The sequence below is a fragment of the Drosophila takahashii genome, chromosome 3R, assembly GCF_030179915.1.
Source record: "Drosophila takahashii strain IR98-3 E-12201 chromosome 3R, DtakHiC1v2, whole genome shotgun sequence".
Classification (NCBI taxonomy): Eukaryota; Metazoa; Arthropoda; class Insecta; order Diptera; family Drosophilidae; genus Drosophila; species Drosophila takahashii.
Genome location: NC_091681.1, coordinates 22893274 through 23162555, shown reverse-complemented (window position 1 = coordinate 23162555; position 269282 = coordinate 22893274). Strand labels below are relative to the sequence as shown.

At 43.1% G+C, this 269282-nt stretch overlaps 44 protein-coding genes, 1 long non-coding RNA gene and 2 other non-coding genes across 69 annotated transcripts in view; 22 read left to right on the top strand and 25 right to left on the bottom strand.

Moving 5' to 3' along the window:
• Ubx (Ultrabithorax) overlaps positions 1 to 6850 on the top strand; it is an 81282-nt gene extending 74432 nt beyond the window's left edge. For all 4 annotated transcript variants that reach the window (XM_017149029.3, XM_017149028.3, XM_017149026.3 and 1 more), the window contains one exon: positions 4382 to 6850. In XM_017149029.3, coding sequence (XP_017004518.1) covers positions 4382 to 4683 — 302 coding nt within the window. In that variant the 3' untranslated portion in view covers positions 4684 to 6850. The remainder of the gene's footprint in view (positions 1 to 4381) is intronic.
• Positions 6851 to 7680: 830 nt separating this feature from the next.
• modSP (modular serine protease) lies at positions 7681 to 10678 on the top strand. The gene is made up of 6 exons (XM_017149077.2): positions 7681 to 7897; positions 8474 to 8777; positions 8842 to 9323; positions 9388 to 9691; positions 9748 to 9969; positions 10031 to 10678. The coding sequence occupies exons 1-6, from the start codon at positions 7831 to 7833 to the stop codon at positions 10536 to 10538; spliced, it is 1887 nt and encodes a 628-aa protein (XP_017004566.2). The 5' UTR covers positions 7681 to 7830; the 3' UTR covers positions 10539 to 10678.
• A 118-nt stretch (positions 10679 to 10796) lies between these two features.
• Positions 10797 to 12724, bottom strand: Ccdc114 (Coiled-coil domain containing protein 114). The gene is made up of 5 exons (XM_017149078.3): positions 12440 to 12724; positions 12088 to 12383; positions 11407 to 11915; positions 11167 to 11341; positions 10797 to 11111 (listed from the first exon to the last, which is right to left on the bottom strand). The coding sequence occupies exons 1-5, from the start codon at positions 12662 to 12664 to the stop codon at positions 10895 to 10897; spliced, it is 1422 nt and encodes a 473-aa protein (XP_017004567.2). The 5' UTR covers positions 12665 to 12724; the 3' UTR covers positions 10797 to 10894.
• Positions 12725 to 13141: 417 nt separating this feature from the next.
• Positions 13142 to 14779, top strand: LOC108062397 (probable protein disulfide-isomerase ER-60). Its single transcript, XM_017149053.3, has 3 exons — positions 13142 to 14478; positions 14533 to 14680; positions 14738 to 14779. Exon 1 carries the CDS (start codon positions 13212 to 13214, stop codon positions 14142 to 14144), a length of 933 nt encoding a protein of 310 aa, XP_017004542.2. The 5' UTR covers positions 13142 to 13211; the 3' UTR covers positions 14145 to 14478; positions 14533 to 14680; positions 14738 to 14779.
• Positions 14780 to 15007: 228 nt separating this feature from the next.
• On the top strand, positions 15008 to 16224 carry Mettl4 (Methyltransferase like 4). Its single transcript, XM_044394182.2, has one exon. The coding sequence runs from the start codon at positions 15008 to 15010 to the stop codon at positions 16058 to 16060; it is 1053 nt and encodes a 350-aa protein (XP_044250117.1). The 3' UTR covers positions 16061 to 16224.
• Positions 16225 to 16247: 23 nt separating this feature from the next.
• On the bottom strand, positions 16248 to 19095 carry CCT3 (chaperonin containing TCP1 subunit 3). Its single transcript, XM_017149051.3, has 4 exons — positions 19002 to 19095; positions 18882 to 18943; positions 18309 to 18808; positions 16248 to 17523 (listed from the first exon to the last, which is right to left on the bottom strand). The coding sequence occupies exons 1-4, from the start codon at positions 19033 to 19035 to the stop codon at positions 16485 to 16487; spliced, it is 1635 nt and encodes a 544-aa protein (XP_017004540.1). The 5' UTR covers positions 19036 to 19095; the 3' UTR covers positions 16248 to 16484.
• Positions 18728 to 21798, top strand: LOC108062408 (G-patch domain and KOW motifs-containing protein). 3 transcript variants are annotated; one of them, XM_070217948.1, is made up of 4 exons: positions 18728 to 18866; positions 19875 to 20026; positions 20082 to 20803; positions 20861 to 21798. In XM_070217948.1, the coding sequence occupies exons 2-4, from the start codon at positions 19890 to 19892 to the stop codon at positions 21679 to 21681; spliced, it is 1680 nt and encodes a 559-aa protein (XP_070074049.1). In that variant the 5' UTR covers positions 18728 to 18866; positions 19875 to 19889; the 3' UTR covers positions 21682 to 21798. The 3 variants fall into 3 exon arrangements, with proteins under 3 accessions (XP_070074049.1, XP_070074048.1, XP_070074047.1); XM_070217947.1 differs by lacking the exon at positions 18728 to 18866 and adding an exon at positions 18980 to 19118; XM_070217946.1 differs by lacking the exon at positions 18728 to 18866 and adding an exon at positions 19021 to 19157.
• On the bottom strand, positions 21682 to 23024 carry Arl6IP1 (ADP-ribosylation factor-like 6 interacting protein 1). Its single transcript, XM_017149076.3, has 3 exons — positions 22833 to 23024; positions 22354 to 22719; positions 21682 to 22292 (listed from the first exon to the last, which is right to left on the bottom strand). The coding sequence occupies exons 1-3, from the start codon at positions 22854 to 22856 to the stop codon at positions 22089 to 22091; spliced, it is 594 nt and encodes a 197-aa protein (XP_017004565.2). The 5' UTR covers positions 22857 to 23024; the 3' UTR covers positions 21682 to 22088.
• A 1233-nt stretch (positions 23025 to 24257) lies between these two features.
• nonA-l (nonA-like) lies at positions 24258 to 27036 on the bottom strand. Its single transcript, XM_070216684.1, has one exon. The coding sequence runs from the start codon at positions 26937 to 26939 to the stop codon at positions 24666 to 24668; it is 2274 nt and encodes a 757-aa protein (XP_070072785.1). The 5' UTR covers positions 26940 to 27036; the 3' UTR covers positions 24258 to 24665.
• A 693-nt stretch (positions 27037 to 27729) lies between these two features.
• Fas1 (fasciclin 1) lies at positions 27730 to 42707 on the bottom strand. 4 transcript variants are annotated; one of them, XM_070216072.1, is made up of 14 exons: positions 42611 to 42707; positions 41809 to 42018; positions 35841 to 35973; positions 35599 to 35765; positions 35311 to 35541; positions 35089 to 35257; positions 34571 to 34731; positions 31608 to 31762; positions 31452 to 31542; positions 31164 to 31384; positions 30939 to 31101; positions 30733 to 30880; positions 30188 to 30313; positions 27730 to 28628 (listed from the first exon to the last, which is right to left on the bottom strand). In XM_070216072.1, the coding sequence occupies exons 2-14, from the start codon at positions 41905 to 41907 to the stop codon at positions 28624 to 28626; spliced, it is 1869 nt and encodes a 622-aa protein (XP_070072173.1). In that variant the 5' UTR covers positions 41908 to 42018; positions 42611 to 42707; the 3' UTR covers positions 27730 to 28623. The 4 variants fall into 4 exon arrangements, with proteins under 4 accessions (XP_070072173.1, XP_017004476.1, XP_017004479.1 ...); XM_017148987.3 differs by lacking the exon at positions 27730 to 28628 and adding an exon at positions 30493 to 30528 and having other exon boundaries at positions 29213 to 30313; XM_017148990.3 differs by lacking the exon at positions 27730 to 28628 and having other exon boundaries at positions 29213 to 30313.
• Positions 42708 to 42843: 136 nt separating this feature from the next.
• Positions 42844 to 43567, bottom strand: LOC108062368 (uncharacterized). Of its 2 annotated transcripts, none has more exons than XR_001770166.3 (4): positions 43394 to 43567; positions 43248 to 43345; positions 43054 to 43192; positions 42844 to 42998 (listed from the first exon to the last, which is right to left on the bottom strand). XR_001770166.3 is itself a non-coding variant. In XM_017149005.3 (4 exons), the coding sequence occupies exons 1-4, from the start codon at positions 43498 to 43500 to the stop codon at positions 42907 to 42909; spliced, it is 426 nt and encodes a 141-aa protein (XP_017004494.2). In that variant the 5' UTR covers positions 43501 to 43565; the 3' UTR covers positions 42844 to 42906. The 2 variants fall into 2 exon arrangements, 1 of the variants encoding a protein (XP_017004494.2); XM_017149005.3 differs by having other exon boundaries at positions 43404 to 43565.
• Positions 43568 to 43738: 171 nt separating this feature from the next.
• On the bottom strand, positions 43739 to 45705 carry LOC108062360 (fatty acyl-CoA reductase wat). The gene is made up of 5 exons (XM_017148998.3): positions 45498 to 45705; positions 45315 to 45427; positions 44742 to 45252; positions 43971 to 44682; positions 43739 to 43909 (listed from the first exon to the last, which is right to left on the bottom strand). Exons 1-5 carry the CDS (start codon positions 45604 to 45606, stop codon positions 43822 to 43824), a joined length of 1533 nt encoding a protein of 510 aa, XP_017004487.2. The 5' UTR covers positions 45607 to 45705; the 3' UTR covers positions 43739 to 43821.
• A 93-nt stretch (positions 45706 to 45798) lies between these two features.
• On the top strand, positions 45799 to 47186 carry LOC138913642 (uncharacterized). Its single transcript, XR_011419450.1, has 3 exons — positions 45799 to 45922; positions 46823 to 46990; positions 47054 to 47186. It is a non-coding gene; the product is annotated as an uncharacterized lncRNA (long non-coding RNA).
• Positions 46840 to 48775, bottom strand: LOC108062363 (fatty acyl-CoA reductase wat). The gene is made up of 5 exons (XM_017149000.3): positions 48551 to 48775; positions 48383 to 48495; positions 47811 to 48321; positions 47037 to 47748; positions 46840 to 46980 (listed from the first exon to the last, which is right to left on the bottom strand). The coding sequence occupies exons 1-5, from the start codon at positions 48624 to 48626 to the stop codon at positions 46893 to 46895; spliced, it is 1500 nt and encodes a 499-aa protein (XP_017004489.2). The 5' UTR covers positions 48627 to 48775; the 3' UTR covers positions 46840 to 46892.
• Positions 48776 to 49408: 633 nt separating this feature from the next.
• On the bottom strand, positions 49409 to 51290 carry LOC108062361 (fatty acyl-CoA reductase wat). Its single transcript, XM_017148999.3, has 5 exons — positions 51127 to 51290; positions 50935 to 51047; positions 50369 to 50879; positions 49586 to 50303; positions 49409 to 49530 (listed from the first exon to the last, which is right to left on the bottom strand). Exons 1-5 carry the CDS (start codon positions 51200 to 51202, stop codon positions 49443 to 49445), a joined length of 1506 nt encoding a protein of 501 aa, XP_017004488.2. The 5' UTR covers positions 51203 to 51290; the 3' UTR covers positions 49409 to 49442.
• Positions 51291 to 52722: 1432 nt separating this feature from the next.
• LOC108062365 (ATP synthase mitochondrial F1 complex assembly factor 1) lies at positions 52723 to 53678 on the top strand. Its single transcript, XM_017149002.3, has 2 exons — positions 52723 to 53030; positions 53087 to 53678. The coding sequence occupies exons 1-2, from the start codon at positions 52786 to 52788 to the stop codon at positions 53676 to 53678; spliced, it is 837 nt and encodes a 278-aa protein (XP_017004491.1). The 5' UTR covers positions 52723 to 52785.
• Positions 53679 to 53694: 16 nt separating this feature from the next.
• LOC108062358 (synaptic vesicle glycoprotein 2C) lies at positions 53695 to 55594 on the top strand. Its single transcript, XM_044394214.2, has 6 exons — positions 53695 to 53803; positions 53857 to 54181; positions 54233 to 54769; positions 54825 to 54969; positions 55023 to 55428; positions 55491 to 55594. Exons 1-6 carry the CDS (start codon positions 53770 to 53772, stop codon positions 55523 to 55525), a joined length of 1482 nt encoding a protein of 493 aa, XP_044250149.1. The 5' UTR covers positions 53695 to 53769; the 3' UTR covers positions 55526 to 55594.
• A 338-nt stretch (positions 55595 to 55932) lies between these two features.
• Positions 55933 to 57451, bottom strand: NPF (neuropeptide F). Of its 2 annotated transcripts, none has more exons than XM_017149008.3 (3): positions 57359 to 57451; positions 56254 to 56533; positions 55933 to 56201 (listed from the first exon to the last, which is right to left on the bottom strand). In XM_017149008.3, the coding sequence occupies exons 2-3, from the start codon at positions 56527 to 56529 to the stop codon at positions 56169 to 56171; spliced, it is 309 nt and encodes a 102-aa protein (XP_017004497.2). In that variant the 5' UTR covers positions 56530 to 56533; positions 57359 to 57451; the 3' UTR covers positions 55933 to 56168. The 2 variants fall into 2 exon arrangements, with proteins under 2 accessions (XP_017004497.2, XP_017004498.2); XM_017149009.3 differs by having other exon boundaries at positions 55933 to 56180.
• Positions 57452 to 62981: 5530 nt separating this feature from the next.
• LOC108062357 (lysosome membrane protein 2) lies at positions 62982 to 70806 on the top strand. The gene is made up of 7 exons (XM_017148992.3): positions 62982 to 63537; positions 68194 to 68285; positions 68789 to 69301; positions 69365 to 69525; positions 69585 to 69865; positions 69933 to 70051; positions 70113 to 70806. Exons 1-7 carry the CDS (start codon positions 63501 to 63503, stop codon positions 70569 to 70571), a joined length of 1662 nt encoding a protein of 553 aa, XP_017004481.2. The 5' UTR covers positions 62982 to 63500; the 3' UTR covers positions 70572 to 70806.
• On the bottom strand, positions 70800 to 73808 carry LOC108062364 (trypsin-1). Its single transcript, XM_017149001.3, has 4 exons — positions 73091 to 73808; positions 72245 to 72431; positions 71504 to 72187; positions 70800 to 71090 (listed from the first exon to the last, which is right to left on the bottom strand). Exons 1-4 carry the CDS (start codon positions 73215 to 73217, stop codon positions 70835 to 70837), a joined length of 1254 nt encoding a protein of 417 aa, XP_017004490.2. The 5' UTR covers positions 73218 to 73808; the 3' UTR covers positions 70800 to 70834.
• Positions 73809 to 85133: 11325 nt separating this feature from the next.
• On the top strand, positions 85134 to 94308 carry Scp2 (Sarcoplasmic calcium-binding protein 2). 2 transcript variants are annotated; one of them, XM_017149003.3, is made up of 5 exons: positions 85134 to 85198; positions 89757 to 89915; positions 91520 to 91572; positions 91803 to 91922; positions 93460 to 94308. In XM_017149003.3, the coding sequence occupies exons 2-5, from the start codon at positions 89858 to 89860 to the stop codon at positions 93781 to 93783; spliced, it is 555 nt and encodes a 184-aa protein (XP_017004492.1). In that variant the 5' UTR covers positions 85134 to 85198; positions 89757 to 89857; the 3' UTR covers positions 93784 to 94308. The 2 variants fall into 2 exon arrangements, with proteins under 2 accessions (XP_017004492.1, XP_017004493.1); XM_017149004.3 differs by having other exon boundaries at positions 85135 to 85221.
• Positions 94309 to 95263: 955 nt separating this feature from the next.
• LOC108062369 (putative peptidyl-tRNA hydrolase PTRHD1) lies at positions 95264 to 95813 on the top strand. The gene is made up of 2 exons (XM_017149006.3): positions 95264 to 95522; positions 95607 to 95813. Exons 1-2 carry the CDS (start codon positions 95337 to 95339, stop codon positions 95775 to 95777), a joined length of 357 nt encoding a protein of 118 aa, XP_017004495.2. The 5' UTR covers positions 95264 to 95336; the 3' UTR covers positions 95778 to 95813.
• Positions 95814 to 96331: 518 nt separating this feature from the next.
• Positions 96332 to 97992, bottom strand: LOC108062359 (uncharacterized). The gene has a single exon (XM_017148997.3). It carries the CDS (start codon positions 97981 to 97983, stop codon positions 96436 to 96438), a length of 1548 nt encoding a protein of 515 aa, XP_017004486.2. The 5' UTR covers positions 97984 to 97992; the 3' UTR covers positions 96332 to 96435.
• A 373-nt stretch (positions 97993 to 98365) lies between these two features.
• On the bottom strand, positions 98366 to 172560 carry LOC108062353 (collagen alpha chain CG42342). Of its 2 annotated transcripts, XM_017148981.3 has the most exons (18): positions 172046 to 172560; positions 157871 to 159066; positions 119757 to 119836; positions 119084 to 119191; positions 118904 to 118972; positions 118161 to 118214; positions 117829 to 117999; positions 117360 to 117465; positions 113441 to 113538; positions 104537 to 104899; positions 104365 to 104433; positions 104207 to 104302; positions 104095 to 104139; positions 103972 to 104034; positions 100873 to 100899; positions 100740 to 100793; positions 100253 to 100450; positions 98366 to 99522 (listed from the first exon to the last, which is right to left on the bottom strand). In XM_017148981.3, exons 2-18 carry the CDS (start codon positions 158559 to 158561, stop codon positions 99355 to 99357), a joined length of 2460 nt encoding a protein of 819 aa, XP_017004470.2. In that variant the 5' UTR covers positions 158562 to 159066; positions 172046 to 172560; the 3' UTR covers positions 98366 to 99354. The 2 variants fall into 2 exon arrangements, with proteins under 2 accessions (XP_017004470.2, XP_017004466.2); XM_017148977.3 differs by lacking the exons at positions 100873 to 100899; positions 118904 to 118972 and having other exon boundaries at positions 98366 to 98831.
• A 2540-nt stretch (positions 172561 to 175100) lies between these two features.
• Positions 175101 to 177186, top strand: Decay (Death executioner caspase related to Apopain/Yama). The gene is made up of 3 exons (XM_017149082.3): positions 175101 to 175465; positions 175979 to 176311; positions 176776 to 177186. Exons 1-3 carry the CDS (start codon positions 175135 to 175137, stop codon positions 177036 to 177038), a joined length of 927 nt encoding a protein of 308 aa, XP_017004571.1. The 5' UTR covers positions 175101 to 175134; the 3' UTR covers positions 177039 to 177186.
• A 46-nt stretch (positions 177187 to 177232) lies between these two features.
• Positions 177233 to 178370, top strand: Gr89a (Gustatory receptor 89a). Its single transcript, XM_044394181.1, has one exon. The coding sequence runs from the start codon at positions 177282 to 177284 to the stop codon at positions 178368 to 178370; it is 1089 nt and encodes a 362-aa protein (XP_044250116.1). The 5' UTR covers positions 177233 to 177281.
• A 2602-nt stretch (positions 178371 to 180972) lies between these two features.
• On the top strand, positions 180973 to 192912 carry Cad89D (cadherin 89D). The gene is made up of 12 exons (XM_017149059.3): positions 180973 to 181189; positions 183569 to 183888; positions 184421 to 185130; positions 185186 to 186146; positions 186208 to 186374; positions 186484 to 189600; positions 190170 to 190238; positions 190361 to 190597; positions 191387 to 191695; positions 191778 to 191939; positions 192310 to 192519; positions 192588 to 192912. Exons 1-12 carry the CDS (start codon positions 181102 to 181104, stop codon positions 192910 to 192912), a joined length of 6675 nt encoding a protein of 2224 aa, XP_017004548.2. The 5' UTR covers positions 180973 to 181101.
• Positions 192913 to 194103: 1191 nt separating this feature from the next.
• Positions 194104 to 195639, top strand: Der-2 (Derlin 2). The gene is made up of 3 exons (XM_017148961.3): positions 194104 to 194444; positions 194533 to 195053; positions 195112 to 195639. The coding sequence occupies exons 1-3, from the start codon at positions 194358 to 194360 to the stop codon at positions 195293 to 195295; spliced, it is 792 nt and encodes a 263-aa protein (XP_017004450.2). The 5' UTR covers positions 194104 to 194357; the 3' UTR covers positions 195296 to 195639.
• A 325-nt stretch (positions 195640 to 195964) lies between these two features.
• On the top strand, positions 195965 to 196583 carry Sdhaf3 (Succinate dehydrogenase assembly factor 3). The gene is made up of 3 exons (XM_017149081.3): positions 195965 to 196162; positions 196228 to 196337; positions 196396 to 196583. The coding sequence occupies exons 1-3, from the start codon at positions 196081 to 196083 to the stop codon at positions 196564 to 196566; spliced, it is 363 nt and encodes a 120-aa protein (XP_017004570.2). The 5' UTR covers positions 195965 to 196080; the 3' UTR covers positions 196567 to 196583.
• Positions 196564 to 197266, bottom strand: Dhfr (dihydrofolate reductase). The gene is made up of 2 exons (XM_017149080.3): positions 197108 to 197266; positions 196564 to 197052 (listed from the first exon to the last, which is right to left on the bottom strand). The coding sequence occupies exons 1-2, from the start codon at positions 197185 to 197187 to the stop codon at positions 196581 to 196583; spliced, it is 552 nt and encodes a 183-aa protein (XP_017004569.2). The 5' UTR covers positions 197188 to 197266; the 3' UTR covers positions 196564 to 196580.
• Positions 197267 to 197442: 176 nt separating this feature from the next.
• Gyc89Db (Guanylyl cyclase at 89Db) lies at positions 197443 to 201399 on the bottom strand. Of its 2 annotated transcripts, none has more exons than XM_070217012.1 (2): positions 200209 to 200347; positions 197443 to 199806 (listed from the first exon to the last, which is right to left on the bottom strand). In XM_070217012.1, the coding sequence occupies exon 2, from the start codon at positions 199720 to 199722 to the stop codon at positions 197710 to 197712; it is 2013 nt and encodes a 670-aa protein (XP_070073113.1). In that variant the 5' UTR covers positions 199723 to 199806; positions 200209 to 200347; the 3' UTR covers positions 197443 to 197709. The 2 variants fall into 2 exon arrangements, with proteins under 2 accessions (XP_070073113.1, XP_017004568.2); XM_017149079.3 differs by lacking the exon at positions 200209 to 200347 and adding an exon at positions 200965 to 201399 and having other exon boundaries at positions 197444 to 199806.
• A 1720-nt stretch (positions 201400 to 203119) lies between these two features.
• Gyc89Da (Guanylyl cyclase at 89Da) lies at positions 203120 to 205278 on the bottom strand. Its single transcript, XM_044394015.2, has one exon. The coding sequence runs from the start codon at positions 205237 to 205239 to the stop codon at positions 203236 to 203238; it is 2004 nt and encodes a 667-aa protein (XP_044249950.1). The 5' UTR covers positions 205240 to 205278; the 3' UTR covers positions 203120 to 203235.
• Positions 205279 to 207036: 1758 nt separating this feature from the next.
• CSN5 (COP9 signalosome subunit 5) lies at positions 207037 to 208370 on the bottom strand. Of its 3 annotated transcripts, none has more exons than XM_017148965.3 (3): positions 208031 to 208370; positions 207398 to 207974; positions 207037 to 207332 (listed from the first exon to the last, which is right to left on the bottom strand). In XM_017148965.3, the coding sequence occupies exons 1-3, from the start codon at positions 208289 to 208291 to the stop codon at positions 207187 to 207189; spliced, it is 984 nt and encodes a 327-aa protein (XP_017004454.1). In that variant the 5' UTR covers positions 208292 to 208370; the 3' UTR covers positions 207037 to 207186. The 3 variants fall into 3 exon arrangements, with proteins under 3 accessions (XP_017004454.1, XP_070073589.1, XP_017004455.1); XM_070217488.1 differs by having other exon boundaries at positions 207401 to 207974; XM_017148966.3 differs by having other exon boundaries at positions 207404 to 207974.
• A 547-nt stretch (positions 208371 to 208917) lies between these two features.
• On the top strand, positions 208918 to 221395 carry LOC108062389 (fap1 adhesin). Its single transcript, XM_017149043.3, has 7 exons — positions 208918 to 209371; positions 209439 to 209663; positions 209732 to 209775; positions 209972 to 211623; positions 211717 to 211800; positions 211858 to 212235; positions 212377 to 221395. The coding sequence occupies exons 1-7, from the start codon at positions 209198 to 209200 to the stop codon at positions 221070 to 221072; spliced, it is 11253 nt and encodes a 3750-aa protein (XP_017004532.2). The 5' UTR covers positions 208918 to 209197; the 3' UTR covers positions 221073 to 221395.
• A 32-nt stretch (positions 221396 to 221427) lies between these two features.
• LOC108062386 (glycerophosphodiester phosphodiesterase 1) lies at positions 221428 to 223557 on the bottom strand. The gene is made up of 6 exons (XM_017149040.3): positions 223323 to 223557; positions 222945 to 223264; positions 222701 to 222849; positions 222441 to 222645; positions 222207 to 222382; positions 221428 to 222150 (listed from the first exon to the last, which is right to left on the bottom strand). The coding sequence occupies exons 2-6, from the start codon at positions 223251 to 223253 to the stop codon at positions 221997 to 221999; spliced, it is 993 nt and encodes a 330-aa protein (XP_017004529.1). The 5' UTR covers positions 223254 to 223264; positions 223323 to 223557; the 3' UTR covers positions 221428 to 221996.
• A 283-nt stretch (positions 223558 to 223840) lies between these two features.
• LOC108062387 (trypsin-4) lies at positions 223841 to 225639 on the bottom strand. Its single transcript, XM_017149042.3, has 3 exons — positions 224811 to 225639; positions 224108 to 224148; positions 223841 to 224042 (listed from the first exon to the last, which is right to left on the bottom strand). The coding sequence occupies exons 1-3, from the start codon at positions 225422 to 225424 to the stop codon at positions 223891 to 223893; spliced, it is 807 nt and encodes a 268-aa protein (XP_017004531.2). The 5' UTR covers positions 225425 to 225639; the 3' UTR covers positions 223841 to 223890.
• Positions 225640 to 226017: 378 nt separating this feature from the next.
• Positions 226018 to 235190, top strand: Pak3 (p21 (RAC1) activated kinase 3). Of its 2 annotated transcripts, XM_017149036.3 has the most exons (3): positions 226018 to 226559; positions 226629 to 228916; positions 233092 to 235190. In XM_017149036.3, the coding sequence occupies exon 2, from the start codon at positions 226961 to 226963 to the stop codon at positions 228665 to 228667; it is 1707 nt and encodes a 568-aa protein (XP_017004525.2). In that variant the 5' UTR covers positions 226018 to 226559; positions 226629 to 226960; the 3' UTR covers positions 228668 to 228916; positions 233092 to 235190. The 2 variants fall into 2 exon arrangements, with proteins under 2 accessions (XP_017004525.2, XP_044249955.1); XM_044394020.2 differs by having other exon boundaries at positions 226018 to 228916.
• A 51-nt stretch (positions 235191 to 235241) lies between these two features.
• Positions 235242 to 236955, bottom strand: LOC108062383 (methionine synthase reductase). Its single transcript, XM_017149037.3, has 2 exons — positions 236801 to 236955; positions 235242 to 236750 (listed from the first exon to the last, which is right to left on the bottom strand). Exons 1-2 carry the CDS (start codon positions 236888 to 236890, stop codon positions 235479 to 235481), a joined length of 1362 nt encoding a protein of 453 aa, XP_017004526.2. The 5' UTR covers positions 236891 to 236955; the 3' UTR covers positions 235242 to 235478.
• Positions 236956 to 236962: 7 nt separating this feature from the next.
• Ttc1 (Tetratricopeptide repeat domain 1) lies at positions 236963 to 238205 on the top strand. The gene is made up of 2 exons (XM_017149039.2): positions 236963 to 237583; positions 237637 to 238205. The coding sequence occupies exons 1-2, from the start codon at positions 237069 to 237071 to the stop codon at positions 237923 to 237925; spliced, it is 804 nt and encodes a 267-aa protein (XP_017004528.2). The 5' UTR covers positions 236963 to 237068; the 3' UTR covers positions 237926 to 238205.
• Positions 238206 to 238293: 88 nt separating this feature from the next.
• ema (C-type lectin domain containing ema) lies at positions 238294 to 243262 on the top strand. Of its 2 annotated transcripts, XM_017149032.3 has the most exons (11): positions 238295 to 238801; positions 238862 to 239001; positions 239059 to 239207; positions 239265 to 239407; positions 239462 to 239548; positions 239611 to 240401; positions 240649 to 240765; positions 240825 to 241286; positions 241346 to 241937; positions 242006 to 242212; positions 242750 to 243262. In XM_017149032.3, exons 1-11 carry the CDS (start codon positions 238596 to 238598, stop codon positions 243069 to 243071), a joined length of 3216 nt encoding a protein of 1071 aa, XP_017004521.2. In that variant the 5' UTR covers positions 238295 to 238595; the 3' UTR covers positions 243072 to 243262. The 2 variants fall into 2 exon arrangements, with proteins under 2 accessions (XP_017004524.2, XP_017004521.2); XM_017149035.3 differs by lacking the exon at positions 242006 to 242212 and having other exon boundaries at positions 238294 to 238801.
• On the bottom strand, positions 243227 to 244885 carry LOC108062384 (kelch repeat and BTB domain-containing protein 12). The gene is made up of 3 exons (XM_070216700.1): positions 244727 to 244885; positions 244009 to 244663; positions 243227 to 243948 (listed from the first exon to the last, which is right to left on the bottom strand). The coding sequence occupies exons 1-3, from the start codon at positions 244780 to 244782 to the stop codon at positions 243334 to 243336; spliced, it is 1326 nt and encodes a 441-aa protein (XP_070072801.1). The 5' UTR covers positions 244783 to 244885; the 3' UTR covers positions 243227 to 243333.
• Positions 244886 to 245027: 142 nt separating this feature from the next.
• On the top strand, positions 245028 to 245580 carry mRpS33 (mitochondrial ribosomal protein S33). The gene is made up of 2 exons (XM_017148967.3): positions 245028 to 245261; positions 245325 to 245580. Exons 1-2 carry the CDS (start codon positions 245142 to 245144, stop codon positions 245544 to 245546), a joined length of 342 nt encoding a protein of 113 aa, XP_017004456.1. The 5' UTR covers positions 245028 to 245141; the 3' UTR covers positions 245547 to 245580.
• LOC108062352 (uncharacterized) lies at positions 245556 to 246720 on the bottom strand. Its single transcript, XM_070216701.1, has 4 exons — positions 246546 to 246720; positions 246319 to 246486; positions 246053 to 246261; positions 245556 to 245967 (listed from the first exon to the last, which is right to left on the bottom strand). Exons 1-4 carry the CDS (start codon positions 246652 to 246654, stop codon positions 245587 to 245589), a joined length of 867 nt encoding a protein of 288 aa, XP_070072802.1. The 5' UTR covers positions 246655 to 246720; the 3' UTR covers positions 245556 to 245586.
• Positions 246721 to 248044: 1324 nt separating this feature from the next.
• On the bottom strand, positions 248045 to 249690 carry Fntb (Farnesyl transferase beta subunit). The gene is made up of 4 exons (XM_017148963.3): positions 249494 to 249690; positions 249169 to 249425; positions 248439 to 249110; positions 248045 to 248379 (listed from the first exon to the last, which is right to left on the bottom strand). The coding sequence occupies exons 1-4, from the start codon at positions 249590 to 249592 to the stop codon at positions 248148 to 248150; spliced, it is 1260 nt and encodes a 419-aa protein (XP_017004452.2). The 5' UTR covers positions 249593 to 249690; the 3' UTR covers positions 248045 to 248147.
• A 201-nt stretch (positions 249691 to 249891) lies between these two features.
• Positions 249892 to 252314, bottom strand: LOC108062374 (uncharacterized). Of its 6 annotated transcripts, XM_070217743.1 has the most exons (6): positions 252260 to 252277; positions 252103 to 252182; positions 251856 to 252049; positions 250970 to 251395; positions 250175 to 250609; positions 249892 to 250116 (listed from the first exon to the last, which is right to left on the bottom strand). In XM_070217743.1, exons 3-6 carry the CDS (start codon positions 252003 to 252005, stop codon positions 249919 to 249921), a joined length of 1209 nt encoding a protein of 402 aa, XP_070073844.1. In that variant the 5' UTR covers positions 252006 to 252049; positions 252103 to 252182; positions 252260 to 252277; the 3' UTR covers positions 249892 to 249918. The 6 variants fall into 6 exon arrangements, with proteins under 6 accessions (XP_070073844.1, XP_017004501.2, XP_070073842.1 ...); XM_017149012.3 differs by having other exon boundaries at positions 250175 to 250603; positions 252103 to 252314; XM_070217741.1 differs by having other exon boundaries at positions 252103 to 252312.
• On the bottom strand, positions 250724 to 250797 carry TRNAT-AGU (transfer RNA threonine (anticodon AGU)). The gene has a single exon. It is a non-coding gene; the product is annotated as a tRNA-Thr (tRNA).
• Positions 252315 to 259747: 7433 nt separating the features above from the next.
• Positions 259748 to 259821, top strand: TRNAT-AGU (transfer RNA threonine (anticodon AGU)). The gene has a single exon. It is a non-coding gene; the product is annotated as a tRNA-Thr (tRNA).
• Positions 259822 to 269282: the final 9461 nt, after the last annotated feature.

The following is a 269282-nucleotide window of genomic DNA, read 5'->3' as shown; positions in this document are numbered from 1 at the left end:
GAGAAAAAAGTACCAAAACTGTGCGTGCGGCTTAAGCCCCTTTCGTTAAGCGGATTTTATCGGCGATCTGGCTGAAATTTCACCAGAGGTGCCCTTTTTTTTTGGCCACAATTACGCCAGGGCATTGCAATTTGGGAGGCTGTACGCGCCACGAATTCCGCGATCCGAATCGAATCGAAACGATCCCAATTCCTCGTGCGAAGAACCGGCACTTGGCACATCATTTTTTCGGTTTTTGATCAAGAGGCCCAGGGAAAATCTCAATTACCAGCGCCTAGTTGCAAATGCAGATTTGTTTCTGATTCTCCCCGCCTTCGAAAAGCAATTAAAAACTCTGATTGCCTTGTGAGTTGGAATTCGGTATTTGGAATACGGAATACGGGACTCGGGAAAAATGGAAAATTCAATTCCTGGCTGCGACAACCATAAGATACTCGGCCAAGTTGGGGGTGCACACACCCTAAACGTGTATCTCAAAATTTGATAACCGCACCGGCAGCTGCAGTTGCAAGTAGCAAGCAGCAAGTTGCAGGTTGCAGATACTTGGATTGCGTTCGTGTTTGTGCTGGCAATTGCAACTCAATTGCGCATTTGCCACCGCAAGCATCAATATGTGGCATAGGCATAGGCACAGTCGTCGTAGTCCCAGTCATAGCCATGGGGATATAGGGGCCATAATCACGTCTGAGCACAGAGAGACATCCAAGAAGGCCACGCCCCCTCCTGCTCGTACTCCCTGCGGCCAATTTAATTGACAGATTTAGTGGTGCTCGATTGGCAGTGCGGAAAATTAGTTTTCCGTCTCGCAGTCAACCTCAACCGGAGCTGAGTCGCATTTAATTGTTTTATAGACACTCGAATTCGAATCTCGGGAGGGGGGCATAGCCCACCTATATATATATACGGCTATATATCTTTATATATCCAGCAGATGTCGGTGGGTGTGTGTACATCATATACGGAAGGTGAAACACGCCCCTGACAAACACGCACGAAAATAGATTTAATTAAATTGCGAATAAAATGCGTATGGCTTGGTATGGGACACACATGCCATCCAACTAATCGATGGCCAATCGATTTCTCTTCTCGCTTTTTGGCAGCTTTCCCCCGTCCAAAAAGGGTTCCTTCCGCGTGTCCTTTGGGCTTGGGTTTCTGGGAAGAAATAAAGGCAATTAATTTCCGGTTGGGCCTGAGATGTTATAAATGGCAGCCGAAAGTTTTATTTCTTGTACAATTCCACGTAATCTAAGTATTGTATCTGGGAGATACATACAATACATACCAGGAATGTGCCCATCCGAATTCCAGCTTATCAGCTCCCCAATTTCTCTGGTAAAAGTAGAAATCTCATCTCAGATAGCACGTGACGAGGACAAAAACAAAACATAAATTAGAAAGAGTGAAAGATAAGGCCGAAGAACAAAATCGAATTAAATATAAGTAGTGTGTATATGTGCTACACATAGCCCCGCATCTGTGTATATAAATAGTTATAATAGAAGCATAGATCACACGATGTGCCGCATGCAACATGGAGTCGGCGTCACCTGGAGATTTATGGCCGCCAGCAACGCTCTGAATCCGGGGGTGAGTCACTCCCCTAAGACGGAGCGAGACGGGCATACAGATATCGCTCCGTTTCGGTTCAAAGTTCGCTGCAAATGGGAAACACGTAAACTGTCAAAACTTTAAATCCCTGAGGAATTTAAGTTAAAAAATATAACACGTACTGGGGACCCAGGCGCAGCTGTGCTACCCAAAAAAAAGAGAGAAGCGAGCAGGAGAAAAAACAAGAAGACGGAGTCGACAAAACCTTGAAAATGTATCTTCAGGGCGGCCGAAGGAAAACCATGGAAAGGCCCCATGGAAAACCAACTGGAACAGAATAAATATTCGGAAAAAAAGATTTCCTAGACTCACACCCCCAGTCCACCTCCGTTTCTTCCTCGTTTAAATTATCTACGAGAAATTTCGCGCCTTGCCATACAAAGTTTTATTGTGCCACCTCCACCTCCATTTCCACCGCCCCCTCAGCCCTCACATACCAGCATTTAAATTATGTACTTAGAAATACACAAAAATTTTCCAAAAGTCTACAAAAGAAAATGGCACAGCACAGCAGGACGCAGATGAAGAAGAAGCAAAGAAGCGAGCCAGCAAAATGAATTTCGCACTTTTTCGCATAATAAATTCCGAAACTTGGCCAGAACTGGAAAAAATCTAAGCGGCAGAGGAAAGTCGACGGGGGGAAAAAAATCGAGGCAAAGCAAAGTTTCGTAAAAAGTTTATTTTTGCATATACCAAGCTGACTGGGAAAGGGATTTTTCTTCTCTTCTTTTTTGGTGGGAAGGGAGTTACGATAAAATAGTCGGTCGCCGAGTGACAAATTCCATTTAAAATTGCCGAGCAAAGCTCACGCACTCCTCAAGTCGAGTCTTCCAGTGCCATTCCTTTCGCAAGTCCTAAATAAAATGAAACTTTTGCTAAACCTCAGCGTGATGTATTCCAGGCAAAGGAGCTGGCACGACTGCCGGGGATTTAAGTTAATCAGCAAACAGGTTTAGAGCTAAATAAATTTATTTATGCCTTTTACGCTGCTTGTTTGGCTCTGAATCGAGCGGAGTGTACTCGAAATGTACAAGGGAATTCTGCGAGGGGAGAATCTTTGTTTAATTGAAATTCCTATAGCAGTTTAAATCAGTAATCTCCACGAAAAGTAAACAAAATCATAGTAAAAATATACAGATCTCTTATTTCTCGGTCTTATTTCTGCAGCCTTTGTGGAATTAAAAGTATATATTCGACAAATTGCCATAAACTGACGCATCGCAAATCTTGTGACCTGTCACTGACCAATTTTCTCGCACATTAAATGGGTCTTTATAATTCTTGCAAGGCATTTTAAAAATAAAATAAAGCCGCATTAAGCCAATTTATTTGCCTGTATGCAAGAGATGATAATTTCTTTGTTTGCATCCTGGCCATTTTATTTCCATATCATTTTTATTGTCTATAAAATTTTTTCGCCATTTATTTCCACCACCCACATACAATTGCACTCGCAACGTAATAAACGTGTGCCGGCAAAATGCTTGTGTATGAGTGAAAGATAAATGCGTTTTCACTTTATGACTTTCGTGTCGGCATAAATTTGTTAATACCTTTAGGCCAAATTTATAACATAATAAATGCTCATAATATTTAAGTTAACATTGTGCCCAGGCCCAGGAGAAAGACCTGGTTGGTGTCCAAAATGCGAAAGTTGGGTGGATTGTGGATGTGGGGATGGGGATGGGGGATTTCGATAAAATCAGACAATGTCTGGTCCTCTTCTTCGACGGGAGATGGGCGAGAGACAGCTGCAGTGCATTTGCACACACGAAATTGAGTTATTGCACTTGAAGGCAAATTAAACTTCATAAATATTTAAAATCAGAGATTAAACACGGCATTGTGCTGCCCTGTTGATGCGACTTCTGGCTCTCCAGCTCCCCTGGCCCCTCTGGATCCCCCTGCCCATCTCATTTGGACTCTCAGGTTGCCAATTAAACGGGCATTATCTGGCATAACTGCAATTTAAGTAGCCACATTCGCCATCACATCTCCCCAGTGCCGAGTGCTCGCACGTTTCTCCTTTTCATTTTAATGTGGCTGGCTGGTAGGATGACTGGATGTGGCAGCATTTCGATGCGGTTGCAATGACAGCACGGCAGCAACATCGGCGGTGCAGCGGCAAACGATCAATTTAAAGTAACGATCTCGCGATCCCGCAGAAACAAAAACCACAACTGCAAATGGCGAAACTCGTAAAAATGAAATGTATTTTTTCTTTCCATGATCTCCTTTCCTTGTAGCCCCCCTCTTAAGCAATTCCGGCCTACGTTCAAGCTGCTTGATGATCGCTGGCAAAAAGGAGAATTTATATTTACGACTTGGCCAAACAACGGCGAACAGCAAACAAATGTTGAGCAGCTTGTTGCAATTTTTCAATTTAATTTGCCCGATGAAAGGCCAAATATAAATAGCCGTACATTTTGTCAATGTTTTGAACTGCAAAAAAATTTTATTTTGAATTCATAAACCAATCAAAATGGAAATCGTTTTAAAGCACAGAATAAATTGCTGAAACATGCTCTTAAAAATTCCTAAGTTGCAATTTTTAAAATTAATTAGTCTGGTAAAAGGAAAAATATAAATAAATACAGAATCAAACACTTTGTCAATGTTTTTTCACCCAATCTAAAATTTAGTTTGGACCTGATTTGAAGATTTTATTTATTTATAATTAATCTGTAATTTCAGGTCCATATTGAAATAAAAATATTTTCTAAAATATAATTTGATAAATTTCTAACTCCAATTTTTCTCTATTCTACAGGTACAAATGGTCTGCGAAGACGCGGCCGACAGACATACACCCGCTACCAGACGCTCGAGCTGGAGAAGGAGTTCCACACGAATCACTATCTGACCCGCAGACGGAGAATCGAGATGGCGCACGCGCTCTGCCTGACGGAGCGGCAGATCAAGATCTGGTTCCAGAACCGGCGGATGAAGCTGAAGAAGGAGATCCAGGCGATCAAGGAGCTGAACGAGCAGGAGAAGCAGGCGCAGGCCCAGAAGGCGGCGGCGGCAGCGGCTGCGGCGGCGGCGGTCCAAGGAGGACATTTAGATCAGTAGATGGTCTATAGATCTGTAGGGAAGAATTAGGCGGAATGGCGCAGAGACAGATACAAAGCAACTATATTGTAAACAAATGAACTATTTACTTAAATGAATAATATTTAAATATTTTGATGGTACTTGTGCGAATACGAAACTTAACCTAAATCGAACCTAATGGAATTATTTCAAGCGTTTGAGCAGCAACCGAAAATACGTAAATGAAACAAAACTACAAACTAATTAACTAGGCTAAGTAAATAAAAGTAGTGGAAAGAGCGCAGATTATAAACCTACTTAGAATTAAACGAGGAAAAAAAGAAAGTTTAATTTAGTTCCAAACGAAAAAAATTAACAAAAATTCGCAAACGTAAGATTTATTTTTACCACATGTAGAGAGACCACTCGAAATTAAAACCTCTGTCCTGCCCCTTTGTTGCTTACTGCTATGTTTAAATTAATTTTCGCGAAAAATACTCAAAAATTAAAAAAAAAACACACAAAATAAAATGTTGAGCGCGAGCAAAATTCTGTTGATATGAATTTTTGGTAAAAACCAGTTCTAAACCAATTTAAGATACGTGACAAAGGAAACGAAAAACAAAAGAAAACTATTAAACTTTAACTTGAATATAAATAGAATTTGTTAGCCAAGTAAACATATTGCGAAACGAAAAACCAACGTTTTTGGGAGGATCGAATATTTGAATGTGTATAGTTTGTGCTTATTAAATAAAATAATGCAATTTTAGTTAACTCTGTTTATTTTTAAACGAATTTGTTTAGTTCTCGCCCAAACGACTAGAGTGAAGCTGTTTCTTTAAGTAATGTGTAGTGTGTTTACCTTTTAAATTAAATTAATGCCTAATTTTATTATTATTATGTTTAGTTTAATGACAAGCGTTTATGAGATTATCCAACAGAAGCGGCGAGAAGAGTACGACAAACCGTTTGCCCCGGCAAACGCAAATAAATTATTGGTTTTGAAAAAATCTGAAAAAAAACAATGAGAAAACGAATTCGATTGTTGTGTTATTATTTTAGTTTTGCCATTGCGATTTTCTGTTCTGTTCTCCCAGTGTAATTAGAGCCTGAGTTGTTTGAGAGTTTGCGGGCTGCCCGCTTGCATGCGAAATTGCTTTTGATCTCGTTCCGTTAAATGATCGTGAGTTGTACGCTCTATAGAGATACCCATATACCGATAACTTAACGTTTACGATACCGATACCATATATAGTTTAGTGGATCCCAACGAGCTGTGCTCGAATCAAGAAGCCACAAGGCGAAACTTGGTCCTTCAGTTGAGTTTCCGAACTTGTCCCAGTTGGGGGATCCAACGATTGCCCTGCACAAGATGTATACGTAACTAGAGCCTAAGATTCGATTATAGATATATTATATATATATAAATCTTGATATATATTTATGTATTTATATGGATCGAGTATAAAAAGGACAAACAATAAGAGAGAAATATCTGCGGAACGGAACGGAGGCAGATGCAAATACGTAAATAAGAATAAGTTAAATGTTATAGATTTTAAACGCGAACCGAAATACGTTACTGTATACATACACTGAACGAAAAAGTGGCGAATGAGAGGCGTGGATCGATTGGGGTATTCCCCGCCACCGCAAACCAAGAATAGACGCTAAAATACAATACTTGAATATTTAAATGTGGATTATCGTAGCAACAGATATACGTAAAAAAGAGACCGATTCGGAGGGGTCTTGCATATAGTACTGCATCCTACCATTTACCTACTACTCACTTAAGTAATACCAGTGCATTCGTAGTAATAATAATCGCTACTTACGTGTACATTGCTAGTGGCTTTTACTTTAAAGTTTAAACTCTCCGACCCTCGGACAGGCGGGCCGAGCAGCCTATCCAGATCGAGATAACTACTTTTCCTAAATAACGATCAGATCAGTCCTACAAATACTTTGCAGCTACATTTTCTACTCGTACTTTCCCCTCCCCGCGATCGCCGATTGGACCCGCAAGCTCCGTTTATACTTAATCTATTTAACTCTAATTTAAAGCCATTCTATGTTAGCTCCGTAAGTTGTAAATTATCAATATGAACTATACGTAAAAGAAAAACACAAAACAAACAGCAACCAGTGAGAATGTGGAAAATGAAACAAATAAATTAAACAAAACGATTTAAACAATTTATGAATTGCCTTTGTATTTTTATTGGCAAGTAATGGGTCCCCTCCAGTAGTCCTGGAATTACGGGAAATTGGATAAAAAATTCTTGATTCTACATCCAAAATGGTATGACGAAATATTTTACCGGGTCGATGCTTGAAGGATGCTGACAATGCAATACAAATTTTAGAAAAGGGCGCTCAAGAATAGTCATCTACTTTATGCACTTTGTTTTTTATCTACCCACCACTTAATTTTTTACATTGTACACTAATACACAGTATATTTACACGATTTCTACTTACATTTTACAACTTGATTTTACTTTGTAAACAAGGGCAACAGTATATTTACACGAGTTCTACTTCAACATTACATACAGAATGTAGATAATAGGTATATGGTAAGTAACAGATTGTAGATACCAGGTATAAGGTTAAGAACACGACTATCTTTCAGGTCAGATAGTATAAGTATAATTAATTCGGAACGCACTTGATGGGAAAACTATATCCTACAGCTTTCATAGAAATGATCGAAAAATAAAGAAAATAAAATTATAGTTTCGGTGTTTACCAACAATAAGTCATATTAAACAAATTCATTTTTTGTAGCTAAATTTTAAACTTAAAATTACACCGATTTTTTTATGTCCAAAACAAGTACTTGACAAAATGGATTAAACTAAAAATATAAAATTCAATATTCACTATTTAATCGTCCGCTATTATAAAAGACAAGACGCACAAGACTCTTAGCACTGAAATCGATTTGATCAGTGCTCTTAAAACGTGTTTTGTGATTGTTATTATAAGATCCAGCTTAAAAATACTTCAGCTCAGTTCCCTTTGTGAGCTCGGTCGGAATCGTTATTAGCTCGGCCGCACGTGCTTTCCAAGCGACTTTTATCAGTACGCACTTTATTTAGCCTTACCTATGTGAGTGTTTTTAGCTCCCAAGTGCATTAGTAGTGCATCCGATAAATAAACTGTAACGCAGAGATTATGCATCTGAAATCGGTTTTATCAAATCTATTGCTTCTTTGCGCGTTCTCATTGAGGCTCAGAACAAGTGAGTAAAGTTCAAAATGATAATACGAATCGAAAATAAACATTTTCGTACATATATGCGAGCTTTGGTTGTATACATACTGTCATGTACAAACGGTTTTACAAATCGAAGTTGCTCTCAGAGAGTGATTCTCAAAACAAGATTCAAGCCGGTTCATCTTGAAGTCGCGCGTTGCATTCCCATCAGTCATCTGTTTATCTCTGAATTTTCGTTTGTTAATATGTGCTCTCTAAGTTTAAATTGAGAGCGACTGTTTACGGAAATAAATAATATAAAAGCGTGCTATTCTAGTTAAGTGCCGGCAGTTTTCACATCAGATTTAATTCACCTAGGAAATATTACTATTCAGTAAATATGCAATCTAATAAAAACCCCCTTAAGAAATAATGGATTAATAATGAATCAATATTACTAAAGAAACACTGTATATGACATAGAGAATATTTAGTTAAAGTTGCCAATATTTAAATCAAAAGCACCACTCCAATTACTTTGTCTATATAATCTTTGTATAATTGGTAAATGATTTAATATCTTTTGGAAAATAAAATGGCATTGTGGCGAACCTTATTGCAGTATTTGCGGCATGTGACAGTTTGGAGTTCGAGTGTGATAACGGCAGCTGCATTTCGCAGTTTAATGTCTGCAATGGCGAAAAGAATTGTCCGGATGGATCCGATGAAACGGCCTTGACTTGTGTTTCCCAGCGACAGCACTGCTCCAAACCCTATTTCCAGTGCACGTATGGAGCGTGTGTGATCGGGACAGCGGGCTGCAATTCACAGAAGGAGTGTGCCGATGGCTCCGACGAAACGCTGTTGCGTTGCGGCAACGAAGATGATATACGCCAGTACGATCGACGTCTTCAGGGCAATTGCCAGTAAGTATTATAAAGGGTTATTTAATATACCTTTTTTTTATACCCTAATTTAAATTTTTTTTAGGGATAATGAGTTCAAGTGCCCCTCTGGAATTTGCCTGGACAAGGGCAATTTTCTGTGCGACGGCAAGGACGACTGTGCGGATGGAACGGGCTTCGATGAATCCGTGGAACTGTGCGGTCATATGGAATGTCCGGCGTACTCCTTCAAGTGCGGAACTGGTGGCTGCATTTCGGGCTCGTTGTCCTGCAACGGGGAGAACGACTGCTATGATGGCTCCGATGAGGCTCCTTTGCTGTGCAACACGACCAGGAAGGTCACAACACCCTCGCCCGTTGAGACGCCGCTGGAGCTGGTTGGATGCCCTCTGCCTATAGGCGAGGAAAGACCCATCTTGACTGGTGATGGAAACCGTCTGATAACTGGAGCCGTCACCCGCGGAACTGTGCGCTTCTCCTGCCAGAAGGGTTTTGTGTTGGAAGGTGAGGAGACCAGCTACTGTGCCACGAGGAAGTGGAGTACTTCCACGATCCCCAAATGCGTGAGTAAGTAACTTTGTTCAGGGTTGTTGGAAAGGGAAAGTTTATCACATGTTCTCTATTTTACTAGAATACTGCAGCACCTCCGGCGAATTCGATGGCTACTCCACCAAGGCCTTGTGCACCCACAATGGACAGCAGGTGGACTGCCGCAAACCCTTCCATCCACCCGGAACGGAAGTCAAGTTTGTCTGCTCCACGGGATTCAAGACCCTAAGCAGTCTGCCGGAAATGAGGTGCATGAAGGGTGGCTACTGGAACAGAGGTCGTCAGCGATGCGAACAGGATTGCGGTCAGATAGCCACGCCCACCAAGAGCTTCTCTGCCAACGGATATACCATCAACAACACGGTTGTGCCCTGGCATGTGGGCCTGTAAGTCTTTTATATATATCTACTCAAAACTTTGGATTAAAATTCCCTTTTTGTAGATATGTGTGGCACAACGAGAAGGACTACCATTTCCAGTGCGGGGGATCGCTGCTCACCCCGGATCTCGTCATAACCGCCGCCCATTGCGTATACGACGAGGGCACCCGGCTGCCCTATAGCTACGATACATTCCGGGTGATCGGGGCCAAGTTCTATCGCAACTACGGGGAGACCACGCCGGATGACAAGCGGCGGGATGTGAGACTCATCGAAATACCACCGTAAGTTGTCAGAAAATGTAATAAAGTTTATATTAATCCTTGTTTTATTATCATTATACAGTGACTATAAGGGCAGGACAGATAACTATTTCCAGGATCTGGCCCTGCTGACCCTCGACGAGCCCTTCGAGCTGAGCCACGTGATCCGGCCCATTTGCGTCTATTTCGCCACCTTTGCGGAGAAGGAGAGCGTGACGAATGGGACGCAGGGAAAATTCGCTGGCTGGAGCATCGAGAATAAACACGAGCTGCAATTTGTGCCCGCTGTTTCCAAGTCCAACTCCGATTGCCGCCAGAATCTGGGGGACATTCAGGCGGACAAGTTCTGCATCTTCACGCAGGGCAAATCGCTGGCCTGCCAGGGCGACAGTGGCGGCGGATTTACCGCCGAGCTGAAGACCAACACCTTCTCCTCCCGTAGTGCCGCTCGCTATTTCCTCTGGGGGGTAATCAGCAATGCGCCCAATGCAGATCAGTGTGCCCACAGTCTCACTGTAATGACCAATATCCAGTACTTCGAGGACATGATCCGAAATGCGATCAACAGAAGCGTGGAGACCAGGTCCTGAGTCCTGTATCAAATTTAGCTCCCTTGCGATTATAATAGATTTATAGGCAGAGATTCGGCGGCCATATTTTTTTGTTCCCCAGCCAATGCTAGTTTAAGATATAAGAAAAATAATAAAACAAATAAAACTAGTCCCAAAAAGGTCAGACTTTCACATTGTAAGTGATATAACCTAATTCTTTACAACGTATACTTACATCCAGAAATTCAAATACTTATACAACTAACTAAATCCAACCTTATAAATCTTTCATTCCTTTATTAAGGAAATATATTTTATTGAAGACATATCGGTTAAGCATATACTCTTAAGAACCATGGAATTCGGTTACAAATCAATTTTAAATTTATTTATTCTTAATTTTTAGTCTTGGCCGATTCTCGAATGTTGAATTTGGGAACGCGATCTTTCCGGGCCAGTATTTTGTTGGAGTTATCCTCGATATTAATGGCGCTGATGATCAGATTGACCCTACGTTCAATAACGCCAATGAAAAGCTTCACATTGTGTACTGTCAAAAAGGTCTTGGTACTGAGTACATTTAGGATGGGAGCATCATCACAGGCCAATTGTCTGCAAAGATATTGTCTGTGAGTAAATGGGGAAGGAAAATCTGTAAAGATCGCACCTAAATATATCCTCGATGCCCTTGAGAAGCTGTTCCAGTCGGATGCTCAAAGTGCGCTTCTTTTCCCTGGTCTCCACCGCCAGTTGCTCAATTCTCTCCTTTTCGGCATTCAGATAATCCAGGGCCTCAGTCTTAAGCTTCAACTCCTTTTCGGTCTGCTCCGATTTCTGACGTTCTGTAATTTGGTATTACATGGTAAAAGTTTTTTAAGAATCTTTGATAAAACATATGTAATCCCACCTATTTCATCCTGTAGTTCCTGAGTGGAGTCGTTCAAGACCTCCACCTCGTGACTTAGTTCATTGACATAATTGAAGAGGGCAAAGTTCTCGTCCTCCTGCCTCTTGAATTGGGCCACCAGTCGCTCCGCATCCTCCTCGCCGTAGAGCAACTTGATCTTCTCGATAATCTCCTTGTATTCGAGCAACTGCCTCTCATAGTTCTCCTTCTGGCTCTGCTTCTTGTCCAGTTCACGTTGCTCCAACTCCGGGTTAAGTCGCTTCTGTCCCTTAATGTCAAAGAACTTCTGCAACTTGGCATCGTGCTCCAAGCGGCGTTGCATCTCCCGCATCTCCTGGATATGCATAACCTTGTCGTTTTCGTTCCGATCCTTCAGCACTGATAGTTTGTTGCACAGCTCTTCCCGCTGGTCGAAGGCCAGAGTAGACTGATCTATTAAATCCATGATGAATTTCTTGCCCTCGTTGAACTGAGTGACCATCGACTGCCACATGTCGTTGAAGTTAGCCCTGTAGAGTTTAAAATAAATGGAAAATCGTTAACTCATTATTTATTAAATTATGAGAAAAGTAAAAAGGTGACAAAGTGGTCACTATTTTTCCAACAAATTTTCGCATGTTTCATTAAGGATTACCTTCCAATATTTTTCAAAAAATGGGAAAAAATAAAACCGTTTCTTACCGATCCTGCAGCATGTGATTAATGGCGTCCCGCATCTTGCTGTTTTCCGTGAGCACATCGCTGCACTTCTTATTTACCACATCCAAGCGGTTCTCCAGTTTCACCACACTCTTCTGGACCTTGCAAATGGTGTCCTTGTAGCAGTTATCAGGCACTTCATTGCGCCGCAGGGCATCGATCTCCTTTTCCATTTTTCGGATGTGTCCCTCCAGTTCCCACAGATTGGTCCGCTCATTTTGAAGAACTCTCTGGAGATCCGCCTGCTGTCCCTGAAGAGTTCCTAGGTGTTTCTCCCTCTGCAAGAGTGTTATTCTATTGATAAAAGACACTAATCCATTAATTAGCCACCCACATAAGTGTTCTTTCGGGCATGAGTGCCTCCCTCGAGGGTCTTGATTTCCTCTTTAAGCTTCTGGTGCTCCACTTGCAGTACGTTAATCATGTGGTTCTGTTTCTTCAGTCGTTTGGCCTTCTCCTCGAGAAGTCCTCGAAGGTCCAGTTGGAGACCCCGATGCTGGCGCTGCAGTCTCAGTAGCTCGGCAGTGGCCAACTGGTCCAGTTCGCTTTGGTCAGCCATGGATCTTAGTTACTAATTTCGGTCTAGATTGAGAGTGCCACTCTATACTTTTTGTTAAAATATTTGATTGTTTTCTTAGTAAACAAGCGTTGCTGGTGGCAAGTTGCTTGGTAACGGTGTTTTTTCATTCCGATGCTTTTCTAAAAAAGAATTGGGTTCTACACTTTATGCGTCCTTCGACTATACATTGCCTTCAGATTTATCACGCATACGTACTGTTGTCATATATCAAAAGATAAATGTAATTATTTAGTTAACGTAGATTTCAACCAAGCATTTGTAGTTTCCCTCCATTATTTTAACAATTATTTCATGGAAATCATTAAGTATTTGTCAACTAGAAATGGAAAATTAATTTTATTGGTCTTAAATTTAATTTTAAAAAAGTATAAAATTGTTTTTTTAAGTTGAGCGGTTACCCACATGTTCTATCGATATTTTAACAAATTAAACCCACCTCTAGAGATAAACAAATATTATGACTAACCAGATGGTGAGTCAGTTAACCGGCTGATTTCATTTGTAGGAGCAACCTAATTCAGTGACCATGTCGCGATATTACTGCGGCTACAACCCGGCGCCTCCGAACTTCACAACCTTCTTTCCGGAAAAGTATAAGGACCGACTGCAGCGTCTTCCCAACTTTGGAAAGTTGCGACAGACCTGGGAAATCCACAAGAGACCCACACTCGTAATGCTCCATGTCTTTGCCGATGATTTTGGAGCTCTGGAAAAGTATGTGGAAATGGTCTACCAACTAGCTGCTCCACAAGTTCTGAGTGCCGAGATGGACTTTTACGTCGACGATATGTGGCAGTCTTATATCTTTAATGAGGAGGATTTTAGCTTCTTTCGTGACGACGATGGTTTCTCCGTGGATTCATTCCCACTCATCTACGCCATTGGTTCGACTGGTGAAGTGTTCTTCTTTGGTGATTTCGCTGGTCCAAAATTGCCCAATCTGGAGAGCCTAAGGGATTTCTGTGAAGAGGTGATAGGGGGGAATGTAAAGGAACCCACCACCAAGGAGTCAAAGGTGGAGGAAATCAGCTTGGACAGTTGGAACGAACTTCTGTATGCCTCCGATGAAGATATAGCTATATGTTTCTACAACTCTCTGCAGGATGGCACAGAGGTTAATAAAAGGCTAATGATAAATCTGGATAGGCTGGGCGATAGACTGAAACAGGAGTCGGTGCGACTGTATAAGATGGATATACATGAAGTAAGTGTCCCCAAAAAGTTCAATGTAGAATCTTCGCCCGCCTTCTTCGTCCTGCAAGGAACGCAAAGACATAATCCTCTTCGGTGCAAATATGAGCTGGGCATTTGGACGATGCTGAGATTTGTAGCAGAAAATTCCACGGAGGAGCTTAATTACTACAACCGTCGCGGACATCTGAGACTCCATGCGAATTTGCTTACCCATATGAGAGATTATTTTGATTTAAGCCACAACCAAAGTGGTTGTTTTTTGTGAAGGAATGTTTAGTATTGTATAATATTTGTGATAAATCCACGAGTAAGAGATAAACTATATAGAGGTAATATCTTAATTAAATCCCAGGATTTTATTGTCACTCAGAAGTTCTTTAAACAACAACCAAATTAATAAAATGTGTAAAAAAGTATCAAGACGCAAAAATTCAATTTATATTCTCATTTTTCTGGCTGTGGCTATCCCTTTATCCATTTTTATCTCTCAAGATTATTCAGTCCCGCTTGAAATATATAAATATGTCGTGTCGTATGGACTTCTACTTTTGTGGGTGCTTCTCCTTTTACCATCCATGTACTTCATCTATAAGAAGAAGGTAATTTTTCACATATCAAATTTGTTGAGTATTAATTATAGCTTTAACTCGCAGAAATATTTTCGATTTTTGGTGCCATATGCGATCATATGGCTAATTCTAAGTTCTTTATTATTTACTTATTACATCCTAAATGCCTATGATATTTTGGATTACATCTATTTTCAAAAAAACCTAAGATTCCTCACCTCTATGATGGCAGGTAAAGTAGAAAAACGGCTCACCTGAGATTATCAAATAATAGTAGTTTGCCATCTAGGCGGTGCACTGATTGGGTTTATGGTTCCAGTCAGTTATTATATTTATTTGAAGAAAAAAGACGAAAATGAAGAATGATTTCTCTAGGCATAAATATACCAAATTTTTAGTAAATGAGAGCTAAAGCAAAGGTTTTAACGTGGGTAAAAAATGGACAAAATAAATTTAAAAATATAAAAATATATTTTGTATTTTTGGCGCTCTGAAAAACTATCGATAGGAACAGGGATGATTGGTAGATACAAAATATCTTACAATTTAATTTTGGAATATGTTAAATTTACAAAAGAAGGTTGAAGATACAAAACTCGCAGTGTTCTTGGACCACAGGAAGCTAATAAACGAAGCATATGGCGAATTCCAGCTCAGGCCTGAGCTCTTCCATTTTCAGGCCAAGAAGACGCACCAGGAAAATGAGGGAACCAAGTCCAGGAAGCGCAAGAGGAAACCCAGCGAGGAAGAGCTGGTATCTTTGGAAGATTTGAAGATGGTAAATGGATATCTAGAGCTTCTGCCAAAGGCTCTTGAAGAACAGGAAACTCCAACGATGGAGAGGCACTGGGAAGACGCCTACGAACTGCCCCAACTCCATGGAGCCAACGAAAGCGGACGGATGCAGCAGTTCCAGGGACCAAGCGGCGTATACTTGATTCCCAATCGATCCCGATTCTACAACCACAATGTGGAGAATCTGACGGCTCTGCTGCACCAACTCCTGCCCACCTACGATCTCATCGTGCTGGATCCTCCGTGGCGGAATAAGTACATCCGCCGGTTGAAGAAAACCAAGCAGGAGCTGGGCTACTCGATGCTGAGCAATGACCAACTGTCGCTCATCCCGCTCTCCAGGCTCACCCACTCCCGCTCCCTGGTGGCCATCTGGTGCACCAATTCAACGCTTCATCAGTTGGCCCTGGAGCAACAGCTACTGCCCAGCTGGCACCTGAGATTGCTGCACAAGCTCCGATGGTACAAACTCAGCACAGATCATAAACTGATTGCTCCTCCGCAAGCGGATCTCACCCAGAAACAGCCCTACGAAATGCTCTACTTGGCTTGTCGCTCTGATGCTCCAGAGGATTTCGGGAAGGATATCCAAAGGACCGAGCTGCTCCTCAGTGTGCCCAGCATTGTGCACTCCCACAAGCCACCACTGCTGTCCTGGCTTGGGGATTACCTCCAGTTGGATGGGGATCAGGAGGAACCCAACTGCTTGGAGCTGTTTGCCCGCTTTCTGCATCCCCACTTCACTTCAATTGGCTTGGAGGTTCTCAAACTGATGGACGAAAGGCTTTATGTTGTGGATGAGGCAAAAAAATGCTGACAGAAAGTCGAAAATTAGTTGAGCTTAACAACTAATTACATTTGTAAAATGTTTTCATGTATTTCAATATTTATAAAAGTTTTTACAAATGTACCGAGGGACACAAAATGTTTAGTTTTCGTAAATTATACTGAAATAATTCCACTCGAAGCATGCCGCAAATCAAAATGTAATTTAAACAATGCAATTATGAGTTTTAACAATTTTATTTGTGTACTGTTAATGAGAGCAAATGCAGCAGAATTTGTGTGTGTAGGCGGCCCGCGGATGCGTTTCCTCCTCGCAGAGAAGCCAGCATTGCCTGGCCCAAGCTAAATGTTAAACATTTGGGGTGGCGTGTGTGGGTTTTGTTTCTTTTTTGTGTGTTAAATTAAGTATTAAAGGATAGTAAGCATTATTAATACACGTGGTTGATCGCAGGCTACTACTCCTGACCCTGGGCCATGGCGGCCGGGTTGGTGGGCTCGTTGCCGCCGCGTTTCTTCGATCCCGAGACGATGTCGTCGATGCGCAGCAGCAGGATGGCCGTCTCGACGGCGGTCTTGTAGGTCTGCAGCTTGACGGCCAGCGGCTCCCAGATGTTCTTGACGTTCATGTCCACAATCTCGCCGGTCTCGCCGTCAATTCCCCAGGCGCAGACGCCCTCGCCGGTGTGGGAGGCGTGCTTGGCGCGCAGGGCGGTCAGGGCACGGATCGTGTTGGCTCCGCAGTTCTGGGCCAGCGTGCGCGGTATGATCTCCAGGGCGTGGGCCACCGCCGTGTAGGGTCCCTTGACCTGCTTGCGCGTCAGCAGCTGGGAGGCGGCCATCTCGACGGCTCCGCCGCCGGCCACCAGGCGCGGCTCCAGCACCAAGTTGCGGGCCACGTGCAGGGCGTCCTGCAGGTTGCGCTCCGTCTCGTTCAGAATGTCCTTGCTGGCGCCGCGCAGCAGAATGGTGCAGGCCTTGGGCTCCTTGCACTCCGTCACGAACGTGAAGTACTCGTCGCCGATCTTCTTCACCTCGAACAGGCCGGCGCCCGTGCCCACATCCTTCTCGGTCAGCTCCTCGGTGCGATTAACGATGGTGGCACCGCAGGCGCGAGCAATGCGCAGATTGTCGGTCTTGCGCAGACGACGGATGGCCGTGATGCCGGCCTTCAGCAAATAGTGCTGGGCGAGATCGGAGACACCCTTCTCGGTGAAGACCAGATCCGGCTTCACGGCAATGATGTCCGCGCAGATGCGCTGCACAAACTCCTCCTCGATCTGCAGCATGCGGGTGAAGTCCTGCTCCCCGATGATCTCCACGTTGGTCTGGCTCTCGCCCTTCTTGTACTCCAGCGAGCAGTCGAGCAGCACGATGCGGGGATTCTCGATGTGGCGGCGCATCTTGGCGTGCGTCACGTCCTTGTTGATCATCACGCCCTTCAGCACGCACGACTCCTCGATGGCGCCGCCGGGAATCTTCTCCACCTTGGCATAGCTATGGGAAAATGTAACAATTTAATTTAAACGAATATGGTATTTCTTCAAATAAACAATAAATAATAAAAAAAAAAAATAAATAAAAAATAAAAAAAAATAAATAGGAATTAATGAAAAAATTAAATTTCTTGAGGAAATATATTCGATTATCTCCACTAATAGGACTTTTTAAATTCATTGGATATTTGAAAAAATTAAAAAAAAATAATAAAAAATACAGTTATTTTATATTATAGTTTTTGGCTTTATTGACTAAGTATTTTAAAGCAACTGATAAAAAATATCAGGGTTCGTAAATATCACATATCACACTTTGGTTTTATTTTCCTCATTTTTCCCTCACAAAATTTTAAAAATGAGGAAAATGTTTTGAGTAGAAAGCAGTATAAAACAGTTGGGATTTTTATCAGAAAAATATTAAATATTCATCAGCCCTGCTTGGTTACTCCTAATTTTATTGTGACAAATATCACCGCCCTATGTTGAAATTATTTTATTTGAGCAAAATTACAGATTGTGAGGGATTTTTTACGGACCCTGAATAATATTAAAATAACGTTCTACTGCAAAACATTTAACCACAATTAAAAAAGTAAAATCAATTATAAAAAATTGTAAAATCTTCAGCAAAATTTTAAATAGATTTTAAAATAAATAAATTTTAATATGGAAAATTAAAAAAATTATTCAAGCCCTTATCTACAGAAATCATCCCAAAAATTGGTTTAAAAAACTAGTAATATTTTATAACTCTGTCAAGTTACATAGATCTTCCCAACTTACCGCTTGATGTCAACCTCCAGACGACCGTTCTCGCTCAGCGTCACCGTCTCGACGGCGTCCAGGGCGATCTTGACGGCCAGGTCGGACCACTTGCCGATGAACTTGGTGCCCACGCAGGCCTTGACCACGTCGGCCATCTTGGCCTTGTCCTTGACGTCCAGCGTGATGCTCAGCTGCGACTGCAGGTGGCCGACGATGTCCTCGAGGGCCTCGCGGTAGGCGCGGATGATCACGGTGGGGTGGATCTGTTGCTGGAGGAAGGGCTCGGCGGCGGCCAGCATCTCGCCGGCCAGGACGATGACCGAGGTGGTGCCGTCGCCCACCTCCTCGTCCTGTGTGCGGGCGATCTCGATCATGCTCTTGGCCGCCGGATGCTGCACGGTGATCTCGCGCAGGATGGCGTTGCCGTCGTTGGTCATCACGATGCCGCCCATGGGGTCCATCAGCATCTTCAGCATGGCCTGGGGCCCCAGGCAGGTGCGTATCACATCGGCGATGGCCTGGAAAAGGGGGTTTTAATCAGCAGATGGCCGGCGGAGCACGAGAAAACCCAGACATGTGAGTCATGCATACCTTTCCGGCTTGGATGTTCTCCAACTGCACTTTGCGGCCCGATTCTCTCTTTGTGTTTTGACCTGCCGGCGAGGAATTCGATTGGAAATGGGCTCTGCGCGGTGCAAATTTCATACTCACTCAACACGAGTATTGGCTGCTGTCCACCGAACATCTTTCTGGCTGTTTAATTTATTTCTGCGTGAAAACAATTGAACTCGTGCTGGCGCTGCCGCTGTTCGAAAGAGAATGAGTGAGGTTAGGCCCGCCGATGACACACTGCGCGTATTCGAGAAGGTTCGATAGAAAACTGGGCGAACCGGCTCTTATTTTACTTCTCTTGCGTCCTGCTCTTAATTTGCATTAATTTTTCACTTACTTTGTGCTAATTAGCTTAATACTTTACGAGTTTAATTCAAATTCTTTACAATTCGAAGCAGCAGCTCTTTCGAGTATCGATAGCTTCAAACAATAGGTTTACACTAGGCCGCTTTTGCTATCGATGTCACGGAGTTGAAGGTGCGGGGAACGGTGATCAGTGACTTTGTTACAAAATTAAATACGGATCGATATCCATTGAACAATTTTTAAATTTTGATCTACATATTTTAATTTTTATTAATGAATACTATTGCAATACTTTTTTTTTTAATTATTAAAACGTACACATGCTAAAAAGTGTGTTATTCAATTGGCATTGAGTATCAAAATAAAACCAAAATGATTGACAGTTTTTAAAAAACATCAACAGTATTAAATATATCCTTTTTTTAAAGAAAATTATTAATCCTTATTAACTATCGTTATTACTTAAAAGCTTATTTATCGATTTCGAAACCTGGTAGTGTGAATAAACTATAAAAATGAGATGCGATAGTTTGAACGCGGTGAAAACGCGCCGAATTACCGATATCGATAGTTCTTCATAAAACAGCTGATTCGCTATTTGTTTACGATCAATTTCGGCGTCTTTTTCCATTTATTATTATTATTTGTTGTTAATCCTTTAACTAGTTAAAAAACAAAGCCATGGACGCCAAAAAGATATCTTTTGGCTTCAGTAAATTGGCCAAGAAGCCGAATATCCTACCGAGCAAGCAACCAAAAGAGGAAAGCAAAGTGGAACTGATAAAATGTTTGGAGGGAAACGAAATCATGCCGGTGGAGTAAGTTAAATTGCAATTATTTATTTTAACTATTTTATAATAAGGTTATTTTTAGGGAAAAAGTGCAGGCCGCCCCGCTGACCATCCAAATGATCGGAATGCAGAAGACTTCGTCCGCTTTGGCAAGTTTGATGAGGCGACGAGCGGTTCTGCTGGGCGAGGAGGAACTTGACCCAGAGGAGGTGACTCCAGCGGCCCAATCCATTGCGGAGGTCACCGCAGGCGGTGCTACGGAAAGCCTGGAACAGCGGGCAGCTCGGGAGTTGATATCAGCCAGCCAAAATAATGCTGACGAAGGCCTCGATGGTCAGAAACTCGTTCTGCCCGCCGTAAAAGCGGACGAACTGCCTCTCGATGGCGCCAAGGAGGCCACACTCGATGACTACGACAACATTCCCATCCAGCAGTTTGGCCTGGCCATGCTGCGCGGCATGGGTTGGGTGGATCCGCCGCCAAAAAAGAAGGGTTCGGGGCCAATTGACGATGCGCCCTTCCTGCGACCCAAGGGCATGGGTTTGGGCGCTGACAAAGCACTCAAACCCAAGGCACTGCTGGTGCAGCCGGAGAAAAACGAAGTGCTGGAGATCAAGAAGCAGGCCTACGTGCGCATCCTGGGCGGCAAACAGAAGGATCAGTATGGCCAAATCCAAGGATTCGATGATCATGCAGGCAGAGTCATTGTTAAAATGGCCATTGGTGGTAACAAGGAGGCGTTCAATGAGTTTCTCTGCCAGCCAGTGTCGAAAAAGGAGTACGCCCAGTATGGAAAGTGCATAAGTAAGTCGTATATTTTGTATAAACTTAAGCAATTGTAACATTATTTTATATTTTCAGACTCTGCCAAGTACGACGAGTATAAGAAACATGAAAATGAGCACGGCCAGATCATTGTGAAGGAGGAGAAGCCAACAGAGTGGAGGGAAAGAGACCGCCGGGACGGAGATCAAGATCGCAAGAGTTATAAGTCGGAGGAACAGAGATCTGGCAAAGACGAGTATCGCAGGAGATACAAGGAAGAAGACAAAAGGTCTTACAAGGAAGAAGATAAAAGGTCTTACAAGGAAGAAGATAAAAGGTCTTACAAGATTGAAGACAAAAAGTCGTACAAGGAAGAAGATCGCAGGAAATACGAGGACGATAGCCGGAAAGCATACAGGCCACACAAGGAAGAGGCCAAATCCTACAAGGAAGAAGGTCGGGACAGAAAGAAATATGTACAGGACTCGCGAAGCAGTAGCTCCACCACATCTAGGCGGGAGGAGCGTCGACGTTCGCCGAGTCCCAGCAGCAGAAGTTCCTCTAAAAGTAAGCGCGAGGAGCGTGACAGGCGGAGTTCACAGAGTCCCAGGAACAGCAGAAGACCGAAGAGCAGCTCGGACGAGGCAGACGACACGGGCGAGTCCACCGAAAGCGACTCGGACTCCGCCTACGAGCGAAGGAAGCACAAGAAAAAGTCATCCAGCCGCAAGTCCAGAAAGCACTCGAAAAAGTCCAAAAGTAAATCGAAGAAGGCGGACCACGACGACTCCAGTTTGGAGAGCGATAACAGCTCGAATGAAAACCACCGTCGACATCCCAGCAAGCACAAAAAGAAGACCAAGAAGAGCAAGCACGTGAGATCCCGCACGCGGTCTAGATCGAGGGACCGCAAGTGATTTGATCTATTCAGTTGAAATCTTTATTTAAATATAGTTCAATAGACGCTTAAGTTCTTTTGTATCTTACTTGGGATTATCATAAATTTCAATTAACTCACAAAATAATCACAAAAATGTCTTGTCTTTTGTTGCGCGTTCTTTTTCTCTCTCTCTCCGATCGCCTCGCTTCGAGATTCCTTCGGTCTTACATGTTACAAACTTATAGTAGGAGATGTGATGGGGCCACGACGGGATTTGCTAGATATCCGTTGAGAATACTTATCCTTTACGATATTCATAGTTTCAAATTCAATGCTCGAGTGTGTGTATTTAGTGATGCGATGAGTGCATAATGGCAAGTAGATGACTTAGGCTTTTATAATATTTTTTGGTCAAATGGTGGTGAGTGTATGTGGGTGATTTCTTTACTGCAGCTTCCTCTTGCCGCACTGGATCTTCTCGTTGATGATCTTCGAGGCCTTCTGGGTGACGGCCTTGAAGACGTCCTTGTTCTGCAGCCCCGGCCACATGGCAATGAGCAGGGTGGCCAGATACATGAGCAGCAGATTGTTGAAGATGGCTCCAATCCAGGCGAGAGCGAGGAGACCCAGGCTAATGACGATCACAAACTGGGAGGAGTATACAATTTTAACTTAAGTACTTGAATAAATACTTCTGGGATCCCCTTACCACTGTGGATTTCCGCTCCTTGAAGAGGTAGTCGTACCATAAGACCATGTTGCTCTTGACGGCGCACACCTGGCCGCAAACGTCCTCGAACTTGGCCTCCTGGTCGCCATCCCAGTTGACGCCGCCGAAGAGCAGACGCGATACCGTGGGGAACACATAGTCCAGTAAGAGGGTGATGAGTCCGAGGAGCGACAGCAGGGTGATTAGGGAGAGGTCCAGCCACCAGAGGAGCAAGTAAAGGACGCTGGTTGCTCCGAAGACCACTCCAGCGTAGTACTGCTTCTCCCAGGTGAGCACGCCGTAGGCTCCCACGATGGCCGTTCGGAAGGGCTCCAAGTCGTGCTTCAGCTTGTTGAGGGCTCGTTTCTATGGGGAAAAGTTGGAAATATTGGAAATTTCATCTCCCTGATTTACCGCACAATGGCGACGCCGTTTTCCGGCCGGAAAGCTTTTTTGTGCAATTTGGGCCCCTCGCTCACCTGGTCAACCTGCGATGCTGCCATCTTGTCTTGGGCTTTCCTTTGTCTGTAGTTTAAGGCCGAGGTTCGGATTCGCTTCGGTTCCCTGTAATGTAATTAAAGCCAAGCCAAAGGTGTTGCTTTCGGTTTGAGCGAAAAATCAATTTTCCTAGGCTGAGTTTTTTTCTATCGATTGAGAGGCGTTATTTTGTCTCAGTCTATCGGTGCCTATCGATAGTTTTCAAGTGTGACCGGAATTCGCAATTTCAAAAATCACAGTTTGACCGTAGTGTCCAATTTGAAAAAAGTTCAAACTTGGGGTTGATTTGTTTTTTAACACAGGACTTTGTTTTTGAAAGAAACTTGGGGATCAAAAGCGTTTAAAATCATATTTTTTTTTAGTTATATAAATAAATTTTAAAATGTTTATTATTAAACATATCCAAGTTTTTATTAAAAGAGTCATTTCTGTTATAAAATCTTAGAAACGAATGCCAAATATATGCTTTTGCAAAGAAATTAAATTTATAGAAAAACCCGCATTTCAAGTTAGATAAATCGTTTTTGCTTTTGTGAGCTAATCAAGACAAATCAAAGGCAGCCATGTGTTTTGTTAGTTAATCAAACCCCGCAATTGCAACTTTTCCGCTTTTCAAAAAACAACCAACAAACGCAATATTTATTTTAGGAAGTAAATTCAAATTTAGGCTCGAGTTCTTTCGTTGAAATAGGGAGTAAGGCCCCTGAATTTAAATTTGATAAAATAAAGCCTTTTTAATCTGAAGAGTTTGGCTATTTTTTTTTATTGCTATTGATTGAATTTTTAAATTAAACAATTTAAACGGCAATTACACCAATTTTCTTTTGCTCAAAATTACATCTTTTATTGCGATTTTCCTCGCTAAAATCTCGTATCGATTTCAACTGTAATTGAACTCACAGCAAATAGAGATAATAGTCGTTGAACTGTCCTGAATATAATTGAGTAATTATGGTGGTGGGTGGATGCGGGGATGTGACAATAGATTACTCCTGTGGTCATGAACCAAATTAAATTTTGTGTTTGAACAATTGATTACATGTTGACGTAATATATGGACGGTCTCTGGGGACTCAAGAAATAACGATGTGGGTTGTCCTTATTCTTTACAGCCTTAAACTTCTTCAATAAAAATCGAAGCTGCTAGGATTTTATAAGTTTTGAGGGATACATTTACAAAATGCATTTTTCCCTGTTTACTAAGAGCTACAAAAGACAGTGAAATTATTGAGTATCCGTTTTTATTAAAAATAATTCAGTAGACATAGTATAATTACTAAATACATTGAAATATAGACGAACCTTCTGGGCGTGTTGTTACTCCAAAAATAAGTAAAACCACCCTTTTCATTTTCCAATACGTTTGCTAGACCCCTATGCTGAACTCTCCACCGAATAAAAAGTAATTTCAGTCATATCCTTCATATATTTAATTTGAATGATAGACAAAAGTAATCTTGTTACTGGAGATAGTCACTACATGTATCTAAAATTATCGTTATGATTAAATAGATGTAATGGTTAAAAGATGAATGGGAATTTTTAAGTGTTCTTCTTCGCATGCCTTTTGCGTTTGGATTGTGTGTGTTCTTAAGGTTTCTTTGTCATTTCCTTATTATAACTTCATGGTGGATTCCTGGCTGAGACCGATAGACGAATATTATATAGTTCAAAATATGACATCAAATGATATTATACGTGTGTGTGCATATTCATGTTGTTCACTCGCAGCCGAGCGAAATGTCAAATGTAAAGCATAATCGGATGAGATTACGTTTATATTTTATCATTAAGTGGGTAGTTGGGTTCAGTGTCTAAAAGCGTCGGCGTCCCCAAGGGGCGTTATTTCCGCCCACATTGCTGCCGCGCTGATTTCCGCCGGCTCCGAACTCAAAGCCGTCTAGCTTGTCCTGACCTCCGGGACCCGAGTTGCTTCCTCCCACCATGGTGGAGTTGTTGTTGCTGTTGTTGTTCCGGAAAACCTCAAACGGCGAGTCGGGCCCAAAGTTGTCGAATCCGCTATTGCTGCCGCCACCGCCGCCGAATCCCTCCTGCTGATCAAGCAGCGAGTTGAGTTGCTGGGCCTGCATCAGCAGGGCGTTCTCCTGCTGGCGAATCCGCATGTCCTCCTCCTGGCGTATCATATGGCTCTGCATCTCGCCCTGGTGACGACGCATCGTCTCCTCCTCGCGCTTGCGCATCTCCTCGGCCTGCTTCTCGCGCATCTCCCACTCGAGCTTCTTGCGCTCGTTGTCCACCTCGCGCTTCCGCAGCTCCTGGCGCAGCAGCTCCGTTTCCTGCTCATAGCGGGCATACTCCATCTGGGCCTCCAGCTTGTCCTCCTCCATCTTGAGCTCCCGCTTGAGGGCGTCCTGCTTGCTCTTGAACAGCCCGTGCAGCTGCTTCCAGCGCGAACCGTACTCGTGCTCGAACGAGTTCATGTCGGCAAAGCGCGGCCCCACGCTGCGCTCCTGGCAGAAATCGGGCATTTTCTTGTTCAGCGCCTTCTCGGGCAGCCCGTCATTGTCGTCGTTCACCTCCATGGGCTCCACCAGACACGGACGCAGCGAGGAGGTGAGAAAGAAGCACTTCTCGTTGCACAAACGCAGACAGGCGCTGGCCGAGGACTTCTTGGCGAACTCCACGATGCCCTCGCCGGTGTGCTTGCCGCGATCGTCCACAGTGATGCTGGCCCGCTCGATGGGCCCGAAGATCTCGAAGGACTGGTAGAGCAGCTCGTTGGACACGAACTGGTTGAGGTTGCTCACGCGCAGAATGGTGGCATTGGGTGCGAATCGCACGCGCAGCTGGCGACCCTTGCGCAGCGAGCCATCCAAGGCGCGCTTGGCCTTCTCGGCATTCGGATGGTAGTCGACCTTCAGGAATGTAAAGTTCTTCTCCAGGTTCGAGAAGATCTCGGAGATCTCGCCGTACGGCTTGAACATTTCGCGCAGCTCGTCGTCGGTGATGTCGCCGGTCAGGTTGCCCACATACAGGCGATTGCGTCCCGAAAACTTGGTCTCGGTGGGCACCTCAATGGGCGGCAGCTCGTGGGTGGGTCCTCCAATGCTGCGCAGTCGCTGGGCAATGAAGAAGTCCTCGCCGCCGCCGCGCTGACCACCGCCGCCGCCGCCCATCATGGTGTTGTTCATGCCTCCTTGGCCTCCGGAGCGGTTGCCGCGATTGCCGCCGCGCTGCTGTTGGTTTCCGCCTCCTCCACCGCCGATGGTTTGATTTTGGCCACCACCGCCGCGTCCTCGGAAGCCTTGATTGCCTCCCTGGTTGCCACCACCCTGGTTTCCGCCGCCCAGATTGCCACCTTGATTGCCGCCGCCCTGATTGCCCTGGTTGGCATTCTGGTTGGGCTGGTTCTGGCGTCCTCCGAAGCCCTGTCCTTGCCGGCCCTGGTTACCTGGTCCTCCTTGGTTTCCCTGGCTGCCTTGATCACCTTGGCTAGCATTCTGGTTGGCTCCTCCGCCGCCGCGTCCTCTGAAGCCTTGTCCTCCTTGGTTTCCCTGGCCGCCTTGATTGCCCGGTCCTCCTTGGTCGCCTTGGTTCTGGTTGGGATTCTGATTTGGGCCGCGTCCTCGGAAGCCCTGTCCTTGGTTACCTGGATTGCCTTGATTGCCCTGACCCTGGCCGGCATTCTGATTCGGCTGCACTGGATTGGCAGCGGCGGGTTCATTGTTCTTTGCGGGCACATTGCCCGCAGCCGGCGGCTTTGGTGATTCGTTCGTCGGCTTCTGATTTGCATTATTGGCACCCTGGAAACCCTGCCGGTTTTGATTTTGGTTGCCTCCGCGATTGCCGCGATTCCCGGTGAAACCGCCGCGGCCACCGCCTCCTGCGGGACCACCACCACCACCACCACCGCCGCCGGCTACTCCACCACCACCTCCTCCTCCTCCGCCGTTCTGGGTGTTCGGCCCGAATCGTGGCTTTTTTTCAACAGGATTACCGTCGCTCGCGGCATTTTGCTTCGGGGCCGTGTGCTTGCCGAGATTCTTATTGGCCAGATTGCCCCTCTGCTGGCGCTGGGGCAACGGCGAGGCGTTGTTCGAATTATTTAGCTTAACCGCACCTTCCATTGCACAAAAAAAAATTCCCTTTTTTTCAGATTAAAATGCTCTATGCCCGAAAAACACCGATGGAAGTGTTGCCAGGTAGAAAAAAGTTCCGAATCTTAGAGCAGGCACTCCAGTCGATAACTGGATACTATCGATGTTTGCGGAAATTGGGTAGTATCGATGTTTTGCTACCAACCATCGATTAATTTGAGTAGAATTGTCAAGCTATTCTTCTTTTAAAATTAAAGTTTTAAAAATTCCTACTTTACTATTAGAAACAGAATAATCTTTAGGCCTGGCAACACTGTAGTTAGACCCGAATATTCCAAAAATACCTCTGTCAAAATAGTGTCGATGGTTAACGTCTATATTGGAACAATGGAGCTATAAATAAAGTAGCTGAGACCTGGTTTTTAGGAGTTTGCTAAAATATAAAAATTGAATTAGTAATCCAATAAATTTCATAATAAAACCCCCAATATTATACCATGTTTCATATTCCACCGTTTTGAGTTGCACAAGTTTGGCGCCTTTCAAAAAATCCCCCAAATTCAAAATTCGGTTACCAAAGAACAATCACCCCAGTTTATTTATAGTTAGTTTTAAAGTTTTATTATTCGCTCAAGCTTGCTGAAGATTCTCGGTTGACATTCGGTTTTCTAGTACATGTATTAATTAGTTTAACTAATGCTAAATATAATCTTGCTGTTCATTTACGAGTAATTGAAATGGATTCGGTTTATTTGTAAAAAGCGCTTGTCGTAAAATAAAATGGAATAATATTCTTCTTTTGCACTGCAGTTTTCCATAGTTTGCTTGATTTCGCATATTGTATATAGATTTATTCATATATTCCCGTGTCTAACGCTTGCTTCGAAACTCAATGGCTAAATATACATCAAATATATGTGATTTAATTTCATCTTTTGAGATTCTTGAGTTTTACAGTAAATAAACTACATATTACGTTATATTATTCTGACAATTAAATATATGAAAAATATGCATTTCTCGAGTTGTTTGGTGTATTTTGGTGTAAATAGCGTGTGGCGCAATATCATTTGTAGTTATACTTGTATTGTTTTGGGGTGTACCTCCATATATATATATATCTGGATATCTTTCGAAGCGGAACGTATGTTTTTTGGGGTACAAGTATGTTTCGAGTAAATTTGTATAAAGGTTAAGGTAATGCGTTTATCTTTAGTAAGGCACTAGTTACACGTTAAGACGCCGCTTAACGTGTAACTACTGACTACGACACAAATTGCGATTGCAATGCGGTTCTCCCTCCTCTAAATTCTCCGATCCGCGCTCTTCCAGCGATTCTTTAAAGCTTACGTGTACATTTCATTAGCGTATTCATTTCTACATTTTCAATTTTCAATTTTCATATTCCGATTTCTAATTCATTTTCACTTAGCTGCTACGGCACTGCACTGCACCAAACAAACGTTACTAGACCACCTACTAAAGATAAGACTGCCGGAAAGGTCCGATCGGATCGGGAATTATAATAGCAACTACGTGAAGCGATAGCCACAACTGGGTTTTCGATTTCGATTTCGTATTCGTTTTCGACTGAGTTCCTAGTGGGTGGTGGTGGTGAGAGTTGAGACAGTGTGTACTGGTAGGCTGATAGTAATTCTTTTGGGGATAGTACATTTCTGGGTTGGTTTTGGTTTGGTTACGCTAGTTACAATGTCTAACCTATAAGTACATAGCATTAGGGGGAGAGACAGAGAGAAATAGAAAGAGAGTTGGTATATAGTTAGCAATTGGGTTGTTCTAAGTCGGACTAAAAACTAGTTTTAAACTACATACAAAGTTTAAAATGCAACTGCTCGGGCGAGGGAGAATTTAAATCGATTTAGTTCTCTTCTTGTTCTTGGTTTTTTTATTTTTTGGTTGTATGCAAGTTAAAATCGGTATCAAAATCCATTCAATGATGACATGTGGTAGTGTCCCGTGAGTGATTTAGATTACAGGGGTTGCTGTATGTATGCTGTATAGTTTTTGTAGTTGGCGGCAGTTTTGAAACTTGTCTTACACTGGACTAACCTAGTTGCAGTGGCTACTCTCGCTCCAAGTGGCTGGTGTGTGTGGGCGTGTGTGTTTATCTGGGGGATTCACATGCATAGCGGGCTAATAACTAAGTGCAGGATGGCATTTCATATAATTGAGTTGGTTGGTTGCTTTTCACACATTTCTTGTCCGACTTTTGATATAGTTCTGAGATTACAGGGTCGATTACTCGATTTCGTTCGAGACAAGAATGCTGGCGGGCTTAATAGTTAAGTTCAAATGAAAAACTTTCAGTTTATTATAAAATTTCACACTTTTCAAATCTTACAATGACTTTGTTTCGTTACATGTTCGTATGTATTTAAGGATATAGGGATAATGGGAATGTGTGGGCGCTCGAGTATGAGAGTGTGTGATGCGATTATTGCTTATGGTTATGCTTCTGCTTCGACATGTACAATGAGATTCGCATTCTACTTAAGATAACTCGTTTCGTAAATCATAAATTAGACCATTAACTAAAACAAGCAATTCACAAAAAATATACACTTAAAATCATAAACACAATCGGATGTTCCATGGTACGATGATACCAATGTCAATGTGGGTCTAAACTTAAAACTTAGCGAGCTGATGAACGTAAGCTACCAGTATAGGTCGAACATAAAATTAAAATGTTTTACAGAGAGTTTCATATTTCATATTATACATAAGGCCGTTGAGGGGGAATCGAGTTTAATACTTAAAAATAAGGGCTTCATTTCGTCGTCCTAATCTTTCTTGCCAGCTTTTCTTTTCTTTTTGGGGAAAGCTGTTGATGCTAAAGCAAATTTAGCAGACAGTTTTCTGCATGCGTGTCTTTCTGTGTGTTTTTTCTGGGGGCTGTGTGTATATGGATGGCATGGGCGTGGGCGTGGCAGGTTGGAATGATGATCGTTCCTTGTGACGCATATATTACAGATACAGTTTTGGTTGCTTGTGGTTTTTGATCGATATCAACAAACTAGTGCTGATTATTTACATCCATGGATGGATGTCACATTAGTCTGAGATTCTGAGTGTTGTTGATTCTTGTTCTGTAGACGACTGTTGTTGTTGTTTCTTGTGTTTGATTTGCATTTGCATTTGCTTTGGATTGGATTGATTTTTACATATCGGATGCGTTTAGTTCAAGAACCTTGCTACTGTTATCATTATGAGGTTGGCCAAGATGATGCAAATGCTTGATTCTGGCAAATAGCTACCTCCGGCCACGACCACATCCTTCTCCTCCAGGAGCGGATAGTCGATGACGTGGATGATTCCGTTGGTGCACTCCACATCAGGCCGGTAAACGTTGATCTTCTTGTAGTTCCAGATGATCACATAGCCTGCAAAAGGAAGTAGACGATGTTAAGGTCGGTCGGCTGGAAATCACAATCTTTATGCACTCGATGGGTGGCTAATGCTAGTGGATTGCCCAATGAGAGAGAGCTATGGGTGGGCATGGCCAGGTTTGGGGGGTTTTAGTGGGCGGTGCGATGTGGGTTTGACAAACGACAGCACTCACCAGTCCATTCGTGACTAGCATACTCATCATGGAGATCTTTCGATTGGACAACGATTAGATTTAGTTAAGCAGAAAGCGAGAAATTTAGTTCGAGAGTTGTAGAAAAACAGGTTCGTTCGGTTAGTAACGCAGCACGGTAGGGGAGGACCAATAGAATCAAATCAAATTTATATGAATCGAATCGACTTGAATTGAAAGGAGAAGCAACTGAGCCCTTGGCCTCCCATGGTCTATACTTACGTCCAGCCTCCTCCTCCACGCGGATGCTCAGCGAGTCGCGGAAAGTGGGCAGGACAACGCTTCCCGATTCGTGCGATAGCTTGACCAGATCCTTCATGGTGTACTCCTTGTCCGAAATGGCCAAATGACGTTCCAGGATGGACTTAGACTGTAATTATTACAGAATAAAAATTTTGAAAGATAAAAAGGATGAGTCACAAACGTACATGGTAGGCAAAGTCTTGCATAAAGAGCTTCTTGTGAGCCGATGGGTAGTCCAGCTCAGTCTTCTGCCAGCCCTTGTCCCTGGGCACAAAGTAGGTGAAGCGGCGCTGTGTGTTGTTCAGCTGGTCGTTGAAGTGCGAGAACTTGCCCATCTTATAGGTGTCACTTTGGGAATTAAATTTAAAATTTAAAAACAGTTTTATTTTTGGCCTTGCAACCAATCTTACCTCATCATGGGATCGGACTCAAGTTTGCCCAGAACTGTGGTGTAAGGCACACCCAGAACGTGATCGATAATGTGAACAAAGCCATTGGTCTGGGCCACATCAGCCTGGATAACGGTGGCATTAACGCCGCCTCCCTCAACTGAGACCACGGTGTCTGTTCCCTCGCCACGGACGTTGAAGTACAGGAAGGTGTTGTTGTTGACAGTGGGCACCTGAGCAATCTGGCGGATAAAACAGATACATTAGAAATAAATCCAAATATAAAACTAATCCTAAATAGACCCTTACCAAATTGGCATTCTTCTGCCTGATCTTATCCACATTCAAGCGGTCCTTGATGATGTGCATGTTCAAGATTTGCCTCATCTTGTTGCGGTCTCTGCAAAACGTAATTATATATAAATTAAATGGGTTCATTATTTGTACTCATTTGAGGGACATTACCGCAGAACATTGTTGATATTGGAAGAGTTCCAAGCCTCATTGCTGGGTGCCAAAATGGTCACTTCGGACAAACTGTTGATATCGTCCAAAACTGCTCCTCCATTGTCCATAATAACTTCGTAGAACTTTCGCAGAGCTCCGTTCTCGGCATTCTCCTTTAAAACATAGTAATAAACTATTAGCAAGGGTTCGTAATATAAATAGTTAAGCTACTAAAAATAATAATATATTTGAAAAAAGGTTGAATGAGGGAAGGGTTCGCATAAGCAGTTAAGGTTTTTGGTGTTCTTTTCGCAAACACGTAAAAACGAAAATAATACAACAATAAGAAAGTTTTCCGGTTATAGTATCAACCAATTATACACATATTGAGCAAGGGAATGGATGGCCAATTGAGAAGTGAATCAATGGGGGGATGCCAAATGACTCACTACAAACATCGTAATGTATGAGATTTTGTGGAAACAATATCTACCGATTTATTGAATTAATTGTGCGGTGGTTGGGTTGGATGGCAATTTGATAGCAAAGCGTTGCACTGATGACTGTTGTGGTTTTTGTTTTTGTTCTTGTTCTGCTAGTGTGTCATTTACTTACGTTCATGAACTAAATCGTTTTTTAAAACGGAGTGGTAGGAGAAATATTTCATTTTTCATTCGATGTGATTTAGTCACGATAAGATTCGAACAAAATTGAATTGAAACATTTAAATAATAATTTTTTTGGGATTTGGGTTCCACGTAGAGGGCCCGAGTTGTTCCGCCACAGAAGAACGTTGGAAATAAAGCACAAGGGAAATATATTTAATTTTCGTTGTTCTTAGGCATTTTGCATTGAGCAGGCAAACGGTATGATACCTTTATGTACATGTCATTAAACGGCGTGCACATGTCTTACAGCGAGTAAACCATTATAGTTTTCAATACTATTAACCAAAACATTTTTAAGAGCTTTCAAACACTACTAATTAGGAATAGGCCGAAAAACAAAACATTTCGACGCAAAATATAAAATAATAAGTACAAAATCTATGCTTTTTGAAAGAACTAGTAAAACCTCAACATTAATTTCAAAGGACTCTTAAAAGTTTTGTAAACTATTATGTGCATTTGTTTAATTTTCATCAATATGGTAATTACTAAAATAAATTAGTGCTGTACATCGGGTACATTTTGAAGACTTGCTCTTATTTTTTTAAATTCTCAGATCTGCCCAACTTTTAGTCTAAATAATCTTGGACGAAATCATGCAAAGGGAATATACATAGCTGGGGGATGCAACACAAAATGCAACTTTAAAGAAACTAATAAACTTAATTTAAGAATCGGATCTTTATTCGGTTTACCTTGAACGACTGAATTCGTTAACATATTGGTTTTTGTTTCAATTGTTCGGTGCATCGATTCAATTTTAGAGCGATATGTGGTTGGATTGGGTGGTGTTGTAGTTTAAGATACAATTATTCGGCATGTGGCGAGAAACAAAGGATAGAGGTATGGATCAGTAAATAGCCAAAGGAGCGTTTCACAAGTAATTACAACAGAACTAGACTGGAAATTTCGAAAACGATAGCACGATATGAAGGCGCTGACGATTCGAGCGGTCGAATGATTTTGTCATTCTGCAGTCCGTTCCATAACTATAGGACTAAACTACAGGAGAACTACATTACTAGTTTCACAACGTCGAATTTAATATAATACACTTCCTTGAATTATGTCCGATAGTTTCGAAACGCACTGTACGTAATGTGTATGCCTATGAGGGAGCTATTTATCGGGTGGGGTGGTTTTTTCGGATTAGTCTTAGAAGAAACATATACAGCTACGGTTAAGATTATGATCAAAGCATGCCGGCTGATAGCGAGCGAAGGATGATTGACCACGGAGGTGCACGGCGATTGAGGGATAGCCAATCAATGATAAAGATTAATTTATAAATGTTATCTTGAGGCTATTAAATTGCCAATACATTCAATACAGAACAATGGGTTTTTTTTTTTGGTGAATGAAGTTTTTGTCGATTTCGCTCAGATCGAGCAAAGCGCATTTTCAGCAATATTTTTTCAGTGTGTGCCAATTGGTGACAAAATCGCGTATTGAATTTCGAGGGCCAATTTCGAGCGCCTTGTTCAACTGAGTCAGTCGATTGCACTTTTCAATGCAATAACTGCAAGTGAAATGCTTTTCGATACGGAAATCTGATTCATAGAAAAATTTACATGAATTACAATACGTTTATATAATTTTTTTTTGGTTTTTCAGTTTTGGCAATACTTACATTACACCCAAAATTTTTTTAAAATAAAATTTATATTTTAAAAATTATTTTAAAATAAAATTTTGCTTTTGATTTTACATAGACCCGAATTAGAATACTGGCTTTTGGGCAAATTCCTTTGTTTTTGGGGAACTTGCACCAAAATTGGGGAAAAATTCAGTTCTAGATAAAATCAGTCTTTTGGGTTTTCATTTGTAATAATTAGATGTATCTAGGGGATACTCAGAGATCTAGTGTCTGCATTGATCTATTCTATTTTGTATGTGTTAAAGCTGTGGTTTCTGGGTGCCTTTTTATTTGGTTTTGGCTTTGCCCCCAATCGAGCGCCGAAGAGACCTTGGGAATATTCTCCCTCTGGCGACATATTTTTCGGGGAGTTGCTCAATCAAGGGCAAAGAAAAGCCGATTGTGTGTTTAAATGTGTTAAGCTCATGTATTCATGTAGCATTCGCTGGGGCAGCTGGCAAGCGATTCAATTGGTTTCCCAGTCTGTCGGAACTGCCGCCAGCGTTATCTTTCAGTGCGTGCCGAGCCAATCAAAATGCCAAGCCTTATCACAAGCCGCAGGCACTATCATTGCTTCTGGGTGTCTGTGTGTCTCGGACTGTCTGTCTGTGTCTGTGTCGTGTCGGTGTGGCTAGGCTACTATTGCCCTGGTTGCGTTTCTCCAACACCCCACATACCTGCAGAAATTGGGTGACCGTCGTATCGATAATCATCAGAGGTCGGTGGATCAGATGGACTACTCCGTTGCTCACTGGAATATTGGCCTTGACAATCTCGGCCAGAACCACTCCCTCGCGGTGCTTGGCATCACCCGCAATGGTGTTGGACTTGACGTACACTGGAATGGGAAAAAATATACATTTAGAAAGCATTTAGAATATAAATATTTTTTTTCCATATTTTTTAAGCATTTATGTAATTTTCTGTAAAATTAATTTGTTTCTAAATGTCAAAATAATTATTGTTTCGTTAAATGAAATTGTACCTCTAGTTTCTAAGTAATTTTATAATTACCACAAAGTGACCGATAGGGATATTAAAACAAATAAATTTAAAAAAAATTAAATATTATAATACCCAATGTTCTTGACTAAATTGCAAACAAATAATTTCATTTAATTTTTGATTTTTGTGACCAAAAGTACATATTTTCAAGAAATGGGAAAATGGTGTTTTAAAACCTCAGATCACTCACTTTTGCCGTTCTTCTGTTTGAAGAAACTGACGGTGACCTTGAGCAAATCCTCAAAGGCGGCAGAAGTCTTGGGATCGTCGTGCTGGGCAGCGGCAGTGAAGATGACAGTGTTGGGTATCACATGGCCATCGACGACCTTGGCGTCCACTAGGCTGCTGCGAGCGGTTAGCTAAAATGATAGAGGGTTAGTAAAACAAAAAAAGAATACAAGGAAAGGCGAACCTTAAAACCCTCATCAACGGGAACCAGGAAGGTGTGGAATCCAGCTGCTTCGTAGACCGACTCCTTCTTGGCCATCGTCAACTGGGTGCGGTAGGTGCGGACACCGATGTTGTCCACATTGAACTCCTCGGCCTGCTGAAGGAACTTGAAGGCATTCGGGTTCCTGGGGGTATCCGAATGACCAGCCTTGGGGGTGAGCGGCTCCAGCACCTCGTCGATGATGTGCATGATCTGTGGGTGGATAAAGGAGTTTATATATGCATATGAAGGTATAAGGAGGCCACTCACCTGTCGCTTGCCATCGTTGTTTGTCTCCACACTGAGTGAGGGTATAATTCGGGCATTGTTCACAAAGATGTCGCCATTCGAGTTCTTTGTGATATACAGCGGCGGATTGCCGGACATGTCCGATGGCACGGTGCTCGGCAATGTTTTCTGGGTATACGCCTCAGTGGCTGCAATTCAGAGGGTAGAGTCATATTGTAATGAATTTTATTATTTTTAATCAGCCTGATTGAAACTGAACTCACTAATGTGATAGAGCACATGGGCGGTTTTGCTCTTGTAGCGCTGGAAGGCTTCATTGGTGGGCACAAAGATCGTGCAGCTGCGCAGCGCAAGTGTCGAGTTGGCAATTTGATTGCTCTCCAGCAGGCTGTAGAACTGCAAAGATAAACGGGTTCGTTACACTCCATTCGCGACGCTCTATTGCCAATATCTTATCGAACCGAGTGGGGGGAGTAAGTGGGTGGTGGTTCTCGGGGGGTGGAGTGGGTGCTTTTTGGGGGTTGTTCATCGACGGTTGCTGGGCGGTTTTGGCAAAACGGCAAAGGCAACCATGACAACGACTAACAAACTAATAAAATGAGGAACAACATTATGCATGTCCTGGTTGGGAAGGCTGGGCGGGCGGCGTACCAGAAAAAAAGGTTTATTGAACCAATTACGTAAGCCTCGGGGTGGGTTACGCCGCCCAAGTGGATTGTGTGTCATTCAATTGAGAGCGGGATGTGAAAATGCATTTTCCAGCCACCCCAAAAAGGCAGCCACTGACCCTAAACCAGGCCCAGAGTCAGTTGGGCCACCTGCCCCTGCCACATGAGGCCGCATGCAACCGCACACTCTGCGGCTTCCCCGAGGAGAACCACTGGCCACCGGCACCGCCACGCCCCGCTGCACATTCCCAGTCGGCTTTATGAGGTCCTGCGGATATATATCTGTGTAAGTGTCTCGGTGTGTGCCTGTGTGGGTGCGTGTCCTGCCGAGGACAACACCTTTTTCCGTGCCCTCCTTTAAAACGGTCGTGTGACTCTCGTGTTTTCGCTGCTGCCCAGCATGAGTCATGGCAATTTGGCTTTAAAGGTCCGTCCTTTCCCTTTGCCATTCGTATTCCCATTTTCCCTGCCTGCTGCACATATCTATGCTGTGGCATCGCCAATACACACGCATGTACACCGGGAAAAAAGAACTAAGCTAGGGATATCTATTGATTTTCACAGCTATATTTACATATTTCTGAATAAACAGATCAAGATTGATCAGTGTGGATAAATCTTTACCCTAGCTAGTTTGCATCTTGGAATAAAGTTTACAAAATAAAATTATTTTAAAATAATTGATCTTTTAAAATGAATAAAAACAAGAGAGAACGTTACTAGCTAAAGGCAGTGCGATGGAGATATAAATCTTTGATCGCGCATAACTTTTAAGCGAATGGTCCGATTTAAAAAAAGGCCTTCTACAATTCGATAGGTATTCATAAACACAATAAAACTGCATTTATACTTCTCCGAAATAATTATATATTATAATTATATTTATAGTTTTTTAAGATCCATAAGCTAACTAATGGGGATTATTATAAGATTCTTAAAAAAGTTTAACTACGTTTTTTCCCAAGTGTAAATACTTTTTATCCTCGCTCTCCATTCATTTTCTTTTTGGTAATTTGAGACCGTCAGTTGTCGTAACCGTTAGCGCTGTTGTTGTCCTGGTCGTGGACATTCGAGTCGCCGCTGGCTTTGTTCTTGCTCGTCGGTCTCCTGTTCTTGGCCAGAACTGCTTGGCCGGTTTCTATTTCGCTCTCGAAATGTTTTTGCTTATCTGCCAGGAGAGAGTGCCCTACTGTTAAGTGGGGTCTTAAAGACTGACTGTGGCATATGTCACAGGTTGATATGGGATACCCTCAGGTACAATGGGCCAATAGATTCGAGCGAGGTTTTATTGAAAAGAAGATACTGTTTGCCCGAAAACTGTGACACTTTCACTTGGCGGCCATTTTCCAATGGCCATCTGTCAGCATCCTTACCAATTTCAACCCCCTTGGGTTTTCGGGCCAGAAGCCTTTGACAATTAGATGCAATTACTTTCATAAATTTTCGTTATCGAATGTTTTGCATTTGATGAAAGGGCGGATGGGAACCCATCCTAATGAGTTTCCGGCTCTTTTGGCACATCATCGCGATAAGGCGACGAGCTCTTCCCCAGGGAGTCTTTTTCGGAAGCCCTCGAATTTGATACAATTGTTAGAGCATTATCCTGTCATCGATAAACAGTTTCCCTTTTCGCGCTGGGGCGTCTCATTTACTATGCAAACACCACTCGCAACTCCACCGCCAAAAATTGCTCCCTGGGGGGGTGGGTTTTTCAATGGCGCATTTTGATTTTCTCCGAGTGGAAAGCCAATGACCCTGGGGCCACAGACGCACCCCGAAAATCAAGGGTACGAGTCAGACGGCGGGGCAAACAATATTTTGGCCAATGGCCCGATGAATACTGGTTAACTAAATTAAGTCGAATAACATGTGAGTTGTACATAAATGATGTCTTTTGTTTTCTTGTCCAATTTTACAATAGCTTAATTGTGTTCGTGTTGTTTCTGTTTGTTTTGGTTTTGGTTTCGAATGTTTTGGAATTGCAGCTTACCCTAACTGGCATAAGGCGCCTCAAGGATTTGGCAGTCTGAAAGAGATAGAGAGAGAAAGAAAGAAAGAGAGAGAGAACCGCTGGCAGTTCAAACTTGTTTTGTTTTCTTTCGATTTGTAGCCAAAAATTGTACTAATTCCTATACCAAAACATCTACAAAACTTGAGAGGGGGGATCGGCGGCACTTGAGGAAATTCAATTTCCATCATCTAATGGAGCCATTAAAACTAATTAGCCAAGAGAGCTAGAGAGCCAAGCTTCGTATTTCGGAATAGGGACTGAAATCGAAATCGAAATCGGAGCAGGGGGATGGTTGTTGGTTTTTGGTTCTTGGTTCCTTCTGAGCGAGTGCATGTTGTATAAATAAATTTAATTGGTACAAATTATGTATGCATATGTCGGTTGTGCAGTATATTTTCTTTTTGATAATTGCAGCGGCAGCAGAAACAGAAAACGGAAAAAAGAAGCGAAAGCGATCTCAACCTCGACTCGGGATTGGAATTGGAATTGAGATTCGGGCAGCAGCGCAGCATTTCTCTTTTAATTGGCAGGGCGGCGAGGAGGGGGGTTTGAAAGGGGGACCTCTACTGCGGCATCACTCCGAGGCCATTCCGCCCCCACGGCACGGATCATAAATGTACAGGCATCCGTCTATGAGCATCTGGATCCATTAAGGTCAGTCGTCGCTCATTCATCGCCTCCTCGCCTGTGTAATGGATCTTGTCGCATATCAAATAACGCGCCTTGGCATCGCATTGAATTCTTAAATTAAATTTAATTGAATTCGATGATGCTGCGAGTGAGTACGGCGAGTGTTCCTAGACAGAGTTCAGCCGGCAGTTGAGCAGTTGACAACCCGAGCTGTCCACACCCCCACTCGGCCAACTGCAATTGCATCAGTCAAAGGTTAAAAATTAAAATTAATAAAACGCGCAAGACGTTGACGCACGACAGGAAGTGGGGGGTCAGTCAATCGCAGGAGGTCAGCTCTTTCCTCGGACCCGCACATGGTCAGTGGTATTTCTTTTTTAGATACAATTGCTTTACGTAATTTAATTTCAGCTGAAATTTTACTTGAGAATTTATAAAAAAAAACCAGCTCTGCTCTGCTTATCTCAATTAGCTTCTTGATACTTTACTGGAATTAGCGGGGCATTGGATATGCGATATCAGCTCACTTAAAACTCTCTCTCTCCAGATCTCGGTAATTTGCCAAGCAAAACCACAGGCCGTAAGCCGCAAGCCAAGACACAGCCAACCTATATTTATCTAACCCATGAGCATGTAATGAGAAGTGCAGGCATAATGAGAAAGGAAGGCCAGTTTTGGCTTAAGAAGATTTGGATACCCTTTAAAAGGTTATTTTTCTCAGTTTTAATAGAAATAGAGTTATTAAAAAAATATATAAATAAATATAAATCATATTCTTCCAAAAAAAAGTAAAATAAGTAGGAAATGTTATAGGAAATTGACACATTCTTTAGCTCAAGTACTTCAAAATAATAAAGTTTTTATCTATGTATCTCCCCGGTTCATCAATTCTAAAAGTTAACTTTAATCCTTCGCTTTAACGGCAATAAATTTACATAAGTAACCAAAGATTACTTTCCGCCCCTACGTTTTTATGACGACCAAATGGACCCACCCTCATGTACATATTCCGAACTCTATATGCGGCCGGAAATGTTTTTTTCTCTGAAAGTGGCAAACTTCTGGGCAAAGTCACAATACCCTAAAGCAAGGGTGCAAATGAGCAATCCGAATCCCCCTTCTCGTTTTAATTTTTCGCTCTACGCTCTGTTTAGTCCATCGCGACTTGAAAAGGTTGTGTTTTCTGTGTGGATGCAACTACTTCCCTGAGACCCAGGTTCAGAGACACCTGCTGCAATAATTACACTCGTCTAGCCCAGACTCTATTGTCGCACGCTTTCTTTTTACTTGGAAATATTTTTGCTCAGCATGTATTTTGGGGAGTTAAATGCGAAGCAGGCTAGAAAATTAAGCAGGGGCTAGGATTAGTTCATTCGAAAAGGGTTTACAACTAATACCTCTACCTTAAAAAAGAATAGAGGCGAGTTAATTTTAAAGGTTGCGGCTAAATCGACAACTACATTTTTGTAAAATATGATATACTTTTCAGAATTATTATATAGTTCTTAAATTCTGTTATTTTTTCTGGTGTACAATTGCTAACCCTTCTGCTGGCTAAAACCCCCGACTGTGGGTTCATTACACATGTTGTTCTTGTTATTTCAGCCGCGTACCTTTGTTGGCTTCTGACTTTTTTACACTTTAATGTGTTTTTCTATGTGCTTTCTGTGTGAGTTGGCCTGTGAAGGTGTAAAAAGGCAAAACTAGATATAAAACTGTTATGCTCAGTGGACGTCAACGGCCGGCGTGTTTTTTTTTTCGGTTTTGTGGGGAGAGTCCAGGCTGCCGACTTCTGCTTAATTTATGTGGCTTTTCATTTTTACATAACATACTCCGCCATGCATACGAAATGCTGCCAAGTGGAGTTTAGCGGTCGGCTGGACTTTCCGCCAGGGATTTCGGATCTCAGGCAGCATCATCGATTTTGCGCAGCCCCAACAACAAGTGAGCTGGCTAAAGGTCAAGGACAATGCTGCCGGGATATACATAGCTACCTGTGCCCAAATGCGGGTGCCTCAGCCATCTGTCCGTCCCTCTTGCGCAGGCTCCTTTTCCGCCTCGCCCTCGCCCCCTCCCCCTCACACACTCTGTCAAGGCTTTTCCTTTCAAGGCCACTGAAATGTGGCGACTCTGCTCGGGGGATGGCACAATTACAGCCGAACTTTGATAAATTGGGACTATAAATTGCCACGGTAAGCACTTATATGGCATGACTATGAAGGTCTAACGAAAATTGATTTATTTTATTTGATAAGGTTTTTCCCAAACCTTTGGGACAATATTTTCTAAAAGTTCCGTATAATGGTACGATTTTAATAGAAAATACATTTTCAAAATCGTATAAAACGACCAAAAGCTTGAGTTCTCTATCTTAACAGACTATTTGTGGTCTCTGAATAGGAATAATTAACTTAATCTGCTCAAATAAACCAAAAAGGTTAAAGGGGCTAATAGTTTTATGTTGATAGTAAAAATTCTAGCGAGGAAATGTCATAGAAACCGATAGGAATTACTCTGTCTTCAAGATTCGAATAATAAGTAATGGGTTCTACATTTTTGAAATTGGTTTCTTTTTATAATAGTTTTATGATCCTAACAAGACTGATTTTTTACCACATACAAATATATAGAAAGATAGAAGTAATCTAGCAACTCAGCGACTAGCATTATTTAGTAAGCCCAGTGGAAATTCGTCATAGGCAGTGCCGACTGTACCCAAAAGGTAAGAAAGTGGGGGCGGTGGGTGGTGCCTGGGGGGGCTTACTCGCCTACAAGTGTTTCGTTTATTATTCTTGGCATTACTTGCACCAACTGTTTCTGCTGCTACCGCTTTCTGCTACTACTTTCTTCCAATTCTAGCACCTCTTTCTCCTCCTCCTCCACTTCATCTCCTTGTTCCTCCTTCTCCACCTTCTGACTCACCTGAGAGAGTTCCGAGTCATCGCGCAATTTGTCCGCCAAATCGGCGGCGGCTGCGTTTGCGGCGCAGAGCAGCGCCAAAAGCAGCGCTGCGGCGTTCATTTCAACAACAACACTTGTTTATGGGGGACTCTGCTGGCAGTGTATGTTGTGTGTGTGTGTGTTTTTGCGGGGCCCGTGTGCGAGTGTGAGTGCTGCTCTACGATTAAGAATCTGCAATTCAAAGGCAAACAACAGTTAGCCGACAAGCAAAAAGTATTCCGCGAAAAGAAAATATTAATTCACAGATATCATTTTCTGCAGTGCTTGGCTTTTTCGCTCGCCTTGTTTTCGCAAGGTTATCTGCGCTTCCTGTTCTGCAGGCCGAGTACCGTTATGTCACATATAGAACGGCAAGCGAAAAACGGACCACCGAGGAATCGGCAAGCACAACACAGATCTGCTAGAACTAAAGCTGCGCTTATTGTGAATTATTTTTTCTCAATTCCGCTGTGTGTTTAAATATTATGCGCATTCCCATTCCGCTGCTGCGGCACTTTTTTCCTTTGAATAGTTTCTTTCTTTTTCAGCTTTTTTTTCTTTCTGTGGTTTTTGTTCTGCGAAATTCTTGGAAAGTCGGGCTGCAGAAATTAACGAGCGCCACAGAAATTATGCAATGTAGGTGTAGACTTTAAATAGCACACAAACGAACGCAGCGCGGTGGTAAATCAATAACAAGACCAGCGAAACGGCTTGCACCTATGTATTCGGGAGTTATATCGTATGCACAGTATAGATTTTTCACTATTCAGGGGGGAGTATGTACCAGTCGGAGGAATCGAACCGTGCACCACGCTCAAACGTTTTTTTCGAATTGAAAAGTTGAAACGAACAAGAACAGGTTTAAGCGGAGCAGTGTGCCCGCAGAATTATGGTTTAAGAAAAATACCTAAAATACCACTTTGGTTTATTGATAAATACCAAAATATTTCAACAAGTCACGGGTTTGAACACGAATTCTATCGATAGTTTTACTGCAAGAGAGTGGAAGGTATTGAGTTTAAATATGAAAATCAGTTACTTTATTTATTTTAGTTAAAAGCTTTCCCTTTTTTAATTAATTTATTCAGCATTTTCAGCATCCTCAGCATCCATTTTCTTTTTCATATAAATATGATATCTCAGTTGAACGCAGAACGCAAGCACGGAACCAGCTACACAAAAATTTATTACCGTTTTATAATCTCAGATGACTTGTTCGTAACTTACTCAGCGTAAAAAAACAAGCGTTACTCCCACCGCCAGATAAGGCCAAAACCGGAAGCGAATTTAAAAAGAAGTAAAGGAAGATAAGGAGACTTAAAGCTAACCATACTAATGAATATCGCAGCAAAAGTCCAATGTATTTCTGGCAATTGAAACAGAATTTATATTCAACCGAAGTGTGATATTTTAATAATTACCTTTTTCTTATAGATTATGTAAATGGGTGGCATCAGAAGTAGCGCCCACAAAACTAAAATGCCGAATGTAATCACAAGTTTATAAAATTGGCGTTGTCCTAGAAGAGAGGTTAAAATCAGTCATAGACCTGAGATTGAATACGAACATTAAAATACCTATTTGGTAAGGTGCAATTACGATCGGAATGAACGCTGCAATCACACCGAGGAATACCATGGCGCTTTTTCGTTGGGAATACTTTTTCTTGCACATCTCAACAATTTTAGGAATATTAACAATAAAAACTCTTGTGTGACAACGAAGTCATGGACTTCACCAGACATTTAAGCAAAAGATAAAATATAATCTTTTTTGATTCCGGATTCAGTGAACAAAAACCTTTTAATTAAGTTTAAAATAGATGCCAGGCGATTGCATAATAAACTCCCAAATCAATTTAGTTTTCTGTGTTTAGGTTTCCCCATTATTTGCATTTTATTTTACAATTATTCTCTAAATTTAATAAATTCTCCCATGAAGAAAAGCGGGTATTACTTAAAAGCTTACTTTTTTGAGTGCATTTAAAAATAAAAATCAAAAAAATAATTTTAACAGACTCCACAAGATAATAGCTGCAATGACACAAAGTATGCTCATCAGGGTATAGTGTAGGATCTTCAACCTAGTTGGTAAAGAGAGGATCAATTGTTGGAAAGGTGTCAATATTATCAGTTATTACTTACCGCTGATATAGGCGTCGGCCCTGCTCGATGGATTCTTTGGTTTGAGGTTCCTTTCCCAGGTAAAGTCGCATGCCAAATAGGGCTTTCTGGAAGTACGTCTTCCAGTCCAAAGCCTCCATATCGAAGTTGTATATTAGCTGATCCTTCGGAGACATCAAGGCCCTCAACCGTTCTGTGCTCTTCGTTTCAAAGTGCCAACTGTTGTGCATAAAGTGCTGCAGAACCGCGATGTTAGCATGTATATTTCGGTAGAGCTTCACCAGACGAGGTTTCCTTCCCGAAAGTCTTAAAGCCAAATCAAAGAAAAATCCGGGTAAAGTGTGATAAAAGAACGCGACTAGCGGATAAAGCCACGTTGTGGAGACGCAGTGCACGAAGGGGTACCAGATCATCTTGGTCAAGGGGAACTCAGATCGCTGGCTTAAAGAGAACTTTATAAAGTTCGTGGCGTTTAATAGGTTATTTTCACTGGGCGCCAGGGTGTAGATAGCGGGCTGTAATCTCGAATCTCTTGGGATTCTTTCCTTAGCTGTTTGCCAAATACTGGCCACAGCCACATTCGCACAATAATCCACGGGCACCAAGCTGGCATAGGCGTTTTTATCGTAGGTCACCAGACGCAGTACACCATGACCCACGCCATAAATGAGAGCAATGGGTCCGTAGAGATTTTCTATCCATCCGCATACAGGTTCCTTGTGGGTGGCAATTACTAGGAGGGAATATCAAGAGTTTATAAAGATGGATAGAAATTCTATCTAATTTACTTACTAACAGAAGGTCGGAAGATACTCAGGGGAAGGTCTCCGGCTTCCCGCAGGATCACATCCTCCGCCAGGGCTTTGGTGTAGGTATAAGTATTAGGAAAGGATCCCAGAAGAGTGGGCGTCAGATTATCCATCATTTGGTCACTCAGCAGCTCGCTCATGGCCAGAACCTTCTCCGAATCGCAGGTCAGGTGCTCGGGATAGAATTTCTCCTCGATTCGAAATATCACGCAGTTGGAAAACGCCGTTGAGATGTGCAAATAGGCCTCCAGGTGTACCATCTCCTTGGCCAGTCGGAGCATGAGTCTTGTGGCCCGTGTGTTGATGGCCAGAGCGATATGGAGTGGCTCATTGAAACGCACGGTGGCTGCTCCATGGATGACTATCTGCACCTCGGAGGTTAGAAGCTGGCGATCCGCCTTACTAATGCCCAGGTCGAACTCCAAACAATCGCCTGCGATGATGGAGATGCGCTTCAGTGCCTCTGGCTTCTCCTGCAGCAGCACTTCAAAAAGCTTGGGGAAGGTATAAAAATATATAAATCCTTGGTTCCGAGCTCTCGTTACTCTTAACTCACCGGTTCCATTTGCCACAGGGCAATGCGTTCCTGAATATCCTGACCCCGTTTCGGTCTGATCATTGAATAAATACGTTTTACATCCGTAGTTCGCAAGAGTTTTTCAATTATTACTAAAGAATGGGAAGAAAAGAAAAAAGGTTATTATGTTGAATTAAATATAATCTATCCTATGTTGAATACCTTTTCCCAAAAATCCTGTGGCGCCTGTCAGAAACACCACCTTATCCTTATAATATCCTTGAATCCCGCTGTCCATTTCGGGACTTGATAGTTTGTTTTTCGGTGTCATTCCTAAAGAATTCTGCCCAAGCCTGCAAGTTGGAAACAAGAACTTCAATAGGAAATCAATTGGGTATGGTCGCGCCTTTTATATATGCTGCTCCGTTAGACGCAGAGTCTTTGTACAGTGACCCGGCCAATCGTATGCAAAATTAACCCGAATACACCAGTGCCTAATGAATAGTCACAGCTACGGTTGGATTGCATTTCTCGGCTGTTGAAAAGTGTTAATCCATTTGATAACTATACTTCCATCAGTGCTAGCATGTTTTTATTTAAATTTATGTTTACAACTTTTAATATAAACCTGGAAGAGACGCGAAGAGGTTAATTTATACTTTATGACAATCTACACCTCGTACACCTGGGGACTTCGATCTTTCTCACAGATGCCCAAATCGGATGCACTGCATTCTCCTGCGATGGAGCAGATTTGCTTCAAAGCATCTGCATATATGGTATACGGCTAGGAATATACGAATACGGATTAGCTGAAAAACCCATGCCAATAGCTTACCGAACTTTTACTTCAATGGGCCATGCGGTCTTCTGTTTGCTTCTTATTATTGTATATATGGGCTTTACGTCCGTTGATCTAACAGTGTTTCTACTATGGCTTCAATATGAAATCATAGATATTTATCCGTAACCAATCAAGTAATCCCTGCAAAAATCCGCTACATCCTGTAAGAAGCACTGTCTTCTCGTTGTAAAATTCCTGCAGAGCTGTATCCTTTTGTGTCATTGAACCAATCGTAAATAGATCGATTTATATGCTCGTGCATGATTTACATTTCTATTTAATTCACAAAGGAACAAATAGAGGCAACAAATCGTGCATGGTATTTAAATAAATCATTGTTGCTGTAACTTCTGTTAATTTACTTGTTAAATATATTTTAGAGCACACCTTTAGGCAGAGCTTTTAAAATCAAATTTTACATATAAAAAGAATAAAGAAGAAAAGCTACTACAAATCTTTAAATTGTTTTGTAATACTTCAAGGTAAAATCGTATGCTAAGCAGCTTTTTGAAGAATACAGAAATTAATCTGGTAGTATAATCCGGAAGGTATTTTAACAGAACTGAGCTCCAAGTTCTAAAAACCCGGTCAACGTAAATTGCATACCCATACACATTATATTTTGTTCTTGAATTCTTTTCCATCTATATTAAGAAAAATGGGTTAATTTTTATCTTTTTTATTTTTCCTCATTTTTTTTAAGGATAAAGGTTAAAACATCTCAGAACAAACATCTCTCGTAAACTATTACGACCTCCTTTCTGCTGAGTAAATTAAACTACAAGTTTGGCCAAGGACCACAGGGCGAAACCAGCTGCGGAGATCAGCGAGGATGTAAGTGCATAGTGAAGGATCTTCAGGCTGTGAAAAGGTATTGTCAACCCAACCGAATAGAAACATTGAATTTAAAAACTCACCGCATCCTCAACTTCAGACCCTTGGCAATGGATTCTGCGGTTGGCTGCTCCTTGCCAATATACAATCGCATTCCGTACATGGCGGACTTGAAGTAATCGCTCCAATCCAGGCGGGCCATGTCAAAGTCGAACAGATTGCGGTCCTCCTTGGACATCGATTGCCTCAGTTCCATCGTGTTGGACGAGTCAAACTTCCAAGTGGTGCTGGAGAAGGGACCCAGGACAGCGATGTTCTTGTGAATCTTCCGATAGAGCTTCACGAGCAGGGGTTTTCTGCCTGAGAGCCGTAGTATTGCATCAAAGAAATATCCCGGCAGGGTGTGAAAGAAAAAGGCAGCCAGGGGGAAGAGGGATGGGTTGGAGATGCACAGGACAAAGGGATACCACAGCATCTTGGTCAGCGGAATGACGTCGCGGTACACAACGGATAATTTGATGAATTCGCGATTGGTCACCAGGTTTTTCTCGCTGGGGGCCAAAGTGTAAATCGGGGGCCTCTTGACTTTTCCACTTTCGACAGATTTCTCCGCCGTTTTCCAGGCGCAGGCCAATGCCACATTGACACAATAATCAGCTGGCACTAAATTGATCTTGGCCTCGGGATCCGCAGTGGTCACCCTCATTACGCCGCGGGCTGCGCCAAAGCAGAGGGCCAAGGGTCCGTACAAATTGTCCACCCACCCATTTAGTGGCTCCTTGTAGGTGGACATTACTGGATGGAATATTCAAGTTGCAGCTTTTGAAGGTTAATCCCATTCGTGGTAAAGCACTTACTAATCGCCGGTCGGAAGATGGACAGGGGCAGGTTGCCCGCCTCCCTCAAGATCACATCCTCGGCCAGGGCCTTGGTGTAGGTGTATGTGTTGGGAAAGGATCCCAGCAGGGCAGGTGTCATTTTGTCCAGGGTTTCGTTGTTCACCAGATCACCCAGGGCCAGAACCTTATCCGAACTGCAGTTCAAGTGCTCCGGATAGAAGCGCTCCGCAATGTCGGTCACCACGCAGTTGGAGTAGGCGGTGGACACGTGGACGTAGGAGACCAGCTGGGTCATCTGCTTGGCCAGCTGAAGCATCAATCGGGTGGCCCGGACATTGATGGCCACGGCCAAGTGCAAGGCCTCGTCGAACCGCACGGTGGCAGCTCCATGGATCACAACGTGCACCTCGGCGGCCAGGATCTTTCGATCCGATTCGCTTATCCCGAGATCCGGAGCCAGGCAATCACCAGCGATGGGGCAGACGCGCTGCAGGGCATCTGGTTTGGTTCGCAGGAGCACCTCGAAAACCTTTGAAATCAGAAAGGGATTTGTGACCCATCTATGCTTCCTGGGACAAACTATCACTCACCGGGTCCTTTTCCCAGATCGAAATACGCTCTTGGATGGGCACTCCCTTCTTGGGTCTAATCAGCGAATATATCCGATTTACCTCCGTAGTCCTCAGTAGTTTCTCAGTTACCACTGAAAATCATAATCCATGAGTTCGTGATAATATTTCACCACACCATTGGGCTACCTTTTCCCAAAAATCCTGTCCCGCCCGTGAGGAAGACGGTCTTATTTTTGAAGAAGCCTTGTATTCCATTATCCATTTTATTCCGACTGAGGTACTTTGACGATTCGCGTGCTACTGAACTGAAAACTGATTCCAAACTAGCAGTTCTATTTATTCGGGAATCTATAAGTTACAGACACCCTAAAAAGGTCGAGTTCAGCATATTCAAGGCAGGCAATAGATACCCGCGTTAGGGAGGAGTGCGTGTTACGTTACGAATGAGTTCAAACACATCAATATAAAGTACAAATGGGTAATAATTTCAAAATAATAAAATGTACCATAATGATTTTAATAAGTTTTTTACGTGTTTTTTGGGATTTATACGTTATATCTACCATTGTTTTTGGGTACCTCCAACTGACAAGTGTTCTGATTTAATACAAATAAGCCGAGCTGCTTACACTATCGCTTAATTGAAATTAGATTATGAATTTCAGGAAGTGTAGAAAACAACTTAGCTTGATTGTATTACGGCATTCAGTTAAAAACCAATTCGAATACATTTATCATTTATGAGCAAGAATTAGCAATATAAGACACGCTTACGATAACTCGTCATTTTAAACAATTACGTCAATACTGTGTTGTACACGTGCTGGTTTTTTTCATAGGTGCAGCATATGTAAAGCTATTTATTACCTTTCATATTTATATCCATTTTATATTATAGCCAAGTTATTTAATAACCAATTCATTAACTCTTGTTAAGATCAAGTTTTAGCAAAAAGATATAATGGAAATAAAAATAGAATCTTTGGCACTAAAAATAAAACAATTTTTTTTAAGTAGGTGTGGATGTATTTGTATAGTGGCTCATTCATTGTAAGTGTAATGTATGTATGTTTCCAATTTACAGTATGAGCTTGACCAGCGAATATACAGCTAATACGGCCACACAACAGAGGAGGAACTGTATGATATGGTGGAGCAGCTTTAAGCTATAACGAGACTATATATAATACTTTGTTCCATGAAGTTCTTAATGGTAATTACCGCTTGATCAGTTTCATTCCTTCAGCTATGGACTCCGGAGTGGGCGCCTCGTTTCCGAGAAACTGCCTCATGCCTCGAAGGGCCTGAAGGAAGTATTCAGTCCAGTTGAGGCTGATCATATCGAAGTAGTATATCCTTCGATCCTCCTCGGACATGAGCTGCCTCAAGTTATCCGTGTTGCCCATGTCGAAGTGCCAGCTTTTGCAGGCAAAGGGCCCCAGGATACCCAGGTTCTTGTGTATCTTCTGGTAGATCTTAACCAGTCTCGGTTTCCGACCACTCAGCCAAAGGGCCAGGTCAAAGAAGTAGGCGGGCAGGGTGTGATAGAAGAAGGCGGCCAGCGGATAAAGCCACTGCGATGTGATGCAGTGGAGGAAGGGATACCAAATCATTGAGGTGAGAGGACAATAGGTGCGTCCATCGAGGGCGTGTTGAATGAACTCCCCATGGGTGAGTTTATTTTCCTCCTTCGGCGCCAATTGGTAGATGGTAGGACTAGGACTCTCCGCTGACTTCTTTCCACTACCCTCCTCGATGGTTTTCCAAGTGCATGCCAGCGTCATATTGGCACAATAGTCCACGGGCACCAGACTCGCCTTTGCCTTATGATCGATGGTGGCAATGCGGAGAACTCCTCGAGCGACCCCGAAAAGAATGGCCATCGGTCCGTACATGTTGTCAATCCAGCCGGAGATGGGCTCCTTATGAGCCGCAATGACTGGATAATGGAAAACCATTTCCTTAAAAAAAGTAAGACAATTAAGACAAGGAAAGATCACTCACTGACTGCTGGTCGAAAGATGCAGACAGGCAAGCCAACCGCTTCCCTCAAGATCACATCCTCGGCCAAAGCTTTGGTATAGGTGTATGTGTTGGGGAAGGATCCCAACAGGGCGCCTTCCATGTTGTCCAGCAACTCGTCACTCATCAGTTCAATCATGGCCAGAACCTTATCGGAAGTGCAGTTCAGATGCTCGGGATAGAATCTCTCCTTGATATCATAGATGATGCAGTTGGAAAAGGCTGTGGAGATATGTACGAACGCCTCTAGCTGTCTCATCTCCCTGGCCAATTGAATCATCAGCCTGGTGGCCCTTGTGTTGATGGCCAAGGCCACATGGAGTGGTTCATTGAATCTCACCGTGGCCGCTCCATGGATGATAATCTGCACCTCGGAGGCAAGAAGCTTTCGATCGTTCTCGCTGATTCCCAAATCGGATTCGAGGCAATCTCCAGCAATGGGCCAAACCCTTTGAAGGGCCTCTGGTTTGGACTTCAGCAACAGTCCAAAAACCTTTTTTTAAATTCGTTAGTGAGTTATTTCGGATTTATGGAAACTCTTAACTTACCGCGTCCTTTGACCATGTGATAATCCGCTCCTTAATCTCAATTCCCCGCTTTGGTCTGATCAATACATATATTCGTTTCACCTCCGTGGTTCGCAATAGCTTTTCAATTATCACTTAAATATTGTAAGCAAACCAAAAGACGAATTCCTATTAGTGTGAATTATAGCAACTTTATTTTCTTTAAACTATTACCTTTTCCCAAAAAGCCCGTGGCTCCAGTTAGGAAAACAGTTTTGCTGCGGAAACATCTCTGAATATCGGTATCCATTTCACCATATAACAACAAAAGTAGTGTTTACACTTCGATGTGGCGGCAGAGAGTCCAAACCGTTGACTTCGTGTTTAACTAGGAACAGCTTTAATGTAAATCACCTTGAATTCACTGCGGATATTTATACAAAATTCGTGTTCGTTCGGTGAACTGCAGACCCAGGGCTGGTACTTTCGAATAATACTATAGTACTTACTTACGAATTTAGTTTTCAAATTTAATTTAAATTGAAACAAGGGCTCGGAAAAGTCAGAGGAGTGTATATTTGCCTTAAAAAATTGTCTAATTTCATTTTATTCTTGCATCCCTGCTGTATTCCCTTATAAATGAATTAGCATATTCCTATAAATCGAGTTTGGGTGATTTGCCAACCAAATGGGCTCTAAAGAAGGTCTAGGTACGGCTTGTTAATAAATTTATAAAATTCAAACCATTACTTGTTTAAGTACTGTATGGTTGCCAGTGTAATTATTACTGTAATTGGCACCAACAGCATGGGGTTTGATAATTTTTTCGCTGACCTAAGTCTATTACATGAGCGTTGAGCACTTACTTTATTACAGTCATCACTTCTTGTACCTCGTAATATATTTTTTCTTTGCGTAAAAAAACTTAAAATTTGAGAAAAAATCAGGGACCGATAATAGCAGTTATTTTATACTTTTTTAAGTGAGTGCAGATATTTATTATCTTTTCCAATTTGTTTAATTATGAGTTTAAATAGCATTTTCTTTGTTTTCCGAATTCGCTAATTAAACAGTTAAAAAATAGAATTTTTAAAATACTGTCTTAGTCTAGTCTTACAAATAATTGTAAAATTCGGTGGCACAGAAATTTCTTTGAGTGATTAAATATTAAAATTAAATATTAAATACATGATCTGCTATAATTCATATCTTTACCGTTATATCCATCATTTATGTTATTTTCAAAATGTAATATTTTTTAAAAACAATCGTCTATAGGGGGATTCCCTAAACTGTTGAATTGCTGAATTGTTGAAAATTCAACAAAAAATTTCAGCAATTAAGGGAACGACCCAAAATGGTTCCTGTTGAATTTTCAAACAGCTGTTATTTGTTGAAAAATTTCACGAAACTTTAAGCACGTAAAATTTGATTTATTATTGCTAGTTACTGTCTAAAAGTGTTACCGAGGTAAAAAGAACCACAAATATGCTTTCTAAGTTGATTTTAAAATAAATAATGCGTACTGGTGATACTAAAATGTTACAGAGTTGCCACGACTTTTAAAAAAAGGTGACAACTCTGGCTTTTCAGCAATTCAACAAAATTTTCATCAGCCCCGAGGCTGTTGAATTGCTGAAATTTCTGAAAGTTGACTTTGTATGGAACAGCTGATTAACAGCTGACCAAAATTCAACAATTCAGCAATTCAACAGTTTAGGGAATCCCCCTTATTTTTTTTTTAAATAATCTAGCTATTTTTGGCTACTTATTCTGGCACGTTGTGCTATAAATGACGAGGTCTGGCAACACTGGCAGCAATAGTTTGACACGCTCTCATCTCTACTGCGAAGCACAAACAGCTGTCTTGTTGTATAATTTTGATGTGAGGAAATGGCCTGCGCCAGAAAATTGCTTTTCCGCGTTTTCCTGAATAACTCCTTGACGGCGAACCGTACCATCACCATGTCCGCCGCCCGCCGTGCCGAGCAGGCCATCGAGAAGCTGAAGGAGGACAATCCCTACTACGCCAAGTACGCGGGCAAGATAGCCAAGTTGCAGCAGACGTCGGCTGAGGAGTTCCTGGATCGCGTGGAGCGCGTGGTGAATCCCATCAAGGATGGCCAGAGCCAGGCCAGGTGAGATCCAAGTTGGCATTAGAAGAACCCTTTGTCCAAAACCCAAACAATTCCAGGTCCTACTCGGAGCTGCTCAACCCGAAGCAGAAATTGCAGGCCGAGCAGGCGGCTGAGCTGCCCCACAAGAAGCTCACCGACATCATGAAGCTGGAGCTGATTGCCGACAAGAGCGCCGAGGAGGTCTCGCAGATCTGGCTGGAGTACCACAAGACCAAGGAGGTCCTGGCCGCCACTCTGACCACTTCGCAGTTCGAGAGCCTCATGTCGCGGGCCAAGGAGCACCCGGTCTTCTTGCTGCCGCTGCCCCGCAGCGAGGGCTTCGAGCTGTTCGTGCTGCAGTTTGCCGCCAACACCGTGCACTTCACTCCGCTGCTGGCCTACCAGGTGCATCACGAGAACGCGCCCGAGTGCCTCACCCTGGTCCACTACACCGAGGTCCAGGACAAGGGAGTGGTCCTGATGCGCGGCGAGTACGACACCAAGGTCCTAACCGCCCAGGAGGCCCAGTGCCTGGCCAACGAGCTGCAGATGTTCTACCTGAAGCCCGACGAAAGCAAGCTGAGCCTGCTGAACACCTTCACGCGCAAACCGGATGAATTCAAGCACATGGATCTGATCAAGGAAGTGGAGAACATTCAGCTGGTCTAGGCTCTGCGAATGTAGTCAGAAATAAACGAAGCAGGCACGACACCGACACAACAAAAACGATAAATTCTTTGTCCTCACAAAAACACAGGAGATGGAGCACTTTGATTTTGTCATGGAGGAGATTGGTAAATGCTCTAAAGTCTACAAAGGATTTGCAAGCACAGGATTTCGCCCACAGGTTTTGGGCGGGTCCATTTGTTTGCCACCCTGACGCTGGGTCTTCTGCAGATGCTGACCATGCAGGAGACCATGGGCATGGGCACCATCGGACCAGCCTCTGTCTGTGATCTGCACATGAACCAGGCGCAGTTGGCCTCGCTGACGGCGGCCGGCTTCATGGGCATCATTTGCTCCTCCTACTTCTGGGGCTACATCACCGACAAAAAAGGTCGGCGTTGGACCTTGTTGCGAACCATTCTTGTGAGCAATTTGTGTTCCCTCGTTTCCATGTTCTCGGTTAGCTCAACTGGCTTCTTTGTGTTGCGCTTCGTGACGTGTATTTTGTGAGTATCTTGGGTAAACTAAACGAGTTGACAGATTTATCCTCCGATCAGTGTGGCCGGTCCTAGTTTCGTGGCAGCGACCTATCTGAGTGAGTTCTGCTCGCAACGAATCCTTGTGCGTACCGTCACCCACATGTACATGTTCTCTGGCTTCGCCATGATCTCCTGCCCTGCGTGGGCCACGCTCTTTCTGAACCAGAATCTCATGGATTTTGAGGTGCCATTGGTGGGCGAACTGACGCTGAGACCCTGGCGTGTACTGGGCCTGGTCTACATCCTGCCGGGAATGGTGGCCTTTTTCCTACTTCTCCACCTGCCGGAGAGTCCCAAGTTCCTGCTCATGATTGGCGATACACAGAGGGGACTGGCGACCATGGAATGGATATCCCAGAAGAACACTGGACACGGTCTAAGCGACGAACAGTTGGAGCACTTGCGCGCCTACGAAGATCATGTCCGTGTGAAGCGGCGGAAGAGGAGAAGTAGCGTCCTGCGCTCGATGCTCGACGATGCGATGCCCCTCTTCCGGAAACCCTTCATCGGCTACTTCCTCTGCGTCTGCTTTGTTATGTTCGTCCTAGGGATGCTGTGAGTGTGCTGGGTTTCTCGAGGATTCCCCTTTACTTAGTCGAAAAACCCGCAGGGCAAATGGCCTGGGCATTTGGTTTACTGCCATGAGGAATCGCGCCAATATGCGACAGGGCAACACGCAGGGCATGACCTTCTGCAGGCTACTATTTGTTCCCGAAACGGGTCCTTTTATGGAAACTGAGGCTGACTTCGAGGCGGTAAGTTCGGGAATCCTGTTTAAGGCATCAAATTTCTTTTTTCCCTTGTCTAGGTCTGCGACGACTCCTTTCTGGGCTTCAAGAACTCCTTTGTCCTGGGAGCTGTGTATATCGTGCTGTACAACCTTTGCTGGTTGTCTCTCTTCTGCGTGCACAAGAAAGTGATGTTTGTCTTCTCCTTGGTGGCCGCCTCTACATTTGGTTTCCTGCTAATCGTTGTCATCAATCCCATGATGCAACTCTTTTCCTTGGTGTTCCTGATCGCTTTTCCGGGCGTTACAATTGGTCTGCTGGGTGGTGCCCTCCTGCGCTTTGTGCCCACCTACATTCGCGCCAAGGCTCTGTGCATCAGCCTGATGTGGTGCCGCTGTGGTGCAGCGGTTGGAGCTATCTTGGTCGGTTCCTACATCCAGGACAATTGCGAGATTTTCCTGCTGGCCATCGCCATTCTACCCTTGAGTACAATACTTTCAAATTGATTTTTAAAATTTTTTTACACATTCCCAATTATTTTCCCACAGTTGCCGCTTGTATGGAGGGATACTTGCCATTGTAATTGCGGTGCTTTTATTTTTATAAAATAAATCCTCATATTTAAATATTTAATTCGTATGTCCTACGTATCCAAAGTATACTAAAATAGATTTTCCTAAATTCCCATCTTATTATTCAAGTAAAATACAGGCCCAAAGGTAGGCAAGAAGAACAAGACTTTGGTTGTATATAAATTAACTTTCTGTAGTATACTTAATGTATCAAATTAAATACTTTGACATTTGGAGTAGCTAGCATTAACTAGGAATTTGGACCACCAAACACATTTTGTGAGCTCCCAGTAATATGAATTATTTTAACTACTTATCAAAGTGAAAATAAAGCAGAAATCCTATAGGTTGCCACGATTTTTTAAAATAAATACAGTAATCAATCGGTCAAAGAATAAAGCCAAATTAAAAAACACCATTTGGTCATTGCAATTTTTAATTAAATTGTTGCATCTGGTTGACAACCTTTTTTTGGATATTTAATTTATTCAACAAACATCAAGACTAGAGTAAATACTTAATTCTGTAGCTGCAACTACAAATTTTCTCCCAGCACGTTAAACTATTGCCCCGAAAATCAATCTAAACAAACAGGCGTATGCTAATAATTACAATCATGAGTTAGTGACGTTGCCGTGGTCGGGTAGGGTGGGTTTAATATACCTCCTCCTCATCCAAAGCGCGGACCTGCAGGATAAATCTATAATTTTCCGTCTGAAGTGAATTCTTCTCTGGTTACCAATTCTCCTCCGTTACTAGCACTTTTTCCCAGGTTAAAGTTGTCCATTTCGCGATTTCTTAGGATTTCCATTAGGGCTCCTCGCTTTCCGAATCGAACTCGGGCCCTGTCTCCGTAGTAGGTGTCCAGATCCTGCAGAAACTTATAGGCATCGGCCATGGTGTTAACATCGTTCTTGCGCGGAGGTCTGGAGTTCGAAGCCTCCACCCTGCAGCCGGCGGCCAGAAGAGCGAGGGCCACGCAGACAATCAGGATGCAACGCATTGTTTGACACATAGTTCTGCCAAATTAAAAGAATAAATTCTCTTGTAGGAAGGTTTTCTAAACAAAATATGTTATTTCGATTGAGCAGCGAAGTCAGTTTGTTTTTAACTCAATTTAAATGTGTAAATACAAAACCAACATTTTAACAAATATCTCACTATTTGCCAAAGTTAGGGAAGGTCGTCAAAAATTAGCAACCGCTAATGATTGTGTACATTTGATATATAACTATTTCTTGTGTAGCTTTATAACAAAATAATGCTTTTTTAAAAGAACTCATAAAAATTAAGTGTTTTGTAGAATACGTAAAGGTTACAATGTGTGCCTATAATTAGATGGTTTTTTTCCATTCATAATAATCGGTTACATGGTAGAGAAAACCTTAGAACTAAGTACCGATATTAAGTAATTTAGATCTCGTATCACTCGGGACCTATTTAGGGGTCTAGATCTTTGGAGGGCCTCACCTAATAGCGGGCAATCTGGTATGGTAATTTGTTAAATCTCGGTTAAATGATCACACAAGCTTACTGCCGTCATTTATGGTTCCTCAATGATTTTTGGGCGGGACTGACGCAAGTTGCTAATACTTGCGCCCAGCAAAAAAGCAAATAAAGCCGTTAATTACGAGTATTATAAGGCACTTAGCTTCTAGTTAGGCCCGACTTGACCCGAGCGAAAGGATGCAGCTGTGAATCATTGTTTTACGACCAGAATAGTTCTAGGAAAACGTATTTATTTACTAAACTTGCTTTTAATGAGAAATATGTGCTAAGCAGAACTATCTTAAGTGATTTATAGAAAAATGTACGTGGCGACAGTTCCGTTCTTAAACACTTACCTGATCCAAAGTGAGAATATGAGTATTTGGGAGCGCTAACGATATCACAATGCAATTGTTTGGCGGACTGTGTGTAATCAGCGGACGCGACCGTGAATAAATGTTGTCCAAAAGCCATTGGCAACAGGTATTTATAGGAGTCGTCGGCTGGAGGATGTGCCCGGCTTATCGTGGACGAGCCAACCCATCCCATCCAATCCCACCCCCAGCCAGATCCCGAGCAGAAGCGAACGGAAGTTGGCAGAACGATTCGAAACGAACACCGGGCGAAACCTCTAAAATGTTTTCATATGCAGGCTAATTATGTGGCTGCTGCCGTGCTTGAACTTTTGCAGCAGCTGGAACGGAAGAGCCACCGGGAGTGGGAATCCGAGTGGGTGGGCGGTATGCAAATGGGAACAGAGAATGGAGAATATGGAATAGAGAACGGAGATTGGCGGGCGCTAACAAATAGTGACAGTTGGCTAACGAGATATCTGGAAAATGGGGGGCTATCAGGAGCAGAATTACGCATAACTGAATAAATGACAAATTTTCGATAAGCAGGATTATAGTGCCGGCTCCTGCCCCACCTGAAATCAGTTCGGTTCGCTTTGGTTCTGTGATTTATGTGCTCACAGCTCACAGTTTAGCCTGCACTCCTCCTTCCGCCTTCGCTGGCGTCACAGTTGCGGCTCAGTATCATTAATTATAGTATTTTGATTATTGTTTAATAACTGTTGGCTTAGACGGCGACGCTGATTGCGATACGCGACCCGGCCGATGAGGTATTAAGTGTGCTCTGCTCGACTTCCCATTGCTGTTTAATTTGGGGTCAGGCGGTTAAGTTATTTCAATAGCGATTCAATAACCGCCGCACTGCTGTAATCTCCTTCCCAGTGGCTGCAGTGCGTATACGTAATATGCTTTCCCCCTGTCGAGATATGTATCACAACAACATGACATCACATTCACATCATGGAGCGGGTTCTATGGTTCTTCTGGAGGGTTATTAAGTTAATATTTGTTATAACCGTTCTGACTAATTAACGCTCTAGCCATTACTTATTTACTTGTTTTTTTTTTTTGTGTTTGTCTCCGTTCTCTGTACTCCTACTGTTGTTGTTGTGATTATCGCTCCAATTAAACTCGTTAGATATTCATTTGCGATGGGCGGTAGCGTTTCATATTTAAATCTAATTGCCATCCAACATCGTGGTTCCTCATTGTTCGCTCGGCTGAGAGTTTAGCTCCAGTTCCAGTTCCATTCCATTAGCGGCCGCCAATATAGAGCACTTGCCTTTTGCTAATACCTAATTGGAGCTATGATAGGCGATTACATGCTTCGGCTACTGGATACTGGCTACTGGGACGGCACTCCCCGTATGCTTACCTTGCGGTCGGACCGACATTCATTACAGCATCCGCAAATCGGACCATGTCTGGCCGAAGTCCCCTGAACTTTCCTGCACTTTTCATTATTGTTATAATTATTCATTATCATTAGTACACGTGAAAAAAAATACATTTAAGTATACACACATTTAATAGGGTGTCTGCATAATAAAACACTTGATTTCCCTAGGAAAATTAATATCCTTTTTAATGTCCTATCTAGAATATTTGTCGTAGGGCTGAAATTAACATTATTATTTTTTAAAAGTTTATACAACGAACTTTGTAAATAATTTTATTGAGGTTCCTAAAACTCGGTGTGTCAAAAAATATGCTTAAAATAAACTTCTACTCGCTTTCCTGACCTCGCGACGACAATAACCCTCATATTTGATCAAAATCTAAAAGGTCGACAGACACACAACAACAAATTAATTTTTATATCGTTCTGTAAATACAATTTTGGCTATTATTTTAGTTTTCCGTGACTCAGCCTACTATTGAGATGTTCTTTAAATGCTCAATGAGAGTGGAAATATTTTTAAATATGGTGTTTGAGAACTACAAATGAATCGTTTTTTTTAATACGACTTCCATCAGCTTGTTATACCCTTGCAGAGGGTATTATGATTTCAGTCAGAAGTTTGCAACGCAGTGAAGGAGACGTTTCCGACCCCATAAAGTATATATATTCTTGATCAGCATCACAAGACGAGTCGATCTAGCCATGTCCGTCTGTCCGTCTGTCCGTCCGTCTGTCCGTCTGTCCGTCTGTCCGTCTGTCTGTTTCTACGCAAACTAGTCTCTCAGTTTTTGAGCTATCGGGACGAAACTTTCGCAAAAGTCTTCTTTCTATTGCAGGTAGTATATATGTCGGAGCCGACCGGATCGGACAACTATATCTTATAGCTCCCATAGGAACAATCGGAAAAAAAAACTTTAAAAAATTCTAGCTTCGGTGTTTTTTGAAATATTACCTTTTACTTTTGGGGATGTTATTCTTTAAATATTTTTGAATTTCGAATAAATTATTTAAAAAATCGGACTACTATATCATATAGCTGCCATAGGAACGATCGGAAAATTAATGGAAAAGTAATAGGAAATAAATTCAAGCTTCTTTGCTTTTAATTGTATTATCTTCTACTCTAGGATATGACTCTTTTTAAATATTTCCGAATTTCAATTTTAATTTAATCAAAATCGGACGACTATATCATATAGCTGCCATAGGAACGATCGGAAAATTAATGAGAAATATTAGAAAATTGAACATTTTTGCGATTTGTTAATTAATAGGAATGATCTGCAAGGGTATATAAGCTTCGGCTGGCCGAAGCTAGCTTCCTTTCTTGTTTATTTTCCAAATCTTTGGTTGTAAAAAGGTTTCCATGACAAACTCTAATAAAACAATTAACGTTGTGAACAAATATTGGTCAATAAAATTTGACCTAGCGTACGAGTCGTATGGGTTATTTTTAGGTAAGGCTTCAGAGACATTTAACTAGTTTAAATATTCCTATTTATTCTAAGCCACAGCACATAATTATATTAATTGCGTTTAGAGCTTAACCTAAGCTGAAACTAAATAATCTTAATGTTGGCTTTAAGACTTTGCTACTTTTTCAGTGGATAGTTCGCCGGGGAAGCCCCTCAGCTGGTTCAAGGACATGCGTGCATGCAGTCGAGTGTTCCGCATTGAAAGCCAGTAGAGCTGGTCAAGTCGGGCTGCCTTTCGGTTTTTCCCAGCACCTCCTATATGCATCTCATTGTTCTGTCTGCTGGCTGCGACTTTGCAGGGCTTTTGTCACCTTCCATGTGCTAAATCGCCAACGTCATCGTGCCAGCCGATGCCTCAGACAATACTTGAGGCTGATGCGGCGCTGCAATTACGACAAAGTGCCTTGTTTTATACAGTTATAATTTTTAAGTTGCGGCCTGCGTTTTTCGGATTTCAGGCCCGGGCTTTCCCTCTTTCCCAGGCCCATTTCGTGTCAGCTTTGTGGTGGGCATAAAATATATACTTTTGCATGCCAGCCCCCAATTTCGGAGGAGAACCGTTTCGATAGCCCTGACGAGCTGTTTGCGTAGATGCTAATAATTCCGATTCGATGATCCGCTGCCCCTTCCCGGTCGCTTGAAACTACTTGGGGTAATTGAGCGTTTAATGTATGCGAAACAGTGTGTTTTTGAAGTGGAATTAGCAAATATATCGCTTGCTCACCGATCGGATCTGTTGGGGATACGATTTTCGGGGCTTTCCTCGCCTTGAGGATGGTCGCCCATTGGAAGATTCCCAATTAGACGGTCGCCAAACAATAGGCTTATTGGCGCCCCAATGATAATTGTACCTAAAAAATTTCGCAGCTTAATAACAAAGTTTGCATCTATTTGTGTGTGATCTTTTGTTTGGCTTTCTGAATCTGGCAAATATTGATCTACATCCAAGGGTTAGTCAGATCCGTGGTATTCCACGTGAATCCGCCACTTGGGCAGCGAAGGGTGGACGAGTGTGTAAAGGGTCAGTGGCTGAACGTCAGAGATAATTCTTGGTAACGAAAATAGATATGGTTTTCACCATTTTTAATTTGTTTTGCGCAGGTCTGGGTATTTCTAATTAAGATATTACAAGTAATTGGAGCGCAATAATTAAACGACTGTAAAATTAAGTTTATCGAATGTAAGTCGGTACTGGAAAACAATTGGTTGCTTAATCTTGTAATGTAAGTATTAATGTTTTCTTTAAAATCAAACTATATTGAATTTCTCAATTCAATTAATCTATCCACATGCTGGCAATAAAATCTTTATAGACCTTAGAGAATTCTTTTAGGCTTGCGGGCTCATAGAAGATTTCTTCACACCTTTTTTATGGGGTTCATGGATGTATGAGGTTGAATAAGAAACGGGTTTCTTTTTATTATATATTTATGGGCTATTTAAGTTTAAATTTATGATGCTGAGATGCCTAGTGGGTTATACTAAATATGTAATAGGTGAACAGACGTATAAAATAATCTGATTATGCAATCCTTTGGCCAAGGATTGGTTTAGCCCATCCAGGACTCATTATATCCCAGCAAAGAGCTTTTATTGGGGACACAACCTAGAACTCTTGGAACTTTCAGAGAAAGCATAAAAGCGTCCGTTCGAAAAATGGGACTTTGGGATGCCCCTTTGTGCGCCATAATTGTGGCCCGCGTTTGCCATAAACACAAACAACAATTAGCCGGGTAAAAACAGCCGCCCAGTGGCAAATTGCGGCTAACATGCCATATGGTAGTTAGGAGGTAGCAGCTCATTGTCTGTTCTATTCGGGATCAGATCACCTAAAGTCCGCGCAACCTCAAACAATGGCGGGTAATAAAAGCACACAAAATGGCTAATTCTCAGACAAATGTCTGGCGGGAAGAACAGGTGAAGATGATATTTAGTGACCCGAGTCTTAGGAACTACTTTGGATCGAAATAGGTCACACAATAGAATATATTCAGGCAGTAGCCCCAGTAACTGTTTTTAGTCAGCGTGATCGGATCAATCGCATGACCACTTCATAGATCTGTCATAAATATCGAGCTAAATAACCGACGGACAATTATCAGAACAGCCAGTTAATAGCTAATCGTTATTGGCTGCTAAGAATCAGAACTGGATGTAATTGCGTCAAGAAGTGGCTTTTAATTGCGGCAAAAACTTCATGCATATTTATGGCCGGGCCGCAAAAAGGGCACGGGCACGTGTGCGTGTCTGCTGTGCCCAAGATAGAGACCGCTGGATTAAATAGAGTCATTTGAGCCATTAAATTTATGAGAAGGCAATTGCGGGCTAAGCGATCCCCGTAGACAATGGCTAAGCCATCTAAATGTTGTTCTATCTAACCCAGGGGTTTTCGAGGGTTGGGTGTTCGCATTCGCATTTGTCTAGGGGGTTCATAGCCCCCGACCCAGTCCCATTCCCATTCCCATTGCCAGTGCCCAGAAACAGTGACTTAATGCTGGGGGTTTTCGTTTTGGCCAACGAGTGAGTGCGAGCGTGCGCGGTTTTAGCCGAGCGCGAAGCCCGAGCAGAGGCTTGAATGTGGACCGGTTGTGGAAAGGTTGAGATGCTAGTACTAGCTCACTAGCTATCTGCCAACTGCTAGCCGATCCGATCTCCGCCAGACACTCGGCACTCGATCGGTCGAGAGATCGGGGATCGGCCCAAGAGTCCATATAAAGGTCCCCGCTGCAGTCGAGATCGCCGCATTAAGTTGTCAAAATTTGTGAGAATAGGAAGTGCGTGACAGTTCAGTTCGATTCGAGACAAAGCAGCGAGGTTCTAGCCCAGCGAACATATAAACACTCAGAATCCGAATTAGAATCAGGCTATAGTTATTAGCTAAGGCCCAGATCGGATCACGTTGGAGCGGGACTCTCGGGTGGAAAATCGCCAGGAATCAGGCACTCGACCTATTAAAACGTATTAAACCCTATTAAACCGCATCGGATCAAAACAAATTAAGCTACTGCGGTTACCATGCAAATTCACCCGATCCTAATCGGAATTTCAATCACAATCACAATCCGTAACGCGACCGACCTGTTAATAGTTTAATTTGCGGTCATAAATAATAACACAAGAATTAATTGATTTTCGTCATAAATCAATAAATAACTAACCCACTAACCAGCCGTTCAATCAAGTGCAGCCCGTTGAAAAGGAAGGGGAAAAACGGAAAAACAAAACTAAAATCAGATCGCGCCGGAGCTAAATTTTTTTAGGTGCTGAAATGAAACTATTTACCAACCAAAACCAGCGCAATGCAAGTGAGTATCAAGTATAAAGTAAGCCCAGTCCAAAAAGGCAAAAGTGGCCAGTGCTTAATTAAGTCGGCGACCATTGTCCGCATTGGTCAAAGCCAAAGGCCCATAAAAGTTAATTCGACTTGGGGACCACCGTTTCCATTCCTCCAAGGGAGCTGCTGCACAACCCCCACGCGATCGTAAAAATGTCAACACAGATCTCTTGCACAAAACTGCTGAAATCGCCTAAAACAGGACCGCTAAAATCGCTGAAATGTGGAAGGAATGGTGCAATGGATTTTTAAACGCTCGTGCATGCTAATCAAGCCGATAAAAAACGGTTTCGAAATTTCTCATTCAAGTTCCCGGCGAAAATTAGAATGCTAATTACCAAATTACCGACAGCTGGCCGCACGCGTAAATATTTAGTTTTTATTTATTGCAAAAATGTAGCTGGGCACCAAAAATAGCCGACCAGTTCGCTGAGCTCGGGTTCTAAAGTCCAAAGATTTTTGGCAGCACGACAGCTATTAAACTAAAGCGATTTGAGCTGCGAAATAAGTAATTTAAAATCGTATCAATTAGTGCTTTCTAGTGTTATATCTCTGTTTTATTTTTTATCATTCGTCACCATCGCAGCTCTTGGCCAAAGCAGTTAACATATGTTCAAAGACGTTTAAAAAAAAAGGGGGCAGACTATCGGATCGGTCGATTTGCATAACAACAAATGAGCTGCCAAGGGCGAAGGGTTCTATACTTTGTAGGTCAGTTGTGTAGTAGGGTCACTTTAGATTAATTGTAACCAGCTTGTATTTGTACACACAAATGATTGTATACACGAGTACGATCTCCTGATCTCCAGATTTGGCAAAGTCATTCGGAAGCGTACGTGTATTTATGTGTATTAACGGATCTGGACCTGGTTAGTGCAATTAAGTTTGCATAAATTAAGATTTGAAATGAAATCGCTTGTGACTGAAAATGTCACGTATTACCTTACCATGAAGTTCGATGATTTCAATCAGCATAAATGCGCTGGGAAAACTGAAGGTGAACGCGATGATTGCCCAGCCCGGGTCAGATTGGCCCCTTGATATATGTAGATATGGCTCGACAAGATGCTGACAGATCCCCCGAATCCGCATGACTTGCAGAGATTACCTACCGATACTACCGATACCGAGAACAAACCCATAGATCCAACTAATTTGCCCCGCTGCGAGTGCGCCATAAATCAATATACGATCTACAGCTCAATGCCCGCTAAACAATGCAAATAACAGCTATTGTCCGGGCATTAGCAATAACAATATTATCGACAGTGTAAAGTATCCGTTTCAAAGGCGAACAAATCGGATCAGCATCGTTATACGTTATACGTTATTCGTTATGAGCATCATCATAGCCTATAGCCTGCGAATCGGGGAAGTTGTAAACTTGGCGAGCGACATATTTACTTTTCCTTATTGGCGGGCATCTAATTGCCGCGAGACTTTGACTGCGACTATTTAAGGGTTTTGGGTTTTTTTGGCCTGGCTTTTGGTGATGATTAAAAGCAAATAGCAACAGATCTGGGATTAATCACTAGCCAAACACAGGCAAACACAAACATCGTCATAACGGCCGACGACTATTAGCCAGTCAGTCAGCCAGTCAGCCAGTCGATCGGCACATGCTGCTAGAAAAACAAAAATGTAGTATTTGTATTAGTATCGGTGGATCTTGTGGATAACCGAGTACGAATCTCGGCGTCGCAGCTACAGCTATAGAGCTTTAGTTATGGCTATTTGCCTAATTTATTGTCGTTTGACGGAAGTCACACACACACACCTGTCAGCCGGCGAAGGTGTTCCGTCAGAAACAAAACAAATTCATTCTTGACTTCAGTGGGTCAGCATTTTGACTGGTCAAAAGCATATTTATAGTTATATTTTTTATTTAATTTTTTTTCCAGCATCTCGGTTTCAGCACACCGTGCACTTGGGTTAATTTTCAGGTTTTTATTAATGCTGGCCGGCGAATTGCGAACTGTGAATTGCACCGAACTTGAACTTCAGACCGCTGCAGAGGCAGAGCCCAGTCGTCGGTCGTCAGCCGTCAAGCTCATACTTAGTAACTGATATATCCGATCCGATCCCGACTACTGCCTTGCTGTTTTGCTGTTTTGCTGTCGCAAACAAGTTCACAGCTCACTGAATCAGCTGCTGCTGCTGCGATCGAGAGACAAGCGTCTTTCATTCATGATGCCGTGAGTCTGTGTGTCTTAAGAGTGTTTTGTATGTTTTGGCCCGCCAATCTTCAAATCTTTCTATCGTCATCGTCGATTTGGCTGCGGACTTTGCTTTGCCGGTGCAATTGTTGCGCAATTCGAGCTCCACTTTTTCGCCAGCCCGTGGAGATTTTCGTGTGGTTTTGCCACTTTGCGTGTCGATTTTGGCATTGGTCATTCCATTGCAGCAGAATAATTTTGGAGCGCTTTGTGTGCGGCCTAATTTATGGGTGGGCCCATGGTTCGGGAATTTCGGCTGTCACACTCAAGGCAAGGATATGCATGAGCATCTGAGATTACACAAAGAAAAAAATTTAGATATTTTGTATATAAAAATATTAAATATCTTCGATACACATTTTTTTACATTTTCTAAACTATGAGCATTTTAATTTTTAATCATTTTTAATCATTATATATTATTTTTTCAACAAATAATTAGAAAAGAGTCATCCTTTCAGCTAAAAATAAAATGATGTTCTAAGTTCTAAGTGGTAGTAAAGGGATTTTAGAATAGAGGAAGAACAAAAAACAAGATATTCAAAATACTATATTGACATATTGTTCTACTAAACTTTTCATGGAATCTACAGGAAAATCGATCAATACTTATGTTAGATCTTTGTACCAATATATTTAAAACAATTTCTCCCTGTGCACACTCGTAATTCCTATCAATGGAATAAATGTTTGGATTTCTGGTTTCATCGGCGCCACGCATAATTTGTCATGTATCATCGTTTGTTTTGATTGTGAAGTCTTGAACCTATTTATGACACCAAAGTTGACACCAAAGCGAAATTGTTAATGAGTTTATGCTGTTTGCTTTTCGATCTCCACCGCCGATCGCAGATGCTGTGGGATCGTGCCATTTTGGAGCGAGTTAGGGGCGTGCTAGGCGGCTCAGTTCAGTTCATTGATCTTGGCAGGTGTATCTGTATCTACACACAAAAAAAAAACTTGGTAAAATCAACTGTAATAATTGTCAAACAGGCCCCAACCAGCAAAATTGTCAATTCTACTAAGTAAATAGTCATTCCGCAACAACAAAATACACACAATTAGCAAAGACACAAACCCAAAGCAAAAACAAAATACACGTTACTATTTTAATAGTTACGTAACTATCTTTGTTGGTCAATTTTACCAAGCAAATTTTTTTGTGTGTAAGTATCCATGTATCCATGTCTATCGGTCGCCGCTTTCGGTTTCTACTTCCATGGAAAAACGCTTATTATTTGGGCCAACAATTGTGGGGGTTTTTCGGCTTTTGTTTTTATTGCGAGAACTCGCTAAACGATCTGTACCGATAAATGGGCCAAGATTGTGCGTTTTTGATTTATGAACGCCCCCAACTGAACGTGCTCTTCACGGTGCGGCCATGATCGCTGGAAATCGGCCAAAAAGGAGAATAGGGTGCGACCACGCTCTGGATTACCAGACCTCTGGCCAATTTCCGGCCAGATTTCGAGTGCGGAAGTGAATATCGCTTGGGCAAAGACAATAATCTTCGCGGAAGGTGAGAACAAACGAGTTTCGGTCGTAAAGTGAGTGATTTCACTTCAAGTAAATATGAGGCGAAGTGCAGCCTAGATTGATATGCTTCGATTGCCTTGCCCATCTTCCGTAATTTTAATTAATATTCCAAACAAGGTCAGTGAAACTGGATCTTAACGACTTTTCTAGGAGCGGCAATCTTATCCAATTGGTGTAAACAGAACACACAATCAGTCGCAATTCACTTTTCAGCCTAGTAAATTCCATTGCCTTAAAAAGAAATCAAGCCAACAAGTCGCAGTGACAGTGGGAAAATAACCTATTCCAAAATTTAAGGTGTAACCATAAATTAAACAAATACTTTTTGTTTATCTTTATGCTAAAAAGTCGGCGATTTTGCTAAAAACCAGTTGGCAGTAGGTGTTAGTAGCGTCTATAAACGAATAATATGGCTTTTAAATTTAGACAATATATTTAAATTGCCGGAAAAAATGTCTGAGCGCAAGGGCAGTTAACTAGAATTATGGGAATTTTTTTTGTTTTGAGTGCAGGCATCACCTTCCCCCGCTTTTGTGATTATAAAACCGAAGAACGTTCATTGAACCGCCACCGTTTTTGGGCATCGTCATCGTCTGCCGGCTGTCATCGTTTTGTTTATTAAATTTTGGCCTGGAGCTGCTGTTCCTTTCCTGCTCCTGCCATTGAGGTAGGTCGCAGATCTCGGCCGACCCGGTTCGCTTCGATCGGACGTGGGATCTCGGATCTCGGATCGAATCCGCCGCCAAGGTCAATGGCATGATGGGCATAATGGAGGGCGCACGCTATCGACAAACTGGAACCGCGGGAAACCAGTTCAACTTCAGCTGACGGCGCTCGCATGACCATAACTCACCCGGTGATCTATTTTATTGCAGAGCTGCTGCGCAGCGCTGCCCTCGGGATGACCCTGCTGTTCTTCGGGTCACTGGTGATCATCGCGGACCCACTTCAGAGCATCCTGGATACGGTAAGAATGAACTACTCAAATATAAGTATAGTAGTAATATCCGTTTGTTATTGTCGTATCAATTAGTAACTTTAATCACTTAATTGTAAGCGGTGTCGAGAAATAATAAAACTTGTATTTGTGCAACCAATCTGAATACTCACATTAAGATTAAATTTAATCCAACGCAAAATGCATGCTATAAATAGATATATAAGCTATTTTTAGGTATTCGGAACTAAAATGTAGATTAACTTACTTGGAAGATTTTTTTTTACCAAATTATTTTGTAAATTTTTTTTGTGTTACAATCAATCAAGTAAACTACTTAAAAATGCAAAATTAATACTGACCTTAGTATTCAACAGAAAATTCCAATTCAAGCTTTACAAACTTACAAAAGCAATTTCTGTAGGCCGACCTTTGTTATTCCATAGAAATTCTGTTGGTTCTATTAGATCAGTGATTCTGTATAAAGTCTAACAAATTAAAAAATACAATATTCGTAATATTTTGTCTTTCAGCAATTGAGCTTGAAGCCGGGGGCCCTGCTCCATCGCCTGTGGCTCCTGCCGCCGCTGGATGTTTACATTAATGTGTACATGTTTAACTACACCAATGTGGATGAGTTCACGGCGGGCAGGGCGACCAAGTTGCAGTTGCAGGAGGTGGGTCCCTATGTCTACAAGGAGGTGTTGAGCAACCACAACATCACCTACAACGAGTCCAACAACACCATCACCTATACGCCAAAGCGTGAGTATATCTTTGCGCCGGAACGATCGGTGGGTGATCCCAAGGTCGACCGCATCCGGGCGCCCAACATTCCGCTGATGGGAGTGACCACCCTGGCCTCCAGTCTGTCGATGTTCGCCGCCTTGGGGCTGAGTGCCATTACCAGGCAGCTGAACTCGCAGCCCATGCTGGAGATGAGTGTCCACGACTACATGTGGGGCTACGAGGATCACCTGGTGGAACTGGCTTCTCGTTTCGTGCCCAATTGGATTGACTTTACCAGCTTTGGAATTATGGAGAAGGTGGGTTTTGCTCTTCTCTTCCTTGAATTTTAAAAGATTATTAATATTTTATATTATCTTAAGCTCTTTCGGGAGGGAAACGAGAGCAATGTGTTCAACATGAACCTGCCGGAACCCAAGGACAAATATGGTGTAAGATTGCCGGATGCTCCTCGTGGTTACACCGTAGACAGTATAAATGGAGAGCGTGGCTTCAAGGGTTGGGAGTACAACAATGCCAACAAGTAAGTGCTAAGGGACCGTCTTTTGAGGTGAAAGAGTTACTATTTTATTCCTCCCTTAGTGGCACCATGTGCAATCGCATCTGGGGCAGTCACGATGCCACGCTCTTTCCGCTGGACATGGACGAGAACGACGAGTTCTTCCTGTACAGGCGAACCTTCTGCCGGCGATTGCCGGTGAAGTTCAATCGCACCACCTCATACAATGGCCTCGATGCCTACGAGTTCGTGATGGAGCCGGACTCCTTCGACAGCGAGGTGGACAACGCCAACTCCTCGTGCTACTGCAAGAACAATCGCTGCCTGAAGAAGGGAGTCGGCAGTGTGTCGCCCTGTTACTACAGTGAGTACTAATCACCTCTTTAATACAATAAACTTTTTAAATAACTAGAAATTTTACACTTTTCCAGACATTCCTCTAGCGATTACGTATCCGCATTTCATGCACGCCGATCCCAGTCTACTGGAGCCATTCGAAGGCCTCCAGCCGAATGAGACGCGTTTCACCTCCACCTTTGTGGTGCAACCGGTGAGTCGGAATCAAAAGTAATTCGGGGGAGCCCAATCTAATAGCAGTCCCCAAATTCCAGCAACTGGGAGCTCCCATGCAGGGCACCCACCTGCGGTTGCAGGCCAATCAGGTGGTGGGAAAGGTGAACTTTAACCGCATGATGACGCCCTTCGAGAACATGATCCTGCCGCTGCTGTGGGTGGACCTCAACATCGATGTCCTGTGCCTGAGCCTGCGCCTGCTCATCCATGGCATCAAGTGGGGCTTCCCGCTGCTGCAGTGGAGCGCCGCCTTGGGAATGCTGCTGGCCGGCGTTTACCAGCTGTGCAGCGCCCTGATGCTCTGCATCTGGCCACCCACCAAGCAGTTCCAGAAGGTGGATCAGGTTGAGCGAGGGGCCACCACGATTCAGGTGATCGGAGCTGGCCTCAGCTTGGCCAGCGGACTGCGGAAATCCTCTATTCAGCTGGATCCCGAGGAGCAGCACCACCTGCTCTTCGGCGGCGGCAGCTTCATACCCAAGTTGGCCAAGGCGTAAACCGAGCAGCTGAGGATCGGAATGCTTACCTCAACTCAAGAAGGGGCAACACTGTGATATTTAGGCTTAAGATTCGGTGTAAATTATTGTGCTCATCGGAAACAACTTAGGGAACGTCCTTGCCTACGTACTAGTTAACGATAACTATAAGCTAGGGCTAAAAATTAAGAGCGGTAACAGTAGGCAATTTACAGCTGAGCTTGCACTCGATAAATACAGGTCGATAGCTATCTAATTCTTGTGGTCCTCGCTTTGATTTTGATTCAGTGGGCGGCAATGGTGTCCTCGATCCACTTCATGTAGTACGAGGTGCGGGTGTAGACGTCCGGAAAGCCCTCCAGGGCACAGCCCGAGCCGAAGGAGGTGACCCCCACCAGGATCCAGGGTCCGTCGCGGCTCAGGCGGCACTGCAGCGGTCCGCCGGAGTCGCCCACGCAAGTGCCGCCCTCGCCGTTCAGCTTGCCGGCGCACAGGTGACCGCCGTGGATGTTCACGAAGCTGCCGTAGGCGTCCTTGCACCTGCAGAAAGGTAAGATCATAAAAAACCATTATTAGTGGATCATAGATTTCTTAGATTAATTGATCATTTTTTAGTAGAAATAAAATATTTATAATCGCTATTGAAGTTTTTGCACTGATAAAAAATAACATAGCAAAAGATTCGTATTACATATTTAAATGAAATAGAAAAAATTAATATTTAATACAAATCAAGATAATCAAGGTAGAAAATTTCATTTACTTGAAATATTTTACGGGTTTAAAAAAATAATTTCATATTTATTTAATATTATATCTTTGGACTTACTATTGTTTTATTAGTGTAAAAAAATGGTACGGAAAATCGTCTAGGATATCCATATTATCTTTAAGATTTGTGCTCTTCCATTACTAATTAATTTCTTATGAAATTGAGTAGTAAATTAACTCACCTGCCATTCTGATGCAGTGGCACCTGTGTTTTTAGCAGCTGATTGGAGAGATCACCACTGATATTGGCCTTGCCCCATCCCGTGGCCACGCAGTCCACAAAGGCCATTTCCTTTGGCTCCTCGCTGACTTTGAGATGCTTCTGCTCCACTGAATCCTCCAAATCCCTCCGAGGACCCAGCTTCATGAGCTTATCGTTCCGCCTTCGCGAACGTTTTAAACTGCGCGGGGAGCGTTGCGCCAGCGCTTGGCGCATCCTGCTGAGGATCTTCATGTTCATCAGCTCCTTCATGCTGGGCGCCGTGACATTCCGATAGCGCCGGCGGCTCTGGACGCTGCGCAGGAAGTTGTCGATCTTCTCGGGCACATCCTCCAGCTCCAGCTGCTGGATGAGCACATCCTCATCGGTGGGCGATGATGCTGGAGACACGTCTGCCGAAAGGATAGGATCCTGAGATTCGGCCAGCAGGAAGGGCAGGCAGATGCGCCTGATATTGGAGGCCCTGGCGAGATCCGCCGGCTTGGAGAGCTTCATCAGCACCACGTCGTGCCGGAAGTTGTGGTAGCGGTGGTGCATCACGATCTTCTCGACGGGAATGCGCTGCTCGTTGCCCGATTCCACATCGCGGTCGTGTTCGCCCAGCACCACCGTCCACAGCGGTGGAATGGGCAGGTTAAAGAGATCGCTGCAAAGGGTATTTCATACATTTATTACGCTTTGGAGTTGCAGTTCATGGACTTACTTGTGAACACAGTGGGCGGCGGAGAGTATCCAGTACTGGTGGATCAGCACCGCCCCGCACCAGTGGCCCAGGAATCCGAGCGACGGGTGCAGCAGCTCCAGGGAGGCCTGCCAGGGAAACTGACCCTCGTTCGTGGAAGCTCCAGCAATTATCCGCGGTCCTCGACGCGCTGGACGACAGCCACAGTCTGAAATATTTATTCGGTTGGTGATGATTAAGTAATTTATTTTATGATAATTTTAAAAACTGGAGTATTTGAATTTTTCTGAATTTTAATTAGGTGTCATTTCGCTGAATCAATTCATTTACATTTTCATTGATGATAAAGCCTTAAAATCATGATTAATACGTTTATTCCCTGACTCAAAGCAATAATTAAATTATGAGGTGTTGAAATACCAAATGCAATCGATCAATCTTGTTTATGATTTTTGATTCGTTTACGGGTTGTTTTTCCTATTTCAGCTTTACAAGCGTGAAAAAAACCGATGATATCAATTAAAGCAATAGGCTATTATTTTTAATGAATAAATAACAATCATCAAGTAGAATTCCCTTGTAAAACCTAATTTGGAAACTTAAATGTTTTTTTATAAAAAAGTAATGATGAGTTTTTAAACGAAATAAAATTTCTGTGGTAAATATTTCGATGTGATGATGCTAAGCAGAAGGAAGGCTCAGTTTTTAAAGATTATTAAAAGTCAGAAAATCTATTCGGTTGGAATATTATCAGATATTCCAGTAAAACGGAATAAAGTTACCCCAAATATGGCTGTGACTAAAATGATATAATTTATTATCCAATTTTAATTAGGGATTTATATTTTCCACTAATTTTAGACCTACCCGTCTCGAACTGTCTGGAAGAGGGCACCAGCAGCAGCAGAAGGCACACTGGGATCTGCCAGTGGCATTGCGAGTGTGACCGCGACTGTGACCGTGACAGTGACTGTGATTGTGATGGCTTCATCATCTTGGTGGCCGCTCCTCGGGCAGCTGGCTCAGCTGCTCATCGCGCGCATGACTGACCCACAGAGGCCGTTTACGGATCGTATCTCTATCTGTATCTGTATCTGCAGCTTTGTCCTGCTGCCGATGACCAGATGCTTTTCACTTTCACGCTGCCAGTCAAATGGGCGGTAGAGGGTTTTTATTTTTTTCCGGTGGGACTGTCTCGGGGATCGGGAACTGGGAACGGAGGCGGATCGCGCTTTTTTCCGGCCTTAAGTATTATAATTTACGAGGTCTCCCAGCTCCGCTTTTGCTTTTCTTTCCACGACCGCGCATTAATTAGTCCGCTGGCTGGGCGGCGACGACATGGCGAATTGTGCGCAGAAGCTGGAGTTTCGGTTTCGGATTTTTTTCTTGTCTTAACTTGGCCAGAAGCCCGGGTCTCCAGTTTCCACTCTCGATTATATAACGACTTTAGATGCTGGCTGGTGCCTGAGGGGCTCTACGATAATAACGGTCTCTTTGGCTGCTTTTCGTTTTCGATTTCGTTTAGCGCGCGTGCGCATGCGCGACGTTTCAGCGAAGTTTGGTGTTTTGACGGCTTTTGATTTGGCTTTCGGGCTTTTTTCGCTTTGGCGCCAGATGTGCGAGTGCGAATCGCTGGGGACGAGCGCCAAAATGCAACTGTGCTCTGCTCGGGTTTGCCAGCAAACATTTACCGTTTCGATGGCAGAGCGGCAGACGTTGACGTCGCCGTCGACTGCGATGTGGCATGCCCCCGCGCCACCAACAGAGCAATAGCAGCAACTACAACAAAAGCGGAGCCAAGCTAACGAAAGTGAAAAGACAGCGGGACGTTTGGGGGGCTATCAAAAGCCACATAGATGATGGCCAGCTGAGATGGCGATGGAGAAAAAAGGGTAAGTTGGCCCGGCTCAACCCACGGAAATCATTTACCGTGGAAAGTGGCAATACAAGAGAATAAATTAGGCAGCAAATAGTGATTATTTCGGTTTATTTGGTTTAATGTTTGGTTGTGCTTTGAATACCCCTGAAGATTTCATAACTTCAAGTTTATTTCCATATTCATCAGCATAATGATGAACGCTGAAATATTACTTTGTTTTGATATTTATTTCCTGATTAAGATTCAACTTTTTACTTCTTCAATGTCTTATCATTGATTTAAACTTTATAACGTTCTACTTTTGGGTTTTTGATTAATGTTTTTATTTTTAACTTAAATTAATCATGGAAAAGTTGATACGACATATCAAACATTAATTAAAACAAGAGAGAACGCTATAGTCGGGTGCCCCGACTATCAGATACCCGTTACTCAGCTAAAGGGAGTGCGAAAGAGATGGAGAAAAACTTTGATCCGCCGTACCTTTTTAACGAATGGTCCGATTTAAAAAATTTCTTCTACATTTCGATAGGTATTGATAAACACAATAAAACTGCATTATTACTTTTCCAAAATATTGAAATTTTTAAAATCGTATATAAGCGATTGTGGGCGTTAGAGGGGGCGTGGCACCCTTTTGAAACAAACTTGCGCTGCGTAGAAACTCCTAGAATCTGCATGCAAAATGTCAATCTTCTAGCTTTTATAGTTTCCGAGATCTCAGCGTTCATACAGACAGACAGACAGACAGACAGACAGACAGACAGACAGACAGACGGACAGACAGACGGACAGACGGACATGGCTAGATCGACTCGGCTAGTGATCCCGATCAAGAATATATATAGTTTATAGGGTCGGAAACGCTTCCTTCTACCTGTTACATACTTTTGCACGAATCTAATATACCCTTTTACTCTACGAGTAACGGGTATAAATAGTATTTTCCTTTAATTTGCTTAAATTATCATTTAGCACTTTAGCACTGATAAACTTCCCATAGTTATTTTGTAACTTTTTGATTACGATCGCCTGAATGGATAACAAATTAACCCCAAATGAAAAACAAGTGCTGATTGCATGCGAGCAGGGCATTGTAAATGCCAACTAAATGTAAAACTGTAGTAATTGCAAAATTGAGTCATACAAGTGGGTCATTACCATAATTATTTATTTATATCTATTTTCGATTTAGCATGCTTATACGGCGATTCTGCTGTGAGAAAACTATTGATGTCTGTGAACTCGATTTCGACATTAGAATAAGCTCGGCGGCTGTAAGCGATATATATGATATGATGATACGTCTAGTATAGTTAGATAAGATGTCGCAGCCATTTGATCTCACATTCGTGACGCTGCCCGAACGATTCCACCAATTATCTAATCTAATTTAAATGCGAACGGCTGCAAAGGTCCGTACAACATTGGATTGTCTCGTATGTTACATATCATAGAGGACCCCGTCCCGTTCGATCTGCTTTGCTACCCATTAATTGCCGCCCGAATGCCACTTTGTGTCATTGCGGCATTTGGAGTGCATTTTTTCCCTACTCCTAGCTGGTTATGTGTGCCATTTAAGTGAGTAATTAGCGGGCAGCTATTCAACGCCTGTTTCAATGTAAGATGTCAAGTGATTAGTTTAATTGCGATTAGTATTAAATATGCGCATAATTCCGGTCTGCCCCCAGTCGAGAGAGTGAATGATGTGGCGTGTGGCTGCCCGATCCGGTGGGCAAGTGAGTAGTGAGTGTCTGTATGTGAGTGCGAGTTACTTTCGTTTTCATTACGCGACGAAGGCAGCAGCAGCAATACTAGCAGAAACATCAGCAGCAGCAACAGCAGCAGCAGCAACAGCAGCGGCAGCAACTACAACGACTCGAATTCCGTGTTGATGCACAAACTCATAAGTCATGTTGCTTGTTGCTGCACCACAGCAACATACACAAAGCCAATGGGGAAGTTGTTAATGCAACACCAGCAACACAAACAACACAAACAACCACCAACAACTGCAACGGCTTGGGGAAGTTTTGTTTGTGCAGCCGATTGATCATTTAAGCCAAGAGACTCTGCCTGTCAATTTGTTGTGGTGGGCGTTGGCATTTGTTCGGCATTTGCCGTTGTTGTTCAATTAAGAGGCGCCTTTTGACGATGACGGACGAAGCTGCAGCACCCAAGCAACACCGAATACTTGTATCCACCGGATAATCAAAATCAGAAACTCGAAATCCCCAAATCGCTTGCCCAATCGAAGACAATTTGAAGAAAAGTTCCCCAGCTCGACGACTGTTTGTTTGGTTAGTTGGTTGGTTTTTTTGGTGGGAACTTTCCCGCCGTGTTGCGAAAATAATAATAACAATAATGGCTGTGTGCTTTGGCATTTAATTGAAATCGTAAAGCACTAAAGACAGTACAGACAGCAAAGCCAGTAAATATAAATAAGTTTTTACGCATGCCTCTGGCCGCCCGATGCGATGACAATCGACGGAAGCATTGCGGGTCAAGACGGCAACGTACCAATTGGTCAGGCCAGACAAACTGGGCACGTAGATCAGCTGGAGTCGGGAGAAATCGAAGTTCGGGACCTTGAATGCGCCGCAAGTGTGCAGGCGAGTGCAGGGGCTGCAATTTCTCTGCTGCAGTTGCCGCTTGTTATTCAATGGCAATTGCATCATCATCGCGGCAGCAGCAGCAGCAACATGTGCCCCTCCGATCGGCGGATGCTCTGCTAGAGTTCGAGAAACTCGACAATTAGACAAATGGTAGGCCGGACAACTTCACTGATCGATATCGGGCAGCATTTGCATGCCAGCAGCAGCGGCAGCAGCAGCAATACTAGCAGCAACATCGCCACAAACGGCAGCAACTACAATGCGGCGTGTCTTAAAGATGCGCGCATTACATTACCAACAACCAACGGGCGCTTTCCACCCGACTGGCGATCAGATGAAAACGAAAGTGCTTCAAGTGGTTAGCCAGCTGTTGCCGCTGTTGCTGTTGCTCCAACCAATGTTGCTGCTGCACAGCAGCAACTCGAGTCGCACGTTTCCAAGCTGATGCTGCTGCTCAAATTTATCTACTGCCTTGGCTGCTGTGTGTTTCCTGTATCTCCAAGTTTATGTTTGCTGCTCTTGTGTTGCTGTTGCATTTGTTGCTGTTGCCTTTGTGTTGCTGTGTTGCTGTTGCCACTGACAGTGGCAATGGCAAATTTCAATGGCAATGGCATGCCGCTTGCCACATGCATTTGCCGCCCATGCGAACTGTTTTGCTTGGCTTTTGTCAAACAAAGAGACTCTGCAGACAGGCAATTTGACTTTGTCGGTGCCCATATAATTAATTGTTTTATTGTTATTTCATCTCAAGTTGAGTAACTGCCAGGGGATACAGTTATCGACGTCTATATCAGTGGCGTTTTCGCCAGCGATTGCGTAACATAGAGATAGCTTGTGACAGTACCGAGGCTCAAGGGTAATTAGTTTGACAAACTTCTCAGGCAAATGTTGTTGTTTTCAGCTTCTGTTTCTGTCTAGGGTTAATGTACTTGTACTTGTCATACGGGTCTCACTTTGGCCACCCGACTGGAACCGAAAGTTCTCTAAAGATTTTTGTCTAATTCCGAGACCAGCTAGTTGTTTTTGCCTATATATGTAGGTACTTTAATATTGGTTTTTATGTTCCTAATATACACTTTATACTTTTTGGCTAATTACCACATTTATGGGGCTATTACGCTTTATAAGAAAAAGTATACTTTGTGTTATATATTTTAATATGATACTTAAATGAAAATTAACAAAAATAATACGTGAGCTTTGGCTTTTCATTTTAAGTAAATTTAAATAAAACAAGCTATAGATTGGGAAATAAAGTACATTTCTGTAAAACCACATTTTTTAAGTAATTAAGGAATGTCAATTAAAATTACATTTTATTACTTATTCCGTGTTTTTTTATATTAAATCGTTTTGCAATTTTATTTACTGCATGCAGGATATTAAAATGGTATACTTGTTGCAATATAAATAAAGTGTTTAGTAACTTACCATAAAAAAAATATTTATTGATCCTCTACGTCAGAGTATTTGCCTTTCGTTGAGCATAAACATTATTTTATGAGTTTGTGTTGTTCATACGAGCGCGTGTTCAAAGCGCAGGTAACTCAAACAATTAGTGGCTGTTAATGCAATAAATTTGAATTAACGTGCATCTGTATATTGGTTTCCCAGTCAAGTCAAATCGTGCGGAGTTTGCCCCGCGGAATTCCGAATGCCAAATACCAAATAACGAATGTCAGGTCCGATCAACAGGTGTGGGAAGCCCCATAAAAACATAATCACAGATGAGCTCCCATTTGGCCAACCAGCTTTCCTCTCTTTTCGCCAGACAATGGGACTACTACTACTGCTAGTGGATTGGGTTGGCTTGGACTGGATAGGGCTGACTTTCCACATCTGGGCTAACAAGATTGCAGTGAGTAAGGGCCCCATTGTGTATGGCGGCAGGTTTTTGGCCATTCCGATCGGCCGGAGTGCTTTCCATCCAGCGGGCCACACAAGATGCCGAGATGCCGCCTAATAGCGTCTCACCTGCTGGAAGCTGTTTCTTTTTATTAATAGCAATTAGTTGGATGGCGAAAAAACAGAAAAAAAAAAAACAACTCGCTGCCTGGAAGTTGCGGCCTCTTGTTTGTTTTCGTTTTTTATTATTTCTTTTTTTGTTGTATTTTTCGATTTGGTTTATCCGCGTTTTCCTCGCTTTTCTTCTAGCGGTTGTTTTATGTGGCGCAAAATTTGCGGTTTCCATGTGGCGCTGATGCGAAATCGTTGTAAATGAACCACTCCGCGGGTTTGTGTGTGAGCGGAGATATATGCTTGTCAAGTCAAAAATTATTCGTACCGGCATTTAGACAACTTGAACTCGATTGAACCTAAGCAACAGCCGCCTCGGAATCGCATTCGGCGACTCCCCCGGGAGATTGTCTAATCAAAGGTGAGTTGAGATTAAATACGAAAATTATGTCATGTGCAGTCCCGAGATTATGGCGCAGTGCAGAGATACAGAGATGGCGAGATGGCACAGTCAGATATAGCCAATTACCAAACACACAAGCGAGTGGGCAAGGCAAAAGAAAAGCCATAATAGTGAGGCTGCACAATTACTAATTGCATTTTAGATTGAGGCCTGTCAAAAGCCAAGGCAATTGGATGAAATTTGATTTTCAAATGAGCTGGCTGATCCGCTGATTGTGCGGACCAGCCGCCTCCGCTCGATGACGTAGGAGTTGGGGGTGCCGATAAGAAAACCCCCTTCGGCCTTATCTGAGGAAATACGAAAAAAGCCTCATTTCGTCTTATCTGGCAAACATTTCGTGGTGAAAGTGACGCAGTCTCCAGATACAAATGCGGCAATTGCCCTGCTGCTGTTTACCCAAAATTTCCTGGCAATGTTTGGCCCGGCCATGTCATAACCTTAGCCTAGACCTCACACATCACCCAGTCACCCAATCGCCCAAATCACCCACTCATCCACACATCCTTGCACTCGGCACACACCCACCCAGTGGCAGTCGAGGTCGCCAAAGATATAAATTACCATAGTCAAGTGGAACGGTCTGGTTTGGGCCTTTTCTTTGCCACTGCCGAATTTTTGGCCCAGAAGTCGAGACCCACTGTGCCGACTGCTGACTGTGCTGGGCTGCCTTTTTCATGGCTTCCGTCGCCACACTCGTTGCCAAAATCAATGAAATTTTCAGCTTCCGCTGTCATTGCGCCCTTCCCGCCAGAGATCCAAGCCAAGTGGGGATTGTGAAATTGGGCTGGCGAGGCAATAATTGTTATTATACCATCCGTTTGTCTGGTATTTATTTTGCATATGTGTTTGCATACGGGTATTGGGCAAATTTGGACTAGAATCGCCAGGCATAGGGGTATTCTCATTACATTATTCTCTTTGCTGCAAATTAAGAAATTCAACTAAATAAAAAGCCTTAAAAATCACCTAAAATATTTAAAGATAATTTTGTTTTAAAATGCATTTTTAATTATCTATCAATATAAATAAAAATCCCTTTCAAATTTTTAAATAGTGCTAAAAAACTTGGACAAATCGATGATTTAATCCTTAATTAATAAAATTCGATAAAAAATTCTAAATTAATTGACATTGAAGTCTGTAAACATTTTAACGAGATTATAAATGTTTAATCTGAGTTAAAAGAATCTTTATTTATATAAGCTTTCTTTTGATAATGGTAATTCTATTTTTAGAATTGTTTCTAGGGCAAAGATTTGGTGTTTAAATAGCTTCTCAAACATGAGATAGTCCCCTGCAGATATCTTTAGCACTATCTGAGCAAATTGTCAAGAACATATCACATCAGCTGACTAAGAGATAGTAGATCTTTAATATTTAATTAGAACCAACTGTTCGGAAAAAAGTTATAGAGCATTTCGACTGCACTTGGGCCCAATTTCTAATTTCTTATTTAGTATTTTGTTTGTCCGGCTTCCTGGGTGTAAACAAAAAAGAATTTCCGAATTGTGTCGGAAGGTCAGTTTTGGGCTGAAAGGGTGGCCTGCGGGTGTTGCAGTCGACAGGCTGTTGGCTTTTGGCGAGTCAAATTAAAATTCATTTTATGCGGTCTGAAGAGTGGAAAGCTGAGGCCGTTATGTAAGCCTTTGTTTTGTGGGTGGGAAATGTAATAATTCTCGAAATGACCCTCAAAGCACGTGGAAATAATTACGCAAGCGCTTCCACCGGGCCAGCGGTAAATTCAATTTGGCTCCGGGCTGAAAGGGAAATCTGCAACTGCAGCGAAAATCTCAGGTCATCAATTTGCTATTCGGCATGGCTGCAGCGAAGGATGCGAAGGATCTGGGTATCTGGGCATTCCATTGCTGGGACTAAACTACACGAGACAAATTCCGTTTGGCAAAACATAAATCTGGCAGCCAACACACACAAGACCTGGCCAAAAAAGAAAACCCCTCTCAGAAAGGGGAAAAAACAAACAAACAAACAGCGAAATGAGAGAACAAACAAATAGTCAGAGATACGAGTGCGACTACAGATGCAGATGCAGATACACAGATACGGATGCGGATTGGGATCCAGATACTCCTGCTGCAATCGCATGCAGACATGCTGAAAACATTGGAGGACATGTGTAATTTCTCACGTGCAACTGCGGGGTCTCCCTCCCCCCAGTTTTTGTAGATTCCCCACCCATGCACGCCACCTTTTCACACAATGGAGGGGGTGGGACAGCAGAGGAGGAAGGACGCCCAGCTGAAAACAAACAAAATGCCAAATGAAACAAACAATAAAAATGCTTGTATGTAGCAGCGAGCATAAAAGGAGAGTGCTTAAAAAATAATAGTAAATTACACAGACAAGCACCGGGTACCATGCCACGCCCCCTTCCCGCACTGCCATGCATGACAAGCTTGCGTTATTTTTGGGGCAAGCTGATTTAATCCCCAGGCTGTAGAAGGAGCAAGGACGAAGGACCACAGTTCCAGACGGGGGGCGTTGAAGGGTTAACGGTTTACTCACCTGTCCTGCCCCAAAACGCCGCAGTTTGCAACGCCCCACCTGCATCTGGCTGGCGAGAAGCCATGGGCGGAGCTGGGAGATGGAAATTAGAAGGGATCGCCCGTCGACGGATTGCCCTAACGTTTTCACGGCTGCTCGCCTTTCTCGGCGCATTTAAATTCAAAGGGAATTTTCCACTTTTGCCGGATTATATGCAATTTCCCTCCGACAAACTCAAATTGTTTTACTCGCCATTTGCGATATGAGAATTCATGGCACACACAAGTTTTCCGTTTCTGATTATGCTAAATGAGATGATTTCGCCAAAAGTGATGGGAAGAGTGAGTGGTAGAGGTAAATGCAATTTAGTTGAAGTTGCCCATGACACACGAGTTTTGCATTCTGTTTCAGCCAACTTGCAAAAGCGTCTGGCTCTATTATTATAAAATACTGCAGAGCGTGCTCTTGATTTTTTCCCAGCTTCCTCCGCCCAGCTGCAAATGGAATTTTATATGATAGCAAAACTTTGGGTCTATCCAAAATAAATGATTTATTTCTTCTTCTATTTTTCTTTCCATCTTCCCGCTTTTTTCGATAGAGTCCAGGGCCGGAGACTCCATTCTCGGCTGGGATACAAATGTTTTCATTAAATTCGGTTTGTTTGGTGGTTTCCTTTGTGACCCGCTTTGTTCTCGGTCGCCATTGTGGTGTCCATTGCTACTGCCTTCCCCACGGAAGGCGAACCCACATGAACCTGAACATGGCCCATCCACCCACTTTTGTTGCCAAGCTGGAACACTAAACAATACAGCAAAATTACTTAATTTCATGTTGGTCTAATCAAGTTGCCATTGCCGAGCAGGTAAGCGACGAGTGTGTGGCTGGCACGGAACGTCCTCCGCACAAAGGTGGCCAGGGGAAGGAGCAGCAGGAGAGGGAGGAGCACCAGGCCCATCTGAACAGAGGAGTGTCCTGGGTATGAATGGTGGGTGGCAGCCAGGCTCCCCTCAAATAATTCGCCATTGCCGTGCACCTTTACCATGCCCACACTTTAAATGATTTTTTGTAAATTCCCATTATCTGTTAAAAAAAAATGGATAGTGCAATTTTTATTTGAAATTTTATAATATAAGATTATAATGACTAGTTTACAATAGTTATTGTGTTAAGCCAAAATATTGGTTTATTTTTCATAATATTTTAACATTTAATTAGTTTAAAGTGTACATATGCAGAGGGTCAAACGTAATTTCCGACCTCCAGTTTTTTTTTATAACAGTATTGCTTAGAATATATCATAGATAAAGTTTTTCAATATATGAAATTTATGAATTTATTTCACGTCCATATAAATAGACACACTTTTTATGAGGTTTACTTAGCTATAATTTAGTAATTCCACGAGTGTGCTTGACTGGTTTTTTGGAGCAAATATCCACTTCTCTCAGTGTACTTTGTCCGCTCGTGTGTGAGCCACAACGGAACGTTTAGTGGCCCCACTTATGCGGCAGAGCAAAAAGGAGGGAGGAAGATGGCCGGAGAAGATGCAGACGTGGAATGAAAAGCCAAAAACAACATGAAATAGGTGGACAGCTAAACGCTGAGAAATGGGGCCAAACGCTAGAAGGCATTCAAGATTTTAGGTGGGTCTTTGGCCAGGCTCATGTTAATTTCAAACTGTGTCAATGTCGGCTTCCGTTTCCTGCACACAGACACGGCACGGACACACACACACATATACTAGCAGGACGTAGCCCTTGGCCACTTGAGATGCAAACAGGTAAAAAGGCCACAAATTTAAACATTTGCCTACTCCAACACGCACCGTCGCTCCCACACATACTAGGAAAAGAGAAAGCTGAAAGCAGAAAGCCAGGCCGGAACGAAACATTGGTAAAACGGTCATCTGCAATAAGCATCAGCTGCTGGAACAGCGTGAAAGTGGAACAGCGAGCAGGCACAGGCTGCAGGACACCCGCTGGGTGAAAAGCAGCAGGATGTGGGCCAAAATGGCCAGAATTGCAGAAGGGAGCCTGCTCCTGAGGCGCCTGATAAATTGGCAGCGACATTTCAGCCGAAACTTGACAATTAACAGCTGAAATACATGAGCTGTATATGTCTGCTTTGTGTAATTAAAAGCCTGGAAATTGCTTGGCTTAAATGCAGCTTTTTTTATTTTCTATCCGTTGGGTCGGTTGGTGGTCCACCACCGCCAAGATTGAATGCGCCACCAGAAATTATGCCGCCAAGTGTGCCTGTTATTGCTGCTACTGCAGCAGCTGTTTCGGCTGCCTTCTTTTGGGCCAAATTAACTTTGGCCAAGTTGAGCTCACTGGGCAGCCTATAAGTCTGTGTGTTGCCTGTAAGTGTGAGTGTGTGAGCTTCAGTTTATTGTGTGTGTGTCAAGGCTATGCTAAAAATTTGTCCAGAACATTTGCACATTTTGATTTGTTATGTTGTGGTGCACGGCGAGAAATGGTTTTACTTGGAATGGTGCCATAAAATATTTAGTTGTATTTAGACCGATTTAAATCTTCTTGAATATCCGATTTTCCATGGTTCTATAAGTAAAATAAATAAATAAACTGTTGTCTACTTTTAGGCACCTTGAGAATAGATTTGAAATCCTGTGAGGAAAAAAAATTTATTTATTAAAATCATACCATTTTTTAGCTAAACACTAGAAAATATACTTCTTTTAAATTAATAATTTTTTTTTGTATTTTACCGACGAAATTAAATTATATGGATTATGTTTGCTGGAAGTTCTACCATATCTCGGAAGTCATTTCATCCTGTTTTTGATATACTGCTATGTTTAGGTTTTAAGCATCCGTTTTCACTAAGAGTAAGAGATAGTTATAAACTTTTGATGCGAGCTTAGTAAAAATTCTTATTTCCTACATTAAACCCGAAAGCCATCAGCACATCCCTCAGTGTTTCTTCTGGGGCTGCCCGAGGCATCGTAACCTCTACCGCTGAGCCACCAACATTGTATGCAGCCGCGATAAGAAGCGCCATTTAATTACCCAAATATAAAGTGCAGTCTGCAAGTGCGCCCAGCATGGAGTTTTCTGCGAGTGTCAAATCCCAAAACAAACCCACGAGCAAATATGCCGCATGCTGATGGTCTGATGGTGATGGTAGAGCCGATGCTCTGCCTCTGCTCTGCTCGTAACAGTGCACGTGGTGGCCAAAAAGCACACTACAGGCTACTACCACTACAACTACAGCGCCAGAACACTCGCGTGTGCAGCACTCACTCACACCAGCACGAGTGCACGGGCGTCGGCAGTGGCGTCGGCAGAATCGGCGATAAGATAAAACCCCAGCGATGACATAGAGCACCCAGAGCGCCCAAGTTCTGCCGGCGCCGGCAGCGACGTCGGCGCAGACGGAGGGCGCATATAAAAGGCGGTGGCTCGATGGCAACGAGCATCACAAGACGGCCAACCGCGTAGCCGAGCAGACGAGTCCAGGGTTCCGAAAACCGAAATCCGACAACCGACATCCGACAACCGAAAAACCAGTCAAAAAACAGAGCCTGTTCAGAACCAACGGTAAAGTTAACGTATTTGCATCTGTGAGTGTAAGCCGTACCTGTGTGTTTGTGTTAAGAGTTTCCGACGCTACAAGCATAATAATGGCGCAAAATTTTTCGAAAAACACATTTCAAAAACCGACAAAAGAACAAGCCAAAAGTAACGAGCACAAGTGGGTGGCTCAAAGAGCTGCTGGCTCAACAGGAACCAGAGACCCAGTTTTCTTGAGTGGGCAGAGCAGATAGTTTCGTGAAAGAAAGGTGGTTTTCACGGGGGGCTGGGGGGATGAAACTTTTCCGAAACACAACCAGACTCTCGACAATTTAACAACTGGAAGAATATTCTTACTTCCCCACCTTGGGCCGGGCCCATAATGAATTCATTGAAAGCATGGTCAAAAGTTTTTCGCCAAGGAGAAACGAGAGCCCAAGGATCCTCGTCCTGTCAGTCAGTCTGTTTTTCGGTCATGTTGTTTGGCCAGGCATGCGTCGGTGGCCTTAGGCCGCGCATTGTCTGCTCCTTGGCTCCTCGGTTCCTCGGCGGTTGCAAATTAAATGTAAATTAATGCAAATTACACAAAATTACTGCGAGCCGGACAATGCAACAAAGGCAACAAAGATAGTGGATTGTGGATAGTGGACAGCGGAATATTCCCCGGAGCTGGGCTGCATCAGCAGATAAAGAGCAAACGACGACGCCACTTGCATTGTCTATTATTTTAAATTGGCTGCGCAAATTTACGGCAGCGCAAAAGTAATTAGCGACCGTTGAAAACCATGCCATCGCCAGCGTCGTCCAACTCGAATTGAGAATGAAGCTGGGGCTGTGGGTGAGAATTGGAAGAGCTATTAAGATTGGGTCATTTGGTCATCTGGGATTAAGCAATCCCATTTGTCGTGTATCTGACTGCCAAATAAATAAACTCAATTTGCATGCCGATGCAATCAATGCAAAACAATTACAATTTGTCCACAAATCGACTTGCAAAATCGATCAATCGCGTGTAGCATACTTTTCAGCACTGTTTCACAACTGTCAACTATCCATGAATATTGCTGCCCGTCCCGCATTTTATTCTCCCATAATTTATGAGTTTCCTCCACCTGCCTTCGACCCGCCGGGGATTTGGATTTTGCATAATAAACACATTGCAGGCCAAACAAAAAAGAACCAGTTTTATGCAAATCAAATTGTGTTGATAAACGGCCAGTTGGGGTTGGGCGTTCTCTAATTTGATTGCCCAATAAATTGCGGAATCAAGTCAGCCCATTTCGCACTAAAAGTCCAATTAAAACATTGATGTCTTCATATTGAAATTTATAACTTCGCAGATGGCTATTTATTGCCGGAGAGGCTGTATAAAACGCGTGAATTCAACCATATTTTCATTATTAGAAACTCGTTGTGCGGCATGGCCCGAAAATCGAGAGCAAAACTCAATCTCATGCACAAACTCAAACAGAACCCAATTAACGAGCCTTCGGTGATGTTGGTTAATGTGGTCGCCTCGTGCCACAAAAGCCGACGCAGTTTTGTGGCAAACAGCGCGTGGCTTTTATGCATTGGCGCATGAGTATTGGTAATTAATGGGAGGACGGCGGCATAAATGCCCCTGCCACGGCGACAAACAAAACCGCGGTGGCACACGGCGTATGCGTAATGTGCTCGAACGACGATGACGGAACAGAAAGCTGTGGAAAACTGAGAAACAAATGGCATCGATGAATTCAATTTGCGCGCATATTTAATTATTAATTTCGAGGATAAATAATCCGCCCATCAGGCTATTAAAAGGCTTTAAATTTCCACGGCCATTTTACGTTGCGAGGCGTAAGTGGCAGTGAAATGAGATTCCGCTGCATTGGCTTAAATTACATCTGCCAGCAGATCCGTCGAATTCGCAGAGAGGCTTAAGTCCCATTTCAGTTTGGCTTAAAAACGGTAGATCAAGGAATTTTCAGGCCATGAAAAAACAAGTATTTTTATCTTTTAAAACTTTAAATTATATTGGGCTTAGCAAGTTTAAAAAAATAATAAATCAAATACATAAATAAAATAAAATAAAATAAAATAAATATAAGTTCTGTTCTCTCTTATAAAGTTTGCAAATTATAAATAATGACTTCGGATTTAAAAATGTTTTTTGTCAAAACTTAATCCAGATTTAATTTGTTTTTCTGTATAAAGCATTATATTTCGCAAGCCACTGGGTACGTGCCTGTATTTCTGGTGAAAAAATACTTTCTCCCCATCAAGGACCTCACGCAATTGGCATTGCCATTGGACATGAAAATGAAAAGGGCGCCAAATTGAATTTCACTCTTTTTGTGTACTTTTAGCCATCTGAGGTGTGGATTATTTTTTCAACGTACTCTTTTCACTTAAACCCACTCACGCCCACTCCGATTTCACCTGATGTTAATTGACGCGCACGTAGGAAATTAATGAACTGTGACAGTCTGATTTTTACGCAAATGTGTGTGCATTTAATGCTAAATGAAGTTGACATCGGCTGCCACATTGTTTGCTACCATCGCAAAATCCCAATTATTAATTTATTAATTAAGCAAGCCATTTTCCGCATCCAAATAATTGTCAGAATTAATTTTTATGACAGCGAAATTTGTAAATTTAATTAACATTACCGTGGTGGTTTAAATCCAGTCAGCTTTTGATAAGATTAATCGATCGAACGGGAAGCTTAGTAGGTTTTGGCTAATGAAAAAGTGAATAATAATTATTCCGGGTCAGATTAATTTCAACATTACATTAACTTTGACCTTTTTAATTGCACCAGCTTGCAGCTATTATGGTTTTATGTTAATTAACGTTGTTTATATTGTTGAACTCTTTAAGCCATTTGTTTTATTTAACCCATTTTGTTCAAGCACTCACCTTCATTTTAGATTCCCGATGGCAATAAAGGCAATATTGATAATGTCCCTCGATTTCAATTGGAGTTCTTGGATGAGGCAACCTTGGCTGCTACTGCCAACAAAAGCCCACCTTTCCGCCGTAATAATATAATAATATTAGCTTTAGTAAGAGTCAAATTTACCTGCACTTGACCGAAAGCCTTTCGCTTTACGCCGCTTTGGATCGGATGCCCTATTTCAATTTGCCGCTTAACAGCATATCCAATTGGCGACTCGGAGATATTCCATTTAATTTCATTTCCGAGGCAAACTGCATTTTTGCCAAAAGGAAGTGCTCCGCTTTTAGCCATCAGCCGTGAGCCATCAGGCATCAGCCGTTGGCCATCGGCGCTTTCTTGGCCATCCTGGCATCCTCGTTGCCGTTGTCATGTTCATTGCATTCCACTTTCCACTTGACGTCCTCGCTGCAATTTCCCTCTGTTTTGGAATTATGCTTTGGCTACCTTAGCCGCTCCGAGCAGCGCTGAACAAATGCCTTTTTTGTTGTTTTTTTTTGGAGTGAGGGCTGCCAGCAGTCGGCGTTCCCGAAAGTGAACTAACACAAATATTTGCTGTGTTTATGCGACGAGCACTTTGAATAGTTCACTTAATTCAATTCTTAAGAGATGTAAACAAAAAGAAAAGACCTAGCTAAACCTTTTAATCAGGTCAATCAGTTCTAGGCATCCAAAGAATTCCGTAAGGCTTTAAACTTCCCAGTAAAAGGTGTCTCAAAGTATGCAATAAAATTTTTTAATCCGAAAATCCGATTAGTTCGTGAGTTTTTTTAATTCCTTAAATATTTAGACGTATTTATAGGTGATTCCAAAAACCTAATGACTCTGGTAGACTGCCTAAGTTATTATTTTGTTTAATAAAATAAATCATTGCATACTTTTTGGCAGTCAAACAGCGATTTAGAATCCCTTGAGATTCACGATTTACCATCCATAAACGCAGTAAACATGAGGCTCTCGTTTAGAGGCAGTTAATGCAAACACGAAGGCTTTCAGGCCTTTTAGCGCTGGCAATGGCCTGGTCTGGTCCTTTGATGTTTGCGCCCTGTTTAGTGCGTCTGCAGCCAAGATACATTCCACAATGCATGCATATATAGTTCTGTCTAATTTAGCACATGGCCCTGCCTTGCAACTGGCTTCTGATTGAAGGTTAAATGAGCCATGAGCCCCGCAAACACACACATAGAGCGCAGGGGGTGGGACAGGGGGAAGGGGGACAGTCTGAGCCAAGGCATTTGTGCCTGCATTTGTGTCGCTTTTAGCTCGGCACTCGACCCGCCCCTTTTCCCCCAGGATGCATTTGCATTTCGCGCAGCAGCTCTTTCGCTCTTTTCGCATCCTCAGACGGTCCTGTTTTATTTCCTTTGCCTGAATTAGCTGGCATAAACTAAGCCAGTCAACTAGAGCAAACCCAATCCGTTTCCCTGCTGCTTCTGGTTCTATTCTGCTGGTTTTCGGTTTTAGTTCCTTTCCTTGACTGTTATTTTTACGATCCGACCTCCGGACGTCCCCAACCCCCCAGCACCGCCCCTAATTGAGAGAGAACTTTAAACTTAAACGCAGTCTCGTTTCCGAATACACTTCATTTGCCATTTTATGCCGTTCACGATGCTCGTGTAATTGTGTTTTTCGTTGTCATTGCAGTTCCCCATTTCCGGCTGCAACAGTGGAGAGCCAATAAGAGCGCAATAAAGAATAAAGAAAACAACTAGCGGCAAGGAAAACAAACATAAAACAACACAATAATGTCGATCTCCGATTTCCGCAAAAAGAAGCTGCTTTTCCTGTTCAATGTGTTCTTCGGTGAGTATTTATCAGAATGATGAATGGCCGGGGCCACGCGAAAAATGGAGTTCTTAAGTGCGGACAGCCGTTTTCAGGGGAAATGGCCAGGGTTATGACCACTTCAGGGAGCCATTGCTGGAAAACTTTGATTAGATTGCCCTGCAAGTGGCTGAAAGTTCTTTAATAGGATTAAAAAACACAGCACACGGACACAGCTGGTCCAGGCGATATGGGGCTTCCCATAATAAAATCGTAAAGCGAATGACTGATATTAGCATGCAGTTCCGCTTCCGATTTAATCTTCTCCATCTGGGATGTGCATACAGCGCGTATACGTAATGTGGTGTTCATGCATCGCGTATACGCAAGTGCTCGACATCCACTTACATACGACGAGTGCATTCCGTTCCATGTTTAATGCTCAGAAGTGTTTGCCTGTCAGCAAAGGCAAACAAAACTTGCCAATTTAAAATTGAATTAAACGCAATGCAAATGTCGAAAGGAACAACTTTCGTGGGAAGCGCTCGCAAGTAGGCAACGCTGTGTGTGATAAAGGTTAAGTGCTTTTCAATTATGACTAATTCACCGGTGCGGTTGGCTCATCCCTACAATCCCAGCCGTACATTTTCCTGCTAACTTGGCTCGCTGCCCGCCCTTCGACGGCAGCTGGTCAGGCAATAACAAAAGAGTAGCGCCGAAAAAAAGGTCATAAAACGCAAGCGCCAAACACTTGACACTGGCACTCAAGTGGCCGTTTGCACACCGTTGCAAATGATAATGGAACGCCCGCATGGCCAAAAGCCAAACGTAAACCTGGCAGAGAATGGCACACACAAAAAAAATATAATATAAAATAAAAAACTTGGCTTTGTGTTTTTTAAGTTTGTTTTAGGGTCCATTTTTTACGGTTTTAGTATAATCCTTGCCATAAACTAGGAAATAATTTCTGAAACTACATCCCATCAGTAGGAAATATTTATAAAACGACTTTAGCCCGAATCATTTCGTTTTAAATGGAAATGGGTTAGTAGAACTACAGAAAGAATAACATCGATTTAAATATTAATGAATGTATTGTTAAATAATGAAATTGTATGTAAAATAAATAGTCTTTAAATTATAGGTTAGTAACAAGTAAGGTTATTAGTATAGTGAAAGTTTAATCAACTTAATAGACCATCATTTATTTTTAACTATTCTATTATAAAACTTATTGCAATTTTAGTTCTCTTGAAATCTATAAAATATTTGCAGGATATTCGGTAGAGTATTTTTTTATAATTTCTAAACTTTGGTTTACTTTTTTCTGAGTGTGGTTAGTCCCATGCGATGGTGTCAATCCAATAGTTAGGCTGTGCAATTTTGTTGATGTTCGCACTACCGCCGACCGGAACTGTGTCGCAGCCTGCCAAAAAAAATCCACACACATTGTTCATCACTCTATTCGAATTCTTTTTGGCTATTTTTCGCCTTCGCTGTTTGGGTTTTGGTTTTTTGCCCCCCCCCCCGACTGACCAATGCAAACAATGCGGGACCAACAACATGCAATTCACGCTGACTGCCTCCGCCTGTGTCTCCTGCTCCAAAATAACAACCATTGCGCATAATGCGTGCCGCAACAGATGTGAACCAAAGCGGCGAAATCGACGTTAAGGACTTCGAGCTGGCCATCGAGGTAAGTGGAGCGGAAATACTGCTGGCAAAAAAGCAAGCAGAAATTTGAATATATTTTTGAAGAGTGCTGTGCATACTCACATACCATGCATGCATCAACAAAAGAGCTGCGCCATTGTTTTTTTGGTGCTATTTGTGCCCCATTTTGCATGCAGTTTTTGCCAATATCAGCTGATAACTCAATTTGGGAGTGCCGTCCGTGCTGACTGTTATTGTTTCTGCCAATTGCAGCGCGTCTGCCAACTGCGCGGCTGGCAGAAGGACACGCCGAAGAACAAGGAGACTTACGACCTGATGATGGAAATCTGGACTGGCCTGCGCTCCAAGGCCGACAAGGACAACGATGGACAGGTGAGTTCAGTGCGGGTCGGAACGCCTCCCCCTTTGAGTTGCAAAGGCAACTAACTACATGTCAAGTGATTCGGTTTTTTGTCTGGCTCCATTGTCAGTGCCAAAAGTGCTGAAATCCATGGACTGCACTCGATGCCATTGTGGCAGCGGCTGACAAGTGTGCAGGACACCCTGCACATACAGTGTCCTTCGCACAGACAAACCGACAAATGCAAACGCAAAAAACGGAAGAGAAATTTCGTTCATAAATTTCCCTTTTTATTGGTGCGGAATGCCGAGGGGTAAACAAATTCCCTGCCAGCGGGCGGAAATTGAATTGTGAATTATTTGAGCAGTGCAATCCGAATTCCGGCCGGGGACTTTGCCACCAACTTTCTTCTCATTACGAAGACCAACTTTTTGTCCTAGAATGCATTCCCCTTTTGCCACAATCACAATGCCAATGTCCCTGGCATAATCGCACCGCCGCTGCAGCAAATTAAATTATAATCCGGCCCAGCAGAACGTAGTTCAATATCAACAAACGGCGACCGAAACCCGCAACAATGCGATACAAAGCGAACAGAAATTGAAATGTCAGACCGACAAAACCTCGGCTTAATTCTATTGGCGCATTCCAAGGGTTACGGGCTACGGGCTTTCGGCTTTCAGCTTTACGGCTACTTTGTGCGCAACTAAACTAGATGAGGTGGATTGTGGATATTGGATAGAGTGGAACTTCGGCTGCCACAAAAGCCGCAAAAGTTCTGGCCAACAGCCAAGGAACTTGATGGAGTTTGCTGCCAAAATATGCCAAATCCCTCGGCCATTGTTGGTCCGCCTTTGTGGCAGCCAGCCTAAGATTTATTGTTCACTTGCCCCGGCAATCCAAGTCGGAGCACGTGCCGTGACACGGCCCCAAATTAGCCGGAAAAGGAGCTGCAGTTTGATAGTTTACGCATTTTATTGGCTTGTCACAGGGTCAAGGATCTGGGCCAAATCGTTTCGATTCAGTCTGTGGCCATAAACATAAAAATATGCATTCAGTTCGAATGGCTGTTTAGAGTTCGTTTCTCGGGGGGTGGGGGATTGTTGGATGGTCGAACATAGCCAACTGCCAATTGGCATTACAAGTGGTCCTGGTCAGACACAACCCTCGCATTTATTTATGGCCGCATTAAAACATGCCAAAACGTAACGGCTGGCCACAATTAATGGGATGGGGCAGCAGTATACTGGTAACTGGTTACTGGTACTCGGTTTTTGGTAACGCCGTCGAAGGCGGTCAGCCAAGTTGGTCAAGGCGATACTGCGGTAATTGCCTTGTTCGGTATTGGCGGCCAGAAAATGTTAATATCGCATCACTAGATGGCATAAATTACACCCTCAAAGCGGCCATAACGAGGGGTAGGTGTTTTATGGCGAATCTTCGCCCGAGGCGATGCCCGACTAATGGGCTTTTCAGCACGGGGCGGGATGCATAAATCTGGGGCGGTGGCGATGGCGATTTCTAAGCCGCAATCTCATCGCTTCATCCATCCCATTATGGCTCTTCCAGGTCAGCGTCGACGAGTGGTGCAACATGTGGGACGCCTACGCCAAGGATCCCAGCAGCGTGATGGACTGGCAGAACGCCTACATGAACTTCATGTTCGACCTGGAGGACGCCTCGCACGACGGCGGCATCGATGTGACCGAGTTCACGCTGGTCTGCTCCAGCTACGGCCTGGAGAAGACCGAGTGCGAGGAGGCCTTCGGCAAGATGGCCCAGGGCCAGAGCGAGGTGACCCGGGAGCAGTTCGCCGCCTTGTGGAAGGAGTACTTCGCCGCCGAGGACGTGAATGCGCCGGGAAACTACATTTTCGGCAAGACCAGCTTCTAAGACCCAGCCATGAAAAATATAGCTCCGATGGACTGGACTGGATGATACTGAACAAATGCAACACGTGAAATTATTATTAAAATAAATATAATATATATCTATATTATCGACAGGGGGGGCAGAAGTCAGGCCTCCCGATTTGAAGCTCCGTCGTTGTTAGTTGAGTGTTGTTTTCTCTCCAAGAATCTCAAGTTTTGCCCAATTCAATGTTCTAATTTAGTAGCGTAATCTGTCTGTAACCTATTTATATTTTATATACCAAAGCTTCGAGTAATGAGCAAGCTGGAGTATCTCTACGCAGAAGTGTACCTTTACGAACTACGACTATGTCTAGAAAAGATATCAATTACAGATCCGTATCAATGTGGTGCGCAAATTAAATCAATTAAACTGTCAAATTGTTATGTGTGTGTAGTCGTCGTTTATCGTCTCGCATCTATGGCGTATAAATTTAAATGTAAATGTAAAGTGTTCCAAGAAATTACGATAATAAAATCAAAGTATCTACACGAATCTTGTCCCTCACTTGTTGCTGGCCTTGTAATTTCGAATTATAATGGATTTTACTGGGAGTGGTGGAGGGGTAAGAAGAGCAGACAGTTCAGCGCATCAAGTGCGATATAATCAACGTGTGCCGGGCAATTTATGAAAATTAAGGATAAAGTGCTTCTGGTCAGTCAGCTTCGGGGAAATTTACTTTGCAGCGCTTAGAAGCTCTTAATTTATGCCCCCGCATGCAGGCAGCACTTAAATTGAGCTCTCTCCCGATAATACAGTGAGCCAAAGTGTGTGAATTGGCTGTGACTGTCAGCCATTGTCTAATGGAACTTTTATTTACACTGGGTGAAATAAACAAAATGGAGCTGAAAGAAATATTCGCAATTTTAAATTTTTGGAGAAATGTATTTATTTTGATTTAAATTTTATTATATTTATAAGCGCAGAATATTCTTTTTAACAAACACTTAAGAAGAGAAAAATAGAAGGAGTGTTTGAGGACACTATCCAAGAATTAAATTGCCAAGAAACCCCAAAGGCCAACGAAAAAATTAACTTTTGACCTAATTTCAGTGCTGTTGATCTTCTCCTAAGAAGGACTAAGAGGAAAAACCTTGGAAAATGGGTCTTCCCCGGAAAATGGATATGGTTTTTACATTATAATTATACATTTTATTTTACATCAGTGGCGACCCCTAGTGCAGAAAAGTAGAAACGTAAATATACATTCTACATACACATGTTCACACTGCCGACATTTTTCCAAAGCCAGCACTAGTCAATTTTAATTTTTATCTTTAATTTATAATAATAATTTTAAAAAAGATATCTTAGATGGCATAAATCAAATAATATTAACCAAAAGTTGTAACATCAGAAAATTTCTTTGGGTGGTATTGCAGAAGAGTGGTGTGAGCAAGCTATTCCAACTTTTTTCGACTTTGTGGCATCTCTTTGAGCCTAAGACATATGGCAAGGCAAAAACAGCTGTTTCTCTTCTTCTTTACCGGCATTTAAAAAATTGTTAGGAACAATTTTTAATATTTTTTAACAACATGAGCAATATTGTGCAGTATATTATTGTCCGCAGTGATTTGCGTTCCGTACTTAGTTGGCCCTTGGGGGCGGTGATTGCTCAAACTTGCCACGCCACAGCGGCCGTTTTACACTTAAATTCAGAGGATGCAGACACCGTGGCCTATTTAAAAGATCTGGACAATATGCATAAAGTGGTGCTTGAGGTATGAAAATATGGGTTTTTAAATTTTATGCTAGTCTAATGTATGAAAAAAATATTTTTAATAAACTACTTTCTTTATTGGCAGGCCAAAGATGAGGCAGCTCTAGTCAAGCTCAGTGAAAAGTTAAAAGAGAACGAAATTAAGCACAAATTGTGGATCGAACAACCTGAGAATATTCCGACCTGTATCGCCCTGAAACCATATATTAAAGACTCTGTTCATAAGTACGTTAAGAACTTCAAGCTTTTAAAGTAGTAATAATTAATTACTAATCAATCTTAGTAAACTGCAAACCTCCTTGATATTGAATTTACTTCTATTTTTTTACATTTTATTCTGTGTTGGAGATATTATAATTATAATAAAAGCTGCCAACTTCAATTCTTGGTAAAATAGCATTGTTTTGGCGTTTTATTGCTGTAAATTAGCCAAAAAATGGCCCAAATCTAAAAGAAGTGCCGTTTTGAACTGCCAACAACCCATTAAATTAATCTTCATTACTTTGTGCCTGATTTAAAACCCATTAAATTAATCTTCATTACTTTGTGCCTAATTTAAAAAAATTAATTTTGCTATCAATTTTTGCTTTTTTTATAAGGGGTAACATCACAATTTTTTGCAAAAAAATGGAAAAATATTATATTTCCAGGTTTGAACGCCAAATGATTGGGAATTTCACTACGAGTTCAACGATATATAGAATTCCATATTTGTGCAACTAATTCCTATCTTTTGGCCAAAATACTGATATTTCGTTGAGAAAAGTGAGTTTTTCTTTTCCAATTTTTATTCAATTTTTTGTTGACTATTTTTTTTCCAGTTTTTTTATTTACGATGGGACAAAGACCACACAAATATAATTTAATCAAATAAATAGCAAAAATAAAAAACAAGTAACCATGGAAGTTGGACCTTAAACGTCTACTTGAAGCATGTGATATTCCTTGAGGATCTCTGTCAGCCGCCGAGAGATAAGAGGACATCGCTTGACTTTCAAGCGACGCAGCTTGCCCAGCGTCTTGGCCAACTCTGCAACGATCTCGTTGGACAGATGGGGCGAATCACTCAGGTCAAGAAACTCCAAGGCGTTTAGTTTACGCAGTTCCCTCAGTTCATTAGCCTTAAAGTTCTGATTTCGTAAAATTAAAGTTCGTAGTTCCTTCAGCTGGGAAATGATCTTCAGACCGGCAGCATCCACAAAACCAGGTGCAGCCTGCTGGAACTCTAGATGGCGCAGCGAATCCACCTCCACGAGGGCCAGAAGCAATGAGTTGTCCACCTGGTAAGGTTGCGGCTCCAAGGCTACGGCACGAAGGACCAAGGTGCGCAACTGGGACAGACCGCCTAACTGATTCTCGTCCATATATGGGCATACCGACACCTCGAGGACCTCCAGATTTGGACAGCTCCGCACCAACTCCCGATATACATGCTCGTCTAAGGGCCACGCAGCCGCCTCATCCTCATCCATCCAATCCCTGTTAAAATTCCGCAAGTAAATCTCACTGCAGCGGAGCTCGCGAAGAAGCGGCAGAGCGGCCAGCTTACGAAGACAGGTAGACTCCAAGTACTCGCAGCCTGAAATTCTTAGAACCTCCAAAGAAACTGGTAAATCTTCCAAGGTGTCACCTCGAATTCCAGGGTTTTCTTCAAGACTCAGTGTCGTCAGCTCAGTAAGTGGTTGCAAGAGAAGTAGATGACAATCTGTAAGGTCACAACGGCGCAGTGAGAGATTGGTAATCTTTACCGAACCATTGCTTCTATGGAATAGAAGAGCCATGTTCTCCGGACTCAGCGGAATCCGGTGGAAATGAAGTTCTGTTAGATTCGGACAGCTCACACCCAAAAGTTGTACAAACTGCTTCAACAGAGGCCAACGCGGATGCAGCGGTCCACCCTCCAAACGATGAATATGTTCTCCTGAAAGTCGCATCATTCGCCTGATCCCCCAGTTCGTCAGCTTGCAGACATCCTTCATATTAAGGACATGATTTATTCGTTTAGATTCCAGTTCGTAGATCGCCTGGAATCGTTGGCAACTGGCGGCAAAGTTAAGACGGGTATCCAGGGGCAGGTAGTTAAGCACCTTGCACCAAACGTCGTCGACAATGGGTAAATCATAGGCACTCAGAGTCCCTTGCTCCTCCTGCTCCGGCGGTTGATCCCAGGTGCTAGATGCGCGCAAAACAAAAGTATGGCCATTTAAAGTGTGCTTGGGAGAATACAAAGCCTTCGCCGCTTCCGTGGGCTCTTTAAACAGCACCCATCCCTCCTGCTTATCGGCACACCATCGGAGCTCATCTATGGTTCCAAATCTCGATAAATGTTTTAAAAGAGCCTTCCTTTCGAAAGGAAAGGCTGCACAGATTTTCACCCGTCGCACAACCTTGCGATCCTCGGTGTACGCCACACCATCCTCAATGTAATAATTCCGGAACTGTGGTTTCGGTATTTTCAACATGGGTTTGTTTCAGTTTTAGTAAGTAGTTGAATTAAAATTAAACAATTTTAAACAAGAAACTTGGCCAGAAACTGCTGAGAACGTTAATTTAAAAATAAAATTATAAAAATAAACAAACTTCAGAGAATTAAATATATACGTCGTTAAAAATATATAACAAAATTTTGTGTTCAACTGATTTTAGAAACTTATCTAAAGGTCTTGCCCGTTGGTTTATATAGGCTTAACTGACGTTAATCACAAATTAAAGAGGGAGCTTGTTTTCTCCGATTACTTTGATGTGCGGACGATTTAAAAATGTGATCGTAGCTTTTTAATTTAAAATCTGATAAAATATTACCATCATAAACTATCCCAATAAAACTGAATTAATAACACACTGTTCTTATATTTTGTTGACTTTTATTTTTTAAGTTTTGTTTTTAAATAGGGTCTTCTTGTAAAAAATAGCTGGGTTCCTTGGTTGCTTAAGGTATTTGAAATAGCTGTAGAAGTAGCTGCAGTAGATACAATTTATATAATAGTAGGTAAAGTATAACTATAATTAAAGGCTGCGTTGTCCTAGGCAACCTGGAGCAATTTGGCACAGATGCAGATTCAGATTATACAGTGTTTATGATAGGATGTTTTCTATGCGATGGATGTAGTAGCTATAGCTCTGTCCGATGTCTACATTTAACAATAACAAGTTACTAAAATTAAAACCAAAGCGCTTAGATTCGTCTGGATATTGCGGGGCCACGCCTTCGCTGCAGCCGTCGAGGGGGCGGTGGCGTTGGCAATTAGTTTTTTGAGCGCGGATGCTGCAGTGCATTAAGCTCGTCCTTGAGCCAGGCCTGCCAGTTTTCCTGCGAGGGGCGAGACAGAAGTTCAGCCGGAAACGGCCGGAGTTGGATGAGAGAGTTCAAGAGAAGCTGCGAGAGATGTGGAGCGCCAGGACCCGTCACCAAGCTAAGCCAGTGTGTGTGTGTGTTAGCCAAAGGATAATTGTGTTTGTGTGCGTAAGTGCGAGTGCGAGAGAGAGACAGAGAGAGTGAGGAGCAGGGTTAAAGACAGAGATAGAGTATGCTAATAGCATCTACTTTGCAGAACCGTTAGGAGCAGCAGCCACTTGGCATTTGTTAGCGCTAATTGCAAATGTCAACAGAGCGAAACAGAGCCAGGATTCGCAGCGGAAATCGGAAATGCTTAACTAGTCGTCTGCGTCTGTGTGCGTGTAGCCTGTGTAGGTGTCCTTGCTGGTGGGTGGTGGTGATGGTGGTGCTGGTGGTGGTGGGAGGTAGGAAGGAGGTTGGTTCTTAGGGTCGGTTCGCCTTTATGCGCCTGTGTTTGCCATTTGCCATTTCGCTGGGCTGGCTGACTGCTTCCTTTTCACTCATTGTTATGCAAATTATCCTGATATTCATCATATTCGTTTTCATTATCCTCCGCCTGCTCGTCCTCCTCCTCCTCCTCCTGCTCGTAATCGCTGGCGTTGCTTTCCGGCTGCGTTACATCGGGCAAATAATCCTTGTGCACGGGCGTCGAGATGATTGGCTCCTGTGTTAGGTGTTCGTGTTCGTGTATGTGTGTTTTTGTGAATTGGCGGGTGTGCCAGTGCGTTTCCCAGTGTGTTAGTGTTAGTTTAAGCGTGTGTGTGTGTGTGAGTGTGTGCGAAAGCAAAAGTTAGTTAACCAACTTGGACAACAACAAGATACTACCAAGTAGATGGAGGCCACGAGTGGCGCATTCAAAGTTACAACGATCAACTTTCCGACAGCCAATTGGGAATGCACAGAAAAAAATCAGGTTTATCATTAATTAAAGGTTCATTTAGATCTGAGTTTTTATTATTTTGAGAAGAAAAACTTTAATTTTCCTTTAAAAAACATTACATAACAAGGCTGTCAATAAAAAAAGTATTGAAATGTTTAGAGATTGATCAAGTTGAATTATAAATTATGAAGTTTTTTTTAAAAGTTCTGGAAAGTATCCTTAAAAAGGAAATAGTGGCTTTCCAGAAATCATATTAACAGAATTATTCTTATAGCGTAAAGATAAAAACTAAAAAGTTTCTCTTAACGAAATTGAAAGATTCCAGTTGGGGTATACAAATAAAATATTAAAGTTTTTTAGATATGATAAGAAAATAAGTACTGCAAATTAGAGTAATAAACTCAATTCAAAAGAACTTCCTTTAGATGAAACCATAATTGTTTTCTGTGTGTGGGGGGTATGGGTAATGGGGATAGAGGGTGGCTTTAGTCGATAACGAATAACGCATGCTAACCTTTGGCGGCCGCCATCCGCAGCCGGGCAGCGGCAGCCCGTCGGCGCCGAGGGGGCAGGGGGCGTCCAGTCCGGGCACACCCTGCTCACCCTTGTCGCCGCGATCTCCTTTGCGTCCCCGCTTGCCGGGCGGTCCGGCATCCCCTCTGGAGCCCTGCTCCCCGCGTGGCCCCTCCTGCCCGGGAATGCCATCCGTGCCCTTTTGTTTCGATTATCCGCAGGTGTGTGTTCGAGTGTTTGTGGGGTGAATGTGGTGGTGGGGTGGTTGTCAGGGGGACAGAGGTTGGGTGTTTGAGAGATGTGCATATAGGTAGTGAACGACGCCAAGAAAGAGAGAGATACGCATGCAAACAGAGGTAAAAACAATAAAAAGGAGAAAGAGAAGACACGAATTATTTTTAAATTAGCAACCACACGGAGTAGAAGAACATTTTCTAGGAAAATGCCCCGAGGGGCAGATGCTTTTGGGAGCTGCTGCTAATGCTTACCGGCAGGCCAGGATCTCCGCGCTCCCCCTTGTGACCCGTCTCGCCCTGGGCGCCCTGCGAACATGGAAAACAGAAAACAGATCGGTTATTACCATATTGTTTTCACATCACTGGCTGTTTTCGGGGAAAATACCTTCATGCCATCCAAGCCCGGAGGACCCTGCAGCAAATGGAAGAGAAACAAGAAAATGGGAAAAGCGTGTGGTTAGCAGAGCGGCGGGAAATGGAAAACCTGCCTCGCAATTAAAGTATTAAGTGTCCTGCGGACCGCTGTTTGTTTTAGTAAAAAACCATCACTTTATTGGAAATGCATAATTAATTCGAAAATTATGTTAGTTTCATTTAGCCATTTTACATTTCGGGCATTCAATTGAATGTGTTTTTTCTTGTATTTTTGCCACCTCAATTTGCACATGCTACGGCAAATAATTACCAGAATTCACATTCGTTTTTATTTCATTCGAATCATACATTTGAAATGCAGCAGCACGGATAAAAATATTGTATTTCGTGTTTTTGTGATGGCATAATGCACTCGCACATCGACATTCGGTATATGCATGTATATAGACATAAATACACGTAAATATATATATATATATTTATTTGTATATTCTTTTTTTTCGTTTGCAAACATCTTCTCGTTTATTGGGTAATTAACAAATTTACACTTACAATTATTGTTAGCGGCTTATTGGGGGTTTAACCTGTTTTTACGTCTCCTCAAATATAGTTATTTATTAGGTTAATGTTAGGTTTAAATCGCGAAAAACACAATTCATTATTCTAGCCTATGGATCGAGAAAGTTGAGTTCGTAGTTAGTAGGTGAAGAATGCTAGGGGTACGGAGTAAGTATTCATAAATCTAAAGAGCTATAGAGCGAGATGCAAGTAAACACGTTAGAGAGAGAGGGGAAAAGAGCTAGAAAAATTAATAATTAATTACGATTAAGTTCCGTTCTTTGCCGTTACCGCTTATGTACACATTGGGGTTTGTTTGACATTTAGTGGATTAAATGAAAATTGACATGCAAATTGCCTGTGTATTCTGTTTTCCATTTGGGGATTATTACAACAACGAGACACATCTAATTGAAAACAAATTGACATATTCTTTCTGATTTTCGATGCCGTTTGCCGACTGCCGCTTGCCATTCGAGTAAACTTTAAAGCTGCAAACATTTCCATTCCCCATTTGCATATTCAATAATTCCCATTCAATTTTTTTGGGTCTTGTTTGCGATGCGAAAATTATGCTGGGCTGAGGCTGTCAAATGGCAGTAGGCATGCATGTATGTATATACTTTTATTATCATATTTCCATGGCATTATTTCATTTGCATTGATTATGTTTGATTTTCAGGCCGTTTTATTCGTCCTTTGCCTAGTTGGAGCGTTGAAATTGAAAATGCTGCAGATACTCGTAAATGTTAATTTATGCTTTCATTTTTGTTCTTGTATAAATAGAATTGTTTGCGTTACTTTGTTTGAGATGTCCATGAAACCAATAGGATACATACTCGTGGTAAGATTATGTATTTATTGTTGATATTTCGCATTTCAGGAGAGGATACTCCAGGTTCGCAGCTTTTCGCAGCTGATTCCTTGATTTAATTTGGAAAGCATTGATTTTTCGACTACAGAATTCAACTTTAGCCTAACTATTGAATTGAAGTATTTATTAACACTGAAAAATATGCACAATTGGGTTGGATAGCTCTTTGTTTTGGATATACGAGTACATTGCCTTAGATCTCTTAAGTAGGGATTGTGTGTATGTTACTAAACAATATATTTTACTTGTAGACATCGAGAGAGAGAGATCTGGATGAAAGTATCTTACAATTCTTTTGTGTGGCCACCTTTAATTAGCACAATTCCTTATTTAAACACACACATTTAGTGGATTTCTGCTCTTAGCCTTCTTGTTTCACATTGAAGCTTTGGCAATAATGCTTTGAATGAATGAGTACTATTCGGATATTCAGACAAAGCCTATGGACGGCACCTAAAACAATGCAGGATGCAGCAGGAGCAGGAGCAGAAACTTAGGCAGCACGAATGTCGAAGACTCTGCCGGTTCAATTGCTAAGAATAATCTGATTACGCAAGTAATTAAGTCACTTATGGCCAATTGCCGATGATGATTGTGACTTTGGCTTCGTCATAATCCAGCAATTAGTAGCTTCGCACTCGGGGAAACACTTGAAAGCGATGGGAAATCCCAATCGCTCTTTTCACGTACCACGGTGCGTATGATTTATGCATTTTCAAGCGGCTTTTCTGCTCCTGCTGCAATTGCTTCGCACAGAGCGGCGACGAATGAAATGCAATTAAAATATTTGCATTGCATATATTTGTTAGTTGGTTGGATGAGTGAGTGAGTGTGGATGGGTGTTCAAAGTGTGTTAGTTGATTCGATTGATTGATGTTTGTAAATACGCGTCTGTAGACACACGTTTGTTTGCGCTACTTGATTGTATACATAAATACTTATTTGACTCTTGGGGCATTTTAAATGATATGAATATTAATTTTTTCTCATGCGGTTGGAGTGGAGGGGTTCGGTTCGGTTTGCTCGGTTCTTTGCCTTGTGCAATTAATTGATTTGCTTACTCGGCACACTGACATGCTGCTATTTTGAGTTTGATTTCTGTTTTCTGTACATGGGTGCGTGTTTGTACAATTTGATATACATATATGTAGTACGCCTGTCTTATACACATTTATATATATAGTATTTTATATATAGACGATAGCTGAGCACATTTGACAAGCGTTGAGCGGCTTCGTAACTTTGAACATTGTTTTGCTTTGATTAAATTGGATTTCCCATCTTCGTAATTTGAAATTCATATGTATGCATTTTCTTTGGGGGCTTTCTGTTCGAGTGTGTGAGTGAGTGTGTGTTTTGAGTGGGTGTGTGGGTTATAAATGGTTCTATTTCAAGTCGCATTTCATTTAGACTTTTGGCGCAATGTGTGCTGGTTATTATTTAAAAGAGACTGCCTTTTAACTAGTATTAGTAGTCGCCCCACACCTGTTTCAAGGAGAGAAGAAAGAGAGATGAGAACACACAATTCGGTTAGTCAACAGTATTTTTAGTAACGAGATCCACAAGAACGAAAGCCGGGAGGGTTACGACTAGCTAAGCGGGATGGAATATTAGTCCCAAATTTGGTGAAGGTATAAAATTAAAAGCCAAAACAATGAGGGTTTCCATTCAAATTACCGGTATGCCAGCCTTTCCCGAGGGTCCCGAAGGTCCTGACTCGCCTCTCATGCCCATCGGACCCTGCAATTATATAATTCATTATTATCGCGGGCTAAACTTTGGGCTATTTTAGCCACTTACCGGCAGTCCCATGGGTCCCTGGTCTCCCTTGTGGCCCTTCTCGCCCTGCCGTGGAGATTTGAAACAGATTTAGAGCTGGCTATCCAGAGATATTAGTCGCATTGACTCTTACCGAATCCCCCTTGCGTCCGTCCATGCCGCGTTCCCCCTGACTGCCGGTGTGTCCCGGTGGACCCATGGGTCCCGGAGGTCCTGGCGGGCCGTATAACTGCAAGGGAATCACGTCAGTTGAGATTAATCCACTGGGGTGGTGAATCAAAGATAGCTTACATATTCGATGGTGGGCATGTGCGGAGCATCGGACATCCCGTCATCCTGACGACGACGCATCTTGCGGTACTGAAAAGGAATTAAGGATTATTCAGGCTCGAGATGGGGTTTAATTAGAGTTAGATTTTTAGATCGATTTTCCATTTAAGTTATATCAATAATAAATACTCACCGAATCACCGCGATCGCCCTTGTCTCCCTTGACGCCAGGATAGCCGGGAGGTCCTGGCAGCCCCGGAGGACCCATCAATCCAGGCGGACCAATATCGCCCCGATCGCCCTTCTCGCCCGGCGGACCCTGATAGCCCGGCAGGCCAGGTGGTCCCTCGATGCCCGGCTCACCGGGCAGGCCATCCAATCCACGTGGACCCAACGAACCGGGTTCTCCCGGCTCACCCGGCTCTCCCTTGCTGCCATCCCGCCCGTCGCGTCCATCCTTGCCCGAGGTGCCCGGCGGTCCTGGAGGACCTCGCAGCAGTGTGACCGGCGGATCGTCGTAGTCCTCGTCTATCTTGGTGCCTCCGGGTCCGAATATCTGCCGAATTACCAGTGGGTGTGCAAGGGTTGGAGGGGAGAGAAGAAGATGGCAAATTTAGTGGGAAGATTAATTTATGCCACGTGGCACCGCCCGAGGCGTTGCACGCGCTTGTTCCACACGCTTTGATGGGGAAAACAAAAGCGGCGCGTAATTCGCAGCTAAGGGAAAAAAAAGTTTGCCCACAGGAGAGGGGGGGTGGTAAAAGGGGGGTTGCTTTTCGGGTTGGTGCGGCGTGTTCTGGTGGCTGTGCCGCAGCGAAAGTCTTTTGTGTGCCACGAAATTGTGTTAAGTGCAAGTTGGAGCATCCATGCCATCGCACCATCCCAACCACCCACTTTTCAGCCCCGTTGAGACAATGGCTGCATAGAAAATCTTTAAACCCGAACCGTGTGTTCCGTGGAGCTCCGGAGGAGGTACATATATATGGGGTATACGGGGTGTATGGGAGTCGAAAATAAAGTCAAGTCAGCGACAGCGACTTTTCTACGTGCTTCGAGTGCCTGTGTGTGAGTGCCAGTGCCCCCCGCTTTTCGAGTGTGTGGGTGCTCTTTGGCTCTTGCCATTGTGTGCGCGCATGTGTGTGTTTAAGTGAGTGAGTGCATTGCAAAAGACAATTAATTCTTTTTTTTCCCGTGTTTTTTTCGGTGGTTTAATGTGCACGCTTTGAGGCAAATTTCCAAGGCACAGACAACCAGGCCACCCCAACAAACATTAAGACCAAAGTTTCGATGGGGCTTTAGCGAGCACACACAAATATATAGACACAGTGCACTGCTCAAGGAAAAGCCAATAAAAATCAATGCTTAAAATCGAACTTAGGCTTAATGTAAAATAAACCTTATTATACTGGAAAAATATTAGTTACATAAATATAAAGTTTTCTAAAGTAAGAACGAATTTCCATAGAAATCATAGAAATAGTAGTAATAATATAGCCTTTGCATCATTGGTTTTACTGCAAAACACTTGGATAATAAATGCCCTGGCACTTAAGAGTAAGATTATATTCTTTAACTTCTTTCTTCTACATTAAGCATTTGGCTTTTTAAGGTTGATAGCCTGCTCTTTATTTTATTTATATTTTTCTTCAGTGCATTTTGCGGCTGACGGGAAATTACCGAAAGTTTTTGAGGGCGAGGGGCTTTCAGACCGCAATGCACCCAAACAAAAACCTCTATTAGGCGAATGCTGAGCGACATAAAAGGCAAACTCGGGCACAAAAAACAGCGAGTGCAGCGGAAAATGCTAAGGAGCCGTGGAAAATGGCTAGAATAAAGGCAAATGGGGAAAACCATTTACACATGTGGCTCAAGCAAATAGAGACACTCCACGCGACGTTTCGCTGGAATATTCAATTGCATTCGGGGTAAATCGAGTTGGGAATAAAGTGGTCCTCGGTTGGGCATTAAAGCCGGGTCCTGCGTGGAATTAAAGGGAAGTGCTCCCCGAGCAGTACTGCTGCAAATCTGATTGAATGTATCCGTTTAGTCCTTTGATTGTGCACAGGCATACGGCCTGCGAGTATCCATTACGTACACTCGTTCACCTCTATCCTGGCATTACGCAATTGATCCTGTTTCTGTTTCGCCAGCTGTATCTGTATTTGTATCTGTGGAAGTGTAATTTCCTTGCGGCATGCCCGGGCATGTGCAACAATTACATTTTCTTCTGTCACAGGAAGTGGCGTACTTACAGTTATTAAAACCCGGCAACAACAGCAACGGCAAAAGCGGCATAAGGACAACGGCATAAGGATCCGCATCAGCGAGAAGGCATAACAATGTAAGCGCTTAACGCACACTTATACGGACAGGATGTGGATGTGGCTTGGCATATGCACAAGTTGTTGGGTTGGTCCTGCCAAATGGCGACAGACAAAAGGACGAGGCGGCAAAGACAACGAAAGGACCGAAGACCAAGCAGAGGAGAAGATGAAGAAGCTGAGCATAAGTCCTTGCCTCACCACAAATGCACTTCCCAATTTCAACTTTTTCCCCCTTCGGCATTTGCTTTCTTTTTGCCCCGAGAGCTCATCTGCATGTGGCTCCTAGTTCCCAGTTCCTGGATCCTGGATCCTGGCTCCTGAGCAGGTGGTGTGCTCCTGGTATGTGTGTGCCTCAGTTGGGACCTTTGTTAGCAACTTTTGCACATTGTTCCTAATGCGGAATGCCGTTCTGCCTTGGCCATTTGTAGAGCAATTAAAGCGATTTGAATTAAAGCCGAGTGCTTAACGTTTGCCTTCTGCTGTAATTAAGGGACACTTTGAGGGCTTACGCAGCCACATTTTCCCCGACGGCCGGTTGCTGATCAGAAGAAAGGCATTCCGGGGTTTAAAGGCTTTTAAAGGCAGCCACGATAAATAACACAAATAAGAGATACAGATACAGATGCGAAGGGCAAATGTTTGTGGGCCTCGCAAGGACGATTGTTGGCGCAGCTGCCTAACTACGATAAAAAAGGAGACACTGTTTCAGCCTCTGCCTTTTCGGCAGCCCAAAAACCAATCGGTTTTGGGGGCCCTAAGTGTGTGTGTGTTAGGAAATCCATTAGAATGTATCAATATTTGTGCGAGCGAGCGCCTCGGGTTGAATTTAATTCTCAAAGTATCCAAACACAGTCACATGAGTGGGTGTGTGGGCGTAGGGTCCTCTTAAATTATGCGTAAATATTCAAAATATTTGCACAAACGCCTTTCAATTTAACGCACAAATGACGAGGCAAATGAATTTTCCACATCCACTGACACGGCGTTTTTTCACTGCATACTTTCGGTCGCACCTTTCTCTTTTCATTTATTTTTTTTTGCCCATTTTAGTTGTCAATGTACAAATTGTAATTGTAAATTAATTGCCCCATCTGATTGTCCGTCGCTACGTCCTACGGATTTCTCTCTCAGTATGCATCCGGGGAAGTTTTTCCATTTAAAGCTGGCAGGAAACCGGAGGAGGAAAAACAGACAAATGGCCGCACGTAAACGCGTTAAATTGAAAATCATTTTGATCTCGACGCGACCTTTTGCGGATGTCGTTGGGTGCAAACCAGATAGAGAAGGGCCAGGATTCTGGAGGAGGAGGAGGACCAGACCTCGGGAGACTCGCCTTCAAGTACAGCATGTGCCGCTGCTGGTTCCCTTCGACCGCCCACCCCTCCCCCTCCTGCGTGCGCGCATATTTTTCACAATTTTTCATTTTCCCCGGCAGTTTTCTCTTTTGAAATTTCATATTTTTCTCGGGCCATAACAACAACAGCCAGCTGGAGCGGGAAAAAAGCGCACTGAACGACCATCCGCCCCGTTGGCCCACCACCTGAGGTGAAAGTTTTGCAGCCCGTTTCCGGCTCAAACACCCACGCACACACACACACACACAGCCATATATTCCGCACACCCGTACACCCAAAATCCCGCCACTTCATGGCGTGTAATGCGTTGCGCGTTTGCCGCAAAAGTTTACAAAACATCCGAGGGTGGCCGGAAAGTTCTTCGCAAGTACGCGAGCGCATTAAATTCGTAATATGTTCCGCCTCGCATTGATACCGATTACAATGGGGCGATTCGGGCCATAAAGGCGGAAACTATAAACAATCTGAGAATGTTTCTGTTACGCAACTTGGTCTTCCGAGATAATCTAGGAAAATATCATAAAAATTATAAATACGGAAGCGATTAAGCTTTTCGGATAGAGGCCAGACCTCATAAAAAATCGATTTATAGAGTACATAGGTACTTAGATTATGAAACAAATTCTTAAAATCTTTGATATACCAAATTTTACAATATGAAGTAACATAATTGTTAAGATTTTAATTATTAATTCCACATGTCTTTTCTAAATGAAACTAATTTTTTACATTTTCACCCTCTAACTCCTATTAAATAAAATCTATTTCCCAATTTTTTTATTTCTGAATCCTTGAGAGTGGTCTTAAAAATCTATCTTAAATTTCCTCACTAACAACCACTGTTCGGAGCTCAAGAAAAGGAAGCAAGTCAAGACTCGTTGTAAAAATTTCGCGTGATTTCGTTTCGCCCCCAAGAATGTACAATGTAGCTGCGGTTGCTCCGGCTGCCGTGATATTGTAATATGTATGAAATTCGGAAGTATTTAGGGAAATCGTTGTTAAAGATTTCGTCGTTTTGCCATCCGACGACAACAGTTCCAGTTCCACATCAATGCCAAGATGGCAGCAGTTGGCATTCGTGCGGTTGGTTGTTGGTTTTTGGGTTGCCAAAGCGCGTTGGTTTCGTATAATTTTGCTACTTTTGCATGCACAGAGGAGGCGGGGGAGCATCTCATTCCTTATTCCCCACTTCCTGACCCTACAATTCCTCCATCCCCCTTCTCGGGTTTCCAGAGTTGGCAACCTCAAACCCACGTCAATGTAACACGCGTGCCTATAAATTTCTATGAGACTGACTAACTGGTGGGGGGTTTTTAGGTTCAGTGGGTGGGGATTGGGGGTCAGAGGGCATTGTCGCCAGGTCTGCGATTGTGTGTGTGAGTGTGCATGAGCCCGGATTTCTTTATTCAATCGTTTTTGCGACTCCCATAGCGCTCTCATCATCGGCGGCCATAAAATAAAAGTTACGCACACCCTGGGGGCCAGGACATTACCCCCAACTCCCCCAACACACATGTGTGCGTGTACCCACGCATGTCCTGCGGCGTGTTCCATGCTTGACCGGTTTTCCTCCTTTTTTATGCCGGCTTTTCAGCCCGGACAATCTGGCCATCTCGCATTCAATACAAGATATATGGACGCTGACCGCAAATAATTGCCGCAGCCAAGGAAAATTGGAAAATTGCGCATAAAGGAGGCAAAGGGAGATTTGCATGCTGCGCATTTTTCAATGAACAATGACGTAACACAGACACATTGTTGCCCATTTCGTGGCGCTTATCAAATCGGCAAATCGGAAAAGCAAAAAAGAGAAAGAGAAGTCGTCTCCACTCAAGCTGAAGCAATGAAAATCCAGGCAATGAGCCCAGGATCCGGAGTTCGTGGTGGTGGAAGTGCTAAGCTTATTGCGTCGTTTAGGCAACACCCGAGCCAACGAATTGGCCAAGTGGCAGCCACAGCGATGAACCCTTTGAGTGGCAGACAGTAAGATATATGTATGATGGTACACACAGGCGAGTGCAGGATACAGAAAGGTCGTGCCACATTTGGATTTCCCTGTAAGCAACCTTAAGTCTTTGATTTTGCCGAGGAAAGTATGTCAAGCTAGAGAGAGCTCTCAAAGTTCCCGGGATCGCATTTCCTTTCCTTATTTTTTGGGGGTGGAGGGGCGGAGACCGTGTGACGTGTAGCGAATTGACAAGTTTTTTGCGACTTTCGCAATTTTTATGACTCCATTTACTTAGACGCAGGCGGCAGGGCAAAACTTCTCCTGTTGATAAGCAAAGCAAACTGGGCGAGGGAGGTAAATTTATGCTGATGTGAAGGGCCCAAAAGACAACAAACTTGACATGGGGCCCTGGCTGAGCAACGATTGTAAAATACATTAGCATAAATTTGACATAAACGCTTCACAAACAGTTTCTTCTGGCTGAGATTGCTGTCAGCCATGCTACATTCAACATCATCCCGAAACTCCCCTTGTGACTTATCGTTTCAACTTTATTAAAACGGGATATAGATGTGGAAAGTGCAAATCTGCAACTGCTAAAACGAGCCATGACATAGGAAATTCCATGCGACACACCCGTTTTGAAATTAATTTAAATTTTTAATATGATGCCCGCTCGTAAATTTCGTGTTTGTTTGTGCTGCGGGAAAAAATGATTTGAATACTCTTACGGCCAATGGGTATTATGCTTTTTGAAGAGATTTTGTTTGTGACTTGTGGAATTTATGATTTTTGACAGCTGACTTAGCTGGCTTTTGACACTGGGCTTAGTCGGTGCATAGATTTTATTGATATGTCACTGAATATAGGGCACAAAAGCATCGGTTCCTTGCGAAACTCAGCCTCACGCCTCGCTACACACATCGAAATTCATTTCATATGCTAACCCCTCATCAGCAAGCCCCTCCCCAACACGCCGCTCCTGGCATGTGGCCATCTATATGAGCATTTTATTCTGACGAGGCGACGAAAATAACATGTCAAATTTATAATGCCAGCAATTGCGTTATGCCTTTTTTATGACGCCGACGGCTAGGCAATAACCCAAAAAAAAGGAGGAGGAAATTGGGGAAAATGGTTTTAGCCATTGCCAGATGCCGTTGGCGAGAAACGGATAAATGTATTTTTCGAAAATAGACTGGGCATTTTTTACGATTTGCCGAACTAATTATGGCAAAGTTGAGCTAATTTCGAGGCATGGAAAAAATTCCCATCAATGCAGCTCTGCACGTCATTATCATTATCATATCATTATTATTTTCCCACCTAGGCAAAAGCGACATCGCGTTGGGGGTTCCTTTTTTTCAAAGAGGGAAATCGATGCCGCATTGGAAAATCAACTGGCTGCCCGGGAGGCGTCACGTTTCCACAGAAGATGACGGCAATTGTTGCAAATCATTTTTTATGCCTTGCACTGCCTGCGGTGCGGCGCATGAGTGCGAATATAGTTATATCTGTTGTTGCCAAAACTTTTGTTTGTTTGCCGAAGAAGTCGGCCCAGAGGCAGAAGCCGTTTGCTTATGACTTTCATTTGTTTTGACATCACGTTGCTGCAGTTCGGTTGGATTCGAGAATTCCGACAGGGGCATCGAGGGGTGCAGGGTACACATAATCGGCTCATGGAAACTGACTAGCAGGAAGGAAAGATCGAAAAGTTTTATGGAATGCTTTAAAACTATTTTCTCTTCTGGAAAACTATTCACTTTTCTTTGGCCATAAAAGCATGTCAAATTTCTTTGCCACAAAAATGTATCTCCTGCAGCTCGAGTCGATTTTGAATATTATTATGAAAGTTGAGAACTCTTTAATTGGTTTTAATGCAAACGTGCTTGGGCAATATTTTGTGTTGCATTCTTTTGGATTTATTCTTTTAAGGAGATGAACATTTTCATTGTAGTTTATTCTCTTTATTGGCTTACTTACTGAGTAAATATTTAAAATTGTGTTTAAAATTCAAGATGATTTTTATCTATTTTTTAATTGGCCTAAAGCTCAACAAATGTTATCCTTCTGAGCTTCATAAATGTACGGTACAATCCAACGTTACATTTTCTTCTTTCAAGTGAGCAAAATGTATGCAATTATTCGCGTCGTAATCCCATTAAGTATATTTATAACTCTTCAATCCTATTATATTCTAACTTTTCTGAACATCAAGAGCTTAATCTGCCCTCGCTGGGCTGGCAAGAAAATCCATGGGCAACTCATAAAAGAAGTTCAGCACGTTGCCGCCGCGTTTTCTGTTTGTTGTTTCGCTGCTGGGCGTATTGAAAGTCGTCTTGTATATTGGCCAATGCCTCCCGTTTTCTTTTGGCATTATGCGTTATTACAAAAACAGCAACAGCGGTGGCAACAGCGGCTGCCATGACTTTGACTTTGCTGCTGCACAATAATCAGAATGTTTTTCCTAGTTCCCCAACCTCTTGGCTACGTGAAAATGGGCAAAATGCGCAAACATTTGCGCACTGGTTGAGCAGCATAATACATAAACACGAACCCCTGGCCAAAAGTTCAGTCCCGAGGAAGCTCATCCGTGGCGTAGCAGCTTCGCCGGCGGCGCTTATGCATTTTTCATAGCGCACACAAACACGTGCTGGCCACATATTCATATATATATACATCCATATGTATATGCGCAAAAAAAGAAAAGGAAATGAAATGAAAATTCCAGCATCGCCCCGAAGAATCGCGCATCCATCAACACGTCAAAGGGGCGGCAACAGCTGCCGACACTTGGAGTGCCAATAAAAATGTTAAGTATCTTAGCACTGTTGACATTCTCTGGTGGGGGAACCCATAACGCCGAGATACTAGATAAATGCCTCCGATATGGAACAAGTATTTTTCGGGGGAGGCGCCATAATTTAAGCATCAGATTAGGAGGCGAAAGACATAGTTTCTCTGGAATGGGGCTGCCAAAAGTATCTGGCAGATACTTTGGGACACTTTTTTTCTCACCTCCCTTGGCAGCTTGTCAAAGTTGCGCTCCACGAAAGCTGTAAGCGAAATCTCAGGACTCGCACATTTTGCTGTAATGAGTTAAGTAACACGCTTCCCGCAGCCGTGTAAACATGCTCATTACACCGACTGCCAAAACATGCAGGTGAAACCATGCGGAAGGACAAGTTTTCGGGTTTGCCCTTCTATATGTGAAGGTATATAATATATATTTACACCCGCGGCGTCACTAGTGTATTTACAGATTAGCATAAAATTAACGCACACGCCCACGCATTTGTACAAAAGTAATTTACATGATAATACACTTCTTGTTTTCGAACTCAATTTACGGCCTGTGCCGTTGAGTTTCTAATTAAAAATCGAGTGGAATCAGGTTTTTTTTTTTTGTGTTCTGTGTTTTGTGTTATTTTTTGCTCTTGAGCTTTCTGTGTTATGTTGATTACACTCACCCGCTTGCCGCGTTTGCCGCGCGGTCCTTTCTCGCCGGGCGGTCCTGCCGGTCCGATGGGTCCCGCTTCTCCTCGAACTCCCGGCTCTCCAGGCGGACCTGTGTACAAAATGTTAATTTCAGCGAATCGCTTCTAGTGACAGATTTCAAAATGCGAGCAAACAATGCCGGGGATATATATGTACCCACCTATATTCCGACACACAGATACTAGAGATACAGATACAGATACGCCCGCAAGTGTTGTGCAAACAGTGGGCGTGGCCTTTGTAATTATAGAGCACCGAGAGCTCAATAAAGCCCCCTTCCCCTGCCCCCTGAATCCCATCATTCTGTTGGTTTTGGTCAGCAATTTGTTCAACTGGTTGATGATAAGGGACGGACAGGCTCTTGATGGTTTAACGATGGTCGGGGGCTTAGTTGGCAATGCAAATTGTTTATTTGCCTGCGAATGAAATGCTCAGAGTTCACAGTGGTCGGCAATCGATTGTAAATGGTTCAAGGCCCCAGCTTCCAGCTATCTCTGCGCTATGCTAATGATGGCAACGACTTGACCTAGTTGATGGTATTTTATATATAGATATAGACGTGGCCATTCGAAGCAATTGGAATGCAAACAGATGCAGAATAACAATTTAATATGCATAAGCTGCACTTTTGCTGGCAGCTGGAGAAGCAAACCTTATTTATGCCCCCATCGCTGATTCCCCGATGGATTTCAGTGTGTTTAAGACAAATACTCCAGCCGGCTGTTGGCTGCAAATCCAATTTGAGCTCATCATAAGATACCCATCTCCATTCCCATCACCATCCTGACATTCTTGCTAAACGCTGGCTCTTCACTCAATTTGCGTGCTTTGTTCCTAAGCCGCGACGAAGCTGAAGTGGCCTATAAATCCATCAGCGGCAAATTGACTTTGGCCCACTGTGCGCTGGTCGTCGACCAACCTGTTTAGTTAGAATAATGAGAAATTGCGTTCTTTTTTTCGGGTTGTTTGCCAGGGCCATTAAACGAGACCATTTGCACAACGAACGACCAGCAACAACAACGAAGGGCTCATGCTCATATCATAGATAAATCCAATTGTGCGGCTTGTCAAAAACGGGGCCAGGGCAAAAAAGATATAGAGAATTTATTAAGTTCGTAAAATTGCGTTTCACGCAAAAGGACCTCGTCCTGCGGAGAGCATAAATTTACCGGCACGCCAGGACCGAGATCCTGTGATGTCGCCTCCCATTTGTTTATAAAGCATTTGTCTATTGTGTCTGGCCCCTGAAGTTTTCTATTTATGTATGCATAATTCACCGTTAAGCATTTTAAGCGACAATTGCAAGGGCAGTGTAGAAAAACTATGGGCTGAGCAAGGGTCCAAAGAGGATTGTGGATTTATAGTGTCCAGTCCAGGATATTGGATTGCCGGTCGGCCAGAGCTTAGTGTTTATTTTTGCTTGCCGGCGCAGATGAAATGCCCGAGATAAGTTTTAATTTCATAGAACGGAAGCCGAGGACCGAAGACGCAATGCAATCAACCAAAAACCGAAATGAAATGAAATTCAAATAAATCATGGAATAAATTGAATTTTTTGATATTACAGCTGGGACTGCTGCTGCCATTGTTTTGTGTGCTATGTGCTGGGATTTTCAGGGCTGAATGCCGGACCAACCGGCATTTTCCGCCCGAGAACGACACATTCAATTGCTCTGGGCTGCCGGGCCCACACACAAAGAAAGCTTAACTAATTACGGACCCGATAAGATAAGCCGTCGAGACCAGACGCTGGGAAGCCCGGAAACAAATGACGTTCCATTTATTCAAATCAAGCCGGAGAAATGTCCCCTGGGTTCTTGGCTCTTGTCGCCGAAATTGGGGAAAAATAAATTGCAATTTCATGTCCATCAACGCATCAGGGAAAATGTGGGCTGGGGTATGGAACGGCGGAAGTAATCGAATGCAGCATTAGTGCAACAGCAACTACAACAGCAACTGCAACTGCCACTGCCACTGCAACTGCCGACAGATATCGCAGCAGCAGATCTTGTACCAAGAGTGCAAAAGTCCAGGAAGAAATCCAGAAACAATGGCCAGCTACATGAGCCTCGTCATCGCAATCACATCGAAATGCCACTGGCGACATCGAAGCACTTTGATGCCAGCCAACTGATAAGTCAAGGGGACGAGGTGGCTGAGGGCCTGCAGGGCTGAAGGGCCGGGGGGAGTGGCACGTCGAGGGGCGAATGGGCGGAGGGGGGCGTGGACCCTCGTAATGATGCGGGTTGCGCAAACCGCAGCCAAGCGCTTAATTGATGGCGTTGCTTGATGGCCTAACGAATGGTCAAATGCGGTAGGGGTACTCAATCAAGCAAAACTTAAGGAATGAAAATAAATCGTTATATGATTTTATTTAAATTAAATATTATTTAATTTTCTGTTTACAGTGATTTTAAAAAATTTAACTAATAGCCTTGTTGATAAAATATAAATCTGTTGAAGTAATAGAAAAAGTTCTGTTAGAATTTGGCAAGTAGAAAAAAACGGATAATAAACAATTGAAAGGGTTTCTTTTTTCCACTTTTGCATAAATTACTATCAAGCGTTCAAAGACATAAAATACTCTTTTCTGTAATTAAAATATTAGGTTAAATAAAATTTTAATGTCCAAATAAACCGTCACATTAAAATTTTAAAGCCAATTATGTTGATGGACATTCAATGTTGAATTTAACATTATTCCAAGTGGGCGTTATTCTAAAGCACTAAAAAGAAATTACCCCAGCCAGAACCAGAACCAAAATTAAATTAAAATTCTATTCTCGCCATAAAACTTCAACCACGGATCATCAACACCATTAATCCGCAATCCATCAATTGGTTAAATAAGTCTCCAGTCAAGCCGACATTTATTGGTCATCAGTCCATCTACTATATCCATCAGTCGCACAGCTCGTACGATTGCTTATTTATTGCGCCCACTGTGAGTGCCCCTAGTAAAACAGTAGTACAAGCTGTCGGGGTCGGGGTCTAACCATCCCAGCCCAACCCAACCCATTCCATCCCATCGAATCCCATATTGTTGTACTCCAACTCGATGGTAGTCATGCTAATGAGCCGCTAAAAGCCACATAAATGACATAAAGTTGCATTTTTACGACTGCTCGCCAGTGCCACGAATTCTCGGGGTCTACAAATTTTTATGAGAATCACTAGATTTGTATTTGATTCTCGGGCGATTCAACTATTTTCGAACGGCATGTTTTTGGGGCTATTTTCGTGTATTAAATTCGTATAAAGTGCAGAAATGTGTTTGGAGCCGAGCTCATAAAACCGAGCTGAATGGAAATTCCATTATTGCTGTGGGCGGAGCAATTCGAGTGGGCGTGATGCCGAACTCCCGACATTTCTATGAGCGTTTAATTGACGTTGAAGTCCGAACTGGGCGCACAACAAAGGTCATAAAAGTTATCGCAAAATGCAGCAGTGAAAAATGAAATTTGAAAATTTCCAAATATGGCAGAGGCAACGAATAAAATATTTAAATTATGCGAGGGGCCATAAAATATTCGGGAAATGTATTAAATGAAAAGCGCGCGCTGTGCCACTCTGATTTCCATTTAAACGAGCCGACCAAAAATAAAAGTCCCAACTTAAAGTCCAAACTAATGGGACACAGTGCTAGTCAATGACTCAATTAGACGAGGATGGGGGCCTACATATGGAGGGAATATGTGAGCGCATTCCCAGATGCGGATGACAATAAATTAGGCGACCCGCAGCCGCGTGGCAGCACTTGAAAAACTCATCGTTCGTTCGTTCGATCGATCGATGCCATGCTGAAGTACCGCTTGTATCTGTATCTGATTCTGTGTATCCGTTAAGTGGCTGTTGCATGATGCAAGCACAAACAAAAACAATAACACTTACCAGGTGGTCCCGCCGGTCCCGGCGGACCCTCGATGATGCCCGTGGGGAACTCGTCACCCTTGATGGTTGTGGTTAGTCCGCGATCGCCTCGATCGCCCTTGTCGCCCTGCAAAGTCGGCGAGTCGGAAAGTGAGTGAGTCATTGTGGAAATTAATTGGAAAACCCGGGGCAGAGCCTTAATGCATAAATAAACGATAAATACCGAGGAAAGAAAAACCCGAGACCCGCAGGGTCAGGCCATAAAGGAAACGGGGCGAGTCGGGAGAACAAAAGAGGACGAATCACTGGCAGTCACTTAAACCGTCGCCGTGTTTATCCAACAGATACAAATAATGCATTAATCCTGGTGACATCTTCCTCCCCCGATTCTCTTTATTGTTATGTCTTCTCTTATGTGTTATCTGCTGTCCTTTGTTTGTTTGGACGTTTTTGTGAAGGGATTTTCGGTGAATCACCGGCAAAGACTCACCTTCGTGCCAGGTGCGCCGGCCACGCCGGGCGGTCCTGCGATTCCTGGCTGTCCGGCCTCGCCCTGCACGCCCTGTGCTCCGGTTTCGCCCGGTGGTCCCCGCTCCCCGGGCACCCCAGGCTGGCCCGCTTCGCCCGGAGGTCCTGGCGGACCCGGCTCGCCGGGCTCTCCCTGTGCGGGGGAAATGAGGAAACATGTTTATTAGCTCTGGTTTTAGAACTGGCATCTGAAACTGGATCTCCCGTCGACTTGACCGACTTTGGGGTCACGTGCAGGACATAAACTAGGAACAGGACATGCTGGGACAATGGAACTTAAAAATAACAACTCACCTTCAGCTGTATGACTGTGGAAGCGGACACATTGACGCCTGCTTCTTGCAAGTCCTTACAGTATCAACATAAACCATAACAACAACAAGTTCAAAACGTAACATAAAAATAGTTAAAGAAAACATTACCAAATGGGTTAATCAAAACAATGGTTAATAAATCATCATAAAACAAAATTAGTTTCAGCTGCTGCAAAAGCGTTGTTAGCCAAATTAAAAGCAAATAAACCAAATTAAATGTCCTTAAAGGGTAACAACTAAAAACTACAAAACAAATAGGATGGAAATTCCATTAAAAACTACCGAAGGGATCTGTCCGAAAAAGTTGCCACTGCCGAAAAGAAAGGAAAAGGGGGAAAGTCTACCAAAACTACGATGTTGCAACGAATTTATGGCGCAGTTTAAACAAAAGGCAGCAGGACAACGGACAGCGGACAGAAGACAGGCGACAGAAGACAGGAGACAACTTAAAAGCATTACAAACGAGAATGAAGCGAGACAATAAACACAACTACACAACTAAGTAAAAGGACGACTACAGAAGGACAAATCCAGAGACCAAGCGCCTGAGCCAAGGACAACAAGTTGCGAATAATTTGTTGTACGCTGGGCTGCCATCGCTTGGCCATCTGCATTTGGCCCCTGAAAAATGGTCTTGACCATGTCTACGTCTAACGGGGAATAGGATAGGCGGAGTGGTAAAGAGTTTGGTTGATGGGTGGGTGGTGGATGTGGTGGCTATACCTTAACAGCAACTATCTCCGCATAGCCCAGCGTGCCGCCATGCAGCGTTGTCACCGATCTCTTCAGACCCTAGGAATGCAAAGCAATTTTGGATCCGGTTAGAGTCTATTTAATTTGTAGCCAAGAATTGCAGCAGCCTTTGCGGATTTTGTGGAGGAGGACTGGGACGCAGACACTTACCTTCACCGTTTGGAAGACATCCATGCCGGGGTGGCCCACATCGCCCTTCGAGCCCTTGTCCCCGGGCTTGCCCGCCGCACCCTTCTCCCCACTGATGCCATTCAGGCCCTAGGCGGAGAAAATATATTCAAAGTTATCTTAAATATTAGTTTCTTTCATAATTTCCAATATTCCGAAATTTGTTGGATTTTAGTGGCTAATACTGATATTTTAAATTTATAATGTAGTTTTAATTTAGATTTCTTAAGAAATCTATTTATTAATATGGTAACTTTAAAAATTGTTATTCATTACGTTATCCATAATTATTAAAAAATTATTAATGCTTAAATATGTTGGTTTTACTTTTTTTTATGTTCTATATTCACATAATTCCCATTTAAGTACCTTTTTAATTCTTCTTAAATTCCAGGTATTACGCAAATTTTGATTGAATAAAGATTGTCAAGTTGAAGCTGACCAAAAACATATTTTGGTTAATAAAATCTACAACTTAAAGTTTTCAAATTTAAAGTGATAATATAGTCTTGAATACTTTTCTTAGGTTAACGGAATTGTAAAGGTCAATTTGTTTTCTAAGTGAGTTTCAGTAAAATCTATGTCAAGAGTGTACTTCCAATCGGAAGATCTGCCAGCATATGAACCTCATTTCCTGTTTTCAGCTGCCACTTACCGGATCGCCCTTCTCGCCGCCGTCTCCCTTCTTGCCGCGCTTCCCTCGTTTTCCCTGCGGACCGGGCGGACCTGGAGGACCTGCAATGGAAAGTTTCGAGAGTTAGTTGTGAAAAAGCAATCTTAAGGTCGCCTCATTAGTTGCCCATTGAACTTGCCGCTGACCCACAGGATGCGATGCCAGTGGACCAGTGGCAAGCCATTTCCTTAAATCCCCATTCCCATTCCGCACTTCCAGTTGAGCTACTTTTTTGGGGCGTTGTTTTTTGCGCAGTTGGCGCAAATTCATTTAGCTGAAAAATGACTTTTCGCAGCATTTTGTCACGCTGCGGGAAAAAAGAAGCTGCTGGCGAATGGCGAATGGCGGGCACAAAATATTTACAACCACTTTGGCTGCTATTATTTCGGTGCTGCGAGGAAACTTTATCTACCCAAAGGAACCAGAGGAGCAAGGAGCCGAGCCAAGGAGCACGGACCAGGACAAAGCTGCAGTCGATGCTTTTCAATTATTTCGCATGCAATTTTCCATGGCATAAAACTCCGAGCCGAGGTCCTTCGTGTCTTGTCTTGTAATTTTCCACTGCTGCAGTTGCCGCTTTTGCTTCTGCTGCTGCCAGTCTGCCCATGGCAATTATTTTTATTAGAGCCGACCCGCTGCACTTGTTGTTTTTTGCATCCACGGGACAGGAAATTAACACCTAAAATTCCAAGACAAAGGCACCCAAACGACTTTCGTATAGTCCAATGTATCAGTCGGAAGGTGTGAAAATATTTAATTAAATTAACAACAACAGACAACAGCAACAGCAGCAGGGCGGCTACAGGAAGCGATTCCCCTTCCCTTTCCTCTCTTGGAAGTTTTTTGGAGCCGTTTCATATAATAATTGTTGTAATTAAGTAATTTCGTTTTTCTACTTCTCCGCTGGCGAAGAAGAAAGCAGGGCTCGCCGAAAGGAAGCTGCCCTTAATGCAGGAAACGCCGGCAAACAATTTAAATTCATTTCGCGCTAAAATGGCGCCGCAAACTACCAAAGGCACGCGCCCCTCCTGTTGGTGGGTGGTAAAATGGGAGGGGGCGGTGGCAGCATGGGCGTGGCCATGTTGTAGACTATGTAGGTGCGAAGTGAGGCAGCCAGCATGACTCGGGCCAAGGGCCACCGATGCCGGTGTCTCGCCCTTCCTCCTAATCTACGGATGCTTATTTAATTAAAAAAAGATTTCTCAGTTCACGCACCCGAGAACAAGAAAGTACGAAGGCAAATAAAAAGCAAAAGGAACCGAGACTACTAAAGTATATTTACAAGAAATGTAAAGGTTGTTTCGAAACTTTGAGATTACCTGGTGGGAGTTCATTTTTGGAATTTAAATGATTTTAAATTGGCTATTACTTAAAAATTATATGACCTTAAGATAGAAAATATTTATAAGAATCAATATGTATTTTAAATATTTTAAATAATGCTGACAAATATTTTTATGAACTTAAATAGCTTTCACGATATATAAATAAAACAAAAAATAAAAAACTTTTTATGGAGCTTCTTTCCTATCCGCTTAGGCTAATCAATAGATCTGCCATGGAAGCCCTAGAAGTGCTTCGTTAAGCCATCCATTAAATTTGCCTAATCTTGAAGTTGGCCCACTGTTCGTGGTGGTCGCAAATTATGCGCTTGCAGCACTTGCCAAGTAATAAAAGCCAACCAATTAAGCGTGGCTAAGACCCGGCCCAGAAACAATGAAGGAGTAACTCGGCCCGCCGGGGTGTACGAAAGTTGGATGCCACATGGATGAGGGACAAAAGGCGGGACTTGAGCGTCAAGTGTCGTAAGCCAAAGCCAAACGGAAAGCGTTGACGCACAAAAAGAGAAAGAAAAGAAAGGAAAATTGGGAGAGGGCAGTGGGGAAATATGGGTCCTGGCTGAAAGGACGAGCGGGAAGCTTTTGTGAGCGGGCGGAAAAAGTTAAAATTGCTCTTAATCTAATAGCAACATAATAATCATAATCATAACATCGTTTGCCTTCACATGGGTGCTCTCTACCCCGAGTTTCCCGGGTTTTCCCCACTCCTTCATCGTTGCCATTAACGCCGCATTTTCCGTATTATTTTCGCGTTGATGGCGCCATTTTGGCTTACAGTTTGTTGGCTGCTAATGGCATTTATTTGTTGTTCTTGCCGCTCCTGTTGATACTGCTGCTTAATGCGCTAAGAAATCTTATTGTGAACACACATATATACTTGCTTATATACGTATAGGCTGTCAGCCAAACTAAGTGCGCTGCCAGCTGATGAAGTTGTTAAGTCGCAACTTGTTTTTTTCCGCCCAACTTGATGGCAGCAGCCCTGTCGCTTCCAATGTATTTTCCCGCTTCCACTGATGATGATGATAAGGATGATGGTGCAGGCAATTGAACGTACTCGCACATACGTGCCAGCGGAGTTATAAATCTATATCGATGGCATTAGTTCAACTGCTGCATCAGCTCAGTCAGCTCAGTCAGGCTGCCGCCCCCCAGAAAATGGGAATTATGTCAAGTTGTGAGCGTAATAAATACTCGACTTGGCATCGTTTACGTGCGTACAACACCACGACAACACGTACAACAAACAACGGCTAAACAAGTTGGCAAACACCCGGGAGAGAAGAGATGGTGAGGACTAAAGGACTACAACCCCATTTCCCATTTCACATTTCCCAGGGCAACCAGAATGGTTCTGCATTGAAGTTTCGCCGGCTGCAACATCAACTAACTTTGCCGCCACACTTGGGGCTTGTTCATTCTCCCAGAGATTCATCTAATTTGCCAAGTTGCCGGAGCTGCTGAGGCTGCAGACTGAAAACTGAAAACAGACTGAACAGCAGGGCAGCAGCAGGCAATTCGGGGTTCAAAGACTTGACTCGGTTCAGTCTTGTGGTCAAAGCTCAATTGATTTTTCACCGAAAGGATAACTCTTTTGGGCTCGATTTGAATAGATTGGGTGTTCAACGGAAGGGGTTGATGCTGAAATGATTTCCTTGGAATTCGGTCGAATGATTTTATGGGGCAGACAGGTTGGCCTTTAAAGAGCAAACCCAAATCCATAAAAATCTGTTATAAATTTAAAGGTTCAAGTTAGCTTCATTGGAGTAACATTTTTCTTTTAAATTATTAAAATGCGTTTAATCCTTTGCACTGCCACTTTATTATTAATATTGCGATGCCAAAGCAAACTCTGAATATATTCTTGAAAAAGTTTTTATCTATAAGTGCACCTGCTGCTTGTCTTTGAGCTATGCGAAAAGTTTTGCTGCCTGAAAAGCGGATTCCTGAGCTTTAAGGCAGCCACTTGGCATTTTCATTAGCTGTGCTTAAAGCGAACGCATAAGTACAGGGGGTAAATTAAATTTTCATTTAAAGAGTGCGATGGCAGAAAGTGCGGAAAGAGCCAGTGCAGCTGGTCCGCACAATCCAGGATCCCTGTCATCCTGTCAAGGACGTCTGTGCGCAGCGCAAAATGAACTGCCAGCCAGGAGTGAAACTTGAAATGCAAACATTGATGGCAAACTTTTAACTTTTGCCGTGACGTGTGTCGTCCTTGTGCTCAGTTCCCCGGTGTCCTTTGGCTCGTACGTGCGTCAGTGGCAGGCAGGTAGCAGGATGCAGAATTCTCGATGCAAAATGCAGCCAAATACGAAATGGTAAGCATACTTAGAGCATTTGCTCAATGTGCTTTTTCCTGTTGCGGACATAACTGCAAAAGTTTTGCTGCCTGCTCCCCTTCTCCCCAAAGGAGTGACGCATTTTCCAATGCAAATGAAATTATGTAGCCAGCGGCAAATGGGTAGCAGGCAAAAAACAAAAAACAAAGGACAAGGAAAATATGCGAGTTGCTCAAATGCCAAATGTTGTGTTGCTAGTTGTTTGTCTGCAAGTTGCCGCTGTAAATCTTCAATAAATGTGAGTTGCGAATGGGAAGCTACATTATATGCAAACGAAAAGGGCGGGAATTCTCGTCCTGCGTCGTCCTTGTCCTTGTCGTCTGCTGATATGCGATACTTTCCATACAAAATAACTCTTCTCGTCTGCTTATTTCTCCCTTTCGTGCAGCTTGTCTTCTTTCGCCAGCGGTGTTTTGTTCGCAAAAGTGTCTCATGTTGTTTTTGTCCCAGGGATTCCTTTCTGGGCGACTGTAATTGTAGAGCGATTCGGTTACTTCCTGGAAACCTGCTTCTTGTGCCCCACAAAAAAGCGATAAGAATCCCTGCCTGAATATGATTTGGTGATTATCAGATGGGCGCAAACCCGTTTGGGTTCTCTGTGATTTATGTACGCTCATTAGGATAGAAAAAAACCTGTTCTTTACATATTTATACCTATAAAATAAGCATATTTAAACAGTAAATCAGTTGACCGAGACAGGTTGTCCTTGTCAACGGGTCAAATTAAATTCAGATGGCCAATTTAATGGACAATCTTCGTGCTGCACTATAATTCAATTCAAGTGGTAACCATGGCTGGAACTAATTATTTCACTCCAGCGAACACAAATGCTTTCTAATTGACTTACGAACGTCTTGTGTGCAGGATGCGTAACTATAACTCCATAAAGGACAAGATCATTATGGCAGGCAAGTAATCAACAATGGTCAATGGCCAAATTAGTGGCCCCCGGGCGATGTCTGATGTTCGACAAATGCATTATGACAAACTTTTATTGGCTGTGTGTGCGTGTGAGTGTGTGGGGGGGGGAGGGGAGGAAACGGAAACAGTAACTGAAACACAGGAAGTCTCTCTCACACACAAGAAGCAGTAGCAGTAGTAAGTTGGATCCTTGGCTCCGTCTGCTTTTATTTACAGGCGAACATTTGCACGAGGTAAATGCCTGGCGGATTGGCAAAGCGAAAACCCAGACAACACGCACACAGTTGACAAGTGCAAATGTTTGGCAGCTGGCTGTTTGTGTGTGTTACCATGGCCAGAAGGCAAATGTCTGACAAATCTGTTGCATTATGGAACAGCAGCCATATGCTGAGATCCTGCCCCCTCGCCTATCGATTTGTCGACACGTCCTTGCCCCCAGGATTTCCTCCCTAATTAAATGCCCAAAATGCTGATTAGTGGCAAATCCTTGGGGTTCCTACAAAAACGGGTTAAACTAATGACCGACATTGCGTATACGTAATGCGAGTGTGTGTACGCCAACAGGTTGCTCTTGTGGGGCAATTAATTAACGCTGCCACGCCCACCGTCTCACTCGTGTTCGCCCACCCGCCAATTACACATGTAAATGCATCGCTCGACAAATGTTTTGCGGTTCGGCCATAAATATTATAGGTAATTGCCAACAGGCGAGGGGCTGGCAAAAAAGCATTCTTTGGTTTATTGTAAATTGCATTCACTATCCTGTTTTCAATTCGCTTTTGCTATCTGATTGAGTGACGGCTTCATGGCTTTGTGGTCTCTCGCTGGCATCTGGCTGACCCAATCCGTATCCCAATCCCCAATCCCCGATTCCCCACTCCATCGAAATCAACAAGCTGACAAATTAGCTTCACATTTGTTTGTCATTTCACTTCTGTTTGTTGTTGCCACCGGAAAATTGTTGTTTGCGGCTTATTGCTTATTGCTCCTTTTTGTTTTTCAACTGTTTGTTATTTATATATTTTGGTTTTGAATGCAAATTGCATAATTTATTGCAGTTCCTGCTTTGATTTATGCGTTCAGCACATTATTTTTTATTTGCTTAAAATTAATGCTTTATTGTTATATGAATTTATGGGAAATTTTTATGATTTAAATGGCATTTTATGATGGGTAATGTGATTTTAATAGAGCGGCGGGGAATTGAATTCGCTTTGTTATTTATGAGCGCTGTGTTTTTCGACTCTGCTTTTGTTAAGCGTTAATAAAATAATTCATTTTCTCTGCCGTTCGCCAGAGATTTGCATTGCGCTTTTCCTTGCGAGGCTTGGTTTTTCCCCGCTTTGAATTTTAAATGCAATTTCATTAAACCACAATTTGAGTGGGACATAATTTGCATTGTGACAACTAGGACAGCTGGACAGTCGGTTTGTTTTGAATCATAGAATGACTTTGAAATGGCTAACTCTGATTAAGCCCAGGACTTAATGTACTTTAAGGCCTCCCCTCAAGTTTGAAAACTTTGTCACATTGTTTTGAAAACTTTAAGTCATTTGATTTAATGGTTATTTTGTCACCTTTTTTCGGAGGTCCTTAAAGTCCAGTTTATTAAAACGCCTGTCTCTTGATGCGGACAGCCAACATAACGGAGGAAAAAATAAACAGACAGCGGGGGAAAAAACACTTGTAAATCCCCCGGGGCTTTACCTTATGTTTAAGTAATTGGTAAACGGCTTTGGCCGGTTTTTTGGGATAAGGCAAACTTGTGTATGCAAACCCTTTTTCCGCCTTCAGTGGCCTCGAGAATCTAATGTTTTTGTTTTCCTGTGTTTATTTTTTGTTTTCCCTTACAAATAAATAGAAAACAAATACGGGACTAATATAGAAACCCAAGGATAATCCCTTGAAAGTTGTTGTTCTGTTATTTTTCGGTCCAAAACAAGCAATAGAGTATCTGCAAAACGCGTTCCTATGAACAAAGGGAAAATCTAAAACAATTTGAACGAAAGAAAAAAAAAAGAGAAATGGTTGAATGATAATCCCCTGGAAAAATACGTGGGGGAGTAAAGTCCTCTCTCAACAATAGAAAGTGTTTGGCGCTTAGAAGTGAAAAGGAAAAACAAAAATGAAAATAAGAATTTCATTTCACTTTCCGCGCGTCTGACACGCTGTTGACTGATGGCTGACTGGCCCACTCCCCCGTTTTTCCACGTCCCGCTGATCGAATGGCATTAGCATATTTTCCGCTGGCTCGGAGTGCTCGCGACTCGCTTTCAATACGCTTCCACACAATTGCACAGTCGGAAAATAAGAAAAAAAAAAGGAAAACGCCAAGACCGCAGCGAAATCGGAGCCATCTTGGTGGGGCTGTAAAGCAACTGCTGCCAGGGACAACGGCAAAAGAACAAAGCGGGCCAGATTCCCTATTCCCAGCTCAGTTCTCAAGAGTACGGCATGTAAATATATTCCATGGGTAAATCAAGAAATTAATCCCTTCAGCAGCTGCGACAGCGCGTCAAACAAATAATGAAAGATATTTTATATTTGCGCGCGCCTTATAAACACAACAATGAATGGGCGAATCAAGCTGATGAAGAATGATATAATAACAATAATAATAATAATAGCAGCAGCGGATCCCCCGGCGAATGAATCGCTGTCCCGGCTACAGATGAGCCATAAAAAATCACAGCACCCACCAGTGACAATAAAAAATGTGACAAGTGATACAAAGTAAATACATGCGAGCGAATGTGAAACAGGCAGAGGAGCAATGAATGGCAATATTTATCCGTATATCTATATGCATGGGGTATCGCTATCTGTATCTGAATCTGTAGCATTTTTTTCGACCGCCTCGGAATGGTTTATTTGGTCCGCTGCCGCCTTTTGTCGTTGCAGTTCGTGTGTGGCATTTGTACGGATTTCTGCTCTCTCCTTTTCCGCTTTTTTGGCATCGCCGGTGGTAAGCCTCTTTTTATGGCCGTAATGGAATGTAACCGAGCCACTGACACAATACAAAATGCAGCTCACATATTGCCATTGCCCGATGAGTTATGGCTTAATTGTGATGTCAGCGTCGGTGGATGAGGTGGCTGGCCATCCAGGCATACAACTTGTTTGACAGTGCCCATTCGATGGCGCCAAGTCCTGCAAATTGGAGCTCCTTTGCAGCGGTTCCTCACCGCCGATACCGATCCCCATATACCCTTTGCATTGTATGTGATTTCTCAGCAAAAAAGAGGTGTAAATAATTTCTCATATATATTCCCATATGTATTTACACCAGAGTTGAGCAGCCAGCGGGTATTTAACACTCAGAAAAAATATTAAACTCTATTTAAATATTTTATTCTCATATTTAAAAGGCTTCTGCTGAAAAATACCATTCTATAATCATAATATAAAAATAAATATTATTATATTAAAATATTTTTTGAGTTTAAACATCGAAATATTAGGCAAGAAATTAAAATATTCCCCATATTCCACGTTTTTAAAACATTTTATAAATCTATAAATTTGAGTGTTTCATTTGACAGAAAAATGGAAATCGTTGAAATGAAAATATATCTGAATGTCTAATTTTTTAAAGATTTATTTCTATATTTTACATTTCGTTTTTTATTTTTCTCAGTGCACAAGCAAACTAGCAGATCACGCTTCACTAGTTACTTCTTCTGACGAGCTATACCCGGCGAATGTGCAATATTCCCAATAAATAAAAGGGAGAGCAAACAGTCGCTCTTGCTGACACCTCAGCATCCCACTTGGGAACGGGATGCGATATGATGGGATGGTATGGAATGGGTTGGGATGAGATGAAGTGACATTTACACAATGGTTATGTTGCCGATATGCGCGATATGTTGGAGCCATCACTCATCCGACGATGTCTCATCCGTGGCGCGGGAACACTGATGATATGAATGAATTATGTGGGTGGTGTAGTGTGGCAGGGAATGTGGGGTTTTTTGGGAGGGGGAAGTACATATAAGGATGGGTCTGTGTCGACATGCGTTTAACTTGCGGCAATTTTGTAACATGGAATCTGCAGACGAGCAGATGACGATGGGCGACAATGTTGGAAACATTGTTGCAGTGGCGACATCAGCCACAACAGCAACAGCAGGAACAGGAGCAACCTGCAGCTGATGCTTTCGGTGGCATATGTGCCGGCTTCAAGCTTTTGTGGCATTGTTCGTGTGGCATAATTTAAATAATTGAAAGTTTTACGCTTACGCGCATAATGCGATGCACAGGCAGCAACAGCTGAATGGCCGGATGCCGATGGCTGAGGCATCCACACTCGCATCCACTCGCATCCACATCCATCGTCCTTCAGCCAGCAGTCAGCATCCTGCATCCGTTTGCCAGCTGTCCCGTCGCTTTAATGAGCAAATTACAGGCGAGCCACCACCGCCGCCTGATTCTGTGGCCAGCTACATGGGAATGAAATTAACCAATTTCACTGGCGAATGCAAATGAGCGGCGGCTAAAATATACCACGATTTTATTACATACCTATATATATAAATGGCCCTTTCGCTTCTGTATGCGCATCCTGCGTTGTTTAATTTTGAGCCGGCGGCCATGTCAGACGCGAATTCAAATTAAATGATCACACTGCGCCCAGCACACAAGTTCAAATAGACAAATGCGCCGCCGCCCGGGGCAAAGTTACAGATATACAAATGGACAGATATATATGTATTGCGATACAGATGCGGATACCGGCAACCCTTTGTGCCACCGCTTCCTGCTCCCCTTTTTGCCGCTAGTAAGTATACATATATATGTGGCTGCCCCCCTTGTACGTGAGTGCAAACTGCTTACGTTCGTATCATACAAATCATGCAGCTGCCATAAATTCTAAATTGCCAGCCATTTTAGCAGACATACAGCCGCAGACATGGAAGTAGATGGTTTCCCGCGGAGGGGGGACAATTGGGGCAGCTTGGACAATGCCGCAGGGCCAAAGGGGCGCAGGTTGACTGATAAAAACGATGAGGAGACCATCCGATGGGATTGCCACAGTGGTCCTACGGGTGATTAAATGCCTGTTTATAATAACGACTTCATATTTGCTGATAAGCGGGCCACTAATTGCCACCACAAGATGATAAACCTGTTTTAAATTGACTTTTATGGTCTTTCTGGAGGTAGTTTGTGCATCGCATTTATTTTTAATGCTCTTACTTAAGGAATTTTCTGTTCAGAATATATTCAGCTGGTAAATTTAAAAATTTGGAAGTTCTAGTATAAAATAAAAAGTAAGAATGATACATTTAAATCAGCCAATGAAAATCTTTAATTAAAGAAAAATTCATAATGTTTAGCAAAGTTTGAAATAAAAAAATTTCTTGACTTTCTTCACATTTCCTAAAAACATAACAATTTAGGAAGTCCCTTTAAATATCTTTAAGAACAGGTTTTCAAGAGCCATCTGCCCCACTGTTCCAATGATTGCGGTTGCTCGAGTTGTGAAACATAATGAGACTTGACATGTTATTTGCCCATTGAACGGTCAGCGAGTGTGTGATTGAGTGTGAATGGGATGAATGCGCCGAGGGAGTCAGTCTCTGTTCCCATTTCCCCGCAGAATGTTTGATATTTTCGGTTCCGAGTGCCGCAGAACGACCGTGATTGCTTAAATACGATACTCAGTTGGCCAAAAATGCATCGGAATCGGGAGGATGAAGAGAGCCACGCCCTTGCCTTAACTTCTCGCATTCGTTTTCGTATGTTTTATATGTCTCGCTACAACTGCCACAGAGCGAAGCTGTGAAGCTGTGACTGAGGGTAGCGCTTTGTAAATAAATTGAGAATGTGCCACATGCATACGAGCATAAACGCATTCCCAGTCTCGTATGCAAAAGTCTATTTATTCTGGAGTCAAAATATGCAGCACACAAAGTAACAGCAGCGAAAGCAGTAGCAGCTTTCTATTATTTTAACTTTTTATATTTTTCATACGCTGCTCAGCTCCTTTTTTATGGCCCACTCTGCTTCTAGCACCCATAGCCATTGTTGTTGTTGTTCTTGCTCGACAGTCTCTGGCTTCATTATTTTTATTGGATTTTCCTAGGGGCCCTCAGACATGGGGTATATGATAATGTGGGCACTTCAAACGGGTTCAATAGAACCGTTCCCGGTTCCCAGTTCTTGCCAAGAAGAAAGGAGAATCTCGTGGCTAATCCGGACTTTTCCGCACCCACACGAGCTCTCGAAGATTGCTAGTCATGTTGTAACCACAGGCTAGAGAACACACATACTACACACTTCTAGTCTCTGGGGCTGTCATGGATTGGATCGGAATGCATCTAATGGCATGGCATGGCATATTACACATACGCCCCGTGGCGCATTGTCTAATAAATACAAATTTAGACAGCATGATTTGCCGGCAGGGCAATGCACTTGGGTTCGTCGGTCGTCGTTCGTCGGAAACTGAGACTGAGAAACATGAACCTGAATGGGCGATTTGCACAGGCATACATACCTAAATCTACATATATTATTTATTGCCGCCCTGTGTGCGGGGGCTGACCTTTCGGCCTGAATCCTTCCAGATGGCAAGGCCCATCCGAGTGGCCCTAATGTGATGTGGTCGTGTCTAACAGGGTCATTAGGCGCAAGTGCCAGTGCGCTAATTATGCGGCTTCAAGTGGCCAGTAGTGGTGGCCAGTGGAAACAGGAGCAGCAGCAGCTGCATAAATCTCCGACTGGGCCAATTATGCACTTTATGGTATGACCAAGCGGGCCGGGCCTAACTGCCCGGAACACTTGCCCCACAAAACGGGTCACATAAATCCCGGACTGGTGGCCACGGCATGACCTCAAGCCATTTGGCCAGTCGCATTATGACAAGGCCTGCCAAGTCGAATAAAAAGTGCCCCAACTTTGCCCGCAGGCCAAAAGTGATTGCAGCTGAAAGATAGCCGATCGCTTTTTAGGCCAGGCCACACAGACCACCAATTTGAGGGAAAGAAATATGCTCAACCACTGCAGTTTGGGCAGCTAAGGAAAATCTTGACTTTGCGCCATTTAAACTGTGTTTACCTTATACCCAATAATTACGAATAAACAAGCAAATCAAAAGCAATATTTGCTCTAATTACGAAATCATAGCAATCGTGTTTTATTATTTAATGCCAAAGATTTCTACGAAAAGCAAATGAATTTTCACACCCAAGTATTAGATCTTAATTAAACATCTTGTGCCCGGATTATTGCATATGAATATTTCAGTTTGATGGCTGTTCAAAATAAAATTCATTTAGCTACTGACACAACAATTGAGAACACATTTTGCTAAACCAAAAGAATTTATGTCTTTGCTTTACCAACTTTATTTTATTGTAAATTCCTCAACCAATAATGTTCTTTGAAGCTTAGAATTTACTTAAGAGCTTAACATATAAGCAAAATAGTTTACATTTGGAATACATAACTAACGGACTCAATAATTGAATTTAAATTACTTAGCCAAAAGAATTCTTGGACTTAACTTTTTAACAACTGAAAAAACTGTAAAAGCCAAATTTAAATGTTGTCTAGTCTCAGGGCCTCGGGTAACAATTTCCATTATTTCAGGGTCCGAGCTGCTGAACATTTTATGTACCGCATCAACACGTTGTAAGATAAATGTGGTGATGGTGCTGGTGCTGGTCCTCTGATGCCTGGGCCACCGTTGAGTGGCCAAATTTCAAATTAAAATTAACATTATGCAAATTTCGCCAATTGCCATTATACTCGACATTGTCGCGGGTCGCTGCCGCAGTCAAACAAACCCAGAGCCAAACCCGAACGCCCACAAAGGATCGTTGGACCCAAGACGCCAAACGGTCTGCGTGCGTCCCACTCCCGCAAGGATACGGAATTCAGGAGTAGTCGCAAAGTCGGGTGGCAAACTTTTTATGCAAATTAAATGTCTGCGGATGACGCGCGTGCGTTTTGTTTGCTCTAAGGCGGCTAGGCGAAAAAGCAGCGACCCCAAAGCAATTCTTAGCGTTTTCCCCGCTGTTTTAGTCGCCAGTCAAAAGGGAGGGAACTTTGTTTTAATGAATTTTTTAGCCGCAACGCTGAGCATTCTCAATGTTTGCTTAATTAAAGCGAGTGTGTGTGTGCGTGGAAACAGCTGCAGCCCCACCGCTGTTTATTTGCCTTTCAACATGCTGCGCTTCATCATCATTAACAAAATACTAGCGCCGCCAACAAAAGAAGCCTGCCAAATCAAAATAAATACAAGTCTCAGACCAGCGACGACAACAGAAACTACCCGAAGCTGTCGACTGATGGGGCCGCCAAGAAGTTCAAGTTGGCTCAAGCTAAATTTAAAAAATGAATTCTTTAGCATATTTTAAAAGTAGAAAAAAAAAAATAAAAAGTAGGTAAACAACATTGAAAATTCCGAAAGCAACTTTATACTTTTTCCAGTGCTTAACCTACTAGATAAAATATTTATAATTATTTCGCTTTAAATATTATGTTTGAAATAACTACTACTATAAAATTTAAGTTAAAACTAAAATAACTTTTTAAGCCTACTCAAATTTTGTATTAGATAGTTTTTTATGGTTTTGGATCGGCACCTCTGACTCTCCCCAGGCCAAACACTTTAATTGAAATACAACAGCGATATTTTTTAGTGCCTGCTAAGTGTGATGGAAGCGTAAAAACTTTAACAACGACAGCGGGACAGAGATTATAATTTCTTTAGTCCGGCTTTTGTATTTTTTCCGCTCCTTCTTGCCGGTTTTTGTTTGTTGATGCTGCGGTGGCTGGTGAAATTTATGCGCCTTGTTGTTATTATTTTTCCTGCTTCCGCTGCGCCTACCAAACAAAACACCAAGAGTCTAGAGTCTAGAGTAACTACAACAATGTTGCACCACGCTGTGGCAAGGAGGAGGAGCCAGAGCAACAGGCTATGGGATTAGGGGGGGAGTTGGGAGGGGTGGGTAGTGAGTGCTTCTGCCCTGAGAAGTGGTCTTTACTTGGACTCAACTAGCGCCAGAGCTCGCCAATCCCCAAACTTCTGGCCCTGCTCTCGAGTGCACTCGCAGTTGTTGCTGCTGCCGCTGAAGTTGCTGCCACTTCAGATTGTTGCTGCCGCTAGTGCGCTGCGTTTGTGCTGCATTTAATTTGATTGCATTTTATTTACTTTTTCCATATCTATATAAAAGATGCTGAAAGAGGCGCCTCGGCTGCGGTCCGTGAGTTAAATTAATTCCACTTGATACACAATTTTCATCCCGACTCGACTGCAGTTCGCAACATTCTGTGCGGCAGCTGGTGCATGTGGCCAGTGTTTGTTTTGTTTTTTTCTATGTTTTGTTTTTCTCTTGGCCCAGAAGTTGATTAAGCGCCAATTTATTAGTTATTCCATAGCAGGACTAGGCCAGCCTTTGCTTTCATCGCTGCCATGAAATATTTTTCATTTCTCGCTCGCTCTCTATTTTCATCCTGAACCGAAAAACCAAAAAAAGGGGCGAAAAAGTGCTGGGGAAAAACAAACAGCATTTGGCACACTCATGAATCGCTCCGCTCGAACTGTGAGTTATTCACCACTAGTCCACACAATATATACAGAATATCGTGGATAAATGGGAGGGGGAGGGGGCTTTCGAGGGTGGGCGGTGCAGCCATTTGCAATGGCGCGGAAAGTTATGGGACCGTTTTGTGGGCATATATATGGCTCATATAATTCCTAGTTTGGGTTCCAATTGATTTACGGCAGCTATTTGTTATTGCAGATTCGCTTGTTCTTTGGGGGAAATGCCAGAAACTAATTAGTGGGAAATTCTCGCATACTAAGTTGAGAGGATTTATGATTTAAGCTGCTATTTAAGATGTAACCATTTCGGATTGTTGGGAAAGCAAAATTAATATCTCATGGATACAATATTGATGCATATGTACATATCTCTTGATGATTACGACAGGTTTCAATTTCAATGCAAGGTGATTCATTCAGAATTTCTCCTGATTTGCACATCCCATCTTGCTTTTCCGGCTCTGACGTTTTACCAACGTGCTCGGGATTGATGCTGCAATGCAAATTCAGTGGCAGAGGCAAATCTATTTGAGCAAGTAACTTTATCTGTTTGAGCTAAAATATTTTACGGCCAAAACACACTCCTTTCGCCTTGCAACATGGTATCCGTATTTTAACCTCATTTGACTTTGAAAGCCAAACAAATCTTAGAGAACGAGCAAAAAATGAATCCAAAAAGTTCGCTTAAAGTGCAAAAAAAATGTTGGGTAAATAATTACCGAAATGGGATGAGATTCTCTTTACGGAAAATCAAAGCCAGAGAAATGGATAAACGAAGGCAAAAAAAAGGGTGAGAGTAAGCAGTTAGCAGTAGTTAATCACCGGACAAACAAAGTAACCAGGAAGGAAGTACGAAGAGTAAACAAAACCGAAGAAGCCAAAGAAAAATGAGAGTTGCCCCGGGATTGAAGATTTCCCACTGACCCTGTAGGTCAATTTCCAGAGAAAACGAGAAGGAGCTGTATACTTAGCACATATAGAAAATGCACCAACTCAGTGCACTAATTGCAGCAGTAAAAGAGAAAGGGACAGCGAGCGAGGGTGCGAGTGAGAGGGGGGGATGAAGCAGTGGGGAGGTGGAGCCAAACCCATCAATGTTATTCGACGACCGGCGTCAAAATCAATTAAATGGGCAACAGGCGAACGGTAATTGCAGCTTACAAATTCCCATCGGATCTGATGGCTTGGCTATTTTTTTGGCCAAGTATGTACAACCTTTTTGACAGTAAATTTTTCGAAATATGTATTTTTTTTGTGACCAAGAAACAATTTAAAATATTTTGGCATTAACTCTTTAAAATATAAGTAATTTGGAATTCACATTACCGGATAGGTCAAAATAATAATAAATTTATGATTTTCCAAAAGAATTAAAATTAACTATATATTAAATACATTTTTTCCAATAATGTTTTTAGCTTTTCATATCGATAAATCCGGCATCACTGACACCCCTTCCAATTTTCTCCTGCTTACACCCACGTCATCGAAGTACAGTGAAGCACTTTGCGTTAATTGCACGCAGACCTCTTCATCCACATCCACTGGCTGCTCGCTGCTGAGTGGCCCGTCGAATGGCAAATAAAAACAGAAATTAAACAAAGTAAATAGAAATTCATCAACGTCATCGACGAGGCTTGGCCTTCGTCTCGGTCTTGTTCTCAGGCCTTTCGTTTTGGTCTTGGCTGCAGCCTCAGCATCTGACTCTCTGATCCCCCCACCCCATAACAATCCCCCCGTCCCGCCATAATAAAATCCACAAACATTTGCCGTACTTTAAGCACGCCGACATCGTCGCTGGCTTGTGTTATTCTTGCGCTACAATTCCTTCACGCAAGATGGGTGTGTGTTTTTTGCGGGGCAGACATGAAAGCAAACAAAACAATTGCAGCCGGGTCAGCAGACGAGATGGATGGGTGGACAAATGGATGGATGGATGGATGGCTGGCCGGATGGATGGACTGCAGCCGACGCCAGCGCATTCAATCCAATGCCGTTGTGTATCATTTTTAGTGTGCAATAAAAAGCAACCGCAAGTCGGTTTACGGGCACGCACAGCCAAGCTCAGATTTTAAAGACATTTTACTAAATCTTGATCCTTATATGTTTAAAAAAATTTTTAAACAAAATTAAGAGAAAGACAAACCTAAATAAAAATGTACTTCATTCTTTTTCGGACCTCATAATATATATTTAAACGGTTTTAATTGTAAAACGATTAAGGAACATTTGAGTTTCAAATAATAACATTATAGGACAAATATTTTTAGCTCTAAATTTAAATTCTGAGATAACCTAATCGAGAACTCACTTTTTTGTCCCCGATTGTCTGAAGCTGATTGCGGGCCTATTCAATTGATTGGCAACCAAATTGATGTTCTTTTTTGGCTCGTATTTTTTGGGGTCAGCACCTCCACGGGCCACATGGCGCGTGGCATGCACCTCAACTTTGATGTTCCCTGCCACAGATCGGTTCACCCACGCCCCTTTTTCGACTCCCACCTCCTGGACCCATCCACCTACCATCACCAACAACTATGCAGCTTTGATTCTGTTGTTCTTGTGTTTGTCGTTTTTCAATCGCTTGCATCCATTAATCAATTTCTGTTTTTCCCCCATCCATCAGTCGATTTTCGTGTTTCTTGCCTTTTTGCCTGCCAGCGTCTCGAGCTGTTTGTGGCCCTCTTCTCCATTATCTTGGCCCACTTTTGTATCTTTTTCAGCTTTGTGTATCTTAAGTGGACGCCAAGTAGCCCCAATCCATTCGGATCGGCCAAGTGGTCAGTGCAACGGAGCTTATCTAGTGCCGAACAGTTGCCACTTTGTTGTAGTCCCTTTGGATATTCCCTTCTGGCCCAAAATTTTGTTGGCTGCTCTATTAGCCGGATGGTATCTCAGCTCCCATCGTTCGCTTTCTTTGGCGCTGCGGACGTTACGTTGGCCCAGTTCCCCCGGGGGCAACAAGGACCCTTTGTACCTCCCGCCCCTTTGCCGGGGGGCGGTTAACGCCCATTCCGGTGTTGCCGTTTACTGCGGCTAGAAGTTTTACATAGTTCATTGTCTTGTTGTTCATCAACTTTTTGTGTTGTTTCGTTATTTCTATCCAATATAACCCGCTGGGATCAGAAAGCCAATACCACCGTCCAACTTGTCCGAAATACAAAAAAAACTGCAGGAAGTGGAATTTTATTCCAATGTTATGTTGCCGGGGGTCTTGAATGCTCTATGCGGTGGATATTTGTTATATCAATAGAGGTTTAATAATGGCCCAAGGAAACTCTTGTTTCAATAAAAACTTACTTATTTTAATGGATTGTTTTTTAGAAGTCATTACAAGGACCGATCAACATACCTGGAATTAAAACAATGAATATTTTATTAGCTTCGTTGCATATAGACTTATTTTATTAAAAAACTGTATCTTAGATATATTTTATAAATTGAATAAAGAAATAGTTCAAATTAAACATTTTCAAAGTATTTATAAAAATATTAAAAATTAAATGAAAATCAACTTTGTATTTCTGGAAATAACATTTTATAGACTTTGTTAATTTCTGTATTTTAAATTCAAACAAATTTGAGTTGCCTTCGAAAAACGCTAAAATATATTTTCAATTATCCTTTTGATTTTCTCATATTTTTTGCATTTTTGTTTCACTTCTGATATCCCATAAAATACCCATCTCTGCGCAAACTTTTGTTTATGCCCCAGCTATTGTACATAAACCTACTTATTTATCCAAACACACTGATTACTGCGACTGGTAATTAAACTTTTGAACTCTCCACGGAGCTGTCATTGACGTGTCACCCGAGACCCCGGCGGAGATTCCCGGAGTACTCAGTCGGTAGTCCGTTATGCCGGGACTCCCGACTCCGGACCGCGGACCCAGCCATCCGCATAATCAGATAAGCAATAACAAAAACAGCAGCGGGTATGAAACGAAAGGAAGCCAAACGACCACGCCCACGACCGCCCCGCAATGGGATTCATGACAGGCATAGACAAAGTTGAAGAAGGGCAGACATCTCCGGACCCCGGGTTCCGGACCCCTTGGCCATCAGCAGTGGCCACTTAATTGTATAAGAAATGAGCCAAATGGTCCCACAAAATCTGAGCTGAGGGAGGGATAGACGCAAAAGAAAACACCAATGCGACCTTCCTGCCTGCCCTACTTACACTTTGTCTATGGCCTGGGCGTTAATTACATTTTTATTATTTCCATTCGGTTTTTCGGCGCAAACGGCACGCCCCTTTGGAAACCCCACCGAAGAAACACCAAGTCAATTTCAATTCGAATTTCCGAAATTTCAGTTGAAGTGAGTTAATGATGCACAGCAGCCCAAAAGTCAATTCGGGTCGTGATTGAGCTGAGGCTCTGGTGGAGGAGGTTGTGGTTGAGGATGAGGATGAGGCGGAGGCTAAGATGCCTGCAGCGACTGCTTCGACTTCATTTTTCATGCCACCGAGTGCTCGGTTCGCCTTGGGTTGCAGGTCACGTGATGCTGTTAATTGCACCGCCCAAAGCCGCACAAACCCAATGCGCTGTCTCTGCAGTTTCCCAGTTTCTCAGTTCTCCCAGCTTCCCAGTAATTCCCGACCACCGACCACTGTTGTCTAAGTAACTTCGCCCTTGTCCTACGCCGGCTAATTGAAAAATATCTTGCATTTTCCACTAATTGAAGCTACTTCAGGTAGATCCAAGTTGAGGGATTGCTTCAAGCAATAGGAGCATTGTAAACCAAATGGTAATTGAAAACTTTCACACCCCCCTAAGCCTTGGAGAGCACTTCACAGTCCACACATACCTACTCCATCTTCATCAGCATTCATTCTCGGCACTTTCCATCATCATTACTCCACAGTAGCCTTAGCCTATCCATATATCTTGATGGTTTCTTTTGTGGCCGCACTGACACTCGAAACTGGGTATAAAAACCGAAGTCGGCTCATGATTATAATTATTATTATTGTTTGCCTGGGCACTCACACAAAAAAGGGGAACATGAAACCATTAGCAATTCATCTTCCCGAACTGCCTGCAATTAGAGGAGGCGACATACATACTCCCATTCCTGAAGGGGCGGAGTTCTCCGACGGTTCTCGAGTTCATTGCGGTCCCTTTTGGCCCCGAACCGAGTCAACTTCCTTAACACTTTGACAGCAATTTGCGAAATATGTTGCCGGCAATCAGCGGGGAAGTGAGAAAATAACAACAAAGCAACACAAACACGGCTAGCCGAGAAGACCAAGTTTACAAGTCGCATAAACAGAGGCGCGCACAAAAGTATGCTACAAAATGGCAACAGCTTTCGTTGTGTGGGTGTGTGTGTGTTGGGTGTCCTTGTATGTATGTGTGGGTGCCAGTCCTTTTGGGCCTTTTGTGCTCTAAAATCTTACTGACTTCCTTCCGGTCGAACGGACTGGCTTTTGTTGTTGCTTGGGTTTGGGTTTTTCGGCTGGGCCACAAGTGTTTTCGTTTTTTGCTGCCCAACTCGACTCGCTTTTTGGCAATTAATTAAAGAGGCCAAAACGAAAAGGGACCTCCGGGCTGTTTTTCTCAAATGTAAAGCATGCCACTTTTGTAGCATTTTCCACAATTCGTGTTATATCGTCGGTGTTGTTTATCCTACGTCTTTCTGTCTGCCTGCCTGTCCAATTTCTGTGCTGCTTTTTCGGCCAGCTAAAAGTTATTTTTCCTCTTTCGCTTTCTTGCCCAAATAAAACCTGCAGGCGCAGCAGTTTGTTGTTTAACTACACAAACAACAACAATAGACATGGCCCAAAAAAGAGCAGCTACAACAACAATGACAACGGCAACACCAACAGCAACAACAACTACAACAACGAACACCACAACAATGGGCTGGCAAGTTGATATTCGTGGGGTTTTCCGGCGAATGTTGCCCTTTTTCAATTCGGTTTCTCTTCCTTTTTTTTCCGCTCGGCTGCGACTTACAATTTCGTTATTTATGACCGTGTCTTGTGATTGTTGCTATTGCTGTTGACTGTCTTCATTTCTAGGTTACACGTGCAATAACAACAATAACTATGTGCAAACAAATTGCAGAGAGCAAATCAATAAGGACAACGATTTCTTTTTTGCGATTTGCCCCCAGCAGTTAACTTTGGTTTACCGTCGGGGGAATATTTAACTAGTTTCTCGAATTTTTCTATGCCACGTGGTTGCTGCAAAAAGTCCACAACAAGTACGTTAAATATTTATCTGCTGGTTGTTAGACCAGCAAAAAAAAATAATCAAAAAATATAACAGTCAACAAATTTTGTTGGCCAAACTTTTTTGTCAACTTTTTGTGTGTGATTTTGTGCGGTTTTCTGGGTTTCCTCGCTGAAGAGCGCCCTTATCCGCCAGGTAATTGCTCTATTATAGTTATTAACTTAATTTGCCAGCTAGTCGGGAAAAGTTAAAGTGGGGCCTGCTTTAGAACAATGCCTTCCCCTTTTTTAAATGGATCGAATCACAATCGCTTCCACTCGTTCGTGCTTTTCCACTTCAATTATTCAGACATTTTCCAATCAAACCTCCCGGCCAGCCCCCAGCAAACAAACAATATTGAAATATAGTTTCACCTTGTTGTCGGCGAAATTTATTTTCGTTAATTGGTAGCAAAAAGTTTTTCGGTGGAAAAAGTTGCCAAACCAAACAGAACAGAGAACTCCTGCCACACCCACAAATAACACACGGAAACACACGGAAAAAGAGTTTTTTGTTTTTATATACATTTATGGTGGTGTTGGATATTATATGGTTTTAATTAAATCAATTAAATTTTTAAGGGAAATCGTAACCTATAAATAAGCCAAAGAGAATATTTTATACTCTTTTGGTCTTTTAGATATTTTTGGTAGACATTTCCATTAGCAAATTCTATCAATTTGAATTACAATCACTAATTTTGATATAATATTTCGACTGATTTAAGGAATAGTTTTTTCCCAGTGCTCACACATGAACAGGTTACAAGTTCAAAGGCGCCACAAGGGCGTGTTAGGGGTTGGAAAGAAGTTTGCTTTGCCGTGAACTCTGCTTTAATTAGGGATCGCTAATCAGTGGCGAGGGGTCTCAAAGTTTCGGCAGCTCTTGTCGATGGAGGAGCAGTCATTAATTAGCATCAGCTATGCAGAGAGCTCTGGCTGGCATTTGCATTTAGCAGATGGAAAACCGCATGCATTTGCATATACTCGTATACCGAGCGTACATATGCCTAGCATGTCTAATGGGCCGTCGGTGCGTGCGGATTGATATATTGGCTCGCATGAGCGCATGACTCATTGAAGGAGCCGCCGACGACGCGGCGCACAACACGCCTAATTACGCTCAACGGGTTTTTATGACAGCCTCCGGCAGTCGAACTGCTGCTGCTGCTTTCCTGCTTCTGTTTTCTTGGTAAGCCGACACCTTCGGTTCCGTCACACCCGAGCTGATGCATTTGCCATCCACCCAAGAATCTCTACTCAACTGATCGCACTAATGTAAGGTCGGTCCACAGGCAAACGCTCCTTCAAATGACAACAAAACACCCCAGGCCGTTAGTCAAACAAAAAGTCTGATAACAATGCGCAGGCACCGAGGGAACTGAGGAGAAAATATTTACAATGGGCCGGGGAGTACCAAACTGGAAAATGTGCTGCAACAATAATGACTGCATTCATTATGCAATTTCACGCTATTAGCTACGGTTAATTTCGAATAATTGTAATATTATAAATGAATATTTCATGGGATCAATTAAAACATTTATAAAACAAATAAACAACCATGCCTAAGCTTATATCAATATGTGTGCAATAATGCATGTTTAAAAGCCCCTTTTAATCCTATAAACACAAAGTAATCGGCTAATTAGGCTTGAAGTTGTATTTTGAAAATGGATGCAGCAGCTATAAAATATCATGCCATTCAAAAAATACTTCATGAAAGATTTAAAATTATTGTTATCTTATAAAATATTTTTCTTATTTGGAAATTCTTAAGCTAGACTCTAAGTTGCCATACACACATGCAATAAAATCGCCTTAAAATTCTATATCCATTTTATATTGCCAAATTCGATAGCCTTGAAATTGTTTCTTTGCAAAAAGGCAAACTTTCATTATGTTTGAACAGCAAAATCTGGATATTCTTCCTAGAATTGTAATCCGCATACTTCCCCCTCGCCACTTTTTGGCCAGATTGACAATATGATTGACAAAAATATTCACTGAGTAGGTACTATATCCCAATCGATATTTGCTTCGTTTTGCGGATTACACCCTGCAGCCAGACATGCGGAATTCGGAAAACCAAAACTGACACATGTGCCTGTGGAATGGGGATGGAGTTTGGGATCGGGATGGATACGAGAAGGCGGAGGTCACAAATGGCAAATGTTTGCTGCTAGGCAGCCCGGCTTAGAGCTCATAACAATGCAGCTTAATAATACAATAAATGCAATCAAAATAACAATAAAACATGCAGCATAGCCCGCAAATGGCAACAAAATAAAAGAGAATGACTGAACCCGGAGCCGAGCTAAGCCGCCTAAACGGATGACTACCAGTATGAGAATGAGTGTGTAAGTGTGTGCTTGGGCAGAAATTATGACAATATGCAAACGAGTTTCACAAAGGCAGCGGTTCGGTTCCACAACGGAGCACAGACAGGAGGCGCTGGAGGTACACAAATCGCAGACAAAAGGCGAAAGGCGAAGCCACGATAAATGCGGTGGGCTGGCCGGAAAGGAGCTATGAGGCGCTACCAGTGCACAGAAAAAACCACACTCGAAATCTAGATATATCTGAGGAACTGAGAACCAAGACTTATAAAAATCAGGAGATTATTAAGGATTATGACCAGGTAGCAGCAGAAAAAAAACCACACCTTGTCTTTGTAATGATTGTAGTGTTTCACAATATAGAAACTATATTAAAATAATAATAATAAAATTAAATAATATAAGTCATATTAAATAATAAATATATTTTAATAAAATCACTTAAATATGTAAATACTTTGATACGTGATTCCTAGTGGTTTCCTCTTAGAGTTCCTAGAAATAAATGTAAACAGAACTTTTCTGCAAGTGCAAACAAACTATGCAGAGGCAGACTGGAGATGCAGGGAGGTCGTCTGCTCACAGCTTAGAGCCGCTGACATGTAAAGAGCATCGACAAAGACTGGCGAAAAAGCCGGGACAGGTAAGCCGGAGGGTTAGGACGTCTGAGGGAAATATGGAGGGGCCGGCTTAGCAGGAAAGGCAAACAGAGTTAATGCCGCACCAAACCGATTCCGATAGAGATCGAACAAGGTTCTAATAACCAGCCGAGGTATAAAGACGAGGAGATGAGGAGCTTGTTACTGGGAACAAGCGGCAATTAGGAAGAGGGCCATGCAGTTTCCAGTGCGAAAACGTGTTTACACGTGGGATTAGTCATGTGATGAGGGTTGCAGCCAGGCAAATATTTTCCGGTCAGTTTCCCAACTGTCAGCGGGTCGATTAACTTAACTCCTTTTCAAACTGGATTAAGTTGAATGTGGAATTGAAATAAGTAGACCGTGCAGTTGGTCTTTAAATAACGGGCTTAATTTAATAGTTCCCTGGCTACTTCATAATTATATTTGTCATACTGTCAAACCAAACTGAAAGACTCAATTATTTACTAATAAATATACTTGAGCATGTAATAGGATTATAGTCACTGTGGGAATAAAGTTTGGAATCATTTTTAACGAGAAAAATAGATCATTATATATATTCAAGATAATCATAGCAGAGAATATCTGTTAGGACTCATTCTAATTAAGAACATTCGTTATCCGAATTTAAAATCTTCTTGTTGATTTCTAACTGTATTCGACAGCTAGTAGGGTCAACACACGGGAAGATTCAATCAACTGATATCGGTTCTACCCGAGCACTCCCGATTTATCCGCTAATCACGATCGACCCACGCATAAACACAGTGTTTACTCAATCCCAGAGCTTAGCGGCGACTTGGCAGCTTGCGCAACCCGTTTGCCCCCGGCCAAATACAAATTATCTGAATTTTGAGTGGGTTTGATGTCTGCAAAGCAGCAATAGAGATGCAGATGCTGATGCAGATGCAGATGCCGAGGCAGTTGCAGTTGCCGAGCAACGTTGTTGTTACTGAGCCGCATCGCAGAGTCTTAAGTCCTAAGACTTAAGTCTGAAAAAGGTGCGAGGTTTATGTTGAAAACGTTTTGTTAACAACGGGCTGCCACAAAAAGGCCAACTCACAACTTAATGGAGGAGTGAGAAAAATTACAATAAATTATATAAAGTGTTAAATGTGTCTAGCAGCTGGCGGGAGATCAGTGAACTGCCGGCTAACAAAACGTTTACGGAAAGATCGCCCATTTTTCGGGACAAACCCCTAAGATTTATGGGGTTTAATCAAGCCGGGGAATGTGAATAGAACGCCCGAGTATCCGAATCCGAATCGGAATCGGGGAATAGAGTTGAACCTTTGCTGGCTGCCCCGACCAATTTGTAGTGACAACTTTAAGCTGCATTTCGTAGCGCCATAAAAACGTATCTTTGTATCTCTTTTTCTGAATCTGGAACTCGACATTCACGGCTCTTTGCTCGGGCTGAAGGTGTTGGAGCATTGACGCCATCGGGGGTCTGTTAAACATAATAAATAAATGTGATTCTCAGTGTTTGTTTTCAGGTTCTCGCTTGTCTTGTCTTTTCTTTTTATTTTCCTCTGTTTTCCCCTTTTCCCCCCATGAGATGCGTCAGTTCTGTTTTCTTGATAAGGCGGCAATCGTTGTCGTCGTTGTTATGGCTCCATAATCGTCGTTGTTGCAGCACCGTTCCAGTGTTGACTTTAATTGACAACTCTTTGGCGTTGTGGGTACTCGTACAGTGGAACTCCAACACCTCCTCCCCTGCACAGTGGTACACACTAGATCAAGATCGTCCCGCTCTTTGTTGTTCTTAGTGTTTGCATAAACATTTTACTTACACGAAATGCATTTGCTGATGCCTAATGTGTTTAACTATGTAAATGCTGCCCTGTTTATGGCCAAAGTGTGCTCAGCTCTTGAGAGATGCTAAAACGCTTCACACAAAGCCAAAGCCCGCGAGGTGAAAAGGCCAAAAATAAATAAATATGAGAGCGCCACGCATGAGTGCACTGAGCAGAGGTGTTAAGTGAACGAGGGCGGTCCGTCCGGCCAGCCCATTGACTTGAGCACCTTCAAATGGGCCCCACTGTGCATTGCATTTCCACTTCCACTGTGCAGCACCAAGATGCTCCAGAATGCCGAGCTCGTCTTGCATACGAAATGAGGGAATAACTGGAATCCGAAAGCGATGCGTAGTTATGAATGGTCCGCTGCCAACAACGTCACAAAGTCTCCGTCAAGTAGAGCATAGAAAATTTCACACTCAGAGAATGCAAATTTTAAATACTTGAAAAAAGGGGAATATTAAAATTAAAAATATTCAGCAAACAAAAAAATTGTGGTATTACGAATTTTTTATTTTTAAATAATTCATATACTAAAATAATGGAAAACTTTAAAAATAAGTAAATCCATAAAGGGAAAATTTTTTTAAATATTTATAAAAAAATAAAAATAATGATATATTTGTACTGCTTTTAGATATGATTTTTATACGATTTTTCCTACGATTCGCGTTTAATTCTTTGATTTTTTAAAGGTCTCTTTACAATTTAGGAAATATTTTCTCAGTGTTTTCTATTTGAATTTCTTAACAAGGCAACACTAAATTTGGTCATTGATTTTAGGGGAATTCGGTGGAAACGGATTTGAATATGAATTGTTATTTTTGCTGTGCAAGCCCCAAGCTTCAAGACCCGTCGCTTAAAGCTGATTAAATTTGTAAGCTGCTCCGGCGACTGGTTGACAAACTGGTCGTCGTTTCGATGGGTGCGACAGGAGCGGACAAGGGACACCCAATCCGAGGGCCCAGACCACTGCACCTCTGGCAACCCACCTCCCAAAAGCGTTGCGCATGCGTACTGCGTTCGACGCTCACCCGAAATGCAATTCCAATGAAATTGACGTGACAACGGCCGACGAAGATGAGTGTGACAAAAGGCCCAGACAGGCGGACGCGAAACCGCAAAGCCCCAGCAATTCAACGACTCTGCTGGAGAGTCACCAAACCAGCCGGGCCAAAAACCAACCAGAAACCCAGTCGCAGTTTTGGCCGCAGTCACTGACGCAGTCAGCGCTAAGAAAATGCTATGAAAACAAGAATGATTGGCTGGATTTCATTCATGTCGGGACATTAAGTACTCTTGAAGAGCCAAATTAAACCTATATCTTGGATGCTGAAAAAATATGATCCTTTAAAAATGCTCAAATTTGAGGAAAAAATCTATAAAATGAAAAATCTATCAAATTCCAAAATCAAAGTAAATTTGTTCTTGAATTTGGATATTTATTTTAAACATTCTTTAATATAGGTATATATTTAACAAATTCAAATTATTTTGGTTTTTATCTTTTAAGATTTTATATTGTAAGATTTTGTCTTTTAAGATTTTATTTTTTAAGATTTAAGATTATAAGTTTAATGGATAATATAAATGTTTTTTTTTAGAAATCAACAATCCTGTAGATATCAGTCGTTAGTATAAGTTTCACTCCTTTCTTGGGGAAGAGTATCACCGTACAGTGGTCACCGCAGACACGGATGACAGGGGAACCAGCGACAAGCGGCAGCTACGAGCATGTCAAAAGGTGTTGTCTGCGATGCACTTGAAAAACGTGTTGCAGCAGTTGTTTCTGCCGTTTGCCGCTGGTAATTTGAATGGCGAAATGGCGACCGATCGGCCTACGGACTCCTCTATATACTCGGTGATATAGTGAGGTGTGAGCCTATGTGGAATGGAGCTTAAACGAGTAGGCAGGCAATGCGGGCTGGGTGCGAAAGAAAGGCGTCAGAGATTGGTAAACAGGCGACAAGCGACAGACGACAACGACAATGGCAACTACGACAACAACCTGGTAACGGCGACGACAACCCAGAGCCAAAGTCAGGCGCACTTTGATTAGATTTAGGAGCGCTTTGGAAGCGCTCCAATTGTGCGGCGGATGCGAATGCGGTGGTCTAACCACGATGCATGCCTGGCAGAAACGCGTTTTGGGCCAAAATGCAAATGCAAGCGACCAGACAAGGCGCGCCCAGACCAAACCAGACCAGACCAGACAGTCAAAAAGGAAAAACCCACAGAACCAAGCTCGAATTAATTGCATAGCCGGCGAAAAGGGCGCGGCACAAAAAGAGGGAAACGGTTGACAAACGGCGACACTTTTGATTGAGTTTTCGCACGAATCCTTCGGCCCGGGAAGCGATGACAAAAGAACACCCCCCATCGAAACCCCAACCAAAGGTAATTGTTGCCACTCCATTAGAAAATCCGAAAAGGGTTGTTTCGTCGACAGAAAGTGCGATTGGAAAACGCTCTCTTTGATGCGGTTCACTCGGGCGAAAGAGGCACCAGATAATTGAGTTTCCCATCGAACATCGATTCCCCCTCCGGCAGCAGCATAGTTTTATTTCTCGGCTTTCACTTCAGAAATTAGACCCAACCGGGAGGAGTCGTCTTATCTGCCCGAGATTGCCTGGATCGAATTTCAATTGAAGCCAAAGCAACCATGAAAATTTGAGATAAAGAGCCGGGACACCTTGTAAGTTATGTTCCCAGCATATGCAAAAAAGAATACAGGAAAAAAAGAAGAAACCCTCGAACACTCACTATTTATAGACGATAATTTATCAACATCAAGTGCAAGAAACCAGTTCGCCTTGTCCATTTCGATGCAGTGCAGCTCCTTTCGGCTGTCAACCTATTCCAACCCAGAGTCCAATCCGAATCCCAATACCCATCCCCATCCCTTTGCCAATGGCCAATTACTCATGCCCCGGCCATTACGCACAGTAGCATTGAAATGGTTATTGACTCGCCTTGCACGCCCCACACTCCAAATCACCAGGGGAATCGATGCTCAGCCACAGAAATTTTATTGAATTTTCTGGGAAAAGATGTAAAAAATCAAGAACAGAGGAAAATTTAATTATAACCAACAAGCAATCGACCATGAACAAGCAGGGCGAACCAGAAACCGAGTGAGTTTCTTTTCTCTAACGATTAATATATATGTGTATATATGGGTTTTTTGTTGATACGTTGGACATTCGACAATGATCGATTGTGATTTGTAAGAATGTCGACGCCGTCAAATCGCTCTGAGCAATTAATTTCTAAGCAGGCGAATCAGCAGAGAAGAAAGGCCAGTGTCCAGAAAAGAAGCCCCAGAGAAAACGGCTGAAATGGATATGGGTGACCGATTCCCGGTCAAGATTGATTTTGGCTTTCGCTCGGAATGAGGAGTGGATGGGGAGATCATTACAAGCAGATTGTGTTACCAGATTGTAAAACACTCCAAATGGTCCAGCAAAGGCAAAGGGAAACGACTTGCCGGCGACCCCGTGACATTGATGGGGGTTTTGATTTTCCTTTTTATTTCTCATCTGATTGAAACATTAAAAAATATATAAAAAAAATCAAAGCCGAACGACAGCAGCGCAGATAAACGAGACAGAGACAGGCCAATGCGGCGTGGAAATCTCTTGCGGCCTAATGAGCCGTACTTGGCCCTCGCCATGGGGCGTATGAGTGATATTTTGCGCTTCGACGAGCATAAAAAAAATGAAAATGATGACATTTTCGGCTTTTATGCATACAGCGCTAGGTTCATTTGCATAAATAGTCGAAAATTGAAAATGAATAACTCGGTTGCTGGCTGTCTGGGAAAAATGTTAATGAATGCCGCATAAAAGGCAACCAAATTATTTGGCTATAAAATCCACAGGGACAACACACACATACTCATACCAAATTTCAGGGTGTGCCTATCATTATTTCGGTTGGTATTCAAATTTCAAATGATGCAATAAACTTTTTCGTTTAACAATTTTGCCAGAGGATTTTCCGTCGATTTCACCAGAACGAAAAGACAAAAAAATTCATGATAAATTGAGGGAAATTCTATTTATAAGCGTAATTGCTAATCCCGAACTGAAAACATAATCCACCCACTTGAAGGCCACGCGAACTTGAAGACTGAAGATTGCCAGCCCAGAACCGTCATATATCATCTTTATCGGTTGCCCCGCCCCCGAATTTCCCCACCGATTTTCCGGCTCCACCTCGGGCGGAAGCCGGAGCTTCATCAACGGCGACAGCATCGTGGTGGCAGAGGAAAAGCGGAAAAACGTAAACAAAGACAAAGCCGGCGGAGACACAATGGCAGTGGGAAAAACAAATGAAGGCTGAGACTATTTGTCAACGCGAATGAAGCCATTTATTATCCATCATAAAACTTGTATTTATCGCTAAATGTGGGGACTGTGAGGACATGTCGAGCAGTGGAATGTCCCAACAAATCCTGGGCTACGAATAGTTCCCCCATCCGCTGTGTGTCTGTTTGTATTGCGGATAGTCAGTCGGACAAACAAAGAGATGGCTTAAATAAACGCTGGCCAGGAGTTGGAGGCCCATGGAAACCCAGGCAGCATCACGCAGGCCGTGTCAAGGCAATAAATCATAAAGCAGCCAGCGTTACCCAATCCCCAAAACCCCCGATCCCGATCCCCAAACTCCAGAATGGAGACCACTGGATACGCTGCGTACGTGAGTTTGGGGCTGAAATTGGAGCATGTGCGTCGTCATCGCTGTTGTCGTTGTCGCCGTACTCGCTGAATTGCCGTTGAAAATCACGTAAATGTATAAAAATGAAATCTGTCTGCCGGTCCTGTACTCCAAGTGCTGCTGCTCCACTGTATCCGTATCGTTGGCGAGCCAAAAGTCGAATAAATTTCAGATTGCCGCTGAAATATTTACGCAGCAGTCCCTCAATTGGATTTTCAGCGATGGCTTTTTGAGCGAGGAGTCGGAGGCAGGGCAAGGAAAATCCAAGCATATGTGGCTAATAAACCAAACGAAGCCAAACTGAACGGCGAATCGAGCCAAAATCGAAATGCACAAACTTGCCGGTCGCAGCTGCAAAGGCCATACAAATACAACCTATATTTCGGTGGCACATATCTGTATCTATATCTGTATCTCCATCAGTACCTGAACCCTCAGCATTTTGGATGTGGTTGATTGAACTTCGTCGCACACACACCAGCTACATAGATGGCAGGAAGAGAGACAGACAGAAAGGACATGGACTGTCAGATTGGACGGCGCTGGGATTCCACTTGATTGATGATACGTATGTCTCTCCCCGGAGCTCCTCCTTTCGAATCGCTCTTTTTCCGAAGTTTTGTTACCTAATTAGCAAGTTATTTTTCGGCCAACAGCTAACGGTGTTGCAGTCAACGAAAAAAAAGAGAAAAAACGACAAATTAACGTCAGTGGCAGCTTTACTCGAAGACTAATTTGCTTTGCTAAAAGTGGCTGGCTAATGGGAAATTAGAGTGTGGATATTGACAATTAGTGAGGAAATTTAAGCTTAGTGGCTGGATAACGAAAAAAAACACACTGGTTGTGTGTGTGTGTTTTCACTGAATTACATGGTAAATTATTCTAATTTTCAAACCACTCACACATTCTCATTTTATTAATTAATTTATCGCCTCTTTAATTAAGGTATCACCAATTTGAAAGCAACCAGAAAAAGTCTCAAATAAATTCATTTGGTTTTCAAATTTATAATTTCCCCTGACAGATGTGGGGCGAATGCTCAAAGAGCCATAACATTTTTATGGGGATAATCCAAAACCGAAACGCTTTGTTGCTTTGATAAATTATATCAGCTCTCAAAGCTTTCCAAGAGTTTTATTAATCGTATTTTGAATTGTGGAACGAATTCTTGTTTTATATTCATAAATTTCTGATGCAGTTTAATTTTATTTTGCCAATGGATTTTTAAATTTAATTATTCCAGGAGAGTTAACCCCATTTGACTAGCCAAAAGAAATATGTTCCATGAAATGCCATAAAAAATCGGTCTTTAACTCTTACTCACAGAACGATTGGTTTTTCATAATTTAACATCAATTTCCACACTCTTTTACAACCCACTGGACATCGCCTGCAATTGCAATATTTCCAGTCGCGTTCGCCATAAAAATATAACTTTCGAGCGCTCTTGAATTTAAATGAACTCACCCAGCTAACAGGCTTAAAAGATTCCAGTCAGACAAATTACATTTTTGGCTCATTAAAATGATCTCAGTGCCATGAAAAAAATAGCATTACGTGCCAAAAATAAAAGTCATACTCACACACACACATACATCCTCGTAAATCTGCAACGCAATCAGATGAAATTTATGAAATTCCTTTTTTCCCGGGTAATTCATTCCTGTTCTTTCTTTTTTTGTTCTTTTCTTTTCTCTTGGTTTTTGTGTGTGTGGTTTTGCCAATGAATTTACTTTGCCTTATTTTATTTCTCTTTTAGTTTGTTCGCCTGGGCTCTTGTGATATTTTTAATAGCATTTTTTCCCCGCCAAGGAATGCCGAGCAACGCACATCGATGAGATGGCTGGAACCACAAATAAAACAAAAGTGGAGGGGCAATCTGCGGAGGGGGCGTGTCAGCATGGCACACGACAAATAAATTTGTCAACAAATGTGGCATCCGTTGGCCAGCGTTGTTGTGTGTGTGATGGTGGTTGTGTATTTTTATGGTCTAGAGGGGGTGAAGGCGGGGAGCACAACAAACCATATCCGCCACCAATGTCCACCAAAGGATCCTGTGGATGGGGCAGGAGTAATGATGACAGTTGCGCATTAATTTTTTCTCACTAATTAATAAATGTTGGTGTTGTTGCTTGCGCTGGTTTCAGTTTCTGTGTTGCTGATATCTTTTGTGCAGCGAAATGGTTTATTGGCCTATTAGCGCAGCATTTAAATGGCAATCAAGGCGTGGTGGTGGCCCACGCAGGTAAGCCAAAAGTCACGCAAAGTCACAAATTGCCAGTTGGCCAGGAAAGAAAAAGCAAACATACCCACACAAACTCAAATTCAAGCCCAACTAACGACCGGCAGGCCGGACGAAGGAGCACACACAAACAAAAATGTCCCTGGCAAATTGAAAACGAAAACGAAGGAAATCAATTGATGTGCCGGGGACAATCGATACTGGACGAAACCCAATCGAGGTGTGGTGCGGTGGTTCAGTGGTTCGAAGGTTCGGTAGTCCGAAAACCGCACAAGCCTCTGTGGGCACGCTCGAAGGACCAGGCAATGGGTGGTTTTGTCACTCTGCCGCCTCGACACGCCCCAAAACAACCACAGGCACACGTGCACAGTAAAAACCACTCCTTCATATCATATTCGCACACCTTATGAAGTGAAGTCCTTTTTCAGACAGAACAGGGGTTTTAACTTGCAATAAAATTAAAGATATTATTATCAGAAGACACTTCCTTAAGATTTTGGAACCATTTTAAGTTTTAACTATTAGTTTAAATTTACACGACTTAAATTCCTAAAGTAAACATTATTTTAATAACTCTTTAATAATTTTCTAGCAAATAGTATTTAAATCTCTAGCCAAAGATTTAAGCAAAGATTTATCTTCAATATTTAGCAAGACTGTCTGAGAGATTTTAACAGACATTTCATATTTTCAACGAGACACTTTTTTTGTTACTCAAGGCAGCATGATTTATCATTTAATATCATTTTTTTTCTGTGCACTGACAGCCAAAAAAATAAAAGGCGATGAGGGGTTGGCAGGTGCTATGCTACCATGCCATAGACCATATGCAGAGAAAGGCCGAGGAATCAGGAGAGCATAGCTGATATATGGAGTATATCCACTCGGTGTTATACCCCGGCAACGTGATTGAAATTTATGACTGGCAAATAAACGCAACAGACACACAGGGGATGTTGCTGCCGAGTTGAGTTTCTACCCTGAATCTGAATCGTGAGTTGAATTCCAGTAGAAGAGACCCATCCACATCCTTATCCTTATGCTGCCACCGCTTTGTGGCAGTCGGGGGGGCTGTGAGAAATTGCAGTGAATAAAAAGCACTTGTACGCATTAAAACCTAATTGGGAATTTCCATAGTTCATATGCCATTTTCCTAACTGCTGCTCTGTGAGTCAGTGAGTGAGTGAGTGAGTGGCTACGTGTGAGCGACTGTTTCTGCCTGAGTTTGTGTTTCAGTGAGTCCTCTCGACTATCTGGATGTGTCTCTGTGGCATGTTCTACATATTTTGGCTTTGCAAAATGTCACACGCAGCCAACGATGTCGCTGGCCCAGCTGCTAAAGTGGATTTTGCGCTCGGCTATGATAAATTGAGGGTTTTCAGCTGGACAACGAGAGTGGCAGCAGACTGAACCGGATCGTAGACCGTAGATTCGTGTATCGTTACCTAAACTCCAATGCTGCAACCCTTAACCCCGGACTCTAACACCCGATACTCATCCCTTCTTCAAAAACGGGATGCAAAAGCAGTTTTAGGAGTGGGAATGCGAGGAAGCTGAGGATGCGAGTGGATGAGAAGTGGCCAAATGTCATTTGCAGTTTGACAAGACCAGCCAGCCATGTCCCTGTGTGTTTGTGGTTGCACCATGGGACCCTCATAAATTTTTGAATGCTAAAATTTAGAATGCTCATAAAAAATGAAATGCGCTTCAAGCTGGCAGATTTCGCAGGAAAATCACCTTCCTCTGGGAAATGAATTTAAATTACTCTAATGCTATCTAGTTAATCAATTGAATTAGCTCTTTAAAATGGCCGTCGATTGGAAATTAGTCTAAATATGGCTTTGTTATAATATGCAGGCTAATTTACATTCATATTGATAACTTTTTTGCTTTAAACAAATATTTAAATAATTCCAACAAATGTATTCAAATTCTTTTATGTAATTCCTATGCATTTTAAATTGTTATAAATTTGGCTGTAATAATTTAAGCGCTTTAAAAATAGGTAAATCAGGTAGCAGAGGTGCTATTTAAAAAAGAATTTAATCTGCTTTAGTTCAGAGCTGTATTAAATTGTTCCATGTGCAAATAATGTTTTAAATTCATTTTGAAGTCCCTGAAGCTCTTGAAGCACCGCTCCACTGTTCAGTTGCTTCCGTTTCGCTTACCAAAATGTGGGATTGCTTTTAATGCTTCCTCCGATGTCCTGGCACTCCACTGCCAACTGCTGTCGCACTAATTTTATCAATTTCCCAGCCAAAACTGAGGGGCAAAACGTCGATAAAACCCAAAAACTAATCGACTTAATCGGAATGCGGCAGTCTCTCTTGCCAGCAACTGCAATGTCCTTGATGTGAACTTCGCAGCCAATCGAGATGCTGGAAAAAGAAGGGAAGCCTGCATATATGCAGGGAAACAACTTGGCTTAACCGATGATGACTTTGCCGCATCGTCTACGCCTAAGATAAGCGAGTGACAAGTCCTTGGGCCGCCCCCGCAGCTGCTTTGATTTATTATTGCGGGGCTTAAAGTTGTGAAAAGGCTGTGTCCTGGCACGCGCTTATCAAGGACTCTTTGAGGGACACAAAAACGAGCGGCTGGCAGATGAAGCTCCCTGTCTTTCTCTCTGCCTTTTTGAGTGGGGGAAATTTATTTATATGCACACACAAAAAAAAAACTTAGTAAAATCAACTGTAATAATTGTCAAACAGGCCCCAACCAGCAAAATTGTCAATTCTACTAAGTAAATTGTCATTTCACAACAACAAAATACACACAATTAGCAAAGACACAAACCCAAAGCAAAAACAAAATACACGTAACTATTTTAATAGTTACGTAACTATCTTTGTTGGTCAATTTTACCAAGCAATTTTTTTTGTGTGCAGTGACTTTAAAAAGAAACTTCGACCGTTGCCAGGCGAGCGAAACTTTCGACCTGCCAGCGCATCGATTATAAAACTTTTTGTCCTATCTCGTCTGCAGCTTCCTTCGCTGGAATTGGCAAAGTTGTTAAATAATTGCGTCGAGCGTTTACTGGCCTTTTGGCCCACTATGCGTATGCGTCATATGCTGAATGCAGGGAATCAGAATCAGAATCAGCGGGATTAGCCATAAAGTTTGTCCGGCAGCTTAGCGGGTGAGTTAATTGTGCGAATGTCAAGACAAATTGCGTTAATACGACCAGACTTGCAGAATGGGAAAGTAGCTGGCAGCTAGCAGCTCCCATTTGGCCAAAAGATCAGGGACGAAGACAAAGAGAGCAGCTTCCACACAGCTTCTGCAGCTTTTGCGTGAGTGTCGCAAAAGTTTTCAAAAAGTATTTTAAGCGAAATTTATGCAAACCACATGGCAAACTGGCACTTCCCGAGTGCTTATTTATGCAAGTGAGTGTGTGTGTGTGTGCCGGGGAGTGCTCTGCTAATCCCCGAGTAATCAAAGTTTCGGTAATGTCACCAGAGACAGGCAAAAGCTGCCAAAGGAAAAAACGTAGTCAGGAAAATTGGGAAAAACTCAAGCAAGTCCCCTCACACATTTTCCCCTGTCTAACGTATATATAGTATGTGTATTAAGGGAGGTTGGGAAAACACTTTTCCAATTAATGAAATCTCTAAACTGCCATAAATTCAGCCCGGACGCAAATAATTAAATTTCGTGGCCCACACAATAGGGCTCACACAGACACAGGCCCCAACGACTTGTTGACTTGTGGGTGTATGGGTGTGGCTGCACGAGTGTGCGTCTGACATCTCTGACCAATTGCGCGCTGACCGCAAATGTAAGCGGCTCTTGTTCATGGCCAACATTGTGGCTGTCAAATTGACAAGATATCCCAGTATCAAGGGAAAGGTACACGCATGTGTGTGTGTGTGGGAAGGCTCCTTATTAAAGAGGAAAAACATTTCCGGTTTCGATAAACGCTTAAGGGAATTAAACCCTGGTTAACCAAACAGAAAATTGCAAAGTGGGAGTCGACACTCGGAATTAAGATTGACATGGAATGTCAGTAAAAATTTGACAGTCTAATTATAAAGTAGCCAACATTATTAGCAGCTTTTGAGTATTGGTCTATGGATTATTTAGTTATACAGTTTATTCCGAAATTATTATACAATTAACCCGTAAAAAAAGGGAAAACGTTTTTTCATAAGATCTTTTATAATTTCCGAAAGGTAATTTAATTTTTAATGAACTACAAAATAATGAGAAAATTGTTTGGAACAAATATCACTATGGACGGCAGTCCATGTAGTGACGAAGCGCACCAGGAGAGTGTGCGAAGGCGACTACTATATATACACGAAGAAATGAAAATCTACTGTGATGGTCCGATCATAATGAATGATACACCTATCGAAAGGTATTGCAAAAACTAACAGGATTGCATACCAAGACTCTAAGAAAATCAATTTGCTTGGGAGAGAGAGCGGTGAAAGTGAAAAAGTGAAAATTTCGATATTTGGAGCTGTTGGGGCCGGTGGGGATAATTGCCCCCTCGCAATATTTTACTTGTATTCCTTTTGAAAATACCCGTCGAATGAGGGGTCGTTTGTCAAAATCCGACGCTCCGTTCAAAAGTTATAGCCAAAATAAGATTTTCTTCGTCTTCCCAAAATGAAAATTTAATTCTGTTTGTCAGTTTGTCAGTTTGTCAGTTTGTCAGTTTGTCAGTTTGTCAGTTTGTCAGTTTGTCAGTTTGTCAGTTTGTCCAAAACATGTTTTTTAAGTTCTGAAAATTTGATATGACGTTCATCACATCGATATAAAAAACTTTTGTTCTACCACTTTTGGAAAAACTCGCTAGTTTAGCGGGAAAACAGCTATAAATAGCTAAAATTCGGAAAGCCGTAACTTCTATACTACTAAAGCTACAGACTTGTGCTGCATCTCGTTTGAAAGGTATTTTGAAATGCTATAAACGCCTTCTATATGCAATTTGTGTAAATGTAATAGTTAAAAAAATATGAACAAAAGACAATTTTTTAAAACTTTTTTTTTAGCTTTTTTTTATTTTTCTCAAAAACGGCTCTAACGATTTTCTTTAAAACCTTAAACTGTATAGCCCTTGAGATTCCTTAAATTTTGGTATATAACACATTACTGTAAAAAGTCACGTTTAATAGTTATTTTTATACGAAAATAGCCACTGTTGCCAGCTCGAACAATTAACGCTCCCTGAGTATTGAATTTTGTGGGAGGGTATCCGAACTGTATTTTAGGGTCATGGAATCAGTAAATTTGCACTTAAGAGTTCCATATAGGAATCTTTTGTTCTACGACTTTTGGAAAAAGCCGCTACTTTAGCGGGAAAAAGCTAAAAATAGCTAAATTTCGTTAGTTTGTAAGTTCTACACTACTAAAGGTACAGACATGTGCTATACCTCGTTTAAAAAGTATTTTGAAATACTTCAACGCCTTTTTAACTTAATTTGTTAAAATACTTTAGTTTAAAAATTATGATTGACCAATTTAAATTTAAATGTATATATTAGCTCCTATGAGAGCAAATGTAAACAAACAAAAACTTCTGATATCAAATAAAAACACCTCTTAACGAGGTAAAAAACTAGTGACGACCGCACCTTCAACATACAAAAGTTCTGATATCAACATTTGTGACGAAAAATTATTACACTCGTCATTAAATAGACTTTCTAATATTTTCTCATTCGGCACGCTGCAATAGAAAATGCCTGTGAAGGGAAAAATGCTGGAATAGTTTGCTAGGGCGGGCCGAATGAGAAAATATTAGAAAGTCTATTTAATGACGAGTGTAATAATTTTTCGTCACAAATGTTGATATCAGAACTTTTGTATGTTGAAGGTGCGGTCGTCACTAGTTTTTTACCTCGTTAAGAGGTGTTTTTATTTGATCTTATTTATACAAAAACAAAAACCCTCATTTCGAATAAATATATAGAATATACAATAATATAAAATACAAAAATATTAAAAATATACAATATTTTCTTAGCTCACCTGCTTGACACTGGCACTGTCCGCCGCCGGATCCGCCTTCTCCGCTGGCCGCTGCTGCCGCCGCCTCGGCCGCCTGACGTCGCTGCTGGCGCCTCGTGAGCTGCAGATGGGAGACATCGCGTCGCAGGCGATGCAGTTCCCGCCTCACGTGCAGGGCCAAGTGCTGATTGGTGGCATTATTTTGGCCGCTGCCGCTCTCCGTGTCGCTGGGATTGCTGGCCAGGATCTGCGTCTGGTCGGCGGGCCAGTGGACCAGCTGCTGCTGCTCCAGTCGCAGCTCCAGCTCCACGATGCGGGCATCTAGCTGCTGGAGGCGCTGCATCCGCTGCTCCAGCCGCGTCTGCCGCACATTGCCGTACAGGGCGAAGCTGAAGGCGCACAGGCAGAGCACGTAGCTGGCCACGTGCAGCAGGGATATGAAGCGGACTGTGGGGCGAGTGGGTCGCTCCTTGCTGTTTATAATGCTGGGTTGACAGGGGGGCGGGGCCAGGCGACTAGCTACCGATGCTGCTGCTGCTGCTGCATCCGGTGGATTGTGACCCAAAAGCAGGCTCTGCTGTGGGGTTTCCACTGCTGCTGTTGCTCCTCCTTCTGCTGCTCCTGCTGCTGCTGCGGGGGCTTCCCCCGATTGCGAAACGTCCTGGGGCATTGTCCTTGGACTGCCGCTGGGCGGCGCTTTGTGCTTGCGCATACTGCTGCGTCTTAGATGGAAATGAAAGGCTCGCCACGAACGGAAAACTCGCGTATGTTGCTGTCACTTGAAGTGTCCTTGTGTCCTTGTGGCATCACAGAAACTGAGCACAGCGAAAAAAGCACATATGCTGCACCGCAGTGGTTGCTCTGTTTTTTCGTCCTTACTACGTTTTTTTACTATTTTTTGGCGAACGGCTTTCGAGTGATTTTCTATTCTTCTTCGACTGCGGTAGTTGGCCAACAGCACATTGCGCCCCGTTGTTGCTGCAGTTTTCCGGAGGCCATGGAACGGAAAAAGTACGTTAAACTTTTGCTGCTCGTGCCACTCGAGCGGGAAGTCCTCTTCTCAGCCAGTTGGGCTTTGTTTTTGCCCTGTCAATCGCTGTTCAGTGGCAGCTGCTCCTGCCAGTCGTTGACAAGTCCTGTTCCTTGGTTCGCACTTGTCCTTTCAGGGTCCTTCACATTGCAACTTGTTTAGCTCGGCGTTCACTTTTCAACTGCAACTGCAACGACACAGAATGAGAAAAGAAAAGTGAAAAATAAAGTTGGGCAAAAAGTTTTCTTTGGCTATTTTTTTTTGCTTTTTCTCCATGAATTATGTGCAAACTGGACCGTCGGCGGTGTCGCCACATTTTCAATAATCAGCCGGGCTCGTCGGCGGCCGGATGATGTCTCCCCACCGCCGAACTAGCCGACTTGACTTCGAAGTTCAACCAGGCGTGCTCGACCCGCAGAGAAAAAGCCACTGAGCTGAGCTCCGAGCACCTCGCAAGAATCGGGCAACCGAAACTTTTTCGCACAAAACTTTTTTCTAGCTCAAGTAGCTGTAAAGGCAGCCACTGACAAAATAAAAAGAATTAAAAAAAAAAAAAAACACAAAAAACAAGAAACAAATAAAAAGCATCTCGAGAGCAGCAACGAAAACGGGAAAAGGCATTTGACCCATGGACTTGTCGTGTCAAAAACATTTGTTGCCTTCAACTCTGCCCCACATGCCACCTCCAGAAATGGGGGGATAATGCCAGGGGGTGGGTAAATGGGGGCGTTTGGCAATACAAAAGTCATAAAGTGGAAATTATAGCACCGACGGGTAAGATGGAGGGGAAAACAACGAAACTGTAATGCTCTTTAGAGAAATGAAATGAGCTTGAGAACTTTTTAACAAGTTTCCCATAAAAATAAAGAACAAAAAACAACAGCTCTAAAAGTATCCAAAAGTTGACCAATATGGTAGCCCATGGCAAAAGTTTTCCTAAAAGCTGCAAACTATTACTCAAGAATAATTAAAAGGATTGGTAAATAATTCATAAGTGCAGAGGTTAACGAATAGACAAGTAAGTTTATTAAATTCTATGATATTTTTCAGCAGTTTTAAATTTGTATGAGTTTTTCCTGTCTAGAGTTTACAGTTTTCCAATTTGCTGATTCATTAGGCGGCCCAAATTGCTGATTAAACATTTCCACACGCACAAAAGCCAATATATATTTATTCATCTAATATTACTTATTTTCGGTGCGTTGGCATTGCGCAATCATGCGCCTAACAACCAAAACAACAATGAGAGAGGAGCCCCAATAATACTGAAAAAAAAACAATCGTGCCATTGAAAAGGCCCCACCAAAAACGCAGGAGGCGCCGCAACCGCAAAAAGCGAAAATTGCGCCAAACCCGAAAAAAGCATAAAAGTCAAAAGGCCAATATCAAACAGAAGCAGCAGCATCGGCATCGGGTTGAAAACAACAATGGATACTATATCCAAAACCACCTCCCCCCCGCCGGAAACCCCCTTGATTTCGAGTCAATGGAATGTTTGGAGCACCCTAATAAAACTAATTGAAAGTCTTGTGCGCTCCGGAGCCAATAATGGCAAATGAAGACGGCGATGATGATGATTCTGCAGATGATGATGATGATAATGATGATGTCCGGGCCACAACAAAAACAACAACAATAACAACTGCAAGGCGGTGGAGAAGCTTTTAATTTAACAAATAAGAGCATGTGTGCAAAGTGGAGGTTCGTTGTTCATTGTTCGTTCACTGGCTTCCACTGAGTTTTGAGCTGACACTGCAATTGGCTGGCTACTGAATTGCCCTCTTCCACAACCCACCCAGCATCTCTGCCCATATCGATTTCGATTTTACACAATGTAACTGCCAAAGGTTAATGCTATTCCGAGGGAAACCGGGGACAGCTAACTCAATATAAAATAAATTGATTTCAAATTTCGAGCAGCAGCTCCATGTGGAGCGCAGCTTTTTTCTCAATTACATGGGGAGTTTTGAAGACTCGTCGCCGGTCAAGCAGCGCTGTGAAGTATGCTATGAATTTGTACGCCCTTCCAAGCCGAAATTGAATTAAACTGGTGTGTGTGCGGCCACTTAGCACACATATTGATAGGCGTTTGTGTGGGTATGTTTGTGTGGTGCTGGTGTGTTTGTGTGGGTGAGTGCGTCCAGCTGGCAATTGAAAAATTTGATTTGGAATTGAAATGCAAATCAAGCCAGAATTGAAATGGTTTTAGCCGGACGCCGAAAACGGAGTGGAATCCTGCCCAAGAGGCAAAAGCTTTCTAAGCCATCCAACAATGTTGAGTTAAGTGCCACACGTACGTGTCCTTGCCTCAGTATGGGTGTGTACACACATACATATGTGTATATTGGGTCGGGTTACAGTCAATGGCTGTAAAAAGCTCAATTGCAATGCATTCAAAGGGATTATTGTCCTTATTTATTTTGCTAAATTTATTCGTTACGCACAAATGCGCAAACCAAACCCAAATAACCCGAATAAGGACATGGCCACGGGTCCGGTCGTGGCAAATAAAAACATGAACATGATGGCAAAACAGCAAACAATGAGCAAAAAGGGCCAGGCCGAATCAAAGTAAATAAACAATAAAAATAATCGGGCCGTTAGCAACACATGTGCATTTTTCATCATCACCATCGACAACCCCAATATTCAACGTCATCATCATGGTAGTCAGCTCCAGAAAACGTTGTAGAACACTTACAAAAATATAATAGCTTTACGCAAAAGTTTCAGTAACAGTCAAAAACAAAAGATAAAATAATTCAAAAAATAAGGGAATGAAAATACAAATAGTAATTTGTTTTTTTAAATCAAATGATATAAAGTGATTTAGATTTTATCCAAAATTTTAAATCTTGCATTTTTAGCTTAAGAAATTTGTAATTCTTACTTTATGCTGATTTAAGATAATTTATTTTATTAGAAAAAATTTTTGTTTTTGTGTAGGTTGTTCCTGCCGGTGGCCATATCAAAGAACTTTGTTGCTGCCACTACAAAAGCAAGCAACAGCAACAACAATGGCAACAAGAAGCCCAACAACAACATTGGGGGGAATCCTCGACAGCTTCGTCTACGTTTTTGGGCGAGGCAATAAATAGTTGTCGTGCCATAAGAAAAATGCAAGAAGTGTTCAAGCTCCCTCGCTTCCCTTTCTCAGCTTTTCTTCACTTTTTTTTTGGCAGCCAGGACCCGGAACCCCTAACCCCTTGCTCACTAGTGTGAAGCATCATTTCCTTTTTTTCCCCCGCTCCATCATTTAAATTGAAAAATATTGAGGAAGCCGAAGTAGAGAAGTTCCTTGAAGTTAACTGAAACAGGGCCACGAAAGGACGACAATGTTGCAAGGAAAAAAAACTGGGTGGTGGGTGGTGACCGAATGAATTGGCAAACTTTCGATTTTGGAAGACAGCAGCCATGGAAAGTGTTGAGCCATTTCGATTTTGATTAAGGATCCGAAAAAAAAGTCGCAGTCAAACAAGCTTGCTGTTGGTTAAGAAATTGGATGTTCTTTGCAAGGAAATTAAAAGGGACTTTAGGGACTTAAAAGGAATGAGTTGCTGTAAATTAATTTTGAGTGCTTAGAATACATCAAATAAAAACACCTCTTACCGAGGTAAAAAACTAGTGACGATCGCACCTTTAACATACAAAAGTTCTGATATCAACATTTGTGACGAAAAATTATTACACTCGTCATTAAATAGACTTTCTAATATTTTCTCATTCGGCCCGCCCTAGCAAACTATTCCAGCCTTTTTCCCTTCACAGGCATTTTCTATTGCAGCGTGCCGAATGAAAAAATATTAGAAACTCTATTTAATGACGAGTGTAATAATTTTTCGTCACAAATGTTGATATCAGAACTTTTGTATGTTAAAGGTGCGATCGTCACTAGTTTTTTACCTCGGTAAGAGGTGTTTTTATTTGATATCAGAAGTTTTTGTTTGTATACATTTGCTCCCATAGGAGCTAATATATACATTTAAATTTAAATTGGTCAATCATAATTTGTAAGCCATTGTATTTAAACAAATTAAGTTAAAAAGGCGTTTACGTATTTCAAAATACCTTTTAAACGAGGTATGGCACATGTCTGTACCTTTAGTAGTGTAGAACTTACAAACTAACGAAATTTAGCTATTTTTAGCTTTTTCCCGCTAAAGTAGCGGCTTTTTCCAAAAGTCGTAGAACAAAAGATTCCTATATGGAACTCTTAAGTGCAAATTTACTGATTCCATGACCCTAAAATACAGTTCGGATACCCTCCCACAAAATTCAATACTCAGGGAGCGTTAATTGTTCGAGCTGGCAAAAGTGGCTATTTTCGTTTCTGAATAACTTTTAAACGCGATTTTTTACATAAACATGATATATACCAAAATTTAAGGAATCTCAAGGGCTATACAGTTTAAAGTTGTAAGGAAAATCGTTAGAGCCGTTTTTGAAAAAATTAAAAAAAAGCTAAAAAAAAAGTTTAAACAAATTTTCTTTTGTTCATATCTTTTTAACTATTACATGTACACAAATTACATATAGAAGGCGTTTATAGCATTTAAAAATACCTTTCAAACGAGATGCAGCAGTAGTATAGAAGTTACGGCTTTCCGAATTTTAGCTATTTATAGCTGTTTTCCCGCTAAACTAGCGGGTTTTTCCAAAAGTGGTAGAACAAAAGTTTTTTATATCGATGTGATGAACGTCATATCAAATTTTCAGAACTTAAAAAACATATTTTGGACAAACTGACAAACAGAATTAAATTTTCATTTTGGGAAGAAGAAGAAAATCTTATTTTGGCTATAACTTTTGAACGGAGCGTCGGATTTTGACATATGACCCCTCATTCGACGGGTATTTTCGAAAGGAATACAACTAAAACATTGCGAGGGGGCGTTTATCCCCACCGGCCCCAACAGCTCCAAATTTCGAAATTTTCACTTTTTCACTTTCACCGCTCTCTCTCCCAAGCCAATTGATTTTCTTAAAGTCTTGGTATGCAATCCTTTAAGTTTCTGCAATACCTTTCGATTGGTGTATTACTCATTACGATCGGACTATCACAGCAGATTTTCAATTTTGCGGCTATATAATAGTAGTCGCCTTCGCACACTCTCCTGGTGCGCTTCGTCACTACATGGACTGCCGTCCATAGTGATTTTTATTTTTCTTGCAGCAGATGGGATAATCTAAGAACAAGCCAAGACTATTATTACCAGGAAACGTAATCCAAGAAAAGTGTAGAACTTTGTGGTTTCTAATAAAAAACGCATAATATTCTTTATAACATTTTACGCCCCGCCTGCTACATCCATCTCATATAGTTCTCGTGCCATTCAACTGGTCTTGTGAGATAATCCTGCACTTTTATGCCAGCTCTCTAGTTTAGGATTAAACGATGCGACTCACTGGATACACTGAATATCTCGGCGTTAGCTTTAATGTCCGTAACAAAATACTTATGTGTGCGTCGTTTGCTATTTCCTATAATTTTTACAGCTTGTTTTCATGTAGATGCGGTTGCTGCTATTCTCTCTCTCTCTCCCAGTTTTGTGTGTTTGGTAAGGATTTCCTTTTTATGAGCCTTCTTTTACAGGCGGCTTCTGCACACCCACACACACTCACAGTAGAAACTATTAGTGCAACTCATTGGCAAGCCTTGTTGTTGTTATTGTTTATTTTACTGCTTCTTTTTGGGGGGAGGGGGAGGCGTTCCTTCGCCACACTGAGGGGCGTGGCCACTCCGTTGTTGTTGGGCGTGTGTCCGTATTTGGTAAAGATTTCCAGCAGAAGTTGCCCATGGGAGAAATTACTTAATTTTGGAATTTCAATTTAGCACTTAGACAGGAAACATGGCACTAAGGAATGGAACCAGACGGATCGGAGGGGGTGGGAGGGGTCTACGATGGTCTAGGGTGTGTGTGTCTGGTTGTAAAAATTCAGCTTACACATGCTGTGACTCTTGAAAATTTCCGGAATTTTGGCACGCAATGTTTGCTTTTGTTTACTTGGCTACCCGACATCCTGTTACCTCTTTTCCTTTTCATTCAGTCCCCACTTTAGGATTTTTTCCAACCTCATCTCGGGCTAGCTTCCACACATTCCGTTGCCCAGGTATTTCCTTTTTTATGGCCACCATTCAGTTTATTTGATTTCATTTGAGGCAGCAAGGTGCTTAACAACCTAAAGAGGAATCGTAATTAACTCTTGGCCCACACACTCCAGCGGATGGTTAGTTTAACCAACTCTAATAAATGTCCTTTCGTGCAGTGGGAAAAATATTATAAGAACTATGAAATCTTGAAGATATTTCAGAAAATATTTTTGATTAAAATGTTTAACTTTTAACAATGGATATTTAAAGGATAAGAGATTCCTGACTTAAAAACAAGAAACAACCTTTGTCAAGCTTCTATGCTAACGATTAACCTTTTGATTTTTTTAACTTCGATACATAAACCTCTAAAGTTTTACTTAAAGGGCATAGGGGAACAAGCCTGGGAAAACTGCCCCAGGCGGTATTGCAGAATTTTAGATGAGGATTGGTAGATAGGAACCTAATGGATAAGAATTCCAATTTTCAAATATTTTGATCCGCTGGTTTACGAGTAATCTGCCGCAACTAAAGAACATATCACTTGATGTATCTTCCCTTCGGTGGTTCTTGAGAAAACTTTTTTGATGCCAATAATTTTTGTGTTAACCTTCAAGAATGTCAGCCAATCTTTGGATTTTTACCATTCTTATAAGCTACCAAAAATCGCGATTCAAATTTTCAAAAAATTGGTTCAAGACTTTCCAAGTCTGACAACACCGCCAGTTTTTTACAGTTTGTGTGTCCTATAACCATCTACTTCATATAAAATATTCATAATTTTTCGAGTGGTGCAACAGTGTTAAACAAACAAAAAACTGAAGAATTTATTTCTGGAAGGGTAGGAATGGAGTCAATAAAAAATATTTGGCTTGTAAATAGTTAGTTCTTAGACCAGAATTATTATCAAAGAGTAAAGTATTTAATAATTTGGGTGAAAAGTGGTCCGAATTATAAAATGTTTGGCATGTATTTGCTTGTAATTGATTTAATAGGACCCAGTCCCAGTCTAGTCCCCACAGCTTCGAATTTAATATCCTCCCTGGACAGAGATTTCATAAGAAATCCTTTGAGCATGGATGACCAACAAATACTTTAATTATGTGATTCTAAAGAAATCGCGGTCCAAAGAGGACTATTTAATTTGCGATCCTTTCGGCACCATTGTTATTGCGCGAATTTGTTAACAATTTTTTATCATGCTCCGCATATTAAAGCTTTCAAATTACTATCTTGCTTTTTAGAAAAACGATGGTGCCGAAAGGATCGTAAATTAAATAGTCCTCTTTCGACCGCGATTTCTTTAGAATCACATAATGAAAGTATTTGTTGGTCATCCATGCTCAAAGGATTTCTTATGAAATCTCTGTCCAGGGAGGATATTAAATTCGAAGCTGTGGGGACTAGACTGGGACTGGGTCCTATTAAATCAATTACAAGCAAATACATGCCAAACATTTTATAATTCGGACCACTTTTCACCCAAATTATTAAATACTTTACTCTTTGATAATAATTCTGGTCTAAGAACTAACTATTTACAAGCCAAATATTTTTTATTGACTCCATTCCTACCCTTCCAGAAATAAATTCTTCAGTTTTTTGTTTGTTTAACACTGTTGCACCACTCGAAAAATTATGAATATTTTATATGAAGTAGATGGTTATAGGACACACAAACTGTAAAAAACTGGCGGTGTTGTCAGACTTGGAAAGTCTTGAACCAATTTTTTGAAAATTTGAATCGCGATTTTTGGTAGCTTATAAGAATGGTAAAAATCCAAAGATTGGCTGACATTCTTGAAGGTTAACACAAAAATTATTGGCATCAAAAAAGTTTTCTCAAGAACCACCGAAGGGAAGATACATCAAGTGATATGTTCTTTAGTTGCGGCAGATTACTCGTAAACCAGCGGATCAAAATATTTGAAAATTGGAATTCTTATCGATTAGGTTCCTATCTACCAATCCTCATCTAAAATTTTGCAATATCGCCTGGGGCAGTTTTCCCAGGCTTGTTCCCCTATGCCCTTAGAATAACTGAAGTTTAAAGTTTTTCCCGTGTAACTCTTTCTGTTTGCAGCTGGCACACACGACAAAGTCACACTTACTCTGTGAGGTAAAAGTCGCATACTGCAACAGCCAGTGATCCCACCCATTTTCACCCCTTCCCCAGCCCTTATTTCAGCAACTCCTTTTGACTCACTGTGCGGTGAGTGAGTGAGTTTGTTAAACAGTGTAAAGTTACACGCAACTAAGCACTTAACTGCATAAAAGCTCGAGCACAGAAGGCGAGTGAAAGGTGGGCACAGAAAAAAGGGGTTGGTGGTGGGTTAGGGAGGAGGAGGAAAAACCACAGGCGGGGCAACCTTCAACTTGCAACGCTTGACTTTGCGTGCGTTTTTATGAATGAGCTGGCGCCGAGGCGAGCAACAAATGTAAATCCGCGACCCCGTCGAAAGGTCGTCCAACGGACTGACCAAACCCGCAGGGCCTCTTCCACTCCCCCCCCCCGCCCCCTTGCAGACAGCCAACTACCCACTTCCACCACCAGCCCCTTTGCCCGTCTGAGGCGCAAATTGAAGCGCAAACCCGGACCAGATGAACATAAAACGATGTCCAGACGGGTTGCTAAAGAGCTGCGGCTATGTAAACAGACACAGCTGGACATTCGACAGGAGGACCGGGTCTTGGTCTTGGTCTCCACATCTCCATCTCCGTCTCCGTCTGGCCAAATCCCCACTGCTCCTCCTCGGCTCCTCCTCTCTCCCTTTTCCATTCTCTGTGTGGCATTGTCATGTTGCGGCTAAGGCGGGTTAAAGGCTCTGAGCTGTTGCCCATCAATTGCGCTCTGATCTGCCACTGAAGGCATAGAAAAGCGCTTAACTTCTGCACTGAAGGCGCACGAGTTGCGAGAATGAGAATGCAACCTGAGCTGGAAATGGCCCCACATCGTGGGAAATGGCAAGGAGACACTGAAAACATGAAGAGAGTGGAATGAATGAGATGTGATAAGCTAGATGTATAGTCGATAAATCGGGGTGGCTTCTGGTGCACGGAGAAAAAGTTCGAACGGTTCTAACATTTTGTAGGGATCAAAAATATTCTCATTTTATATAAAACAGGTACTTTATCTGGAAACTACCCAAAAATTTGGAACAAATGTTTAAGGATAAGCCTTTAAATCCCAAAATGGCCGATATAATACCAAGATTATGGATAATCCCTGAATTAAGTTGACCGCTTTGACCAAAGGTAAGAACAAGGGGAGTGCAATACCAACCCCGAAAAGAACTAAAAAGGTCTTTGATCATTAAAAAAAGAAAGGAAATTTAAGACGTGCCTGAAATAAACCACTACTTTTTAAATCCACCTTCCTACAAAGTCGCAAATTTTAATGAAAACTGGCTGAGGTCCATAAAATGTTGTATCATTTCTCACCCAGCCTCGTGTGTGTCACCGGTTTGTTGCGGCCAAAAGTGCAAGGTAACCGCAGAAAGAGAGACAGTGAGTTCCCCAACCAACCCACCTTGCATCCGCCGTCCCTCGCCAATTTAAATTTTCCCATAAGCTTCTGCCAGACTTTTCGGCTTGGCATTTAAGTAATTTGTTGCCTGCAACCTGTGGGCTTCCACTAGCCTCCGCCACCACCCATCGAGTCCCTTTTGCCCGTCTCCTCCTGCGGAAGGTACATACATCTGCTGTCGCCGTCATTGGTTGGCAATTTTTCACTGGCTGACAAGATGTCGCCTTTGCGTCGCTGTCGTTCCGTTGCTGCCGGGTTGCATAATTGCTTTGTGGTTAAAGGATTATTTACTTTTTTTGCCAGCAACGCCCATTACCAGGAGTCGGCGGGCTTCGTCCGGATCCGGATGCCTGCTGACTCACTTAAGACACAGTTTGTCCTCGTCACTAAGCCGACGGCTTGCGCTGATTTCGGCTTAAATGCATTCAGCTCATTTAATTTGCAGTGCACCGCAAAAACCCAGAAAGCCCGCTTCTTTTTATACCCTACGCCAGCAAAAAGGAGGTTCTGTGTGCTTTGTAAATGAGTTTTTGTACTTTTTCTGCACGGTTTCTTTATCCTTTTATGCTTCAGAACGTTGCAATTTAACTGATTTTGATTAGCATCTTTTTTTAACCAAATCATGGCTACTTTGAAACGTGATTCTCGGACCGGAAATATACATGGACATTAATTTGTACAACTTATCGTCTTTACAAGCTGAAATGTTACCCTGAACTACTTTTGAAACTGGTTCACGAAATGTGTGCTAAATCTATCGCTCTTCTGCCAACTAAAAGTGCAGTTAATAAAATAAAATATTTGACTAAAATAGTTAACGCTTTCTGTAACAAAATTAATAGAACTCTAACATTTTTTGCTTAATTTTTTATAAAAATTCCCAAATTGATTTCCCTTTTTTCAGGGCATTTAAACTTCAGTGCTTTGAATCTAATGATTTTTGTCATGTTTCCTTTTTTCGTTGGTCGGCTTGTCTCCCTTTTTCAGCGCTGCTGTCTCACAAATTATATAATTAAGTTAAAGTGAGCGGCGGCGGGCAATTTACGAGCAGCTCCATCGGCTCCCATCTGGCAGCTCCAACTGGGTAATGGGTAATGGTAATGGTAATGGTTAGGGGATACGGTATGCTACAGTACACTGAATGCTGGATACTGGATACCGGGTACTGGGTGTACGCTAATTTCTTAATTCTCACCTTCCGCTCGCAGGGCGGACGTGGACCATTCCCGTGTGAAGGCAGCGGCAGCGGCAGCCCCAAAAATAGCGTTTCCGTATTGCCATGTCTATCATGACTTTTATTGTTGAATGAACCCTCCGGCGATGGCGGCACACCATCACACCATCCGAGTCCGAATGCCCATCTGCCCATCCGATTCCCGGTCTTTCGAGGTCCAGGTCCAGAGGTCCAGAGCCATGCCCACAGTCCCTTCACCCGCCCCCTTTTTTGTTGCTGAATCCCCCATTTCGGCTGATTGCTGTTCATTCGCGCGTTAAATGTGAACGGGTCTACGGCGGAGTGGATGCTGTGTTGATGCTTTTGAAAACGAAACCCCCATGCCATCCCCAGCCCAACCCCAACCCCAACCCCAACCCCTTTTCGCTCTCCACCACATACATATATATTTTCCTGGACTATTCTTTGACTCTACTATATCTCTCCCTCTACGGGGTCTCACTGGGCGTTTTGTGTTCAATTTAGCGTCATAATTTCGTTTATTGCATAGCCTGCTCCCCGAATCTTCAGCGCTGCTGTCAAGTGTTTTTGTGTTGAGTTCATCAAAATTGTCGCCGGCCAACGATGACATCCACTTGACGCAATTTTCAGTGCTGCGGAGAGCATCACTGCCACTGGCAGCTCCACTCGAGAGTCATTCATTCATTCGCTCAAGCCGCTGCTAAGCATCCATTCATTCCGTCATTCATCCATTCACTCACTCGCTCATTTCACACCATTTACAGTTACAATTAATGTTTGTTTGCCTGTCTCCCGCATTTTTAGACTACCTCCCCTCCCGAAAAAACATCAAAGGGCGGCCCAGAAAGGGCGGCCCAGAAAGGGGAGAAGCAGCAGAAGCCACCCACAAAATACCGCCCAGGCTTATCTTAAAGCTGCAAAAAGCTTGCATATTTAATAATTGCTCAGCTGAAGTTCATAAAACCGGTAAAGAAGTCCCTAGAGGAAGATTCCCGAGGGAAATGAAAAGGGTCGAGGGATGGCAGCAAAAAGCGCAACCTTAGCCCGCTCATAAATGAATGTTTCTGCTATAGAATTTACACCTCCATGGATGGGATGGAATGGTTTGGGGCAGGGACTGGGGGGCAGCATCCTGCGGCATGACTGGCATGCTTCTGGTGGCCCAGCTGAGGCATGCCCATAAAGTATCTTAAATATTTCAGGTGTGCCGGCAATTTAAGGGTCTCCATCTCATTCAGGTGCGGGTTCATTAGATGTCCACTGCAACTTCATTTGCAGGAACGTAAAAAAAAGAAACACAAATCTTCGCGGCTGGTTACACTGCCAGCTGGTTAGTTGCCAACTTGATGTCGGTAAACCTTGGATTCTTGGGTATATACTGTATAGAATTAGGGAAGACAAGTCGCTTAATCGTAAACAAACTGAAACTGAAACCACTCCAAACACATAAAAACAGATTTTGATTAAAAATGTATAAAACGTGGAATACATTTAAGTGTCAACCTCTTCGTTAATCATTAATGTTTAAGAATGACTGTTTATTACGAAGTTCTGTTAATATTTCCCCAGTTTAAACTCATTAGCACCTCACATTAGGTACGGAAGTTAAAAATCTTTTCAAAACCTTATGGAAAAAATATTATATTTAGTGTCTTTGGGTAATATAAAATACTTGGAAAATCTATTATGATAGAAAATTGTTTGTAAATGTCATATTTATCTAAGGACCACATGGTACCGATCTATATATTCCTTACTTAATCTTCCAAGATTACAGATACGTCTAAGATACTTGGAAACCAAGTTATTTTATGATTTCATCGTAAAATCCAGGTACCCGGTATGTGGATAATCGTAAGACCCAACTTTGGCATCCCTAGTTGATGTTTTGGTTTTTATGCTGCTGTTATTTTAGCTGCAGAGGCTTAGCCAGCGACGACGTCAGAATTTCAATGTTTTTTTGTTCTGCCCAGCCTGTTAATCTATTTTTTATGCGCTTTGCGAGGGCATTCGCCTAAAAGCTAGCTGAGGATTTTTTTGTTCCCTTTCGGCGGGCCGTTGGTGCTGGTTTTCTGCTTTTGATTTGATTTCGTTTTCGTTTCGCATTGTGGGTTCTGTTTTTCCCCTATATCCCTCTGAATATGGCTTGTATTTGGGTATGGTGCCGAAAAAAAAATGTTTTTTGTTTGCCTTTTGTTTTCTTTTGTCATCTGGTCCAGCCCAGCCACCCTAATTTGTTGTTGGTTTTTTGTCAACGCTTTTGCATACAAAGCACACACACACACACGAAAATGGGATTTTATGCACCCCGCTTATTATAATCAAACAGTTTGTTTGGTTCACCTCTTACGTACTTTTTTTTGGCTTTCGGCTTCTTTTGCTTCGTTTTTCCTCTTCCACGGTTGCTGTTTATTTTTTGCCGCTTCCTTTTCACTGCACCTTCTTCTTCTTAGTGATTTGGGGCACTTAACATAATTTAATTTCGGCAACTATAAATTACAACTCCTTGCACTTGGCACACACCACAACACTGAAGTTGTTTTTGCTTTCCTTTTTTGTTGTCACAGCTCAAAACCTTCTCCTTCTGGCTTCCTTTCGCCCGTTTATCCTTAATCTAAGGACAACAAATGGGTGGGGGAAAACTCACGCCCGGAGGTAAGGATCCCGCGACCCTTGAAAAGCGCGAATTTTTCCGAACCCAAATATTTCTCCGACCCACGAACACACTCACGTCCACAATGGGCAACACAATCAAAGCTTTTGGCGTCACTGTTTTGGTTTCAATTTTGGTTTTAAGTTCGAACCGACTTCGATTTCCCGATTCCCAGAAATTTTCCCGATTCCGGAACAATGCGACCGCGCGACTCGAATCGCCGAAACAGATTGAAGCGAACATCGTCGAGATGGGTGTTTTTGTTCGCACGCGACCAACATCCCTCTCTTCGGTTTGGTTCTCTTTGGTTCTCTGGTGCAAGGCCTCCGCCTCTGGAACGGACAATCTGTTAAGGTCCAGGCACATGGGCGTAGCCTGATTTATTTCCTGGCAAAATATTCAAAGAAATCATAGGCAATAAAAACTTAACCCATACCACCCACCTAAGATACGCACGTATGCCACAATTGTTGATATTGTTCACTTTGATATAATGGCAAATGGTGTAAGAAAAGTGAACATTTTTACAAAAACTCTAGACAGATCCTTTAGGAAAGGAGCAAGGACCTCCGGGTAATTTTGTTGTTCTCAAAACACTTTCCTCTATCGATCTGAATTTAAATTATCCTCTAGCTATTAATTATTATTAATCTTAGTGACGTATAGTTGGTTACCGACCTTACAAGGCTCTTCAGATGGACCCTATTTTAAATTCTGCCAAAGTGTTTTTACCTTTATTATTCTTTATTATTCTCCACGATCAATATTGATCGAGTCTTTGTTAGTGCATATGCTCAGCGTCCTCCTTATTTATTTTACAGGTCCTTAAAAGTTCTTTCAAAATAAATATGGATATGATGTACATTTGCCCCCCTGGTTCTTAACATAGCTCCAACAGTTTTGTTTGGAATCGAAACAGCCCCACATTTATGAGAGAGCATTCCGGTTTGAGTTCGATGCTTGGTTGCGGTTCGAAGAGAGTCGTTTTGGAGAAGGTGTTGCAAGGTAAATAAGCACGCAACGGAGAAAGCAGCAACAAAAACATGATCAACCGGTGGGACTTACTTATTGCACTTCAAGTAATGCCCTCTGAATTATGTAATTATGGTTTTTTAATTGGCTAATTACTAGAATTATTATCGAAAGTATTCATATACATATATGCAGACATTGATTACTTATGTATATATTTAATTAACAAAAAAGGACATCAAAAAATACTTAAGCTAACAATATCTTTAATTTAGTTTTACATTATTATATTAATTTTCCACGATGCTGACGAATTCAAAAAATGTTTCTATAAGAATAGGGGTTTCCACAATATAATAGTACAACTTACTTCCTTTAATCAACAGGCACCTAATGATAAAAAAAAAACCTTATAAAAGGCTGAGGATGTCTGAGATTTTGTACGATTTGATTTCGGTGTATCTCTGGGAATTTTAAATTGTTGTGAGAATTTTCGAGGTTGAAAATTAAAACGACAAGCGCCCTATAGAACACATAAAGTCACAAATATCAATAAATGTTAAAGCTCAAGAACCTATAATTCAAGGTGATAAGAAATACGGGATGCATTAATTTCAGGTGAAATTTTGCATTGTTATTCCAAAAAAGTACACACGATAAATCATTTTATTTTGAGCAGTCAACCAAGTGCATTTTTGGAATATCAACTCAATAAATCTCTCCTTTCTCTGCGCCTTTTCGGAGTCATAAGATAAGAGCAGATTTCAGGTCACCGAAGAGGGGCAACAGCTGCTTTCAGTGGCCAAGGCCCCTCAAGAACCCCCATGCGATTGTTCTGAAAAGCCGGATAAACAACTTTCCTGCATTCCCAACCAACTGTTTTTTAGCCCTTGAATTGAAAGAGGGATTGATGTCGCTAATTATAATTACATGTCAATTATAATTGGCACCCAATCAGAGGTCGTAGGAGCAGCTTTATTAATTAGCCGCAATTGTTGTTTTGTGTTCCATTTGCCAAGCGTTTTCAGCTCTCTCTTATTTTTTTCTCTTTAGCGCCCACGCAACACTCTCTTCGGTGCGGTACAACTGTTGGGTGCACAGCAAAAAAAATATCTTATTAAAAAAATATAGGTATATCATATTATTTTCATATTTAAAATATATTGACATGAATTTTTAATCTTAAATGTATTCTATTCTATTTCATTTTGTAATAGGTAAACAAATAATAAATACAAATTCACAAAAACAAATCAATCTCTTAAGTTTTTCTCACTCTGTTTTGGTACATTCTATGACGGTACTTCTTCAACTTTAGGACGCCATACTCATTTCCGGTTTCCGTTACTTTGTGTGCGTGGAAATTTTGGGATTGCGTGACAAACTTTGGCCGCCCGATGCTTTTTTGCGCATCTGAATTTTATTGAAAACACATTAAGACATCCCACCAGCAGGCAGCGACACTTTCGCCGGAAGTTGCCAATTTCCCCAACGACGAGCGCCCCCTTTTTTGTGGGCGTGACCCGTCAGGGAAATCAAATTGTCTGGTGCAATGGCAAGGCGAATTGTATTTTACTGCCAATAAACGTAACTTCCCCTCGAGCAGGCTAATCAACGTTTTGCAAGAGCCGAAAAATTGTCGCGAAGAGCGAGAGAATTTCCACCCCGGCCCATCAGGGGGCTGATAAGACGCCTGCATTGATTAGATAAGAACCGAAATGAGCGGGAGCTTTTTCTTTTTCTATTCGCTTCGTTTGATAGCCAGAAAAACCTAATCGCGCTTAGTCACAGGTTGCCAAAGCGCGCAGACGGTCAGAAATGGACGACACCGACTTCTCGCTCTTCGGCCAGAAGAACAAGCACAAGAAGGACAAGGCGGATGCCACCCAGATCGCCAAGACGCCCACCTCGGAGCTGGATCTCAAGAGGATCATAATCTCGCGGGCCACCACGGAGGACACATACGAGAATTGTGCGCGGGCGGGCATTGCGGTGATCCTCAACCACAAGGACGTCAAGGGGCAGAAGCAGCGCGTGGGCACCGAACGGGATCGGGATGACATGGAGGCCACGCTCAAGGGGTTCGGATTCGATGTCCGGACCTACGACGATCTGACCTTCTCCGACATCAACGACAAGCTGAAGGAGGGTGAGTGTTTCCTCATACGACCAGTGTTACATAGAAGCACCCATAAATCACTAAAACCGCTTTATCTACCAACTGAATCAAGTTTATTTTTGTCTTGCATGGCAAAATACAAAGTAATGTCTTCTTAATGAGCTGGCCTTTGAGAGTAAAATATATGTATTTAATATCTTACCAGTGGTGAAAGAGAATAATAGCAATCACTATTATTGTTATTTAAATTATGTTTTAAGTGATTTTTTTTATCGGCATTGGTGACATATTTCAAACACCGATATCTTATCATTATCAAAACAAAGTCAGTACTTTTATGACTGCAATAATTATGAGATAAAGAAAGTAATCGGTTTTTTTTGTTCGATCTCAGAATCAGCAAAAAACAAACGAATTTCTAGTTGAATTAAATTCCACTTGAGAACTAAATCTTATAATATGTATTATTATTAGTTTTTCTTAATTTTTGTATAGAAACCCATACATTGACTACTTATTTAACTTAATCTGTAATTATTCCAGTGGCTCGCGAGGATCACAGTCAGAATGATTGCTTTGTGTTGGCGGTGATGTCGCACGGAACTGAAGGAAAGGTCTATGCCAAGGACATGTCATATCCTGTGGAGCGCCTATGGAATCCCTTCCTTGGCGACAACTGCAAGACGCTAAAGAACAAGCCAAAGCTCTTCTTCATTCAGGCCTGCCGTGGTGAAAACCTGGAGAAGGCCGTCGAGTTCTCAAGCTTCGCAGTGATGACCAGGGAACTGGTCCCGGATTCCGTGGCCCCCGTACAGCCCATTACCTACGCAATCCCCAGCACGGCGGACATGCTCGTCTTCTATTCCACCTTCGACAGTGAGTGTTGACAAAAGTAATCTTCTTTTCATAGTTTCACAATGAAATGAAAATTTTCCGTGCCTTAAAAAGCTTTTAACATCAATCAATAGGGGGTTTTAATTGGTTTTAAAGGATAGGGTTTATTAGAACAAGATATATCAACATGAATTAATATCATATTATTCACAAAAAAAAACATTTTAAAATCATTCCCAAAATTGGTTTGAATTGACAGTCAGAAATTATTCTACATCAGAATATTTAATTATCTCAAATTATATTTGTTTTTTCACATAAGAAATGGATAATTCAACTTACGACTCAATAGGATGTCTATAAAGAATATTTACATACTAATTTCCTTCTCTAGTTTATACGTTTACTTATAAAAAAAATTAAACACTCTATATAATTGTATTTTTAAAGAATTGTATTTGATTTTCTTTTATTTTGATTTCTTTCCCTTCCCTTATTGCTTTCAGAATTCTTCTCGTTCCGCAACGTTGACGATGGCTCCTGGTTCATCCAGAGTTTGTGCCGCGTCCTGGACCTGGCCGCCTCCAACGAGGCATCCCAGCCGGAGGGCGCCGAGCTGCTCCGCCTGCTGACCGCCGTCAACCGCAAGGTGGCCTACGAGTATCAGTCGAATACGAAGAACGAGGCCCTCAACCAGATGAAGGAAATGCCCAACTTTATGTCCACGCTGACCAAAACCTTCCAGCTGCGTGTTAAGCCCAAGACCTGAGCACCGGTCACGGAATCACCGTCAATCCAAAACCATTGGGGACTGAGTGAGTCAGTCGAGGGACGAGGCGAACGAGGGACACCACAACTCTTTCACTTAATCGTAATGTTTGCAATTTGTTGATAGAAATATATACATATCGATGGCACTTATCTGGAATTGGCTTAGAGCCCCGGGGGCTGCGATAGTGATTGCTGATAGGACTAGATAGAAGTAAAGAAGTTGGGGTCAGTTGCCCGGAAAATGTCGCGATTGCCGCATGCCTGCGGTCTCTGTTTGCTGCTGAGGTTTTGGCAGCTTTTGGCCTTGGCCCCGTTTCGAATTAATGGTCAAAAGGTAGCCCGGTGTCAGCGATGGGTGACCTTAAGTGCGGCTTTTAGATGGCTTTTGCTCACCTCGGTGGCACCACTGATTGTGTGGCAAAGCTTCGCCATTTATGAGGCCACGAATGTTCGGCTTTCGACGGTCTTCAAGACAATTGCTTTGGCCGCCATGGTTGGAGATTTTGGCATTTCCCTGGCTCTCCTGGGAACGCACCTGTTGAAACGTCGCGAGTTGGCCAAACTGATGACGGGTTTGGCCAGATTGCATCGTCGGAGGAAACTGAGCTGGTGGTCCACCTTGTTCCTGTGGCTGAAGTTGCTCCTCTCCCTCTACGAACTCCTCTGCAATGTGCCCTTTCTCGAGGGGGCAGGCAGTCGGCTGCCCTGGTCTCAACTTCTCGCTTTTGGAGTCCAGCTTTATGTTCAGCATGTGGCCAGTGTCTATGCAAATGGAGTATTCGGGGGCATGCTACTAGTCCTGGAGTGTTACAATCAACTGGAACGTGAGGAGCCCATTTTGGCAAGACTTTTGCAGAAGGAACGCAGCTGGCTGAGATTGGTCAACAGATTCGTGAAGGTCTTTCAGCTGGGCTTCTTTTTGCTGGTCATTGGCAACTTTATCAATATTCTGGCCAACATTTACGCCTTTATGTCCTACTTTGTGTCGCTGCACGGCGTTCCCCTCACAATTTCCAATAACTGTTTGATTATGGCCGTCCAGCTATATGCTGTCCTTTTGGCCGCTCACCTTTGCCAGGTGAGGTCAGGTCGATTGCGAAAAATGTGCTTGGAACACCAATATGTGCCTGATGGACAAACTCGGGAACAGGTGGGTGAATCCGAAACAAATATTTCATTTCCTTTGGTCTCACCCACTGGCAATGTGGAGTTTCGTATTTTAGGCCTTTTCACCTTGGACAACTCGTTTTGGCTTTTTTTGGTCTCGTATGCCATGAATTTTATCGTGGTTATCCTGCAGTTTAGTCTGGAGAACATGAAACATGTTTAAGTTTAAGATGAAAGGCAAATGAAACGTTTTTAAATTGATCTCAAATATATTTATTAAATTAATTAATACTCAAATTTGTTCCTTATTAATAATTTTGTTCATTTTATTAAAAGGATAATTCCAAAAAATGTATAGGAATGAAGAATAAAACCCGAAATTAATTTTAAAATAGCTTTTTTTGGTTAAATACCACGTTTTTGTTTACTTTTCAAACAAGTGGAATTTTACAAATTTTACACAACGTAAGCGTTGCACAGTGGCGCCAAAAATTCAACTAATGGAAAAGCGACTGCTTTACAAAGTAACTATTTTTTCCAGGTGGCGCTGCTTTGGTTTAAATATCCGAAGTCGCTAAGAAGACGGAGCATTTGCCCCAAATACTTGAGCGCGCAGCTTGAATATTTTATTTGTTTTTGCTCTTTTAACAATAATGAAGCTTTCAACAACAATAAATATTTTTCAAAGCGTTGACACGAAAATAAAACAAAGTAAATTTGCAAATTATTGATGTTGCGTGTGAGTTACGGCTTTGTTTCTCTTTCTTATTATTTTAAATTCAATAAATTTAAGTAGAGCAGGTGGACTAAGCTAAGCATTCGATATAATCTTGATTTTATCACACAAAGATTTATGAACACCCAACTCCATTCAATAAATTTTTGTCGCTTTTGCTTGAGCTGCACAATCGCATTTGTGAATTTTGATATGATTTTTGTGAAATGCCTTTGTCACTTGATCAGCCATTGCGTAAACTGGAAATGAAAGTGGCAGCCAGCAAATCCCAAAAACTAGTTGAAATAGATTTGCAGTCAAAAAAACATGAAATCGTTAAACTCTGGCACCAAACTGCAAGACATGATGGCTATAATTGATCATTAATTGCTATTGGCATAGGCCAAAAAACCGAAAGTTACATAAAGCTTATATTGTAGGAAAGCGGTTTGGAAAAAGAGAAGAAGGAATGCTATACGCAAATGTTCAGTTTCATTAGCCAAGAGTTTTGAAATCCCTTTGGCCCAACGATGCATACCCAATTTGTTGCTTACCTCACTACGAATCCAATGACTGATGTGTAATCTGATATGGCAGGTGAGCTGATGGGATTAGCATATCTTCCTGCTTTCACTCGCCGACTTCTCGACCAGCCCTCGCTGATTAGCATTGATTCTTCCAGCGAAAAGCAGTGGCTAACCACGAGCGAGCTCAGAAACCAGGAGCATTCGCACGCGCCAATTTTCCAAGCCGCTGGCTCGATCGGTTCGGCTCTTCAATACGGCGCCGCTTGCTGTCCGCACACTGAAAGAAATTATTATAATTTAATTTTAAAATATATTTTATTACAGATTTAGATGTAAACCCACAAAAATTTAAACTTTACTCGAGATTAATAATATTATTTACCCATTTCATTTTGATTTATTTCAAAAGTGATTTAAAATATCTAGAAATTTCTAGGGGTATTTATTTATTTAAATGTAGACCTGCACAAAATTTAAACTTTACTCGAAACTTATATGTATTTTACCCATTTAATATTTAATTTTCGATTAAAATCTCTAGAAATGAGTAAGGGTAACCCTAAAATTTCGAATATTTGTTATTTACTTCGATCTTTTTTATTATATCTAAAGCTAATACAATTACTAAATAAAATTAAACTAGAACAAAAAGAGTTTTTTACTCAATATGAATTTAAATAATATTTGAAACCGTTTTGGCCAATAGGGATTTTTTTTTGCAGTGCATGGTTTTGCGTAGGTTGTTGTGGGCCGTCGGTCAGTCGCATCCACTGCTTTTGCTCCGACTTCGTCTCCACTCAGGTGTTATGTAAAGCTATTAAACCGCATAATGCAAACGCTGCTCAGTCTTTCAGCCTCTGCCTTTCTTCGCTCTTTCTTCGCGGCTGTCTTGTTAGTATTTTTCCACTCCCTATGGGCGCTCCCTTGGTTCTTTTCTTTTTAGTAGCCAAGCAGCGCAGCGCATCGTCTTCAAGAACCGTTAATATGCCTTTATTGCAACTGCAGCGGTTCCCATTCGATTCATACTTATTCGGATCCACTACGGATTAAAGCTATATTGTCTGGCCGTGTTTTGTTTGATTTCTGACTTGCTGACTCGGCTTTCCATTGCGGCATCTTCGTCGACATCGCTATTACCATCACCATCAAGGGGCATCATCATCACCATCATCGCCATCCAGATAGCCTAGGGCTCGAAACCCCAGCGAACTGCATGTTTATGCTTTATGTTAATCACTTTTGTTGTTTATACTTTTACGAGCAGCTGGCTTTTGCGCTATTGGACCTTCCTTCCTTGTTTCTCGCTTTCTGGCTGGCTTTCATTCATCCACTGGGCCTGGCTTTTGTCTTTTCAGCCAGCCAGCACGCAACGCACTAAAGAAATAAATAAATAATAGTAGCGCAACGGTTGTCTATGGAGTCTATAGAGCCAAGGATACGCAGACCTAGTACCCAGTATTCAGTACCCAATCCCACTTTTCTAGCAGCGCTTTTCCTCAGCCACTTGTCGTGGCTTTTCTTGTTTTCTTGTGTGTGAAAAACTAGTCTCATCGCACTCGGCTTTCAGCCTGCAGTTTCTGAAGATAGCTTCAGTTGGTCGCGAGGTGTTTGCGTTGTCGGTTGTTTCGGTTTGAAGAGCGCGATGCGAGTGTGTGGATAGTGCTGAAGATCAAAGGAAAAGTCAAGTGAAAATCTGAAGAGCCTGCCAGGATATGGCAGCCGAATATTTTTGGGCTCTCCCCTTGGCCATTATTGGGCTGTTCGCTGTGGGCCAAGCGGCGAAAACGGGACAAGTGCAAGGCAAGTTGCTAAGTTATGGCCCGAAAGCCGTTATAGCCTTTTTAAGTTGGCGGGATCTGTTCATAAATCTCTCGGCTAATGCGTGTGTTTGTGTGTGTCCCCCAGTCCCAATCTCTCCATCTGAGCGGTGCTAATGTGTTGGTTCGCGTAAATCAAGTGCTGGACGCAGTTTGTCGCCTAAGTCTTTCGTTTGCTGCGCCTGCAACTCGTTTGGCTCGTTTGCAGACCGTTAAATAACCCAAATTTCGTATTTAAATGCTGGTGCGACAGCTTTTCCTCAGGCGCTGGCGAAAAATGTGCAAGGAAATCGATTTATTTTGAGACCATTATCTCGATGCGGCAACCTGTCGATTTGTTTATGCAATGACTGACAGCTGACCCACTTAAAGCCAGCCGCCTTGCCCCATCCCATGGACATGGTCTGACCCATATCGTTAACCTGCTCCTGCACCTTCCACCGGCCAAGTTAGTAAATCTGCGACTGCGACTGCGACCGCGACCGCCCCATCGTGAACTCGAAAACCCGACTTGGGAACCCAAGTGTCGCTGGCGGAGTGAGTGTGTGTGGCAATGTTCTAATTAAAACTTAATTTGTTTGTCTTACTTGGAATGACCGCCTGAGCTTAATGTTCTAGATGATGGCTAAACGCGGAGCCAAGTATGAATGGCTAAATTGTTGCTAGACAACGTACCGCCAGCAAGTGCTAAAGTGTTCGGGCCACATGTGAATGGTGCATATGAATTACATATAATTTCTGTTTTATGAGAACAATGAGAATGACATTTATGTTGTGGGAAATGAGTTGAAGAACCGTTACGAAAAGTCTTCAATCTTTAAAGTGTTAAGTGCAATGCATAGTGATTTCAATGTGACTGCCAGTAAATGATTGGGAAATGATTTCCATGAAAATCATATGTGGAATACAATAAAAAAACGAAACGCATGGATAAGAAGAGGGGCATCTCGAAAGATTTTATAACCTTAAAGGGGAAAATGTTTTCGATTAATTTTGGAATATCAATGAAGTGGAACTGAAAAGTTTTTGGTTCTGATCTACCAGTTTCTTGATGCCGTTATTCCCCAAGAAAATAGTATGGGATCTATAAAATGTGTAACGATCCAGAAAAATTTTTAGGAACTGATTTTAAGACTTTTATAAAAGTGTATGTACGTTTTTATTTTTATTATAGTTAATCAATGTAGGTTTTTAGCCAAAATTCTTTAAAACATATTTTTTTCTTTATCTTGTTGATAATGAATTATTTTTATTGTTTAATAATATTGCCTTAATATAAAAAAGAATTTATACCAATTTGTTAACAAGTAACAAGCAATCATTTCATAAAATAAAATGTGTTCATTAGACTAATCAAATTTTCTGTTTTACAATCTCAATAACTTTTATAAGTATCTGTAGGCATTCGTATACGATTTTTTTTATAGCTCAATATATATACGAAAGGCACTTCATTTTTTATTAAGAGGGGAAACCCTCCAACGCCAACAGTTCACACCGAAGTGAGCCAGAAACTGCAAGTAAATAATAGAAATTGCAACTCAAATTACAAGTGCGGTAGTCACTGCGGCGAAAATGGAATAAAACTAAGCCACAAATAAGACAATAAACCAGCAATGCCTACGACGACAAGGGGCCACCGACAAAGTCTCCGGCAAGCAGAAGATACTTGAGGATGGCCAAGATTTCACTGCATCTGCATCTGAAAGCAACAATGATAATTTCCCGCTGCAGGAGATCTTCCGAAAAACAAGAAAGAAAATGATGCTCGGAGAAATGTCAGCGAGTCAGACGATGCGATGTGGTTGTGTCGTCTTCTCGTCTTCTTGTCTTCTTGTCACTCGGAACGCATTTGGCTGGGATACCTGAGGCCCAAAAGCCAGTAGTCGAGCCGTGGGCAAACAAAAAATGCTTAATTATGTCATGAGGGTGGGAACTAAAGCAGCAGAAAATAATTTGCAAAGGCTGATTGGAGCAACTCCATGCTGTTGCTTGAGAGATCGAGAGAATCCGAGACAGGGAGACAGTTGAATGCATGTGGAAAAGTGTTGCAACTGCACATGAAAACCACAGTCGAATGGGCCACGCGACAAACGTAGAAAGTTTTTGGTTAGATGGCGCCATGCCAGTTCTGCCACGCCCCCTTACCAACAAGTCCCCACAATTTGCACCGCACGTCGCTGCGATTTTCCAATTGTTGTTTCTGGCGCTTTTCCGTTTTCAGCTTTTCAGTTCTCAGAGTGCGCGAACGAAAATTTGCATGCCCAAATAAACAACAGCGACAATTTGTCAAAGTTTTACTTTTCTTCTACATGCCACACATAGTAATAGTAATCTCTGTAATCTCGTGCCCCACTTTTAGCCACCTCCGGCAGTTGTGCGTTTCACACGCTCGACGGCGTCGCCGCGGAAAGCGAAGGTGTGCGCTTCATCCGACTGCGCGAAGACGCCCAGGTGGGCAAGGAGATCCTCCGGCTGCAGGCCTATCCGCGCTCCACGGCCTCCTTGAAAGGAGCCGATGCCAGCGGCGACCACAAGTACTTCAGCCTCACGGAGCACAATGCTACCACTTTGGTGGTCAGCCTGGCGCGCTCCCTGGAACGACTGGTGGACCGCGATGTGCCCCGGAACCTGCTCAAGTTCCGGATCCTGTGCGCCGGCAAGCAGGAGAAACTGGAGGAGGTGGGTTGTCTATGCCAAGCTAGTTTTAGTACTTGAAATTTCATTTAGTCTTTTATGATATACCATTCCCAATAACATAATTTGTTTCTATAAACGTTTCCAAAATATTTGATATCATTTTACATATTATGTGGAAAGAAACCATAGTTTTTCTAAGACATATAATATAATATAATGCCGAATTTAAAAATTCTAGTTAATCCTTTCCCTTTGAATAGTACTTATTTTACCTACAAACTTAAAATACTCATTATACTAACGTTTTAGAAATTTATAAAATAAAATACTCTTAAAAAGTAAGAGCTTTGAATGTTTAAACAGAAAGTTCAATTAGAAAACGATTAAAGACTCTATAATATAGAGTAATTTAAATATGCTATCAAAACTTTTTATCCATAAATAAGTTACAATGCTTTAGGCCACAGCAGCTATAGCTACAATAAATACCAAGGTTATAGGCAATATATAATTTCCTCTTAACCAGAAAATAAATAAATAAGTTATAATACCGTTTTTAACAATCTGCCTACAGGGTAGCTACCTTTCTATCACCGTGTACATCGAAGATGTGAACGATAATGCTCCGGAATTTCTCAACGTACCCTACGTCGTCGATGTGGATGAGAATACATCCATTGAGAGCATTATCTTCGAGGGAGTACAGGCCTTTGATCGCGATAAGCCGAACACCCCCAATTCCGAGGTGCACTTCAGCATGTCCACGGTTCCTGAGCAATTATCGGCCGATGGGAGTCCGTACTTTGCCCTCAAGAGTCCCCATCGACCACTGCTCATCCTGAAGCGGGAACTGGACTTTGACAATGGCATCAGGCAATTTAAGCTGCCAATATTCGCCTGGGATCGAGGAACTCCTGCCAACCAGGCAAACACCACCATTACAATCAATGTGCGTGATGTGGACGATCTGCCGCCGAAATTCACGGAAGGTGTCTATCGAACAAGGATCAATGAATTCTATCCCATGACAGGGGTTCCCATAAGGATACCCCTTTACTTTGCCCCACCCATAATGGCCTTCGATCAGGATTCGTTGAACGCTTCGCTGGTGTACGAAATAATTTCTGGTAATGAGCGTCAGCTTTTCCGGGTGAATCCCCACAATGGGGTCATGTATCTGCAGAAGGAAATCGATCTGGAGGAGGAGAGTCTGCCCGGCAACACTTTTGTTCTTCAACTGGAGGCGCGGCAGAAGGATAATCCGCTCAAGAAAGCTTTAGCACGGTGAGTAAAAGGTTGTAAAAATTACCAATAAATCTTAATCTCTTATTAATAATAGCATCGAAGTGGAGGTTCTGGATCTGAATGACAATGTTCCCGAATTCGAGGCTGATTTCTACAACATTTCCATTGTGGAGAACCTGCCCACTGGCTTCAGTGTTCTCCAGGTTAATGCCGTGGATCGCGATCAGGGCGAAAACTCGGAATTCCTGTACAATCTGGTGGAAACTAAGGATGCAGCGGGTGCTTTTCGTATAGACTCCCGAACCGGTTGGATAACTGTGCGCGATGATCGCTTGTTAGATCGTGAACAGCGTAGATCTGTTCAACTGAATGTGGAGGCGCTGGAGAGGAATCCTTCGTATCTGGATGATAAGCATCTGAAGAAGCCGGGACCCAGCAAGGTTCAAGTGGAGATCACGCTGCTAGACACGAACGACAATACGCCAAAGTTTGAACATGGAAATCTATATGAATTCAAAGTGCCGATCAATGCTCCCACCGGCTATAAAATAGGTCAAGTGGTCGCCCACGATCCCGACGACGGTCCCAATGGTCATCTGCTATACGAACTGCAACGTCCGAAGGGCAGTGGTTATATTCCCTTCCGACTGGATAACAAGAATGGCACTATCTATGTGGGTGGACCTCTGAGAAGGGGACGCATTGCAGTCTTCGTGGAGGCCAGTGATCAACCTACCAATCCCTCAGAGCGTCGATTCTCCTTGGCAGTAATCACCATAGAAGTTTATGCCACTATTGATGACCAGGCCATTGATTTCGTGGGTGCTCCCTATGAATTCTGGGTGGGTGCGAATACCCCTTTGGGCAACTCAGTGGGTCAAGTGCGAACTACTTTGATCTATGACGGCGAGGATGAGATAATGTACGATCTACTGCACACTTATTCGGAGGGAGTGCCCTTTGCCATCGAAGAGAGATCGGGCATTATCACAGTCATTCGAGAGCTATCGGAATTTAAACGAAAAGTCTACCAGTTTGAGGCGGTGGCAAATTATGTGAGTTTAGGTATTATTAAGTTAAAGCTATTTTTACTAAATTTATATTACATTTTCTCAGCTCTTTGCCAACTCCTCGCAATCACTGGTAATGTCACGTAGTTCATCGCCTTTGACCACAATAGCCTCGCCCGGTGAACTCAGCGATGAAGGTGTACTCATCACAAATCTGACCATTCATATCGTTAGCAAGCCGGAGCAAAAGGTGCCCTTAAGACCTGTAATAGAGTAAGTATCATTTTCACTTTTCAAACTAAAGTCCAATTGGTCTAAAAGGTTTAATGGGTCTTGAGAAAGAAATATAAATAATATTTCCCTAAAACATATTTAATTTCAGAGAGATCAACATGAACGTCATCAACTTCCATGTGGAGGAGAACGTTGTGGGCGGTATTATTGGACAATTGCTGTACAAGAATGGCATTAATCTGGTTAACAACGAACTGGGAACTTTCCGGGAAATGCCTGCAGAAGCCACTGGACGCAATCTCACCATGGGCAGCAGATTCCGCAGCCGAAACCGGAGTCGCAGTTCCAAGTCAAAGCGTCGATTGCCCAGACGTTTGGTGGGCGATACGAATCTGAAGCTCCGCTACATCATTGCCAATCAGCAGGAGGTGGTGAACAAGATCTCAATAACGGAGGATGGAACCCTGCTCACCCTGATTGGACTGGATCGAGAGCAACAACCGAGCTACGAGTTAACCGTGATTGTGGAGTACAGCACGGGATTGGTGAGTGGAGCCGGGATCTACCAGGTGAACATCAAGGTGGACGATGTCAACGATAATGCGCCCAAGTTCAGTGCACTTACATACGTCGGTTTGATCAACGAAAACTGCGCCGTGGGCACGGAACTATCGATGAATCATGCGATTCTCATCCAGGATGCGGATGAAGGACCAAATTCTGAGTTCAGAGTTCAACTCCAAGGCGATTATAGCGAAGAGTTCAGTGTAGAGTATGTAAATGGTAGTAACACCTCAGGAAATACCACTCAGCACAAGATGCCGCCCACAACGGGGGCGTTTAATATCTTTAATCTCACGGATCAGTGGAACGATGAGTTCAAGTACCAGGAGTTGCACACCACCTTTATGCAGACGAACTTTAAGCTCAGTTCTGGTCCTTATTTCCGTATCTCCTATACGGGAAAGCGAGGCTTGGATCGTGAGAAGCAGCAGTTGTATAACCTGAAGATTATAGCCACCGATACCGGGGGTCTCTCGGGCTACGCACATCTCACTGTTCTCGTGGCCGATGTTAATGACAATGCTCCGATGTTTGAGCGCATCTCGGTGTTTAAGGACTCGCGTTTGGAGATCCGTGAGTATACCACCGACATGGAGATTTACTTTGTGGAGAGCTCGAGTGGCCTGGCAGCTCCCCAGGCAACGGCAGCCATTATGCTAGCCCCACCGCCGTATCACATTCCTGGATCACCGAGGTTCAATACGGGAGATCGTGAGAGATCTGTGGGATCGGGATTGGGTGTGGTAGCCAGGGCTAAATCGCGTCGCAGAATGGTTCGTGCGGTGTCTACTAAATGTCCCCTTTTTGCCATCTATGAGGACACGCCGGTGGGCACGAAGGTCCTTCAACTGAGCGCCAGCGATGAGGACTACGGCAAGAATGCCCAATTGCACTACGAACTCCGCGGTGAACAGGTGGAACGGACACCCGGAATGCCCATGTTGCGGGTTCAGGGAGTGCGTTATTTCACAATCGATAAACTCAGTGGAGAGTTATCGGTGAACTATCCCCTATCAGCCAACATTGAGATTTGGTTGAACCTAACAGTGACTGATATAGATGGTTTGAAGGACTCCACGTGCCTGCGATTCACCGTGATGGACGTGAACAATCATGCACCGACGTTCAAGAAGTCCTGGTACAGTTTCGACACCCCAGAGGGGGAGTACAAGGATAGCGTTCTGGGTCAACTGACCGCCATAGATATGGACTTTGGCGAGAATGCGAATATAACGTATACGCTCAGTGACTCGCACCTGCCGTTTACCATTAAGCCAGCCTCTGGAGTTCTCAAGATCAGCGGACAACTCGATCGAGAGTTGAAGGACAAGTACAGTTTCCAGGTGATGGCAACTGATAATGCGCCAATGATGCAACGAATGTCCAGTAGCGTGGATGTGGAGGTAAATGTCCTGGATATCAACGATAATCGTCCAGAGTTCATTGGCTATGATGATCAGACAAAGGCGGTCAAGTTTATACCAACTGTGGCGGATCGCACGATGATGTTGCCGGTGTATAAGGCCTATCTGGATCGCAGCACCCAGCCGGGCACATTTGTGCGCCAACTGACGGCCATCGATAAGGACAATGTGGGCAATGGCAATGGTCTGGTATTGTACTCCATTCGCCATCAGGAAATGCAGGCGCCACTCTTCCAAATCGACTCGCGGGATGGTACCATCTCTACGATATCCCGGATCAATGGCTATAACGATTACGAGCATCTGAATGTTTCGGTCATAGCCTCGGATGTGGGAAGTCCAGCGTTATCCGCGACAGCTGTGGTCATAGTGAATCTCCAGGGACAGGCAGTTACGGATCCTCCAAAGCCAACGGCTAAGCCAGAACCTCCAGCGAATGTAACCATATTCCAGCACGCCTACTATGAGGTGAAACTCACGGAAAACAACGAAGCTCCCATCGAGGTGATGCGCTTGAATCTGAGTGCTGGTTTGAATCCCGAAAACTACCGCTGGTCCCTGTGGCTGGAGGAGGGTCTGGACGAAACGGATGCCCATCCGCCCTTTGAGTATGATGCCAAGAATATGCTTTTGTATGCCCTCAAGCCCTTCGACAGGGAGCACATTTCCCGGTATCAATTGAGGATTCGAGCGGATCGATTGAGCAGGGAAGCTAGAAATTATGCCAGGGTCTCGTATCCGGTGGTGGATGAACGAATTGAGGGTCTGTCGCTGAACGAGTGTCGAATCCTCGTCCACATAGCGGATGAAAATGATAATTCACCCAAGTTCCGAGGAAATGGACAACCGATTGTGGCGGTTCTCCCTCAAAGTGCCACCTTTGGCTATCCTGTAACGCGAGTCGTGGCCAACGACTTGGACGAGGGACTTAATGCCGAGATACGCTATCGACTGCTAAATGAGCCAACTAGACTTTTTGGCATCGACGAGTTGTCCGGTAATATTCGCCTACTGGGGGATCTTTCTCGCGACGAACGTATCTACGGTTTCGATGTCAAGGCCACGGATCGAATGGGTGCCGATGATGGCAGGAGTGGCATCGTTAACGTCTTTGTCTACATCATCGATGAGGCCAAACAGGTGCGTCTCGTGGTGGCCGGAATGCCCGTGGAGGTGGAACGTCGCATTGAAGGACTCATGGAGGCGCTGAGCGATGCCATTGGCAAGGATGTGCGAGTGAGATTGCTGGAGCCATATTCTGGAGGGCTAGAAGCAGCGTAAGTTTTGATACTTAATTAATATATAATATATAAATAAATATAAATATTAATATCATATTAAATGTAAATATTTTTATTTTGTTTTATTTTCGCTTTTACCAATTTTAGTTAATTTAAGAAATTTAAACTTTTGAAATTAAGTTATATTAAATATTAAAAACGCAATTTTAAAGTTTTCCCATTTAATTAAAATATTATTTATTTATTTATACTATTTTTTTAATCATTGGAACTCAATAAACAGGATCAACTCTATTTCTAAAACAGATGGTACCATACATAAAATATTTTGTAAACATTACCAGTTTCTTTTTTTAAAAATAATACATTTTTAAACCAGTTTTATTTAACAATAACTAAATGCAGGCGAAATATCAAGCCTAATTGTGTCAAATAGTGATTAAAGCACCTTAACCTCATAAACTCATAACTTAGAACTCCCGAATGTAATATAGTTAGTAACAAAATGTGCAGTTTGACCGCATTACATAAGATAATTGGCCATTAGTTGCAATCAAAAGACTCCCGATTCATCTAACAGGTTCTTCTTCTCTCTCCATTTACAGCACCAATGCCTACATCTATGCCGTCGATCCGCACACGAATTCCATTATGGAAATGGAGCAGTTGCAGGAGTAAGTTTTCCTCGCTTTTCCCCAATCCATCCCCTTCCCGCCGCTGTAGCGACCAAAAATCGATTGACCCACAACTGTCATGCGAATTAATGATCTTGAATCGTCTTCTTTTCTCTTTCCAGCTCCCTGGCTGGCCTCCAACTGGATGCACTGCAGCTGCAGCAACAGAAGCTCGATGGCGGCAAGCCCATGCCTCGCATTATCGAGCTTGCGGAGTTTGGACAATCGCCTCGGCCCACACACGCCTCCGCATCCAGTTTCATGGGAGGATTGGAGTTCGTGACAGTGGTTCTGCTGGCCCTCGTCAGCCTGGGGGCACTGATGGCCGCCTGTTGCTACCTGTGCATGCGCCAAAAACGGTATGAATGAATATCGTACATATCGTACAAGTGCAACTTCAACTGCAACCGAAAGACTGCTTACTGGGCGCTCTAATGTAGCTCATAGATGCATTTCATGTTAGCCATAGTTTTAGTTTAAGCTCAAGGCCCCCATAATAAATCTTAAGTCAATTGCAAATGTTGTTGTTGCTGCTGCTGCTGCTGCTGTCGGTGTATTTGTTGCTGCTGCTAATGGCCATGATACCATGGTCATGGCCAATGTGGTTGATGTTTCTAAGCCTCTGAATAAACCGGCTGGCATTGGGCCTCTCCTGTCCGATTAAATTATAACGGTAAAAAGCAACAAACACACAACACATCAGTTGCAACAATGCGGCAATGGCAACATGAGGCAATTAGACGAAGATCTTGTGACATCTCTGCAATTGCATCCCAAATGGGAATGCCAATCAAATCGCCTCTCATCCCATCAACTCGGCTCATCCTGCACAGCGAAAAATGTTGTATTCTTCTTTATGCTATCAACGGTCTCATTGGAGAAGAAAATTAAGAAAACCCAAATTTAATATATCAATTTTCTATTTCATTTTATTCCTTAAAATAAAAGATATACTAACACACAATACAAAAATATACAATTGAAATACATAAAAAAACTGGATTCTTGAATTTTCTACAATATATTCAACTATTGGTACTAATCTGAAAAATAAATTTCTAAACTATATTTAATATTATTAATTAGTTCCGATAATTTTTTCCAGTTATCCAAAGCTCTTAATATGTTTATCCCACATCTGATTGCAGACGTCTCTGGTCTCAGCGTGATTTTACCGCCTCGGATGCCGGTCTCACCTATACCATCGCGGGCATTGGATCTCCTCGCGGCCAGAAGCAGCGACGCCAGCGGCAACAGCGACACACTCAACGTTGCAGCAAGGGCAGCAGCACCGGCAGCCAGCGCCCCACGAGCGCCTTTATGCCGGAGTCCGTCTGCTCCTCGGCGCAGACCCAATCGACGGCCACCGCCACCGAGAAACTGGAGCAGCAGTTGCACCATCACCACCAGCAGCAGGCGATGGCCACGCAGCAGCAGCATCACCAGTACCTCAATGAGTGAGTGAATGGCCGCGTCTGGTCAAACGTGTTTCCATTCTGAGGAGAGTGGACACTAACCAAGGCAACCTTTTTCCATCAGGCAACAGCGACAGCAGCAGCGCGAATATATAGACGTACCTCTTCCCAAATCCATTGCCAAAGCAGCAGCGGCGGCGGCAGGAGGTTCGGGGGATGGAAATGTGGGAGCCGGGAGCACTCCATTTGTGCTCAAGTACAATGCCTGTCAGCCGGTGAGCAATCTGTAAGTAAACCCAAAAAAATATTTTTAGAATTTTAAAGTAAATAAATATTTTGAAAGCTTAGGATAGTCTTTTCATTGCGACCTATTTTTCAATACATTTTTTTATCATAAACAAGGGAGACCATTAGATACCCGTTACTCAGCTAAAGGGAGTGAGAGGGAGATGGAGATTTAAATCTTTGATCTCGCATAACTTTTTAACGAATGGTCCGATTTGAAAAATTTATTCTACATTTCGATAAGTATTGATAAACACAATAAAAATGAATTTTCACTTTTCCGAAATCTTTAAAGGTGTGGGCGCCAGACACCTTTTAAAATCGTTTATTAAAAATCAAAAAAACTAAATGTTTACCTATTTTCTTGACAGCAATAACTATGAAACCTCGCTATTCTCACTGCACTCCACGGGTCAGGACTCCGGGGTGGAGTTTTTGAGCAGTCGCGAGCTGTACGAGACCTCGCCGGATTCCTTCCAACACGGTGGCTCCAAGCGCAGCAACAATCCGGAATTACTGTGCCCCAGACACGCCAAGGCCCACTTGGAACTGCGCCAGCCCCATCCAAATACAGACAGCAGGTGATCTATCTGGAATACTTCTTCTGAATTTCAAATTAAAATAAATATTGTAACCCCTTTACCCACAGTGACACCTACGAGGACTCGCTGAAGACCGATGAGCCACTGGTGGCTCACAATTGCCGCAGTGCAAACTGCGAGCACCGGCAACATCAGCAGAAATCCAACCACCATCCGCACTACCAGAACACGCGGTTCGAGAAGCGCTCCTGCGTGCGGCACTCCTTCTCGGGGGTCAAGGACGACCTCATGCAGCAGTCGCCGCAGATCTCGCTGCGACCCCGGGGCCACGCCCTCCGGAACTCTATGAACGACCTGGAGCAGAGGTTGCACAACCTGGAGCAGTCCTTTCGCCGTCCGCTCGAATTTAGCAAATCAAATTCATTGTTTTAGGTTTTTTTTTAGCTAGAAACGCAGTGCAATTTGTAGTTTAGTCAACTTAGCTTAGATGTTACATGTTAAGAAACAAGTGCAATAAATCTGACAGTTATTAATAAACATAAATTAAAGTAGTCGATATTTTTTTAATTACAATTTATTTGTTTAAAAATATTAATTTATCCATTCATGTTTTTATACCCGTTACTCGTAGAGTAAAAGGGTATATTGTATTCGTGCAAAAGTATGTAACAGGGAGAAGGAAGCGTTTCCGACCCCATAAAGTATATATATTCTTGATCAGGATCACTAGCCGAGTCGATCTAGCCATGTCCGTCTGTCCGTCTGTCCGTCTGTCTGTCCGTCTGTCCGTCTGTCCGTCTGTCCGTCTGTCTGTCTGTATGAACGCTGAGATCTCAGAAACTATAAAAGCTAGAAGATTGGCATTTTGCATGTAGATTTTAGGAGTTCCTACGCAGCGCAAGTTTGTTTCAAAATGGTGCCACGCCCCCTCTAACGCCCACAATCGCTTATATACGATTTTAAAAATTTTAATATTTTGGAAAAGTAAAAATGCAGTTTTATTGTGTTTATCAATACCTATCGAAATGTAGAAGAAATTTTTCAAATCGGACCATTCGTTAAAAAGTTATGCGTGATCAACGTTTTCTCTCTCTATCTCCATCTCCCTCGCACTCCCTTTACCTGAGTAACGGGTATCTGATAGTCGGGGCATCCGACTATAACGTTCCCTCTTGTTATCTTCTCATCTTTACTGTAACTACAAAGTAGTGGTACAAAGTAGATTGGGAATGAGGAAAAGCTTTGCACCATTATATGGTATAATAAATAATATTGTCTTTATAAAATTAAAACCTTAATAAACCTCATTAACCTACTAGCTAGACCAGCTTTATCCATGTACGCTGGTGACTCGCAAGTTTTTATTCCCTGTTAAAAGCCTTTGAGCAAAGGGAACACTTTAAAGGTATTTCCACTGTGTGAAGTACCCAGTGACTTGACTTTGACGGAAGCAGCCAATTCTTACCATTAAAAATAAAATATTTAAATGTGTTCTATAAACAATTAAATATAAATTCAAAAAGTTAGTTAGGGTATTCCCCAATTATTGGATTATACCATTTTTCGTGTCACGACTGGCACATATCGATAGCTGGCGCCAGACTATCTCTGAAAACTCTAGCGATTGGCCCACCACTGACCCGTTCATAAAAATAAAAACTATTATTTTTCCATCGGCCCTGCGCTGTCCCAAATACATTTCCACTTGTCAATCTGGGAGATCCGAACGCCCAGGTGGGAAGACTACTGCAAACAGCTCGACCGCCGGTGGATCTGAACGGAGCAAGGGGAGCAAGCAGCCGAAAGACCAAAGGTTCCAGCCGGAGTCCATTTGCCAAACTGCAGATTCCAAGTCGCACGGAGACGGAGGAGCCGCCATGAATGCACTGCGGCAGTTCTACCTGGAGATCCCGGTGGTCACCCGGGCGTACACCACGGTCTGCGTCCTCACCACTCTGGCGGTGGTAAGTGTGTCTAGCCCAGATTGGCTTTACTGCCTTTATCGAGGCTGACGTGGACGTGTTTAATCGGCGAACTTTGCCAACATTTCAGCACCTGGATCTGGTGTCGCCGCTGCAGCTCTACTTCAATCCCACGCTGATTGTGCGCAAGTTCCAGATCTGGCGCCTGGCCACCACATTCCTGTACTTCGGCACCATAGGCATTAGCTTTTTCTTCAATATGGTCTTCACATATCGCTACTGCCGCATGCTGGAGGACGGCTCCTTCCGCGGACGCAGCTCCGACTTTGTCATGATGTTCATCTTTGGCGGCGTGCTGATGACCTTTTTCGGGATCTTCGTCAACCTGCTGTTCCTGGGCCAGGCCTTCACCTTGATGCTGGTCTATGTGTGGTCACGTCGCAATCCACTGGTGCCGATGAACTTCTTCGGAGTGCTCAACTTCCAGGCGCCCTACCTGCCGTGGGTGCTGCTCTGCTGCTCCATGATCCTGGGCAACACCGTGTGGGTGGATGTGATCGGCATGGGCGTGGGCCACATCTACTACGTGCTGGAGGACGTCTATCCCACGCTGTCCAACGGCTATAGACTGATCAAAACACCTTACTTTTTGTGAGTTCACCTTAAAAATCTAGTGATGTATGTGCAATAACTACTTTTGTGTCCTTAGGAAACGCCTCTTCAATGAGCACATCGAGCACAACTACCAGGCGGCCGCCGAGGATCGTCCCGGCGGCTTTCCCTGGGGCGGCGAGGGTCAGCCGCTGCTGCCGGACCAGGTTGCGAATGCAGCTGGCGGACAGGAGCAGGAGCCGGCGGATCCAGCGCCGCCCGCAGCTGCGGCGCCACAATAACAAACCTAGAAAACTTAATTGTTAAAACGTTCTTCTGTTCAAAACGACGACGACGACGATGACAACAATGTTGTGTACCCCTCCGCCACCTTCCGTTTGGTGATTGGTGTAATTAGGCGTATAGTATTGAGAGAGAGAGGCGTGCAATAGTTAGCCAAAGTTGGTGCAGATCGTGTGTGTGTATATCATTTATTGGTTTAACTTCTGATGCAGAGCCCAATTTCCACGCGATATGTTCTTTAAATTTGCCCCCAAGGGATGCTTTTACGACGGATTGAACCTACACTGCACATGTGATTATAAATATACAAACATGCTACAAATAAACCATGATGTAAAAAGCCCTCCTGTCAGTTTTAGAAACCTTGTTTTGTGCTCTGAAGATGGCTTTCTGTAGGTTGCCTGGTGGCGTAAATAAGCTCTTAATTTAACTTTGCGACTGTCCTTTTTTTAGTTTTATAAATATAATGGATATATGAAAATTGGTAAAACTGAAAGGGTTTATAAATTTTACCACGTAGTGGTTCAACGTAAAATTAAAGATGTAAATAAAACTAACAAATAAATACATATTTTATAATAATTCTTAAGTGGTTTTGAAATGAGCGCCTTTCTTAGCGTTGCCATCTGTCATAATTTTGTAGGCAAATTGAATCCGGTGTTCGACGTTAGCCAACACTGGCTCAAAAACGTTTTTATTCGTTGTTACTTATCGCCCATTATTTGTTTTTTAGCCGGCTAGGACAAACATAGTATTAGTATGTTATATAGAAAATAAACTCAGGATGTCTAGAATTGTGATGAACCAACTGACCCACCCCCAGCGCGTCCGCCTGCTGTACAAAACCATTTTGCGACTGCACCGAGGTGAGATGAGCACTACCTTTCTTATAAGTACAACCCATTTCACAGTTTTCTTTCGAATTCCTAAGGACTTCCGGCCGAACTGCGTGCTCTGGGCGATAACTATGTGCGGGACGAGTTCCGGCGACACCTCAAGTGCAATCCCATGGAGGCGCAGCTCTTCATGACCGAGTGGGCCGTGAGTTTTACGTAATAAACTAAAGAGGTGATCTTCTAAAGAATTCCATCCATTGCAGCGCTATGCCTCCACGATCACCCAACAACTGGGCATACGGGGCAAGCCCAAGGGGCAGCTGGGCGAGGAGATCGATCCCGAGGCCGTGGAAATGCTAAAGGACGACCAGGTGGTTCAATTGTACGAGCTGATGCTGGCGGCCAAGGGATTAGATGAAGTGCAGGGCAAATAAACTAGTGGATTACTTTATTTCGACTGTTTCTCCAAGACCTTGTACTCGTACTTAATGCCATTCTCCTCCTGGACACCCAGTGGCACGTCGGAATCGGGTGATACCTCACGAAAGCTGTCGGGGATGGCGGGAAAGAAGGTGTCGCATTCGAAGGTCTGCTGGATTTTGGTGATGTACAGCCGGTGGCATCTTGGCGAGGCCATGGCCTCCTCGTACACTCCACTGCCTCCGACTATCCAAATGTTTTCCACATCGTTTTTCTCCTCGAGCACCTTCATGGCCGCCTCGAGATTGGGACAAAGGAGCACTCCCTTGGGCAGTTCCTCCTGCCGCAGCGTGGTGCTCAAAACTATGTTCAGGCGATCGGGCAGAGGTCTCTTGCCTTCCGGCACTCCAAAGTAGGTTTTCCTGCCCATCACCACGGCATTGTGCTTGGCGGGATCACTCGTTCGCTTGGTAGTGCGGCTAAAGTATTTCAGCTCAGATCTGCGGGAAAACAGTCTTAGGAATGCAGGAATAAACTTTATGGTAGCCAACTCACTTAATGTGCCATGGCAAATCGCCCTTGATGCCGATGCCAAAGTTCTCGCAAACTGCCACGATTAAATTGAAGCGTAACATCTTTAGGTCTTCCAAAATAAGATAATCTTAAAAAAGATCCAGCAAGCCAGTGAATTTAACAGCTGATCGAGCCTGCGCGGGAACTTTCGTTATTACTTATCGATATCTAAGAGGCACATTCACGTAACGGTTTAAGTGTGGTGCAGTGTTCAATTACCCTCAAAAAAATTCTATAACCTTTTTTAACATTTTAAGGAAACGCAATCTGTGTTAAATTATTGTTAAATTGATCCACTTTTATTATACAAATTTTATAGAGAGTTTTGGTTTACATTTTAAATGAAGTCCAAAAAGCTTCTTGTGCCAAAACATTCGATTTCAACGCTTTTTTCAAATGGTGTTATACTCGCTTTGATGGTAATAGATATTTGGATATGTTACCTCTCGAAACTAAGAAAGAGCATTAGGGTTTAGCTTTTGAAAATATGTTTAATATTTTTTTTGATACTTATACCCTATCGGTGTGTTTTCGCTTTGATTTGTATGCATCCTGGCTTATTTAAAATAAACAAATCTATAGAACTACTCTGGTCCCTCCAATAGCCAGTAGGTCTCCATCTCGCCCTTTCCCTTGACCTTGACAAATCCCCGCGCTTCTACCTTGTATCCCACCTCTCTCACCTTGAGGGCAGTATAGTTGGAAAGCTGAATCATCCAGGGATCGCTGCTGCTCTCCATTCGCGAGGCTGTGTTAACAGTGTCCCCGAACAGGCAGTATCGGGGAACCTTCATACCCACCACTCCGGCCACCACCGGTCCCGAATTTATGCCCACCCGAATGGCCACTCCGGGCAAAGCATGGGCCTTGACCTTCTTCATGACCCGCAGGGCCAAATCACAGGCGTGCTCCGCGTGGAGGGGATTCACATCGGGAGCTCCCGAAACCGCCATGTAAACCATGCCCACAGTCTCCACTTTATACACAAACGGTGAGATGATCTCCTCGTCCAGGGCCGAGAATACCTTGTTCAAGGTGGTTACCGCCTGCATGGCATCCTGTATATTATTGGACCCGCTGTCGTAGACATTCAGCACCTCGATGAAGATGACAGACACCTCCTCGAAGCTCTGGCAGACGTGCTCCTCGCTCTTTCTCATTCTCTCGGCAATGGGACGTGGGATCATGGAGTACAGCAGCTCATCCCCCTGCCGCTTCCACGAATCAGCCAGTTCCAAGGATTTTTCCAGTTCATCCGATCGCTGCTCCTCCTTCTCGAACATAATCTCCAGCTTGGAGCAGTGCTGCCATCCAGCCATGACCAGCTCCCGACTCAGACCATGTGGATTGAGATCGTTCAGGTACAGACCGATTCCGTGCAGCTCATCCAGGTTCTCGATTAGCGGACTGCAGAGGAAGATCAGCGAGTCCACGTCCTTGATGTAGAACATCTGACCCTTGAGCAGGATGGACCGGAGACCCACGGAGTGCCTCCTCTGACCCGTGGCCGGATCGATTTCATCCTTGGAGGTGGCGGCGGCTGCTGCTGCATCCTCCTTGGAGTGCTCCGCACTGAACTCCTTGGCACTGGCCAAGGCCATGGCCTGGGCCTCGTTCAGACTGCTAGCCTCGTCGAAGGTGTCGAAGTCAAAGTTCAGGGCCGCATCGTAGGCGGCTCGGTTGTGACCCGTACGGATGAGTTCGAACTCGAAGAGCACCGTTCGCATCTGCAGAATGGTCTCCCATTCGACCTGCGTGTCCTTGGGCCGCCGGCACTTGAACCGCTCCATGATGTGACTGCCAATGAAGCTCTTGGGATTTACGCCGGGATTGTGCAGGATCCACGTTTCCACAATCTTCTCGCCAGCGAGAGTGATTTTCATATCGTGATCCAGGACAATAGTGAAGGGAAATAGCTCTAGAAACACGTTCAGGTCCACCGAGGGCATCTTGAGCTGCGACGGATGAGCGATGACGTTCACCCGCTTGGCCATATAATCCCGATTGTCAAAGTCCAGTCGATACTTGACAATTACGGTCAGAGGACCCTCGGTGAGCTTGATGGGACCCGCTGTTCCCCCGCAGATGTCATTCTGGCTCTCCAGGACATAGGCAGTCATGTCCAGGCCGTAAAACTCCTTGGCCACCTCCGTCATCTGACCAATCAAATACTTGGACATGCCAGTCCTTCCGCTGCGGTAGAGAATCACCGCTCCATCATCATCCATTGCGGTCAACTGCATGCTGGGCGACTTCATCTTTGGATAAGTAAAACGCATTTGGACATGGATGTTGTCGATGGATTGCAGGAAATCACAGAAATAGCGTCCCGTGGAGCGGATCATCTTGTCGTAGCCAAAGTTACTGAAGAACCGAACGAAGCACTTCCCAAAGAAGTTCATGCAGAAGTCAAAGGACTCGCCCGTACTCGCCGACAGGGCCGCTGCAAAGTCCGGCATCAGTTTGTCCGGATAGATCTGGTGCGTCTTGAAGCTCTGGTGCTTGCAGTCGACTATCTGGCAGACCTTCCTCCAGGTCTCCATCCCGTACTCCTGCTGAATGTAGTGCTGGACGCTCTCGTACAGCATTCCGTACATGGTGGCGATGGGTGTCTGGGTGTCTGGCTGTCTGCGGTTCCTTAAGTCCTGTCTATCGACCAAATTGCTTTCGCAAAAGTTTTCCTGTAACGACCCAAAGTTGGCAGGCAGATTAGCAGTGTGAGGCTGAACAAAGTTTTTCCATCGTTCGCAGCTGGTAATTAGGTAAACTGTGTTCCTACCCCGGAGGATTTAAGTCAATTTCGTTGCCTTGGGTCAGGGATTAGCCTCAGCAAGTCATATATTACTCAAGTGATTGATGGGATTTAGGTAGGAGTCCCCTGTCTAAAAGAATTTAGTAGTAAGTTGAACTTTCCACTCAACTAAAAATCTATTAAACCCATCAAGTCCTTGGGATTATAAGAAATAAACCAAGTATTTTATATTGAGAGATGATAATTTCTTGGTTTTATAGTAAAGCTCTAACTAAGTAGTAATCTAAAGACATCCTAATTTTAGTACTTCATATTGTTAGACATGAGTTACCTTTAAAATGTAAATAAAACAGAGGGATTTTCCTCTTATCTAGCCTTCAACAACACTCAACGAAAGTCTGCTTTTCCTCCATATCATTTGATTTATTGCCCCGACAGTTTAATTTGAGTTCATGTGGCAGACCTCCGTCTTCTCTCACCAATCTCCTTTAAGCCTGTCACGTTCTTGGCAAAAGGAACATGGCTCATTGTACTCTTGACTTATTTCCTTTTGCTGTTGCCGGTAATTCGCGCTGTTGGCAATGACTGCTTTTCAATTTTTTTTCTCACAAAGACTAACTAACTGAGCCATAAATTCTCAAAACATCTTTCAGGAGTTTGAGTGTATTTAATTTTGACCAAAAACATGCAAATTTCTGTCGTAAAAAGTAGATAAAAATGTTGTTGTTCGTGTGGTTAAAAGAAAAAAGGTGGCATTTGATTAATGTTCAGAGAATGTAAACTGTCAAAGATAATATAAAAGGCAAATATTAAATGTTCCTCCTCCGGCAATAATAGGTGGATGTAATTAATGTTTGCTAAAAGATGTAGCTTAATCAGGGAAATAATTTAATAACAGTTTAGTAGATTGTTAATAATGCAGCTCTAATTAATATTACTAAACTCGAAGAGTTACTAATTTTCTTGATAATCTTTTGACGAATTGCTCTTTTTCGATTTCCTAGAAACCCTTTTAAATCTCCTTCTAAATCTCTTTGATTAACGGTCCGTGAAATTAGCTTATTATATCCTCAAGTATCTTGCTTACTTTAAATAGCTTTCCTTGCCGCCTCGTTCCAATCCACTAACTGAATCGCACCAAGTTCTCCAGCATCGAATCGCGTTTGTCTGCACCTCTTAAAGAGTTTTAATTTTATCCGCGCGGCATTGGCTCTTCGCTTATTTATAATTTAAGGAAGGCGTATGTCGACACACACAGCTTCCCGGGATGCGTAAACTCGGTGTGTATATAATATATACGCGCACTTCTCGGAAAACTCTCACTTTTCCGGACTTTCCGTGTTGCGTCGTCGGCAGTTGCTATTGTTACACTAAATTTGTTTTGCCGCCTGTCGCTGCTTCCTTGCCTTCTGGCTGTCTGATTTGTTTCATGATTTCCTCTGACGAGCTTCGTGAGTCTGTCGGTTCGGTCGGTTCTGTTGGTTCAGTCGTTTCAGTCGGTTCCGTGGAGCTTTCCCTTTTCAGCCGGGACGATGTCGGTCGAATGAAGCGTGCCTCTTTGGCGGTCAGACCTTTTATAGCCCACCCACTGCCAAGCTGCAGTTGGAGCTACATTTCCGGCCCACTTAGGACCTACGTGCCTGCGCCTCGACACGCACTTCTCTGTTTGACCATCGTGATCATCATCATCATTTTATACCAGGAACGAAACGTCGCCAGTCAATGCTCTTTGCCTCAATTGCCACTTTCTCTCCTTCCGATACAGTATCAACATTGACACACAACCGAAGGAGTCATTTTTCTCCCCGTTCATTCCTTTTACGACCCACACTCCCTCACATCGTTGTTTGTGTGCTCCGGGTCCTGGCATTCCGTGCAAAGTATTGTCCTTTGGGTCTTCCTACTGTGCTAAAACGAGTTTCCAGGGATGCATAAAAAGGAGTCCTGAACCTTAAAAAAATATATTTTATACTATTGATAACTTTTATAAGGGTAGTTGCTTGAAAGGATTCTATACAAATGGAAACTACTTTCTTATTTGACCAGAACTCCATACCCTTGTAATTTAAAACAATTATAGTTTTTAATATCAGGCGAATAAAATAACTTATTTTAAGTCCATAAGGAACGAAATTCATCCCAAAGCCCTGGAACATTTAAAACAGTCTGTCAAATATATCATTGTTGTAGAGTTTTTCGCTTGGTTCCCTTTCCACTTCCCCGTTTTTCAGATGGAGGGATGGCTTGGGGGCATCTGTACTCAATGCCTTTCCATTTTAACGCATACCTCTGCAATAAAACCCACATATACGTATATGTTTGCCCGAGTCCTGGCCATATTTGATGTGTTGTTTTAAAGCAATTTAAAGAGGATTTCACAGCATCGCACAAAAGGCCTTTTTCGCACTTAACTGAAACGGATTTTAGGGAAAGCCTATTAAATAAACGTTGACAATTTTATGGGCAAAGCAGAAAGGATGATAATATGCCTGGTCCAATATAAGAAGGATATATTTGGGCCTGCTTAAAAGCCACTCAAAATGCCATTAATAACAGAAGTGACAGGCGCGCGTAGCGCAAAAACTTAGTTAATATCTCGTGTTTGGTTTATCAGGGAAATAAGGAATTAACGTAATAATAATTACACAGAAAAAAAGTAAGCAAAAAAGAAACTCAGAAATGGCACTAACATTAAATCATGTTTTGTGACATTGAATGGCCTATTTTTATCAGTGTATTGTATTTATTATCATTATTGCACCGGAATTAATTGCCAACGTCCAGACATTTGAGCTGCTCTTTCTCAGCACACGCAGTGTGGCTTAATTTAATTTCTATAGGGAGAAGGAGAAAGGACCCTGGACCCATCTTTACCAGGGGCTTATGGTTGTCCTTCGTGGCTGGCAAAGATGATGGTGTGCAAAGTAACACGCAAACCGCCCATAAAAGTTATTAAAAATGGATTTTCGGAAATGGGGGCTGTCTGTTGGAAATGACGAAGGCGGTCGGTGAATTTAGCTGGTAATTGAGTACGGAGGATATTGCTGAAATAAGAGCCCTTAGGGATAACAACTCTATTGATAAACCTTTAATAAACCAACTTTGGGAACTAACATATTAAAGTACATAATAACAAAATAAATTCTTTTACCCAGGAACCAAGAAAAGGTACTTATGAATAGAAGTCTCCTTAAATAAATTCCTAATAATTTTGTATTTTCTATAGTTACCCATTTCAAACACAAATCGGAAAGAGCCAAGTTCTCTTTTATTGCAGGGAATTACAAAAGCCACAGGTGTCGTACAATCTTTCAGTGCAAGGTGCTAAACGTTGAGGTGCATTAAATATTATATATTCTTAACCCTCTGGTCCCTCCAGCAGCCAAAAGGTCTCCATCTCGCCCTTGCCTTTGACCTTGACGGTGCCGCGCGACTCTATTTTATAGCCCACTTGGCGCACTTTGTCGCCGGTGTACTTTGAAAGCTGGATCTTCCAGGGATCGCTGCTGCTCTCCATTCGCGAGGCTGTGTTAACCGTGTCCCCAAAGAGGCAGTACCGAGGGACCTTTTGACCCACGACTCCGGCCACCACAGGTCCTGAATTGATGCCAACCCGGATGGCCACGTCGCCCAAATCGTGTGCCTTAAACTTCTTCATTACCCGCAAGGCCAAATCGCAGGCGTGCTCCGCGTGGAGGGGATTCACGTCGGGAGCACCTGAAACAGCCATGTAAACCATGCCCACGGTCTCCACTTTATAGACAAACGGAGAGATGATCTCCTCGTCCAGGGCCGAGAAAACCTTGTTCAAGGTGTTCACCGCCTGCATGGCGCCCTGAATGCTATTCAGACCTTCATCGTAAACGTTCATCACCTCGAGGAAAATGACCGAGACTTCTTCGAAGCTCTGGCAGACCTGCTCCTGGCTGAGACGCATTCTCTCGGCAATGGGTCGCGGTATCATGGAGTAAAGCAGCTCATCACCCTGTCGTTTCCAAGAGTCAGCCAGTTCCAAGGACTTTTCCAATTCATCTGATCGCTGCTCCTCCTTCTCGAACATAATCTCCAGCTTGGAGCAGTGCTGCCATCCAGCCATGACCAGCTCCCGACTCAGACCATGTGGATTGAGATCGTTGAGGTACAGACCGATTCCGTGCAGCTCATCCAGGTTCTCGATAAGGGGACTGCAGAGGAAGATCAGCGAGTCCACGTCCTTGATGTAGAACATCTGACCCTTCAGCAGGATGGATCGCAGACCCTGAGAGGATCGACGTTCCCCAGTGGCTGGGTCTATCTCGTCCTCTCCCGAGGCTTCATCCGCATCCGCGGGATGGGCTTCGTTGAACTCCTTGGCCTTGGCCAATGCCATTGTCTGGGCCTCGTTCAAATCCATTTCATCGTAGTTCTCAAAGTCCATGTTCAAGACGGCATCGTAGGCGGCGCGGTTGTGACCCGTACGGATGAGCTCGAACTCGAAGAGCACCGCCCTCATCTGAATGAGAGTATCCCAATCAATGGCGGTGTCCTTAGGACGACGGCAGTGGAACAAATCCATGACATGGGTGCCAATGAAGCCCTTTGGATTTGCCCCTGGATTATGCATGATCCACGTCTCCACGATCTTCTCGCCGGCATGTGTGATTTTCATATCATGATTCAGCACAAAGGTAAAGGGAAAGAGGTCGAGAAAAACATCCAGTTTCACCGTGGGCATCTTCAGCTGCGAGGGATGAGCCTCCGTATTGACGCGCTTGGCCATATACTCCCGGTTGTCAAAGTCCAGGCGATACTTTACAATCACGGTCAGAGGACCCTCCGTCAGCTTGATGGGACCCGCTGTTCCTCCGCTGATGTCGTTCTGGCTCTCGATCACATAGGCCTTGATCTCCAGGCCGTAAAACTCCCGGGCCACCTCCGTCATCTGGCCAATCAGGTACTTGGACATGCCAGTGCGACTGCTCCTATAGAGGATCACAGCTCCATTATCATCCATTGCGGTCAACTGCATGCTGGGCGACTTCATCTTGGGATAGGTAAACCGCATAATCAGATGGATGTTGTCGATGGACTGCAGGAAATCGCAGAAGTAGCGTCCCGTGGAGCGGATCATCTTGTCGTAGCCAAAGTTACTAAAGAACCGAACGAAGCACTTGCCAAAGAAGTTCATGCAGAAGTCGAAGGACTCGCCCGTGCAGGCGGACAAGGCCTCGGCGATGTCCGGCATCAGCTTGTCCGGATAGATCTGGTGCGTCTTGAAGCTGTTGTGCTTGCAGTCGATGATGTGGCACACCTTCTTCCAAATTTCGACGCCATACTCCTCCTGCACGTAGTGCTGCACACTCTCGTAAAGCATTCCGTACATGGCGGAAGTTCTGAAAATATATTGATAATATATTATTATTTTAGAAATATTTCATTAAGGATTTTGTATTAAATATTTTGTGGAATATTAGTAGTTAGCTTTCTAAGGCATATAATATTTTAGTAATTTAAATACTTATTTAAAAAAGGTAAATATAAAAGCTATTATTGAATAAATAAAAACTGAATAAGAACAGCAAATAACAATTTTATTTTTATTTTATTTATCATTATTATTATTTTATTTTGTATTTTTTTATATTTATTTCGAACCATGTCTAAAAGGATTATTGTTGTAATAGAATTTTTAAATTTCACATACCTTATTCAACAGGTCGGTTTCACTTTTAATCTCTGCTTATTATTCACTCGACACCTTGACGACGTATTTAATTCCTTATTCGAGTAGCTTTTATTTTAGTTTTGGTTGGTAATATTCCGGGGTTAATTTATTTAGCACTCCATGCAAATTTAATATTGGCACACACAATCTGGGGGCATATGCTGACGACAGTTCCCAAGGCAATGGCAATATACACACGCACTATCACGCTGCGAACACATTTTCCATTGTTGTACTTTGATTTTTATTGGATGGGTGCTCACGACTGCGGAGAGGATGCTGTGGCTGTTGCCGTGATATCCTTAGCAAATGTGGACTTTGTGGATCGTATATTCCAAGCTTCGCAGCTCGCATCCAGGACGCGAATGAAGCGCCTGTCGTTTGTCGCCCCGACTTTTATAGTCCCTTGGCAATCGCTTTAGACTCCTCCTCCCCCATTTTTGCTAAGTGGAGGGTTTAGCCCCCTTCGGTAGTGTTACATTTCATGTCATTGCTCCTTGTTGATGCCAATTGACGGTTACTTTTCGATAAAATATCAAAAAATGAAAGTTTTATTGCTTTTATACCAGTAACTTACACGCACAAACGAAGAGACCTCGTAGAGTTTGTCACGTAAATCTTTATAAAGGCTTCCCCGTTTGCCTTAATATATCTTGTAATTTTGTTTATTTTCCTTTTGATGTGGCATTTTTTCGTTGGCTTGTATTGCGCCACAATTTACATTTACTCTTAAGAGGATTTGAAAATTCCGCAGAATAAATCCTGGGAAGCACAAACATAAATGTTGACACTTTAATGGGCATTCCTGGCTGAAGTGATGATAACGGTTAGGCAGGATGGGTATTTGCATTAGCACCCCCTTTTTTTTTTGGTACTCCACAACGGCCATAAACGTGACAACGTATTTAATTAGTGCTCTTCTCCACCCAATTTGATTGGGCCACGTGCAGGAAGGGCGTTGACATCGCACTTGTAGCTCATAATCCCAGGGGCAGACGCAGACCAAACACGCAATCGTGGAATAAAAGTTGTAAAATACGCCAAACGATGAAAATGATGAAACCATTTGATTGATGAGAAGGGCGCATTCGCGGCCACCACAGGACGATAACTAGGCTCCGCCGTGTTTACTTCAAATAATCCCCATCCAATTAAAGCAATATTCGAAATTCGAATCGACAGCACTCGGCTGCTTTTTTGATGCCGGCTCGGTTTACACAATTAGAAATTGATTTCAAGTTATCCGGCATGTTTCAGTTTTCAGAAAATTGATTCTGACAAAATTACTGATAACAAATATATCTTTATAACCAAATAATTCAAAAACATTCCCCACAAGCTGAACAGATTTTAGATAAACTAAAAACTAAAATTCTTATTATACAAAACAGTAAAAAGTTAAATTGAAATTCAAATCTATTATTATTAAAGTACTTAAATTGAAGTAAATGCAGATTTATGATTTTTTATCCGCCTAAGAGGCGCCTCTATATTTATTTTGGATAAGCTTGACTTACTTAAAATAATCCCCAACAAAAGGGAGGCTCATAAATCGCCTGCTCGCATAGAAAATCCAATTTGTTTTAAAAATTTGAATATCTTGATCTATTTGCCCAGTCCGACCTTGTTGAAGAGTTTGTCCTTGACGATCTGAGCCATCAGGCCGTGTATCAGTTCGATGGTTGAGCGGCTGCAATCTCGGGTGGCCTTGGACAGCTTGTCCTCGGAGCGCTTCTCGTTGACATCGGTTCCTGTTTGATGGAAGAAGAACTATCAGTAAAGTGCACCATTCTCAAATTCGACTCGTTTCATGTACCGCGACCTAAGAAGTTCTCGCTCTGCTCCAGCTTCTCGGAAAGGTCCATGATTTGGCCGGTGGTGTACTCCGTGTTGGTCAGCAGACCCGAGCTGCCCAGCGTGTTCACCCAGTACTTGTTCCACAGGGAGTCGAGCAGCTTCCGGTCCAGTGCCGACTTGAAGTAGCTAATTTCCAGCGGATAGTACTGCTTGCAGTGCACGCCAAAGTCCTCGATCTTGTTCAGCGGGATGGTCTGGTACTCCGAGGGCTCCTCATTGGGCGGCTTGTAGCCCTTCGGATAGGTGCGGAAGGCACCCAGGCACACCTTGCCGGCGGAAACAGTGCGCACCGGATCAACCACAATGGCCACGAAGGGCTCCTGGTAGGTCTGATTGAGCATCTGGGTGGACACATCGATGCCGGACAGCCAGCAGCCGTAGCCGGGATGGCTGTGGTACCAGCCCACGGCGTGCTCCATGCGGCCCACCTCCTTGGCCGCCTCCATGTAGGCGGTCATGTACTCGTAGGCCTGGGCCTGGGCATTCACCCGGGTTTCAGTTCCCTCCACAGGCAGCGCAAATGCATCCATGACAATCTGCAAGGAAGTTATATATGTTTCTATAGGAATATCTTCTAAAGCAGACTACCCACCATTGTGTTGTCCTCCACCTTGCCCAGCATCAGGCCCATCACCTCCAGTGTGCCACCCGAGCGGGCGTGCATCACCATCTTGAGGAGCGCCAGAGCCGAGATCTTTATGTCCTTGAAAAAGTGCGGATCCTTCTCCCACGGCTTCGCGTCGATGATCTGGCGCTGCTGCTCCGCGTCATAGCGGAAGATCTCGTCGCAGCTGGGCAACGTCTGGATGTTGTTCTCCAGCTCCCAGGTCTTCTGTGCCGCGTCGGAGTCCATTGCTTGTGTACTTTTTCCCAATTTCCTCGCCTTTTGTTGCGAATTTTTGTTTTATTCCGGCTCTAGTCTAGGGATGACACTTGGAAGGACAATCGATAAGTTAGGTACATGCGATGGCTCGCGAAATGTTATCGCCTTCTTAACTGTGTTGAGAAAGGTATGAATTAGTGTACCTATATTAACCATTAATTTTATTTAATAAATATAATAATTATCAAGGTAATCACAATAATTAAACTCAATAATTATAAAATTAATACATTGTAAAGATTAAATTTCTTGATAATAATCGTCAATATTTTTGGTTTTTTAACATTAAAAAATAACCAACTAATTACTTAAGAAATTATGTGAATAAAAACAATTTCAAATTGTACCTATTTGTTACAGAATATGGTTCTATCTCACCAGGGATGCAATTTATTAATAGTAACTAAAAAATGTTCGAATTTGACTTGCAATTGTGATTAAAATATCAAATTGAGCATAAAAAGTGGTAGTATCCATATAATAATTAAATATCACCAGAGTTAACAAAATGTAATTTAGAAACCACTTGAAACCAAACAAGTTGCCAGTCCCCGCGCCCTCAAATTCAAAAGTAACGCATAAGCCGGCGCCTTCGAGCCGAGTTGGCATTACTTGCGCGTCCATTGCAAAAAAAAAAATTCCTGCACAGAGTTTTCGCTACAATTAACTGACTCTCCGGGAAACTCGTGATGTAGGCCGCTAAAAAAGGCGATTAATGGAAAAGTGTAAACGTAATAAGTGTAAAGATTGTGGATGTAGTGTTTATTTGTAATCGCAGTGCCCCAGATTTCGCAATTGCTTAGCGGCTTTTCACAGCGTTCGCTTCGGTATTCGTTTTCCCCGCACCCAAGCCGCATTTGAGACGCCGCTCGGAAAATGTTCCTGGACGGCGCTAGGCTGCGCTACGAGGATGAAAATGGTGAAACGGTGGTCCTGCCGGCCAAGGGACGCACCTTCCTGGTGGGCTCCTACCTGACCTGCGACCTGTTCCTCGAGGGGCCGCAGGATGAGCGCCTGGTTTGCGAGATAAACTGCGACGCCTTCGGCAGGGTGAGTTTCCTAGCCAGGAAAACCCCTTCTTACCGCTCTAACTTACCGCTGATTCGCCCCCACATAGGTCTCCATCCACAACAAGTCCAGCGTGGACCCTGTGCGCCTCAACGACCGAGTACTCCATGGCAATGGCTGGCGACCGCTGCTCCATGGCGAAAAGATCACCATTCTGGGCAAGGTCTACACCTGGGAGTTCCCCAAATCCTCGGCCGAAACGCAGGATGCCCCAGGCACCCCAGAGCGCCAGCCGCTCAACGAGCCAGCCCCGAATTCCTGCCCCTCGATGAAGGTAAATCCCCGCCAGCAAGTACAGTCTTTCAACTCCTATATGATCCCTATGCTTTCTATTTGCCTTAGCCATCGCATCGGCCGCAGCTCGAAAAACGTTTGACGGTCCACAAGTAAGTGAAAATCAGCAGGCAGACGCCTAGCGAACCGTCTACCTGGCCAACCCCTAAATTGCCTTCAATGTTTTCGAGCAACAACAATAGGAAAACCAACAAAAAATCCCTGCTGCAAGCATGTGTTGCCTTTGACTGCCTGCTGCCTGTTTATAAGTACTCATAAAACCATATATCTTCCCCGATTCCTTTTCAGTTTTCAGTACTGCATCAATTCGGATGACGAGGGCAATACATCCATAGAGTTGGAGGAGAATGTCAGCCTAAATATCTCCACTCCATCCAACGCAGTGGCAGAGGCGTCAACCTGTGTGTCGCCGAAAGTGAATCTTCTGGAGGCCACGCAGAACAAGGAGAACACGGCAACGCCACCGGGCAGCCATAAGAAGCTGCTGAAGCTATGCGCCCTCTCCGACGTGGTCATCACCTCGTTTTCGCCGCGCGAAACAGGCGTCAAGGTGGAGAAGTCCTTCACCTGTGTGCGCAAGCCGGCCCACGCGGCCTCCACTTCCTCTTCGGTGACCGTTTCCACGCCCAAGAGCGTCTATAGCACTCCGAAGGGCGGTGTGCTCTCAGCACTGAACGAAGACAGTTGCAGTAGAGATCTGATGGACTTCTGCACGCCATCTACTTCTACGAAGGCCAAGCGGGCTTCCTCCATGTACTTGATCGACTTGACCACCCCCTCGAAACTGCGGCCAACACCCAAACAGACGCCCATCAGTGTGGACAGCACGGACGAATCGTCCGATGCATCGCCACTGGTCATTGACATAACCAACTCCGCAACGCCACCGTCACCGGGCCCCTCACAACGCTACAAAACTCCCAAGCGGCCGGCTGGCAACACGGGCGCCACGCCAAAGCGAACACCGCAGTCCCTGATGAAAAGGGCGCTGCTGACCAGTACCAAGAAGCAGATCGCCGCCAACCAGACGGATAAGACCACGCCAGTGGCCACCGCCAAGAGGCAATCGCTGCTGGAGGCTCGTCGACAGTGCTTGTCCACGCCACGTCGCCTGCCATTCCATCCGCACAGGCGGACGCCAATCCAACGGCCAGAAGAACATGCGCGAGGCAAGGTGCCCAAAACCTCGCCACGCAGACGAAAATCTCTGATGGAGTCTCCCCGGGAGAACAAGGTCTCCCAGCTTCGAAAGTCATTTGCGGCATCTAAACGCAGTCCCGGCGTTGACAAGAGCAACAAGCTGGTGGCCAAGGCACGACGAGCGCTCAACTCGCCCAAGAGCGGATCCCCCTTGCCGGGCTCACCCAAACCTTCATCGCCTTGTCCGCGAAAAACATTTAACGTTTCCCAAATCAAGAGCTCCACACCTGAGAAACTAGATGACTCAAAGGACGAGCTAAGCCGCACTTTTACCATCATGGATGACACGCAGGGAAAGGAACGCAGTGCTGCAGGAGCGGTTATTGAAGCGGTGGCTGCTCTCATAACAGGCGAGGTAGAGGATGATGTGTCCTTCCAGCTGGGCTCCGTATTTAAGACGAGTCCTTCTCTTAATAAGTCAAAAGAACCTATATTGGTGGAACACAAAGTTGAGGCTACCAGGCCATCAAATGAGAAGGATATTGATACAAATTCTGCCGAGGAAAAGATGAATTCTAAGACAGATGATGCCATATTCATTGAGAATGAATCTAAACTAGAGAATGACTTGGAAACCGATAAGGATCAGGAAGAAACTAAAAGTCCCTCGAATGCAAGTCTTCAAGACAAGGAACAACACGAAACTTTAAGCATTCCTGTCAACGAAAAAGGTGAGGAGCCGATCGACGATAGCATTTGCGAGGAGGTTCATGCAAATATTCCCAAAGGAAGCGATATTGGTAAGCTACAGAATCTTCTGCTTTTATCTAAGCATCTAAATTTAATTGAAATTTTAAGCGCTTTTTAACCAGTGTTATATATTTCCCCCACAGCTAATCCTGAAAGCATAATTGAGGACAACATTTGCGAAGAGGTGCCATCGGACAGTAAAACTACTGGTGAATCTATTTCAATTGGTAAGCTAAGTTCAGAAAAATTCTTTAAAAAAATACTCATTTACTTTATTGCAACAGGCGAGACCAAACAAAAGATGAACGAACAAACTCCAAATGTGAATACCCCTGTGCTTCGACGGAGTTTGCGCCGCCTCTCTGTTGACCAGAAGGCAGTGGCTACAACGCCACGCAGGAGCACTCGGCGATCGTCGATGGAGGCCAGCAATAAGCAGGTCTTGAATGAAAACAATAAGCGCTCACGCCGCGCTTCCTGCTCGGCGGTGGAGAGTCAGCCAGATGTGGGTACTCCGCAGCGCAAGCGAAGACTCACGCAGGAAATGTCGACACCAACGCGACAATCGAAGCGTCTGCTAAACACGCCCAAGCGGGAACTTCAAGTGGACGAATCTGTTGGCGACATGGGAGTCATTTTAGAAGAAGCTGGTCAAGAAGATGGTGAGCTGAGTCAAAATACTCTTATTGTAGTAGTTTCATTTAATTCACTTATGATTTGATACAAATCTTTTATATTTTATAAACAATTGCCATCTTTCAAATAGAGGGAACATATTTTTATTGAAACAATATTTGTTACAGAGGAGAAATCTGCCATCGCTGACGACGAGAATTATGGCAACGAACTGCCAGCCGATGAAGTGGACAAGGTTGACTACCACGGCCTGAGGGATTTGTTGAAAACACCCAAGAATTGCAGCACACCGCGCTTCAAAGGACTGCGGGAAATGATGCGCACTCCGAAGATTCCCGCCTCACCAATTTTGAGCAACATGGCCAAGCTGTTGGAAACTTCTGTGGGTAACACTCCTCACCACAAGAGCAGGAGCACGACAGTGGCTCGCGTGGAACAGGGAAAAGCACTGGACGGAATTTTAAAGACGCCCAGCGCCAGGAATATAATGGTGCCCAATGAGCCAGCTAGCGCGGTATTAAAGTCTCGCGTGGATTCCTTGGCGGCGACCACTGAATATGATCTGAACATGACAAACACCACGTTGCATCTGGACAAGATATTCGACGATGTCCCCGAAACGAGTGGAGCCCATTTGGAGGACACCGAAACCGAGATAAATGTGACTGCGCTCAGCACAGCGACGAGTGCGGATCCCTTGGGTGCCTCAAAGCTAAATGAATCCGTATCATCCGAGGCTCTGATGAGTGTCTGTCATAAGGATCATAAGGATCACAAGGATCCTCTGACAAGCACCACATACAAGGCAGCTTTGCAGGCCGATCTCAATCTAAGCGGCATTACAGATGCTGGCTCCAGGACGACCTCGCCAAACCCAAACGAGATGAGTGGCATACAGTTGTTGGACCAAACTTCCGACTCTATGTTCTCCGAGGCTCTCGTGGTGTCGGCCGTGGACTCGTGCGACGTCACTGTTGATGAGACGAAGGCTTCGGGGCAAACCATTCAGCCTACGGATAACATTGAGGATCGCTCGGACACGGACTCAAACGTTGGCCTTACCGAGCCCTTGGTGTTTAGTGATGACGAGGAGCCAGAGGATTCCGAAGTCTCTCCCAAAAAATCGACTGATTTCGGGGAACCATCTGTAGCTTACAAACTAGAGGAATCCGCTGATTTGCCTGAAAACAAATCTGCTAAAGACACATCAAGTATAAATGAAATATCTCTGATTGAAGTTGAAGATACCACATTAGAGGGCAGTACTAGCGAAGCAAATGTACAAGGTGACAAAGATCAAGACGAGAAATCTCTGGAAATTAAACTCGATATTTCCAAGGATGAGGAGTCACCAGCTGAAGAAAATAATGAACCCCCAGCGGAGGAATTGACTATCATAGAGTCTGAGATATTTCCTCTGGACTCAACTGCAGATAGTTCCGTTAATTCTTCCAATGTTCTCAATTGCAATGAAGAGAAGATTTTACCTAAAGTTGATCCAAAACCAGACAATTTAGAGTCGACGAATCTTGATGATGGCGAAACAAAAGAAGTTTTAGTTGAAAAAGCTACAGAGAAAGGCGTTTCTCATTTGGATAAATCAGTCATCGAAACATCACCTGCCGAAAAGACTACCGAAGCAGAAACCACTCAAGCGCCGATTGAAGCCTCGTCTTCCAAAGGAGAATCAACAGAAATCAAATCTGATGTGGTGCCGACTGCTCAACCAGCCATAGAAGTGCACACTGTTGCAGAATCTGATCAACCAGTCATCGAAGCAACACTTTCCGAAGAACTCTCCGTTGAGAACCAATCTGATGAAGTACATCTTTCAAAGAAAACTAATCCTAAAGAACCCATTGAAGAAGGGACTACTCAATCAGTCATCGAAACATCATCTGCCGAAGAAGTTTCAGAAAAAGGACAACCTGAAGAAGTGCCTACAGATCCAGAATCTAATCAAATTGCCATCGAAACATCACCTCCCAAACACCTTTCCGAAGAAAATATTCCTGACGAGGCTCCCACGCATGGGGAAACTGATCAAGAAGTCACACAAACTTCTCCTGCCGAGGAACTTCCTGATAAAATTGAGGAATCCAATCAACCTGTCATCGAAACATCACCTTCCGAACAACTTACCGAGGAAAACAAAACCAATGAGGTGCCCAAAGATAGTGAAACTGAACAGCAAGACATCAAAACAGCATCTGACGAGGAAATTTTAGAAGAAGTCAAGCCTGATGAGGTGTCTACTGATGCAGAATCTAATGAACCTGTTGTTGTAACATCGAGTCCCGAACCACTTTCCACAGAAAACAAACCAGATGCAGATGAGGTGCCCACCGCTGGAGAAACTGATCAGGAAGTCATCAAAGCAGACCCTTCACAGGAACATTCAGAGGAATCCAAGCCCGATGAAGTGCCCACAGATACAAAATGTGATCAATCTGTTATTGTTTCCAAGGAAAATAAACCTGATGGCGAAGCAGATCAAAAGGTCATTGAAACCTCTCCTGCGAAAGATCTTTCAGAGGAAACCAAACTTAATGAATCCATTGATAATAAACCTAATCATGCTGTCTTCGAAACATCACATGCCGAGAAACCTGCAGAAGAAGCCAAGACTAATGATCATCACCAAACTGATTCCAAATCGAATGAATCCGTTATCGAAACATCACTTTCCATACAACAGGAAGTCATTGAATCTCTCGAGGAACTTTCAGAAGAAGTTAAGGCTGATGAGGTGTCCAGTAAAACATCCAGTCCCAATCAACTTTCCGAAGAAAATCAACCAGATGCAGATGAGGTTCCCACTGATGGTAAAACTGATCAAGAAGTCATCGAAACATCACCTTCGAATGAACCTTTGGGGGAAGCCAAACCTGATGAGCCCTCTAATCAAACAGTCAGCGAAACATCACCGGCCGCGAGAAATTCCACAGAAGCTTATCTTCATGATGTGTCCACTGGCGAAGAAGCTGACCAACTAGTCATCGAAACATCACCAGCCGAAGAACTTCCGGAGGAACCCAAACCTGATATTGAAAAGAACAATGACGCACCAACTGAAGATACACCTAAATCAAAGGAGCCACTTTCATCTGGAAGCCCGAACATCAACCAAAATGTTGGTCAAGATAAAATTGAACCATCACTTGCCGAAGAAAGTCCAGATGAAGCCAAACCTGATCTTAAAAAGCACAATGATGCACCATCTGAAGAAACACCAAGTCAAGCAGATAAGCCACTTTCATCTGGAAGCCCAAACATCAACCAAAATGTAGCTCAAGATACAATTGAAATCGTTGATACTGGTGACAGTGCAGCTTTCGATGAAGTCTCTGCTATCGATGGTGATCAATTTGAGGATCAACAGACTACTCAAATCGAATCTGTGATTATTTCCTCTGACTCTGAAGACAAAGAAGAACTTTCGGCCGACTCAAATGCAGCTATGAAAGAAACTTCTGTTGAATTGTCTTTCAACGCAACAATTGAGATCGAAGATTCTGAAGATGAGGATCCGAAGCAGGATGATACACCAACGCGCCAAGTCGCCAATGTTCCTGAGCAAATTGAAGATGAGCTGGGAGTGAAAACTGTTCCGGAAGCCGACTGTATTGCTGAGCAATCTTCTGAAAAAGTAGAACTTAAAAGTGAAAAGTCGTTGCCTACGGATACAAGCGAAGCTTCTTCAAGTGAAGCCACAAATGAAAGCCCGAAGGTCTCTCCTCATAATGAAAGTTCGCATAATGAAGAATTCTCCATGGTGCATGAAAATGAAGTTTCTTCCATGAAGGAATCTTCAAAGGAAGTGAAAACTGCGGATAAGAAAGACGAAGAAGTATCCAATGAAAACGGTAATGTTCCGAGCTTAATGGTTCAGACTCCGCTGGATAAAACATCACAAGAGACTGATCAGAATAATGAAGTGTCTGTTCTGGAAGAATCAAGTAGATCCAGCAAAACCAAGGAAGATACACCCGTGGATACAGAAAAAACTGAGGAATGCCAACATATAAAGACCTCTGATCAGGAAATTGACGATGAAGTGATTCAGTTGGATGCCTCGAGCATAGAAAATACACTAGATGAAAGTTCCACCACCGATCATCACAAAGAGGATTCAATTTTGGACAAAACAAAGGAAGGTACGACCGTTGATGAAAAGGAAACCTCGCATTGTCGAGATGAGAGTTCATTTATTGAAGATGGCGAAACCAATAAGCCCAAAGAATCATCTGTTTTCGAAGAAACCAAGGAAGATAAGGAGTTAGACAAAGAGGAAACTGAGAAATATAATCATAACGAACCTGACGATGAAGTAATTCAGTTGGATGCCTCAAGCATTGTTGAGGAAACTCCACTGAATGAAAGTTCATCGATTGAAGACTCCATTGGTGATTCTATTCAGGAGGACAGCGCTAAACAAGTTAAGGATATACTTGAAGAGAAAGAGTCATTTAATCAAAACGGCGTTGAAGATGAGGTGATTCATGAAAATTCCCTTATCGAAGATTTCATCACTGATCACCCAAGCAATGTTCCTCTTTCGCCGGAATCATCGTGTCTCGACCAAACTAAGAAAACATTATCAACGGATAAAAATCAAATGGATGGAGAAAAAGTAGAAAATGATCAGGCTGCAGAAGCGACATTAGATAAATCTTCGGACAATCAAGAAGTCAAGGCTCTGGATCAAAATATTTCTCCACAAACCGAAGAGTTACCCGACCAGCAAAAGTCCTTGGATAATAACATCCTGCAAGAGTCCTCCGAGAAAGATATGTCTCCCAATACTTCATCTGTAATCACGGAATTCTCTGGACCCCACAAACTGGAAGCAGAAAAATATAAACAGTCGAAAGAAATTTCAATAGACATCACATCTGCACCACCAGTAATACTAAATGCATCAAGCTCCAATGGCTCAGAAACTACAGCTGAATTTGAGGCTTCATCATCACTCGCTGACAAACTTCCTATCCATGAATCTGCGAACAAACCTGAAGTTCATCTTCAAGACGTATCTAGTGCAATATGTGAAGAGCAGGAAGCTCCAACTAAAGTACAGGATGTTGTAAAGGAAGACATTTCGAAAACATCTTCAGGTGCAAACGAATCAGATTTGCATGACGATCCGAAATCCATCTCTAAAAGCATTAATTCATCGCGCGATGAGGCTCAAATAGCTGTCCAAAATGAGTCAATAATTGACTTGGATGCCTCAAATGATGGAAAAGATGATGAAGAAGATGTTGAATTCATATCAGAACAAGAAAAGATGATTGTCCCCAGTACGGAGGAAGTAACAAAGCAAGGCGAGCAACCGGCTAAAGTTGAAGTTTCCGAACAGATTGATATTATTGACTTAGATGATTCCAGTTCTAGCGCCCAGGGAACTGAAACAACAGACGTCGAAGCTCCTTCAGTTACACCTCAAGAAGAAAAAGAACCGGTTGTATCTAATATTTCTGATTCAAAGGAACCTCGGACATCAGTTGAGCCGGTTAAAGTGGACGCCGTTCAACCAGCGCCGGCTGAAGAATCTCTTAACGCCCCTAAAAATAGTTATATTCAGGAAATTCTTGTCGGTCCAGCCCCTACCGAAGAAAAACCAGAAGTTTTACAGGATCTTTCTGCGTCCACGGATGATGTCAAACCAAGTCAAACCAATTCAGAGGAAAAACCAATTGAGGAGTCTGCTCAAAATACGACAAAAGAAGAAATTGACTTACAAAATAAAAACGAGGAGCAGCCAATTTCCGAAACAGACTCACCACTTCAGTCAACGAAGATGCCTTGCGAGCCATTAATTCATGAAAAGAAGTCACCGGTTGAAGGAGTATCTACGCCACTAAAGCGAGTGACTAGGAAGGGATCGGCTTCCTCTGATAGACCTGCAGAAGCTGGCGTGTCTGAACGGCCAAAGAGGCTGGCAAGGAAGCCATCTGCTGAAGTTTCGGAAATCGAAGACCGTGCTGTGGATAACAAGCAAGCGGATGATGCCCACGTTAAGCCCAAGAGCCGAGCCAGAAAACCATCAGCAGATGTAGATGACGACAAACAAGAAGCCATTACTGAGAGAAGAAGAGGACGAAAACGTACTCCATCAGTAGAAGTTCCTGAAACTACGGCACAGACCCAATTGAAAGCCAATGAAGAAGACCCGAAACCCGAAGAAGCTTTGCAACCCATCCTAGAAGAAGAGCCGGAGCCAACAGTTGAGGAGAAGGACTCAAAGGCGGAGCAGGAAACCAATCAGAGGGAAATCACCGTAGAAAAACCCAAGAGACGTGGAAGGAAGGCCTCTGCCAAAGAAACGGAAGCCACATTGAACACTGAAGAAAGGACGAAACATGTTTTCGAGGCCCTCAACGAAGATAAAAGTGAGGAGCCTGAAGAGCCGACTGTATCAAAGGAGGAAACCAAGTCAGGAGTTGAGGAAAAACAGGATGAGTCAAACCAGAAGGAGCTCACCTTAGACAAGCCTAAAAGACGTGGACGAAAGGCTTCTGCAAAAGAAACCGACACCGAGTTGGAGAAGAAAGAAAAGGTCGAAGATCTCTTGGAGGCTGTCAACGAAGATGGAACTCAAGAACAGAAGCCTGTTGAGGAATCGCATACTTCTAATAAGGCGAATGAGAAGGTTGAATCAGAGGAAACCATCATTGAAAAACCAAAAAGACGAGGACGCAAGGCATCTGCAAAAGAAACAGAAACTTCTTCAGACCAGAAAGAAAAGCCTGAAGAAGACGAAGCGCCGCACTCCAATCAAGATAATGCGGATCATTCTGAGGAAAAGGCGCCTCAAGATGCATTACTCGAATCCAAGGAAGAGCAAGAAATAACGGCAGAGACTGAAACTAGTGCCCACCCAGCCAAGTCAAGTCGGAGAGCACGAAAAGCATCTCCAGAAGACTTAAGTAACGTACCAGACAAGAAGCACAAACATGAGGACCAGCAACCTATTGAAAAACCAGATGATGAGTCAAAGGACGCAGGTAAAGCGCGCGATGAGCGGCCGAAGCGAAGGGGTCGTAAGCCATCAGCAGAGGTGGTAGAAACTGAAGCTACCGTTCAAGAAGGTCAGTTAGATGACCAAAATATGCCCCAACCGAGAGCGCGCAGATCAGCGGAAAATATTCCTGCCATTGTCCAGGAACCAGCTAAGGATGAACACATTGAAAAACCCAAGCGTCGGGGACGCAAGCCTTCCGTGGACGTTGATCATGTAGCCCAAGAAGTTGCAGGGAAGCCCAGGCGAAGGGGCAGAACACCAGCCGGAGAAGAGAAGCAGGAGCCACCATTGCAGGCTGCGGAGCCTGAGAAAAAGACCAGGCGCAATGCTCGCAAAGCTTCGGCTGAAACTGTAGAGACGGTAGTGGCAAGCGAGGATGCGCATCTTCAGCAAATCGAAGAGGCAGCCGAACCGGTTTCGGAATCTGAAGCCTCGCCAGCTAAGCCTCCGCCAAAGGAAGAGGAGCAAGAGGAGCACAAAACGCGGCGACGCGGTCGCAAGCCCACGGCGGAGACGATTGAGGTGCCGCTGATGAAAACGAGCTCGCCAGAGAAATCCGACGAGATTCCCTCCCACTCACGCAGGCGTGGGCGCAAGGCCACCGAGGATGAAGCGGCCGCAACCGTGGAGATAGCGGAAATCCCTTCGGAGTCTCAAACCGAGGCAAAGCCAACGCGACGCGGCAGGAAGCCAAGTGCTGATGTGGAAGCACCGGAGAAGAAGCCACCAGCACGACGCGTTCGCAAAGCCTCAGCGAATGTGGATGAGGGAACGCCGGTGGCAAAGAAAGCGGCAACTCGACGCGGTCGCAAGGAGGAGACTCCTGCGGACGAGGATAAGAAGCACATCGATTTACAGGAACTGCCAGCGGCCAGTGTTTCGGCCACCGTAATCACCTCGGCCTCGCCGACAAAAACAGGCGACGCAGAAGAACTTACACCAAGGCGCCGAGAGGGACGCAACCTGCCGCGTAAAAACTACGAGGAGGCGCCAGACGATGACAAGCCGCAGTCTGCCCAGCGACGGGCTCGCAAGCCGGCGGCCAGCAAGGCGGTGGCCAGTAAGGCGCCGGAGCCAGAGGCACTTATAGCCACGCCCGTAGCCAAACCACCGCCAGTTGAAATAGAAGCCACGCCCGAGAACACGGTGGTCATGCCGGAGCCCACCACCTCGCAGCGACGCGAGGGACGGAATCTGCCGCGCAAGAACTACACGGAGGCGCCGGACGACGACAAACCCACATCGTCTCGCGGTCGTCGGGTGCGCAATCTGACTGCCAAGGCCCTGGAATTGATTGTGGACTCCTCGCCGCGTCCAGCGACTCCAAAGAGGCCGAAGGCGAAGGCGGTGGAGGATGAGGAGCCAGCGGCAAAGAAGGCGACCCCGGAGATACCACCACCCGAAGATGAGCTGGCGCCCGCGGCCAAGGGGCGCGGCACTCGCCGAAAGGTCGAGCACAGCGAATCGGAGGAGTTGCCGGTTAAGAAGAACGTTCGCGCGGCGGCACGCAAAGGGAAAGTCGAGGCTGAACTGGAGGAACATCATCCGCCCGTCAAGAAGGCGCGGGGCGGAGCACGGGCCAAAACACCTGTGGAGGAGTCTGCGGAGGAGGAGCCGCTCAAGAAGCCCGCCGCTCGCAGTCGAGCACGCGGCGCCAAGGCAGCAGAGCCGGAACAGCCCGCCGAGGATGTCCAGGACCAAGATGCCACCACATCCACATCCGCGGCGACAGGGCGAGGTGGACGAGGCAGGAAAGTGCACTTCGAGGCGGCGCCCGAGGTCGCCACCACTAGTGAGGATGCGCCAAAGCGGGCGACTCGATCGCGCCGGAAGTAAAGTCTATCAATTTCATTCAAAAGCTTGAATTACTTTGTATAATTTTTTTGGTTATTCTATAATTTTGCATATTTTCTTTTTTACGTTACTGACTTCTGTATAAAAAGTTTGCATTTATCCATTAATCAAGGCACGATAATATTTAAGTTCTCTTGTTAATCCCCCATTTCGGTGGGTTTTATTTTTTGGGATGGCTCCCCTTGCTCAGTAAAAATCTAACCTTAATAGGCTTAAGGCATTAAACATTATTAAGATATATAAATACCTTTTAAGACACTATCAAACATCCAAACAACAAATAATAAAGATTCGTAAACCTATAACCTGAAAACTTGTTATTGAAGAGACAGAAATGTGAATTTAAATCAATCGTTGCAATCATCTTTATTTCGTTTTATCATCATAATTAAATGTAGTTTTTATTAATTCTGGTTTTTGGTATAGACGTATATCTAATGCTGGGTTTTTGATTGATTACTTTTGGTATTTGGGTAACAGGGGGGAATCATAGAAAAGCTGGGTGTTTGTATACATTTATAGCACATCCAAAAAACATACACCATATAAGGCGTACATTAGTAGACAAATATTGTACATCGAGTCTATGCAAACTTTGAGAACATTTTCGTATAAAATAAAGCAGTAATTGGTAAACACAATAAATTCATAAATAACAAAATAAATAAATCAGGACGTCAAAAAGCTTCAGCTAATAAAAAGTAAAGCACGTATCTTATCTAAATTATATCGTCAATCTCACTGGTACTGGTAAACTGGGGATAATACTTTCTAAAGCTTCTACAAAAACACATGCGTACATAAGTTCTTCTTAAAGGCTAAGCTCTGCCAGCTAAATGCAAACAGTTTGTGTAAGTGTGTGCGTCGATCGAAATCGTTTTGTTCGTTCAGATCCTCGAGATCTTTTTAGGCCTTCATAAGGAGGTGCGGTTCGGAACGCAGCGAATCTGTTAGATACTGGATCTTCATGGTCTTTTGAAAGTATCGCTTCTCGTTGGGTGAGTTCACCATATAGACTATTGGACGGACGCCCACGTTGCGCCACAGATCGGCAATGTGGCTACAAAGTAAAATATATAATATTTAAAATATCATCGTTAAGTGCAAAACACTTACAAGTTAATCTCATCTTTGCTGAGAAAGACCACGCTTATTCCGATCACGGGAGCAATGATGTTGCGAAAGATAGCGCCATAGATTGAGGTAATAAGTGTAGAGGACTTAAGGATGGCCAGCGACAAGTAGGTTTCGTGCCATAGACCGCAAATGATTTCTGGCTTCAGCTTACGGAGCTGTAAAACGTACACAATTAGTTCTGGGAAAAGGATAATTAAAGAATTCTCGTTCCACCTGATAAATGGCCAGTGGCGAACGACTAATGACAATTGTGCGCTGAGTGAATGTCTCGTCGGTGGTCATAAACTTCTGCAACTGGTCTATCATCCTGGCGCTGGTGTCGTGCAGTCGCAGAAAGACCGTGGTCTCGGCAGCCTCCGCTTCCAGGAAGTCCGACAATTGCCTCAGGGAGACCACCGATTCCGCCTCGTACTGCGACCTGTGTGCAATGACATGATATAGATGATTTATTTCCAGTTGATTGATTGGCTTACCCCATTGGATGCTGCTCCACGATGTTTAGCTTTTGCAACTCCGCCAGCGGCTGGGCCACGTTGATTTTTTTGGGGTTGGCCACGACTATTTCGCCGCAGGACGTGAGGCCGGCATCGAGAAGCACGTTTCGATATCCACGTGCGAGGCACTGTTTTTGGTTAGGGGGGTGGCAAGGGTGGAAAAGGGGATGTTATTGATTTTTGTGCTTGCTGCTGCCAACCACCGGCTAGTGACGTCACCCACCTTCTTAATGGCTGCCTTGGAGTTTTCGGGTGCATCGAAGCCGGCCGCCCGATTGGCGATGGGCCAGTAACTGGGCCATTCCTCCGGAGTGCTCAAAAGGCTAAGGAGTCGCTTCTCGTTGGGACTTCGCTGCAACTTCACGAACTTGGAGGCTATGCAGACGACAATGAGGGTCAGTGTGCACCAGGGGATGGCCAGGTTGCAGAAGAGCCAGAAGACATTGAAGCAGAAGAGGATCAGGCTCACCGAGGCGCACAGCAGCTGGTATATCATCTTTAAAGCCAGCCACAACCAACGCCAGCAGGACATTCAGCACAAAACTAAAGGTGGGATATATATGGATAAATGTATCTCATGTCTGCGCCTAGATCCACTTACCCTAAATAGAATGCGTGCCGCCACCCGCTAGTGGTCCACTTGCCACTCCCTCGTCGGTTCTTTGGGATTCTGTACTGCTCCTTAGGGGCTGCTGCAATTTCTGTCTTTCTCAGGCGGCTTAGACTTTACTTTAGTCAGGGCGATCGCTAATTTAATGGCTACTACTAATAATAACCGAGAAAACAATTGAAATTTGCAGAAGGAGCGTACCTACTAACAGCTGATAAGAGATAAAATCCTCTCTTCTTCTTCTCTCCCAGCTATTCCGATTTAAATATCGAAAATACTAAGTTCTATCGATAAAAACCCGGTAAAACAACGAAAGTTCAAACAAATAGAAAGCAAAACAAGCGTATACTGATAGAATAAAAATTAGATTAATATAATGAGTTATTATATGTGAAGGCGCGCCTTTTTGAAACTGTATTTATGTAGCCATGAATACTTCTAATAAAAAATTGTACTTTCCCAATATTTACACAATAATTAGTGAATTTTGAAATAAATAGTTCAACTAATTTATGCAGTAGAATTTTCATGTATTGTTTCCATATAATTAGCTACAAATCTACAACTTTGTGAGCAGGCGTATCCAGCGGCGAATAGTCGGGTGGGCCAGGCGTGTATAGACTCCCGGATAGTAGGGATCCGCGCAGCCAACTCCCCAGGATACTATTCCAATGAGGGTTCCTTGGGCGCTAATCGGACCTCCGCTATCACCTGCAAGAACGAACAGCTTTGGTGTTTTATTATCAACCAGGAGATTAATCATTTATCTCACTCACCTTGACATGCGTCTGTGTTTCTGGCAGCCGCACAGAACATTCTGGAAGATTGGTGTTTGATTTGAGAATTAAATTCTTAATTTTCTAAAAAATTGTAAGATGCATAAATGGATCTGCAGCTGTATCAAAAGCAAGCCAAGTTAAATTGCTGATATTATTTTAATCTGAACCAATATTGATAGGTTCACCCAAAACGGAAATCAATTAAGTTAGAAACTTTTGGGATAACTAAGATCTATTAAACGTAAAAATGGCAATAAAGGCACAATAGGTAAATACACTTTTTAAAGCAGCATATATTTTTTATAGACAAATTCTTATTTTGTTCTTGTAAGAAACAATTTTCTGTCCCGAAATAATATGGATTTGTAGCTGTATGAAAAGCAAGTAAAGCTGCTATAAAAATTATATTATTCTGAAAAAATTGTGATACGTTCACACAAGAAAAGAAATATCAATTAACACAACTATTTTTTAGTTCAACAATAAAAAACAAGATTAACTCTACATGGATCTCTCAAACGTAAAAATTTCAATAAAGGAACAACAGGCAATTCGCATTTTAAAGCGGCCTACATTTGTCTAGACAAATTTGTTCAGGTAAAAAAGCATTTTGTGGTCGAAAATAATATCATTAAAATTCGTCTTTAATTCGTCTTTATACTGATGAGTGATAATGATGACTGGAAATGATGGTTCTTACGCTTCGGTGACTCCTCCGTGACGTCGCAGATCGTTGTGGCACCTCTCCTGGTTGACCGTCATCACCGTGGTGCTCTTGAGAACCGGCGAAAGGACGGGATTGGTGGTGCTCATGTGTCCCCAGCCGGATACGATGGCAGGCACGCTATCCGAGATGGCCTCCCCCACGGCGGGCAGTCGAATGGGCGCCACTTTGCCCAGCGGCGAGCTGAGTGCCTTGTCCGCCGTTCGCAAAAGGGCCACGTCGAAGTTCATGTCCGCCCGATCGTAGGCCGGATGCTTGTGGATGGCCTTCACCGGCTGGACGCTTCCGCCCGTGGACCGCATGATGCTGCCCTGTCGCAGGGTGAACTCCCGCGGCTGCTGCTCATGGCCGTCGACGCAGTGGGCGGCGGTGATGGCCCAGTTGCTGGCCAGGATTGAGGCGCCGCAGATGTGAACTGTTTGGCGGCGCAGCGACAATTGGTATGGGAACTCGCCCTCCCGCGCTTCGCGTCCGTTGACAATCCGACTGACCGGCTGCCTTTTGGTGGCCGCTTCTACGCGGGATGCTTCCAGGATCAGATGGATCCCAGCCAGCAGGAGGAGCACGATCAGAACTCGAGGCTTTTGCATTTCGCTGCGAGTGCGGACGAGTGGAAACTAACCAGCCTTCGGAATCCGTAAGTCGATATATTCGCTGGCGTTTTATCAATCATTGCCGTTATCTAGCGGGGTACACGATTTCTGTTGAAGCTGCGCCGTTGCCCGTAATTAACCATTGTCGGTTGGGTTTTTTCTCTGCCTATCTTCCAGATTCTGTGATTTTATTACTGTTTACAGCGCTGACGACGGCAATGAACTTCCGGCAAGACCATGGGGGATATGTGGGAGAAGGTTAACAAAAACTGATGGGGCTAACCCATTTTGGTCCTTCTAGAGGATTTCTTAAATCCGATTTCCTTTTCAATTCGCAAGTATGTAAATAATTCACAAACCATTTTGATTGAACCTTGAACAACAGAACACAAAGGAAGATCCCTAATCTTAACCATAGAATAAATTAAAAAAAAAAATATTTCGTTTTCAATTTTTTTTTTAATTGCTGAAATAACGGTTTGAAAAATTAAAAAATATACTGAAACTAACGTTAAATATCGATAGTTCCAGGATTCAATCGATACTTAAATAAATGGTCCCTCTGGCTGGTATATCTGAACGATTGGGCTGCGGTCATACTGAGTCTGCAATTTTCAAGAATTACACACGCGCGCTTGTTTTTCGGCTCGTGTTAAAAAACATAAAATTGTTAAGCAAAAAAGCAGCTGGAGTCCGCGAGCAAAAACCATTTTACGCTGTGTTAACTAGTAGAAAATATATTTACATCGTATACGTAACTCATTTGTCGGCGCTACTCTGGTGCGAGGGCGACAGCAATAGCAGGCCGAGTGCAGCAGTGCGATTGCAGCGAATCGAAGGGGAAAATCCAAAAGAAGTTATTGGTTGCAGCTCTCGAGTTAAAGCGGCCGAAAAACCAAAATAAACGATTAACTGCCGTATAGTCATGGCACCCTGGAAGGGCTAATGAAAACGGGAAGGGAGTTTTCGACCCGCAACAAGAACAACAACAACAACAGACAGTGGAAGAAGAAGACTGCGACGGCCACTCCTTTTGTGTCCGACTTCGAGATGTGTGCGTGTTCGTGTCCGCGTCCGCCTTTGTGTGTCGAGCAAAGCAATTGAAAACTGGTGATTTGCTGAATAAATTAAGGTAGCTAAATTAATAATTAGCGAAGCGAGTGGGGCCAATAAAAAGTGAAAATCTTCTGCGTTTTCGTAGAGCGAAAGAAACTACAGCTACAGTTAGAAGAGAGATAAGAAGAGCTCTCGCACACACCCGCACACACCGACACAAAAGCGCAGGCCGAACGAACGAGTGTGCGTGCGTGTGAATGTGTTTATGACTCACGGGCTGGTTCAGTGAGAGCGAGAAGGAGATAGAGATAAAGAGAGCGTGAGCGAGAGCGAGAGTGGTGGCTTGAGTAACAGTAACAATACTAAATTCAAACAACAACAAAACCGCTGAACGTTTAGAATTTTCCAAGTCGAGCGTAACTAAACGCATTAAAAAGAAAATCCCCACGAACAACAAAGGGAACGAGAGAGAGCAAGATGAGCTTCACCAAGTGGTTCAAGAAGAAGGGCGGCGACGGGGGATCGATCTCCGAGATCGGTGCACCCACCAACTTCCAGCGGCACTTCCATGTCTCGCACAACCAGCAGACGGGCGACCTGGAAGGCCTTCCAGCGCCCTGGGTCCGCCTGATGAACCAGCAGATCACCCGCGACGAGCAGGACAAGAATCCCGATGCCGCCTACCATGCCGTCAAGTACTACAACTACTCGATCAAGAAGAAGGAGAACGAGGTCTTCAAGCCCTTCATCACCGAGGACGTCATCCACGAGGAGTCCAAGGAGATCGACAACTATGTCAACTACAAGAACAAGCACAAGTCGCAGGATCCCGAGAAGTCCGATGACGATGGCAACTCGACGGCCACGGAAACGGAGAGCAGCAGCGGCTGCGGCTCCTCGGCGGGCAACAGCAACAGCAGCAGCATCAACGACAGCAGCCAGCAGTCGGCGGTTCGGCTGGACGCTTTGGAGGAGGTGTTCAAGGAGCTCAAGTCCAATCTGGAGCATCGGGAGACGCTGAAGGCGGCACCACAGGAGCCACCACCGGTGCCGCCCAAGAAATCACCACACACCATGCCGCCCAAGCCGCAAATCAAGCCGAAGCCTCGCGTAACCCAGAAGTTCTCACGCACCTCGGACCTTCGCACGGAGGAGGACTCCGAGAATCAGCACAAGATCAACACGGACACTATTATTATAAAGCCAGCCGGTGGTGGAGCCCAGGAGGCCGATGACAACCCAGACGAGACCATACTGCGTCGCTCCAAGGAGAAGCGGGCCCAGAAGACCGATGCCGAGATCTACGACGAGCTGCGGGCCATTTGCAATCCCGAGGATCCGAGGGAGCGCTACAAGACCACCCAAGAGGTGGGCAAGGGAGCCTCCGGCATTGTCTTCATCGCCGGCGATTTGCAGAACGAATCGCAGGTGGCCGTCAAGACGATCGACATGAAGAACCAGTCCTCCAAGGATCTCATACTCACCGAAATCCGGGTGCTCAAAGACTTCAACCACAAGAACCTGGTCAACTTTCTGGATGCCTACCTGCTGGAGCCCGAGGACCAGCTGTGGGTGGTCATGGAGTACATGGACGGCGGCCCGCTGACCGATGTCGTTACCGAGACTGTGATGAAGGAGCGCCAGATTGCCTGCGTTTGCCGCGAGACGCTCTATGCCATCAGTTTCCTGCACGCCAAGGGCATCATTCATCGGGACATCAAGTCGGACAATGTGCTGCTGGGCATGGATGGCTGTGTCAAGGTGACGGACTTTGGCTTCTGCGCCAACATTGAGGGCGATGAGAAGCGCCAGACAATGGTGGGCACCCCGTACTGGATGGCGCCCGAGGTCGTTACGCGCAAGAAGTACGGCAAGAAGGTGGACATCTGGTCCATCGGCATCATGGCCATCGAAATGATCGAGGGCCAACCGCCCTATCTGTACGAGACTCCGCTCCGCGCCCTCTACCTGATCGCCGCCAATGGGCGGCCGGATATCAAGAGCTGGGACAAGCTCAGTCCCAATCTGCAGGACTTCCTCGACCGCTGCCTCCAGGTGGAGGTCGACCGGAGGGCCACCGCCGACGAGCTACTTAGCCATCCGTTCCTCAACGACTGCAGCGAGGTCAAGGCCCTGGTGCCCAACATCAAGGCCGCCAAGAAGGTGCTCCGACGCAACGTATAGTTGATGTGCAATCACCGGACGGCCAGGCTGCTCTACGCGTGATCGGGATCGGAATCGGGTTCGGGATCTGCCCCGTGTGTATAATGAGTTTTCAATGTAAATTTGTTTTGTGTGAACGTGGTCGTGGACGAAACCGGAACTGGAAATGGAACTGGAACAGAATGCTGATCGTAGTCTTTGTAGTGTGTACAACCGTAGAAATAGCAAGAGCGCAGGACTAGGACCCGGCCACTCCCCTTCGACAAACAGGTAAGTCCCGCTTTTGAATACCCGATCCGATCCCAGGTAGCTCAGCCGAGCTCATTATTCAAGCGAAGCGATATATCCATTTCAACGGAAACCTTTTCGCAATCGCACATGTGGAAACAGAGGCTGTCGGTCGGTTTATTGGCCGATGGGTTAGTTTCACCGGCGTTGTCTGAATTTTGTCAAAGACCTAGACCCAAAACGGCGATAGTTCACTATCTTGACTCTCTTAATCAGTAACTGGCTTCGGTTCGAACAACAGATTAAATTCGATCAAGGTTACGAAGTGCACGAGGTTTTTGTCTCTTGATTGGTTTCTTTGCTTTTATGCCTAGGAAAGGGAATATTTAACTCGGCCAATTGAAACGCCCCAGTGATCAGATATGCTAGCGAGATGATGAAAACATAATGAAATTAGTGTCAAACTACTCAAAACAGAGTTAGAAAGTCATTTGGCAAAACATTCTTTTTTCTCTTTTTGTATTTTTTATGACTCAACATTTAAATCAAGTTTTAAATAGCATTTGATCTTTAAAAACATCATTTTTTATAATGATTCAAATGTTATTATGATGATAAATTTGTTTATTTACGCGATGTTATTCATTTAAATTTTAAAAAATACATATAATATGCACTTAAACTTTATTTTAATATACATATTCCGTTTTAAAATTTTCCGAAATCAGGAAATCATCCCAGCTCAATGTTCTGTTGAATGTCATATCCAAAGTATTTTTCTAAGGGATATTCCCAAAAATAAATTAGGGTTTCTCCTATTTGAAATTACTCTTCCCCAGAGCATATGCCGTTATTCAGTTGCACTCGTTTTTTCTCTCTTTCGGTTGGCACACCTATTACGTATATTACGTGCAGAGTTTTTGCACAAGACATCCCCATTGAAAACTGACAATGGACGAAAAAAGAAAGAAGCCGCTACGGCAGCAACAGCAAACAACAACTAAGTACGCAATTTAACACGCTTGTTCGCATTTCCTGTTTGGAATATCGCTTTGTCTGGCCAAAATATATTCATACATCATAATAAAGAAACTTTAATTCATACAAACACACAGACAGCGAAGCACCTACGCTAGGCGGAGTGCATTTGTATTGGCCTTATCAGTCGAGTACAACACAGTGTATAAGTGCTATTGTAATTCCCCCAGGCAGTCCATAAATCGGAGCGGAATTTATCAAATTCTTAGAACAATTTTCGTCCATTTTCGATGTGATAAGCAAAGCTAAAAAAAAAATATAAACTTGGATCGTGAAAGTTCTGTGGAGGAGGGAGAGAGTGAGAGAGCGAAAGTGGAGTCAACTCAAAGTGTGTGTAGCACAAAGAATGAGAGTGTGTATAATTGATTCTGATGGCGGTTCTCCTGCTCCCGCTCACCCCCTATCTCATTCGCTCTCTTGAGGTTCTTCTTCTGCATCTTCGGTCGCCCTCCCACTTACTCAACTTAATTGCTTCTGCTGCTGGAGCAAGCGAGAGGGGGGATGGCGACGTCGCGACTTGGCTGCGCTATTTTTACTCTCTCCCACTCCCACTTTTGCCTGGTCTCTTCCCCTCCATTGTGATGCACTGTCTCTGCATTTTCCAGTGGCGGATCAAGCACGGAATTTCAAGGGGTAGGTTCTGTAGGGAAGCAGTTGGCATAATTTAAAGATTTGGTCGTACAATTATTTTTATTAGGAAAACTTAAGGAGGATATCCTCTGTTAACCCCTCCTGTGGCCGCCCCTGACTTCTTCCCCAACTTCTACCGGATCTCTAGGCTCTTTATTTGTTTATATTACTGGCGCATACTTTTGCTTTCCGTTTTGCGGGAGAGGGAGTGAGAGAGTGCGATGGATTTGCTTACTTGCGGATATTGAAATCTTGAATGCTGGAAATACTGGAAAGAGGGGGAAAGAGCTGTGCACAGGAATTTCGCAAAAACTGAAACATTTTCTTCGTTTTCCATTCTGGCTTCTGGGCGTGGAACCTCGATGCTGGGGCCAAAGTACAACTCGATACACAGAAGAAAACGTATTAAATTTTGTTTTAATAGTGCTAAATTAACATGAATTCCATATTTTGTTGCGTGAGATAACACACAAATTCAAATGATAGAGTATTCAAAAATCATCTTACATGATATTTTATAATTTACCAGCTTAACAAGTAACAAATCCGATATCTACTTCAAATTGATGTTCATAAACTCTAACTATATCATCAAGATTTCTGTCTGTGTAGCCATGTGTGCGTTAGTGAGTGAAAGGGCCTCGTGAATCCCCAGAGTCATTTGAAAATGGTCTAGCGAGCGACGCCCCAAGACCCAGAAATAATGACTAAACCACTCACATATAGTTCGATTTGGAATGGCGCCGCCGAATGATAATTTCACCTTGCTCGAAAGGTTTTTCGGCCGAATGTCTGCGTGTGTGAGTGTTTCGTTTATTGAACCACACAAGTTGTTGTTTGGTAGCTATGCGGAATTTTAGATGATTCATTCATTACTTTGCGCCAGCGACTTATTTTTCCCATCCAGCGTTGAGGGGGGTGTTTGTAAACGACCTCCCCTCACCCCACTTCTCACCCCGGTCGGATCACGCCGACCAACAATGCACGGTTGTGTATTAAACTTGTATCTGAATCCACTGGCTTTAGTAACATTTGCGAACGAATGTTTTGTCAGTCAGAGTTTCCAATGCCTGCGACATACTCATCCACTCACACACACTCACACTCACGTACTCGCTGCAAGTACACTCGCAATAAAAATATATATTTTTGCGGTGAGACTCAGTGGATTGTAATGTAATGTGTACATGCATTGGTACACGATCCACGAGTGAACTTCTTTGCATCTGGAACGCGCTCTCATTTGCCTGCCAGCCAACTATCAGCTACACAGAGAGAAAACTTGTAATTTTTGATGACTCATTTGATGATTTTACATGTTCACTTGGTTGAGATACAAGCATTTCATTTAATTATTATTATTAGCATAAAAATTAATTGGGCAAAATGATATAACATTATTTAATTTTTATAAACCCCATATATTTTAATAGAACAAATCATATTCTTAAAATAATTTCTTTAAATAATAGAAATATATTTTTCTGAGTGACTGTTCTTCTCGTTTCTGATTTCGTCAAAGGAAAATTGTGGGGAAAACTGGAAGTGCTCGGCAGGCCGCATTTCATTGAAATCGAAGCGTGACTTTGCAACGGGTGCCGCTTCACATGCTGATAAATATAAACAATTATTGTGTTGATAATTGACGTGCTCCGCTCTCCCATGGCATAACAATAGTTCTTTTCAACAACAGAGAGATCATGTGCGGGGGAGGCGGACGAACAAAACGGGCGAACGACGCCAAAAGATTATGCAGATACCCCCTGAAATAACCCATCGAATGGGGCGCCATAAAAGTGGCACTGATAATGCATTAATAATAATAATATGCAGTCCACCTGACCTCCACCTCAACGCCCCCAGCACAAGGGCCTACCACCCACCACCTGTCGTGAGTGTAACGATCTATTTTTAACGACTTCTTTGGCCAGCTAATCAGCTGATTGTATCAAATGCGCTGATAAGGGGCCCGCCGATAACGGAACAGTTGTTTGATTAGTTCACTTTGCCTTGCTCTTTCCGAACAAATTGTGTTTTCGAACTAACACTCGACTTCAAGGTATTAGGACCAATTGACCAAAATTCCCCTTAAAGTTTTCTAGTAAATTGAGCTTCGCTATGCTGAATAATCTCTAAAGTTATGAATCAAACCAGCAAAAAAAAGTATTTTTAAAACAATAAAAAGTTGTATTCTTATGAAACATATATTTTTTTACATACGTCATTGGGTAATTATAGATAAATATATCTGAGGCTTTCGGCACTCATAATACATGGATGATTTAAGCTTTAATTTTTACCAAACATCAGTTTTGATTTAGGAATTTATTGTACTCTGTATTCATTGCATTTAACTATTTCCGTGCTCATTATAGTACATTCTTTTGCCCATAAACGTATTCCAGGGTGATGGCAATTATTAGAGGTCGATGTGTTAATTATTCGCTACGCTCTTCTCGTCTTGCCCCTTTTCTCGGCTGCAGTTCAGCAGTCCGACCTGGAAACTTACAAACAATAAATAACCATCGTTTTTTATCTATTTTTTGCAGCACGAGACAGCGAGGGCAGAGAGATGAGCAGACGCCGGAAAACTCGAAGGAAACCGTCGCAAAACCGTGGATCCATATCGCATCGCTCAGAGGCAGAGGGGCGGGGGTTATCGCTTAGATTAGATTGTCCTATGGCAAATTAGCTTACTTCGTACATGGCATATGTATATGTGAGGACGCACACAAACACGCACATATGATATAGATACTGTATTATTAACTGTAGTGACATAAGTTTGATTACTCTTTATATACCCGTATATATACATAATTGTGATTTAAGCGATTTTATCAAATCTGCATTATGCGATTCATTATAAAATTCGTCGTAGTCAGTAAGTGCAAACAAACCCTAAACAGAGAACATGCAATACTTGTTGTAAATTACCAAAAAACAAAAAAAAATCAAAACAAAAATGAGGGCGATAATTATAGCAAGTCGAAATGAGTGTAACAAGTGCCATTAGGACTAGAGAGCTAGCAGCAGCAAGCGACACACCAGCAACAGCAAAATTATCTCCACAATTTATGCATTTCCCATAGAATACAGATATCAATGCAACAGAAAACTAATTAGACAGCTAGCCGGACCTTGTATATTAGCTGATATTTGATAATCGCAGTGTTGACGGGATTGAGGGAAAAATGTTTGATATTCCATTTTAATTAGTACAAACTTAAGACTAACCAAAACGCCACAAAAGAACAGATTTAAATAGACATCCTTGTTCCTTCCCCGAGATATTTGCCATACGCACCAAGAAAATTGAACCCTATCAAAATAGAGATGTTATTTAACGCGGTAATGTGTGTGTCAAAGCTAAAGTGAGGTACTGAAACTAAGAAATATCCCTAAAGGGAGTATATGCATATAGAAGTGGTATTCGTACACTAAACCTAGTCCCAACGGGAATTAAAAGCAATGTCAATTGCTGAATAGTATATCTTGGAGAGAGAGTAATCAACACCCTATACAAAATAGGTTTTTCTTTTTCCCACTTCTTTTTTAGTTAAATATTCAATGCTATTTCCCACCACAAGATTTATTCAAAAAGTATAGGAAGTTACACACTACAGATATTTTACCGAAACACAACGAAGGCGGAACAAAAAGGGTACATTCGAGGTTCTTCTGCCAGCCGGTGTTAGCTTTCTTTAACTGTTAATATATACACATACCGATAGGGACTATCTTTTACTTGCAATTCTGATATTAGTAGGCAATGGATTGCTGCTGCTGCAGATCGGTTCATAGTTAAATTTTATATACGAAACGAAAACCCAATATTTGGCCTACAATTATGCATTCATAATTTTTAAAGAGCTTAACTATTAATCGAAAATTTACTTGATTTTCCTAGTTTAGCTTAAATGAGTATTAGGCAAGGCAACGAACGGAGAGTATTTAGGGGCAGTAGAAATGGGGCTTAGATGGCCTTTTTGGAATCCGAGACATACCCGACATTACATATTCGCAAACGCATTTAAGACGAACGCAAATATTGCAATTAATAACGTAAATGTAAATGAAACACAAGTCTTCAAACCAAACAAAGAACAACAAAAGGTAGCATAATTTTTTATACGCAACTTTTATTGCAATTGTAAAGTGACGAATAGGAGAAAGAAGAAGCTGACATCAATTTTGATCGATTCGTAATTATATTAATATACACTAAAAGAATTGGCTCTATTTCAATTAAACTTAAACGTAGTTAAAATACAAAATGCATATTAATGCGCAAGGTCAAGACCCGACTTGCCAAAATAAACGTAAACAGTATGATAAATAATGCGAGGATCTAGATATTTAAAGGAGCGGAGAAACAATAACGATACATTAGCGCTTTATCGATCGCTTAAATTCAAAGAGCAAATCCCACAATAAGTTTTATGTTTTATGTGCGCACATTTAGTTTGCTTGGAACCTAAGTCGTATTCGTATATTCTACCATTATTTAGATTTATTTTGCAATTTAGTCCCCATCCACTTCGATCATTGAAGTTGGCCCCTCACAATTGTATGTATTTAGTTTACCTTGCACTGTAATTTTTATTTTGTGTTGTTAAATATATCGTTATTTACTTATTCTACCAAAGCACTTTGTTTAATATATATATTTATCCTGGGGTTGCAGTCAAAATAATAGCCTGTGTGGTTTAAGAGTCAAAAATGAAAAAACATGTCTACATGAGTTCCAAAAAACTTTGATAAGAACTTCCTCTTTATTTACACAGTTTGCTTAAAAATACAAAATAGAAACCAAAGCACATTTAATATTCAAAAGACTAAAGTACAAGAAAATGAATTCCCGAAGATTAAACTATAAAATCATTTAGATAGGATACATTGGTCTATTATTTTGACTGCTCCCAAGTTTGATCCCCTACAGCCAAACATCTTCGCGATATTTTCCCTGCGTCTTTAGTTCCTTCAGCTGCCGGGAGGCCTCCTCCTCAGTAAGATGCAGAGCTTTCTGCAGGCACAGACTCAACGCATTGGCAATGGATTGGGAAATCTTGCCCCCATCGGCACAGAGGTATAGCACGGTCTCTGGCTTCAGCAGGAACTCGACCAGATCCTCGGCATCATCCGCCAGCACTTGTGGCAAATAGTTGGGAGGTTTTCCTCGCGACTTGCACATGCGTATACGCTCCAACACTGAACCCCCCCAGCACGTCAACTTGTGCCACTTGAGGATGGCTTCTGGTGTCTTGGCACCAATGTAGAGCCAGGAACGTCCCTTTTTCTGCTGCGGCTGCTGTTTGATGAGCCTTTCCTTGTGGGCGAAGAATCCAAGAAAGGGCGCCAGCCCAGTGCCCACTGCAATAAGTATTTGATTGCTGCCCAGATCTTGTTCTGTGTAGCGGAATGAAGTGCTTAGTCGTGGATAGATAACCACTTTAGTAGGCTTCTCCGCAGTTATTTCCTCTATTTTCTTCTCAAACATGCTGGTTGTGATTCCAGGCTTTTCGCTGAGCAGGGAGTATATAATGCGTAGCTCCTGGGGACCAGCTTCCAAAGGACTGTTGGAAATGGAATACGGTCGGGGAAGCAGACGCGGCAAGTGCTCCACCAAAAAGGCCAGTGGAGGCCTACAGTTACCGCACAGCTCAAGAATATCCATGAAGAGGAGACCCTGCTCCAGGATGAGGGATTGGTAGTGCTCGGCCGCCTGTTTGGAGGATAGGCAGGCCAGGAAGCTTCGCTCCTTGACGTCGCTTGTGAATCCGGCCAGAGCGCTGAGGAGTTGCTTCTGCGGAACGAAGTTCAGCGACAGGCAGTCGGTGAGGATTTCCCGGGGAGTCGTCGTTGCCGGAATGTGGGCGGGTAGCTTGGCGTTTTTCTTGGCGCAATTGAGCGCCAACTTTAGGTGACAAGTGGTGTCGGCCTGGTCAGTAAGTTCTAGCCGCTGGAGCAGCCGGTCCACTAGTTCGTCTCTATTGTTTGGCAAGACTCCTATGGTGTCCCCGGGCTCGTAGTCGAAAAAAGACTCTAGGGTCAGCTCAACTACGCGCTTTGTTTCCGTTGCCTTATCTGCAGCCACGAGCACCTGGCTCCTCCTTATCTCTACTGCCCTTGGCTGGGAATCCAGACGGGCAAATGGGAACTTTAAAGCCTCGCCGCATCTCAGTTGGGCACATGATTCAGTGGATGTCTACAAAAACAAGCTTTTAAATGGGTTTTCCACGAAGGTGCCGTACCCACCTGCTCTCCACCCGTGAAGGACACCTCCAGATTGCCGACCAGCGGCTTGGCGGGGATATATTCACTCAAAATATACCCTCCAATTTCCATTTTATCCGTGATTCACAGTGACTCAGAGCGCCAAAACAGCAGTGCTCTGTGTCATCGATAGTCGATAGCCGGGTTGTCATCGGTAGTCACGGTTATCGTCAGCATGAGGAGCAATATTTGTTGCTGCACAACAAACCGAAATCTCCAGTAAACCCATTAGGATTAAATTTCCCCCAAGATGGCAGGCAACGCCAACAGTGACGACGAGTTCCAGGACGCGATCGGCGAGGAGATCACCGAGAAGGAGGCCACCAGCACGCGGCTGAGCGAGAAAGATGTGGACGAGATCGTGGAGAAGCAGAGCCAGCTGGCTTTGGATGACGAAGCGGAGGAGGGTGCGGCTGGCGGGCATTCCATAGCGACGCCAGCGCCCGTGGACTCGGAGCTGACCATCGAGGAGCTGCGCGAACGGGAGAAGGATCTCAGCGCCGAGCAGCTGGCGGCGAACAAGGAGAAGGCCGACAAACTAAAGCTGGAGGGCAACGAGTTGTTCAAGAACGACGATGCTGAAGGCGCCGCCAAGACTTACACAGAGGCACTGGACATCTGCCCCTCGGACAGCTCTAAAGAGCGAGCGGTGCTCTACGGAAACAGGGCTGCGGCCAAGATAAAGCTGGATGCCAACAAGGCGGCCATCGACGACTGCACAAAGGCCATCGAACTGTGGCCAGAGTACGTGAGGGTGCTCCTAAGGTGGGTCTGAATCTGTAACAGAGGTAGCAATATCTAAATATGTCATATTTCAGACGCGCCAAGCTTTACGAGCAGGACGACAAACCCGACGAGGCTCTGGAGGATTACAAGAAGGTGGCTGAGATTGATCCGGGACAGCAGGAGGCTCGCGAGGCACAGATCCGCCTGCCGCCCATCATCAACGAGCGCAACGAGAAGCTCAAGACCGAGATGATGTCCAGCCTAAAGGATCTGGGCAACATGATACTCAAACCCTTCGGCCTGTCCACGCAGAATTTCCAAATGCAACAGGATCCCAACACGGGCTCGTATTCCATAAACTTTAACCAAAAACCAAGCTAGTTGAAAGATTTGCAGACGAAGAAATAAAGCTGTTTACGAGGATAATGTAAAAATAACAGTTTAGCCCTAGCAAGTCGTGACCAAGTCACTGTTTTCGTAAACTTTACACCACCATCAATAGAAAATATAAGCATTTTAATCACAATCAGGATACTAAAATGTTATAACAAAAGCTGCTTAAATGTTATTATGATACGCATGATGTGATATGCAAGTAATCTATTAGGTTCCTTCCGCATTTGACTGTATTATTTAATAAAAATGTTCTGGATAATTAAAACCCGTTTTTAAGTTGCAATTCAATAATAAGTCGTGATTGAGTCGCAGTTCCCATGCTGTCACAGCAATATCAACATTTCGCATCTCTGACATTCCGATAACGATAACCATTTACTTGGGCCGAAGCAACAGCTGACTGTGACACTTGTGTTCACCGTGAAGAAGAAGAGCAATTTGTTGGAAAAATCGCAATTCGCAAATTACAAAATTATATTCGTGCATCGCAGGCATTCTGGTTTACCCGATTTGTGGGCCAACCAATTGGCGTGACCGTGGGCAGTGGTGCATGCGAAGATCGGAGGGAGCAGCGCCCCCGCAACCCCTCTGCAGCCTGATATGAGAGCAGCCAGGCGGATCGTGGCCAGTTGATTCCAGCCCAGTAGCAGCCAGCATGTTCCGGAGTCGCAGCTGGTTCGGCGGACCCTGGGGCGGGCGGCCCAAGAACCGCCTGTCGCTGGAGCACCTCAAGTACCTGTACAGCATCCTGGAGAAAAACACCACGGTGTCGGAGAACAATAGAGGCCTTCTGGTGGAGTCTTTGCGCTGCATAGCCGAGATCCTAATTTGGGGCGACCAGCATGACTCCCTGGTGTTTGAGTGAGTTGTGGGATTACCAGTTTAGTGGCAAGCACATAACCCAAACCTTGTCTCTTTCAGCTTCTTTCTGGAGAAGAACATGCTTTCGTATTTCCTGCAAATTATGCGACAGAAGAGCGGAGGCTCCAGCTTCGTGTGCGTCCAGCTGCTGCAGACACTCAACATCCTCTTTGAGAACATACGCAACGAGACGTCCCTGTGTTAGTAGCTTTTCCATCACTATAATATATCCAATGTATATTAATACCCTTATACAGATTATCTGCTAAGCAATAACCATGTCAACTCCATCATGGTGCACAAGTTCGACTTCTCCGACGAGGATGTGATGGGCTACTACATCCTCTTCTTGAAGACGCTCAGTCTGAAGCTAAACACCCACACGATACACTTCTTTTACAACGAGGTATGCTTTATTCTAAATATCCAAGCATTTTAATTTAATGACAACTTTCCCTTGCAGCACACAAATGATTTTCCCTTGTACACGGAGGCTATTAAGTTCTTCAATCATCCCGAGTCCATGGTGCGGATTGCTGTGCGCACCATTTCCTTGAATGTCTACAAGGTCCAGAACTCTAGCATGCTGCGTTTTATTCGAGACAAGTATGGCAGCATCTTTACTCTTTTAGAAATAAATAATAACCATTTTTATCTCAGAACGGCTGCTCCGTACTTCAGTAACCTGGTCTGGTTCATTGGCAAGCATATTCTGGAATTGGATACCTGTGTGCGAACAGATATAGAGTAAGATAGTCTCCTGACATAATTTTTCCCTTTTAATTACTTACTCCCTTTTCTCCCCACAGCCACCAGTCAAATCAAAAGCTTTCCAATCTGGTGGCTGAGCACCTGGATCACTTGCACTATTTGAGCGACATTCTTCTGCTGGACATCAAGGATCTTAATGCGGTGCTCACTGAGCACTTGCTGCATAAGCTTTTTGTGCCCCTGTACATATTCTCACTGACACCAGCCCCGCCTCCGCCTTCTCTAGCGGTGGTTACCCAGAATCTAGCTGCCGTGCTGAACCGCAACGTGGACATCGACATTCAGGAGATGCACAATCCGCGCGTGAGCTCTATAGTGGCCCTTTTCCTGCTCTCATTGGTCTTCCTGGTGGTCTCGCATGCCCCGCTTGTGCACGCCTTGGCATGGGTTATCCTGAACGGCGACCACAGCGTCTTTAAAGAGGGCGCAGCGGAGATTCTTAACTCATACGTGGAGCACCGAGAAGTGGTGGTTCCTGGATTCGGAGAGCCCAACGAGAGCTTGGAACAAGCCCTAGATACCGTAACAGGCCAGTCCAGTGCATCCAGCTATGCGCTCAGCGAGGACAGCGGCGTGGAGTCATCCTCTCCAGCCGCCACGGAACTGGACTCGCAGGCCGATGCAGTGGAAGCGGAGCAACAAAAGCTGCGCAACATAACCGACGAGGAAAAGCAGTTGCTGCAAAAGTCCTCATCCTCAGCGAAGACCGACTTTACGGAAATGGCCAAGCCGTTTTTGGACACTGTCCTGCATGCGTTGGACTGCACCGAGAACGATTACTTGGCCCTGCTGTCCCTGTGCCTCATATACGCCATGTCGCACAATCGTGGTAAGTTTTCTCTTGATCGTCTTCTACTTTACCCCTGTCACTCTGTTTTTGGTCTAATGCTGTGTAACTTTCCATTGGTCTGATCACCCCATTTGTGCTTCATTCTAATCGCTTTCTATGTGTGTAATGACCATGTCACCATGACCCACTCCAGATGGTATGTAACTCGACCACTTCACGTACTAATCAATCATTAGCTGGTAATATTAATGAGTAACTAAATATCCCTACAATCCCTTTTATACAGGCATCAAGAACGAGTGGTTCGATCAGGTACTGGCCAAGTCAACGCGTGGAGCTTTCAGCTATAAGACAGCCCTGATTGAACATCTGCTGAGCATCATCACACAGTCCAGTCAGCCATGTATGTATTAAAGGAATGCAAACGTTTTAAACTTTCTATTAACATTAACTTCCTTATAGCATCCCGCATTCGCTTGATTACCGTTGAGATTGCCTTGGAGCTACTGGTTACCTTTACCCGTCCCAACTCAGATGAATCGCGCTGCATCACCGCCGCCCAGCAGGATCTCCTCTTCAGTGCCCGCAATCAGTCGATGGTGGTCCTTCGCAACTTTTACAAGTCCGAGGATATCTTTTTGGATCTCTTTGAAGACGAATACAATGAGATGCGAAAGGCGCAACTGAACGTGGAGTTTCTGTGCATGGACTCCACCATCCTACTGCCTCCCACGGGAACGCCCCTCACGGGAATTAACTTTACGCGACGCCTGCCCTGCGGGGAGGTGGAAAAGGCCCGCCGAGCCATTCGTGTGTACTTCCTGCTGCGACGCACGTGCCAAAAGTTTCTGAACGAGAAGGAGTCACTGCTGCCGCTGACAAATGTCGTCAATCTGGTGCAGGTGGAGAACGTTCTCGATCTGAGTATGTATTAGCATTAGATCTACTATCTACTGCGGTGCAATTAACCATTCTTTCCGCAGACAACAGTGACCTGATTGCCTGCACCGTGGTGGCCAAGGACAGCAGCAAGCAAAGACGCTTCCTGGTCATCGACGCCTTGCAGTTGATCCTCGTGGAGCCAGATGCCAAACTGCTCGGTTGGGGAGTGGCCAAGTTTGTGGGCTTTCTGCAGGACGTGGAGGTGCAGGGTGACAAGGACGACTCGCGCTGTCTGCACATCACCGTGCACCGCGGTGGTGTTACGCACAACCGCACGCCGCTGCTCTCGGCCAAGTTCCTGTTCGACGATCACATTCGCTGCATGGCGGCCAAACAGCGGCTGACCAAGGGACGCAGCAAGGCGCGTCAGAAGAAGATGTACCAGATTGCCCAGCTCATCGAGATACCGGGGCAGATGGACTCTCCCGTGTTCGCAGTGGGCGGCACCATGGCAGCATCGAGTGGCGGTGGCGGAGGCAGTGGCAATAGCAGTGGCAGCAGCTCGCGCAGCAGTCACCATCGTCCCATGTTCTCAACGGCCAATCGAGTGCCTGGATTTGCGGCCGTGCTGAGGGGAAGCAATAGCGCCGGGGTCAGTCGTACACAGATGGCCCCCAATCGCTCCATCGAGGGGTAAGTCCACGTAGATGTGCCTTCATTATCCTTCTCATTTCCATCCTCATTTGTGCGTCTTCCTGCAGAATTAGGAATGAAAGCGCTGGCCGCTCCCGACGCCGCAGTCCCAGCTCAACTTCGGGCTCGAATCTGAGGGCAGATCACTCGGATCGGGAGCGATCGCCCAGCGTTAGCATGGGCAGTCACAGCTCCTCGCAGTCGCGGGAGAACTCCCAGCCCAGAAGTACCGGCAACCGATCGCGGGAGAACAGTCCTCGGATGCCCAGGCCGCGGTAACCATAGTTAACCACTTTTTAGTTAGGTTTATGTTTCTGGAATGGTTCTTATAATTGAGATTTGGGCGGGGTTTAAAGTGGTGTTAATTAAATTTTATTTCTTTATCTAAATTCGATTCTTTATATTTAAAAACTGAATGGGACTTTATTCAGTTTTCTGTATATTAACATAATTCTCACAATTTTCAAAATTCGGTGATTTCCATTTCTTAAATTCCTTTATTATGTATTTAACAAGTATTGTAAAATTGACGTAGTTTAGTTTTAAATTCAATTTGTATACCTATGTATGAAGAATATCCCTTAAGGGGCTTAGCCCAATATATTTTCATTATAACTTTCGTATTATTTTGATCAAATAAACACCGAATGGCATGTGTTTCTTCTCTGGGAAGCAATAATTATCATATACTGGCACGTGTTAGATTATTTCTTGTTCTGATTTGTTATAAAAATAACTCATTTTCAAGAGCATGCAAAGGTTCCCTTTATTCGTGATAAAAATAAATTGGTTTTGTTCTTTTTTCATTCTAGTTCAGAGGAGATTCCCCTTGAGGATTTCCAGCACTCGCGCAACAACAGCCCGCACTCGCGGGGCAACCAATCGCCCGCCTCCCGCTCGCACACGCCCATCCGGGTGCTCCACTACGATCAGCTATCCGGGCACAGCGGCTCGCCTCGTGAAGCCTCCCTTGGGGGAACGGGCACTAATGCCCTTTTAAGCCAGCTGAACGGCCTGGCCCGCGAAGTGCTGCCAGTGCAAAGCTCCGAGGAGACGTCTTTTATCGGGAGCGACGGAAACGAGTCCACTGGCGGCTCGGAAAGCAGGCGACGGGGAGCCATCGAGACGGTCTAAATTAGATTAGAAGTTCTAGTATTACACTGAGAAAAGCCTTATGCTTAGATTGTTGCTAACATTTTGTTATTCCAATTGACTAATATGGGGGTACATACTCTAATTGCTTTTCATTTTAAATAAAAGTTAACGTGACGAATTGAAGTTAAATAATGTGAAGTTTCCAACTAGTTTTATTGAATAACATAACATAAAGAAATAAGGGCTGTATAGAGAATTTCGGCTAATGCCAATTTAAATCTAATAAATCGGTGATTCCTCATTACTTCTTTCTTTTTCCCATCTGTGTTTCAGAAGTATTGCTTCTGACACGTTTAATGTACTTATTTAGATCCAAGTTTATCCGGGAGAAAAGCATTATTCGATTCATAAACTGTCTCTCCTGCCACTCAGGATCTTCTTCTCCATACTTTTCATCATCAGGATACTTAATGAGCCTGTCAAAATCACGACCTCCTTCCCGCAGGCTATACAGGTAACTTTTAAATTCTTTAAATGATATGTAGCGCATATTTGGACACATCCTGGTAACGACACGATGGTAATCACAACCATGATCTTGTATCCAAGCGCGAGGATCCAGCTTTATATCGTCAAATTCTATATTGTTTTCTATGCATTTCGGATCATTTTGAAAGGTTATTACTAAACTGCTGTAGAACAGACCATCTCGAACGAGTTGCGAAAGGTCGGGAGACTCAATAAGCTTGGTAAAAATCTCAGCAAAAGGACCTATTTTGTTGCGTCCCAGTGACTTAAACTTGCTTAGCATTGTGGGTGAGAGATAGCCATAACGAATGTTTTTCAAAACCTTTACAGTGCTGGACTGGCGTTCCGGCCAGTGATGAAAGAGCCACATCAAAGCGCTATATAAAAGCTGGAATATAAAATATTTTAAAAAATAAAGATATTGAAATCCTTTTAGAATGTGCATTACCTCAATTTCCGAATTGACTGCCAGATAACTTGATTTCAGCAAGCAGCATACTTGCACCTCACTCAGGCTCAAGAATTCACGGCTAGCTATAATGGACAAAGTAGCTCTGGAAATACGTCCCGACATCTTTTCGATAATTTCCACCAGTTCATGGGCCCGTCGTCCTTGGTAAAGAATGCTAAACGCTGAGAATTCATCAAACACATGCATATCCAGATTTTTCCAGCAAATCTCAAGAAGCTCGGGTATTTCCAGAAAATATGCGGTTCTCAAAATGTCGATGAAGTTATTATAATCCAGTGTGCCATATGTTGAGATCATCCATTGGTACGTGTCGCTGAATCCCTTTGGACTCATCTCCGGAGTGTCGAAAACAAGATTGTCCTCGCCTGCATCCAATTCTAAAATTAGTTTTGCCATGACTTTCGAGTAAATACATAGTATAACCGCATGACAAGGGAAGGAATGACCTTCAACAGTCACAATAATATCGGCCATTTCGTTCTTTTGAATAGTTTCCATTAAAACATCTACAGGCTTTATTCTGTGGCTCAGGACGACAATATCTTCGTCATCTGAAGGAGGATCAAATGCACTTTCTATACTTTCGGCATCTTTTGCAAACTGTACAAACAACTCTTCCAATTTGCATTGTCTTTAGAAAAACCAGGGAAAGTTATAATTAAAGATTAGTAAATATCAGCAGTTTGTAGCTTACTTGTAAGAGTCAGCTGGATTTGACCTGGTGGGCAAATAGGGGCGCGCTTTATACATTCTTTAAGTTTTTGGATGATAAATTAATAAATATATAGAGACGATGTTACTGTTGATTACGATATGAATTATGAGTGAGAAGTATAATGCTTAGATGCCTATGGTTTTGACAACAAAACTTTATTATTTTTTTATTAAAATAAAAAATTAACAGAATTTCGTACAAAAGTAACGGTTGTCACATAAATTTCAAATTTAAGCCCCCTATGTCTGCGTTGCCTGTGAATGGCAACCGAACCTGCCAATCAGCTGTTGCTTGTTTTGTTTCGTGACATAACCGCAATTTCCTAAAAGCCAGCTTAAATTCAGCAATTTTTTAATTAATTTAAACGTAAAACAATAGTTATTATTAAGCTGACATGTCCCACAAATACACGGAGCTGATTAAGCTCGGCACGCAGTATGCCCGCCGGATGAACTACCTATCGAATCGCATTTTCGGCGAAGTGGCGCGTACCACCAACGAGAAGTCCATGAAAGTCAGTATTTCACTTGTTAAAAATCAACTTAACTGCAAACTAATTTGATTCATCATCTACCAGGTGGTTCGCATGTTCTCGGAGGAGCCAATTCACAAGCGGGACTACGTGGTCAACTGGTATCCGCGGCACGTGGAGACGCATCTGCTGATGAAGAACCTGCGCGACTACGGATTGTTCCGCGACGAGCACCAGGACTTCAAGGAGGAGATGAAGCGTCTGCGCAAGCTGCGCGGCAAGGCGCCGCCCAAGAAGGGCGAGGGCAAGCGGGCCTCCAAGAAGTAGTTCCATAAATACATAAAAATCCATCTTTATTGAACGAATCCTAGTCTGTTTGGCTGCGGGTCAGCAACTTTGCACTGCCGGCGAAGACCACTTCGTCGTTCTGCCGGATGTCGTACTCCACAGTGGAGATTTTGCGCGACTGCAGCAGGCGCACGGTCACCAGGGTGTCCGTCTCAATGCGACAGGGTTTGAGGAACTTGAAATTCTGCTCGAGAACAACGGTGCCAGGTCCCGGCAACTGGGTTCCCATAATCCCAGCCACAACCGCATTGAGCAGGGCTCCATGCACTCTTCTCTCCTCCACTGGTGTTTCCAGGCTGTGTATGTAGTTGTGGTCGCCGGTGAACTGGGCGAACTGCTCCAAGTCGCTCTGTGAGAAGCGCTTAACCACTTGCACCTGCTGAAGTGCTCGGCTGCTCAGCTGTCGGCAGAATCGGAGCATTCTGCAGCTGGACAACCTCAATGCGTGTGGCGAAATCTTGCAGCAACAATTGGCAGAGCTTGACGATGCGCTGATCGTGAGCCTTCACCCGCCACTCCTGCACCGTCCTCAGCAGCGCAGGTCTCAGGAGTAAATCCTTGTCGACCTCTCCGGATTCCAGTAGTTGGTAGAAGAGCGCCAGGCTGTGGAGCACTATTTCCGGGTGATCTGTGCGCACAAAGAGGCCGGTGATGAGTTGTAGGTGCTGCCTGATGAATTTGCCAGCTGTTTTGTCTGAAAAGATTGGGTTCCCTGAAGTAGAAGTCCACAAATCGTAGCCTTTTTCCATACCCAAGCAAATGTTACACAATGCCGCAATGCCGTGTGGTTTCAGCGCCTGATCCTGGGATTCCAGCGATGCCAGGAACACATCCAGGGCGTCTGCCTCTAGCAGATGCGGCCAGTTGATCGGATCGTAGGCGAAGTTGGCCAAATTAGCAGTCACCTGCTCCTGGGCCTCTAAAAGTGGAAATCCTATCTGAGTTCAGGGTGCAAATAACATTAAATTAAAGCCTCACCGATGTTGGTCGTTGTGTAATACTCATCGACCAGGTGACCTATGTACTCCCTGCGATCTATACCCTGGGCAGGTGTCCTTCGTTTCAGTGTCCTGTGGCTGGAGAACATAAAAGTATTTCAGGATGCCGCGATTTCAAAAGACTCCCAAAGTGACATTCACAACGGGGTACCAATGTCAACTTAGACATTCTAATGTAAACGTGAATAATGGCGGTCAAAATAATAGAAAAATGTTTTTATTTCAAATTTAAAATGCTTTCAGCAAATAACACAGGAACACAAAATTAAACTTTGTGAAATTTCCACGAACCATTTCAAGTTTTCCATGATATTTGGGTGCTCCTGAGTAAAAGTCCCATACAAAATTATTTTCCATCACCTACAGGTTCCGCGGTATAGCTAAGAATACAAAAAACCGATGTTTGCCGACATTTTGAATTACGTGGCCTATATAATTGGACCAACCTTTATTATTTTCGGTAGGACCTACTCTCAATACATCAAGGCATTCCTAAAAAATAGTCCCCATTGTGAACCATTGCCCATGTCTTTGGAATTCGACGCCAAAGTTGAAAATCCCAAAATTGTAGAGATTTTTCTGATGGAAAAACAATTCTGAGGATTAAATCTTGAATGGAAGTAATTTTAACTATTCATTGTATCTATTGTTCATTGTATGCTTTAATTTCGGTTTAAAGCGTTTTCATGAGAACATTTTATTGGATTTCTTATACTAATAAAACCGTTTTTTTTATTTCATTATCTACTCCTAAATGTTGTCAAATTTTAAAAAAGTCAAGGCATCCTACAGAATGGGAGTAAACATTTACATTTCTCTGTGTATGTTCAGTGAACGTATTTTAGTTTCTTAGTTTTAGAGGTTGCCATGACTTATTCAAAATTTGACAACATTTAGGAGTAGATAATGAAATAAAAAAATCGGTTTTATTAGTATAAGAAATCCAATAAAATGTTCTCATGAAAACGCTGTAAACCGAAATTAAAGCATACAATGAACAAAAGATACAATGAATATTTAAAATTACTTCCATTCAAGATTTAATCCTCAGAATTGTTTTTCCATCAGAAAAATCTCTACAATTTTGGGATTTTCAACTTTGGCGTCGAATTCCAAAGACATGGGCAATGGTTCACAATGGGGACTATTTTTTAGGAATGCCTTGATGTATTGAGAGTAGGTCCTACCGAAAATAATAAAGGTTGGTCCAATTATATAGGCCACGTAATTCAAAATGTCGACAAACATCGGTTTTTTGTATTTTTAGCTATACCGCGGAACCTGTAGGTGATGGAAAATAATTTTGTATGGGACTTTTACTCAGGAGCACCCAAATATCATGGAAAACTTGAAATGGTTCGTGGAAATTTTTGGCTGTGTACCTGTGTAATTATACAAATATTACAATTTTATATTTTAGAAAAAGTTATATTTGTTAACTATATTTTTAATTTACATACATTAAGAAGCGAAAAATAGTATATTTCAAAGATAATTTTATTAAAGCAAATTTAGTTCTTTAAAGGTAAACCACCATCCAGTAAAAGCTTCCCCGAACGCATCGTCCTTCCAATTCAAAACCTTAACTGTTATCCTTGCTGGGACTGTCGCTTGCCGAGAACTCAGTGTCATTGGAATTGCTAAAGTGGCTCCTGGCAGCTGCCACGGACTTCGGTGGGACGTTGAACAGTGGGTGGGTGGGCAGTAGCTCGTTAATGGTGTCGCCCAGGACCTGCGGGCTGTTGGCGCACTCCGAGTGCTGGGCAATGGAGACGCCACTGAGGGTATAGCACGTGTGGTAGAGATCTTGCGGTCTGAAAATACAGCGATAATTTAACTAAACAGAATCTAAAATCAACCGAAAATCCCTTACTTTCCGGGCTTGTCGATAAGCCCGCCGTTTTGCTTCTGACAGCAGAGCAGGATGTACTCCTGCAGGGCCTCCACATCGAACAGGGTGTGCTCCATCTGCTTGTCGACGCCCGATAGCGTGGCCTGTGTGATGGGTATGGTGGCGCCCACCCAGAAGGAGTAGCAGCCATCGACCAGCTTGTTGGTCCTCCCCTGGAAGCCTCCTTCGTAGGTCATCTGGCGGCGCAGTGTCCACTTCAGCAGGGCCTGCCTGTCGCACTTCTCCGCCTCGTTAAGCAGTGCCAGTCCGGCGATACCGCAAAAGGTGTACCCACCATGTGCCTCCAGGTCAGGGGCTCCGCCAAATCCGCCCTCGTACGTCTGACACTGGGCTATCCAATCGCCGGTGCCGGCAAACAGCTCCTTTATCACCGGCTCCGGAAGATTCAGCAGCTTGGCGCAGGAGATGGCACAGTAGGCGCCGCGCACATCCGTCTCCCCGTCCACATGGAGACGGAAAGATCCGTCCGCTTCGCGTACGCTGAACAGAAACTGGACGAGAGTAGGGCGATCGATGGCGCGGTAGGCCTGCTCGGTTCCAATGATGCACAGGCTGTTGACAGCCGCATAGGTGGGCGCCAGGTGGGCATACTGTCCGGGTCCTCCTCCAAAGCCTCCCGTGGGCGCACGGCAGCTAAGGATCAGAGAAGGTTTACTAGGACCAGCCATGGGTAGACCCATTAAACACTTACTTGCCAAGGAACTGCACCACATGGTCCAAGGTCTGGTCGTCGAAATTGAAGCTGAGCAACTGCGCCGCCTGCAGGATCCAGTAGACGCACCACGGACGACTGCTGTCCAGGCACTCGTAGTTGGAGGGCAGTCGCCGGAGCATCGCGTCCAGGTAGTACTGGTGCTCCAGCCGGAAGATCTGGGTGAGGCGCGGGTGGGTGAATATCAGCTGCTCGAAGCGGTCGAAGCACTTCTCCACCGAGGCCTCCGTCTTTTGCTGCAAGTATCCATCGATATACTTAGGTTCTTATCTTTAACGCTGACCGACTTTCCGGCATTACTCACCTGCTCGCGGGACGTGGTCGTGGACTCCTTCTCGTCGTCGAACATTTCGCTCTTCAGGCGCTGGAAGTTGCGGAACAGCAGCTCCTCCTCGGGTCCCATTTTAGCGCTTAATATTGGGCTAAATTAAATTAAATAAACAAAAAATGATTCGCCGAATAGGAATTTCTTGAGAGCACTGAGAAATTTCGTTTTACAACACTGTTATTTGTTTAATAAGGGTATTCCTTACCAAATTGACTATACCATTTTGTTTCGGATTTGAATCCGAAAATAATGAAAGTTGATTTGTTTTGGGATTTTTTTCTTCAAAATAATTTTATTTTTAGACCAATTTCTTCTATACCCCATGGTCCTTCCATGTGTACTTTTTTAGAAACATATTAAATCAAGTATGTAATTATTTCTAATAATTTATTGACATTTAATTAACGATGGGACATTAGACTCTCGGTGGTAACAAGAGTGTAGGTGCTGGCTTGGGAACTGGAATCATTTATCAAAGATTGAGCTGCCTCGTCACAAGTCCAAACGGTATACAGTTCCATAAACGCATAAACGGCAAGGCACACCAGAAAATAGGCCGTTAGAGTAGCAAAAATCTGAAACACAATTAGCAATGAGATCTGCATCAGTCGCCAAATATGAATTTACACTGTTCGTTCACCGACATCACGAACTCACAATGACACTTCCCCTAAGGATCAGCATCAGCCAACCTCTGAAGTCCAGTTTGCTAATCCAGTTTAAGAGGGGTTCCGATCCAGATGGTACATTTTGGGGACTTGGTTCTCCTGCGGCATTGATTTCCCCGCCTTCTCCCCAGCTATCGGATCTTAAGGGCAGATACCAATCGTAATACAGCTGCGTCAGCATCGGCACCTCAAAAGGTGACTTTTTCTCAAGTTTCTTTTCATTTTCAGGATCTTTTGAGGCTTGGGATTGGGCATCCTTTAGGTGCTGAAAACATTCATTGAAATCCGCCAAGGTAAGTTTCCGGCTCTTTTCGCACTCCTCCGGCATCGTGGGATTAGCTAAATGGCGCAATGGGACTTCAAGTTTTCTGTTCTTTTTCTTGAGCGTTGGTGTTATATCGGGTTTCGGTTCTTCCTGCTGTTGCTAGAATTAGAAACAATTTCTTATCTTTGAAGATAAAATAAATCTGATATATTAAACACAGTTCTTAACAAAATAAAAAAAAAATTTAATGGAACACTCAAATCGTGTTGCCATAGGCCCCGGCGAGATTCGAACTCACGATCTCCTGTTTACTAGACAGGCGCTTTAACCAACTAAGCCACGGCGCCACATGGTCACGCATGTGACTAAAGTTCAGTGAACTGCGTCCTCTGCAACCAATTATACATATGAACGCACTGCTTGTTACACTGCCTTATCGATTTCTTTTAAAGCAGTGTATAGCAGTGCATGCTAAACACAGTAGATGGCGCTAGTTAAAATCTAGTTGATGAAACTCACCGGTAGAGGCCCTCGCAGATCCAAGAAATTAGAGTCGAACTTCCCCTTATTGATCAGTTCGAGTTCCTCCAAGGACACAAAGTTTCCAGGATCGACGCCCTCATTGCTGAAAATGTCGTAGTACTCCCCGGGTCCCGAGCAGTCGGAAACCTGTTCACATTGTTCGGTTTCCGAGTTGAAGAAGCTGCGCTGGCCAAAGTATCGTTCCTCGCAATTAAGCGGCGTGCAGTTCCGGAAATAATCCTTGTCCCAGTTGCGACAGTCCGTGAAATCCTTTCGCCGACGCAGCTTGTTGCCATTCGGATCGAGGGTTTCGAAGCGGGTGTCGAAGTGGAGAACTTGCCTTGCCGTCGCCACCGCCTCCTTTTCGTGGGCACTCGTGGCGGTGATCAAAATGGGGCAACTGCCCACCCGGTTGTACAGGGACTATGGATATTCAGGATTAAATAAGGGGTTAACTTATACAAAAAATAAAAACTGATCTGCATGTTCAAAGCACTGTTCAAAATAAATAAACAATCGAAATATTTAAGCGCAACCCATTTTTAATAAGGCAAATGTAAACTGTTTGCAGTTTCAAATAAAACTTTTTTCTAGAATATTCGGAATATTCAATTATAAGAAAATAAAACACAAAATAAAAACCTTAAGTCAAGGTATAACATAAACTGAGTGTTTGTTTTTTTGCGGGGATATTAAATAAAAGTTATGTGAGTCCTCTTTTAACGTATATAAACAAAATCAGTAAAATTGGTTAAAAAAATAAATATATGTCCCAGTAGGCCTTTAAAAATAAATAATATAAAATAATTATGATCCCTGGTTTTTAGGTAACATTAAATTTCATATTTTGTAATCTATTGGAATTAATAAACATTCGACTAACCACAGTGGGCCATACAAGTGATACAGTTTCACTCTTGCCTGGTTCGATAGCCCCGAAATCACCGCCGAATATTCGTCCCATCGAGTGCACCTGCTCTCCTTCGGTTGTGTTTACGGTGCATTCCCCATTCGAGACGACTGTGAAGTCCATCGTTTCCCTTCGATCACTTCTGATGCGGTTGGTGACAGTCAGATCTGTGAGGACTAGTCAGAGCGATGAACCATTCGAGCTCAAAAGAGGACCTCACCAAAGATCAAGCCAATGTCCTTTTCGTGGGGCACTCGCACTATGACCTTTGTGGCACACAGGCTTCCGTCGGCGCTTCGTCTGTTGAGCAAAACGAAGCAAACCAACAGGTATTGTAACATTTTCTGACTGACTTTCCTCGGTTACTACAATATTACCATCTCCATCTATTTTTCGGTTACCATTTCTTTTAGAATGTCAGTGAGTTTACTTTGAATAAAAAGCACACTTTCACAATTTGCTGGTCAGCGCGAAAAATTTCGTGGCCAGACCCTGGATCAATTTTACAATTCCCCAGCTAACCCCTTTGCCCATCAAAAATTCCTCGAATACTACAACCCTTGAGTGCCCTTCTCCACTTACCCCAGCGAAGGGGCTCGTCACGATCGGGATCCTTAATGGGTTGTTGTTTAATTAAGTGTAATTTTAGTGGCTGGCAACCCCTAAGACATGGGTCCTGGTCATATCCTTGCCATATCCTGGCTTATATTTCGCTGTATCCATGGCCACGTTTACTGCATCCATTGCAATTTATGTTTTAATCATCAAATGCGACCCAATTAATCAACGTTGCTGGCCTTAATTTATGCGGCGGAACAGTGTTTTGAAGTAACCCGACGCGACATCGCACGACAGGTGACATTTTGCGATAGGGAGAGCTGAATGCTGAATGCTGAATACCGAATGCAATGCATATTCATAGCGGCCCAGTCGTAATTTATGCCGAAACTCAAAACTAATTTGACAGGAAATAATTAATTTGGCATCGAAAGAGTCCCAAAATAAAAGTGCTGCCAGCCCAGTGCCAATTAAAATTATTTCGCTTTCATTACCCAATGGAGAGGCTGTAATAAAAGTCTTACCCGAAACCGAAAAAAAAAGAAAAACCAAGAAACCCCAGGCTCACAGCGCAGCTTCCAATCCCAGAGACAAAGACAGCAAAATAAAAGGCAAAAACTAAGCATACAAAAAAAAGTTTAAATAATGAAATCACTTCGCACCATCTCGAAATTGCTCATTAACATTTTGTGTTTGCGATATCAACTTGTGAAAATCACAGGGCCCAGCAGTCTGGAGTCCGGACTCCAGGCCGGGCCAAAACCAAGCCAAGCTCCAAGACCCAGAGACCGGGCCTGCATTTGGGAGACCCAGACTCCGAGGCAGCAGCAGCTACTTGGCTTTTATTTATTATGCCATGTTGTTGTTGTCGCCGCTGAGCTGTTGCAGTTGCTGTTTTTGCGAAGCTGACTCTTATTAGTTGGGTCAGTCCGTCTTACTTTTTCTGTTTCAGTCTTTTTTCGCCGTGGAGGAGGTGTGAAATCTGTCGAAATCCCCGCTGGACTCTCCTCTGGTTGGAGATCCGCGCTGGACTGCTGGTTTCGTCGGCGGGTCGTGATTTGTCTGCAGAAGACACAAACAACTCCTCGGACCTCAGCAATTTTTCTAAAGGTCGTTTGCTTTACCTTTACATTTGCCTTTACTCAATGAAATTGGCTCAGCTTCCAACGACACAGGGGGAAAAAATAGGGACAGTGTAATAAAAGGATCTAAATAAGTATTAAAACGTTATTATTAAAATTGATCTTCAAAATAAAAATCGGAAATGAGTTTATCTGCTTTTAAAATATTGTAATGTAACTTTAATATTTTAAAATAACCTTTTTTTCTCATTTTATTTTACTATAAACCAACGCTGCGTATTCTTATTTTTCTCCCTTATTCATTTAAAACCTACCCATATTTTCTCCCGGTGCATCACACATCCCAGCAGCCAGAACTGCAGTCAAAGTCAGAGATAAGACGACTGGTTGACTGGGTGTATTTCAGTAGCCATTCGATTTATGTTAAATAAGCTGAACGCAAGCTCTGTTTGTTGTAAAATACCAATTGCCAGGCTCATCCGCGCGGAGGAACAGAGACGGATGGAGTTTTAAGAGGGAGTGGGAGAGAGATTCCTCTGTGATTCACGTTTCTGCATCATTCCATTTTTTTGGTCCTTTTCTTTTTGGATTGGATTTTTTCCTTACTCCATGTGTCGTTGTCGCTGGTGTTGCTGGTGGTGTTTGTGTTGTTGTCGTTGGACTGCATCAGATTTCTTAATTTAATTGGCTTTATGCAAGAGGTTCTCTTGGCTGGTTGGGGAGAACTTTATAGACAAACTGTCTGCAGGTCCTGCTCCTCCTCCTCCTCCTTATTCCTCCTCCTTCAGGCCATCTCCAATCTGCAGGCCAGAAAAAATCGTGGGAATCGTCTATCTGGGCGCGTGTGGACTTCGCTGCAAATGCAAAACAGCTTAACCCAATTTTTTGTTTCTTTGGCTCAACACAGTAAAAAGAAAATCAATAAGAAACAAAAGAAAATGCTGCACGTAATTGTAAGTTATGAGCAGCAGCCGCCGCAGTAACACAGCAAAAACAACAACTGGCCAGAATAAAATGAAAATCGTTGAGGTTTTCCATCATCGCGTGCAGGTTGGCAGCGTTTTAGGAACAATTGCAGCCCATTTAAGCATAAATGCAAGCAAAAAGTCCGCGTTCCGCACTCAAAAAAACGCTTATCTGACAAATCAAAAAAATAAATAATAGGAGTTTAATAAGAAATCACTATGGACGGCAGTCCATGTAGTGACGAAGCGCACCAGGAGAGTGTGCGAAGGCGACTACTATTATATAGCCGCAAAATTGAAAATCTGCTGTGATAGTCCGATCGTAATGAGTAATACACCAATCGAAAGGTATTGCAAAAACTTAAAGGATTGCATACCAAGACTTTAAGAAAATCAATTGGCTTGGGAGAGAGAGCGGTGAAAGTGAAAAAGTGAAAATTTCGAAATTTGGAGCTGTTGGGGCCGGTGGGGATAAATGCCCCATCGCAATGTTTTAGTTGTATTCCTTTTGAAAATACCCGTCGAATGAGGGGTCATTTGTCAAAATCCGACTCTCCGTTCAAAAGTTATAGCCAAAATAAGATTTTCTTCTTCTTTCCAAAATGAAAATTTAGTTCTGTTTGTCAGTTTGTCCACTTGTCCACTTGTCCACTTGTCCACTTGTCCGCTTGTCCACTTGTCCACTTGTCCACTTGTCCAAAATATGTTTTTTAAGTTCTGAAAATTTGATATGACGTTCATCACATCGATATAAAAAACTTTTGTTCTACCACTTTTGGAAAAACCCGCTAGTTTAGCGGGAAAACAGCTATAAATAGCTAAAACTCGGAAAGCCGTAACTTCTATACTACTAAAGCTACAGACTTGTGCTGCATCTCGTTTGAAAGGTATTTTTAAATGCTATAAACACCTTTTATATGCAATTTGTGTAAATGTAATAGTTAAAAAGATATGAACAAAAGAAAATTTGTTTAAACTTTTTTTTTAGCTTTTTTTTAATTTTCTCAAAAACGGCTCTAACGATTTTCCTTACAACTTTAAACTGTATAGCCCTTGAGATTCCTTAAATTTTGGTATATAACACATTACTGTAAAAAGTCACGTTTAAAAGTTATTTTTATACGAAAATAGCCACTTTTGCCAGCTTGAGTAGTGAATTTTGTGGGAGGGTATCCGAACTGTATTTTAGGGTCATGGAATCAGTAAATTTGCACTTAAGAGTTCCATATAGGAATCTTTTGTTCTACGACTTTTGGAAAAAGCCGCTACTTTAGCGGGAAAAAGCTAAAAATAGCTAAATTTCGTTAGTTTTTTAAGATCTACACTACTAAAGGTACAGACATGTGCTATACCTCGTTTAAAAGGTATTTTGAAATACTTCAACGCCTTTTTAACTGGATTTGTTAAAATACAATAGTTTAAAAATTATGATTTATGACCAATTTAAATTTAAATGTTTATATTAGCACCTATGAGAGCAAAAGTAAACAAAAAAAAACTTCTGATATCAAATAAAAACACCTCTTAACGAGGTAAAAAACTAGTGACGATCGCACCTTCAACATACAAAAGTTCTGATATCAACATTTGTGACGAAAAATTATTACACTCGTCATTAAATAGACTTTCTAATATTTTCTCATTCGGCACGCTGCAATAGAAAATGCGTGTGAAGGGAAAAAGACCGGAATAGTTTGCTAGGGCGGGCCGAATGAGAAAATATTAGAAAGTCTATTTAATGACGAGTGTAATAATTTTTCGTCACAAATGTTGATATCAGAACTTTTGTATGTTGAAGGTGCGATCGTCACTAGTTTTTTACCTCGTTAAGAGGTGTTTTTATTTGATATATTTTAATTAAATTTCAGTATTAAGCGGAAGTTTTATGTAGGTTTGAATCAATATAATTACTTAATATTAAATATTTCTGGCTATATTTTTTATTTATTCGATTTGCAAAATGTTCGCTACTCATTATTTAAAAAATGTTCCGTCTCAATTGCCTATTTTCTTTACAGTCCTGTATAATTTGGAAACGCCTTCTAAGATATGCACATAAATTGTTTCTTATTTTTTCAATTTATTTTTTATTTTGAGTGCGGTGCTACTGGTGTATTAGTACGTCATTCGTATCGATGTAACCGGCTGTGAGAGTGTGTGCGACACTTAATCATCAGCGTGAAATGAAGAAAAAGAAATGCCCCAGTCGAGGCCAACTGTGCACTTGGCTCTTCTTCCCTCGCTCCCGAGAGTGTACATATATAATTAAGCCATAAATTCTGTTTTTATGATTTTCCACAAAGTTATGAATTTATGGCAGCCAACAAAGCACTCAAACGCAGACACACACAAACAACAATTTGCGGCAAAAACGGAAGTGAATTTAAATGCGCGCGCATGCGAAATGGAAGCAGTTCCCCGCCAACCTTCCCACTAAGAAAATAAAAACGAAAAAAACCCACCAGAGTTCCCGATGAGAAGACCAATCGTAGTTGGTCCGGCCATGTTTGCCCATAAATGTGTCGAGCACTTTGCCCAGACCTCGTAAATTTAACGCTTTTAAGTTTTATTTCTCTCGCTTTTTTCGCCATAGCCTATACGCCTCGCTCTCCATTTCGTTGATGGATGTTGGCCGAGGGGCCCAATAAAATTTAAATATTTATTGTACTCTATATTTTGTAGCCATGCAAATTTTGACCAGGGTCCTACAATTTATATAGAACAAGAAGCTCGGAGGGTGTCCATTTTAGTTGGCAATTCGGCTACAAAATGTACATACACCGAATTTGCGGCATTAATTGCATAAAATTGCGCCCTGTCCCGGGATATAATATCCCTCGACTGAGCAGTGGTACTCCTCACTGGGTCAATTAGCATAATCGCTCTTGAAATTGCAACCCGAACTTAACGTCCAACTCCTCGAGGCGCTGCAACTGACGCGTATCTTCAACTGGCTAATCGCCCTCGATGCCATCGATCGTCGGGGTTGTCAAGATCGCCGGTACTTGGGGGCCTCTCGAAATGCGCAAAAAAATTAATACAATAATTACGGTAATTACGCGAAATGCTCATAACTGCCTGTGTCATGGCTGCTTCCTAATGCGAAAATAACGTTATTAATTTCGAGCGCCCCTCGTTGTAACGTCCACTTGATCTAGGCAGAGTTACCAAGTCAAAAGTCACCCCTGTGGGGTTATACACTAAATAGTACTTTGCAAATATTGAACTACTTTTAATACCCTATCTTAAAAAAACACGTAATTTAATTTTGATTTGGGTAATTCTAAATTAACTTATTTTTATATGCACCAAAAAACAATGATACGATATGATGATCAAATTGATGAAGTTCAGTGTCGATTCTATATTTTACATGTTCGTTTTAAATATTTTTTGCTCTTGCCCATAGTATTTTTAGACTCTACATCGCTCTTGTTTGAAAAATAATACGAAATTGATCCTTACTTATTTTGTTTTTATTTTTAAACTATATATTTAGTAAGCTCAATTTCTGTAGAGTGTAATCAAGTCTTCTTAAGCCAATTGCTTGATGCGAGTATCCTTCCAAAGTATCCTTTTCAAGAGGACCCTGGACAGGAGTATTCAAAATGACTTGTCACTAGCGCGGCGTGCGCTAAATGGGCAGGTGCAATTGAGACCGGCGACAGGGAGACGCGGCTCCTTGGCCGAGCGATGTTCTTGTTTTCATAAAATTGCAATATTAATGCGGAAAATCTTTGGGAAAAGGGGCAGTGGCAAGGAGCAGGGACAAGGTGTGCAGCAGGCCATCATTTGGTGCACCTCGGCGTGTTTCAGTGTTTTTTTTCTTCTGTTTTTTTGTTGCCCTGAAAGCCGCTCCACATGCTTGACATTGATGCAATTTCGTTTGCCGGCAGCTGACTGTAAGTAATCCCCCTCCTGGCCGTCATATCCGCACTTAGTCGCAGCAATTAAACGAGATTAAATCGCCGGTGCAAAGCTGCTCCATGTGGAAATACCAGAGCAGCTACCTCCGCTTCGGTGTCCATGTGGCCATGTCCATATTCATGCCCAGCTCGAGGCGCAATTATATTTGAAAATGCAATAAAATATGGCTAGAGCAGCCCCAATGCGCAGCTTGATTTGCATAAATATTTTTTTGTTGCACAAAGAACCAGCGAACAATTTCATTGTTGCCACTCACTTGGGACTCGAGCTCAAGACCAAAAGATGGGGAATTGTGGGGCATAAATTAAACCCATGGCGGGGCAAGGAGTTTAGGAGAAAAAGTGCTTATCTCGGAGGCGAAATTAGCTGATAATATGCAAAACACGCCGCCAAATTGCAGCCTGAGCCAAATTTCAAATTGTTACCCTGCGCAAATAAACACGAGCATGCCACAAGCAGTGGAACCCATTTAAAACCCATTCCGCACCGAAAAGGCATCTGTAGTTCCTTACCCTAAGATGAAGTTCTTGGTTAAGGGTTTGCAATTAAATCATTCTCAGGTGCTTTACTTCTTCAGTACGGAAATTATCGGTGCTCATTGGCTTTCATAGGCAGCTATTACTGTGCTTGCCCCAAATATCCTTGGGTTCCTGAATAATTATACCACTCGTATGAGCAAATGAATTTTGGATTTGCCCAGGTTTTATGACGTAAATAATGTAATAATAAAAAGGCCCATGGAAAAACATATGCACGGAGGTGTGCATAAATTCCGTTGACTTCATGTGAGATCAGCATTGGTAATTTTATTTCTCGCAGCTTGAGCGATGTTGTAAACTCACGTAAAGGTGTTTCAAAAGTCGATCCATTCGAAAAAAGAAAAAATCTAACAGCTCAAAAATGATTTTCAATAATCCTTGCGAACATAAATTTTTAAAAAAATACATTGATTACCTTTTGCATTGACATCCTAAAAAATAAACCTCGTATTAGTTTTTAATTTTTCCGCAAATAATTTTTTCCTTTTTACATTCATACAATAATAATATAAATGTTGATATTTTTAGATTAGCATGGACTATATATAATACTTGATACAGTGTGTGACGTTATCAACGTTTCCAAGTTGGCAAAATTATTGTGATTGAATTTTTGTCTTGTGTAAATTATCTACTTCCTCTGATTTCTCTCTTATCGTCACCCACTTCGCTGTCGTTTGAAAATGCCTTGGCAAAATTTAATTATTTTAAGTGAAAATCATTTGAAATGTTCTTCGAAGACTTCTTAAGATATGAAACCTCATAAAGATCATTAAAATGTTGGAAGATATATGGGCGCCGTGGCTTAGTTGGTTAAAGCGCCTGTCTAGTAAACAGGAGATCGTGAGTTCGAATCTCGCCGGGGCCTTTCACATTCGGTGAATATTTTTTTTATCCTCATCGTAAGACTCCAACCCTCATTCTCGATTTATAAATTTTTTCCATCGCAACCCATTGTAAGCTTTTAAGCGGTTACAAATTGTCTCATTTAAACATTGAAACGCTTCTGATTTCACAATTGCAACGTCAATGGCAATTTGCTGTGTTGTCAGTTTGTGGAATTGAGATTCTAATGAGTTGATTGAAGGCTGTAAGAGCAGATTGCAGTGGAGCCGAGGTCCAAGCCTGGATCTCCCAGGCTATTTGATTAGTAGACCCCAACCGACCAGAATTCACTCCGGCAAAAGGCAAACTGCAACTGGAAACTGCAAACAGAAAACGGCAAACAGAAAACGGCAGCGGCGGCAAATGTCCATCAAATGTCACGATCTGCTGCCTGTGCAGATCAATCGGTCGATCAATCGATCCATCGATCGCTCTGGGTAGGATAATTACCCGGATCACGCAACTGGAATGGAGTGGTGCGATTTCAGTCGTCTAGCCTAGAAGCGTTGGGTGACCTTGCAACCGCATTTCCCACCCCGCCCCCGGAGGAATTGGTATTGGTATTGGAATTGAAATTGGAATTGGCCACTTGGCCAGCTGTTTGTCGATCCTTCCGTCCATATCCCTGGTCTGGTCCTCTCGTCAGTGTCAAAGGGCGTCGCTTATCCGGGATTAACTTTCCACGTTTCCAGCACATGGTCGAGAGGATCAAGTGCACTAAAGAAAATTCGGGACCCATATAATCAAGAAAAAAACTTTTTTGAATTGAATATTTTGTCTATAAGTCTTTTGGAAAAAAATATTCTTGAAATTAATACCGAATTGGTTTTTTGGAAACAAATAAAGTAAATAAAGTTATATAGAGTTACCACATTAAAAACGATTAGCGGGTCCGAGTTCAATTCCACCAGGTATTTTAACATTATATAATTTTTTTTCGTAAATTGCATTGTATTCCCCAACCAATTTTTGTGAAAACTATATTATTTGTAACAGTGTTTGAGGCGGAAGCACCTTGAGGGGCTTAACATGTGCATCTCTCGGATGCGAAGATACATTGACAGGTTTGGGCCGCAGAAATTATGTTGCCAGCGATCTGAGCGAAGTCTCCTGCCGATGTCGGCAATTATTTATTATCCTGTGTGTGCCCGCAGCCATTGCCACTCTTGTCCTTTTCCCTACCCCCCTTCGAACCCCTCTAACCCCTTTTGGGCCACCCCCTTCTGTCGTTCAAAATCACTGCCGCCACTTCGTCGTCGTCGCCATTTAAGTTTGCTCTTTGGTTTTGGTTTTTTTTCTTTTCCCTCCACTTTTGTGTTTCATAAATTTTCGTGGTTGATTTTTTCCCATTGCCCTTGTTGTTTTTGTTGCTCTGGGCGACGCCTTGCCTTTGTTGCTATTGTTGTTGCTGCCACCGCCTGCTGTGACTGAGATTCCTTGCCTCCGCGCGAGCGAGATGGCCATACGGCCGAGAGCGAGATGGAAGCGAGAGCAGAGGTGTCTCCACCCATATTCCAGATTCCAGTGGCTCACTTCCACTCGCTGGGGATTTGAGTGGCAAATTGAGTGGGACTACGACTGCAGCAGTCAGTGGGTCTCTCATTCGAGGCATTTGATTTTTCGGCCGGATAACATGCGAATGAATGGTTCCAATAGATAAGAGATAAAGTGTCGCGATTGCGGTGATTTAATAGTTCAATTATAGCACTGAAATCGGAGAATAATAAAACTACATTAATCTGCGATGTTTGTCATTTTTTAACCACTTTTTCAATAAATAATAATTATCACGATTAACAGAAAAAAATATATTGGACAAGATTACTGATTAGAATTTTGATTTCAAAACAAAATTTTTATGAAAAATTGTATATTTCGATCTATTTATTTAAATGGTTGATAGCTTTGGTTTATCAAAACATTTCCTAAAAAGTTTCCAATGAATTTTTACCCAACGTATATACTTAAAGTAAAGACCTCAAATTACTTTTGATTTCACGAGTCCCAAGACAAAACTTAAGAATCCCCCCTACTGAACCCTAACAAAATAATGGGAAAAACTTAGGAACCTATCCCATATTATCTTCACTCTTCTGTTTACCTTTCAGCGCTATCGCATCACATAACATACGCGGCGACCTGCCCCCATTTATTTTCATATAACAGCTCCATAATTTTCTTAATGAACGATTTTCTGTGTGAAGGTTGCCATTGTCATTGCGTCGCATTGTAAAGGGGTCATCGGGGGCTTGGGAAGTGGCGGTGGGGGCTTAACTTAGCCCCTTTCATACAGAACCTTTTAACGTTAGTTTGTTGCGTTGATTTCGAAGCAAATGACAGAATATTGCAGTTATTGCCAATTACTCACGCACACAAGCGGAGTGAATGAATGCATTGGCCCACACGTATGTATATTCATAGAGTTTAAATGTGCGTGTGAGCCCTTCCCCCTAACTCCTGCCCCTCTTCCCAGCGATCTGGCTTTTGTTGAATGCATTTTCAATGGCATTTGTGATTCGCAATTGGCTTGTAATTGCTATATTTAGCGTAATGGCAGTCAAGAACCCAGCATTATGTATTACGGAAAAAGTATCTGAGGCCAAGCCGCCCACGCTCACTTGTGAAATGAAAAACACACGAACCGAGGGCCTTACTCTTGGGACTTTCGGTTTCCATATCATTAAAGCGGAAACCCTCGGCAGAACTGGGTTACATTCCAAACATTCGCATGAGGCACGAGGCTGCAGCCATTAACCTTTGGTTCGAGCACGAATCTCCTGGCCATAAATCACAAACTCATCGACAAATATTTGTGACCAAAATCCATAAATTTCTTTCTTTAAAATACATTTTCACAGCAAAGAGCCAACAAATTATTCAAGTCCTAATTCACTGGGCACTGAAGTCTGGAGTCTGTCCCTTTGCGTTTCACCGTGACAACAGCTTCTGGGCAAGAACAACACAAATCGAAGATTATGCCCAAATTTGTAAAAACGAATATTTTACACTCTAAACTTTATTTTATAATAAAATATTTAAAATAAAATAAAATTTTTGTTGTATAAGCATACATATTGTAATTTCTATCCACAAAATTCAAAGACCAATGTTACAGTCTTGAGAGAGTTTTTAGTTGTCATACTTCAGTTCAGGCCAGTCTGTCCCTTTACGGGACAATCGTTTGCAATCGTTTTGAGAGTCCAAGTGTCGAAATTGTAATTGTAATTTTATTGTATCGTATTTATTCAAGAACCTTATCTGTGGCAATTTAATAAATTTAATTTAACTTTATTTGGCTTGGATACCCGGTAAAGATTGATAAACAGACCGTACATGTGTTCAAAGTGAATTCAAACCGAGCTGAGGTGCTCGTTCCCATTGCTTAGGGCATTGCAAACAACAAATACTCAACACATGTCCTATGCCTCCGATCTGTGGATTTGGGATTGCGATTGGAATTGGGACTGGAAGGGGATGAGATGGGATGGGATTACGATTACCGGGCCAACAAGCGCCAGTCCCCAGTGGAGATGCGCCTGGGACTGTGGCGCGGCTTTTCGCCTTGTTTACGCTAAGATGGCGTATTGTATAACATCATTATGTGGACTTCGTTCATGTTCATGTCATAATTTTGCACAGTCCAGGCCGAGGAGTCAGCACCGGAGTCAGCAGTGCATTCCAAGCGCCAGTCTTCTGTTCGAGGCCCAGTCACAGTCACAGGCTCATCTCCAGCCGCGTCTTCGGTCTCCAGTCTCCAGTCCTCTCCAGTCTTTAGGCTCCAGGCTACAAGCTTGGAGCCAGGATTCGTGAATAGAAATCGGCATCGTTCTGAGTATTGGCATCAGAATGTGGCGGTCGCTGTTTGTGCCATGTTTGGGGCTGCGTAATTAAAAATAAATTTTCGCGCTCTGAGGCAACAGGAGCGGATTCATTGCAGTGACATCCTGGAAGGGATCAAGATGTGGATTTTGGTTGATCTTGATTTGTTAAATTGTCTTATTTGTTAATCGGTGTTCCTTGAACTGTTGAACAATTTTATAAAAATATTTGTAATAGTCATTCTCATAACCTGTTTTTATACCTCTTCAAACCATCACATTTATAGGGTTAGATATTAAGGAAGTTAAAGATTTAGGCATTGGTATAACTATTTGTATTTGTTACTATTTGTTAATGTCTAGGGCATTCATCGAACTATAAAAAAAATGTATTGATTTTTGACATTAATTATGATGGCGCCCAAATAATTTTATGAGCACCTGCAGCAGCGCTCCTGTTTGCCAAAGGCTGGTACAACACTTTTCGTTACTTTTTTAATTTAATGAATATTGTGGGACAATTTATTAGCGAACATATTGATTTCAGCGTTTGCCGTGTTCCACCGATGTCTCGTGTGCAGTCCCCGGTTATTGTGGATTGTGGATGTGTGTGCTTTTGGGCTTGAGTACCGGGGTGTGCATGTGTTGTTGTTGCAAAGTTTATACGGTAGTTACCAACATAAATAGCAGCAATTTGGCCAGACACCAACAGATATAGCGGAGCGGGAAGGGGGTCCATACATATGGTATGGACGAACTGGACGATCTGGCCGATCTGAGGCACTGGATTCGACCCGGACGCAATCGCCGCTTGCTGAACAAGCTTACAATTAATATGCCCAGCCTGCCGCCGTCGCCGCCCTCGCCACAGGAGGTCCCCCGCAGATCGGCACAGGTCTTAACAGATCCCCACAGATCCCCACAGATCCCGATCCTGGCAAGAGACTCTGGGACCTTTCGCAAAACGCTCCATTCTGAGCCCAAAACTCTGGGGGAGCCCTGCCATTCCCATCCCTCCGGGTTTTTCGGCTCGCTGTTTTTGACTTTCGCATCGGCCGAAAGCTGCTGCTGAGTGCGATTTATAGCTCTTAACAAATTGTTAATAAATATTTTATTTATATTGATGAGACAACACGAAATTATTCACAATTTACTCATACCGTCGAGCGAGTGTGTGCGTGTCTTACCCTCTGGAGTGCCTCCCGCAACTTTAGAGCTGCTCCTGATCTTTAAAGTGTTGTGCCCATTAATTCGATTGCCAGGGTGTATTGGACTGTTTTATGGTAATTTTGTGGAGCAGTAGCTCGGGGAACCAAAAATGTTAATATCTCTGATATATGTACCAGACAGAATGTTTCAAACAACCTAATTTATAAATATTTAAAAAAATAGACTAGTTAAAAAACTTATTGAATAAATCCCTATCACTCCGGCATTTCTTATTATTTTAGAATCTTGATAGTCAACTTACCACTAATAGTAATCCGGCATTCGATCCAACATTTCCGCTAATTTCCGTAGTGTGATATAATAATTTCAGTGTTCAGCTGGGCATTTGTTTCAATTACAGCGGAGATGCCCATATGATTGATCTGTGTCCAGTCCTCGTCTTTCGATGGCACCCTGTAATTAGCGCGTGAAATGTTTTCGCTTTATTATTGCTTATTTTTTTTTCGGCCAATTGAAATGGAATTTAAATGAGCTTAGTTGCGGGCAGACGCAGGAGTGGTAGTAGTGCACGTCCCCCCTGTCCACCATCCCAGGCCAACATCCACTATCATGGTCAGCAGCTGTCAATCACAATGATTTATGTCGCCGCCTGTTGCGAGCGAGAGCATCAGAGCGATCCAAAAGATCGCTGTGCATTTGCCTACATCAGCGGGGCAATTTATCTTTCCGCAGTTGCAGCGGCGAAACTCATCAAGCGTCGGCGGCTTCTTTCTTCCATAATCGCTCACCTCCCCAGACCGCTCTCCCCTCTCCCTCCCCCTTTCCCACCCGATTCCCCACCCTTCTGGCACCGCCCCCTTTTCAAACTGGCGCTTATGAATTTTTTCATTTGAATTTCATTTCACTTCATTGCTTAATTGTCGCCGCTTTTGATGAATTGTTTGTTTGGATTTGCCGCGACATTTGCCCAGTTCCTCAAAACCGACAAGTTTTCTTTCCCCCCGCAGCGATCGCATATCTCTGTGGATCCTGAGGTGTTAGCTGGATTTATATAATTTAAAGATTAAAACGAAATGGAAAATGAACAAGAAAGGAAGCTACCTTCGGCCAGCCGAAGCTTATATACCCTTGTAGATAAAAGAATACTCACTCGGTGCAGTTCCAGGGGATTCCACATTCAGCGTTTCGATTTATTTCAATTTTGTTTTTAAGTAGTCAAGAATCAAAAAGCCTACTTCCTACAAAGTTACAATGAATTTTCTTATATTTGTTTGGGAGCCTTAAGATATAGTGGTCCGATCCGGCTGGCTCCGACATATGCACTACCTGCAATAGAAAGAAGGCTTTCGGGAAAGTTTCATCGCGATAGCTTTAAAACTGAGAGACTAGTTCGCATAGAAACGGACAGACGGACAGACGGACATGGCTAGATAGACTCGGCTATTGGTGCTGATCAAGAATATATATGGGCAATTCTCTGGGGATGTCAACCAAGCCAAAAAGCGTAAAACTTGAAAAAAACATATTTCTACATGATTTGGCACTGATATTTGATTCTAGTTAGATGGATCCTCAACTAAGCTAAGTAATATGAGTATCCTTGGATAATTTTACAGGGTAATACCGGTTATATGGACAAAAAAGTCATTTTTTGGTATTTTTTTAGTATTTTTTAAAGTGGCTCTTAAACGGTTTTTTTGACGTTAAGGTTGCAGAAAAACCACCTAAGAAAATGACGGAAAAAACTGTAGCGTGCGACATGTAGCGTGTGACAGTCACTTCGATACTAATAAAAAATTAACCACTCAATATTTTGAATTCAAACCAAATACATTTTAAAGAAGAAAGACCAAGGAACACTATGAAATTAACTGCATTAAAATATTCCTTCACGTTTCGTTACAATCGAAAGTTAGGCAGGAAGTCAAAAAAGTAACTTCTATTCGTGTCGCGTGCAAAAGTCTTGGTTTTTTTTATATATCTTAAAAATGAAAAATGTCCCAATGTCACCCCTAGCACATATTTTAGTACTAATCAAGACCTTTAATTTGAGCCTAGTGCCAAAGGAAAAGAAGTACTGGAAGATAGTATTTTTCACCTGCAAAGCGTACGAACGTCGCGTGCAACAGCAGAGAATTGCCCATATACTTTATGTGGTCGGAAACGTCTCCTTCACTGCGTTGCAAACATCTGACTGAAATTATAATACCCTCTACAAGGGTATAAAAATCAGGTAGTTGTAATAATTCTACCAATTACACTATGTTACATTTAAAATTTACCTCGATGGAAGCGATAAAGTTAAATTCGTTATGCTTTTTCCAAAAAGTTCCCCAACGCAAGGATTTTTAGCAAAAGGACCTCAAAGTTCGAAAAATGCTAAAATTGGTCAACTTTTCGGGGGTATTAGAGGCAAACGGTTTAATGGTTTGTTTAGCTGTCAAAGTAGTTTAAAAGTGGCACTCTTTATCTTTCGAACCCCATACTCAGAATATTTTAGGATTTTTTTTAAGGGAGAAATAATTAAAATGTTACAAAGCCATAAACAAAGGAAAATAACTCTTTAGAACTTTTACCAGTTTTCACAAAAGTGACTAAGATACTTAAAAACTATATATTTATATGAATTTTGAATATATCGGAATGTTTTTGAGCTACGTGTTCTTAGGGTTTTTTTCGGCGGGGATCTGGGGAAGTGATGGGAAATGGAAATGAATTGCAGCCCTGGCTGGGGATTGCGCAAATACAGCCTGGGGGGCCTCTTTCGAGCGATGTGGCAGATGTTTCCCCTGTAATTTGGCATTGTTAGCCGTCTGGCGTTTTGGCCCAATCTGTTCGTGATGCAGCCGCTCGATCGGCGGCCATCTTGGCTACCTACTGGAGCCATTTACATTCGTCTGGGACCGAGTGGCTAAGACCGACCGGGCGGGACATTATCTTTGCTTTGGCATCTCAATTTACCAATCAAATAACAAATGCGCCGCCAAAGATGCTTATTAATGGCGGCCAACGGTTGAGACGCGGCTCCGTCAAACTGCAACTTCAGCATCACATTCATTCCCATTCCCATCTCCATCTCGGCCCGATTCCGCTTTCAGCCCCAACCTCATACGATTTCCACGAACTCTCCATTGTCGATAATAATTGATTTGATTGATGCTTCGACGGCTGCCGATGCTGCTGCCTCAGCCTCTGATCTTTCCACCGTTGATTGGTCCCCTGCTCTGGCAAGCCTCTGTTTTTGTTTAGGGAGCAATTATGGGGATCTTCATCATCGACTTTTATAGGGTCTCAAGAAAATGGCGTTGTGAAAAGACCAATAACTGTTATAATACGTATTTATGCTTTTAAAACGTAAATTGACTTTAAAAATAAATTATAAAATAAATATTTAATTCAGTATTTTGTCTTTATAGATTTAACAAAAAAAAACAAATAATTATTGTTAGCCAATAATATTTTAAAAATATTATTCCAGTATCAATATTAAATTAAACCCACTTTCTAATAGGTAAATATACCAACAAGCTTGTTCCCCCTTGGGTACAATTGAAATTTGAGGATATAATTTATTGACCTCAAAATTATCTCGCCCTAGATCGCAGATCTGGACACCATTCCCCCTCGCTTGACCCCTTTTTCCCTGGCTTGTTAACAAATTACCCCAAAAACAAAAGACCGCAGGGGAATTTGCATGCTCATCACGACGACGCCGGCTCAGATTACGATCGACATAGCCGCCAGCTGACCTTAACTCATGTCCAACGATTCTGGAGGGATCGGGATCTAAGGCAACAAGTGTAAAGCGTTTCAGGCAAATTGTGCTAATCGCCAGGAGACATCAAGTGTGAAGGAGTTCGAGGAAGGAGGGTGTATTGGGGTCTCACCACCGATAAGGAAATCGCCAACGAATCCGTTGCTTAGTTCCTGCTGCAAAAGGGAAACAAAGGCGATACTAAAATTCCACTTAAATCCAACTCTTCTGCCTTTCAAAACTAAATTAATCTTCATTGGAAGCAATCGACAGCAGGAGGAAAAGAGGCAGAGGGTCAGGGAATACAGGAACGAGGGCTCCGTTTGGATTGAAGCCGCCAAGAAAAATTAGCGCAAATGATTGACAGCCTAAATGGGAATTTAATGGTAAACTTTAGTTGAATTTTTTCCGTTCTTTGGGGCCAGAGGATCATTTCGAAGACCCCAAGCCAGAGTTCGTTATAATTTGCCGCAAAAAAGACCCTGGAGGATCGGTTGAAATCGCTCGCTGTAAAAAGTAAAAGCAAAATTTGTGTTCACAAACAAAATTGATCCCAAATTGATGTATCTTTTCCTTGTTTTGTTGATGCTTTGCAGAAACGATTTAAGGAGAGTTGAGAAAGGTTCCAAAACCGTTATAACTTATAAGTCAGCTTCATCCCACTCAGGTCAACATTAATTCTTTAGAGTACAGTTTCCTGGG

What these genes read in the sequence shown, in the direction of transcription:
- Ccdc114 (XM_017149078.3), bottom strand. Translation starts at nt 12,664, where the DNA reads ATGGCTGACCAAAGCGAACTGGACCAGTTGGCCACTGCCGAGCTACTG. An exon ending in GGAACTACAGGATGAAATAG is followed by an intron (nt 11,342 to 11,406) that starts GTGGGATTACAT and finishes ACCAAATTACAG; the next exon opens with AACGTCAGAAATCGGAGCAG. An exon ending in GGCATCGAGGATATATTTAG is followed by an intron (nt 11,112 to 11,166) that starts GTGCGATCTTTA and finishes ATATCTTTGCAG; the next exon opens with ACAATTGGCCTGTGATGATG.
- LOC108062364 (XM_017149001.3), bottom strand. Translation starts at nt 73,217, where the DNA reads ATGATGAAGCCATCACAATCACAGTCACTGTCACGGTCACAGTCGCGG. An exon ending in GCCGCCCACTGTGTTCACAA is followed by an intron (nt 72,188 to 72,244) that starts GTAAGTCCATGA and finishes TACCCTTTGCAG; the next exon opens with CGATCTCTTTAACCTGCCCA. An exon ending in CCACTGCATCAGAATGGCAG is followed by an intron (nt 71,091 to 71,503) that starts GTGAGTTAATTT and finishes ACCTTTCTGCAG; the next exon opens with GTGCAAGGACGCCTACGGCA.
- Arl6IP1 (XM_017149076.3), bottom strand. Translation starts at nt 22,856, where the DNA reads ATGGCAGCATCGCAGGTTGACCAG. An exon ending in CAGCATCGCAGGTTGACCAG is followed by an intron (nt 22,720 to 22,832) that starts GTGAGCGAGGGG and finishes TTTTCCCCATAG; the next exon opens with AAACGAGCCCTCAACAAGCT. An exon ending in AGGAGCGGAAATCCACAGTG is followed by an intron (nt 22,293 to 22,353) that starts GTAAGGGGATCC and finishes TACTCCTCCCAG; the next exon opens with TTTGTGATCGTCATTAGCCT.
- Sdhaf3 (XM_017149081.3), top strand. Translation starts at nt 196,081, where the DNA reads ATGTCTAGAATTGTGATGAACCAACTGACCCACCCCCAGCGCGTCCGC. An exon ending in CATTTTGCGACTGCACCGAG is followed by an intron (nt 196,163 to 196,227) that starts GTGAGATGAGCA and finishes CGAATTCCTAAG; the next exon opens with GACTTCCGGCCGAACTGCGT. An exon ending in TCTTCATGACCGAGTGGGCC is followed by an intron (nt 196,338 to 196,395) that starts GTGAGTTTTACG and finishes CATCCATTGCAG; the next exon opens with CGCTATGCCTCCACGATCAC.
- LOC108062365 (XM_017149002.3), top strand. Translation starts at nt 52,786, where the DNA reads ATGGCCTGCGCCAGAAAATTGCTTTTCCGCGTTTTCCTGAATAACTCC. An exon ending in GATGGCCAGAGCCAGGCCAG is followed by an intron (nt 53,031 to 53,086) that starts GTGAGATCCAAG and finishes AAACAATTCCAG; the next exon opens with GTCCTACTCGGAGCTGCTCA.
- LOC108062384 (XM_070216700.1), bottom strand. Translation starts at nt 244,782, where the DNA reads ATGTATAAAGCGCGCCCCTATTTGCCCACCAGGTCAAATCCAGCTGAC. An exon ending in AATCCAGCTGACTCTTACAA is followed by an intron (nt 244,664 to 244,726) that starts GTAAGCTACAAA and finishes GTTTTTCTAAAG; the next exon opens with ACAATGCAAATTGGAAGAGT. An exon ending in CAGTCAATTCGGAAATTGAG is followed by an intron (nt 243,949 to 244,008) that starts GTAATGCACATT and finishes TTTATATTCCAG; the next exon opens with CTTTTATATAGCGCTTTGAT.
- LOC108062352 (XM_070216701.1), bottom strand. Translation starts at nt 246,654, where the DNA reads ATGTTCTCCAGCCACAGGACACTGAAACGAAGGACACCTGCCCAGGGT. An exon ending in TTACACAACGACCAACATCG is followed by an intron (nt 246,487 to 246,545) that starts GTGAGGCTTTAA and finishes TTCCACTTTTAG; the next exon opens with AGGCCCAGGAGCAGGTGACT. An exon ending in ATTGTGTAACATTTGCTTGG is followed by an intron (nt 246,262 to 246,318) that starts GTATGGAAAAAG and finishes CAATCTTTTCAG; the next exon opens with ACAAAACAGCTGGCAAATTC.
- LOC108062397 (XM_017149053.3), top strand. Translation starts at nt 13,212, where the DNA reads ATGTCGCGATATTACTGCGGCTACAACCCGGCGCCTCCGAACTTCACA.
- LOC108062357 (XM_017148992.3), top strand. Translation starts at nt 63,501, where the DNA reads ATGAAACTATTTACCAACCAAAACCAGCGCAATGCAA. An exon ending in GAGTACAACAATGCCAACAA is followed by an intron (nt 69,526 to 69,584) that starts GTAAGTGCTAAG and finishes TTCCTCCCTTAG; the next exon opens with TGGCACCATGTGCAATCGCA. An exon ending in TGTGTCGCCCTGTTACTACA is followed by an intron (nt 69,866 to 69,932) that starts GTGAGTACTAAT and finishes ACACTTTTCCAG; the next exon opens with ACATTCCTCTAGCGATTACG.
- LOC108062383 (XM_017149037.3), bottom strand. Translation starts at nt 236,890, where the DNA reads ATGGAAATTGGAGGGTATATTTTGAGTGAATATATCCCCGCCAAGCCG. An exon ending in CCTTCACGGGTGGAGAGCAG is followed by an intron (nt 236,751 to 236,800) that starts GTGGGTACGGCA and finishes TTGTTTTTGTAG; the next exon opens with ACATCCACTGAATCATGTGC.
- nonA-l (XM_070216684.1), bottom strand. Translation starts at nt 26,939, where the DNA reads ATGGAAGGTGCGGTTAAGCTAAATAATTCGAACAACGCCTCGCCGTTG.
- LOC108062363 (XM_017149000.3), bottom strand. Translation starts at nt 48,626, where the DNA reads ATGGATAATGGAATACAAGGCTTCTTCAAAAATAAGACCGTCTTCCTC. An exon ending in GACAGGATTTTTGGGAAAAG is followed by an intron (nt 48,496 to 48,550) that starts GTAGCCCAATGG and finishes TATGATTTTCAG; the next exon opens with TGGTAACTGAGAAACTACTG. An exon ending in GGTCTGAAGTTGAGGATGCG is followed by an intron (nt 46,981 to 47,036) that starts GTGAGTTTTTAA and finishes ACCTTTTCACAG; the next exon opens with CCTGAAGATCCTTCACTATG.
- Pak3 (XM_017149036.3), top strand. Translation starts at nt 226,961, where the DNA reads ATGAGCTTCACCAAGTGGTTCAAGAAGAAGGGCGGCGACGGGGGATCG.
- LOC108062359 (XM_017148997.3), bottom strand. Translation starts at nt 97,983, where the DNA reads ATGTTGAAAATACCGAAACCACAGTTCCGGAATTATTACATTGAGGAT.
- Fas1 (XM_017148987.3), bottom strand. Translation starts at nt 41,907, where the DNA reads ATGAACGCCGCAGCGCTGCTTTTGGCGCTGCTCTGCGCCGCAAACGCA. An exon ending in AATATCAACAATGTTCTGCG is followed by an intron (nt 31,543 to 31,607) that starts GTAATGTCCCTC and finishes TACGTTTTGCAG; the next exon opens with AGACCGCAACAAGATGAGGC. An exon ending in GAGTCCGATCCCATGATGAG is followed by an intron (nt 31,102 to 31,163) that starts GTAAGATTGGTT and finishes TAATTCCCAAAG; the next exon opens with TGACACCTATAAGATGGGCA.
- LOC108062360 (XM_017148998.3), bottom strand. Translation starts at nt 45,606, where the DNA reads ATGACACCGAAAAACAAACTATCAAGTCCCGAAATGGACAGCGGGATT. An exon ending in CACAGGATTTTTGGGAAAAG is followed by an intron (nt 45,428 to 45,497) that starts GTATTCAACATA and finishes CCCATTCTTTAG; the next exon opens with TAATAATTGAAAAACTCTTG. An exon ending in CCCTGTGGCAAATGGAACCG is followed by an intron (nt 45,253 to 45,314) that starts GTGAGTTAAGAG and finishes ACCTTCCCCAAG; the next exon opens with CTTTTTGAAGTGCTGCTGCA.
- Fntb (XM_017148963.3), bottom strand. Translation starts at nt 249,592, where the DNA reads ATGGGACCCGAGGAGGAGCTGCTGTTCCGCAACTTCCAGCGCCTGAAG. An exon ending in CGACCACGTCCCGCGAGCAG is followed by an intron (nt 249,426 to 249,493) that starts GTGAGTAATGCC and finishes GGATACTTGCAG; the next exon opens with CAAAAGACGGAGGCCTCGGT. An exon ending in CTTATCGACAAGCCCGGAAA is followed by an intron (nt 248,380 to 248,438) that starts GTAAGGGATTTT and finishes CTGTATTTTCAG; the next exon opens with ACCGCAAGATCTCTACCACA.
- Cad89D (XM_017149059.3), top strand. Translation starts at nt 181,102, where the DNA reads ATGGCAGCCGAATATTTTTGGGCTCTCCCCTTGGCCATTATTGGGCTG. An exon ending in GAAAACGGGACAAGTGCAAG is followed by an intron (nt 181,190 to 183,568) that starts GCAAGTTGCTAA and finishes CCCCACTTTTAG; the next exon opens with CCACCTCCGGCAGTTGTGCG. An exon ending in CATCCAAATACAGACAGCAG is followed by an intron (nt 192,520 to 192,587) that starts GTGATCTATCTG and finishes CTTTACCCACAG; the next exon opens with TGACACCTACGAGGACTCGC.
- LOC108062358 (XM_044394214.2), top strand. Translation starts at nt 53,770, where the DNA reads ATGGAGCACTTTGATTTTGTCATGGAGGAGATTG. An exon ending in TTTTGTCATGGAGGAGATTG is followed by an intron (nt 53,804 to 53,856) that starts GTAAATGCTCTA and finishes TTTCGCCCACAG; the next exon opens with GTTTTGGGCGGGTCCATTTG. An exon ending in CTGAGGCTGACTTCGAGGCG is followed by an intron (nt 54,970 to 55,022) that starts GTAAGTTCGGGA and finishes TCCCTTGTCTAG; the next exon opens with GTCTGCGACGACTCCTTTCT.
- Gyc89Da (XM_044394015.2), bottom strand. Translation starts at nt 205,239, where the DNA reads ATGTACGGAATGCTTTACGAGAGTGTGCAGCACTACGTGCAGGAGGAG.
- Der-2 (XM_017148961.3), top strand. Translation starts at nt 194,358, where the DNA reads ATGAATGCACTGCGGCAGTTCTACCTGGAGATCCCGGTGGTCACCCGG. An exon ending in TCCTCACCACTCTGGCGGTG is followed by an intron (nt 194,445 to 194,532) that starts GTAAGTGTGTCT and finishes CCAACATTTCAG; the next exon opens with CACCTGGATCTGGTGTCGCC. An exon ending in ATCAAAACACCTTACTTTTT is followed by an intron (nt 195,054 to 195,111) that starts GTGAGTTCACCT and finishes TTGTGTCCTTAG; the next exon opens with GAAACGCCTCTTCAATGAGC.
- LOC108062386 (XM_017149040.3), bottom strand. Translation starts at nt 223,253, where the DNA reads ATGTCCTGCTGGCGTTGGTTGTGGCTGGCTTTAAAGATGATATACCAG. An exon ending in CCAAGGCAGCCATTAAGAAG is followed by an intron (nt 222,850 to 222,944) that starts GTGGGTGACGTC and finishes AACCAAAAACAG; the next exon opens with TGCCTCGCACGTGGATATCG. An exon ending in CGCCACTGGCCATTTATCAG is followed by an intron (nt 222,383 to 222,440) that starts GTGGAACGAGAA and finishes TACGTTTTACAG; the next exon opens with CTCCGTAAGCTGAAGCCAGA.
- LOC108062387 (XM_017149042.3), bottom strand. Translation starts at nt 225,424, where the DNA reads ATGCAAAAGCCTCGAGTTCTGATCGTGCTCCTCCTGCTGGCTGGGATC. An exon ending in CACGGAGGAGTCACCGAAGC is followed by an intron (nt 224,149 to 224,810) that starts GTAAGAACCATC and finishes CCAATCTTCCAG; the next exon opens with AATGTTCTGTGCGGCTGCCA. An exon ending in AAACACAGACGCATGTCAAG is followed by an intron (nt 224,043 to 224,107) that starts GTGAGTGAGATA and finishes TCGTTCTTGCAG; the next exon opens with GTGATAGCGGAGGTCCGATT.
- Dhfr (XM_017149080.3), bottom strand. Translation starts at nt 197,187, where the DNA reads ATGTTACGCTTCAATTTAATCGTGGCAGTTTGCGAGAACTTTGGCATC. An exon ending in GATTTGCCATGGCACATTAA is followed by an intron (nt 197,053 to 197,107) that starts GTGAGTTGGCTA and finishes GTTTTCCCGCAG; the next exon opens with ATCTGAGCTGAAATACTTTA.
- NPF (XM_017149008.3), bottom strand. Translation starts at nt 56,529, where the DNA reads ATGTGTCAAACAATGCGTTGCATCCTGATTGTCTGCGTGGCCCTCGCT. An exon ending in CTAGTAACGGAGGAGAATTG is followed by an intron (nt 56,202 to 56,253) that starts GTAACCAGAGAA and finishes TTTATCCTGCAG; the next exon opens with GTCCGCGCTTTGGATGAGGA.
- LOC108062369 (XM_017149006.3), top strand. Translation starts at nt 95,337, where the DNA reads ATGAGCAATATTGTGCAGTATATTATTGTCCGCAGTGATTTGCGTTCC. An exon ending in TGCATAAAGTGGTGCTTGAG is followed by an intron (nt 95,523 to 95,606) that starts GTATGAAAATAT and finishes CTTTATTGGCAG; the next exon opens with GCCAAAGATGAGGCAGCTCT.
- Ttc1 (XM_017149039.2), top strand. Translation starts at nt 237,069, where the DNA reads ATGGCAGGCAACGCCAACAGTGACGACGAGTTCCAGGACGCGATCGGC. An exon ending in TACGTGAGGGTGCTCCTAAG is followed by an intron (nt 237,584 to 237,636) that starts GTGGGTCTGAAT and finishes GTCATATTTCAG; the next exon opens with ACGCGCCAAGCTTTACGAGC.
- CSN5 (XM_017148965.3), bottom strand. Translation starts at nt 208,291, where the DNA reads ATGGACTCCGACGCGGCACAGAAGACCTGGGAGCTGGAGAACAACATC. An exon ending in AGGTGGAGGACAACACAATG is followed by an intron (nt 207,975 to 208,030) that starts GTGGGTAGTCTG and finishes ACTTCCTTGCAG; the next exon opens with ATTGTCATGGATGCATTTGC. An exon ending in CGAGAACTTCTTAGGTCGCG is followed by an intron (nt 207,333 to 207,397) that starts GTACATGAAACG and finishes TCCATCAAACAG; the next exon opens with GAACCGATGTCAACGAGAAG.
- Mettl4 (XM_044394182.2), top strand. Translation starts at nt 15,008, where the DNA reads ATGTTAAATTTACAAAAGAAGGTTGAAGATACAAAACTCGCAGTGTTC.
- LOC108062389 (XM_017149043.3), top strand. Translation starts at nt 209,198, where the DNA reads ATGTTCCTGGACGGCGCTAGGCTGCGCTACGAGGATGAAAATGGTGAA. An exon ending in TCCCAAAGGAAGCGATATTG is followed by an intron (nt 211,624 to 211,716) that starts GTAAGCTACAGA and finishes TTTCCCCCACAG; the next exon opens with CTAATCCTGAAAGCATAATT. An exon ending in TGGTGAATCTATTTCAATTG is followed by an intron (nt 211,801 to 211,857) that starts GTAAGCTAAGTT and finishes TTATTGCAACAG; the next exon opens with GCGAGACCAAACAAAAGATG.
- Decay (XM_017149082.3), top strand. Translation starts at nt 175,135, where the DNA reads ATGGACGACACCGACTTCTCGCTCTTCGGCCAGAAGAACAAGCACAAG. An exon ending in CAACGACAAGCTGAAGGAGG is followed by an intron (nt 175,466 to 175,978) that starts GTGAGTGTTTCC and finishes TAATTATTCCAG; the next exon opens with TGGCTCGCGAGGATCACAGT. An exon ending in CTTCTATTCCACCTTCGACA is followed by an intron (nt 176,312 to 176,775) that starts GTGAGTGTTGAC and finishes TATTGCTTTCAG; the next exon opens with AATTCTTCTCGTTCCGCAAC.
- LOC108062374 (XM_070217741.1), bottom strand. Translation starts at nt 252,223, where the DNA reads ATGTTACAATACCTGTTGGTTTGCTTCGTTTTGCTCAACAGACGAAGC. An exon ending in CACTTGTATGGCCCACTGTG is followed by an intron (nt 251,396 to 251,855) that starts GTTAGTCGAATG and finishes GAATATCCATAG; the next exon opens with TCCCTGTACAACCGGGTGGG. An exon ending in ATCTGCGAGGGCCTCTACCG is followed by an intron (nt 250,610 to 250,969) that starts GTGAGTTTCATC and finishes TTCTAATTCTAG; the next exon opens with CAACAGCAGGAAGAACCGAA.
- Gr89a (XM_044394181.1), top strand. Translation starts at nt 177,282, where the DNA reads ATGTCGCGATTGCCGCATGCCTGCGGTCTCTGTTTGCTGCTGAGGTTT.
- LOC108062353 (XM_017148981.3), bottom strand. Translation starts at nt 158,561, where the DNA reads ATGCGCAAGCACAAAGCGCCGCCCAGCGGCAGTCCAAGGACAATGCCC. An exon ending in ACGGACGCAAGGGGGATTCG is followed by an intron (nt 104,140 to 104,206) that starts GTAAGAGTCAAT and finishes TCTCCACGGCAG; the next exon opens with GGCGAGAAGGGCCACAAGGG. An exon ending in CGGGCTTGGATGGCATGAAG is followed by an intron (nt 100,794 to 100,872) that starts GTATTTTCCCCG and finishes CCATGTTCGCAG; the next exon opens with GGCGCCCAGGGCGAGACGGG.
- LOC108062408 (XM_070217946.1), top strand. Translation starts at nt 19,110, where the DNA reads ATGAGTGAGGTTAGGCCCGCCGATGACACACTGCGCGTATTCGAGAAG. An exon ending in CACTGCGCGTATTCGAGAAG is followed by an intron (nt 19,158 to 19,874) that starts GTTCGATAGAAA and finishes TCCTTTAACTAG; the next exon opens with TTAAAAAACAAAGCCATGGA. An exon ending in CCAGTATGGAAAGTGCATAA is followed by an intron (nt 20,804 to 20,860) that starts GTAAGTCGTATA and finishes TTATATTTTCAG; the next exon opens with ACTCTGCCAAGTACGACGAG.
- ema (XM_017149032.3), top strand. Translation starts at nt 238,596, where the DNA reads ATGTTCCGGAGTCGCAGCTGGTTCGGCGGACCCTGGGGCGGGCGGCCC. An exon ending in ACGCAACGAGACGTCCCTGT is followed by an intron (nt 239,002 to 239,058) that starts GTTAGTAGCTTT and finishes ACCCTTATACAG; the next exon opens with ATTATCTGCTAAGCAATAAC. An exon ending in CACACAGTCCAGTCAGCCAT is followed by an intron (nt 240,766 to 240,824) that starts GTATGTATTAAA and finishes ACTTCCTTATAG; the next exon opens with CATCCCGCATTCGCTTGATT.
- Scp2 (XM_017149003.3), top strand. Translation starts at nt 89,858, where the DNA reads ATGTCGATCTCCGATTTCCGCAAAAAGAAGCTGCTTTTCCTGTTCAAT. An exon ending in ACTTCGAGCTGGCCATCGAG is followed by an intron (nt 91,573 to 91,802) that starts GTAAGTGGAGCG and finishes TGCCAATTGCAG; the next exon opens with CGCGTCTGCCAACTGCGCGG. An exon ending in ACAAGGACAACGATGGACAG is followed by an intron (nt 91,923 to 93,459) that starts GTGAGTTCAGTG and finishes TGGCTCTTCCAG; the next exon opens with GTCAGCGTCGACGAGTGGTG.
- mRpS33 (XM_017148967.3), top strand. Translation starts at nt 245,142, where the DNA reads ATGTCCCACAAATACACGGAGCTGATTAAGCTCGGCACGCAGTATGCC. An exon ending in CCAACGAGAAGTCCATGAAA is followed by an intron (nt 245,262 to 245,324) that starts GTCAGTATTTCA and finishes ATCATCTACCAG; the next exon opens with GTGGTTCGCATGTTCTCGGA.
- Gyc89Db (XM_017149079.3), bottom strand. Translation starts at nt 199,722, where the DNA reads ATGTACGGAATGCTGTACGAGAGCGTCCAGCACTACATTCAGCAGGAG.
- CCT3 (XM_017149051.3), bottom strand. Translation starts at nt 19,035, where the DNA reads ATGTTCGGTGGACAGCAGCCAATACTCGTGTTGA. An exon ending in AGAACATCCAAGCCGGAAAG is followed by an intron (nt 18,809 to 18,881) that starts GTATGCATGACT and finishes CCCCTTTTCCAG; the next exon opens with GCCATCGCCGATGTGATACG. An exon ending in CTGGAGGTTGACATCAAGCG is followed by an intron (nt 17,524 to 18,308) that starts GTAAGTTGGGAA and finishes ATTTTCCCATAG; the next exon opens with CTATGCCAAGGTGGAGAAGA.
- modSP (XM_017149077.2), top strand. Translation starts at nt 7,831, where the DNA reads ATGCATCTGAAATCGGTTTTATCAAATCTATTGCTTCTTTGCGCGTTC. An exon ending in CTCATTGAGGCTCAGAACAA is followed by an intron (nt 7,898 to 8,473) that starts GTGAGTAAAGTT and finishes ACCTTATTGCAG; the next exon opens with TATTTGCGGCATGTGACAGT. An exon ending in AGACTCATCGAAATACCACC is followed by an intron (nt 9,970 to 10,030) that starts GTAAGTTGTCAG and finishes ATCATTATACAG; the next exon opens with TGACTATAAGGGCAGGACAG.
- LOC108062361 (XM_017148999.3), bottom strand. Translation starts at nt 51,202, where the DNA reads ATGGATACCGATATTCAGAGATGTTTCCGCAGCAAAACTGTTTTCCTA. An exon ending in TCACATGGTCAAAGGACGCG is followed by an intron (nt 50,880 to 50,934) that starts GTAAGTTAAGAG and finishes ATTTAAAAAAAG; the next exon opens with GTTTTTGGACTGTTGCTGAA. An exon ending in CATCTTTCGACCAGCAGTCA is followed by an intron (nt 50,304 to 50,368) that starts GTGAGTGATCTT and finishes TCCATTATCCAG; the next exon opens with TCATTGCGGCTCATAAGGAG.
- LOC108062368 (XM_017149005.3), bottom strand. Translation starts at nt 43,500, where the DNA reads ATGTGCAAGAAAAAGTATTCCCAACGAAAAAGCGCCATGGTATTCCTC. An exon ending in ACATAATCTATAAGAAAAAG is followed by an intron (nt 43,193 to 43,247) that starts GTAATTATTAAA and finishes TTCAATTGCCAG; the next exon opens with AAATACATTGGACTTTTGCT. An exon ending in CGCTTGTTTTTTTACGCTGA is followed by an intron (nt 42,999 to 43,053) that starts GTAAGTTACGAA and finishes ATTTTTGTGTAG; the next exon opens with CTGGTTCCGTGCTTGCGTTC.